The following is a 243,793-nucleotide window of genomic DNA, read 5'->3' as shown; positions in this document are numbered from 1 at the left end:
GTATTTATGTGAGAGAGGCTGTGGTGGATTGCATTAGCTTAAGCCTACTACTACTAAATTATGCCAGTATTTCGAGAAAGCCCTTGGCAGTGTGAAGAGGCAATTCATTCTGACTAAATGTAGGTTGCCATAATATGTGAAGTGTGCTTTGTGGGGGGAGAGCTTGGTGGAGCCAAAACTAAGCTTCAATGAGACATTTACGTCCGCTCAGAATAAATCACCCTCAAAGTGTGACAGACACAGGGGGCTGAGACGCGGATTAGCAGGACCGGAATTTGGATGAGTGAAAACAAGGACATTTCATATGGACAGCCATCTAATTCCAGTGCTGAAAGGCAGTCTGAAAGAGCCATCTGGCTGTGCCATCAGCACCCAACAAGAAACTGGAATGCTGTAAAGCAGTCAGGGATCTGATGAGACTTTTGCTGTTTAGTCAAATATGACAAATATGTCTACGGCATTGTCCAAGAGGAGCATAGATTGCATTAACTTGAAGTGTAAATTTCAGATACCTCCCCTAACCCTCAATTTTTGCCCTAACCCTAAATGTTGCTTGTTCTCGTGTAGGGGTGGAGCAAGGGGGAATGCGATTTTGCCCTTATAGTCATTTCTCAAAATCTAGTGAGCTCTGATGTGGGCTTAAAAAGTGCAAAGTGGAAGATGAAATTACCCATAAAGCTTTGCGAATTCTGCGAGCCAGCTGATTATTTTTCAACAAAGATGGCGGCCACTTCTGCAGAGGAATTAATTTCGTTGTGAGTATATTTTCCGCAAATAAGCACGTTACAATGTCGAAATGTGTTGGAATATGTTGGTTTGATATACATCCAGAGGACCGTTGAGCTTTGAGCACTAATGTCAGGAAAATAACTGACAATTTATGAAAGTAGTTAGATAACTAGCTAGCTAGCTAGCTAGCTAGCGGCTATTTGCCGAGTGCTTCGAGAGAGTAGTAGCATGCTCCACCGGTAGAATTGTCAACATGTGAAAGTAAAAGTAGTAGCTAACTAGCTAGCTAGCGGCTATTTGCCGAGTGCTTCGAGAGATTAGTAGCATGCTCCACCGGTAGAATTGTCAACATGTGAAAGTAAAAGTAGTAGCTAACTAGCTAACTAGCTGGCTAGCGGCTATTTGCCGAGTGCTTCGAGAGAGTAGTAGCACCCTCCACCGGTAGAATTGTCAACATGTGACGTAGGTTAGCACATTTCGTTAAGTTCACTACGCTAATTTGCATATAGTGGTGTCCCACTGTTCCATAGGGAAGCCACTTCCCTCAACGAGGGGAATTTACGGTTTAGGGCACTCCAAACCAAGTGGACATTTTAAGGGGGAAAAATGGGACGGGGCCTTAGTTTACATTGTGAAGTAAAACATGAGATTTACCTATGTGTCCACAAGCCTATACTGGTCTTGTCCACTCCATCCTGCTCTCTTGTCCATCAATCTGCTCCCTTTCCAGTGTCGTCTCCAGAGCCTGTGGGATTAAAACCATTTCTCATGCACCAAAGAGGGACAGTGAGACATGCGCCACCAATTAGAGCAACGGATTTATACCGTTTCTTGCTTCAGTTGCTGAGATGTCTTCCTTGCTTGTCCCGTACACTTTAACCTCACTACAGTGTCAAAGTAAGACATGCAATTCCACTCACAGGTTGCTGCATACTATATTCCCAAGTAACCACGAGCTGTCACTTTGTCAAATTGTGCACATTGTTCCAAGGAGCTTCTTTGTTTTTCCTCCCGACAGCATTTGTTTTACTTGTCAGTCTTAGTTTTCCCTACAGTCCCATTCCTATCACCTAAAATATCAGCAGATTTAAAATAGCCAGAGGCGTCCATCAGACAGCTTCCACTGCTTTTGTTTTTTCTGTTTTTGTTTTTTTAAATCATGTTTACATTATATATTAATTATGAAATATGTACGACGACTCATCAAAGCCACCATTAGTGTGGCATATCTCCGTCTGTGTAAAACATTCTCACAATATCAGGGAATTACATGCAAACCCAGCTTTAATTAGAGTCGTTCATTTGTTGGCGCTCACCTGGCAGCTGTTGGGCTTTTGTTCACAAAACTCAAACACTTACCAAGTCAGTAGAAGGCTTTGACGTGACTCTTACTCGTGGTAAACTTGCGAGCGCTCCTGGAAATTGACATTTTATTGACACTGCAAAGAAAAAAATTAACAGCGTTTCAAGTTTGATGTAAAAATGCGTCATTGTGAACAAAACATGACTAATAAATGGAGGTGCAAGAGTTGACATTGTACTGGAAAAAAAAAGTCCAGTGTGTAAAGATTTGCTGTAAATATGCAGTACATTTTGCAGTAATTGAAGATACAATAATTATACCAATTGTTGTGCACAAGTGTACAATTACCTGATTGTACGAACTGTCACTAATTTATATCATTACTCGAATAAGCTTTAGTAAGCCTGCCATCTTGGACCATCATGTTGTCCACATTTTACACACTGTACCTTTAGGGGATGCATTAAATAAATAAAGCTGTGGCGTGTAACCTTTAAAAAAAGATAAAAGAATATCCATTACATTCAAGCTATTGTCAAATGAGTTTGCGCGGTATACTAATGAAGGCTATCAGCTCCACATACCTCACTCTGTAATCCTCCGGACAGCGGTCATTTGAATCTCGTGTCATCGGGTGACATTTCAGCGCTGTGAGCAGAAGGAGGAAGCACAAACAGCAACGTTGCGGCAGTTTCCGAATGTGACTGAAAATGCCAAAAAGTGCAAATATAACCTGGACATTCATTAACCTTGTTAAAGGGACAAATACTTCTTACAAATGGGTAGCAGATGGGGTTGACTTTGTGCGAGAGGATATCAGCAGTGACTCTGGACAGACAGGAACTTTGCTGCAGTTGGTGATCCAGCACTAACTTTGGTAATAATATCCCTGTGCATAACTGTTATGTTTTTCTCAGCAGGATGTAGTGCGTCTTTCTCCTTAACCCTGCGTTTGATTAAGTGGTGATGTCGAAGTACTCGCGATACATCGGCGTCATTGATTAAAGCGAGACGAAACTCCACAGACGTAGCTGCTTGATAAGCTGTAGGCACAACAGGCAAAGACAAAGCAAGTCGGTGTTGATTATTAGTTTAACTATGCATGACATCCACCTAATGCTTCTTGTTCCCCCACTGTGTCCATTATTTAATCCGAATACAGGAACTCTGAGCATTGTAAGGCACTACAATAAACTGATCTCCCAGGGCTGTCGTAACTCACAGAGGCTTGTCCTGTCGCTATTTGTAGATATCGAGCAAAAAGGCAGCACTGACAAGACGATTCCGGGCGCACAGAGCTTCAAGGAGAAATACTTTCAAAGTCAGGTCTGTCCACACTTCACTTTGTCCACCTGTGTTGTTTGTCAGCAGGGTCTCTCCTTGGGTCACAAGTGACACACCAGTACAGCAACTTAATTACCGTCAGAACCTCAAGGAAGAAATAACCAAGAGGCACTTTAATCACTGTGACTCCACCGCAAGAGGTGAGATGAAAGCGTCTTCCTTTTGGTCCGACTGTCACGACGTGTATCGTCCTCGGGGCTGGCTTCTCTATTTTCTTCCTCCCCTGACCTCTCTCGTCTCTCACACACTTCCTTGAGAAATTTCCACTTGGTGGCCTTTCCTCCAGGGTGAATGATGGCAGCTTCATGGGGCAGACTAATCTACACTTACAGTAATTACCCACAAGCCCCTTGGAGGGCAAATGTAGAGTGATTGAGACATGAGCGCTGTACACACTCTACCACTTCCTCTCGTTTCTTCTTTGCAGCATGACTGACCGGACTGAAACCAATTCACTGTGACCAACAACAACAACAACAAAAAACATAACTTTGGAAAAGAAATGCTATTTCACATGAATATCAGTCAAAGTTTGTACACTTTTTGTCAACTAATCACTGTGAGTTTACCGCTTTGTTTACTTCAAACTTTTAAAAAACAACAACCCAGAACTGTTCCTCTTACATTTTCAGGCAGCAGAATCTGCAATTGGTCACAGTTCAGATTTAATGCCTCTGGGTAATGGAGTTCGTCATGCCCCCCGAACCCAGAGTAATTCCATTGTAAGTAATCTGCAAATCAAGAAAGGTCCAAGATGTTGTTCTCATCCACAGACGCACTGCATATGCACATATGAGACACCGGGATCAATTTGAAAATTTATTTTCATATAAAAAAGACACTATGAAAACATTAGAGGACTACTTTGTACAATCTTATGTATAAAAAGAACAGAAATGAGGGAGGGGGGGAAAAAGGAATGCTTTTTCAGAAATAAATCAAATGAAAATCGTGGATGGCTGTAGAGGTTGGTTTAAGCCTCAAAGGCTCAAGGGTGGAGGTGAAGGTGGGTTAACTTGCAAATTGTCTTGTTTTTTTTAAATAGATTTCTGCAGGTGGCTGACACAAAAAAAGAAAACCATCATCTCATCAGGGATTTTGCAAGGTGATGTTCAGTTGCGGCATTCCGTCTCTATTAGTCAAGCAGCATCTCACTGTAACATTTCAAAGGATGGAAAAACTCAATTCCAGTCCCCACTGTGCTTGAAAACACAAGGACAGAAAAGTATGAAAAACATCATCGATTGAAGAAAAATAGCAAATTACTACACTGAGACAACACTTTCACAGTTCCTTCCTTCCTTCCTTCCTATGAGCAACTACGGGCAGAAAGGCTTTGTGGAGAATTCATCCAGCGTTTTCACAATGAGATTGACCGAGACCGAGTTGCCAAGTGGTTCTATTTTGACATGACGGGACGGCAGATCTGAGATTCTGAGCTTCTCGGGAAGGTCGATTGAATGTGACCTCGGCTCGACAGCCTGGGGCCGAACCAATATGACTCCTCCGAGAGACGGCGAGCGGTAGGCTCGCCCATCAGCTGATTAGCTTGAAAGGTTAGAAGGGGCGAGACACTTGTCTTGCCATATGCGCTGCACTGCACTACCACCACATCGGGGATCTTAAAAACAGATGGTTTGAGGTCTGCATAGGAAAATGTCAGGACAAATCACCATCCCTGGATAATTACTGTTTTCAGCGCTCCCTCTTCTTATCGGGCACCTCTGCCTGCCTCTAGCTTTCTCAAAATAGATTTTTTGGATCGCTTTCCTAGGTTGCAAATGTCTTGTGCATTTCAGATTAATAAGCGTGGCTTTGACTAGGCAAGGCACTAGTCTAGACTATACAGACAGAAACATTTTCAAGGTACAACCATGTTACAACTCTACCATTTTTGCCATTTTTCAAGTGAGTGAGAGTGAGTTTATCTCTTTAAAGATATTCCTTTATTATGACTAGACTGATCCTGTTCTAAACATGCAGTGGTCTAATCCAAATAGGACACGAACCCTTTCTACTCCCCATGAAAGGTCCCTTCACTGTCACAAATTCCAATCAGGCCCCAGGATCACAAATGACCTGCTGCTGCTGCTGCTATTGTAAATGACCATTTTTAACTCTCAGCACTGCTTTGACAAGCAAATATATCTTCCGCTGCAACATGCAGGATTTCAACTTCAGCACATCCATCCTTAATCTCCTTGAAGGTGTTGTTCTGAATAGAGTGACAAGTCAGAGAGATTGATTTCGGTCCCGCCAACACCACCGCAGTGTATCTAGTCACGTATAATTCCAATGAAATTAAACCGCCCACGCCAGGATCGTCTTTTTATATCAGAGCAAAAAGCATAAGAGCAACATTGTCAGCCGAGGAAAATTACTAAAATGAAGCTCAGCATTTCTATTATGAAAATGAAGACTATTGTATTGACCGCATCGGTGTTTAAAGGTGGATTGCTGAAAGTGCACAGGTGCGCATTGGCCTGCTGTCTTTGTCTCCAAAACGGAGTCGATATCACATTAAAGTCCTTGTGCAAGCCATCTGTCAAATTTAATTTAGAAGTTGTTATTTTTCTGCTTTAAAAAAACACAAACAAGGATCGTTTACCCTGGATATTTCTGAGAGGCTCTGCCCTTACTTTAACTCTGGGCCTCTAGAACCCTGTTTTTTGTTTCGTGTTAATCTGTTCTCCATTTCACATTTTTTTGACACCGCCTTGCGTTTTATCACTAGCATTAAATGATCTGTTACACTGCAGCTGATCATTTAAATAAATGTGCAAGGGTTTTTGTTTTAACTGTTCAAACATGATTATATTGCGTATTAATCATTCGAATTCACCCTGTGCTCTGTCTCAGTGTGCGGAGGAGGTCTGAAACTGGTTGTCTTCTTGTTTTTTCGACTGAAGTACAGACACGGAATGTCGAGCAAAGAGAAGCATCAGCAACTTTTCCTCTTCCTCTTCAGTCTGTCACCTTGTCGCCTTGTGACCCCTGTGACTCCTTCTCTGTCTCACTCCCTCTTTCTGCTGCTGCTGCTGGATGCGATCACAGGGAGAGAGTCGTGTGAATGAGATATTATACAAGCGGCTTCACTGCCGACATTAAGCTTTCATGTGTCCAACAGTGGGTGGGCAGACTGAGCAGAGAAAGGGAAAACAGAAAGAGGTGGAGGAGGAGGAGGAGGAGGGGGGGAGAAGCAAAAGAAACTCATGTCATGTCTCATTTCATTAGGCTGAAAAAACTTGAGATATTATCTTTTTTTTTCCAGAATCACTGTGATTGGTGATGATTGAAATGGATTCAGACGCTGCAATCTTTAAAGGCCTTTATCTCTGAGCAGTGGGGAAGAAATGAAGATATGAGAATATGCATAACAATCACTATCCTCCTTTTTTTTTTTTAAATCCCCTCATGGGTGAATAACGCGAGGCGCACATTACCCGGGAAAGCAAACTCACACTTGGTGTGAATCGTCTTTTCAAGTTTCCTTATGGGTTCGTTCTCACAGTGACTGAAAAGAAAACAAGCCAGTCTGAAAATAAATAAATTCTTCTTGAACAGTAAGACCATAGAACACAACTCAGATGGTAATAATTTGCTTTTTTTTTTTTTTTTCTTCATTAAAAGTTTTAAAACTTAGGGGACGACAACTTTGGAAAAATACACAAAGTAAGCAGGGGAGATACAATGCAGATGAGGAAAATAGGAAAAGAATTGAAGGATGGGATTGTTGAACGGGAACCTGGAAAATAAAGCAAAGGATGATAAATCATCGAGCCATCCCTTATCTATCTAAAATGATGAAAAGAAAAAGGAGATAAAGGAAAAAGGGGGACATTGAATGCCATCTTTACTCATTAGAAGAGAACAGGAAATAAATGAAAGCAGGAGGGTGGGCGGGCTGGGCTGAAGGCTGAGGAACCTCAGTGAGGTTTTCATCCCTTGCTATAAAAAGAACTGAACGGTGCAGAAATATTATTTGTCCTTTTTTTTTTTGATCCCCCCACAAAATCATCAAACAATTGACATAGATTTTCTTTTTTTCTCCAGAATAAAATCAAGACATTTTTCTCAGAAATAATTTTGTCATAGTTCTTTTTTTTTTTTTTTCAAGTTCCTTTAAAAATCTTCCTTAACCGCACACGTGTCGAGCTCCTGTTCTTTCTTTTCAATAGTCTTTTTTTTTTTTCGAAAATATAGTAGTAGAACAGTCTGCCTTTCCGTGTCTGTCCAGTGCAGAAGTAAACAAATAAAAGTTTGATCCGACAAGAGAAACATCGCAGCAGACGGGGGAGCGGTATGTGTGAGGTCTTTTGTCAAAAAAATCCTGTATATGTATAGCTTTCCAGAGGTTCAGTATCTCTGTGTGCATCTGTACGGTATGTGTGTTCAAAGTGAACGCGTGTGTCTGTGTGTGTGTGTGCACATCTGCGTGTGTTCACACTTCAGTCTGGAAATCTCCTTCGGATGACTCGGGTGTGTTAGCAGAGGAGGAGTCCCAGTTCTTATTGTGCAGCTCCATCCGGTCCCTCTGCTCCCCAGGCACAATGGACAACTCAGGGGTCATGGTCTTGAAGCTGTCCCAAGAGGTCTGGTCCTCCGGGGTTAACTTGTCCTGATGAAGAAGGGGGGCGACAAACAAAGGGTCATTAAAGTCGGCCGCGACTTAAGGTGCATCGTGGGAGTATCCCAACCTCATTGGGATGACTAAAATTGCACATTATTGTTTTGTTTTCACATAATTCCACATACAGTAACTTGCTTACCAACTGACTGGAGGCTTGAGAAACTTCAAGATTACCCAAACTATAATTCTAAGCTATTCCTGTTCATACCTGGTATTAACATCCAATCTCACCAGCAGTGGGTTGTATGCAAATACACATAGACGTGTGTCAGTGTTTGTGTGCATCTGTGTGTTTGCACTAGAGTAGAAAAAGAAAAAAGGAGTTGGGAGGAGCTACTCACTCTGCTGTAGCATGAAATAGGAGTTTAACCAATACAAAAGAAAGGAAACCGTGTGCCGATCGCTACTACAACTGTTATTTTCCAAAAAAATATATTCACATTTAAGGAGCTGAAAAAAATCTGTTTTGATTATTGAAAGAAACAGTCCAAGTGATTCATCGATTATCAAAATAGTCGAAGGTTAATTTAGTAATTGATTAATAATTGATTAATCTTTGCAGTCAAGCTATGAATAAATCAATGCAGGGTCACTGAGAAGTGTATTAAAAAAAAAAAAAAAACACAAGGGACAGCAGAATGCAAAATGCGTCCTCAAACCAACCTTTTACCAAGGCTCAGATATTTAATGCTGTTACATATATTTAGAGTGCACTCATGTTCTTCCCTAAAATAACCTAGTTTAGCTAATGAAACTAAATTGTAATTGCATTGCATGTCTGATTAATATGACCGCCAAATAACCGTTTGCCATGTTGGACTTGGTCTCAATGCCATTTCCAAATCCCGGGCCAATCAATTTGGAGAACAGACTATAGTATGAGAATGGCTAGAAATGAATGCCAGCACTGTGAAGTAAGACCAATATTGTAATGAATTGGAAATTGCTTGGAGTTGTTTGGGCGTGAATACAGATTTGAAGATGGATACATTTAAATATGTACACACAAAAGTGGAAACTAATCTCTGTGCCATTTCTTTGAAGTCAACCTCACAAAAACTAAAAAAAAAAAAAAAAAAAAAGGCAGCATCATACCTATACACACAGTCCAAAAACACCCCTCCATCTCTCTAAACCCTCTCGGCCATGGGTCTGTGACTGCAGCATGTAGTCCACAGATGTGGCTACCGGGCATGTAAAATACATGTTGGGAGGTTTGGTTGAAAACAGAATTAGAGGCAGCGTTGTGCATCAGATAAGGGGCCATTATTCAAATTGGAACTTGTTATCTCGCAGGGATGATTTCACAGATACAGGCCGGGGAAAAGACACAAGGGATCGCTTGTCTCGACGATTCTTGGTGAAGCAAAACGTACAAAGTCGGAAAAAAAAGAAAGAGAGGCGCTTTCTACTCGTGTGCTTTTTGACTCGATGGAACGGGATACTTCAAAATGGACATTCGGAGAAAAACAACATAGGATTAGAGAGAACGTATGTGTCTGTTGATCAAACCTAATCACAGAACAATTCACCCACTTTAGCTTCTAATTCTCTTGTTTTCTCCCCCCTCCCTGACATTGCACCATCACTCCTGTAGTGCTTGCCATGAATTAATTTTGAGCAATTCACACCCTCAAACTCTGTCCTTTCATCTGGCACTCATCCATCCACACACACACACAAACAACTCATTGATCTGCAGTTATGCAGCGCTCTCATCCCCCCCCCCCCCACCCCACCACCTTTGCAGTGAGATGATCGTCGTCCAAGCGCTAGGGGGCAATATCTGCCTGATTATCGTTGTGCTTGCGTCACAGTCTGACAGTTGGTAAAATGAATACAAAAGGCATAATCTGGGAGCCAATTTGCATGCTAAATGCTGGCGAAGGAACATTTTGTGATGCAGGAGTGTGGGTAATGCTGCAGTTAAGCCCAACTTTATCCCTGGGAGACTAAGCTAAGGGTATTGTGCTGCTACTGTGAGTCTATCCATTCCCTTTCGCCATCTCTGCCTGCCTGCCTGCCTACGTTCCCCTTCTTGCATCCCTCTTTCCCTCTCTCTCTGTCTCTGGCAGAAACCCCTCTACTTACACTCAACGAGTTCTTTTCACCTCCGGCAGACGAAATGCTCCATCGCTTTTCCCTCTGTGGTGATGAAATGGGGGTGGAAGAAGACGAGGGGATGCAGGAGGTGATGGGGAAACAGAGAGAGAGAGAAAGAAAGAGAGAAAAGAAGGAAAAAAATGGGGATCACAGTCACTGACAACTCTGCCCTGAAACAGGATGTTTCCAACACCTTCTGCAGGTGAAGAGGCAGTTTGTGTTTCGCACGTCCCACCCCCGTCTGTCCCCATATCTCATTAACCCTCTCTCTCTCTCCGGCTGAGCTGATATAACGGGAACACGTTTGCCACATGCACACACGAACAGACAGTTCATACACATAGCTGCTATAATGCTACGCTACCACTATTGCAGCTACAACTACGACAAAAAGGGAGGAAAGAAAGGAAGGAGAGCGTGTGGGTGTAAAGTGAGCACAGTTTAAAATGCCATAACAGTGAATCTACTGCGTAGTTCTAAAGCCTTCGTGACTCATGTTTTTGAAATAAGAGGATAATCGAATCAGGTTATTAGTATGCGGAACAGAACTATGTGTTGTGTTATTATTGCACTTTTAAGCACCATGCACGTAAGTGGACATTTCTGACTGTACGTGTGTGTGTCATGTGGGGTCAAAGTGACCTTATTTAACAAGTTCAGCTATTTTATCTTTTTTTTTTGCCTGTTCTTTGGTTGAACTTTTGTTCTGTTTAAAAAAATAAATAAAAATAAGAACAAGTTAAAAGCAGCAGACAAAATTGCACATCATTTACTACTTGTTTGAGAAAAAAGTTTGCTGTTGAAGTTTGGCAGATTGCCTCATGATGTCTTCAGTGCATCCACCAGCTTAGAGCACATTATATAGTCTTTAAAGCAGGGATGTTAAACATTGGCCTGAGCAGCATTGTGCGGGCCGAATTTCTGAAAATTTTATAGATACTTGACCAAATATGTTGTGCCTTTGTAGAGCCACTGTGTGGTCTGTAAATGGTCAATGTAGACATAATATTGAAATGAAAATGCACTTACTTTTCTCAACAAAAGTAAGTGCATTTTAGTGAAATGTTTTCTTAAAAAGATACTTCATTAAATCGAGTTCTTGCTGTGTATAGGTAATTACGCTATTATTTTATTGGTCCGGCCCACTTGAGATCAGTGGCCCCTGAACTATAAATGTGTCAGTTATATACTTTAACTTGACTGGTGCATCTTTTGTATAATGTTTTCTCCATCAATGAGTTGCATATAAAAAGACAAGTGAAGAACAATCTATGCTTTCCTTCTGTTTGCAAACGGCATATTTGCTACACATAAAAGGCCAACAGAGTTTGACGAAGAGACGAGCATCATCACCCGCCTGCAATTGTGTGATTCTGTTGCAACATAGTGGTTCACCATAATCACATTTCTGCTTCATCAGTCTTTAAAGTGATACAAATAATTCACCCCTTACGTTTGCCAGCGGTCACAATGAAACCCACAGTAATGCCACTGTATTATTCCATTCAGAAATAATACCCGAACAATGGCAACCATTTTAACAGCTCACCTACAGTGCTCCTCTGTGGCTTTTTAAGAGGCATTATGGGAGTATATAGCACTTTCCATTATATTTTTTTTGCAGGAACAGCAGGAGTAAATATAGGTAATGGGGGCTGCAAGCACCACAACACCCTTGAATACACGTGTCTGTCTATCTATGGTAGAATTGTGACAGTGGCCCCGACTTGTATGTTTCTGCCTAATCGCCCATCATTAGAAGTGAGACGCGCAACATCAGATCAGAGTCTGTGGGAAGTGCTACAAGCTGCAAGACAGAGAACGGTAAAGGAGAAAAGGTGTAAAGGTGGGAAAACGACATGAGCACGCCACTGCACAACAATCTAAAGCCTCAGTGGAGGAGGCCCACTACCTTCCACTCACCACCACCCCCATTCTCTCATTTGGGACCATGAAAATCACGTCTAGATGTGGAGGCGTAACGTGACAGGTGAGTGGGAAATGATCGGGGAGGACGGGTGGGTTAACTTTACCTTCGTTTACTTGGATGCCCATGGTTCTGTTGACTGTCTGGCTACATTCAAACTAAAGCATGACAGCAAAACATGCAACATGAGGCCCAGTCAGACAGCAATGAACATGGAGAACGGGGGGGGGGGGTAAAAAAGACGAAAAACAAATCATAAATCGATTAAAATACAGCAGTAAAGCAAAGAAAAGAAATACACTTAATGAGAGTCAAACTTAAAATCACATTGATACATGAAGGAAATGAAAGAAACACCAAAATATGCATGAGTAGACTGGATGAATATCAGAATATGTCCATTTACAGTTGTCAGTGGGCTTAAGACTAATTGAGGCATGTTTTAGCACGTTTGATAATCTCATTGATATAATTAAAACATCAGTATCATTTATTGCGGGGGGGGGCAGAAAAATAAAGTGGGCATAACAGTGTTTAGCGGCATTCTCCCCTTATCGGGGAAGGAATCTGTGTCACAAGTAATAAGGGCCTTTTCAAAAGAGCCAAATCTGGAGAATGTAGGGCAAACAAATTCCATTAGTGCAACACATTGCAAACAAATGAGCAATCAGCCACACAGGCTTGGTTAGCTGCTGTCTGGGCCATGTGCACTGCAGCTCACTGTGATCCAAGGCTACTGTTCCTATAGTGAAAACAGTTCCAGCGAGCAAGTTTGGCCCCTTTCACCTCCCTTTAATTGGCCCAAGGACACTAAATGAGCTAAATTAGTATTGTGTCTCTTGGTGCATGAAGCCAGTGTTAGGCTTGTTCCGCATGGGCTACCCGTCCCCTCATTAGAAACCACTGATAGAGCCAGTATGTAGAAGCAACACTCCGCCAGCCCTCAGTTTTTCATGGGCAATTTATGTGGAAGGATGAAAACAGTTGATGAGTTTATACTTGGCACAGAGAAGAGGGGGGGGGGGGGGCAAGGAAATAATTAAAAACAAGCTAATGAGAGGAATTAATTATTCAATTAATGCCTCAAACGTGCCACTGAGGGCTGAGTTTAGAGGGAGAAATGGGAAGATGAGGGAGACGGCATGAGAGAAAAATGTCAAGCCAGGAGGATGAATAGAGGGTAGAATGAGATATGGAGAGGAAGAAGAGGGGAGGACTTGCTTTATTGCTGGAATGTGTAATTGAAGCCCCTCAGCTTAATTCTAGTAAATTGTCTATCAAAACCTATGGGATTTGCCAGTACAGGGAAATTGCCCTCAGTGAATCAACAGAAATTGGGTCTATGTCATTTAAGATTACACATCTTCATTCTACATGAGATACCCTCAAAACTTATACTTTACATTACCATAGCTAGATTCCCCTTTAGTGGCCTTAAAATACAGTTGGAATGTTAAGCGCAGATGCATAAAAGGCACCGCAGGTCACGCCTCCCTTTTATAGGGCAAGATAATGAAAAAAAAAAAAAAAAATCCTCCTAAACCACAATATATTTCCATGCTTGAATTGACTTAGATTCCATAGCAGAATTGACACGCACACCTCTGGCCATTTAGATAGAATTGCAAATACAGTTTTAATAATCGGAAATTTGCTCGCCGTCTGCTCTGATCTGGCACGAGTGAAATCACAACAAAGAAGAGTTGTTCCTTTTGTCTCTTTCTCCGTCCCACTAGCGTTCAGCACATCTCCTCGCCATCTATCTGCAGAGGGAGGCCACGCGCACTTCATTTAATCAAGAACACAGAAGAGGAGAGCAGACGATACAATGGGAATATATCTCATTCGAGAGCTAAAAAAAAATGCATCAGCCAGGCCATTATGCAGTGCAAACTCTTTCTCTTTACACACACAACACACAAGACACACACAGAGTTCATCCCACACACTGAGAGGCACAGCACTGCATCAATGGGCACGGCATGCAAATATGTGTTATGACCTTCTGAACCCTGTGGAGAGGATAGAAACCGACAGGCTTGTTCCACAATGACAAAGACTAAGAAGCTAAATATTAGTGCGTGCGCTAATGCTTAAACATACTGCGGGGCGTACAGTGCATCCACTCTGTGTTGCAGTAACCCCACCGAGTCCATCTGTATCATGTCTCCATTAGGAAACACACAATGGACATTTTTCTCTGCTGGCCATATGGCCCCTGCCAGAGCAGTCACTGTAACTTGAAAAAGGAAAAGGGTCTGAATTTGATCTCGTCATTAGCGTTAATGCGAAAGTGCATATTAAAGACTGGATATTAAAAAATTGGAATGAATCTGTTGGAATGGATGTCTATGGGGAAACGGGACAATGTTCTCACTTGATTTATAACACTTTCGTGATGAGTTCATGGTCTCGAGTGCTCCCTCAATAGGACATGAGGCCAATGTTGTCAATAATTAACCCATTTATAGGAAAACAGACGATAAAGTACAGTTGAGTAAACACTGTGTGATTGACAACTAGTATTGTCCAATAAGAGCCTGGTTGGAAGTGGCACCATGTCGGCCAAATTGTTTGTTTTGCAAATGGAACACGATGTCAATTTTTTTTACAACAACTGCGAAATAATAGCATATAAACAACGGAATGATCCGACCTTGATCGCTTGCCACTGGCTTAAAAAATGCAAACAAGCTGCCATGCATGTTTTAGTGAGAGAGAGAGAGAGATGTATGTTTGCGTTAAAGCCTGCCGCTGACCTTTCTTAGCCACAGTTTACCAGGTAGAGATTATGTTTGCAGAGTAGATTTTAAAGGTCATGTACGCTATTTGTTTTTGACAAATAACCGAGATCGGCAACATCTACATTAATTTGTTTTCGTATACGTGGACGTGTTCTGCTAGCTTCCGCAGCCAAGCAGAAACAACAGACAAGGTGATTTTCAATATTTAGGTTAATGGGGGAGTGTTGAGATACATCGTCTGCATATCCCCCCGTCTTTCCAATCATATGGCTTTCTCCCTTCATTTTTTATTCTGCTTAACACTGAGTCATCACTTAAAAAGCTTCTCGCTGTCATGGTAGAGCTATTGCTGTGGTAACTACTCTCTCCATACCAGCCCGAGAAAAGGAAAGACAGGAAAAAGCATGAAATCAAGAGAGAGAGAGTAAAGTATGTGGATTTTATCTGTAATGGCACATATTATGACCAAGACCTGTTTAAGCCCACTGCACTGACACAGAAAATTATGTGAAATAATGTGACAGGAACAAAAAAAAGTATGGGACACACACTCTGATATTCACTCATCTCCTCAGCAGAGCCGACACATAGATCCTACCTTTGCACGGAAGTAAAATAGATTGGGTCTCTTCTGACGCCAATAAGCCTTTGTGACATTTCTGAAAGTCTCTCATCAACAAAGTGCATCGTGTTTGGCCCTTTTCAGTGCCAATGAGCTGGTTTATGGACAGAATATCATGGTTTATGAGGTGATTATAAATTGGTTTGGATGACTCATTGTCTTTATGAACTCATTCATCACTTGGCTTAGAGACTTTACATCAGAGGGTTCATCTCAGGCACTGAAATGGACGCGGTGGATTGAGTGTGCTGCACTAATGAAAAAAACAACGACAACCACAAAAAAAATCCCTCTAGTTTATGTTTTATCATGGAAGATAAATCAGGTCCTACATCAGACCACCTTACAAATCCATCTGTGGTTAGAGTTAATCTTGACTTGAGATTTCAGTGTGAATTTGTACAGGCGTTGATGGAGGGAGGGAAACTGGCATTCGTTGTGTGAATGCGTATAATAAGTAAAGGGTTCAAAGCTGCGATGCACCAAACTTTTACACCACCACACCATTAGGGGATCGTCTACCATTAACGCTCATCATCACTAGGAAACAAGGTTGACAGGAAGATGATCGGCTACATGGCGGTGCACATTATAGTTTGACACGGTTTGCGTTAATGTAGTTAAACATAATTTGATTCATGAAATAGCGTGCTTTAATGATATTGCACTGCTTGCTAGCAGTGACTGTCTGCTGGCGTACCACCAAATTACTGTTGACACACCTGTCAAGCCTTAATTTCTCACACACAGTGACGGATTCACAATAGACCGCTGATTTTAAAGAAATACAGACATAAACATCTGTCTCTACTTTAGAGGGTAACCACTGATGTAAGTATTAACTGTAGCAAGATAGTGTTCATGGTAGATAATGGAACACTTATTACCGAGGTAGATATACAGTATAGGGGAAGTACTGATACTTTCACCTCTCTGTGTCCTCTTTCTTGGTAGGCAGTTTTGCAACCCCCTGCAGAAAGCGCCCTTGACCTGTTAGGTCTAAGGGCGCTTTCACACCAGAGCGGTTTGGTCCGTTTCAAACGGACCACAACTTGTTTCCTCAAACAGTGTGCTTCATTTGGGCTGGTGTGAGAGCTCATTCGAACTCTGTTCGCGGACCAATCAAGAAAACTCTCAGTACTACCTGAAAACATGGGTCCCGTTTGGCTTGACCAAGAACACTGGTGTGGTTCGCTTCCAGTGGGAAATGCGAACGGACTATCCAGCGAAGCGAAGACAGGAAGTGAGGATCACTCGATGGCTCGTTTGCTGCTCATACTGGGAAGCGTCTTGTGAACACTAAAGTAAAAACAGTGTTGTGTTTGTGGTGAACCAGGATGGATTTCCTTTTTCGGTCCTGGCCAAAAGATGAGCTGGGTTTTCTTCTTCCTCGTGTTTTTTTCTTCCCAGTCAGTGCTCGTTATGCTGTTGTAACTCCATGATGATGATGTCCAGGCAGTTTGGTGGCGTGAATCCGCCCCATAAAGTAATGAACTGTTCAGTAGTTGCAGAAAGTACTTCAGAGCACCAAACACACAGTGGCTCTTTCTTGGCTTTACTTCCACAGAAAGCTCATTCTTTAGCCAAAAATGCTTCAGAAAAAAAGACAGATAAGACCAGGCTTAATGGCAATTCCACAAGGAAGAGCTCTAAAAGTCACAAAATGGTTTCAAAATGACTCTGAGGGCCAGAGGGTCGGACACTGCAGCTGTCTACATGAACTACGCAAAGCAATACATTTCTTTAAATTTTGTGGTAAAAAAAAAAAAAAAAAAAAAAAGTACATAAAGACACCATCCTTAAAAGTCACTCGTGAAAACGCAGGGCATCGCTCAGCTGCCTTGCACACACCACCACCACCGCAACATGTGGAGAAAGGCAAAGCTTGACAGGTTTGTTGTCCCTAGTAACAGTTACTTATCTATGATTGTTCAATCGCTGCTTGTTAGAGGCATTTCACCAGCAGTCAATTTCATGTGACAAATACATTATTGCCGCATGAACACACGTGGCTGCTGAACAAACAGTGGCAAACGATGTGATGCATACAGTGCCATGTAGCGTGTCGATTCATAGGTTTGCTTTAAAAGTGACTTAAGAGGGGGCTCTACTACACAGTCTTTATGTGGGGGTTTTTAGTATGTCTTACGTTGACTTTCTTTGAAAACAAGGGACGTTCGGCGCACTAGCGATGGCTCGGTGTCGTGTCTCGGTGGAGGGGGAGGGGGGACCTGTGTTGGACGAACACCTGTTAGAGGGGCTTACATGGGGGTCAGGTTTGAGTTGAAATACTGGTTTAGTCTGGTTTAGGAGAGGCACCTGCAAAGTTTCAGCAGGGTGGATGAGGTTTTAAGGTGGTTGAGGACTATTCATTACACAGGTAAGGGGAAGTGATGGTTTTCACATGTAGCACATCTCTAACTGATTTTTAATCTCTTAACAGTTCTGCTGCCACCAGTGAACGGCATGAGGTCAGGACAGGAAAGAGGACTCCACCATCCACCAAGTCGCTGACCACAACACAACCTTCGCTACAGGCTGCGACAAACCCAGTGATCCAGATGGATCCTGGCATTTAAAGACTTTTCACTTTTTATTCTTTGTCAATGTGTATTGTATGTTTTGGGAAACATCTACTGCACGTCTGTCTGTCCACGGAGTGGATCCCTCACCTGTGGTTCTCCCTAAGGTTTCTACCTTTTTTCCCTGGTAGTTTTTCCTTACCCTGGTCGAAAGGTCTAAGGACAGTTACCAACCCTGTGAAGTCCTGTGAGACAAACTATGTTTTGTAAACTGTGGGCTATACAAATAAAGATTGATTGATTGATTGGTTTTCCTTCAACTAGTATTGTATGGAACAGGGTGAGCTCCTTCATCATTCAAAGGTGAAATGCTCAGCAGTGGCTGTCATTAAGTGACTAAGTCAATTGACCATATAAAGTTGAGGGTGTATATCAGCTTTCCAGAGCACTTTAGGTGTCCATCCATGAGAAGATATCCTCGTGAAACGCAATTATGTTGGCCATTAAATTGCAGCACTCGCGTTAATATATGTGGAAATCACCGTCAGTGTCTGTCATTTGGCAAAGCAAGGAGCTTATTAATGTTATTATGAAACAATTAAATCATTACTCATGCAGTGCTTGTCTCCTAAACAGAGTCGATGTGCTTCCTACACACTAGGCTGCTGCACAACACACTGCCTTTAAACACACACACACAAAAAAAGAGTGGAAATATAGACTTATGCCTAACAAACACACACAGGCAGCCACATACATTGTCACTCTCACATGCATACCACCCGCCCTCATCTCCATAATTGCTGTATAGTCAGCATGTCCATGTCTCGGGATGACTTGACAACAGCAAAGCTGCGCTCTCTTTCTGGGTCCTGTCAAAGGCCTGACACTGATAGCATTATCCATGCCATTATTCACAGTTACGTGAACTGACGACTTACTTTAAACATAAAGGATTTCGACGAGTTAGTCATATCTTTGCTGCACTTTAATTTCATAACTTAATACCATCACTAATCCAAAGGAAATGTGCATTCCAATTTTTCTTTATTCATTTAAAGGTGCATTATGTTATAAATCTAAATCAACTGGCCATAAAATCCTCCTAATATGTCACAGAGACTCAGGAATAATGTTCATATTACAAACTGAACTCACCAACAACAACAGTACAGCCAAAATATTTGCATTAAAAAAAAAAAAAATTTGCAGAATCATGTTTATGTTTTGAAATTATGTTTTGGCATGTGGCGCCACCTACCGCCGTCTACCAATCATTGCAGTCAGTAGATTCTCAGCTACAACCCCCACGGGTTGCCAGTTACGTCAGAAAATGAAACCGAAAAGACCTCGGTATTTTGAATTTGAATGTAGTAACTGTTTTTGGCCACATTCTTACATATGGCACCTTTAAATACGGCCCAACTGTTTAGTTGTGGATTTTTTTTTTTTCTTCATTTGGGCATAATCTCAAAGCACACCTGAGCTCCCTCTGAGGCACATTAGCATGCTGCGGCGCAACAGTTTTACACCAGAACCACAGAGTTCTAATATGTGGCTCACACCTTTTCGAGCAGCCTGCCATTTTTTTCTTCTTCTCCTCCATGAAATATTTGCTTGGCACTAATGAATGAGGAGTTGGCCGGAGTGTCTGAAAATCTTGATCAAGACACTGAGCAAATAAGCAGCAAAGCAAGACCAGTCTGGTTCATTAAAATGGCAGCATGTTGTGTGTCTCTGTGTGTGCGTACATACAGTATGTGTGTGGCTCTATAGAAAAGGGAATATGAGAGATGTCAGACTGGCTTCTGCTCCTCTTCTGGTGGTGTAAATTAGTTGTGAACCAGCATGCCACTGATGCCAGTATACCTATCAAGGCTGACTAACTCATCATGGCTTCATGCACTGAAGCTTTGCAGATGAGGGTGCGTGTGTTCAAATTTTAATGAAACTGGCCCTCTGAAGGTCAGCGTCGGAGCAAGCAGGGACTCCTTTCGTCTGCCGCTAATGGTGTATTAATGATTCAAAGATGCCTCTGCGTCTCATGCACACAGGTGCCCACCCAAGTGCCCCCACGGATGACAGACAGACAGACAGACACACAAGCACGACTATACTGAATACACCCACTCAGACGCACACGTATACATGGGGGGGGGAAACAGTCACAGTACAGTGATTCACTGACACACGGTATTAACCAGTTTGATAATCAACGTTAAAGCATGTGTGGGTGTCGACAAGGCGATCATTGTGACGTGCGATTAGTTTCATAGGCCTTATGCTGCACAATGTGTGATTTTATTGACTGATTATGATTGATATCTTATATATAGCTATTTATTCAGAGGTATTTAATAGTACACAAATCACAGGTTAGTTCAGGTCAATAACATATACTTAAGGGATTTGCAGTAAGTATGTGGAAATAGAATATGCCTGTAAATACAACATGCTTCAAAAGTACCTCATGTTTGTGACATTTAGACAGTATTGACAGTATTTTGTGTAGTGCTTAACTCATTGTCAGTGATCTCAGTGTCATAACTTTAGTGGTAACAGGGTTGTTTTTTTTGTGAAGGGGGGGGTGGAGGTGCACGGGTACAGCAGGTACCCATACCGTTTTTGGGGCAATGGTCTTACCTTGAATGAGGACATGGCTGCGTCCCTGCTATACCTGTCTATGGTGTGGAACTTGGACGAGTGGTTGAGCTCATGGTACAGCTCAGAATGTCTTTTGCGAGTGTGCATCACTTTCTGGAAGGGAAGAAAGGAAGGGACAACAGAAATGAACCAAACAGAAACCAAAAATGCAAAGGGAAAGAAGGGACAGGCGGGGTAGGGGGGAGGGGGGGAGATGGGTAAAGGGCTGCAGGGCTGTAGTGATGCCAGCCATGAAAGGGAGTAAGGAGAGGCGCGCCGACAGATCGATTGATAGCTCATGCTTATACAGCACCAATTTTGTCAGTTTTAAGGCAAGTGGGAGTGCGGCGGAAGAGTCCTTTTAGTGAAATTTGGTGAAAATGACAGACGGAAATCGTATTATTACAGACTGGTGTCTGCGAGCTGGTGGTCCTGTTAACTCTGGATTTTATCTAACTCATTAAACGTGTAACAGATGGACTGGAATTTAGTTCTGGCCCAACTGAAATGACATTTGGCAAAAAAAAGTGCCCTCCCTGCGTTGGGATAATGTCTGTCTAGATGGCAGCTATATTCCAGATCTTTTTTTTTTTCTGACAGCAAACTGCATTTGTCAGTGCCACTGCTGTTGTCTCTCCGTGCTAATAGGCAGCGCTGGAGCTGCTCGACAGTACGCTAATCGTCAAAGCAGATTGCAAGGCTGAAAGTGACACGGGGGGGGGGGGGGGGCAAGATTCCAGCACCCGAACCACACCGCACACTTACGGAGCAGGAGTGCACAAGCTCCAGTGTCTTCAGAGTGGACGTGCTCATCATCTTTGCTCAGCAAAAAAGGTGCTACTTGTTCCTCACTATGCTTTTAGTCTTTCCTTTTTTTTGTGTGTCACTGGTACGACCTTGTCTTAAGTCTTCAATGAAATGTCGCCCAGTTAATCTGGGATTTCAGGAAGGTGATCCTCAATGACACTCAGACAAAGGGTTATCTAAGCTAGGGTTAGATAGATCCAATAGACTCAGGAACAACCAGATGAAAGTGTTTGTTTTAGTTTAATTTCTAAGGGACTAGGCAAGCAAATTATATTTTTTTAAAAAACATGGTGGAAAATGCTTTTTACCTTCCATTTAATTATGGAAGTGTACTCTCTTTTTTCACTTGTTTCACTGATTCAATCTCTTTCTCAGAAGTCAGCAGTTAATGATGATGAGAAAAGAGTTGCTTTCCTTTGCTCATGCAGTGGCCACTTACGACTCCAGTAAAGTTGCCACAACACCAAAAAAAAATGAAAAGCCATGGTCACTGTTAGTAGCTTGTCACCACTCATACCCTCTGTATGCAAGTGTATACAGTATCTGCACGGTGGAAGGTGAATGTCCAGTCTTTACAATGCATTAAATGTCACTGAAATCGCCAAAAAAAAAGAAGGAGAAACATTTGCGGTATTTTTTTTTTTAACTCTTATTTGTACTTGATGGAGACTGGAGATTCCCAGGACACCCAGGTCATTCTGACAAAAAAAAAAAAAACATACTCGCACACTGCCAACCCAAATAATTCCAACAGTTTCAACCAGCCAATTGACTCAGACCACATACACATGTCTATCCAGATTACTTTTACTCATTCAGACACAAAAAGCTCTCTCCTTTGCTGTTTCTTCAACCAGGACCCTGACAATAATATGGAAACATAATTTGGTTTAAATGGTGTGATTAATTGACACAAGCATTCACTCAGTGAGGCAGACGATTGATAGATAGGGGCAGTTTTGAGGCCAATGTTGGAGAAACAGCACACGGCGTGAAGGGGAGGGGTTTAGCGATGATTTATTTTTTGCTCCGCTGTGTGTTACTCAAGTCCTGGCAGAAGCACAAGAAAGCAGAGGCAGGCTGATGACAGGGGGTGAGGTAACAGATCTTACCTCGAAGTCCAGCTCAGAGTACCGTACTCTTTTCCTCTGGAAGAGGATGGGGGGCAGGGGAGAGAAGCAAAGCATCAATGACCACCCCTTGACCACTATTGAACTCAATATGTCTCTATTTCAGTGTCTCTGTGGAGCCATTGTTCAATAACAAGAAAACTGCTAATATGCACTGGATGGCAAACATGATACGGATATACTTGCAGCTGTCAAAGCAAATTTCACATTATTCCCTCTGTGTTTTTTTTTGTAATAAGATTAGTGAAGTGGAATAACCCAGAATTAGATTGAAATAATAATTTCCCGGCTCACATAGTCTCAAAGATAATCATTACGGCCTCAGCATAAATCATCCTCGGCTATCTTTTCGAAAAATTTGTCGGGGAAATTTGTTTGGGACATTGTTCTTATTAAAAGAGCCGCGTCACAATTATGAGAAATGTTTTTCCATCCTCTAATCTGGATTTGGATCCCACCTCTCTTCTTATGTGCCTCCACAGTGAGTGGCAACACAAGCCGCCAATTTAAAAGCTGCAGACATTTCCACTTCATCTGGCCCTGACATTGCGGTGAATTACATCCCATTTCTGTCTTCCTATCTTGGCTTTTGCCGTCTGCCAGATTTGCATTTGGCAGAGAGAAGGCAGCTGCTCCCCACAGTTAGTTAAAAGCTGTATGCATTCTTTGAAAGGGCACGGTTGCTGATCTGATGCTACAGCGGCCAGGCTTTTAAAAGGCAGAGGCATGCAAACAGACAGAGAGAGAGGCGCGGTTTCTCTCCGAGATGTCCTCTTCACCGAGTGAATTCACCTACGACTGCATTACAAAATTACACTGCAATTAGCGTTTCCTCCCGGAGAGGAATCCTTACCTGCAACAGAGAGATTCCGTGATTCCCTTTGCGTTGTGTTATGGAAGACATGCAACATGCATATACATAATAAAGTATATTGCATGTTTGGTGGGGGGACACACATAAAACAGTCATTAACCCACTCATACAAAATTCATAGAGAATAGCCTTGTTCTGCCAAGAATGATCCTTGTTAATACGATGGCATGATGGTTCTAAAACGAACACTCGGCAACGTACACACGAGCTCTTGTATAATAACCGTATAGCCAGCTCCATACTAATTAATGATTGGTCAATATATCCCGAGAACCTTTTTTTCAAGCTTTGACTGAACACGTTTGAAATCAAATTGATAGGTGTGTGTGTGTGTGACTCAAAATCAACAGCACCCACTGTGAGTAAATTAGCATCGCCATGTTTGAACCGGGGAGTAAAACACAGCTGCGATTTTAATCTCGAGAGGCACGCGCCGATATCCATCTCCAAATCTGGCATATTCAAACGCGGCCGGAATTATAGCAGTAAATTACATTCCACAGGTTTCTCTGCAGAGGTTTCTTTAGTATTCATGAGTGCACTCGTAGCTCTTCTGACAGTGATTTTTTTATGAGTTCTAATGACTCGTCCTTAACGTCCTCAGCTCTAAATTAAGCATCTGCACTTTTCAGTGAAAGTATCCTCTCCATCTCTTTAATCAACCTTGTGAGTCAGCAAGATGCCACTGGGGGAAGATCCACTGTGTGTGTTTGTGTGTGTGCATACGTGTGTGTGTAAAATTAAGGTGGACTGACATTCAACAGGAGTATTTCCTCTGATCCTCCTCTCTCAGTCCATCTGCTCTGCCACCTTGTACGGTTATGAGGGTGTCTCTCTCTCTCCCTCACTGGATTGGCTTCCATTCATATGGACATCCTAAACAAAGTGCTATCACTAACCTTAAAGGTGCATTATGTAATAAATCTAAAGCAACCGGCCATAAAATCCTCCTTATATGTCACAGAGACTCAGGAATAATGTTCATATAACAAACTAAACTCACCAACAACAGTACAGCCAAAATATTTGCATTAAAAAAAATATTTTGCAGACTGCAAATCATGTTTATGTTTTGAAATCATGTTTTGGCATGCGGCGCCACCTACCGCCATCTACCAATCATTGCAGTCAGTAGAGTCTCAGCTGCCGAGCAACCACGGGTTGCCAGTTACGTCAGAAAACGAAACCTAAAAGTATTTTGAATTTGAATGTAGTAACCGTTTTTGGCCACATTCTTACATATGGCACCTTTAACTATAACCATTTTATGTATCCTTAACCTAACCACAATTCAAATAGCCCTAAACTTAACCAGTTCCTGAGAAATGAGAAAGAATCCTGCCTTATTGGCACCAGGTTTCCCCATGTCGAGTGGAGGTTCAGTCAAGTTCAGCGTAAGGTACTGACGAGGTAACAAATACAAGCACACACACATTCACACACTAAACTGAGAAGCTGTCAGTCAGTATGAGACTAACTCGTTACGACACCCATTGTCTCAGTCAACAACAACAGAAAATACTCATCTTAAAAAGTTGCAAAAGACATCTACACTGTCGCACACTCAGCATATCGCTAACACTGTATACTCGTTTAAAGTTAGCCAGTGACTTCTTCCACCTACACTGTTTTATAGACAATATAGATATATAGAAATGAGAGGAAGTGTTCTTCTATTCATCTGTATCCATTTGTCTGACCCCGAGTCTACTACAACATCATCACACCCTGAATTTTAAACCCATAAGGTTGGATGAAGCGTCACTGACATCGGAAACTTTTTCGTCCCTCAACCTCTCACCCACCTCCAGGGATCCTGCTGAGAGGCTGGTGTTGGTGTTGGTGCTGCCCAGGTTTCGCGGCAGGGTCCTGGTTTTCTCCGCCGTGCTTCCCCCCGTCAGAATCTGTCTGACCGATGGCCTCTGACTCGGCTTCACCTGGAGTGAATGCCCGTGGTTGTGCATGTGTCCGCCGTGGGAGTGTACAAAACCACCCTGAGGCATAATGTGGCCATGCCCATGGGGCATGGTTTTGACAGTACCATATGAGCGGCTGAGGTTCATGGCAATGTTCATGTTGCCCACACCGGACGGCACAAAATCCACCGGGTAAGCCTCGCTCTCAGCCGGGTGGAGGGTCAGGGGCGAGGGAGGCGGAGGGAAGGGAGCATCTTCCACTGTGATGTTGAGAGGCTTGTCCTCGCCCCCTAGGCCCAGGCCTCCTTGGGAGGTGGGTGCTGGGGGCTTGAGACTGACTGTCCTGCGAGGTAAGACCATGTAGTCTCCCTCTCCTCCTCCGCTTCCTCCGCTTCCAGCACTTCCATCCTGGGAATTGTTGGAGGAAGCAGGGGGGCGTGCCCAGCCCAGGCTGCTCTCCGTGCACAGATAGATTGGAGCACCACCGCCGCGCTGCTGCCCCTGCTGTCTCTGCTGATCCACATTCACCTCCTTCTTTAGAGGCGCCTCACTCAGCTCATTGAGGCCTCCTAGTGGCGGCACCTTTGGGGAAAACAAAAGCAAATGTGATGCTTCACCACATGAGCATCAGATACAAAAACAGTGTAACAGTGACGATAAAATGATCACCAATCTTGCATTCCCACCTCGGAGCTCTGTAATGACTCTATCATTTCTCAGCCAGAATAAACTTCAGTTGTGTACCTGTACAATGAGATTAGGAGGGGGAATATTCCCAGGGAGGGAGCTGAAATTTACTCCAACTCCCCCCTCCTGATGAGCTGCCAGCTTGGGATCATCCTCATCATCCAGCGAGATGCGGGAAAGGGTCCCGGTGATGGTGGCCGGGTTACAAGTGTTGACTTCCTTGAAAATGACTGGAGGAAGATATACGTGGAGAGATGGGAAGCAACAGAGACGGGGAGAGGTGACGGGGAAGTGGCAGGAGTCACGGTGGTTGGGTGAAAATGGAACGAGTAAACAGAGGTAAAAGATGGGGGCAGAATGAATAAAGTGAAGGAACGAGTATCAAAAATGGTGATGAATTTGTATCATTTATGCCGAACAGCAGGCAGGTGACAAAGAAGTATCAGCAAAACACAGATATGACATGAATTATTCCAATATTAAAGACTGTTGATGGAGCCGTGAGACCACATTGAGATCACATAGCCAAATAAAAGTTTTTTTGGGGCTTATATGGCTCAATGTAACTAATATGAGTTTTGTCTCTGACACTGTGACCTTAAGTCGATGCCCCATCTTGAAGATTTGCTGGTGAGCCAGGATTTTTATTAGCTGGGACAAAAAAGAGCCTCACACTGCAAACTGCTGTGCGACTCAAATGAAATGGAGCCAAATTCCCTCGCTTGCCGACCGAGTACTGTCCCATATCTCGCTCAGCAGCTTATTACTCGCATATCAGCGAGAGTCTGTGTTTACGTGCTACAATGTGTGTGTGTATTTATTTATATCGAAAATACTTACAGTGGCTTTGGCTTAGCTTTCATGCACATTGTTCAGAATAATAATAATAAAAAAAAAGAGATGCTCGATAAGCTACTCAAGATGACACACAGTTTGACATGCTAATGAGACACAATGCTTGATCACAACTATCATCTATTATCCGCTATCACAATCACACACGCACGCCGAACCATCTGGGTATTCATGCTCGATATCATGCCGTTTCTGTCACCATAAGGGGAATTATTATTTACACTGCACTCCATAAATCCAATTCTAGACCAAGCTTGGGATACACAGACTGTGTGGATGCTGTAAAACGTCAGGCTACACATTTTTTCAGATCAGAGACTGAAGCTGGATCTCAGTTTTGGTGTTCCCTTGTCGCCTGCATCCAACAGTTGAGGGCCAGGAAATCACCTATAGACCAATCCGACACTTGTTTTATGCGGCGAGTTTGAGTCGAACTACAAGAACTTTGACAATTCTTGAGTTTCACCAACAACCCCGGATTCATCTATAGGAACGACTAAAGGCTTAGGGACGACCAGGCAGTGTGATGTAGGTCATTTAGATGCAAAAACTTACATGGGTGTCCTCTCTCTGCAAGGGTGGAGGGGGGGGGAGGGGAAAGTGATGGTGTGTTAATATCTTAAAGCACAACATCAACTATTTTCTGTTCACATTTTAACACACACACACACACACACACACATAACTCCTTCATCAACAGCCAGTGATTCAGGTTCGGAGACATTGAGGAGTGTTATTATCGTGCACAATTAAACACAGCCTCATCCAAACATATGCTCGCTAAACACTTACTGGGCAGAGTCAGTGTGATTGATAAGGCATAATCATTTGCGCACAACTGTGCCGAGATGTAGCACATCATCGCCTGTCATTTCATCAGCATGCATGCAGCAGCGAAATAAGAGTTTGACACCTTCCCATTGCATATCTGCAACGCTAACCCTGTGTTGGACAAATTAAGTTAAAACAAAGAAAGAAAGAAAGGCAAACGGGAGAGAGGGGAAAGAGAAATATCAAGTGGAAGGGATCACTAACCTGTTTGACATGCCAAGTCCACGTCCTTCTCAAAATCCGTCTGGGGGAAGGGAGGCGGGACAGGAAGAGAGGGAAATAGAAAGAGTTATGTGCAAGTATTGACATTACATTATATTATCACGGGCAGTAGCAGCAGGTCAGGCCAGATGAATGACTGGATATTCAAATGGTTATGCTGTATTCAATGACTCTGATGCTCTAATGCGACTACAAAAGAGGACAGGATCTGTTGCCATGGTGACAGTCAATTAGAAATGCCAACTATGGATGAGAACAAAAAAATATGTATTTTTTTTTTCTTTTTAGTCACACCAGTTATCACATCTTTATAGCTGCGAGAACAGAGAATAAAGGGGGTGGGAACTGTAAATGAGGGCAAAGAAACCGCTGCCAATTTGTTCTCGATGTGTTCATAGCAGCAGATCCGCAAATACTCCACTTTGTGATCTATACTGTACATTATCCAAACTATTATAAACTTCTACACACTAAACCAGGGGTCACCAACGTGGTGCCCGCGGGCACCTGGTAGCCCGCAGGCAGCCAATACGGTGCCCGCGGGCTCACTTCACTTCACCTCACTTGCATGTATCCGTATGATCGCTCAGTAAAATATCTTTGATATTGTTTATAAAAACTGGTAATCGTTAGGAGTAAGCACTGGAATGAATGTGTATGCAGTTTAATGCATAATATTAATCATTTAAAGGTGAAGAAAGAAGTTTATAGCGCCCGCGACCATGTTATTTTACAAGACTTTTTGAAACACTACGAAAATGAAACAAAAACTATTATACAGCGACTAGACAATGCAGGAGCACATAATATGTTTTAAAAAAGTGGATTTTGGGTTATATAAACCCATAAATACTACACATTGTCCCTTTAAATGGTAAACAAAAACAAATGGTGCATAAAATGTTAATGTGGTAGCCCTCCATATTATTTTTTACCCTTAAGGTAGCTCTCATCTCAAAAAGGTTGGTGACCCCTGCACTAAACTATACCTTTCAGTGTATTCACACCACCAACCGAAATACAAACATTAACACAACACCGAATGTTTAGATTTTATGTAGATTATGCACACAAAAAAACATGTTTATTTGCTTTACTGGAGAAATGCAGAGTGGCAGTACTCCATAGAGTAAAGAAACACACCGAACCCCGAAAGGCCGATCGGGTAAATGAAGAAGTATTGTCTCCTAAACGGCCACCGTGCAAGACTTTCTAAAGTTTAGTGAAAGTGAATCTCATTGCTATTCAGTCGCGGTCCTCCCTTTTTCTCACCACAGAGCTTCCTCGGTGGTGTGTCCTCTGTGGGATTCACTTACAAAAGCCTTTGTTTGGATAATAAACTACAGATTTAAGACAGTTTGGGCACACCGCGGTGGCAGAGGGAAGAGAAAAGAGGGAAATGAAAAGCTGAGAGAGAGAGAGAGAAGGAGAGAAAATGTAAAGGTCTCAGAGGAGTGGAGGAGCTCTTAGTACGCAAATCACCGGGAGCAGCGTAAACGGGTCTAAATGAATGAATGAGGATATGAAAGAAACCTCTCTCTCGCTCTCTCTCTCTCCATTCCAAATTGAACTAAACAAATTCATCGCGCCACCTATGAAAGAGCCCACAAGTTAGTGAGACGTCAACAACAAGAAATGTTTGATAAAAAAAAACGGGGGAACATGGTCCCCTGTAATACGCAGCACTTAAAATGCAGAAGTATAATTGAAGAATCAAAAGCTACACCATCATCACTATAACATTTTTTTGTTTGTTTTTTGTTTTCGTCTTACCTTGCAGCAATTCGAGCAGCGGCGTCTATCTACACACACACACTGTAATTACACTTCAATTTAAAAAGGTGCAATGTGTAAACAAGGCAAAACAGAACTTGATACAATAATATTGTCTGTTTTGGGTCAGGTGGTTTTCACACATTTTATCGAGTCTTTCGCTGAGAGCGGAATGAGAAGATTGACGCCACCCTCACAGGTTCATGCCAACAAATGAGACGATGATCATTATTCGCAGATATGAAAGTGGCATTGATCATTCACGTACAGTATCTCTCAGAATGTCAATTCAGGTTTCAGGATATTGTTTTCCAGAGTGCACCTTTTTTCCTATAACACACTACTAATCATAAATTACTAATGTTGTTTTTTTTTCCTTTTTAAGTGGTGTGACATACTGGTTGGTTGCCGATGTGGTTGTGGTTGTGGTTATGGTTATGAGCATGGTTGTGGGTATTGTTCAGGAGCGCGTGGGTGACGGCGTGGCCGTGGTCTAGCCCGGCGTTGTGGTTGCTGCTGTGGGGCAGACTGAGGTAACAGCCCGGCTGGCACACCAGCTGGCACGACGGGGGGAGAGGCGGCAGCGGGTGGCGCGCCGAGTTGCACGGGGCCGCGCCGTAATGAGGAGAGCCACACTGTCGCCCGCAGTGGCTCACATTGGGACATTTCTGATGGTTTGAAAGAAATGAATGGAAAACATGAAGTTGGAATGTGAGGGAGGACATGACAAGCAGTGTTGTAGAGGAGAGCACGGAGATCATGTGAGAGATTAATTATGAGGACGATGCGTGCTGGACGCAACACCAAATGTATTGTTTAAAGGTGCCATATGTAAGAATGTGGCCAAAAACGGTTACTACATTCAAATTCAAAATACCGAGATCTTTTAGGTTTCGTTTTCTGAAATAACTGGCGACCCGTGGTTGCTCGGCAGCTGAGACTCTACTGACTGCAATGATTGGTAGACGGCGGTAGGTGGCGCCACATGCCAAAACATGATTTCAAAACATAAACATGATTTGCAGTCTGCAAAATATTTTTTTTAATGCAAATATTTTGGCTGTACTGTTGTTGTTGGTAAGTTCAGTTTGTTATAAAAACATTATTCCTGAGTCTCTGTGACAGGGGGATTTTATGGCCAGTTGCTTTAGATTTATTACGTAATGCACCTTTAACTAGGCTTCTGTCTATACAAAGTTTTTTTTTTTAGCTGATTTACGATAATTGTGATGTGCTGAATCCAAAAATCACATTGGTTTTGCTCAATCAGGTCAACTTTCTGAACAAAGCTACATATTTGTTTTTTGACGTTTTTGTTTACATGTACGGATATTTTCACATCATATGATGCACAATTCTTTTATATTTCTCACAATAAACAAATTCTGAAGATTTTGCATGTGCCAACGTATGACTAATTGTTTTTTTTTTATATTACATGTGAAATTAAATGGCTTTGACGAGTAGATCTTGCAAAAACAAGCCTGACGTGTTCTGCTACATCCGTGGTTAATACACCATTGTTCCTAACAGGAATCTAGTCACATGTTTCAAAAAGCGTGCTTACCATGCTTATTTTGGTATTACACTTGGTGACCAGGATAAAGCTTGGGCTAAATGTAATCAATTTAGTCAGAAGATAGGATTTTTGAAAATCAAATTAGCATAACAACCTGACCTGATTGAGAAAATTGGATGTCATTTTTGGATTCAGCTGTGCAAAATGGTTTTTTTTTGTAACCCATTGTTAACTATCACAATTAATGTATTCGTCTCGCAGTGAAAACAAAAATCTTCATTGAAGTAATTTCACATTTCAACCAAAAGCTGGAGCAAACAAGGTTTATGAGCTACTTTCCAACTACAATAGTTGTCATGGCAACTAGCCAACGCTGAGCGCCGTGTGATAATGATACATTTAAGTGAAAATTGAATCGAATCCGATCGAATGTAACGCTCCTCTCGGATATGAAAACGGAGACAGGAATGTGTCATAATGAGGTCCCTGTGCAGAATGACGGCTCCAAAGTTTAATCTTGAAAACCTCGGAGGGGCTTTCAGAAAGCCATAATCGTTACGGCAAACAGGTCTGAGGGAGAAATAAAAGAAGCGGCTGTGCGAGAGTTGCTCGTGCTCTTGTAGTCGCAGTGTGACTGTGCTGACACTGCCGGGGCAGTTCAAGTCTGTATGATTTATCGCACTCTTAACCACATTTGGAACCCGTACGATAACCTTAGCGGACGGCTACGCTCTTCAAATAAAGACAAAGGGCTTTAGGTAAAAAGTAAATTAGAAAGCCGAAGTGTTTGTTTCTGGTAATACATAAAGTCCAGGGGGGCCAGTTTCGACTTCACAACTAAAGTAAAGCAAAAGTATAACACACACAAAAAAATATATTGATTAAGTCAGCAGGACGCTTTTTCAGAAATATGTGTTGACAACTTTTTATGATGTCACTTAAGGAAGTCCGTCTCCAGCTGGTGGAGTGAAACCGCATTTCTATGACAAATGCAGTCAAAACATGTTTTGGAAAGAAAAATACAACATTAGAGAAACAATAGCAGAAATATAGTGTTATGAATGGAAATAGCACAGGAGAAAAGAGAGCCGGGGATTAGTTGGAGCACCCACGTAAAAAAAAGCAACCATGCGTCTTTCGACTCAAGTTGTATAGCCATGAAAAATCAATGTTAGTCTGAGACTAATGCAATGTGGGATGAAATGGAATACTATTCACCATGATCTGCACCTGTCCATTCTTGCAGGAGTCTGGCGAGTTTTCGCTGTCGTCTTTACATCCCCCCATCCGACAGCGCACCGCGTCCTGCACCTGAATAAAGGAATGGGGGGAAAGTGAAATAAGGAACAAGGTTACAGGAGGTAAATGCTGGATTTTATATTCTTCATTTTTTTTTTTTATTGATGCAGTTACGGATTTTCAGTGAGCAGAGACAATGGTGTGAAGATTGTAGTCGCGGGATTGCTGCTGTCTTCACAGTGCAGTCTTCAGCCTTTTGCTTACATAACAGTCAGTAAAGTGATATAAAGTAGAGAACACACAGCAGCGTTTCAAAGTGTCCTATTTGAGCTTTGTGAGATCAGTGGCACATGGTCCCAATTAAAACCGACGGCACAGCATATATAGACGTTCTAACCTCCAAGCCTTTTCAGCTTCATATATAGTTTTTTTCTTAATCTTCCTCCATGTCAAAAAGGACTGGTGACTGAGATTCTCTCTCTCCCCCTCCCCCCCCCCCCCATCACGCTCTGTATTACAGATACCCTGGTTACTTGCTAAGGAGCGACATCATTTCTCAATGTTGCTTCTGTCAAATCCCATAAGAATCACATGGCGTGGAAGGAGTGCCTGTAACAAGAAGAGCGGATGACAGCATATTCGCTTCCACTGTGTGGTTTGTGTGTTACAAATGAGTGGATTGGAGAATCATCCGTGTCTGATTAATATTGCATGGGCTGGCGTATCGTATTCCATTGTTTCCTTTTTTACACATTTTCTTCCCTTTATGTCCACACTTGTATTCATTGCCATTTGTTCCTCATTTACCACCAGTTTATGTGTGTGTGTGTGTGTGTGTGTGTGTTAGCGCTCAGCGCAGCTCATTCTGACTTCAAAGTGAGGAGACTCTCCACCTTCCTCTTGATTCCCTCCTCCCCTACGATCATCCCCTACTTCCCTCTTGAATCACGTATCTTTTTCCCACAGATCTCTGCATGTTATTCCTCTTCCCGTCACTCGCGCTTCACTTAAGTCTCTCCCTCGCACTCGCGATCTCGCGATGTGCCTCTGCTTTCACATCTCCCCGTTGTTTTTCCCCTTCTCTCTCCTGCTGCCTCCTAATCACAACAACTCTGACGTCACACCTGTTCCTTCACTGATCTCAGCGGGCTGACTGTGTCACCGCGTTTCCTTTTCATACTCCGCTGCACCCTTACATGCTGTTGGAGCAACGGAGGAGCTCGACATTCTGCTTGCCCGGGATGTTTAGTGTACTTCATGTCGTACCACACTTTCTTTCCCTTTGTTTTGCACTGTAATGCTACCTCCTTCCCACCTCTCTCCAACGTGACACTCCTCTCTTTCTGTTGTTCTGCAGCTACACGGGATTTACGCTGAGTAAAGTCTCTCGCTGGGTGGGGGGGGGGGGATTTTCATACATTTGTGATAAATAATTCCTGGATTTACTGTACCCTGATCCCTGCTGCTTTTGTGTTATTGATTTAATGCAGCTTAGCATTCCGAGCCTTTAAAAATTCACTTACACAGTGCAGCGCATTCAATATCATAATGATCTCTTGGATGCAGGCACAGCGGTGCCAAGTGTGCATGTCTCAGCAACAGAGGACACATTTACAGTTACGGAAAAAAACTGATGTCGCCGTAAATCCATTCATGTAGCCGGTGTAAAACCTAGTGTGTGTGTGTGTGTGTTTCAGGGACATTAATATATGTGTGTGCAGTGCTGTATGTGCATAATGAGTTCAAACTTCAGCACTCCTCGGGGGTGCGGCAAAGTCTGTGGCAAACAGACACTTGGGGGGGTATTAGTTGGGGACTTATCGTCTTATTCCATCCAGCATCTTTGTAAGCTCCTTAAAAGCAGCCTTGGATGAAACGGACAATGCCGCACTATCATACCGCATTATGACGAAGAAAGCACCGCGACGTAGGACACGAATTCCAGGCTAATCCTCACGCTCACGTCTGATCCGCTTGTGAAAACTGATCTGTGACATTTACGAACACGAATGCCACCTGTCAGTGTGACGAGTGAGTGAGTGAGTGCTCTTCATGTGACAAGGCAGAATTACACATGTATGAATTCAGCTCAGGGCAGAAGGTGGACCTCACCTCTCGGCGCATGGCACAGTGGACGGTGATGATGACACAACCTTGGACGGAGTCGAAGACGGCAAAAAGGACCTGAAGAGACAAGAAGGGACATCTTTTTTTTTTACGACGTTTCAATATTAGAACGCTTCACAACATTTTTTTTCCAAAACAACGGCACACCCTCATCATGATTTATGCTTTCCTCTTATCTTACCTACATGCGCCCATACACACATCATACATCATGTCAAGGCGAAAGCTAATGACGCAATGCAGATATTTTACTGAATATTAAAATAGACAAAAAAAATGCCAAACAAGTAAACCGCATATACATTTTTTATACAGAATTCTTAGTCTCACAAAACGAATGAATATACACACAGTGATGCTTCATTGTGCATCATTTATGAGCGTGTCACCTCTCCGGAAACCATGGTGTACCTTAAAGGTGCCATATGTAAAAATGTGGCCAAAAACGGTTACTACATTCAAATTCAAAATTCCGAGGTCTTTTAGGTTTCGTTTTCTGACGTAACTGGCAACCCGTGGTTGCTCGGCAGCTGAGACTCTACTGACTGCAATGATTGGTAGACGGCGGTAGGTGGCGCCACATGCCAAAACATGATTTCAAAACATAAACATGATTTGCAGTCTGCAAAATATTTTTTTTTTATGTCAATATTTTGGCTGTACTGTTGTTGTTGGTGAGTTCAGTATGTTATATGAACATTATTCCTGAGTCTGTGTGACATATTAGGAGGATTTTATGGCCAGTTGCTTTAGATTTATTACATAATGCACCTTTAACTAGGCTTCCGTCTGTACGACTCATGTTAATGCAGCTTTTTCATGACGGATCACAGGTGCACGTGTGAGGCGTCTCACCTGGAAGAGCGTGGAGCGCCGGTCTGTTATGGCCAGCACTGCTGACATCCAGGTTAACGCTAACAGAGGGAGAACCACACAAGAGCTCCAAAGAGAGGCCCTGTCAGAGGAAACAAAGAAGGAGACAGCGAGAAGGATGGGGGAGAGGAGAGGAGAGGAAAGAAGGGACAAGGGGTTCAGTCTTAAACCAGGCTGGCTATGGTAAATCTCTCTCTCAGACACACTCACACACACACACACACACACACACACACACACACACACACACACACACTAGTCACTGGTTGGCAGTTGGCTGATTGTCACACTCAGGTTTCAGACTTAATATTCTCACGGAGAAGTGGAGGGTGATGTGTAATCATGTAGATCATTACGAGACTGACAATTGCTCACAATTACATGGTTGATGCACAGTAAGTGTCATGCTGGCGAACTGAGAGATGACAGACCATTGACAAGTACTGACATGGGGGGCTTCTGAGGAGCATGTGTGTGTGTGTGTGTGTGTGTGTGTGTGCATCTGTGTCAGTGACACTAAAGAGTCAGACACCAATTTAAAATGTTCATGCTGTTTGAGCACATATTCATAGGTCCTATAACCGGCAGCGTGGTAGAGGGACAGATCTGTGTGGCTACGCTGGGAAATGTGTTCCTCGCTGCCGAGGTGCACGGCCAAGCGCGATGAAAAAGTGATAATAGAGAAAAACATAGTGCCAAAGCTTCGACAAAGTTTCCTCCTGTTGTTGTATATAATTATTATATTATTATAATATTCTTTTTTAAACAAAGGTCAGATCACTCCGGAATAAGACAGACAAACAGTTCATTAGCTTTTTTTAAACGAGTATACTCTAAGAATATTATATAATACCTACTTCGTAATTGCCAGGCAGATCCCGAGATTACCGGTGTTTATACAAAGCACGAATAACGGCCCCCCGTGTTTCAGAAGAGACGACATCACGGATAACAGATACGAGCTTGTTACTGTGTTTGTCTGCTAGTCCAAAAATAAACAATAGACCATAATGAAAGATTTGCACAAGGGCACAGTTACACAGAGGCACGCAAGAGATGCCTGCAGTGCTAAAAACTGTGGGATTGCCTTTAATTTTCCGACTTAATACCCTGCAAACAGTCCACATACGGCACTACATGTTCAAGTGGAGCAAGTTTTTTTTGTGGCAGACCCAAAACCCACAGAATTTATATGGCCACTAAATATGTTTGCTAATTAGTGGAATGCTTTCTACAGAATGCAGGCTTTTAACTGGCATTTAGAGGTGTTTTATATGTTTTAAACACCTTTGCTTGTTATATTACGCCATTATATTTACATTTAGATACAGCATAACTGTGTATGTGTGTGTGTGTATCACACAAAACAGAAAAACTCTCCTGAAATTGTGCTGCCCTGCTACGTTAAGCCTCTTCACTACGACACTATACAAACACGGTAAAACAAACTGTAAAGACGATTTGCAAATACAGTTTGACTTGGGTCAGATTTGCTCTGTACGACCTGAGGAATATCCGCTTTGGATCTAACTCGCTCTCATTAAATAGTGGCAGCTTCAAGTGCAAGACATTTTTTTGCTTTCTTCTGAATGTCATGCTGCACCATTACAGACAGCCAGAGATTAAACAGATGAAGTGGGAGAGAGAAGATGGCAACAGATGGAGAGAGAGGATAATGGAGAATATTACACAGAGATATAGAGAAGGACAGAGATGGCGGAAGATGGGAAGAGAACGACGGAGAGTCAGCGATGGACAGAGGAGGAGAAAGGGAGATAGAAAAATGAAGATGGACTAACATGGCGCTGCTGGCAGTCGAGCTGGACATAGCGGTGCTCGAGATCACGCCACACTTGGAGCATTTCAGGAGCAGTCGACTACGCGCATCCGCTGGGATACTTTTGGATATGTGAGCACACACACAGACACACAACCACACACACACACACAAATACATATACAAAACCATGTGGGGAAGAGAGGGAGGAAGTGGAAACACAAGTTCCAGTCATGACGACAGGTGGATGTGAAGGTGTCAGGAAGTTGTAAGGAAGTTACAGAAGAACCGAGAGTGGGAAAACAAATAAATAAAGTGGAAAATGTGGACAACAAAGAGAGGGAGTGGGAAAAAGAAAAAAAAGGAGGGGGAGAAGGGGTGGGGGGGGGGAGAAAAAGAAAGACAGGCAAATTAAAACCAGGTCATAAAAAGGTAGCAGCAATGAAAAACAGTCAGAGCACAAAGGCTGATTCAGAGCAAGTCGAAAAGAACATGGAAAGACGGACATTTCAATGTTATAACGGGCAGAGTCATGTGGATTAAAAGATTTACAGCGACACAGACAGGAAATACAGCCAGCATCTTATTGCACCGCCACGGTATGCAGGTGTGTGTGTGTGTGTGTGTGTGTGTGTGTGTGTGAGAGTTGCTTATCTACACATGTGACTGCACAATGAAGCGTTGGTTGTTTACTCACTATTGACTACTCAGGACATAAACATTGAGTGTCTGTGTCTGTGTGTGTGTGTGTGTGTGTGTGTGTGTGTGTGTGTGTGCATATACTGCAGGCCTATATTGTGAGTGGAATTATGGGGCCATGCACAGGCTATGCTACATTAGTGTGTTATCACAGCTCATTGCCTTAGTACCAACCACATCCCCATGGCTCCATAAGGAAATACATTACACACTAATGACAGCCTGTCCTGTGAGCAACAGCGCTTCCCAGTATGCGTATATACACTTCCAAGAAACACGGAGGTCTTTTCCTGCACACTTGTTTGTGTGTGTGTGTGTGTGTGTGTGTGTGCAGGGAAAAGTGCGCTTGCACACATTAGCAGGTTTCATCTCCGCCGCATCGCGATGTAACAAGTCAAGCCCACAGCGAGTCAGCCTGTGCTTTAACTCCTGCAGCTACACAAAAAAATATCAATTTGTGCCCGAAGAGACAGGCATGGGGTGGGATTTAATGTGAGAAAGAGAAGGTGTGAAGGAGAGTGAAGGGGGGGGAACAATGGGATCAATAGGAATGGAAATGAACACATGGATTTGTCTGAGAGGGTTGAGGAGATCTCTCTTTGAATTAGTAAACATAACCGCCAACTGTTTTGCTACTGTAGGTGGACGCTTTAAGAGTGCAATGTGCATGTTTCATTTACATAATTTCAGCGTTTGCTGTATGTAATAAGGGTTCCATCTGTCACTGATCTACATATCCACATTTATGTATGTCACATAAAACTGGGGGGAAAACGGATGGGAGCTGTGGAGACGACAATGACAGACCGCAGAGAGAGAAAAAGTACAGGTGTCTTTTCTTATTGCTGCTAAATCGGTCCGTGCACTTTTTCCATTTGTTTTTCTTTACTGGAGACACAGGTGTACATGGAGGGGTCGTGTGCTCAGAGGCCCCTGAAAAGCAGCTTGAGTTAGTAGTCATGAGATCGTTGCCTCCCTGTGTTTGTGCCTGACACGGTGAAAATCCGATCTGATTCAACTAAATTGCAGTTCCACAAAAACCTGAGGATGAGTAAGATAAGAAGTGTGTATTCTGTGTGTGTGTGTGTGTGTGAGGTGCAGAGGATTCTGAAAGTTAACTTACCCAGCTCGCTGCTTTTTAGATTTGTCTGAGATGCCGTCTCGAGACATGAGCTTATTAAACACGACGATTCCGATGAGCATATTCACCTGAGAGAGACCAGAAAAGAAGTTTGATCACACTTGCAGTAAATGGATGCGGGCGCCATCAGGGATTCAATGAACGGCATCAGCAGTTATTTTAAATAATTCTTTCTCAACGTGCATGAAGATGGACTTGTTAATTGTCTCAGAAAACGACACTGAAAGTGTCAGTGCTTTTACCAGGCTGACTTGTGTTTGCTTTTCTCAGTGAAGCTTTAGTGCACACATTCCCTCGTTATTACAGTTTTTTTTTTAAAATACATGATGTTTGATTAAATGAAGAAACAACAGGCGAAAAGGTCTTGAAATGCGCATGACACCATGATCTTCAAGTGGAACAAATTTAAGTATTGACAAAAGCCAGAACTAACTGTGTCATGGTTGATCATGTATGCATATATATATATATATATATATATATATAAATAAAGAAAACTAGAACATTCAGAGTACTCTTAAGATTAAATAACTCATGAGAGAAAAACTCATCAATCTGTGTTCCCACATAACCCTAACCCATAGCTCTACAACAGTCTTGGAAATGAGTTTGTACTAGTTGGCAAAGTTTAAATAAGTGTTGCACTTGAGCCATAACAATTTGTCAGCATCATCACTAAGACTTGTTTCACTTGTAGCAACCACCTTTGTACGGTAGTTTAAAAAAAAATAAAAACAAACAGTGCTTTTAATCCTGGCTCCTCTTACTAATGAGAAGCCCGTACTGTAGCTAAGCTTCCCAAACATCTGGCTGTAGTGACCTAGTGATACAGAGATCGTATTAGACACAGATACATGCAGACAGATACGAGCCAAGGCTTGTAACATGTAGACCTCTTCCGCTCTTAAATCCAACCCATCTGGGATAATGTTCTATGCTGGCAACATGTTATTTATAATCTCACGGTCAGTCCCACTTGTGCGATCACACATCTCTCTGTGTTCTCTAGTACATAAAATCAAGGTCTGTATCAGAGTGGCTGCTTACACACATTAGCTAAAGGAGTATTTGAGCAGTTTTAACTCCGTCTTTCATGTGATCATTTGAAATTTCAGATTCTGAAGTATTTTGGAGAAGGCATATTAAACTTGAGGCCTATTTCTCCGCTGTATCTGATGATATGGTACATCTGGCAGCTTCCACAATTTGCTAGAAACCGTATCTCTGATCTCGTTCCCTCTCATGTGCCGTCGCTGACAGATACCTACGATGTGCCAGATAGCGCCATTGCTATGCCAGTCATGTCTGGCCACAGCGATGTGAGTAAGCGTCATCTTGCTCTGGTATTTGCCCAAGGCCAGGTTCATTAATTAGAGGAGAGTCCTGTGGGAAGGTCTGTGTTTCTCTGCCCGACGCCCTACTCTCATTACAGCTGTTTGTTAGAGTGGGGCCCCAGCAACAACACCGGGGGGCTAGGGACCAACACATAACAGCTGGGGTGTGGAGTACACATTGACATTGCGGAGGCAGAAATGATGGGAGCTGGAAACGTACCAATAAACACCAGACAGCGATAATAAAAAAAAGAGAGAGAGAGAGAAAACTTACAAAACTGTCCTTTGGTTTGATAGCTAAAACTTTTCATCTCTCTCACATGAAGATTACACACCCCCAACCTTAATTTCATTACAATTTTAAGATCGCCCGTCCTAAAATGTACCATACACACTGTTGGTCCAAGCAAGGCAAGCAACATTAAACTTGTGATGGGAAAAACTAACAATGGTTTAGACAATATTTAAATCAAACTTATATGTCCTGTTGACCAAACTCTGGGATTTGTAATGCAGTGTCCTAACCCTAACCCCAACCCTAACCCTAACCCTAACCCTAACCCTACACTAACCCTAACAAATTAGCTAATTTACACTGATTTATCATCTGGTCAATCAATGTAATGATGAGCAAATTATTTACTCCTTCTGTTTTGGAAGTCTTACAGGAGTTGGGTACATCCAACTCCCACCACACCGAGTTCAATAACAATCAAGTTCAACATGTGAAGCACACAAATATGATAGACATTTTAGATCTGGGGAAAAGCTGAGGCAACCGCTCTCATGTCCCCTTTTCTGCCTGGTTTACAACAATGATCTTGCTTTCAACCCAGAAGACATGTTGCACTTCTGTCACATGGTCTACCTCACTTCTATGAAATGCCACTGGTCCATCTCTCATTTATAGGATGAGATGGTCTGTCTCACGATTGGTCTTTATTACCATACTGATGATTTACAATACCTTAAGCTTTTTAAAAATTGGTTCTATTTGTAGTTATTACATCGTCATCATATCAATCTTTACTTCTCTACCAAGAGCGATTCTGCAGTTTTTGCTTGCCAATGTGTAACCGTCGCTGCACAATGTCTATTTTACAGCAATTAACAAAAACAAGGGCAATCATAATTGAGACGCACACTCTCAAACACACATTTGTGTCTAAAAGCAGTTTTTTCCATTAAAAAAAAACTGTTTGGTTTTATGGACTGTAGTGAGTGACAGCTTTTGCTGCTGGGCTAGAACATGTGTTGCTTTGCTGGGAAGTCTATATGTCTGCAGGATTTTATTTGCCTTTTTTTGGACTGACATTTTTTTCGACTCTGGGATCAAAAGACTCTGCTTATCGTTCTGTCGTGGATACCTGGGGTGTGTACGCTCACATGCGCGTGTGGAAGTAAAAATAAAAGGGCTGTGAATGTTGTCTGAGGTCAACAAGCTCGGAGGGTCACTTAGCATAGAGTATATCACAGGGTTATATGATGCGACATTGCAAAGGCAGAGAGACTGGTGCCACTGTAGAGTTATGATGCGCAGACTCACCAACACAATGACTGCAGCAGGCCCAACGAAGGCATAAAGCAGACCGCCCTCTAAGGATAACCAGCAGCTGCAGGAAGAGAACAGAGAATAGAACGTTTTATGCACAGAGACTGTAAAAATCCTTGGTATGGACAATATCACTCCACTGACTCTGGTCTAACTCAGTGTATGTTTATTAAATGTAGTAAAAAAACTTTCCATAGAAAGAAAGTTGTAGTGTATGATAGTCCTATGCATAATCAGATTTAACACATTTACCCATAAAAACAACTATGGGAGTACATACATTCAAATAAAGGAATCTTACGCTTTTTTTTTATGACTTAAGGTTCTACGTTCTCAACCACGATAAGTATGAAACAAACAAAACAATTATAATAATAAAAAAAAACACATTTACTCGAATAGCCTTTGTGGGCAATAAAGAAGTAATTTCTATTGGCAGGTAAGAGCCTATTTCCGTAAATATTGCCCTAAGTGCTGAGCAAAGTCATTATGCACACTACCTGAAACATTTTCTCAAACTGTACATGGTACGAGAAGCCATTGAGACTTAACAAGTCCAAATGTGTCCTCCAGTAATTGTCATGAGAGCGAAGTGAGGGCTTTGACTGTTGTCATAATTGCGGACGAATAAAGAGGAAGCAAAGGGAGGAGAACTCACACACACACACACACACACACACACACAGCCCAAACGGCAATGTCTTATTAATGAAACGTTGAGTAAATACACAGAGAGAAAGAGACGGCACATTTTGAGAGCTTATTTTAATGTGTTTTCATGCAGTCAACAGCGCCGTTAACCAGCATGCTTTGAGAACAAGAAAGGTAAACATTGCTTTCACCTGAATGATATTGATTTTTTTTTCTAGAAGGAATAAAAACCCCAGTCTTAATGAGATTTGTTCACGAGTCAAGGCTGGAAGTTTGTGTAGAACTATGTGCTGCACTCTGGAGCCAAGAATAGAACTTTTCACAGACTCTGGGACTTTTTCAGATGCCGTTGCCCTCGTGTCTTTACGGAGAAAGTGGAGCGCCGCGTGACAACAATTCCAGGAATTTAGTGCCCGGAAGCACGGAAGTCAACATTGTGTGTTTCATCTCCAATACTTAGACAGAGGAGGACCACAAAAACATGAGTGAGTCATCTTTTTTCACACTTTGCCAACTGATAGGACCTCCAGAGTCCCAAATATAAGTATTAAAATGATTAAAAAGTTGATTTTGCATAATATGGGAGCTTTAACATGAAAAGAAACCAAATACGCTGAAAAATGAAGAAAACCGAATGTTATACTGACACAAATAACGTGTCACACTGCATGAGCTTTATTGATTAACTGGTTTGGCGACAGTCGTTTGCCATCTCCTAATTTCTAAAACAAAACCAAAGCCTGAAACCTTCAACAGAGGGCAGGCGCACACACACACACACACACACACACACACACACACACACACACACACACACACACACACACACACACTAGCTCAAGCAGTAAAGGGAAAATGACTCACTAGCTGGCTGTGCCATAACCTCTTGCTCTGGTGAAACCCACCGACACGGCTACAACAAGAGCTGGAAGACCTGCAGAGGAACAGAGAATAAGATCAAAAGAGGCGAAACAGAGCATGAAAGGAACCCTAGATATAGGGACGCATGGAGATAATCATCTCCGTTGTGTGTTCATCTCCATAGGACTATGTAACCATGCAATAATATGTAATATGTGCATAGGTGACTGAAACTGACCAAAGGCACCGCAGGTAAGCCTGCGCGCTCTGCGTGTGCTCTCAAAAGTCTTACTGCAGACATGAAACATGGGCTCAGATTAAAATTCATGACAGGGACTGCCATCTCAGCTCACACTGACACCGTCTGAAGCGCGTGAAACACAGAGGGCGAGAGCATGCGAGGCAGAACAAGTTTATGAAAGTGTGAGAGAGAAAAAAGCTTGGTGTGGTCAATAAGTCACGCATTAATTAGCTCACTCAAGCAATCTGTATGTGAGCGCGGGGGAGTGGGTGTAAGTGTAAATGTGAGTGAGACTGAGTGTCAGCGAGGGCGCGCCAAAGGAAAAGAAGGAATGTTTGGCCCGTAACGAGCTTGGCTCCGAAAAACATTTATGTAATTAACAAAGCTGTGATTATGGTTGCAGATGAAAAGCAATTAGAAAAAGTCACATTAACATGAACATATAAGACGGTGGGGGAGCCAAGTCAGTCCACTAACTAGCAAGTGCAAAGTTTTCCCGTCGCGAAACAAACGCGAATCTCCGCGTTTATTTTAACAGGAAACGCGCGTCGATACATCAGGCATGCACACTTTACTTCTAATCCAACAAAGATACTGTCACACACACACACACACCCATCTCCTGTTTCCATGGCAACAGATTTCAATCACATAATTTGAGGGGGAAAATTGCAAAAAAAGAAAAGGATGAGAGGAGGATAGGCTGTTTGATCCCCTCCACCTTGTTCATGCATTTCATGAGCATTTGTAAGTCTGCAGGTTAGTTCTATAGCTGAAACTGCACACACACACACAGTTAGTATCTCTCTATCTGTGACTGTTCAACATCTATACATTCACCCCTGCTCTGTATCAGGGCATCAGTGACTTGGCAGATTAGACTGGTGGGATCAATATCAAGTGAAATGAACAGACAGTGTTTGTGTGTGTGCGTTAGCAGTTGTAATTTCTCGAGCTATCTCAAAAGCATCTTGCCAGGCCTTGTGTAGATTTGTATCACGCAATTTGATTGTCCCCTAAGATGGTGCTTGTTGTGGAACAATGAAATGGCAGCTCAATGAAGTGACACAGCGGCTGACTGCTACAGAGTGTCTGCACTCTGAATGAACAGCGCAGTGAGTGAAATGCTTTCTTTAATAATCAAAGAAAACCTACAGCAAAAAGGAAAAACTCAACACATCATAACATGTTTTAAGTAAAACGTCCCTGCGCCCCCCGCCTTTTTTTTTTTTGCTCTCGTTCTGCTCAGTGAATATTATTGTGGATGTCGGGGTAAAACAGAACAAAGTGGACAGAATAATTTGGCTTAATGGAATTACGTGATTTTCATCTCGTCTCAAGCTAAATCTGAACATTTGTCTCAAGAACGGTACATGAATGTAGTTTCTGCTTTAGAGACCACGTAAGTGCAGTGGTGTTAAGTGCAGAGCTGGAATGAAAAGTGCATCAGTGGAGTAAAAAAAAAAAAAAAATGTTAGAATTACTGCAGGGCAGGGTGACATGAGAGCTATATACAGTATGTCACACGCTGGCATTAAGAATAACACTCTGTTCTCTCTGCAAACCTGTATGAGCTGCAGCTACAGAATGGTGCATGACAACTGTTATGCTGAAATCTCACTAATACTGGATTAAAATGTCTTAAATTAAAAAAAATGAAGTCATTACACTAGATTCCGTCTGTCTCGGTGACGTAAATCTGTGAGAATTCTTTGAACCAAGGTCAGTTTTATTGAATTCTGAAGGAATTAATTCTGTTGGAAATATCAGTAGTGGCAGAAATGGAGGAAATTATTTTAAATCATTTATAATATGAGAGCATGGCAGAGGTGTAAAGGCCCAGGACAGGCTGCTTTCTGTTTCTAGCAGTGGAACTAAAAAAATCGAAAGGGAAAAGTAGTTGCCAAAATTGACACTGCAGCCCTTTCTGGTGGTAGCGTGATGCAAGCGTTCGTGGATGTGCTCACCCCAGCCGAGGCACAGAAAACGTTTGCGAATGAGCCGTGATCTCAGTTTGCCAATGACGGCCAAATAGGACTGCCACGCTTCTGTCAGCACCCAACAGAACGACGCCAAGAAGAAGAAATGCAGGAAGGCAGCAGTCACAGTACAAAGGCCCTGGAGAGAAAAGATAAACAACGCCAAAGTAAGATTTAAAAAAAAAAAAAAAAAAAAAGTTGGAGACCTTTCACAAAAAAAAATAATATAGTGATCGATTGTCACCGCCACACAGTCCCTTCCCAGAGATAAATGTCTGCTTATACTTAGTCTCAAGCAGTGTTACTGGAATCGTGTGAGTAGGTTCACTGTGATAATGCGCTTTTGAGATTTTTTTGACAGCGCAATTTTCGGCACATTTCGGTGCCGTCAGCGACCTCACCTTGCTGAGTGTTTGAGATTGTCCCACCAAAATCAACAAATTGGAGGCCAGGATGGAGAGGCAGAAATTCACCAAGATGATGGACCTCTCCGAACGGATGTACCTACACAGCAGAGGCAGAGAGAGGGAGAGAGAAACAGAGCCAGAGGGGACAGACGTGTGATTTAAGTATTAATGACACAGTGATGGACTGAACAACAACTCTTTTGGACATGGCAGAGTTATTAGCTTATTTTGCCATCTGCCACATGTGTTACCAAAAAATCTAATTACCACCCTCCCCCCCCCCCGCTGTGATTCAACCATTTTGCTCCTCAGGCCTCGGTGCAGTTTCGACACATATGAGGACACATGTATGACATGTGGCGTGTGTTTGCGTTCATACCTCCAAAAGGCAGCGTAGATTAGCAGCAGGATGAGCAGAGCGGTGCAGGAAACTCCACAGCCCACCATGAGGGGTACAGAGGGTATACTCGAAGGACCCATGTCCTGGAGAGAGTGACAAGAAGAGACGGATAGTTAATATTTACTGCAAGACATTTTATCCCACAAAGCATTTTTTTTTAAAAGAAATTATCGCAGCAAAAACTAGAAAAGCACTCAGAGAGTGCAGACCTCCATCAAGGCAGCTCAGTGCCTACAAAATACACCGTGCCGGCGCGTGTCCAAAAACGGTTACTACATTCAAATTCAAAATACAGAGGTCTTTTTAGGTTTCGTTTTCTGACGTAACTGGCAACCCGTGGTTGCTCGGCAGCTGAGACTCTACTGACTGCAATGATTGGTAGACGGCGGTAGGTGGCGCCACATGCTAAAACATGATTTCAAAACATAAACATGATTTGCAGTATTTTTTAATGCAAATATTTTGGCTGTACTGTTGTTGTTGGTGAGTTCAGTTTGTTATATGAACATGATTTCTTGAGTATTTGTGACATTTTAGGAGGATTTTATGGCCAGTTGCTTTAGATTTATTACATAATGCATCATTCATGAAATCATGAATACTAAAAAAATGAATAAATATCATAATCAGACGACGATCGAAAACACCGCCATGCAGCAAATTGCCAATATTCTTCTTTCGACCAGGGTAAAATTCCTGCACAAAAACATTATAATTAGCAAAAATCACAGTGAAAGGCAAACAACACTGTGCGTTAGTCATCCGCGTTTGTCCGGTCCAACAGCAGTGAATTGCTGCCTGGAAATGTCAGGGTTTTACCATAATATCCAGTGCTGTGCACAGGCTTATCTGTTAGTTATAGACAGATTTGATGAGCGAGGGAAAGCGATAGCTACATTTGGAATAAATCTGGCTACTTTGATGTTGCCAGCGCTGGATTAAATTAATTGTTGGCACTTCTCCAGCTTTGCACTTACGTTATCTATTAACTGTTACAGTCCCTCAGTTGCAATCCCCTTTGCTAGCCCCCGTTTAATGATAGCCTGTTAATTACGTGCAATTACCTTTTTTTTAATTAGAATTGCAAGAGTCTGTTTGATGGAGCCGGATAAAATATAATTACTCTATTGTGAAAGGTGTCGTTTGCGAAACGTAGTACACCGATCTTTTTGTTTGGGCTTTTCTTTGGACGTGTCATTACACGAAAAGTATCACACCGTTTTCTCAAAGAGTTAATAACCTTAACTGCTCCTTTTAGGTCTTCTTCAAAAACACACAATGGCACTATTGACCTTTATGTTCCCATTTCGAGACAAATAGCAGAAAAAAAACAAGCGCCTTCAAGTGGACAACGGTGGGATTGACAGCTGGTATTATTCAGTAGGAACCTGCGGATCAAAAACGGTCATGGGTCCAGCCTAATTGCAAATCTTAAGTCTTCAAAAAGCGCTTTGCAGCCAGAAGACGATGCCCACTTTTTAACCCTTTAACACCGAGCATATAGTAAGCGCCCTTTGTGGTAAAATTTCAAAATTAAAATGCAAAATGTCTTATTCACGCTCAACTACAGCGTTTCAAATTCTGCACTTGGTTTTCCTTGATTTGAAACTGTTAATACACTCTCTTAACATGCTGTAAATTGTATATAACTGCCAGGTATTGAAAGGTCTAAGCGTTCTGGAAAAATTGGCAACATCACTTACATTTTCTGGCCCGTCTATGGTAAAAAAAAAAATAAGCAAAGAAAGAAAAAGTAATACAGATAATTGCATATCACAAATCTAGTGGTTCTCAACGATTTCAAAATAAAAGGAGAGAAAGAAACCGATATCTTTATCATCTAGGAGACACGTTTGTCCCTTGTTAAGGACGAATGCTCTATTTCGATAACATATTAACAGTTGATAAATCCTGACCCTAAAGCAAATGTTAAAAATCCCTACTCCACTCTGTCAAGTGCATTCTCTGCATCGACAGCGAGGGTCGCCTCTGGGCTGTTTCTTTGACGGCTCGCGTGGAGAAGAATAAACCGTACGAGGTTTTTTCCGCAAGCCGTAACCATTCTTCACGAAATGCAGACCGGTAAAAAATATTCTCACACTATTAACATCCAAGCAGGTACTCGGGAAGGTGCCCTTTTGAGCTGACTCAAAATAGCCTTTAATTAAAGTAGGTACAGGCATGTGTATGGGTGTGCCACATCCAGATTTTCCAGTGTTCATTACTTATACTTCGTAGCTGCTCGAACATCTAAGTAAACCTGTGCTGAAAGCAGAGAAACCTTTTCCATCATTACAGAGTTTTGTTACCTGAATTTCATTTTACAATAACACATTAAGGACTTCATTGCGAAAACCAGCCACTGCCAAGCTAAAATAATGCCTCAGCCAGTGTGATACAGGCCAAACAAAAATGCTCATTTACACCCCACTGTTCACCTATTTGCTACCACTGCATGATTTCACACGCACAAGGGTAAAAAAGCACAAGACCGCAGCGCATAATTAACTGATCTAAGTCATGGTGTTCAACGGACGTACACTTTGCCTCTCTCTCGAGGTGCCTTTGAAAGGATGAGGTTCAGACAAATGAAGGAGCACGGTCGAGCGCATACTCCCCGCCATGCTTGAGAGCTGGCCTGCTTTTAAGTTCTCAATCACACCGCGATTTACCTCCTAGGGCGGCTAAACGTCCCTTTCATTAGAGATTTACACACACGAAGAAGCCAAGCCGAGTGTCTTTTACTGCAAAATAAAGCACTCGCTCACACAAAGGCACGTCCAGGGAGGTGTGTTAAGAAATTTAAAGTCAGTCTTTAAACTGCACGCGTGTGTGTCTATTCAAGATGTGATGAAGACAGCGGAAGAGAAGTAAGAAGATGGGGAAGAAAGAGTCGGGCTGATATGGAGTGGGAAGTAGACCGGAAGTTCCAATTAATGCTGTTTTTTAGTGTGTATCTGTGTCATTACCTTGTTTAAGAAGCCCTGAAGGTTCAAAACGAACAATTCAGCCCTTGCGGAAAATGCTGTGTTTTATTGTAATCTCGGACTCAGCGAGATCTCTGAAAAAACCCGGTCCGGTTACGTAAACACCGGTTCTCCGGAACAGCAGATCGTCCTGCTCCGGGCACTAGTCCGGGCACATCCGGTTGCGTACATTGGACCGCAGAAGAAGAATAACGTCCGTTGTGGAGGTGTTTCACGAGCGACAGTGTCTTCTGACTCTGGGTCTGACTGCGGCGGGGAGTCGTGACAAACTATTTTTAAACATTGTTAAAACAATGTTTTGATAATGAGTAGCAGTGCATCCACCGTTCCAGAGGGGGGAGCTGCGCTTCTGAGAGCGGGTGCTGAATATGTCACTTCCGGGTACTGGCCAATCACAAGACGGTCTGTCTTCTGGGTGTGAGAGTTGAGTCTGAAATATCGCGGCTGGGCAACATCGTCAGAAAAGAGGATTTCTATCGGCTTGTTTACAGCAACTAGGAGGTTTTTGACCATAAAACAAGTTAATGTATGTAAGTAGACCTCCAGAACTAACACATATGTGCAACAGGATCACTCTATGTGAGCTTTAAGCACAAGGAAGAGAGAGTAGAATGCCGGAGGACAAAACAGAAAAAAGAGGCAGCAAAAGATTCCCTTTCAGTGGTTTTCTGTGGCCCGACCGAAGGAAGTCAATTCCTCTCGAGGTAAGCGAAATAGCCTGGAATACCAATACTGTGCACAAACTGACACATTAGGGGGAGAATGGAGGTGAAATATGATCAAAACTGAGTACGAAGAGGTGCAGAAAAAAAATCAAGCATCTGTATCTGGAAAAAGGTCAAAGAAGACGACTTGATTTTACGTGGAGTGAAGGGTCAAAGGACAGAACATGAGGATGCATGGGGAATTAGAACAGACGGGCACACAAAGCCAATTCAATTTCATTCTTTCTTTCTTGTTCTTTGTCATAAGTGAGCGTTTAGCCCACAAGTGATAGAATCCCCCTCCTAGTTTAGTCTCTTCCTCTCAGTCTCCCCTCTCTCTTTTCTTATTTTACAGGTATGATTCCACAGCTTCCACATCCAGACAAGCTCAATTACTATAAGTACTACTATTCCAATATATTATACAGCCACTCATCACTGCTAACGTTCTTATTTGATCCTCATCCGTCCTTCACGAGAGTCACATCCTGGATGAAATACACCTGTCACACACAACTGTCCCTCACGCTATCACCGCTCTTCTTCTTTTCACCCGTCTTTCCTTCCCTTCCCCCCTCCTTTCTCTCCTCTCTCCTACCCAAACCCAAACCGGTCGAGGCAGATAGTCGCGTCCGCTCGCTCGCTGTGTAATTGCGAGGCGTTGATCTTACGATTACGCAAAGTGCCTCGAGAGAAAGTACGTTACGAACGGAAATTGTATTCTTTACTTGACATTTACCGAGTACACACGTGTACAGCTTTTGTGAAAATGTGTCAAACGGTGTTTTCTTTATAAGAAAATGCCTCGTCATAAAAAACGCGAGACGTTATACGTCGCAGTTGGAGGAGTTACAGCGTGAGGCGTGTGTTTTGTGTGTGTGAACATGGTGAGAAAAGAGGAAAAGAGACAGAGAGAAAGACTAAGAGAATAGACCAGAGTGTGCTGAGGCTCTGCTGTGGAAGACCAGGTTCCCCTGGGCAGCCTGGCTACCATGTGATGGAGAAGATAGCTATTTTCAGCTCAGGAAGTTTAACCTACTTATCTCCCTTCTCGCTGACAATCCTCCTCCCTCCACTCCGACCTATCTTTCTACCACTCCCTTTCTCTCTCCCTCACTGCATCCCTTATTCCCCTCACCCCCCCCCCCAGATTTATAGTGCTGAGATTATACAATGCTGCACTCGTACGAAGCAATTTCGCAAATGCGTCCTTCGTATCAGGACCATAACTGAGGCAAATGGAAGTGTGCATCCTTGAGTGCATTCGACGCCACTCGACTCAATGTCGTGAGTTAGAGTTTTGTTATACAGTAATAATACACTAAGGGATGTTCTCTCTTCTTTTTTTTTTTTTTTTTTTTAAAGAATGGTAGCATTTTTGAAAACAATGATTTATTCAATAAATGAATTACAAAAAAAAAGAGAATATTCAGTGCTGATATTAAAGTGCTTTTTGCTTATGCACTGTATTTGTTGCTTGTGTATTAGTAAGGTAGTAAGTAGTATTAAACTCCTGGAAAACTAGATACCATAAAAAAATAAAAAATTTAAAAAAGGTTGATAATAATGTAAAATACATTATGTTTGGAATGACAGTCATGGTCATTTTAGACAATACGATTATTTAGTTTGAAATACAGTAGTAGGATACAATAGTAGATAATCCCTGTAGGATGATCCTGTATAATCCTTGAAAAAGTTGGCAATTCCAAACTTCTAGGCATTCACATGCTCCTTTTGTCCCCACAGAGGTGCAGGGCACAGAAACACACCGGAAGACTTTGCCACCGGAGCGATTTAACTCTTTACATATCACTAATCTTGTGTTCCTGCCATTCAATCGCCCCGCTAAAGCCGTCATAGCAGGAGGTAAATATACAGTATAACCTGTGATGTGCTTTCAATGGAAGCATCAATTCAGCAGATTTACGCTCGACACACTGACTTCAGTGGCCCTCGAGACAAGCCGCGAGTCTTCTGTCGGCGCGTGACAACACAGAAAGCTGACACAGTGACTGAAAATGGGAATGCATCGTACATAAAAGCTGGCTTTATGCTCAGGCTTTTTTTCCCCCCTCCTGTTGTACATGTTATTCAGTGACGGTGAGGCGAAAGGTAGAAAATCACAGAGGAGATCTGATTTGAAACCAAAACCAGCAAAAGGCACATTTTCTTCAGGTAACCTCCGAGGCACCATCTGTATATAACACAGTCATGTTAACATATCGAACTAAGCACTAAACCTTGTCCTTGTATCCATGTCCCATCATTATACATCTTCAGTCTCTCTTGTCTCTACCCTCAATTACTGTGATGAGGGTTTTAATTTTTTTTAATGCAAATCCTTGTAGATTTTTAGAAAACCCCCATTAGTTAATTCAAGTTGACAAGAACAATGCATTTGGCTACTTGCCTCATGTACAGCGAGGCCTTGTTTTCTCCTGTTGTAGCTGTAATAATTAAAACGTGCAGCTGCCACCGTGTGTTGGTGCATCATTTATCCCCATCAAATTCAACCGCTTCCAGTCAAAATACGAATTCCAGATAATGAGAGAGCAAATAACAGATTGACCCATGAAGGTTTTTTTTTTTTTTTAACCATTTTGATGAGGTGCTAAAGATATCAGTCTTAATCTGACGACGGAGCCAAAGGCAAGTCGTCGTTGCAGGTAAAAGAGGACGTGAGACGCTCCTGACAGGAAAAGGAAGCAATCACTTCACACGTTGTTGCTTTGAGGAAACTCTGATACAGAAATGTGTTTGTAAATAGTTTATGGAAACAGCGTACTGACCTTTCCCTGCCTGCCTTGTTTTATTCCTGTTTACCTTCTTTAGGATTCACACTGCAGCTCAGAAAACACGTTTAAAACCCTTTAACACCACACTCTTAGAAATAAGGGTTCCAAAAGGGTTCTTCTACAAGGGCTGAGGTTCTACCTGGAACCATTTGCTTCTGAAAAACCGTTTCCCGAAGAAAGGGTTTTTCAAGGGTTCTTGGTAACACTAATGGTTCCAGTAAGAACCATTTTGACCCTTTAAAACCTCTTTCCTGAATAAAGGTTTTTAAAAGGGTTCCAGGTGGAACCTTTATAAAAAAAAAAAGGTTCTACCTGGAGCCAAAAAGGGTTCTCCTATGAGGACAAGCCGAAGAACCTCATATGGTTCTACTTAGCACTTTTATTTCTAAGAGTGCAGGCGCACTTTGCATTACCGTAATTACACGACAGTTTGTGCCATCAGCTATGGTTATTACGGTAATTTCACTTGAGGAAGTCGGCGAATCAGAGTCTGTATGTAGTTTCTCTCAAACACGTTATATTAAATATGTTTTATACTGTTCAAATTTCACATTTAACACTCAAAATCTGGTCTTTGTGTACAACTACAGTGTTTTTTTTTCTTCATTTTAAATTGTTGAAACAGTATTTTAACATGCAGTAATTGTAAATACGATATTGAAAGTTATTATTCTGGGAAAATGGACAAAAGCACTTACTCACTGGATCATTTTCTGGCCCTTTTATGGTTGCAAAAAGCAAAAAAAAAAACTCCAAATGTACACTTTGAGGCTTAGGGGCACATAAAACTGTGATTCATTAAAAAAAAATATGCAAACGCGTCAACTATAGAGATGCAAAATGTTAAACTGACTTGAATAAAAGCCAGTGACTCTCTCCTGCTCCAAGACCGTCCTCCAGCCGATTCCATCTGCGGGATTTGTATTCCCAATGTAGTCATGTTGGGGATTAAGTGGCTTGGCTTATTGTATGGCTCCATGACCTCACTCAATCAACTGTTTCTGTAAAGTAGCAACCTCTGCATTGTGTCTGATAGTGAAGGTCTCTCGCTAGACACGCAGCAAAATGCGCGTGCGTGTGCACACGAATCTCAGAGGATATAGAAAGTAAACAGGATTAACCGGCTATCCTTCACTCCACTGTAAAAATGGCCTATAATGGCAGTACTGCTTCTAAATCCCCTCCTCCCATTTCTATTAAACATAGAGGTTAATCCACCCCCCCCAAACCACCACCACCACCACCACCACCAACCCCGTCCCCAGCGCCGTGGCCTGGGATAAGCTGTCAGAGCCGAGCTGCTGATACTCCCCTCCACTCCAACAGCCCTGGACACAGCATATTAGTGCGTGCATGTGTGCTTTTATGTCAAGTGTACAAACAAGCATGTGCTTTTTTTTTTTTACAAGTGTAAGCATATACTTATAGTAGTCTGTATTTGAATTTCTGGCTGTGTTGCCAATATCCTCCTGTATAGAATCCAATTTCTGCCGGAATAAAAAAAAAAAACTAAATCTAGAGCACCCTAAAGCAACAAAGTGGTGCACTCAGCACATAGCCACAACTTCTGACTGAGTGCCATTGACACACAAACAGTGACCCATACCTTCTGGTTCTCAGCACTATGTTTTAATGGCTGTGCCGCTGGTTTAATGACAGCACTAATGACAAACACACGTGTCAAAAAACGTCACAGAAGTCAATGTGTTTTCCCTCGTAGTGCTCTTTTCATTCAACACGGATGACCTGCTAACTGGGTTGCGAAGAAAAAATTCAATATAGATCAGTCGTAAAAGAATTAACCGGAAATGGAGGCTGGGATGACACATCTAGCTTATACTGTAGGTCACAGTTTTATTTTATTTTTTTGCTGTTGTTTTTGTCCCAATATAATCGGAAGTGATATTTCCAAGAATTTACCTATCAGGCTTTGCAGCCTCTTAAAATAATTCAAGCAAAAATAATGAACAATCAGCTACTCATCCAAAGGCCATCACCGTATAACAACCCTCTAAAAATAAAAATAATGAGGGAAAGTATTCAGGGAATACTGAAGAAGTAATAAATAAAGGATTCTCCAGTATGATATAGGAACCTCAATGCACAATATTATTAGATGTTATTAATGTATGAGCCTCCTAAAGGAAACGAAAGCCAGTGTCCTTTTTGCTGGGATTGTTTTTCAGTAATGTTCACGTCCATTTCATGGTTTGATTTTCCCCATTTCTGAGGGATATAACGTGCTTATTAGTCGCTACATTGTCCTTTCCCAGACTCTTATTTAAATAAAATAAAATAATTTGGATTTTATAATGGGAGGAAAACTGACCCTCATGCAGCGGCATATAACACTAACAGTGTAACTGCTCTCCACCAGACACCAGAGACAGTACATGACTGAGATCAAAGTTCAACAAGGAAAAATTAAGAGAACACGTCTAACTTTTCCCACACGCGTGAAATCATATGTAGTTTCCATGTTTAATGCAGAGTGAAATGTCAGCGCAGGGACATCTTAACAATCATGTCAAATGCTACGGCCGCAGCGACTTGTGAATGCCGTGTTACACAATGTAAAGGTCACTCAATAATAGATGTCTGCGTGAATGTACAGCTCTTTATTCCGGCAACGCTGCCTGTAATGCATCGTTACGTACATCTCTCTCTCTCTCTCGGCTCTCCCTTCCAGCTAAGATTAGACTGCCTTTTCTGTTTGGTCAAACATTTTCCTACCCAGCGTCCTCCGTGGCCTTCCTGCGATCACTTCTCATCTCTGTGACACCCGGAGTTAACCGCCAGCGCTTAGGGATCTGTTTTACTGACTCAATTTCCTAAACTAACCGTTAAGCAAGTGAGAGAAAAAGACCTTTCATAGGTTCTAGCGCGCCAAAAAGAAATTTGGCCAAACTCCATCTGCTTACACATCTCCTCGATCATTTAATGTAATCATTGGCCTTGCATATATTAGGTGCTAGGAAGCATGGAGGCAAATTAGCAGCCAGAAAGGCGAGAACTACGTAAAGTGTTAACAAGGTGACAATGAGGGTGAGGGGGTATGGAAAAAAGTAGGGTGATAAAAAACGAGGAAAGGGAAAACTGATAACTCAATGGAAAAGAAATGGGAGTAAGAAGGGTGCAAGGAAGTGGCAATAATAAACTGGGTTAGGCGTGGATAGCAATGCAGAGTTAATGAATTATGGCCTTAGGATGTCCATCAGACATTATCCCAAACTAAAAGCCTCTTTACTATTGTCAAACACACAACACGAGGCAACCAAACTATTTATAGTGACACGTTATGTGCAGGATGCAAACATTTAAGCAGAATCTGCCTCTCGGTGCCTCTTACATCACAAGGTAGGTAGTTTTTTTTTTCTTAAAACACATCAACAAAATGGCATTTTGACACTTAAAGTTGACATTGATATAAAGAAAGCATGCATTAATTCATACAGACAATAAATGACAACCTTAACAGAACGCTTTAAAGGCAATGCAATGCAGCAAAAAATACAGCTGCCATGGAAGTCATGGTATTCATCAGCTCACTGACCTGACCACGGGTAAAAAAAATAAAATAAAAGTTGCATTGTTACACCCCAGAGTCTCACAAAGAACATCAGGCTATACACTGGCGTGTGACTCACCGGGTCTTTAGCTTGCTGTGCTAACACGGCGTAGGTGGATATCCTGCTGCACAAGCATTTGGTTTGGACAGTGGTTGACGCGAGCGTTTGGCAGCCTTCTGTGCCCCAGTTTTCCGCGCCAGCTTCCCTGGAGGTAGAGAGAAGGGAGGAGTGTCACACGGGGGGGGGGGGGACACACACAAACAGTAGCTGCGAGACAAAAGACACACAAACAAACACGTCACACGGATGACACTGACCTATAGTGGACGACGTGGACGCAAAGTTTCACAGGGGTAGTTTTTCATGAAACAAAAGGTTCTCCCTGTGCACTTTAATGTAATTTATTATATTTTATTTTATTACACACCGTTGCGTGCAGATAACCTGATTTGATCTCAGGTCTTTGCTGTGCTAAGCACCCACTATATCCTTGACTTGTTTCCTTTGTACTGTTATTTTCTTCGTCTCTTTAATACCATCCTGGAAATAATATTCTCAAACGAGGAAGAAAAAAAAAAAGTTGTATAAGCTTACAATTAGGAATCGACACAGTGGACGCGGGGTTATTCAGCATTAAACGGTGAATTGCTTTGACATCCGATTAAGGTAAGAGAAAAAAACTCCTTGGAATAAAACCTTGTACATTTTTATTTCTCCACATCCATTTTCACCCCCCCTCCCCCCCTCCTCTCCCCACACTCCTCATCAGGTAAGTCTAAGTGCTTTCTATAGACGGCTGCGTGTGGAGGTCAATCAATAAGATTATATCTGGACTAATTACCATTGCAGCTCACGCGACACATTAACCTTACGTTTAACCCAGGGTATACAGTAGTTCTATTCCGGTCACCAGAGAGAGGTAGAGAAATTATGGGACCGTTTGGAGAGATGTTCTTAAGGGGTCAAGAGGGCCGGCTAATGAGGGATCAGTAATGAGACTCTAATGCCTTGGCAACATATATATATATTTAACTTTTCACTGTAAGTCATGAGAGAACATTAAAATATTTTCTGCACGAGCTGCAGTCGTTTTTAAGATTTAACAGGAGGGATTTCTGTGTCTTTTTTTCACCTCAAACCACACCAGTCCACTCGAGTAAAACTCTATGTTTTTGAGTCCTTATCTGACCTTTGAAGATGATCCAACGTCAAGGGGGAGTCAAGTTTTTGAAGCTTTTATTCCAAAAGGAGAGAAGCAAACCCGCTACTGTCGTGTATTCATTTAGGCATTTAAAAAAATGTTAAGAAAAACATTTAGCAGCTCCAAATATCAAGCAAATCTGACAAGCATCTCTCAAGCAATAAATGTTATTGTGGAATGAAGGGACATTCCGTCAAGGCAACACAACGGCACAATATAGCGAGGCCGTCTTAAGCCTCAGTGAATTACACAAGAAACACTGCTGAGAAAGTAGTGCATTATCTTCCAGCCCAGAGACGATCTGGACGTGGAATCTCGTGGAAAAAAACTCGTAAAATTTCCTCACAGGGAAACTTATTTACGAATGGCAATGAGAAAATAATGCAACATCGGAGTAACAAATGTGTGTATTTTGTATCGGAAACACAGATTGGCCAGATCTTCCCATCACGGCCATAATAAAAAAACGTAGAGCTAGAAGAACTGTATCGTTGAGCACTGTTTATATCTCGGGGTGGGGTGGGGGGTGGGGGGTTTTGGTGGCAACGGCACTTTATGAGAAATGATAAGCTGGAGCTGTTGCTGGTGGCATTTATTGTCTCTTGAGAAAGATTTAGAATTTTAGCCTCTCTCTAAAGAAATAACAAACAATAATATCGTTAAACGTTTAAAAAAAGAAGATATCGCTGTGTATTCCGTACAAGATATATATATATATATCTTATCACATCATATTCTGCTCTGTCACAGAGTTTTATACAGTCAATCACCATGACATGACGTTTTAATTAACTAGCTCTTAATTCGAAATAAACATAGTCTTAGTTCAAAACAGTACTTAAAGCTGCCATATGTAAGAATGTGGCCGAAAATGGTTACTACATTAAAATTCAAAATACCGAGGTCTTTTAGGTTTCGTTTTCTGACGTAACTGGCAACCCGTGGTTGCTCGGCAGCTTAGACTCTACTGACTGCAATGATTGGTAGACGGCGGTAGGTGGCGCCACATGCCAAAACATGATTTCAAAACATAAACATGATTTGCAGTCTGCAAAATATTTCTTTTAATGCAAATATTTTGGCTGTACTGTTGTTGTTGGTGAGTTCAGTTTGTTATATGAACATTATTCCTGAGTCTCTGTGACATATTAGGAGGATTTTATGACCAGTTGCTTTAGATTTATTAGATAATGCACTTTAAGTTGAAGTGACATCTTGCATCTCAGAGCAACCTTACCACAAAGAATCTGGTGTTGCCTGTTTTTATTATTTATTTCATGTAATAATTAAGAAAAGCCTGAGCAGAGGCCATTTATGTCCAAGTACGGTCGGTCGTGTTCTCTTTTCTCTGAAATTTTATGTCAAGAAATATCAGAATTGTTGTACTGCTGTGCAAGCTTTTAGGGCCCCACTCTGTTTTATTTCCGTCCCTCTAAAACCTCACTTGGTCCGTCTGTGTCTTAACTCACTAGTTCTGTGACTTATATACCATGAAAAAAAAACCCAGAAAAAAACCCGCTGTTTTTCTTTTTTCTTTCGTTCTGTAAATCAAATCAATCAAGTTAATGACGTGTGGCACATCGTGAATCAACCGATAACGGCGGCATATTAGCCACAACACAGTACGATAAAGTGTTTTAGAGATGTCTGCCTTGATATATATTACTCACACACAAACACACACACACAATGTCAGTAAAGAGATGTCAACACAACTCTCTAATCATCGCCTGCACATTGTCACATCAATGCTTGAATATAAAAAAAAACAAAAAAAAAACACCAAACAAACAAACAAAAACATGAGTCACAGCAGCAGAAACAGCTTAGAAATAGCTTGACAGGGAGCAACATGGCGCGCCGCTTTGTATGTTTGTGTGTGTGTGTGGGTCACAAGCACAACACACACACACACACACACAGAAGACGAGAATAGAGAGAATGACAGTATAGGGATGTGCACTTGTTACGCTTTATGAGGAAATCCATCCACGCTCATGTGGATTCCACAGCGCCTGTGAGGATTCATCTGATGCTAACATCTGAACGTGAATATAAAGCTATATAAAGATCTGCGAGCGAAACTCCAGGGAGACGTCGAGAGAAACATTTTTTACAAATAGCCTCCCGTGTGTAAAGCAGAGCCAAGCGGACGGTTGCTGCACGTGCACATGACGACGACGGTGGCGGGGACACATCAAGGCGACCATGCTGATTTATGCAACTTAAAGCGTGCACGGATTACATTTAGTAACATAGACTTTGATGACGCTCAACAAAGCCACACACACACACACACATCAAAAATTCTACGCCAGTCTGGCAGCAAAGAGGAAGTTGGGTAATGAGAAACTGTCTGACAGCTCTCACAACAGGGGGTCGTCGACGATAACACCAACACAAACGCGCAACCGTCTGTGTCCTCGTTGTTTTGTTTTTTTTCCGCTGCTGAATTTCCAGTTTAATTAACTGCTGACCGTCGCCCAGTCCGGCTGGATTTAATTATTGGTTTTGCTGCCTTTCAGGGAAAAAACCCCCAAAAAAACCTGACTTTTATTCAGGTTTGTTTCACCCACAAGTTGAAATTAACCTACAGATGCAGTGTATCACACACACTGTGGGCTCAGAGGCGTATGAGATTATTAATTTTGGCTTGGCTTTTGTGTGGGGGAGGGGGGGGGGATTAAAAAGACATGGCTTTTGTTTTATTTTTCTGTTAGAGCATTTGAATGAGCCTGTAGTTGCCGTCGATTTCTCTTATCGTGGAAAGCAGGTAGCAGATGTAGAGACAGGTGCACATATCAGCATTACTGGTTTATGAGCTCCCTGTTCCCAAATGTACACGGCAAAGAAAATCAACCAAAACAAAAAAATGTGTAAATACACAAAGATTCATCCAGTTTGCGTTGTGTTAATGAACACATGTGCTGTTTGGTCACAAAAGTGACAAAGAATATTGTTTTACTCAAATTATGTTTGATGAGTTGCCATTTAATTATTCCTCGGTGCATTATGGAGTTTTACACTATTTACTGTGATCAGCCTGAGACTTGGGGCCAATTCCAATTCCTATCTTAAGCCTCAAGCTCAACCCTTAATCTTGACTGACCCTCAAAACCAAGTGTTGAGGGTTATTTAGTCACTTAGAAATGGGACACCCCTTAAATGCAGATACGTCTTCAGACTGTGGGGGGCAGAATAACGCGAAAGCTGCGTCCAGTCTGTCAACTCCAAATTTTTGAGATTGAGGGTTAAGCAAGAAATTGGAATTCACCCCAAACCTCTGTGTGAGCCGCGTGCCGTCATCGTTCGTCAAACGCGCTGATTTTTATCATTTTTCCCCCCATCCCCCTGCTTTTTATTTCCACAACATTGGTGACACATTTCCAAACTTCACCATAGATTAAAGCGTAGAGAAGTATAGGAGGATCACCGGAGACTTTATGATGCATCGTCTGAAAACAATGAACAGCTGTACACAAATCATTGCAACTTTACTTTTAGCTGCTGATGGCACTAAATAAGAAGTTAGTGACAGCAAAAAAAAAAGAAGTCAATATGCTTCATCCTCAGTGAATAATGAACGGGCATTATTTCAGGGGTAATCTATCCGGAGTGGACAACGACAAACGGACAGTGAAGCATCTTTTTTGTCATATGCTAAAACAAATGCTGTCCATTTTGCTTCCTAATTGTGAGTTGAATGATGAGGGAAAACAGGACAAAATAATAGATCTGGACTAAAAAATAAGGTGAGTTGACCTTTTCTGTGTACACAGAAGAAATTGGCACCGACTCTTCAATGAAAGGGCAATGATATGAGGGCCAATAGCCCCCACTGTTAAAAAAAAGTAGAAAGGTTAAACATGCTCTGAATTCTTAAAGCAAAGGTACTAGATGTGGGGATTTGAAGCTGCACAGAAGTAAAATCGCACACCTGTCTGACAGGAAGCAAACATTTGTCTGTTCAGGTGCAGAAAACTTTATCATATTTTATTATATTTTACGCAACATCATGACTTAATTTGGTAGCATGGGTGACGTTTAATATCAAATTACTGTCGATTGCTCTGCTGTCACTGATGTAATAAAGATTAACATTAGCAGCTCATTTTAGAAGCAGGCAAATGTCGTCAAAACTGATTCAAGAGATGACAACAACAACAAAAAAAAATATATATATATATCATATATCGGTCCATTTTCATTTGGTATTTGGAAATTGCAATCCCTGCGCCCATTAGTCTGTCTCTCACTGCTCATTTGTGCCGATCAAATATGTGCCAAGTATTTCCATTTGTGTCACCGGTGGTCAGGATCACAGTGAGGCGAAAAATAAAAGTTATTTCAGAGAGTTTAAAAACAAAACACAGACGTGGGAATTGCAAAATGCAATGACAGAGAAAGAGAAAGAGAAGAAATAAGCGTCAGGGGATGACCAGAAAAAATAAAAGTATTTAAAACTTCAGGGGAAATCAAGAGCATGCGAGTCAGTGTGTCGGCGTTTATAGGCAGCGTCTTCATTACAGAGAGGACGGCGCCAAGTCAAATTACAATTCTTCAGAGGATATTCTTAAGGAGTTTTATTTAATTCTCACTCTGTGGTCTTGTGCATTTAAGTGTATAAACGATGTTTTAACGTGCGTTTTAATTTTCCCTTACACAATTTCGGTACATATTACAAACGGAGAACCAGGAAGTCAGAGAGTCTGGGGCTTGTTATGTTGCCTGTTGTCACGTGATAGCTGGTGAATGCAGTTTCATTATACACACTGTATATGAAAGTATATAAAACAGTAAATCAATGGTGGCTGTCCTCCATTTAACTGCAGCCGTTTGATTTTTTCCAGTAAGACTTCTACGGATTTATGACCAGGGTTAAACGGATAAAAACAAATTCACACATATGAATATTTCAGTGCTGAAATATCATATACACTGTGACTCTCTGGTCTGCAGCAGAACACACAAACAGTTGGAGTTGGGTCGTGCTGAGAAGGCAAACCAGCTGTTGTGTTGGCACATCCCCAGTTTTAATCTGACCATAGAATCATCTGTATTTAATCTGTACCTTCCTAAAGCTTAACGGTGCCATTAACAAGACATTTAACATGTTCCAGTACGAAAAATAAGCTTTTAAAGTCAAGTCAGAGATAGATATACAGATAGTACATTGTAAATGTTTATGTAAGTTATGTATGTATGTTTATGTTTCATCTCAGAATTATGATTCTTGAAGTTAAAAATTAGCGTGAATGTGATACGGTCAAAGGCACAATTGGCCACAGGTATCAAGTCCTGCTGATATTCAGTATAAGATACAGTATTTGACCCAGATATTGATTTGTAAGTACTGAAGTTTTCCTTTACGTCCACCGATTGATGTAAAGATGAGCCCTATAACCACAAAAAAAACATGCTGTGAGATTATGTTAAGCTCGATGTGATGTTTAAGAATCCGCAGCTTATGTGTTCAATCTGTTATGTGAACATGAAGTACTTTTAGTTTGAACTTAGTCCAAACGTGTATGAAAGAATCCAGTGAACAAAGCTGTCCTACATACATCAAAACTGCAGCTGGATGAACACGAAAAAACTGTAGGACTTCACCGCAAAGCTAGAGACATAAAAAAAAAAAAGTACAGATTTTAATATGATGGTGTATTTAGAAGAGCATACTTTATAGTAACTATTCAAGTTTAAAGTGAATGACTTTTAATATTGTGAAATGCACTGTCTTAAAAAAAACTATCCGTCCCACTTCCTCCTTAGTTTCACGTGAGTGTGGATACTTTGTCATTGACCTCCACCGCCTCAATCTGCTCCCCGCCATGGACATGGGCTAATTTATAAGCTTCTCTCCCAGGATTATCTTTCTCCCCGGTGTCCGAGCTCACGCGTGAGTCAACAGCAAAAAAAATTACAGGATGAGACTAAAGCTCTACATGGCCTGCCTTATGACTGTCAGTAAGACACCTTTGAGTGTTGATGTGAAATCTCAGGATTGCATAACTTTTTTTTTTTTTTGTAAAGAGTCATGCAAGGGACTCAACTGGCACACTTGAGGCCAGAAGGACAAGCCTGAGTCTCAACACACTGCCCTTATAACCTACTTCCAGCAGCACACAAGTAAAGAGGATAACGCGTTATTCAACAAGATAAGCACAAGGCATTGAATTAAGGTTGCACATACAGTATATGTGTGATCCTAGTGCATGTCCAGCGCAGATTTCAAGATGTGGGACATGAATTTGACTTACCTCACACTACAGGTCCAGGAGTGAGGAGCAAATATATTCCACCTGTCCACAAATCATCACGGTCACTACTTCTTATAAAACAGCAGTGGTCCGAATGACTAGAAAGGTAAGACTCTGTGCTATCCACATTGATTGTCACATGATGATAAAATAATGACAAAAAAAAAGATTCCTCTATAACGTTATCCATGATGTCCTATGACGTAAAAAGAAATCCCAGTTACTGTTCACACTCAAAAAAACCCTGCATGTTAACATGACCTCCGAGGTCTGATGTGACTGCTGGGTAAAATGAGCTAAAAGCCTGTCCACGTCTGTGACGCCCAATGACGGAAGACTCCACATAAGCTCGACCGGCCCACTCTCTCTTCCTGCGTCGATTCACTGTCAGTTCACAGTCTTGATCCCTTCTGCTCTATCAGATGGAAGAAGTGGAACAACCCCATCACCCCCCACCCGTCCCCTCCTCCTGGTGGCTACGCTGTTAAGTGTTAGTCTGTGATGTGAAGGAAAATTCTAAAAAGTGGCCATGGAAAATATTGATTTTTTTTTTTACTGCCTATCACATTTGTTATTCTGTCTACTTTTTTTTTTTTTTTTTAAGCGTTTCTATTTTTAACTGGAGAATTTCTGAATAAATTGCAAGTTGGATTGCTGCCTTCTACCCGAGCTGAAGCCAGCGTGGCTTGCCGCACTGAATTTGGTATGCATGAGAAGATGAAATGATGAGTTCAAGTTTCTAATTGAATGACTGAATGTTTTTTTTTTTGCAAAATGAGGGATTGAAAAAAAAAAAAAATGTCCAAATTCTGAATTTATCCATTAGGTCTGTTGCAGTGATCACAAAACACACAGGAAAAGCACACATGATGTCAGCTCATATTAAGATATAAGCTCTGGCAGAGACAATGGCCGCTGCATCGGTGACTAAACAGGTGCTGGCTGTGATATCTGCAGCACTGAGCTGTGCGCTGACATTAAGTGTAACAGCACTCCCTCTTGTGTGATTCTGCTTAAATGGCAAACTGCACCAATGTTGCAGTTGTATATCAAGTTTTGCCAAGAAGGAAGAATGCAAAGAATGAAATATCTCTGATTCTTGGCGGCTAACAAAAAAAAAAAAAAAAAAAAACCTGGCTATTGTTATATACAATAAAGTTATTCTAGTGCAAGGCTAAATTTATGCGGTGTAAAGATGTGGTCTTAAAAGAAGGAACACACTTTCAAAGAGAAGAGTTTGGGTATCCACAAAGGAGGAAAACAAAGGAATGTTTCACCGCTGAGTGACAGATGGCACGTGAACAATGCCGAACAAAAGTGTCACACTTTACTGAGGTCAGAACTCACCATTTTTTTTTTTAATCAAATAAATGTGAGGCTTATGTGTGTGAATATGCTTATGCAAATATACTTCAATTTAAAGTTGAGACCTGCCTGTGCCAAAGCTGATAATGTTGCCAGATCCAAAGAAAGTCTCTATCTACCGTGTCAGATTGAGGATATTAGAGCTATATTTGCACTGCCCACCAGGCCATTATTACTCTATGGCAGCTGGGGTGAGGGGGGGGGGGGGAGACTTTAAGTACTGATCCAGATCACGGCAAAGACCACTGAGGATTAGAAATAGGATTAAGTGACCCTCAGGCCTTCACAAGCTTACTGTCATCCATCCATCTAAAGTGTATGTTACATTTATCTCCAACGAAGCATGCAAAGGTATTTCAGGCTGTTTTCATTTACATGGCAGCATGTTGCTTCTTTATGTGTTTGCAAGTGGAATGGGAAATGTGCGAGTGATACGTAAAATAAATGTTTGAGTAGTACAGTTTATACTTTTACTTGAGTATATATTTGAAGAAAGTTTGGCTAAGTGACGGTCGTTACTTTATTTTTTGATGTTGGCTATGGCTGAGGAAATCTTGCCAATCAAATGCAGCCAATTGAGTCACATGACAAGTGTTGTCATCAGCTGTTAGCCACAGATTGCGGCTCCAAGTGGAGTGGTCTTGAGTACTTGAGTACACTACCGGTCAAAAGTTTGGGGTCACATATACATTTTTTTTGTGTTTTCCATTAAAAGTCACACTTTTATTCATCAAAAGAGTTGCAAAATGAATAGAACATATAGTCAAGACATTGACAAGATTAGAAATAATGATTGCTATTCCAAATAAAAATTTAATAATAATAACCTATGCACATATTCCATTAAAAAACAGACGTTTGCAACTAGAATAGTCGTTTACCACATTAAAAATGTATTTCTGATTCATTTAATCTTATATTCATTGAAAAAAAGGTGCCTTTCCTTCAAAAATAAGGACATTTCTAAGTCAACCCAAACTTTTGAGCAGTAGCGTAGTCGTTCCACTGCATGCTTTTTTTTTTACTCAAGTAATCATTGTCATGAGTACTTTTGCATCTACTTGAGTAATTATTATCTCAAAGTACTTTTACTTGAGTTAATTTTGTGGCTACTCTACCCACTTCTGTCCAGCAGAGAGGCAGTATAGCATCGGTATAGAACATCTGGGAGTGGCACATATCATCTAATTGTGTGTGTGTGTGGGTGTGTGTGTGTGTGTGTCACTGGGTTTCAGCCAAATATCCCACACAGAGGTATAGTGGGGGGGTCAGATCTCAGTGAAGCCTGAGGCAAGGTCAGCAACCATTCGCAAAACATCTTCCATGGAAGAGAGCGAGAGAGGGAGACAGCAAAGCAGAGTAGTAGAAAAAAAAAAACTAGAGTTCGGAAAAGAAAATCACTGATGGTTCAAGACGAAAAAACATCGAAACAGTCTGATTCAATTTCACCCCTGCCCAGTGGGTGAAACACAATCAAACATGTTCACTTCCAAAAGCCTCCTTCCTTTCTCCGAACCTCACGTCCCATTTCCGAAACACTGTAGAACTTCTACAGCGTTTTTTGTTTTTTTTCTACGGGAGCTACAAATAGCAGCATCTATTTGGGCGAGGCAAGAAAAAACAAAACAGTTTGAGAGTAGGTTGAGAAGACGTACACACACGGGGGGGGGGGCTAACTGTAACGACACGGGTGGGCAGATGGTGCAGACATATGGGCCTGTTAGGGGGCAAAAAATAAATAAATGAACACTCACACATAAACATTGAGATGAACTGTGGGTGCCACAAACTGTTGGCCAACTTAGCCAGCTGAGAAAGAGAGAGCACACGTGGGAGAAAGACACCAACGACGGTGCACGCCGATTCATAAACAGATAAAATGGTGGCGACGGCCTTTAGAAATGTACGCTTCTAAGGGTTCCTAAAACATACATTAATTGTGTGTGCGTTATGACAATTAGGGGTGGAGAGCTACATACATACATACATACAGTGGTGTAATCTCTTTTATATGTAGATGAGTCTCCATCTATCGCCTCCGTGTACATATCGCTGAACGGCGGGTTGTTTTTCCACCTCCGAGCGGAACTGTTTTTCTTCTGCCGTCTGCTACAGTCGCTGCTGTGTTTATCCTCACTCTGCATTACTGTCTGTACATTCTCCTCCTCCTCTTTTCTCTTCTTTTCCCTGCCTGCCTCCCGCTCAGTCTCAAAGCCCTGTGGCTCAGTCAGAGAGAGAGAGCGAGAGACAGTCTGGCGCAGAGAGGTGATGTCCTCCAGCAAAACAAACAACGGCTTTGTACAACATGTTCCCTTTGCCCGTATCACCTGCACACTTTCCACCCTGACTTCGAGTCAACATCTACTGTCCGGCACGGATGAGCAAAACGGAGGAGAACAGAAATACCACTACTGTAAAGTCAGCTTGTGTATATTCAATATACTATATTCATAGTTGAAGAACAACCGCTCTGCCAGGCCTCATTGCCTCACTTTTTTTTTTTTTCCTAAACTGCATCAGTGCAATGACTCATGGCTGTTTAGAATGAAGCTGTGGTACTAAAAATTCAAACAAGTGATCGGATGAATAGCATATTTTCCTTCCATGTAGGAAAAGAGGGATAATAATAATCATAATAATATAACTAAGAGACGTCCTCAGACAGCCTCTGTGATGGTAATTAAAGCCCTGTTGTGTTATTGTTGGTGTTAGCCTGTTACATTGCAGCAGAAGAATTCAGACGACATTAAACCGCAGTGTGTTTTTCTTTCTTCTTCTCAGCTTGACATATGTTTCGGTCACTGTGACTGTGTGATAAGTAAGTGTCTCCCATCTGTGTTTGTGTGGAAATATATTACCTAATCTCTGGCTCACACTTTTGGACGCTTTCCATATTCCCTCCCAGTTTGACGACGAGTGTCTGACAGACAATGCCGCCACCTCGCCACTTTATATTCCGTTTGGCTCTCTGGCCTCGTAACGTCTGCAAATTTAATTTGATTGCAGCTGTAATCTTTCCGGGCTAGTTAATTGACTTTGCGGAGCTTCGTCTACCTCCTACCTTGATGGGGAAGGGTAGTTAGATAACTTACAATGCCTTATCCTCTCCCCCATGAATCTACATTCCCACAGTGTGTTTTGGTCACTGGAGAGTACTCTTCAAGAACCCGGATAAGCTAATGTGTTCTTGAAGGGGAAGCTGAGCGAACCACAATTTTCCGTCATCTGTCTTGTCACAGCAGGCAGGGAAATGCTGTGAAGGGCTCTTGACTGAATTCAGATCTTATTAAAAACATTCAAAGCATTATCTGTAGGATCTAGCTCCTAAAAGCTGTATGGGGCATTTCATTTAAAAAGGAGAGAACTGCCTTAAAGTCAATGTGGATGTGAAGTTCTATGATTTAGGATAATGAAAACAAAATGAGTGGGTTTTCTCTGGGTTCTCCGGCTTCCTCCCACAGTCCAAAAACATGTGACATGGGGATTAGGTGAATTGGGCACTCTAAAGTGTGTGAGTGAATGGTTGTTTGTCTATATGTGGCCCTGCGATAGACTGGCGAACTGTCCAGGGTGTACCCCGCCTATCGCCCAATGTCTGCTGAGACATTGGGCACAGCACCCCCCCACGACCCTCTGGTGGAGGATAAAGCGGTAGATAATAGATGGATAGATGGATGGAAACTAAATGAACTTCAGCTGCTGGGTGCAGAGGTCAGTTGACCTTGTGTGATGATTTCTTCAGATGCATTTGAAGAATCAGCAATGGATTGTGATTGTGGAGTGTGATGAGCAGGGCACAGGAAAAGCTGTTCAACGTGACAGCAAACTATTTCTTTTGTGATTTGTTTTCTTTTTTTTTTTCTTGTTCTGTTGGCATGACAACATGTTACCAGAGGAATTGCATACCTGGTCTTCGAACTCCTGTATGTCACGGTGTTGGCATTTTGTGCCGAGTGAGTGGGAGTTCTTATACTGTGATGACGAATGGTGAGAGTAGAGTACACACACATTGTCATATCCCTAACATTTACCACTTTGCCCAATGTGCAACCATACAAACATTGTAGGAAATATTTAGTTGTCACACTTGTCAAATTACGATAAAAGGTGTTATTATACAATTACTTTGTTGTTGCATTTGTGGACACTGGAAGTGCAATAACAGCATGACCTAAAACCAGCCGCGGGTTTAATGGTTCTGAACAAGTTTGTTATCGACCAAAAGCGTAATCACGATGTGGGTTAATGGTTAAAGCGACATGATCAATTGTGTGGGCTTACATCATGTAGTTCAGTAGCTGGTCCACTTTGCAGTGCAAACAATGTCAAAGAGTCACTAGCCTACATTACACGATACCACCGACTGCTTCGCCAACGGGCCACAGTATGTGGGGTTGGGAGATTGTGCAACTTAAGCGAGAGTTAGCAGCTAACTCCCTCATTTCCTCTTCACCCTACACACAACAGACACCACCTCCAGGAGTTGATATAGATGATGCAGCCATTGTTGGGCATGCATCTGAAGAGAAAGACCTGGAGTACAGGAAGGTCACGACTTTGTCGGGGTGCAGGAAGCAGCCTCAGACCACACAGGTGACGACCTATGGTTTGGATTGTAGAGGGATACAAATACCTGGGTGTTCACCTCGATAACAAACTGAACTGCACTAATGAAACAGATGTCCTGTACAAGAAAGGTCAACCATGTCCCCATCTGCTGAGGACACAGGAGGTCCTTCACTGTGTGCAGGACACCGTTTTATCTATGTTATGCACTATTTTTATGCCATACTACACGGTTGGTGTAGTGGTTAGCACTCTTGCCTTTGCTGCAAGAAGACCTGGGTTCCTGGGTTTGAGCCCCGTTTGGGACAACTTCGGAACAAGGGCCTTTCTGCAAGGAGTTTGCATGTTCTCCCCGTGTGTGCGTGGGTTTTCTCCGGGTTCTCCGGCTTCCTCCCGCAGTCCAAAAACATGCAATATGGGGATTAGGTGAATTGGTCACTCTAAATTGACCGTAGGTGTGAGTGAATGGTTGTTTGTCTCTGGTGGAGGATAAAGCGGTAGATAATCGATGGATGGATGTTTGAATCAGTGTTTCCAAAACCATGACATGTTCTCAAATGTCTTTAGTCCACAAAACAATACTAATCAGTTTGAATTATTTTGTTGTTATACGGAGCAAAACACCATGGAAATATTCAAATTTAAGCTGGAAACTCAGAGTGAATGTGAAGATTGGATAATCAAAATAGTTTTAGTTATCAATTATTTGATTAATCGATTAATCATTGCAGCGTCAGTAAACTATATGTAAAAATATTTTAATAAATGTCATATTTTCTTGCATATTATCCATCACTTACAATATCTCTTACTTTCTTCAATATGTCACTTATCTAACTCTGTTAACATGTTAATTTGCCAAGTATGGGATCAAAATCTAATCTAATCCAACCTATAAACAATTGTGTAGAATAAAAGAGGATCATTTAATTTCTGCCTACAGAGAATAACAACAACACGCCTGCAACGTCGTATCCGTGAACATTGAAGAGAGGGCTGGAACAAACAGCTACTGTGAATGATGTTACTTTCCAACCCTTAGCTACTCTGAGAGAAACAAGTGTGTTCCCATTGACTAATTTCATTAACACTGACACGGGGAACTTCATTAGACTGTCACAGTTCATTAATGAAACGAATGTGACCGAGCACGAGCACAAACACGATGCACGTTCACACACACATACATACACATACACACACACACCCTGACAAATACATGCATTATTGCACTCAAACAGACACAAGTATCAAAATTACTCAGAGAAACTTACGGGTTGCCATAGTCCCAGACAACGCACTGAGGATCTGATGTACCCTGCAAGATATGGGGGGGGGAGAGGGAAAAGAGAGAAGATAAGAGGTTATTGCCAATCGAGAGGATGAGTAAAAAGGGGGCGGGGCAGACAGGAGACAGAGTAGCTCATTGCCGGGGGAGAGAGAGCGATGCTGCGCGGACAATGGAAAGAGGTAAACGGACAATGAAATGGAACGATTGAGGGAGACAGTGGGAGGGAGAGATGGAGAAAGAATCACTGTCAGGGAACGGGGCAGCAAAATAGCTGCTGCTTCAGAAAGAAAGAAAGAAAGAAAGAAAGAAAGAAAGAAAGAAAGAAAGAAAGAAAGAAAAAAAAACAGAAGCTATGTGAGCAATGACTCGAGAAAGTTAGAGACAAGACAAAAAAGCCATTTCATGGACAATAATACACAGCAAGTTGGGGCCATAAACACCCTGTAGTTGAAAAGCATTTGAATTCTCCATGTAAGTAGAAAATAGAAGTAAACAACTATGAGGCAGTAAAATGTATTCAGGTATAACAGCTACTTATTAGATAGAGCTGGCCCTTTTGGAGTGTGCAAATGCGAGAGTCAAGAGAGAGAGACTAAATTAAGTCGGTTTGCCTACTTTACTTCACACATAGTTTTCCAAGGAATTTAATGAAAACATTTTGAAGAGTAGAACAAAGTCGCCACGATCCACAGGGTGCAGCGATCAGCTACCACCTCAGACTTAATGCATTGACTCACTGAACCCCCAAAGCCAATCAAGGCGGCGGGGGTCAAATGGCAGATGAATCATGTGGTAATCAAAGCTCAGTGACGCCTGGTGGGGAAAGAAGACTCACTCGATTGGCGAATCAATCACATGATCAATGTCCTTAACGGACTCATCACAGCCTGTTCCACTGGTGATCCTCTGTGATCTGGTGCATGTCCGCTCAAACTGTATGCCTTATTTGACCAAGGATTGGAATGTGATCAGTCTCAAGGTTACCGTCATGGCTTTTCTCATCTGGATCATAGATTCTGCTCCTAAATTAACTTGTAAGACCCACAGAATGAAAGGAGTTAAACGAGTGTCTTTGAGGTCAGAATGACTGAGAGAAGTAACTGTTACAGTTTCTGTGTCTTTTTTTTTTTTTTAGAGTAACAGTAATTTAGGCGACGTTAACTACCTACAAGTGAGATGCTATTCTTCTACGAGGCTTATGCAGAGCAGTCTGTTTGGTCCTCCCTCAGCCCATGCATTAAGCACTTTGCCTTTGAGCTCCCCCCTATGGTTTAGGGGATTATAGCAGTGTAACAGCCAGACTGCTCTGTCAATTATGAATAGGATGATGTCCACTTTAAGAAGACTCACTGAAGCCCGAGGAAAATGACCTCTTCTTGACTGAAGAGGAGACGGAATATTTTCTGAATGTCAGCTTTAAAAAAAAAAAAAAAAGCAGAGACGGAGGTGATGCACATTCACATCTGCACTATTAGAATTTATTTCTCCACAGGCAAGGTCATCCCTCCTCCTCTGAGCAGTTTTCCTAACTCATCCCCCATGAATCAGTGAATTCAATGCATGGCTGGAAGCGAGAGGATGCCGCGACGGCACTGTTTATATAGACACGATCAGAGGCCAGGTGACACACAGATTGATGGACGACAGCACTTTGTTCTGCCTCATACAAACACATTGCTGTCAAAGACATTAGATGTGCTCGGGTATGCATTAGTATACGGGCTTGCTCTGTTAACATTTAGCTATCAATCAGCGGCCATCGGGTCCAACTGAATGGTATAGTGGGAGTTGACATACCGTGCACTCCCACCATGTCCGACTATACTACTTAAGTGCCGCGTTGCATAATGACAGCATCTGCTTGACTGACGCTTCTCAAAAGGGAGATGTCTGATTCTAACGGCTGCATTTATGGAAGGTAATGATAGCAGCCACAGTACCTTAACAGCTCTGTCGTCTTTTTTTTTTTTATTCCTCTTTAAAGGAACAGACATTTTCTACTTAGACTTTCACAACCACAGAGCAATTTAGTAGCCACGCATTGAGCTGATGAACCAAAACAAGACGGGTTTAGAGCATCTTAAAAGCCTCCAACTTTGAAGATTATACGTTAAGAAAATAAAAGCGAGTAATCTGGTTGGATGCAAGTCAAATAGATTAAAAGTTGTGTTACCGGAAAGATGTACGGCCTATGTTTGAATCTAAAGAGTTCCCTTTTATAACCTAAAAGGCCGAATGAAAGAGGGCTAAAGAAGGGAGCAGAGAGGGAAGGGCAACACTTGGCATCTGGTCTACTGGTCCACTGTGGACACACACAGGGCTTAATGGCCTTCTGCTTCTTACTCATCACCAACCACGAACACACACTTTGACACTATGGAAGTTAGTGTCAGGTGTGAGCGAGATGGTCCGACTGAAGCAGATGTCTTCTCATCGAGTACATGACCACGCAAAGAGACGCCAATATCCCCCCTTTGAGGGTGAACTTGGCAGCGTGTTTTCACGGCCCTGCTTCAGTGACTGTGCGTTTTTTTTAGTTTTTTTTTTTTACAGCCAAGGTCAAAACCTGCTACCGCTGAAGATCATGACCTACGACTGTGCACCTCTTTTATTTTGCATGCCTTTCTGTTACTCATACACCAAAGTAACCAAAGCTCAGCATTTTCCAAGGAAGTTCAGGCAAAGGTGCAAGGACGCTCAAACAGGAGGTTAACAGTGCATTTAATTGCTCTGAAATAATGATGTGTGTGCAGATTATAATTGGGAAGCATTCTTATGTAGTTTCACAAAATGCAAATGAGGTACAGGAACTTTCTTTTCGCACTGGAACATGAAAACTGCAGCTGTGCTTTAAAGGAATAGTTCCATAGAATAAAAGGGGAATAAAAAGTGTCTTTTGAGGAGAAGAAATGATCGCTGCGCTTCCAGGCTTCTGACCATTAAATATTAAAGTACAGCCAACAGTCCATTAGCTTTGCTTAGCATAAAGACCAAACACCTGGGGAAACAGATCCTTAAATTACTTTAAGGTGGATTTTCTTGGACAGAGCAACTCGCTGCAGGCTGCGGTTTCATTCTTAAGGAATAGACACAGGAGCAATTCTGGGTATGAAGGCTGATTTTGGTCTTTCAGTACCTGTTTCTGTAGAACTTTGGTAGTTATTGCTTAAGGTTATTCATTTTAGACAGCAAATATGGACGTGTGCGCTCATGACTTGAATTTTAAATCGAGCCAAATCGATGTGTTAATCACTCGTGTCCGCGGCGAGAATGCAATTTATTACACGGCGAGATTTAAATTCATTTTCCACATCACTCTTGGAAAACCGTATTTATCTTGACGGTCGTTATGCTGCATTGCAACACCTTCCCTGGAACTGAGCAGGGTGTTATAAACAGAGGGGGAGAAGTTTAAAAGACGTGGGCAGACGGGGTCAAAACAAAGACACTATATGAAATGTTTATTGCGGAATATTTTCTATAGTATGAGCAATTTGAAGTGACTGCTGCTGTATCCATTTTCACTATTTAAAAACTCTCTTGTGAATATTCACAGACGTGTAATTATACTTGTTTGGAGTATCCTTTCAGCAGAAGAACAGCCTCTCTGATGTTAGTCAAGGGTATATGCTTGCAGTGCGTACATCGGCCCTCCACACATTGTCCTCAGCATGTGCTACACTGTGTGCCAGAGAAGTGTCTGTTCTCACCAGGAACCTCCGGTTAGAGGTACAGAGCTTTATATTAGGATCAGTATAAAGCCATCATGCTTCAGACAGTGGGTGTGCAACTTGCAGTTAGCTCTGCTTTTCCAAAAAAGTGTTAGACATGAGAATATTACAAAGATAAAAGATGGGAGGCATATAAAATAAATGGCAAACATGTAAAGAATCAATGATTTAAAGCAGTAAGACAGAGGGGTAAGGGATGGAGAATGAATACAAAATCTTAATGAAACACTGTGCACAACACTTTTGACCTCCATGTCCCAACTGCCAAATAAAGAGACTGATTTTAGTGGCAGATTTTGTGATTGTGTGCGTGTGTGTTTTCTGCAGAGAACTATTAAATATTCAACATTATTTTCAAAACTGTGCCTACCTTTTACCCAGAAGAATGGCTAATGAAACCTACATCTTATTGAGGTCGTGATGAGGGCCTCCCATTAAACTTGCACTTAGGCCTTTCTGCTGAATACACCCCATGAGTCATTTATAATAATGCACTCTGCTGTAATATAAACCAAATAGGCACCAGGAGACGTTGCAATGCAAGGAAGTCAAAAAGCTTCGTCCACATTTTGCCCAGGCAATTCACAGAATACTGTGGTGCTTAATATGGTGCAGCACTTTCTCTTTCATCTGAACTCAGGAAAACATGGGGTCAGCAGGGAGAAGAGGAATCCTTTAAAGCGGTTACACATATTTATTTTCTTGGCCAGAGCTTGTTCAATTTACACGTTCATAATAAAAAATGCAAAACCTTGCACGGGAAAGTGCTTCATATGCAATAATTTCCATATTTGTTGCACTGTATTATAAAGTCACTAAGCAAATAAACATCTCTATGGGCGTTGGTAATAGCAATATCTCCCATTTCTTCTCGAAAACAGGTCACAAAAGATCGTCAAGGCAAGACACTTTTCGACTTACATTCAAAAGCGGCGACAGCTCCACCACCACCATGGGCTCGCTGGGTTGCAGCTCTGGTCGCACAGTCACCGTCAGGATCTTTGAGTTGATCACTGCAGGGGGACTACAAAGATAGAAACACACAGAAATGGTGTTATTCAGAACTTGTTCTACCCATTCGACAGCAGTTTGAATTGCTTTGTCTAGAAGATCCTCCATATAACACATATAAAAACACATAATTTCTCCCCTTTTCTCTTTTGAGAGTTGTCTGCAAAACAAAACAAATCTATAAAAAGCTAACGAGAGAGGAAGTGAAAATGGTGCTAAAAAGTAAAAAAAAAAAAAAAAATACATATATTATATTGAACCTATTAGTATTCAGCAGAGCTACGGGAAGAAAATGGTTTTAACAGATCCAACTCATTAACAACCAAAAGCACTGACCTGAATAAAACAGCCCACAGCCAGAACAAACACCATGTCACACAGTATCATGGCCTTTTGACAGCCTTCTGATTTACAGCAGCTTCTACTTTTAAAACTTTTAAAAGAGTGAGAGGAACCAGAAATAATTCGGCCATTCAAGTTCTACTGTACGACGCTGAGCAGATGCAAGAAAATGAGAGAAGCAAGACAGGTTGGACTTAGACCGACAGAAGGAGCGACAGAAGAAATGCCCCCCCAAAATAGAAAAGAATGAAAGAAAATATGGGATGAAAGATTGCCGGTTGGAAAAGTTGACACAAAGAAGTGCAGATATGTGCAAGACGGGACAAGGAGAGGAGGTGAAATATAGTGCAACTGGACACCGTATGACACGAGATGTACTCACTTTGGCACAGGCAAGATGACGCCCAACGTCCGGTACAAGACGGCTCCAATAACATAGTACATTGTAGCCTCAGAGTCCGCCTCTGTTTCTGAAACAGACAGTGTTCCATTCCATCAGTGCAAATTGTCAAACATATACTTTTTGCCATTTCCAGGAAGATCATTCAATTATTCTGCCAATAATACATTATCATTTGTATCATTAACAAAGAAAACAGTACACTGAAGTCATTGTGAGTGGTGGCATCTAGAAAACAGTTAGCCGAGCGTTCATTTAAAATCCCAAATTTGGACAATTTGGCTCCTTCCGATCAGCTTTTTAGGAGATTATACTCATCATGTTCGAGCTAACATGCACTGACAAACTCATTTGATATAAACAAACATCTCGTGGTGAGGCTAACAAACACAGACTTCTCCAGTCTCTTGGCAGCTCGGTTTACATTTACTTTCAAGCCCGCACTGACAAATGCTCCATTAACTACATCAGAGCAAGTTTGTAAATTGCAGCACAATTTCTGAAGCGTATGACAGCTACATCCCATATTCAGGCTAATTATACTTTTGAGTTGAAAATGTACCATTAATTCAGGTGAAAGATCCTGGTGTAACACTTTGTGTGGGTGGAGATGCTCTTTTTCGTCAATTTGTTCGTCTTTTAACAGCAAGTAGCTCACGGCGCTCATAATACAGAAGCCTCATTTTCGAAAACTAAATCCGTCATTAAAAAGGGCAATTATCTTCAGTAAAGTCAAAGTGTTGGAGCCGTTTTAAGACGACGTCCTTCACTCTCTTACTTTCCCCTGTTTGTATAAAGGTGCATTATGTAATAAATCTGAAGCAACTGGCCATAAAATCCTCCTAATATGTCACAGAGACTCAGGGATAATGTTCATTTAACAAACTGAACTCACCAACAACAACAGTACAGCCAAAATATTTGCATAAAAAAAAAACATTTTGCAGACTGCAAATCATGTTTATGTTTTGAAATCATGTTTTGGCATGTGGCGCCACCTACCGCCGTCTACCAATCACTGCATTCAGTAGAGTCTCAGCTGCAGAGCAACCACGGGTTGCCAGTTACGTCAGAAAAGGAATACCTAAAAGACCTCTGTATTTTGAATTTGAATGTAGTAACCGTTGTTGGCCACATTCTTACATATGGCACCTTTAAATCTACTTTCCACCAATGAAGTGTTCTTATCTGGTCTGTTTTTTGCCATTTCCAACCACTTTTCAACTTATCCACTCTTTTTGAACTCTCCTGCTTTGCAACCCCGTGCCTTACGTCACTCCCTGCGGCGTTTTTTTTTTTTTTTTTTACAAAAAGAGCAGGGGCTCCCAAGGAGACATTGCGTCCCTCTGTAAATGTCACTTTGTCTCAAGTGAGGGAGCCGGCGGGAAAAAAAGGAAGAGGGAAAAGTTCATGTTGAGGGCTGCCACTCCCTCCTTTGCCCTTTTAGGCTGAGAGGAGCGATAGTGAAGCATCACCAAAAGGGGGGGATGGGGGAGGAGGAGTTGATGGACTGCTGGGTGACTCATCCAAGATCCTTCGCAGGAGAGATCGTTATGCATGACAGACAGGACCAGAAAAGAGGGAGGGACACAGAAGATCTTGATAGTGGAAAAGAAAGCAAACACGGGGGTGGGGGGGTGGTGGGGCATCAAAGTTAGGATGAAATCCCCCGTGTGTTGCAGTTCAACGACGTCAAATGCAGACATAATACACAGATGCAGGTAGGTGCAGTGACAGTACCGTTAATATTGAGCGATTGTGCAAAAAAGGAACAAAAACCAAGCTGGTTGCAACACAAGAACAAAAGAAATAATCTGACACTGAGATCAAAATTAATCTATGGTTAAAAGAGGCAACGACAGGAGCGAACAAAAACAACAGGTAAGTAAGATACAAAGGCACATGTGAATACTGTGAGAGGAACAAATTGCCTTTGTGAGAACTGAAGAGTCTGCAAGGGAGGCATGCAAATGAGTAAGTCTGTGTATTGGGGGTAAACTGAGGGGGAGGCACATCTACACTCGTGGATGAATAATACCACCAAAACATTTCCCATGAGCAGTTTTTTTTTTTTTCGTCCCTCTCTTCTCGGCGAATGTCTAAGTGATTGGTGGTCAGCTGTAATGCAGCAAAATGGCAACCCACAAGTCACCATGCTGTGAACTTTAATATGCCATTTGTCAGGGGGAAGATATGCGTGGGGTTGATGCTTAGCCGTTATTTATGGTTTTAATCAAAAAATCTAACGCTACATCCAAAGACTTGCATGTGAGTTACTCTTTTCCTTCCTTACCGGACTTTTCTGCTTATTTCCACAACTTTTGTGCACGGTGCAGATTTTTAAAATAAGTACTAAAGAACAGCATTTGAGCAGAAATGATAATATTTCCCAGCTAATAAGAACAAAACACAGTGCAGTTAGTTATGCTGTAACTCACCATTTCATACCAACTTAATCTTTCATTTGGAATTAATTAATGAAAGCGGTTAAGCTGCCGAACGGTTTGATAATTTGCTTTCTTATCAAAAGGTAGACGATAAGATTCGTTGCACGTGCAGATCGGTGTGTTAAGTGCAATGTTGGAGCAAAGAGGCAATTTTCTGAGATAACAGGAAGCCAGGGTAAGTGCATGGCTTCTACACAATACGTCATAAATATTAACATGAAAATGGCAAGTTGTGGATTTAAACGGATTGACATGGTACCAGTATTTGACGGAGAAAAGCAGCAATGCTTCCCGAGTCTTCGCGAGGGTTTTGCTAAATATCAAACTGCAATTATCACATTTCGGGTTTAAACTAACTGAACATTTGCTGTGCTGTTAAGCATATATCTTCCAGGCTCGCTGTGAGGCCAGCTCTGCCCGCCTCCGGTTTCTATGCAACGTTAGAGTGTGGTATTTCCAAATAATCAGTGATAATATCAATCTCACGTGTGCACGGCTTCTAGTCGGAGGGTGTCGCTTGTAAGCAAGCGTGCACGTCTGTCTGTGTGCGTACGCGAGTTCGTCACGTCGGAAAAAAAATCAGCGGAGGACTGTCTCGGTCTCTGCTCAGTGAAGCGATTCATGGACCTATCAGCGGAGCGTGTGTGTGTGTGTGTTTGTATGAGCCTGTGTGCGCACAGACACACAAAGGTGCCGGTGGCCTTTTTATGAGCATGTTTAAGCTGTCCATCTGAGATAGGCTTTCATTACGGGGTAAATGAACCAAACAAACTGATAGCAATCAACTGATGACCTAAACTCGTGGACTGCCGATGGGGAAAAAAACGCAGAGTTCCCAAAGGGCGAAGGCTACTAATAATTTCCTTACTCAAGTATATGTGGAGGCTATATCCAGTTTGGATAAAACAATTTACTAAATGGCATATGCTTAAATGACTGTCCTGAATATTATATGAGGGAATATATTATGTAAATAAATAAACTATATAGGAATAGTGGATGGAGGTGAAGGAAAGACACGCAAAATAATACAAAGGGTTTTGAGGCAACTATTACCGTGAAATATGTAAAAAAAAAAAAGCTTGTGCTGACAACCTTTGACTTCCATCGCAACGCACAGACAACCCGTAAACAGGTTCCGTTAGATAAATGCAAAAAAGTCTATTACATTCTGCATAATGAGGAGATGGAGATTAGAGGAAGAGAGGAGAGGTGTCCTCAGGTCAGCATACAGGATGTCTCCAATGCCAGTCAAAGAGATTCAGTGTCATCAGCTGGAGTTAGAGGTCAGATACAGCTGTCCTCTTTCAGCCTGCAGCCTCTCTGAACTTTAATTTGGGATGGGGACAGGGTGCCAGGCAGGAAGTCTGCCAGTCTAATTTCCTGTGAAATGTGACCTTTGTCTTCATTGGCGGTGAAGTAAGTCTCTTATCTCATACAAACCATTTTCCCCCCACTGTTTTAAGTCTCTTTGGTCCCTTTCCACAACTTAGCTTCTGTGTCTCCTGATACCATCTTTTCTCTTTGGCTTCATTATTTCTTTTTGGGCTGCATTTGGACACATTCATTTTTATTTCTTGGCTTTATTTGAGAACCGATGGAAAAAAATATTCACAGCAGTTAGTACTAAGAGCAGTTAACTGGCTTGTGGTGCTAAAAGCAAAGATTTATCTTTCAAATTTGTATGAGAACTTGATGCACTCAAGGGGATGAGGCAGACTTCCTCACACATGAAAGACCTGCATCTTCTTGAGAACCCCCCCCTCCCTCCCCTCCAGGGCCTCTTAACAGTCCAAATCTATCTCGGTAATATTCTTCTGTGTCCTTGAGAAGGCTTCTGCCTGCTTCCGTGACCCACGTGTCTAAGTGCATGAATTCACACTGGGATTACTCCTCTTCACAAGCTGTCTGACCTTGGGTAAACAGTGTTGTGTGGGGTGGTAACATCCCCGTCCTCTGTCAAAAGATTCAAGACGGTTTGTGAGCATGAAAAATGTAAGACCTGGAAACCTATGAGCCAAAACATGACAAGGTAGAAAGGCAGCTGGGACACTTTACTTTAATACAGTGCGGTAACAATTTGGTAATAGTGTGGTAATGATTTTGAAAATGGGGACGTAATATTTCTGCAGTAACCACTCGAGCTGCAACTGACGATTATTTTCGTAATCGATTAATCTGTCGATTATTTTATCGATTAATCGTTTGGTCCATAAAATGTCATAAAATGTCTTGTTTTGTCCACAAACCAAAATGATTCAGTTTGAATGATTTCTTTGTTCCACGTAACAAAGAAACAAAGAAAAATATCCACATTTAAGAAGCTAAAACAATCAGAAATCTTGTTTTAATAATGAAAAAAAGCTTCAAACCGATTATCGAAATAGTTGACGATTAATTTAGTAATCGATTAAAGGTGCATTATGTAATACATCTAAATCAACTGGCCATAAAATCCTCCTAATATCTCACAAAGAATAATGTTCATATAATAAACTGAACTCACCAACAACAACAGTACAGCCTGCAAATCATGTTTATGTTTTGAAATCATGTTTTGGCATGTGGCCCCACCTACCGCCGTCCACCAATCAGTAGATCAGTAGTTGTCAGTAGAGTCTCAGCTGCCGAGCAACCACGTGTTTCCAGTTACGTCAGAAAAAGAAACCTAAAAGACCTCAGTATTTTGAATTTGAATGTAGTAACCGTTTTTGGCCACATTCTTACATATGGCACCTTTAATAATCAGATTAATTGTTTCAGCTCTAGTAACCACTATGTAATAGCTTGGTAATAAATTTGGGTAAAGTGTGATTTTCAACATTATCATATGAAATTTGGCAATTTTGATTCTCAAACATATTAATGTGAAGATATTACCTGGACAATACGTCATTAACACACTTAATACTGGTGTTATTACTAAGCTGAGAATCACATTAGAAAGACATTATTACTATAAAACTACAACCATATTAAAATACTAAAACAATACCATCACCATGTTGTTACTGAGCTGTAATTTAACATAAACCACTCCTGTTGGCCACATTTTTTGGGGGGGAAAAGTGTGCTCATTGTTTTACTTAGACCAAAATCTGACACTCCAAAAACAAAGAATGGTCCGTCTACCTGCTTCCTCTGGAGGGGCAGTGAAGACATCTTTAGGGATGTAGAGCCTGTCCTCTGCTGTCCTGGCCCAGTCCTTCATCCCTCTGCGGCCCTTCATGGGGAAGTTTATATCGCTGGAAACAGCTGACACTGGTTCCCGTTGGATGGTTATCACTGGACAGACACGAGACATAAATCACTCGAAAACTCGGGGCGCGGCAACAAAGCCAAGGACTTAAAACAAAAGTTGAGGGTGAGGTGAACCGAAAACAATGTGCAAAAATCTTGAAAAGTCACCGAGGCATTTAGAGTGTAAAATCCATAAATAAAACAAGGGGAGGTTTTTTTTTTTTTTGGTCTGAAAAGTTACACTGGATGAACTTCTGTGGTTTTGATGTGATAATTGTGAAATGTGGTGAGCTTTTATCTATAAAAATGTCCGGAAAGTGAATGTCTTAAAACACTGATGGTGTGAAAATAGTCTTTTTCATGTGCTCACCGTGGCAGGATAGTGCAACACTTACTGATGTTGTTTGTAACCATTAGAAAACTCTGAAAAGGCTTCTGGGCTTCTCCGATGAGGTGAATGAAATCCTCTAATATCCTCATCAGCAAAGCGGCACCGGGAGCGACCTGTGGTTTGAATGAAAAAGCAATGAGAATTGATTATATTTTCATCATAATTACAAGGCATGGCCAGCTCCCCATGAGACGCGTCTCACCCACTGAAACATTTTTTTTTATTTATTTCATTATCACCAATGATGGTGTTCCAGGGGGGTGGTAAACTGTAACCATGTGGGATATAATATCAAACTGTGTCTCTTGTTTATTGTGTCCAGATGGCAACGGAACACACCTCAAATCAAGGGCACCAAGCTGGGTCACACACACGAAAACACACAAACGTGTAAAGACGCATATAGAGTCACCTCGCGTAATTAATAGGAACCGACTGTGTTTATGGAACAGGTGCATTTTTATGACTATAATCACGAGAAATTTATGCGGGGTTGTGTACGCATTTACAGTACTTCGCCACACAATCACTCACACACACCTACAGCCACACACGTTTAGGACCTCGTAGAGTGGTCGCCAGCCCGCGGTTACAGTAAGGAGGTGTTCAAGGACACACAAAAGTAACACACACGCAACCAGAAGACTTTACCTGGTGAGCATCCTCCCATTTCTCCAGATTTTCCATGTCCAACATGTGACTGACTATCTGGAAGAATTTCTGAACACAAGACAAAGTGGAAGTTAATGCGGATGCACTTTGACACACAACGGTTATATCCCAACATTCCATAATATCAAAAGTCTCTCTAGTATTAAAGATCCCATATTATACCCTATTTCTTCAAGTTAACCTAGTTCACTGGTGTCCTAATGAAAATGTCTGTGACATGCTTTGGTCAAAACACCAAAAGGATGTAAGTAAGTAAAACGAAACTTAAGGGACAGGAAATGACATCAGCCACAGAGGCTACTGGGAGCTAACAGTAGTTAGCATTTGGAAAAGTGATCATTTGCAGGCTCTAGCAGGCACATTGGTGTCAACATGTATCCAGTGGATAGATACATCCTCTGAGGCTGGAAGTTTGTGTAGGACTCTGTGCTGCACTGTGGAGCCAAGAATAGAACTTTTTGCAGACTTCCTGTTTTCGGATGCCATTGCCCTCGCCAGCACTCTCACGTGTTTTACGGACAAAGTGGGGCTCCCCGAGGCAATAATTCCAGTAACAGCGACATGTGACATCCCAAGGAGCGCGGAAGTCAACATTGCATGTTTTATCTCCTGTAGTTAGACTGAGGAGGACCACAAAAACATGAGTGCAACTGGTAGGGCCTCCAGAGTCCCAAATGTAAGTATTAAAATGATTAAAACGTTGATTTTGCATAATATGGGACCTTTAAACGTAGTCAATTTGAAGGTGTATCTCTGCGCGAGACTGTTCATGAATGCATCATTTGTATGGTTAGGGACTGAAAAACAGGGGCGAGTCTGCTGAGCTCTGCTCACCTGCACGTCGTCGGTAGCTGGGATGTAGGTTGCTCTTTTGAAGGTGTCCGTCACATTTCGCAGGATCTCCGTGGAAAAGAGAAGGTCGCCACTGTAGTAGCTCCTCCTCTGAAACAGCTCCAGGAGACTCCTTACGATCTGAGACATGCCCTCCCCGGCCAGGGTCCTCTGACCCTTCGCGAGATGCTCTCGTAACTGCAATGGGAAAAACAATGTCATATAAAAGGTGTGGATTTGCTTCTTTCTTTTTTTGTTACTGATCACTAACCACAACCACACTGTTGTCAAAGTGACGCATAAAAATGCTGTTCTTATTCAAAGCAATGTAACATGTCAGAAATAGTAAGACAAACAAAAGAATTGACCCTTTTTTTCCCCTGTAATTATCAATGATTTGGGGGGGTGTGAGCTGAGAATGATGCTTCAAGTCTGAGATATACAGGAATATAAATGTACAAGGTTGGATTTGTTTTTGTGTTGAGTTTAAAAATAGGCAAGCAAAGAAAGGCCTTGCAGCACTCTGAGTCAGAAAGTGCTGTTCATCTTTTCATACAGAGAGATATAAAAAGTAAAAGTGAGTGTGTATTTGGAGCTACACAAATGGGGGGGTGAGAAATGGCTTCGAAGAAAAGAAGATAACAATAATCGCAGAAAATTAATTATCGACTTCTGGTGTTAACGAAGGCTTTGTGCAAAAGCTAACAATCAGCAATCAGCGATTCCTGACCCACATCTCCTTCCACCATCATCAAGGAGACAGAAAGGGGTTGAAGTTCACAGAGGAGGAAAACAGTTCATCAGCTGATGAACACGTTCATTAGCCATGTTCATTAGGTGTGAGCTCAAAGCGCAAGGAAGGGTAATCACAGAGATACCGGCAAGTCTCGAGGAAAGAGACTGCTCTATTTTGAGCAACTCTTTAAAGAATAAAGTTGAACAGAGGTAGATTGAAAATACTTTCTTCCAAAAGAAAAAAAAAGTTAATTAAATGCCGCAAGTAACTGGCTAAAATGATGAGTGTTGGAGAGCATAATGGTAGAAGAAGCTTCTGAGTTTGGGAGGATTCTTTCGCGAGAAGGCAACTTACAGATATGTGTAAATATCTATATTCAAGTGAGACGCATCTGGCGAAGCTCGGAGGACCCCAGAAAGCAACTCCGTTATTGTCCAGCATGCAACGACGACTAGCAGACCCTAGGAGAAATGAGAGAGATACAAGCATTTAATCTGAAATTTGTGCAACGTTAAAAAAAAATGTTCATTTACAAGGTGCAGAAACATGGATCAGGATTGAGAAAGATGTTCATAATTCCCAGGACAAGAGGTCTATCCATTTGTTATATATTCAGGATAAAACACAATGCATGTTCTCAGTGTGAAATTTTTCAGAAGCAAAAACTGTTTTGATGTGATAGGCAGAAGATAAGCCGTTGCCAAACAACTGCATAAAAATGACAATGCTTCACAAGGACACAAACTTCTCCCCACAACAAACAAACAAACACGCGTCCGCCACAATGCAAAAAGAAACGACGGGGAATAACCTGAAAAGTTTGCCTGTTAATTAAAATTGGTTCATCTACTTCGCTCAGATGTGATGCTTGTGTTTTACTGGCAGGCTACCTTATTCAGGCAGACATGTTTTGATGTCTGAGCCAACAGCGCATTTAAAGATAGATGAAGAAACACACATTTATGTTACAGTCGCTCTGAACCACATTTGCTCTTGGCTTAAATTATGAAGAAGCGAAGAAAGAAAAAAAAAAAAAGAAAAAATAAAGGTTTGTTCTTGTTCCTACTTTTTTTTTTTTTTTTAAAGTGAAAAGAAAAGGCCCCGGAAGCCTGCTGTTCGAGAAACTATGAAATGACACACACAATGAGGTTTGACAGCATTCAAACAGGACCCATCTGCTGTGCTAATTAAGGGAAAATTGCTAGATAATGCACAAATCGAAAAATGTTATCACAACTGCCTTGGTGTGTTCAAGCTCAAAATGGTAATATCACTAAGGTCCAGGCAATTGGATAAACATTATGCTATATATACATCAAAATCAATCTAGTACATGTTTTTTTTTTTCCCCCTTGTTGAATTTAATGTGATTCTATATTCTGACCATACATGTTTTATGGTGTACTAATGAGATGTGCTGTTTCCTAACACAGAGATGTGAAATGTGTTTCTTTTATTTTCTTATTCGCTCATCTCCTCTCTCATTTTATTATACTTTAGCTGCTTATGCTAAACAACCAGGGCAAACAAACCCCATATATTTTCTGTTATGCGTCTTGTGTAACAGCATCCAAACAACACACGCTTGGAGCGGGTAATGTGACTGACCAGTGGCATTAGTTGGACACTTGTTGTAGACGGTTTCTCCAGCTGAGGCTCTTTTCCATGACATCGTAAGGAGATGTTCATCTTTACAGATCTCATGAGGAGCTGTGGAATTGGGGTGAGAAACATAGGAAATGTGAAATAAGGCACAGTTTTGGCAGGCTCACTTCCACTGAGGGGGGGAAAAAAAGGAGACAGAGAAAGCACAAAAATAAGATTCAAATCAATGTCCCTCTGCAGCGACTTCCAATCTTATTCCCTTGTACATTGCTTAGTGCTCTCCGTCAGTGTCACTGCCTCAGTACAGTAGCTCACTCCCTCTTCATCTTACCCCGCTCTCTTTATTCATCTGTTTTCCCCACCCTCTCTTTCATAACCCTGATGAAAAAACGGGTGACAGTGCTCTGAAGATATGCCGAGGGAACAGACGAGAGTTGGCAGAGGCGATGCACAGAGATGAAGAGGGATGAAGAGCAAAGAGAGAAACACACAAAGCCAGAAAATATGAGACGACGTTCCCCCTTGCAATGCCAACAGAAAAGATCCTCCTCTTGCGTGAAAAAGGGACTTGAGAGCCACTCAAAAACAAGGCGGTCATGGTGGAGGCTGCGTTCAAAAGAGATTGAAACAAATTTTGTAGCCGCGGTATCCAGGCATGTGCATATCCCGATGTACACGCAGTGTCAGTCAAGAGACGCGCCTGTACCCTGCTCCCTGAAGTGGCTGACGTTACAAGTCAACCACTCAACATTTTGACCTCAACCAGAGAGAAAAATATGTCGGAAAAAAAAACACAAAACATTCACGTTTGTTTGTTGAAGTACCTTATGGTGTCTATTTCCTGCTATAGTAGCCAAATCCTTCTCACTGGAGCTGCTGGTGCCGAAGCTTTTGCACCTTTTTTTTTTTACGTTTTCATTGAAAAAACTTTAAAATAATGGTGTATATTTGTTGCATTTTGTGTAAGAAGTAGGTCAAATTCAAGGTAAATACACAGAGATAAAGGAAAAGGACCACATGGTAAGGACATGAAAAATCAATAGGGAGGTAAAGACGGATGAGTATGTGATGTGACAGGGACACACAGACGGGAGGGAGAAAAATATGAGTGTTTAGTCGTGGTGAAGATCGACTCTCTTCAGTCTTAGAAATACTGAGCACACACACCGACCCACACACACATATTGTCAAGAACCTACTTTGACGAAAGTACGTATCATATACGGAAACACGCACGCCCGCACGCAGGAAAATGGGGCATAATTCTTCTGATATACAGTCACTGACCTGGGCACTTCTTCTCATTACAGGACAGGACCTCCTCTCCAGAGCCATCACAACCCTGTGTGTCGGTGCTCTCACACAAGCGGAAGCGACGCTGCCAACCAGAGTCGCACGTCTTGCTACAGAGGCTCCAGTGGTTCCAGCTGCCCCAGTTACCTCCACCTAGAAGAGCAGCAAAACACCACCGGGGGGTAGCTAATAATCAAAGGGAATCGAGATTGGGATGGAATTCGAGTCAAGTGTCGAAATTTTGGATCGAGATCTCGAGTTTCAAAGTCGAGATCTCGAGTTTCCCCAAAAAATATGAAAAAAAAACAAACAAAAAAAAACGATTTCAATTTTTTTTCTTTTTTTTTGTTTAAAAAAAAAATTTCAATATTATTTTTATATTTCCCCAAAAAAAATTTGAAAAAATTTTGGAAACTCGAGATCTCGACTTTGAAACTCGAGATTTTAATTTTTTTTTTTTCATACTTTTTTTCGTTTCTCATGTCACACATGTTCATTTAAACACACCACTATTTTTTTTTCCCCCTCTGGAATCCTTGACAAAAACCAAATTGGGTCCCAACCCTGAAATTGCCAGTATGCAAAAGACAAATCACAAAAGACCATGCGGATGCCTTTAGATAATGCATGATCCATGTTTATATAATGACATCTGAGAGCCTGTGAGTGTGAATACTAAGCATTCATTTGTACGCCCTCACCACTGCACGAAGGGTTGGTGCACTCTCTGCTCTCCTCGTGGGGGCCCTTGCACTCGGCCCAGCCGTGCACCGACGGACTGCAGCGGCGCTGTCTCAGCTGCGTTCCCGCGTCACAAGTCACGCTGCATTTCGACCACGGCCCCCACTCCAACCACCGGCCCTCCACTGGACACAGAGATGGAAGCGGGGCAAAGAGAGGAAGGGGGAAGAGGATGGAATGAGAGAGATATTCAGAAATCAGGATTTTGGTGGTCAAGGAGTAAAAATGGAAAGAGGGGGCAGAGGAAGGAAAGAGGCAGGTTGGAGAAAGTTAGGAGGCTACAAGAAAACAAAGAATAGTTAGGATGGAGATCAAATACATTGCAGAGACTATTTGATTAACATAAATAGCAACAAACAAACAAAAGAACAGCATACTTTGTGGTTCTACAGACATTATTAATATTTTAATCTGTGGTGAAATAGCTGATTACAATTCCTTTGATGCTGTGTTTCAAAGAGTTCATACAGAGTACAAAAATTACATAAAAAAACATACATATATATTATACACACATATAACAATGGTGTATCACCTGTCAGATGAGGCATGAATATCAAACAGCCTGATGCCCCCAACGCACCAGTGTATTCAAAGCCTCCACTGCCTCCTTTAATAAAGACAGTGTTGCTGGGGAAACTGAATTGTCCAGTAAAATATTCAGCACCAAAAACAGTGTGATTGCTCATGTCATCTGTCTTCCTGCAGTCAAATAATTCTCCAATGTGGCTGTTTGGACAGCTTTGAGGATACGTGCCACATGGAAGAAGTCGCGGTTTGAGTAGAAGTCTGACGATAAAGTTCTGTTTTTGATTAAAACATGATTTGTTTGTTTGTTTGTTTTCTTTTTGGCAGTAAAATGCCATTTATAATTCTGCCAAGTAAAGGATGCATTAGTATTACTGATGTGTTTTCTAAGGAGTATTATTTAGCCTACTCAAGCCACAAATCCAAATCCCAACAAGTATTTACAAAAAAAAATGATAGCGTGATGGTGTTGGACTGGCAAACCTTTGACCATCTGCAATGGAGAAGAAACCAGAAATAGACGATGTATCTGCGTGTTTGTGCGCCGTCACAGGGTAATATTTAAAATTCTATCCGCAGGCGCCGTAAACACAGAAAGGCCATTTGTAGCACTGGTTTTATGTAACATTGTTAAACCAGATGTAGCTTTAATTTACACGTTAAAGATCTGCACTGAAGAGTTGTTACTCTCATTTACAAATGTCTCTTCTTTCTCTATTACCGTCACACCAATACACGATTCCCTGTGTACAAAGAGGTGTTATAATTTAAAATGAATAACAATCCACTGCCTCGTTGTTTTGGCAGCAGTGTCACTTTTTTAATGCATTTCCTCCAGTGGTATTATTTATGGGGGAGTTCGCTGTATTTTGAATTCTTTTTTTTTTCCTCGACCAATTTTACAACAGTGCCACGAATAATTTGGATTTGATGACATTTGTCTCGTAAATGCGTAGAAATACGCAGTTTGTGGCAGCGTAACGTAATATTGACACACAATATTTTGACTTTTCATAAATAACAGGCTGGTAAATCAGATTTTTACTACAGAAAAATGCTGCCTGACGAGACCGGGGAGGCTGAACCAAAAACAGTGAACCTGCAGGCTGTAAAACTCAAACAAAAAGCTAAGAGAGAATAAATAAAACCCATCGTGAAGCTAAGAGAAGGTGATCTGGGCATAATTCTCTGTGCGATCACTGTAGCATTATAGTCATTTTGAATAAAATAATTGGAATATGTTACAACTACATTGTTTATTAAAGGTTTGGGCAACGCAAACAAAACATTACACCCAAACCAAAAGTAGAAAGCTTCTTCTGCAGCTGAATACCTGATGCTACAAACACACACACAATGGTACTTTGACCATTTAATGATGCATTCATGCCTTTTTCTTAAAGCACTTTTGTTATTTAGTTTGGTTGGAGAACACTTGCAGTATATGGTTTTTGTGTTTTCTTTTGTTTTTATGGGAATACTTTGGTTCCGATGGCCCATTGCGGGGTTGGCCCAGTCAAGTCCCAGCATTTTGTTTATTATGGCCTCCAAGGCTGTTTTGTATTGTTTTAATTCCACCAAACTTTATGAATAAAGATCATTTTCACCTTGATTGTTATTGTGGCACCCTTTATATCTCCCCTTTGAGCCATTGTTTCTTTAAGGAGGCAGTAACAGCACAACACAGGGCTTCTGAATCTATTCGTCTGATTCTCCCAAATGGGAAATCATTGCAAGCTCTCGTTGGCAACGCAGTCAATCATACCGAGTGTGACTGGTGCAGTGTTCTATTTATCAAGGACTGAGACTATGTCAGAGATGACAACTCGATCTCAAATGTGAACATGACATTTCCAAAGCCTAAATCCACGTCTTTGAAGCTGTAAATCTGAGGAAGCATTTGGAAGGAAATAACAAACCCGCTTTTTTTCCCCCTCCTTATCTTTCGCTTGTTGTGGAAACACATGTCATAAACACTTTAATAGTGTTTGTGTAGAGAGGAAGATGTATCGACGGGCCAAAATTACAGGAAGAGCATTTCTTTAATGCGAGCCAAGCGGCGGCACAAAAAAAAAAAAAAAAACTATGTAAAGACAGGATCATAAAATGTCGCCATCGACTGTAATAAAGTAAGGAGCAGAGCAAGGCAGCAGCGCTTCTTCTCTGTAATTAAGATAGCACCATGAATCCGTGCATATGCCTGGCTATGAACCGACTATTTATCAGGTGAGAAAGAAGATGCAAGTGACAGGAAACTCTCGGGGCTACACACAAGTGCCTTTTTAGTTGTTGACGTTCAGAACCTCAAAAAAAGGGGTCTGGTGCGATCAAATTAATTATTCATGTATGACATTTCGACTGAATTTACTTGTGGCGTGTTGAGTGATGTGATGACACAGCTGTCTTGTTAGCATTTGCAGCTCTGCGCACATGTGCATTAGTTGCTTGAAAGGAGGTTAAAAAAAAAACAAAAAAAACATCCAATTTAATAAAGTTGTAAGGCGTAGTATCAGTTCTATAAGGTACATACTGTACATACCAGCATGCACCAGAACTCATTGGCAAGCTCCACCAGAGCTCTATTCTTAATGCATGGGAATATCCAGCAGAAAGACTTATGTTGTGTATATTCATCAGTTCAAAGAACCATCGCCTTTGAAATCACCAAGTCCATTGAGAGAGTTACAAACACACACACACACATAATCCGTCAAAGACCTTTGAAGGAACAGCCAACACCCTTTCTCCTGAAACCTTCTACTTCCATCAGTTTCCCCCAAAATGACGTGGAAAAAAACATCCCACGAGCCATAATTCTGATTACATCCCTCTATTCATCCCGTTAATAACATAAAGACAGTGTGCGTCTGCAGCCCAGTGAGAAAAAATATACAGTTTTTTTTTTCCCCTGCCTTTACAATAATAAATATAAAGCACTTACCCTGTGATAATTGCTCAAGTGGTGAGTGATTACGTACAAGCGCACAAACACACACTCAGACTGAAATCAATTGAGAAAAAAACACAGGTTATTACTCAGTTAGTAGCCACCAGTGCTGTTACAAACTGTCTTATGTTTTCAACGGCCATGTCCATTAAGGCCATTTTTCAAACTTCATATGGGGAACATTAGTATTCTGCCAGAATAGGCACCCAAAAACATTGAAATGAATATGTAGCTCGTTTTAATTTCAATGCTCTCAACCTGAGTGGTTTTCTAAAGGGACACTTGAAACAAATGAGAGTCAATATAAATGTCTAATTTATGCTTTCAGTCTTAAAGGGGATTTGGGCAAATCCTTTGTATTGTATATTATATACATAACCATGTTAGCATTAACTGTTCACTTACCAATGTAAGAGAAATATTGCATTCCTGGTCTACCCTCAAGTGAACCTAATGCAGGAAGCGGACTACAACGCAGGTCATTGTGGATAAACACAACCAAAATATACACAAGTCAACGCTCTAATGCACCTTTAAGACGCCAACAGTATTTCCTTTGTGCAAATGTAAGCACATCTAAGTGTTTACATTTCATAATACAACATGAAGTCTTTATCTATGATTAGCTACAGTATAATGTTTGGTCAAATCGGCCAATAAGTGTACTCAGTTAAGACTATACAATCACCGGTTACGCACCATTCCCCTCCAATGGCAATCCTGATACGATTGTTTAAAATGTAAACAGATTAAAAAAATAAATATATAAATAAACGGGGCCTGCGCTTGACAAGCGCAAGGCCTAATAGATCATCTCAACAAACAACAGCGGAAGAGATGAATCGCAAGACTGCCCCAGGAATCTAAACGAAAGCCAATTATGAAGGAAACACTGGCGTCTCTATCCGCTCACAAGGAACTCACACAGCGAGAGTTTGAAAAGTGGGCACGAATCACGCTGCAGTCATGCCATAACGAGAAGGTCAAAGGTCAAGAAAAGCTTCCAGAACTCTGAAGTGATGATCGGTCCAAGTCAGTTACCATTTGTTAACAGACTAGATGCATTGCATTGGTTTTTAATGAGTTATTTGCATTGTTACTTGCCCTACATCTGCAGTTCATTAACACATATGGACATATAAGCACTGTGTAGGTGCTATAATGAGTTAACTGTCATGATAACAGCCAATTTTTGGTTACTACTTATTAGGACTGAAGAAATGACATCGTTCTCCTAAATTAAATGACAAAAGACAACACAAATAACTTAACAATGCAACATGTTATGAATGCAGTTTAGAGAGAGAGAGATTAGGTACAAGAGCAACAACGGTTCAACACAAATTATGATTGCATATGTATGTATGTACATTTTGAGCTTTTTATGACTTGAATGACAAAGAAAAGATCAATGCTTGAACATGCAAGGACAGAAGCAAAGGGTTGCATCATGTAAATGGGGATGGTACTAACCAGGACACACTGCTATGTTGCAGAGTTTGGTTTGAATCTCGGGCCGTCCGCAAATCACAGCCACCCCTCCGTTCACACACTTCCTGGTTCGCGTCCTAGAGCCTCGCCCGCAGGTCACGGAGCACAGACTCCATGACGACCACTCGTCCCACAGCCCATGCACTGCGAACACCCACAAACGCACACGTACGACACGGGAATGAGGGATGAGGGAGTGGGAAAGGTTTGGAGCATTCCATTACAGGCCAGAGGGGCAGAGAATGGGAGAAACATGAAAGAATACATGAGTATTAGCACATTCCTTAAGAATTGACCGTTGGAGTTACAGACAGGAAAAAGCAGTTTATGTTAATGCATGAATGATTGTTAGGAATGGACAACCTTGCATTTGACATCATGCAGCTCAAGTCACCACAATGAAATGAACATGGTATGACATTATTGCAGCCATCAGTTATTATATACAGAAAAAAAATTATCCAAGGATGAATCCATTTCTCCTTTTTCCCCATTTCCTTGTCAAATTCCATGTTTGGCAACAAACACAGTTGCAATACATCTAAATAGCATAAATGAACAATTCTGCAAACAATAAACAACGGACAGTAATTGTACCCTATAAGTGAATATAAACACACACGATTGTTCACATATTTACAAAGATTATCATCAAAAAATGATTCCTCTATTTCCAGTTCAGACTCTAAAATGTCTAATCCATCAATAAATAAATACAAGAGACTCCAAAATGGAAGAACAAGGCAAAGTAGGAAGTCATGAGCGTACTTCAAAGAATAGTAAACATTTCCATAAAGTCTGAATGGAAAGAACATTTTTTATTTTAGAATTTTCTGGAAGACACCAGAGGAAATCATAAGTCACATTCATAATGATGGAAGAATTAGAACAAAGCAGATTTGCAGAGATACTAGAACAGCAGCGATAGAAAGCGAGATATGGCAAAGGGGAGGTGAAGAGGGGTGGAAACAGAGAGAATTAGTAACAGCAGGATGGAGATTGCCGGTCCTGTATTGAGCAAAGCTAAATAAATCATGCTGATAAATAATTAAGTCTACACTGTGAAGGAAGGCTCGGAGGATTTGAATGCTGAGAGAATGGAAGGAAAGTATGGCGCGGCTGGTATGTAATAAGATATCAGCAAAATACGGATCGATACGTCTTTACATGTAGGCTGATGCACAAAGTGGCTGCATGTTGTAAGAAAGGCAGAGGGGGGAAAACAAAAATCAGAGCTTTACCATGTGAGCATATGTACTTTTCAACTGAGCTAATTTGTGGGGACGACGAGACGGGAGCCGGTTGCACCAGCTGTTCTTAAGTTTAAACGTCGTCCGTATATATCACAAGTGTGTTCTGCGCTCACTTGATTTAACTGGAATTGCGTCATATGAAGAGGTCGCTGCAGTTGCAGTTACACAATGTTTACACATGCTGACTGTCAGACACATATACAATGAAATCTTAAACTATAATTATTTTCCACGTATAAAGATCTGTGAAGTAGATGTAAGGTGGTATTTTAATATTGCTAATATCTGACGCCCTGAACTAGGTTTAAATGCTTTTGTTGTCATATGAATATGAAACCAAACAACTTAAAAAGCCAATGAACAAAAAGCTGACATCAAATTCACCAGGCATTCCAGCCAGAATGCTCCTTTGTTCTTCATGTAAATCTTTTTGTCTTTACCATCTGTATGGAAGAAGGTAAGCCATCACCCAATCTCTCAATCGAGGTTATCTAAACCAATCAATCTATGCATCACAACCTCAGCAACTCAAGGTGTCATGTTTGACTATCATGTGTCCTTCTCTTACCATGTTGCACCTTTCTCACACCTTTGCTCTAGCAACATAGGTTCTCAAAGTGTGGCCCGGGGGACCAATGGAGGCCCGCAGAAACATTTCTGGCGGCCCGCAATGAATTACAGTTGATAGTTTTAATCCAGGAGCTACTAAGCTTGTTAAATGTTTATTGGACATTACTGGATACAGACCAATAAGTGTAAACAAAAATACTGGAGAACTGTAGAACTGAAATCTGGTCATTAAAATTATTACAAATGGGATTTCTTTCTGGTTTTTTTTTCCTTTGGCGGCCCTAAGTCCAATGTTGGGTTCCTAAATTGGCCCTCAGGTATCAAAACTTTGAGAACCCCTGCTCTACAACATAGAACAAAAGACTAACTCCACCTCTTGGTACATGCCTTCTTGACTCCACTACATGGACAGTGAAACCATTACAGAATGTCGGGAACGTGGCGACGCCTGAAAGGTCACATGTCACTCTGCTGCTCATTAACCTCAAGTGGTTATGCACGGTCACTAATGACCGCCCACAGATAGACTTCGGGCTGTGCGATTCTCTGCTTTAACTCAGTCACACCGGCTTATGCTCCGAGAAGAACATTGCTGCCACTCCACACAAGCCAATCACAGTCCAAATGTCTCACTCGGGGGCACTATGAATGTGTAACTGGCTACCATATGTAGGGGCAACTCTATCTTCAAGAACCTCTGGAAGACCTCTATTCTGAACACTGTAATAGGCATTATATACCTATTGCAGGCTTGTAACCAGAGGGTTGTTGGTTCAAATCCAGGTCAGGTCAAGCTGGGGTGTCCCTGAGCAAGCTACCCTTACCCCCCATCGCTCCTCGGACACAGATAAGTGCTGCCTAAAGCTCCTGTGTCCAGCCTGTGTGTGTGCTCACCACTGGTGTGTTAAAGAAAAGGATGGGTTAAATGCAGAGGTCAAATTCACTATCACTAATAGGCGTGTGTGTGTGAAAATAAAATTAATTCTAATGCTAATGAGCACTTAATGTGAAGTCTCAGAGCACTTCTTTATCTGATCAACTACCTGCTTACGGAATAAATAGATTTAGCACTTAGTGCAAGGTTTCTTCCTAACCTGAAGCCTCGGCGCCCCCGCGGTCCTTCATTTATAAGTTGCTTTCAGATTAAAAGCTTCTGGCAAATAATTAAATACGACGTAATTTCTCCAAATTAAAGTAAATCAAGCAAGAAAAAAAATATGGTTCATTCACAGGTCTGTTATTAATTTATTTATTTGATGGTTATTCTACAGACTGCTGGCTTTCAATAATAAATTCTGATCAAACGATCACATTCAAAGCAGCTCTGGTTCTAGGAAACATTATACAACCTATCCGTGACTAATAAATATCAGTTAAAATAGTTAAACATCCGGTCACTCATGGTAGTAAAAAAAACAAAAACAAAAAAAAACTGTCTATGATGGCAACGACTGCATTAACATAACCACTCTTTCATTTCAGCCAAGCACATTAAAAGAAGAGAGTTTGTTGCCATCAGGGTTGCGATCACAGAGGGAGGTAGAAAAGAGTATGTTTACAGCAGCAGGCACGAGAGAGAGAGTTAAAAAAAAATAAATAAAAAAAACTGAACCGCGCTAATCAAACAACAAAGTGACAGATCTGTGCCTCCAACAGCCAGTAATAAAATCATCAAAAGTTCATGAACCCTAGAATTTCTTGTTTGTGTGGGGGGAAATAATGTGCACAGTAGGAAGCGCATGGACAGACTGCATGGCAGCCTGGGTTTATGATGCAAATGCAAATGAGCACAGGAATTAGAAGACACCATTCCCAGGCTATATTAATGACGGAGTCTGTGAATCGTTTCTGAAATCGTCCGTGATGTTATTTGTTGAAATCCTCTTCACAATTGGATTGCAATCAGTAAATAGAGTAGTCTGGGGGGAAAATAATGAATTGATTTTTTTGGGTTGTGTTTATTATTGAGAGATCTGAATTTCTTCATTTATAAAAAAAAAAATATAAGAGTATTCTAACAAACCAGATTTTTGAAAAGCAATTAGGGGCTTACAAATGGTAAAAAGGTTTATAGGGCTTGTCTGACCACTTAAAGTGCTTTCATACAGTTTTGTCATGTTTTCACGGTGTCAAACCCTGACCTTCATGGGGAAGTAACTCACTGAACCAATGATCTACACCAGAGGTGACAAACATACGGCCCGTGGGCCAGAATTGGCCCACCCAAGGGTCCAATCAGGCCCACAATTTCACATTATTTGCTCATAATGTGAAAAAAAAACTATTTTTGTCAGTTTCAGATACCTGTGACTCAATGTTTTGAGCCTTTGTAGATCCACTGTGATCTGTAAGTTGTGATGCACATGTACATTTTTGCATAGTTTTGCTGAAATTGCATTTTTTGGTATAAAAAAAAAAAAGATGCTTCATTAAATGTAAAACGAAAAGGAAACATTTGGAGATCTTGTTGTTTATAGATTAAAGTGGTATTATTGTACTGGACTGGCCCATTTGAGATCAAATTGCATTATTTGTGCACACACAGATGGACACGGTGTATCGGAACAAACCAACATACCACAGAACATGTAACTATAGCACACATGCCTTGCCTGAATACTTACATATAATAGTGTGACAGTTGTGACCTTTGTTTTCTAATTCCTAGCTTTGAAATGCTCAGCTCAAAATAGGGCGGATCAAAAAATATCAACCTTTATCATCTTTTCATCTGCGGTACAGAACAGCAAAACGGTAAATATATGTGTGTCAAGCCTGCATCCACATGTGCATCCATAATCTCTTGTGGAGTTGTGAGCGTTTGACTACTCATTGATCCGGACATTGTGTATTCATGATGCGCCCGCTCTGCTACGCTTTAAATGTCACTAAATCTATTGCAAATGAGCGGAAGACAAACAGAGCAGAAGTAGGGCTGCGACTTTACTTTGCACACTCTGGCGCATGAAAGCTGTATACTTCAGCACACTAAAAAAAAAAAAAAGAAGGAAAAAAAAAGGTTAATTTGCAGGACCAATTACCGTCTTGCTTGCTTTGTCATGAGCCGGACCATTACTTAAAATTGATTAACCGTATCACAGTAATTTAGAGTTTTAACCATGACAAAGAGGGGAGGGAAAAAATGTCCAAATTCACTTCATCGGTTTTCTGTCCAAGTGACTTTTCTTTGACGTTCCCTTACTTGTGCAGCGCCAAACACGTGTGGACAGAGATGCTCTGACATAGAGTACAGTGTCCACTTGCACCCACAATTTTCAGACACACATATTAAATCAGCTATACCAATTCAAAAACACAAACAATTTGGTAAAAAAAATAAAATAATTGGCATGCAGTTTTAATTTAAGTACAGAGAGTGCTTTCACCCCACTTACACTTGACTGTATCAACTTTAAAGTGTAGTCAGTAGAGGTTTGGTTCAATATCTATATTCAAAGATTTCATTCTATTTTTTCATTTACATACTGCAGTCAGTGCTTTACTGAACTGCCAGTGTTTTAATGGAGTTTGGCAGGATATTTCACTGTGCCGGTGTTCATCACATAATGTCGTAAAACAAGCCGAGCTATCCTCTAAACTAATGATTGTGAACTACACTAATCACAGTTCAGAGATATGTATCAACTGTCTTTGCCGAACAACAAACGAGAATTCTTAGAAGGTAACGCTGTTTAAGAGCTCTTATAGTTAAGGCTTCTCTTCCTCAAGACAGCTTCCTCCATCTTTAATACCCGTTGCACACATCGTCAGTCGATAAGGCAACTTGGTGTAGCAGACTTTCTGTAGTTTTACCCGAGAGAGCAGTGTGAAACCTCAGCCGACCCTGAGGTCTCTGATTGATGATCTGAATCTCCCAACTTTGAGAGAGAGACAGTTCCAGGACTTTGTATATTTCTGTTTGTGTGTATTGTCCTGTATACAGTTAGTCATAGTCATATATATATATATTAGGGCTGTCAAAAGATTTACATTTTTAATCAGATTAATCACAGGGTAGCTGTGGATTAATCACGATTAATTACCATTTTGTAAATATGCCAAAAAAAATTCTAATTTTCTCTTTATATTGTTGTAGGAACGGAGAGATAATTAAAGTATGTGAACATATAAATGTAAAGAACAATAAAATACTGTTAATAACTTGTAAAAACCTATACAAACTTAGTTAAAAAAATAAGCATTACATTGTAAAAAAAAAAAAAACACATTATAAGACAATATAAATAAATAGAAAAAATAAAATGCTGTAAATAACTTTAAAAAAATATATATACATTGCACTGTAAACTGTTACACTCATATTATAAACAACATATAAAGTATAGAAGTTAAATAGTTTTCTTTGGGGAACTAAACCCAAAGCAGGAGAAGCACTGCTTCTACTAGTTAGCGTTAGCATTAGCGTCAGCTAACATTCTGACGCTAACGTTAGCTGTTGTCTGTGTCCCCGTTAGTTAGACAGTGACTGTTAATGTTATGATTATATCATTATCGGCGCCAGCAGCGCTACTTACAACTGTGTCTTTCTTTCTTTTTTCTTCATCCTCTTTTTTTCTTCCTCTTCTAACTTCCTGATTGATAACTCCTCTTCATTTTCCTTCAGCTTCACACAGGTTAACGTGAGGAGACGTGGGGCCCCTTTAGGGAGGTTTCCGACCGAGATGTCATTGCAAATCAACCCTTGTTGTTTAAGGGGGACGGTGATGCGGCTGCTCACTGATGCATTTAGGCTCCGATTGTCGGGACCCCTCCTATCGGCTCGGGTCCCCAAGCAGTTGCCCGCTGCCTTGCCTGTTCATAAACTGCACGTCTACCCGTAGCGCGATGAAAGTGAGAAAGTGCGTTAAAAAAAAAAAATGTACGCGTTAATTCCACAAATGAATCATCCTGTGTTAACGCGACATGATTTGTAATTTTGCCTCTGCACTCCACCACAATGAATTCTGCATGAACCTTTGAAAAACCATGTTTCTGAGTTCACCAGTGGATTTTTTTGTACCAAATAGTTGATTTGGCTACTCCGAATGGAAAGCCACCAAAATACAAATTAAGAACTTGCAGACCTTTATCTGACAGGGAATAGAGAGGTAATTTTGTTCAATCCCTCAAATTAATTATTACCTTAAATTACTTAAAGGTCCCATATTATGCACATTTTAATCCTTACAGTTGGGACTCTACCAGTCGCCAAAGTGTAGACAAAGATGGCTCACTCATATTTTTGTTGTCATGCTCAGTCTAAGTACAGGAGATAAGACATGCGATGTTGACTTCCGCGCTCACTGGGACGACACAAGACGATAAATTCCTGGAATTGCTGTCTCGCGGAGCTCCGCTTTGTCCGTCAAACACGCGACAGTGCTGGCGAGGGCAACGGTATCCGAAAACCGGAAATCCGCGAAATGTTTTAATCTTGTCTCCACAGTGCAGCACAGAGTTCTACACAAACTTCCAGCCTCAGAGGATTTATCAGTCTAGTGGATACATGTTATATATGACGGCAATGTGCCTGCTAGAGCCTGCAAATGACCTGTTTTCCAAATGCTAACTGCTGCAAGCTCCCAGAAGGGGGGGATACTTTCTTTGTGACCAACCCAACATCCAAACATCCCTGGTCTACATGCATTTTGTGTGATCCCACTGAGGCAGAGTGCCCCAACATCAGAAAACATCAGAGGAGCAGGGGGAAATTTTTTTGAGAATTAGCATAACACAGCAACAAGTATCCCTTCAAAGGCGCGACGGAGAATATTAATATCAACACAGAATGGAAAATGGAGGCACTTAGACATACAAATCTCATTGGTAAAATTTGCATAAAAACAAGATTAGCATATGCACCGACAGGGATGGAAAAATCTTCCCGTCGCTTTACTTTCTCTTTAAAAGTGGTGCTGAGATGACACTGACTTCTAACTTGCATGCTAATGTGCATGCATGTAACGTGTATGTATGCGCACACACACATGTACTAACCCTTCATCTACTATGAAAATGTTCACTTTGCTTTGTTCAAAACTTAAAATCATCGATAAACGATATACTGTGCCCCCACTAAAACAACCATTCTAAGAAATCCTAATGCAAGTTGTCAGTCATCCATTCACACCTGGTATGAACTCCCAATGACACACACACTTAGAATAGACACAGTATATGAAAATATGCACATCACATGACAAATGTTCAGCTCAATAAACACCAAAGTGAACCAGCACGCAATCATACGCTATATGGTCGAAACCTCAGCTGCAGCAATTTTCTTTGTCGGCAAAGAACGCGCCGATATCAGATCAACCTTTAACTTGTGTTTTCGTCTTGTGTATCTCCGTGGCAGAATGCCTGTTTCGAGTTGTTTGTGCCACCGTAGCTGATCGAAAAAGCCCCGCTGACACAACGTGCAGGAGGCTCAGCTTGAATCGACACTAAAAGGGGTTTAAGCCAATCAAACGTTTGTTCTCGGTCTTTAATGTGGGAACACAGTCTTTTCTTTTTTTGGAGCAGGGACAGCAGCTGACGACCCAGCGTCCTCATCGTTCTCACTCGTGCTTTCCGCCGCACTAATCTGTTTCGCTAAACTCCTCTGCAACAAGTGCGCACAGCGCCCTCACCTGATCCAGTAACTGCCCCCCCCTGTGTACTGCCATCGTCAAACACAGGCAAATGGCACAAACACAGAGACCAGCTTTAAAGTGAATGCGACACATGTCGTCCCAAACGCGGCATTTTCTGTTACAGGATGTCCCATGTAATACGGGGCAGTTGGTAAACCTAGGCAGTACATACTTTATGTGGCAGTCGGTGATGACTCAACACACAAATAAAGATGCCAAAAACAGAGCCTACTATGTTGGAGGTAAAAAAAAAAAAAAAAAAAAAAAAAAAAAAAGTGACAGAGTTAAATTTAGAGAGCTTCTGAGCAGCTCTGGAAAGTGGAATACACTTGCTGATATGGAGTATAGGTGTCATGTTTGAGAGACTCTCTCTGTCTCTCTCCACTGGTCAACAGTGTGAATTGAAACTATTTTCTACATATTTATTTACACATCAACATTGCATTCTCCATGGGTGAGTGCTAAGCAGGTGGTTGTCAATCTTTTCAATGTCAATGTTTTTTTTTCTAAAGCTGCATTCAAGCGAAACGCAATGCTGAGTTGACACCTGACCCGAGTATTTAGATGCTACGTATATCTCAGTCGCCCCTTGTTATGAAACATATTACCATGCATCAATGCTTAACCTTGTTCATTGGTTGTTGCAATAATGTAAGGTGGAAAAAATCCAAGCGTTGGAGTAAAGCAGCCTGGATTAATGGGAAAAAAAATATATAACACTACAAGATCTTCTTCCTGTCAAACAAGGTGCATGAAGGTAAAGATTGAAACACAGCAGTGAGTGAGGCCACGTTCGGGTTATCATACCTGAGCCAGTGGTGCCAGGCTCACCCGGACAGGAAGCCGTGTTGTTGCACATGCGCGTTTCCCTCAAGGCGCCGCTGCACAGCGTCCCGTAAGGCGAGGAGACGCAAGATCGGGTCCTCACTTGCCAGCCCTGCCCGCATGTGAGCGAGCACACACTCCACTGTGACCACTCCTCTGCCGCGGGGTCACCTGAAGAACAAGCAAAGGGGAAGGATGAAGACGATGATTAGCTGGAGTCTTAGAGTCTCCTCAGGGCGCTACTCTTTGGAAGACAAAATGTCAAGAAGGAGGACACTATTACTCGAGCACGAGCTTCACTTTTCGAGCTCGCGGTTCATGGCAAGACGTGAGTTATTTTGTGTGACATTTTGCTGTTCGTTTCTTTGTAGAAAAAAGGTTTTTGTATTTCCGATGACAGGGAATCTTAGAGATTTCAGTCATTATTTCCCCAAGAACCAAAAAAGCTTTAAAAACCCATGCGCTTTTATTTATTTCTGTTACCAGAATTGTTTTTTCTTCCGTTTTTTTTATTCATTGAAAACAAGATAAAATAAAACTTCAGCTTGGTTGTGGTGCCACTGCAATATCCCCGCCAATAAAAAAGGACAAATAAAGTCATAATCAATACGACTGGTCAGGAGGACAGCGGGAGATTATGTGCAAGATACGAGAGAGGCTTTGTGGTCACATACAGACCTGGGTAAGATCCAGCTCAGATTCATCAGTCAGTGATTATAAAGCATGTATGCTCATCTAATTTGTAAGCTACAACCATGTTGCATTCGCACATGTTTTGGCTCAATGCCGCGGCATGATATACGATATTCATGTTCACCATATGAATATGGGAGATAAGTGAGTCTCATTATATAAGCTCCTTAATGGATATAAACTTCTACTTAATATTCATGGGCATGATGTCCATGTTAGAAGAGTGTTTTACGGTGATACCTAAAGACATTAATATTGATGGAATTCATCATAACGTGCATTCATTTTTTGCTTAATGGCTTTAGCCCCAAAGGCCAGCATGTTTGTGTGCACAAATTCGCCCATATTTGGTTTTGTTAAGACCACGATGATTGGTGATTTTTTTGCTTTCTCCAGGCAACTGCGGAGCTACGCCTCTGAAAAGCAAATAATTCTTCTTTCCGTCTTTCCTTACGCGCCACGTCCTTTGACGGAAGAATCGTCACACGGCAAAGACGGAAATCAAATTAATTGCATGTCCGTTAATCGCATTACATCTTCATTAACATGCCATGAGTCAGGGTTTAAGCTCATCATACATGCCCTGGGGGAAACCAAGGAGGGGGGGGAAAAGAATGAAGAAGGACAGGACAGAGCCAGGGGTTTCCCTCTGGGACTCCCCTCCTCCTGCACAACAGTAGCAGTGACTATAGAAATGTGTGCCACTTTGTATATGTGAGCACGCTAAAATGAGTATGTGACCTATTCTGGTGTGGCTGAACCAGCCAACATGTAATAATGTATGTATAAGGCAGATTTGTGCGCATACGTAAATGTCATCTCATGAATAAACCTGTCATTTCCAATTCTATTAATTATGTAGGATTTTAAACTCTTACACATAGAGAAGCTCATGCATTCGACACTATCACACACAGTGGTCCACTACTACAGTGTGGCACCTGGGTTTCTACTGAGCTTTATATAAAAAAAAATAATCATCTATATGGTCTTATTTAAGATTTATTGTCGCGGTCAAGCGGAATGCTTTTGTTCAAGGCTGTGCACACATACACTACATGCATCCGACTCACCTGTTCGTGCCTGAAACACACCTGGAAGGGTCTCCTCGTTTTTTAAGATTTATTGTTTACGGTCAAGCTGAGTGCTTTTGTTCAAGGCTGCGCACACATACACTATATACAAACTCACCTGTTTGTGCCTGAAACACACCTGGCTGGTCAGCTGATCGTGGTCTTTGGGTCTTCACCTTCAGATCGTCATCGTCATATGGATCTGAAATAGATAAAATGAATACTTCCACTTGAATATGTATTTTATAGATCTAATTTTACATTTCAATATATTAAATATTGAACATTTAAGCGTAGGGAGTGGAAGATACTGGTATAAATAGGCCTGGTTTGTTTACTACATGTTATTGTGACAATTGTACGGAAACTTCATCATCAGCATCCACTTTGCACATTACAAGTACATCCACACCGTGACTCTGGCAAAATAAAAATGCAGTCACCTACATTTTCCTTGGCTTGATTCTTGTTGCTGAATATTTAAATCACACTATCGACACACTCCAGCACACATCGTGAGGAAATCGGATAATAGAATGTCAGGTCCATAGTAACTAAGTAAATCTGAAGTAACTAATTCTGACTGCCTCATTAGCTTAGAGGGAAATCCTTGCACGTCAATGAAAATATGCATAATTCAGTGGGACGGTATTTATGTAGCGGTAAATAAGACTGAAAAAGCATTTGTATTACATTAATAATATTTCGCATAAATAAAATAACATGAAGCGACAACTCGAGAATTTTACGAAAACCTGCATGGCATCGCAAATGATTTGTGTGTGTGTGTGTGGCAGCGATTGCCTTGACAATTGAGATTAATATGGAGAAAGGGAGCCCATGCAATACATCTTCATTTTTTTTTGTCTTATCGCATTTTGATTCAAATAAAGAGTGGCACAGGCACAGACTATGAGCTGTGCAAAAGGATTTATAGGCCAATTCAACATGATCCGTGTCAGGTTTTCAGGAACCACGGCAACCAGAGGAATGAGAAAATGGACTACTGCAACACATTACGTCCATGAACCAGAGAACCGAATAGGAGGAGGAACTTACCATCGCGATTAGAGATTGATGAAGTACAATGCGACTCATCAATGGTACAAAGATGCTAAGGCAAGGGGGGTAACAAAGTACCATTAGAAGGTCTTGAAGTTGGAAGTGCTAATTATCCCTACTTAAAGCATCATTGAGAAGCTAATACGTGCAGCTGCAGCAGGAATCCTTGAGATGCGTGGCTCTAAGAAGAGAGCTTAAGAGAGGTGAGGTAAAGAAAGATGTTGACTGCAACAAATACAACAAGCTAGTAGAGATCGACAAACACAGCCCTGGCCGCCTGCCTGCAGAGGTTTATGAGAGAGGGAGAGGCCAAGAGAATAAACAGGAAATTTGCTAAAAAATCCATCCAAGGTCTCCTCTCAGAGGCAATGCTGAGACTGAGCAAAACTGGAACAGCATTGGGGAAAACAAGACATCACGTAACACCAATGCCCAGTGGCTGACGCACCTGATAGCGGATCACTGCAATATCCCAGAATAAGATTCAGTAAAAATCACAATGTAAAACATCACAGAAAGTGTATCCAAAATGAAGAGCTGGACAGCACAAGGATCTGACCATAATAATCCATAATCCATACCCACTCCATGAATACCTGGTAGCACGAATGAACCATCTGTTGCAGCCTGGATCTACCCAGAATGGTTGACACAAGGCTGGACAGTCCTCATCATAAAAGACCCCCAGAGTTCCATCCAACTACCAGCCTATAAAAGGCATCATTGTGGCTAAGATGAGTAGACAAGGTTTACTATACTATGAGCAGAGCCCAGACAGGAATTGGTATTAACACCAAAGGAGCCAAGCACCATTACTGTTTGACAGGACAGTCTCAAGGGAACATTAACATGCATGGATTGACTACAAGAAGGCCTATGACTCAATGCCTCACAGCTGGATAATGCAGTGCTTGGAGCTGTATGATATTAACAGGATGATAATGGCCTTCATCGAGATCTCAGTGGGACTGCGGAAGATCAAACTCGAGGCCAACTCAAAGACAAATGCACAAGTGAGCCTCAAATGTGGAATATACCAAGGAGATGCTCTGTCCCCCCTTCTGTTCTGCATAGATCAGCCAGATCATCACAAAATTGTGGCTTCGGATACTGGCATTCAGAAGCGGAACAACCATTAGTCACCTCCTCTACATGGATGACATCGAGATGTATGTCAAGAGTGAGGGAGACATGGCTGGACACACTGATCCACTTAACCAGGATCTACAGCGACGACACCGGAATGCAATTTAGACTTGATAAATGTGGTTGGGTGATGAGAACTGACAGAGTGGAAGTACCAGTAGATGTGCAAAACAGCTACAAATACCTTGGGGACTGCCACAGTTAAATACCATATACCTACCTAGTAAGACAGGTCCTCAACAGTGAGGTGAACAGTCAGAACAAGATCCACCCTAGTGTCACATCACCTGCTGGCATAATTGCCCGATCAAAGGAAGAGCTATCAAGAGAAACAAAAAGCTCCTCACCATGCATAAAGTGTTTCACCCTAAGTTCACCACCATGAGGCGGTACACTAAGTGGATGGAAGGTGGCCAATGATTAGTGAGTGTCAAAGCAACATCCAAGAATACATCAGTAAGAGGTCCGCTCAGGCAGCTGAAACCCAACAAACCATGGTAAGTTCCACTGACAAATTGAAGAAGTGGCTGATATTGGAAAAAAAAAATCATACAGCACCAATGACTGGAGAAGAATCGTGGCTGCACAGGAGCAGGGACGAAGCACCAGACGACAGAGGCTGGGTCTACCACACCAGGCAGGACTCCAGGTGCAGGCTGTGCAAAGATGCCCCCGAGACATCACAGCATGGTGTACTACTTTATATACATGATTGCTTAAATGCCCGTAACAACCAACGCTCTAATATAGCCTTTCCCAAAAAAAAGCAGCCAATTTGAACCTCCCACTATCTCACACTCCCGTGTTCCAACTTGTTCTCAAGAAGGACACTTGTGCTTAATGGTCTAAGTACAATCTTTTACCCCAGGAACATCTTCATAATTTCATTTGCAGCCGCAGTATAATGCGTTTGCAGCTGGCCACAGTCATGGATTAAAACAAATAGCACAAACTATTCCAATTGTGGCGTATTGTTTTGACCTGTCATACGAGAGGCTTCTTCGATGAAATATAACACCTTAAAGAAAACACCAAGCGAGTGCAGTTGTCTCCAACACATAATGTGTTGGTTTCCATGCCAAAAGGAAAAAAAAAAACTGAAAAGAAAGAAAAAGTGTTGCAACTAATGTGGCAAGAGATTCCCATGGCAACAGGCCTGAGATTTGAACTTTTTTTTTTTTTTTTCAATAAAGCAAAGTCAGTTATAAACTTGCATGGCTGCAGGTTTTAAAGTAAGTTAACAGTCATGATAAAAGCATAAAGCCTTGCACTGGCATACAGTGCTCCACTGTTTCACTCACACAAAAAAAATCAATGCGATATCAATTTATTTGAGTTTTACTTTAAAAATTTGGGAGAATGTACTGATTTATTTGTATTTTTTTTTTGCAGCAACATGGTAAGTGCTGGTCCCAATCGGGAGTTTCTGAATTATTTTCTGGCAGAAACTGGCACAAATTAAACCCTGTGTGTGGGTGTAGCTCCTACGCCTCTGTGCTTCTGAGACAGAGAGGTCAGTGAAGCAGGACAGAGGAGTAATGTCTCGCATAAAATGACCAGTGAGGACAACTTCTCTCCTATCTCTTTATTTCTTTCCCGCTCTCTCTCTCTCCCTTCCCCGGTTTCAACACAGGAGAGGATTTAGATGAACACCGCTGTGCAGTCCGGCACAATTGAAAGTGAAGATCAATATGGATAAACCCCTGAGAGTAGTGACCTTTAGAAACCCCGCTATATTGTTTAATGTTCTGGACTGCACTTTAATGGACACATCATCACACACTTCATCAAATAGTGTTGCTTTTTAGTTTTTCCACCCATTTCAGCCGTTTCTTCATCTCCAGGGGACTTTTCCAGCTATAGTTAGAAACAATATTGTAGCACTTGCTAACGCGAGCAGGGATAATAATGGGGTGCGATTTATCAGGTCGTGTTGTTTTACTGTAGTGATTGTTTTGTAAACAGAAATGATGCAAAATGATGCATTTATTATAGAAATGTTGCACAACTCTTATGTGACAATTGGTTCCGTCAAGCAATACTATCAGCCCTGTTTTGAGGGTGCCTTTGCAGTGCAGGCGTGGATGGGGCACGAAGTATTTATCCCGTCAAACTTGCTAGACAAACTTTCCATGTATGCTTCTTTGTTTGTTCAGTCATACACCAACCAAGCTTTGACTTTACTAACGCAATGTTGCTGTTGCGTTACACAATCAACAATTCAACAATGGTTTGTGATTTGTGATTATGCGCGTGTGTGATGCCTCAGTGTCATTTTGGCTGAAGTGTCGGTTCAAGAATCGTACACTTGAGAAAGTATGCGGGGGAAAAATAAAATAATGGCACAATGGCAGTCAGTGTCAGGGTCTGAAAATTGCAGCTGGTGAAAATCGGCCTTAATAAGATAAAAGATGACATTGAAAGAACAGACCATCCCGCAGGAACTTCTCATCATTTTGTTTTCAACCCATTTCATATAACACCTTTCAGTTTATGGGTGCTTATTACAGTTAAGTTCCATCATTTTGAGTGGCTGGGTGAAAATGTTGCTCTGTAATAATTTGGGTTCACAGTTTTTTTTTTTTTTTTCAGAACATAATGGAATTCTCTGCCTGATATGTCAAGAGTTATTACGAGGGTGTAGATGTCAGTGTTTTCAGACATGAATGGTTACCCGCAGCTGTTTTGATTTCTGCGGGTGTAAATAAACCATTTTTTTTTTTTTTTTTAAGCTTGCGCTACAAAGCCTGCAATTTCAGCCAATTATGACAATGATTTTGTGAGATGCTGCAACAGTTCTAGCGTAAAGTTCAATCATAAAATGTCACCTGAGCCACAAAACAGGCACAGGAAGTCAGAATCTGCAACATTTTCATTCGAGCAACTGTATTTCAGTCCTGTTTCCTGTTGCCAGATGACATTTGATGGGAAAACATTCCAAGTAAAAAGTGTTTTTCAGCTGATTTATTTTTTGGAAAACACAACAAAAAAAATCATAACGATTCTGCTATTTTTTTTCCCCCATTATTATTATTACTGAAAATCCTTTTATTTATTTACCGAGTTGTAAACCAGTCGCTTACGGATAAAGCATCTCAACTCGTGTCCGTCGCTGCTTTATTCAAGGCAAACTGTACCACTCAGACATTTTCTTCACCTTCTTCAACTCAGTGTGAGGAGCAAAAAAGAAAACTCACCATGGACACAACACACTGGATGTTGAAATGCACAAAGAGCAAAATGACACCAGAGCTCAAATTCACCTTGATATAGCACGCACACACACAAACACACAACAGCTACACAATGGGGAGTAAATATGGCTGATAAATAAACATCATGGAGTAAAGTGGTTATGAGCTCCTACAAAGCATCTGGCTGGGGAAAGGGATTGAGGCAGAGCCAGTGAGAGCCACGGGCTCCTTTGTCGGACTGAGTCGGGATTTAAGCCTGCTGGGAAGACCGTGTGTGTGTGTGTGTGTGTGTGTGCATATGATAATATGGTAAAACAACTGGTGTAAGTAAATGGCATGAACAAAAACTCCTCCTCCTCTGCTCGCTACTGCAGTGTATATGATTGAATGCACACACACACGCACACACACACACAAAGAGAGAGTGAGAGATTTTTCAGCTGTATATCAAATCTGAGCTTATAGCTCTCTGGTGCTGTCCATTTACTCCAGGGTCCATCTGGGAGAGTCCAAACTGATAGAAGTGCACCATAATGGACTTTTTATAAGCTACTGGACAAACAGACCCACTCCATCTCTCTCTCTCTCTCGCTCACCTCTCTCTCTCTCTCTTTCTCAGCAGGCAGATATGAACCGCGTTAAGTCTGACGATGGAGACCTCAAGGTCATTTGTGTGCCTTCAAAATGGAATCAGAATCTAGTTTTCTCACTCCCGGGGGCTGACTGTTGTTTTTATTTCACAGCTGCTGCAGCACACACACACACACACGCAGACCCACGTTTAAACACACAGTTCAACACAAACCGTTGTATATATATTTCCAAACGGCCAAAAACGGCTTCGTTTCGTTTCACTTTCGTTCTCAATCTGAAATTGTCCTTTTCCCCCTCCCCACTCTTCTTTCTCTTATTAAATATTTTTCAAATCTTCCAACTCCCACACACAGCAGTCATTCCCGTCTATTATTCTGCCCTCCACCTCCCGCCACTCTCTGTCCATCACCTCAGCCTTTCTTTCTCCCAGGTCTCTAACAAGATGAGAACTTAGATGGATTTACAGTCCAGCAAACTCTGGGGGGAAAAAAGCTACAGAGCCACAATCAAAGAACAATCAATGCGGGGACGGTCAGAGTCGAGTAAGCAAGGCGACTGCACCGATCACTTACTAACAATCACACTTTGATTTTCAAAACATTTAAAACGGACCAGTGTAGCATTATATACAACCGTGGCTAGAAGTGTGTTGAATGTTCTCAGCGTGAGGTAAACTCAAAACCCTGGTGAACTTGTATCTCAGCCTCGGTCTGATATGCTTTATTCAAAGGTGCCACAGCTGCCGCGCATATGGTCTCAGAATCATCTTTAGCCGAGTTAAATTACACTTTAAAATGATGATGCCATACGAAAATTTAACCCTTAGTGCTCACGCAGCACGGATCTGTGGCGCCGGAGCAATCATGGTAATTAGTTGTGGGAATAATACAAAACTCCTTATATGGTCATCCTGGGAGTGTGTGTTTAGGTCACATGTTTTTCCTTTTGTCTTTTTCTTATGTGCTGTTGAGCTGTTTAGTTGTGATTAATTGTATACACTGCGTGTTTAGTAGTGATATAAAGTATAAATAATTGTGCAATAAATAATAAAGTAGCAATAAATGTCACAAACTAGACTGTTTTTGTTCATAAAACATGTGAACCTTGAACTGTGACATTGTTTTTTCTTTTTTTTTTTGTACTTTTTTTGCTCAGGTGTGTCTATATTGTTGGTGAAAATTCCATTTTTCATCAGATTGCCTAGGTTGTACTGAAAAAGATAGCTATAAGACACTCTATATTACACATTCTTATACCCTTGGTATATACTGTACATTTAAACATAGTAACGGAAAAAAAGCTGCCAAAATGCTCTGTGTTCTAAGGATTAAGCAATCGCCAAATGTTTTACAATTCATCCCGACAGGGACAAAGAAGAAACATTGACTTGAGATTTGTTAAGAATTTTAAATCCACATATGCACAAATGCGTGCTTTGAATTGATGCGTTGAACAGATCATCCTACAGTCCAGACACTTCCTGATTAACTGCTTGTGTCACTAAAGGAAAACAAACAAGTAGAATTTCTATTCTGGGGCACAAATGTATTCAATATCTACGGTTGCACACGCTATGACAGTTCAATAAAGACATTACAAACAGACAAGAGAACTTATTGACAAAGTAGTCATGACGCAAGTGCTGAAAACCTATTGCTCAGTTTTCAATGGACTATTATACCTTCAAGGGATATTCACCATCTTGTCTTGAAAATCTCATTTAACTTCTGTTTCTGTGGTTCACAGCATCACCGATTTCTGAAAAATGTATTAATCCCGCAGGTTAGGAAGAATTGTGCATCAAGCATAGGCGCTTAGAAGCTTGATATAAGAGAAAAGGGTTAAACTTGTGAGATCGGCTGTCAGCCGACAATCTTTGTCACGTCACCCCGTTCTCTCTTCTCATCCTTTTCCTCTTTTTTTTTTTTTTTTACCTGGATCTTATTTCTTTACTACACGGCTGCCAAAAAGCATCACCTGAAACACATACCGCAACGAACGTGGCATCTGGGGCTTTTCACCCGACAACGTACATGATGCAGTCGCACAAGGAAGGATCGATCAGTGCTTACATACGGCACCCCGCTTCTGCAGAGGGATGCTGTTGCCACAGCAACACCGCGTCGTGCTGATGCTGTAAAGAAACGAAAGGGGATGCAGGTGGGGGGGGGGGGTTCTTGCAGGGAGCGGAGAACGGGAGGTGGATTATAAATCAGTGTCCACACTGTGTTCTCTGCTCTTCTGTCTGATTACGAGGTGAATGGAGTCGGCTGATGGCTGCTCTGAACGCTGGTGAAAGGCAGCTGTTCTGCTACTGCTGTGTTCCTGCCCCCTACTGTCTTTTACTGTGTATTTGCTCTGTCACTTTAATTCTTTTTTTAAAAATCTATTTTATTTATTTGCATTTCACTTGTCTTGTTATTTTTTGTTGGAAATAGTATTTGTAACACTTTTGAATACAAAAAAAACAAGGTTGCAGTTCATTGTTGCATATATATATATATTTATGGGCTTTATGTGAGTGTCTAGAGTGTCTGTTTCTCACGTGTAGACGCTCACATGTTAATGGCAGCCATATAATGTTTATTCATGCAACGCGTTAAGTCCTCTTTCTGGCGATCATCAACGAAAAGGAGTCGGCATCTGGCTGACTGTGAGCGATCTATGATTGAGCATGAAAAATGAGCCACATCTGTCCATTAACACAGACGTGCGTTAATGAAAGTGCTGCTTCACAAACGCGGGCACACTCGGACTCCTTAGGCACCCGCCGCTCACAGGTCAACGCAAAAGGAGAGCCAGGTTTTTTTTTTTTTCACGATTCATAAGAGAGCATGAGAAGGAGACTCGGATAGCGACACTGTCCTTCTCCTGTAGAAGGGACAGTAAAACGAGTCAGTCAGACAGTAGGGCGATCTTTGGAGCATCGCACGGTCAGCGCACACAGACATACACTGACGAGAACTGACACACCCTTTCTCTCTCTCACACACACACACACGCATTTGAGTTTTGAAGCATTGCTTCAGTCAGTCAGACAAGCAGAATCAGTCCGTTTGGAGATGGAAGGATAAGCTCATGTGAGAAGAAGCAATAACCACTTATTTATTTATCACTGATGTTACAGTGCTTTTAAGAATTCATGTCCCTGTGTTGTTCCCTTTTGTGTGTGTGTGTGTGTGTGTGTATACTGTGGTGTGTTTTCCGATTAGTTTTAATATCTCATGCTCATGTTTATTTTGGACTGTTGTGCATGTACTCGTTTGCTCCAGATGGTTTTTGTTCTCGTCTTTAGATATAATAGCCTTTCGCTCAAGTGCAACTGACTTCCATAATATACTGTAAAAGCTAGAGCGTGTTATTTCTCTCTGTGCCTGCAATTTTCAGGCCACGACGAGCCTGGACTATTATTTATATAAAAAGAAATGTCTGATACGAACCCATTAACTCTAACAGGCTAACACAATGACTACATTGACTTCATAGTCTCTGACTTTTTGTGAAGGCTGCTCAAGTTAGCAGTTTAAAAAAGGGGCGGTAAATAATAACAAAGAAAGCTAGTAATATAAATAATAATATATATATATACATATGTACATATATATACACATATACATATGTACATATATATACACACATACATATGTACATATATATACACACATACATATGTACATATATATACACATATACATATGTACATATATATACACACATACATATGTACATATATATACACATATACATATGTACATATATATACACATATGCATATGTACATATATATACACATATGCATATGTACATATATATACACATATGCATATGTACATATATATACACATATGCATATGTACATATATATACACATATAGATATATACATATAAATATACATATACACACATATATACTGTATATATATACACATACATATATATATACATACATACATATACATACATATATATACATATACATATACATATATAAATATACATATATAAATATACATGCATATATACACATATACACACACTGTATATACACACACACGCATATATATATATATATATATACACATATACACATAAGTATGGTATATTATAAAACATCATGAAATAGAAATCCCAATATGCTTCTTTCCAAAATCATAATAAATATAATAAGTAGTATAAAACACAACTTCAGTGTAAGGTTGAATGGTTGTTTGTCTCTATGTGGCCCTGTGATGGACTGCCCAGGGTGTGACCCCGTCTATCGCCCTATGTCAGCTGAGATTGGCACAGCACCCCTGTGACCCTCATGTGGAGGATAAAGCGGTAGAAAATGGATGGATGGATGGATGGATGGATGGATGGATGGAAAACACAATTTCCACTCGTATAGCTATTTCCTACAAATTGCTATACAAGTGGTCAATTGATTCAAATGGAATAAATGCCATGGTGTCCACAGTGTCTCTCAGTGTCTGTGGATCATAAAACCCATTTAACAAAAGACTTAAATCACAGCTCTTACATGAGGAAAGAGCATTGAAAACACAACATCCACCTCATTTTAGAGCGATCACATCTGGGTAATCAACTCATTTCCCACTACTGTCATGCTGATGCTTTTAGTGAATATTGTATTTCTGTTTTTTAATCTATTGAATTAATTTGAAATGATTCCATATTTTTTGAGAACAGCTCTTGCTTGGGATGCACCTTTGGCTCCTTGAGCATCATCATCAACATTTTAATACCTACTGGATGAGGTCGACCATGCACCGAAAATGTGAAGCATCAATCAACAAGGTCTTAATTCACAGTAAACACGCTTTTTCTTTCTTTTAGCCAATGTGGCTGTCCTCAAAATGTTAAGTTCGAAAACGAAAAATATGTTCTCCTTATACAGACATACACACACGCACACTAATCTTTCTCTTTGCAGGGCTCAAGGACTGCCAGGGCCCCATCAGTTCTTGAAATGAAGCCTCTCGGCTTGTTCTTTTCTTCTTCTTCTTATTCGGCACTGCAACAAAATGTTCCAAGCAATTTAGTCCGAGGACAGAAAAACAAAATGTTGAGCAGAAAAAAAAAAAAGCTCCAAGAGAAATAGCAAAAGAGTAGTCAGGCAAGTTGAGCGTACAGTGCAGTCATTCAGCAAGAAGGGAGCTCCATGATCAAGAGCCAATTTTAGCCATGAAGGTCAAAAAGGCTCTAGAATTGTGTTTTTTTCCCAGAAATGCTGTGTAATTTGTATTAGCTATTGTGCTGCAGTGAGAATATTCAGCTAAATGTTTCAGCCTTGAATGAAGAAAATAAGAGTGGCCTAGATTAGAGAATCACATGTTAGTGTGATTAATGCATTCATTCCATATAGAGGTTTTCCCCACGACTGTTTTAAGAGATGGGGACCAAACCAATACTGCTATGTGCATTTGATTTGGAAAAGCTTACAGTGCTGAAATCTTAACTGAGAAAGTTGGAACAATTACAGCTATCAGAAATTATGTACAAAAGAGAACTGTTTAAATGAAATACCCATTTTAAATTAAACAGGGACAGACTGTACCAGTGTTAAAAAGGGCCATAAATAACTGCAGACTATAATGAAAGATTACTTAACCAAAGGAGGGGGAAAAAAAGATTATATAAATACACAGTATATATATGTATGTCTGATGGTAAAGACTTCAATGCAAAGTGATTTGTTATACAGTAACAAACCATGCATTTTTTAAAACACAATAGTCCAGTGGGAACCATTGCACAGCTCGCATCCTACTGAAGTAAAGGATGAAAAAAAAAAAATGCATCATGTTTTTTGTTTTTTGTGTCTTTACAACGCCTTGAGGAACCATAACACACTTTCAGCAAATCCCAGAGGGACATGAAGCCCTAACCCCTGCAGTGATGACTGCCACACACACACACACACAACACACTGAGCTGAGAATAAAAACGAAACGCATATAAAAGCTTGTATTGTGTATAACGTGGCATATGCTAATGTTGCATGGAATTTCTTACCCATTTTTTTTTTAGCCTGCTTCAAATTTCCCTATATCCTACCGTCGTCATTAGATAGTGAAATGTGAATAAATGGGGGGGAGACCCTGGAGATTAGTGGATGGCATTTAACTATGAATTTGCAGAGAGAAACCTTCCACATCATCTCACTTCCCTGGTTTCCCTTATAAAAAAAAAAAAAAAACAGAACAAGACAAACTGTCAGGCATGACACTCCTGTCCCTTCAAGGCATAAATGTGCCACCCTAACTTCAGTATCTCCTTGTCACTATCAGTCACTCTTAGACTTGCTTGGTACATATCTGCCACTTTCTGTTGCAAGCGTGGTTTTTTCTCGCTTTCATGACTCTCTGGCTCCTGACCCCCCTGTCAGTCACCTCGACTTACTCGCCGCCTTCTTTAACCCATCAATCACTCTTCTACCGCCGCCACCGCCGCCCTCAGCAGTTAGGTGGTGAAATTATCACCTCCTCTGCCATTCCTTTGTCACCTCCTATTGCCGTTTCTTTTTCTTCTTTTTTTTAATCTTTGCTGTCATTTCTTGCATTGGCCCACTTTCAAAGGCCCGAGCGGTGAACTTTGCGTGCATGTCGTAGAGTGCCGCAACAAATTAAAGGCAGAGCTTGCATGTCTTTTTATTCGACTAGATCTAAGCGAAGGCTGCGCTGTACTCGCAATAACAGTGTACTGTAAAACTACTTCATTTATTTCCTTTTTTTGGGGGTTTTAGTTCGTCCATGAATCGAAACACACCACAGGCTGTTTGATTTCTACTTCGAACGGAATTTACCTTCAGAGTTTAGCTGAAAATAGGTTTGTGAGAAAAATGAAGGAACACACTTGGGCCTGCAACTAACGATTATTTTTCTATCGATTAATCCGTCAATTATTTTCTCGATTCATGGATTTATCATATCAGACAATGTCGAAATATGTTGCCGTTTCCCAAACCTTGAAATAACGATGTTTTCAGATGTCTTTTTTTGTCTGCAAACTTCAGTTTGAATCATTTCTTTGTCAAATGGAGCAAGGAGACCCGGAAAAATTCACATTTAAAGGCGCCATATGTCAGCACGTGGACAAAAACGGTTACTACATTCAAATTCAAAATACAGAGGTCTTTTAGGTTTTCGATTTCTGATGCAACTGGCAACCCGTTGTTGCTCGGCAGCTGAGACTCTACTGACTGCACTGATTGCTAGACGGTGGTAGGTGGCGCCACATGGTAAAAAGATGATTTCAAAACATAAACATGATTTGCAGTCTGCAAAATATCTTTTTTAATGCAAATATTTTGGCTGTACTGTTGTTGCTGGTGAGTTCAGTTTGTTATATGAACATTATTCCTGACTCTCTGTGACATATTAGGAGGATTTTATGGCCAGTTGCATTAGATTTATTACATGATGCACCTTTAAGTAGCTGAAAATCAGAAAATTATTGAAAAAATTTAAATTAACAGTGATGATTGCGTTCACAATACACATTTTCAAGTCAGAGATAAATCAGAAAGTGAAGTCACACTCATATGTGTGGTGTGGGTCGACACAGCAGACACAAAAGCGTCGAACACAGCAACAGACACCCCGTGCATCCAATGTGACCCGAGCGTAACCGATAAATGAAAGCGGGGGTCAAACAGTTTTATGGCTTTTGTGAAGTCCCTCTGTATATTTTTTTTCCCTCGCTACTCCCTTGCTGCGATTATCCATACGTCTTACTTCAGAATTCCCCGCGTCAGCCGAATGTCGCACTGATTAATCACTTGATTACCTCGAGCCAATAGTCGCACTGATTAACTGTGCCACATGATGACTCCCCGGTCGACTCCCCAGAGAGCGAGGACTCCCTTTGCATCCTTCCGATGGAAAGCAACTCGTGACCGGAGGGACAAGTGAGTAAGATGAGATCTCTGAGAGATCACACAACGACTCAGCGAAAAAAAGGAACCCTAATCTCACTTCCCCAGAAAGATAGAGATAAAAAAAAAAAAAAACTCAGTGATAAAATTCCTTGAAAAATATTATATAGAAATAAAACACCTTGAAACTGACTAAGATTGTTTTTAGGTGAAAATGAGCTGGTTCATATAATTGGTATTAGGGGAAAAAAAGAGAATGTGATGTAACATACACTACGTATTATTAAGCGTGAGCTCCAGTGCCATAACAAGGTCGCTGTGATTACAACAGTTGCGGCAGGCGCCGTCCTGAATTGTTTAGGCTTCTGCTTAGGAATGGGAGCTGATAATGTTTTTCCCTTTCAGGGTACATGAAGACAAATCCTCTCAGGTGTCACTAGATCCAGAAATTGTAGCTGTATCTCACTAAGCTCAGCCATTCCAACAACAATTAAATCTAATGTTAGATACTCTTTGTAAAACACACACACAAGTCACAGCGGGTTATATAGTCTACTATCAACTATTATGTGGTATCTGTTGAAGATGGATGAAAAGAAAAAACAAACGGATGATGAGTTTGAAGATGAGTCACACTTCAAATGTCTTCTTCTTCTTCTTCTCCCTGAAAGAAGAACCACTCTAAGTATGTGGCTCCAGACGACTTATGTGATTTGGACGAGGACATCACAGAGCAGAGGAGAGAAACAAGAAAAACAAAGTGAAATGAAAGAACAGACAGGGATAGAGCCTGAGAAGATGACGGCACAAACTGGACTCACATAAAGCAGTGATTTAATGCTCTGGAGGTTTTTTGTAGAGAGCACAAATAGTATGCACTTCAGTAACTTGGAATGGTTGAATTAATTGTAATGACAGGTGCATAAAACATAAACAGCGAATGAAATCATTAAGCGCAATTTACATGACTGCGTAAGTGGACCTGAGAGTTCTCCCATTTGTGCTTTTATCAATAAAAAATATGATATTATGGGATCTGTGTCAAACCTAAACTGCCTTTTTTTTTTTTTTTTTGATGTGCCAACCCCTGGGCAGTGCAAGCATCATTAGAGCCATCACAGTAGTAATGACCCCTTAGGCCACAAAGTTGATAAGGGACAAGACAGCTGTCCAAGAAAAGTATCGCGAACTAGTCTCCAGCCTCGTCACGCTTCATCAAAGCCAACAGCTGCATGCATGCAAGTGCTTCTTCCCCTTGTATCTGTGAGTGCTGCTGCTGCTGCTGCTGCTGCTGCTGCACAGACACCAAAGTGTGCGCCTGCATCTATGAGCAACGAATGTGCCCTGGGAGAGGGTAATGAGGACCACTGGGGCTCGTTTAAACAACCAGGGCTCACAACCATAGAAGATCTTCATCAGTCCATTGAGTAGGAGAAGAAGAAAAAAAAGCAGCAGAAGCTCCAGTGTTTCCCAGTCTTATAATCAGCTCACATCGCATCAGCCGCATTCAACATACACATACTCACCCTATACAGGCTCACCCCCACCCAGAAACCCAATGAGTGTTAGTGCTCCATTTGGTCCACATTGTCTTTCATTCATCATCTGGATTAAAGATATCTCTAAATCAGCATACAACTCCTAAGATAATTATTTGTCAGTTTAGTTGCATGTTTTTTTTTGTTTTTTTTCCTGAATCTACCTGAAGGTGAAGTGCAAAGACAAGAACACAAGAAGACACACACGCACACACACACACATATACTGGCCTCATCACCTTACATTGATTTCCCACTGGCCAACCAACTGCTTAGCCATCTTTGTGGTGACAGGTTGACCCATGAGACCGGTTAGATGCTCTCACTCTCTCTCACTCACTCACGCACACATACACACACATACACACACGGAGCTGTCCTGCAGCCTTTAGGGAACTCCCTGAAGTATTTATTGACCACAGAGAAAAGTGGCTATTAATCTGACAAAGGCTTAAAAGCCTGTCACCACCACCTGTTTGTGTATGTGCGCTTATTTGACACGTGTGCGCGCCCGCATGTGTACAGGTATGTCCTCGTCTGTGCGTCTGCATGTACGTAATATGCGATTGCGCGGCGTGTGATTTGACATGCAAACAACAACCTACGTAAATAAGCGTAATGATAATGATAATGATATCAATAAGGAGAAACGTGGTCGCGCAAACGTCCAATTTAGAAATAAATCCAGCGCGCGCACATATTATGAAAAAACGTCTTCGCGTTCGTTGCACAATCAATCCACGTGTGTGTCACTCGGTCGAGGTGAGATCGTCCAACCCTGCATTCCAGCAAATTATCGTCAAACTGTTACTTCTGCCAGTTCATCACCCCAGAGGCAAACCTACAGGCCTGACAGTGCAACAGGATAATGAGAAGAGTGAGGGAGGGAGAGAGGAAGAGCGAGAGGGAGAGAGAGAGAGATGAGGATGAAGGCCATGTGATGATCCGTGTCTGTCTGTGCATCTTCGGTCAATTAAAGTTTTAACTCCACACATGCTCATTTTTCATCTCAAGGAAATAAAAAAAACCAAAAAACTTATTTGTTACACATTAAAAATCCATGCTGTGGGGACACCCAGGTGCCGTGATGTCAGAGAGAGAGAGAGAGAGAGAAGAAGATCTGTCTTATGTCGCTGTGTTTCTCTGCCAAGAACATCAACTTAGGGGAATTTGTCTCTGGTGCCTTGTTATCGTCGACTCGGTGTTAGAGGCCATTGTGCACTGAAGTGCTTCACCAACAGAAACACACAAACACACCACGGTTGTGTACGGGGATGCGCCCATCTCACATCGGCTCAATCGTTGTTTTTCGCAACTTAAACTCGCAGCGCAGAAAGTGGTTTGATGTGTTGCACACAAGTGTCAAAGTGTAACCAAAGTGTGCGTGTGTGTTTTGAGGGGCGTGTGTTCAAAGAACGTGCGTCTATGGCTCATCCTCGGTGAATGATGGCTCTGCTAAAGTGCTGTGAAGAGAAACATTTGGTTTACTGTGCATTTGATTCATTGCCGGCGAGAAGGGAAAATTTGCATAGCAGGCAGACTCTGGGGCAGATCTGGGCTCTCGTTAGCCGGGTGGCTAGATACTTCATCATTATCATCAAGCCCGCACTCTGGTTGCAGCCTCTCTGGCCTTGCTTGTAATGCCTAAGCAGGCTTTGCAGAAGGAGAAAAAAAATACTGTATATATGGAGAAAAAAAAAAGGAAGAGCAAATCAGGGAAATGCGGCGTATGCAAAGTGACCAACTCTGCAAGCATAAACATTTGTTGCTTGGTCACTCGGGCCTGTTGGGTTTTCCTCCTGTCAGCCTGCTATTCTGTCGACACAGGTACCTCCACATTTTCCCCTCGTTCTCACCCACTATTTTTTCTATGTCTCCCACCCTGACAGGCTTGCTGCAGTGCTTTCGGGGACAGTGCTTGTTACAGAGGACATGCTGACGAGTGCCGATCGATACGGACTCGCAAAACCGCAGCATCTGTCTGAAAGCTCTTGGTGTGTGTGTGTGTCCATGCACTGTGTGCGTGCATGCGTACGAGCAGGACGTTTGACTTATGTGGGCGCTGCCGCCGCTTTTTCATTGTGCTCTTGAGTATGCCAGCTCTCACTGCATGGACAGTTATGCAGGTGGTGTTGAATGTGCATGTGTGCGTGTGTGTGCGTGAGGGATCTAGATATCAGTTTATAGGGGATTATATGGACGGCTTCCACAGCTTGTTTTTTTGTTGTCTCTATGAATACAAACAGTGCACATGAGAGGGACAGAGTCACACAGGTAGAAATTAGGTGTATATTCTGTGTCAAGCCCTGCACAGATAAAGATTCTACGAATAAAGACGGGTAATACAACCTTCCAAAACACCTAAAACAGTTTCACTTGACCACTTCAGAGTGAGTGAATAAAAGTCCTTGAATCTGGGTGGAAAATTAAAGAAAAGAAGACCGATATGGGGACTAAGACAGTTTCCTTTTCCCTGAGTCTTAAATCCACCACGGGTAACTGCTGGAGTGTGACAGTAGGCTTATAAGAGCCAGTGTGTCGATAAATCCCAAGAGCATTTATTTCCTGCAAGACCAAAGGAGCATACCTTATTTTATGTTCCCTACAGAACAGAAAAGCAAGGCGATTTTTTTTTTTCTACCCACTTATTTATCTCTGTATTTATATATTAATGTGTTCATGAGCATCATAAACTTTTATTATATTCCAAGTCAGTTCCGCGAGCAGGTTTTATATGAGCATTATATGTAAATTATCTGCGGCTTCACTTTTCATCCTTTTTTTTTCCTCAGAGTATCCGTATTTGTCGTATATTTATTAGGTAAACATTCTCCTCACCTGCATTATGGAGTCTGCATAAACATTATGGATGGAACTTTATGCAGAATAGCTTGTGGTTTAATTCACTCCTTCAAAACATCACATTAGATATGGAGCTTGTGTTGCCCCCACCAAAAAAAAGCAATAAAAACACTAATGGTAGATTCTCTTTTTCTTTCATTTACTCAAAAGTCTAATGGGATCATTATTCAAAGTTGCACAGATAATTAAACATAACATGTTTGTGTGAAATACAAAAAAAGAACAAAGGAACCTCTGAATCAACACAACCTCACTAATGGAAAAAGTGTAATTGGAGGCAAACTAGTGACAGTGGAGACCTTTTGTTTCTCTTTTTGTTTTGCCTCCTAATTATGCAAAAACAATAACAAGAAAGTTTTTCAACAAATATAGAATGCGGTGCAACGTTACAATAATCCACAAAATGAAGCCAATATTAAGTGCCTGAAACTTTTATTCTCTTGAAAGGCCATTGCAGCAACTTGACCGAGTAAACAAACCTACTCTTTTCTTGATTTATGGTGTCAGTATTTCTTATTTTTATTTCAATCCGTGGTATCAGGCCTTCGTCACCACAGCATGACATCTGTTTTGTGAATTATGGTTTGGAGTACAAGCTATGGTGTAATTGACGGTGAATGTAACACCTGCTCAGCCCTCTCATCCAAAAACACAGTCTCTCCTGGTTTGTTTTGAGTGCACAACTCAAGGCTCCTAAGAGCCAGCTCACAAACCAGTGGGCGATCATGATGCCACTTGAACACAGTGCATGATAAAAAAAAAAAAAAAAGCACTGAAACAGATAGTAAGAGGGTCACTCATCTAGCTCTAAACCTGGCAGAATCACACTGGTATGCAAACACAGCAATGGTGCACACACACACACACACACGCTAACTGACCATGGCGTCTCCCCATGACGCCAGAGAAGCACTGTAGCAAAGCACCATGGATGAATGGACCATAATGTCTGACGGTGAGGGTAGTGAAAACACACACAAGCAGCTACTACACACTAAGACACAGGAACACACACACACACACACACACAGTTTCCCATGTGTTTTCGCTAAACTCACGAGGCAACATTTCCTTGTCTCGTAATGATTTCTAAATAGGGCTGCATTGCCCAGGGATATATTTAATTGCCACACACCGGCTGGTGATGCTAATGTGCGCAGACAAAAAGAGAGCGGGAGGCGGGGGGGGGGGGGTAGAGAGAGAAGCAAGTCACACTTGTTTTTGCAGTTGCTTTGACTTAGCAAGGGCACGAGTGACTGTCACTCTGTGGGTCAAGCTTTGCACGCACCCACTTATCTGGGATGGTTTGGGGGGGGGGGTAACATGTCTGCTTGTTTCCCCTACACATGTACACACACACGTCCACCTCTACGCCAGCCAATTGATCTCCACTTGCCAGACTCCGTGCAGCATCTCCAAGCTCACGAGCGACATAATACTCTTACGTGCACTTTTGCGCGTGTGTACATATGCCGCATGACCATGTCACTACGTATGTATTATCATGCAGCTTTACAATGGGTGTCACAGCCAAGTGCAACCCCTCAGGATCAACACCACAATTCTCTCAACTCCCTCTTACTTACTGGCACGCAATTAAGATGCTGTTCTGCATCCAGCACATAGAAGATAGAAGATAGCGTGCACACACACACACACACAAACACACAAACACACACACACACACACACACACACACACACACACACACACACACACACACACACACACACACACACACACACACACACACACACACACACACACACACACACACACACACACACACACACACACACACACACACACACACGCAGACACACATGGCCGTGCTATTCGCTTACGTGTGTGGGTGTTTTGTGTTGCACACAGCTGCTTTTAGAATGTGTGTGTTAGCACCCTTGGTGACCGGCTACAAACAAACAACAGGAGGAGAGAACAAAACATTTTCGTACTTCATTACTGTGGGCGTTTTTTTTTGCGTTTCTCCACCACAGTATGTGAACACACACACACACTCAACAAAATAATTGTTTATTGTTTGCTCGTATGGGCAAACAGATCTCTGACGGTATCTGTGCGTACTTGTATTTCGTTGCCCTCTTTAGGACCTTTTCTGGCATAAACTCTGCCCTTGTTGGACCTAGTCGTACTCATTTGAGCCAAAGAGATGGTCCTAATGAGGCAGAATATCATAGCTGATATTTGAATTGTGGTTAGATTAAGGTCAGAGTTAGGCATAAACGGGTTATAGTTAAGCTTGAGGACAACACTTTGTTTGGGCTGTCTTAATGAATGGAAATTAGTACTGCGTCCTAATAAGAACAGTTGCCCAAACCTGTGTGTGGGTTTACGAAGCTTCCCCTGCCTGTATTAGGATAAATAGCCTCGTCTATCATGTGAGGCTGTGTCTGGCAAACAGATTCTCCTCACGTCAAACCAGATGAACACAAATGAGCTCCCCAGAGGACACATTTTAGGGGGGGGGAGTGTGTCCCTGTGACACTTACCGTGAAGGACATCTTATGGGTAGAGAGAAGGTGTGGTTGACAGGCACAAAGTAAGCATGGATGGTACCATGCATTAAGCGCCAATTTGAACACAGAGGGCCATCAGACCTTTATAAAACTGCAGGTTTGTGCATTAAACGTACACGTGCTACTGCAGCAACATGAAAAAGAACCTTGTCTTGATACTGTGTGGTGTAAAAAAAAAAAAAAAATGCATTTACATAATGGCGGGTAATCTGTCACACCTTGTGCTGCTTGGTATCAGTATTGCCCCTTGTCTATCTCAGTATGTCTCTCTTGGTGGCAATACCATCAGGTCCCTTCCAGAGATGAATGGAAGCCTGTACCTTTAGCACCTTCAGTAAACCATTAGCTAACTGGTTGTCAACTGTTATGAGGCTTTCAGTATCATTCCACCTCAGAGGTGACCGGTCGCTCACGTATACTAAATCACCGTACAGTACCAAGAGGTAATTATATTGCCGCCGTAAATCTCTGCAATGGCCTGACAAAGTTAGATCATCTTTTCACACGCCTGTGAGTGCGTGTACGGTCAGGGATGCACACATGCTTTACGATTGTGCATGCTTACATTATGAGCAATGCACACTCCACGGAGCAACTGATGTGGGCTCAGCTGGCCAGCTGCTTACCACATGGGTCACACTGGTGCACATGTAATTGTGTGACATAAGTGGACCACGTGTGCTCAAAATATGTCATTTATATACAATAGTAGATGTTTTTGGATCTCATTTTATGTGTTCTCCAGTGTTTTGGTACGTGTAGCCGAGCTCATGCACTTTTACACCGTCACAAAAATTCAAAGCTCCAAATACTATTAGCATTGGTGTACTGTACATCAAATGGAGGCATCAATGACGTACAAACACAATGTCCTCAATCCAATAAACAATCAACATGTGCCTTAAAATATTTACAGTGCTGGTGATAAAACTCAGTGAATACACACATAACTGAGCAATACTTGTTTTGAAGCAGTCACTCGCATACAAACGGGGTCGTACCTATGTTCCCCACTTTGTTGAAGCCTGGGTGTGGAGCTCCAGGGTAAAAGGTTAGGGTTAGTGTTAGGGTAGGGTAGGGTAAGGGTAAGGGTAGGGTAAGGGTAGGGTAAGGGTAAGGGTAAGGGTAAGGGTAGGGTAAGGGTAAGGATAAGGGTAAGGGTAGGGTAAGGGTAGGGTAAGGGTAGGGTAAGGGTAGGGGTAGGGTAAGGGTAAGGGTAAGGGTAGGGTAAGGGTAAGGGTAGGGTAAGGGTAGGGTAAGGATAGGGTAAGGGTAAGGGTAAGGGTAAGGGTAAGTGTAAGGGTAAGGGTAGGGTAACGGTAAGGGTTGGGGTTGGGGTTGGGGTTAGGGGTTAGGGTAAGGGGTAGGGTCCTACGTTCCCCGGGTCCTTTTGGGTGAACAGCGGGGAACATAGAACCCTTTTTTAGAGAAAGAGTCCTATGTTCCCCCGGTCTCATACAAAGCGGGGAACATAGGACCCTTTGGTTGAACAGCGGGGAACATAGGACCATTTTTTAGAGAAAGGGTCCTATGTTCCCCAGTCACATACAAAGCGGGGAACATAGGACCTGGGGAACATAGATACGGTCCCCATAAAAACAATGTACAGAAACCCTTTCCAGCTTTGGGGAAATCAACAGTTCCTGGTCACAAATCGTCTGAGTCATGGTTTAGCCCAAGCAGAAGCAAGTGTCCCCAAATAGGTTATGTACGTAGATGTGTTTCGCCCCTATACGTCCACATTTTTGAAACCAACTTAATGTTTGAGTTACGTATTGAGCATGGACATGCTAAATCTGTATGACTTATGTTAAAATAAATGTTTATTACATTAGTGAGGAGGATACATGACTATATTTTAAGACAAACTGCTGGGATTTCTTAACTTTATTTGTTTAATTATTATTTTTTAAAGGTTGGGATCAAAATGTACATATTGACAAGCCTAACAGCAATGACACATGATCAATTTTTGGTATGTAGTCATTTGCAAACGGTTGCTTAGTCACATTTCGAGTAATTACGCAATCATGTTTCTGGCCACCTGGCAAGTTTGAGTGAAGCAATCTCCACCAACTCCTGAGGGAATGAGGGAAATGTCTAGCAATATCCTTAGCTGCTAAATGCTTCACTGTGTTCACCAGCTAATTGCTAACCATATCTGTCTGTTGTTTGGTGGTGCAGAAGAGGAGAAGAAGGCACATTGTGAGAAAAAAAAAAAATTGTCAAGCTCAAACAAAGCTGCAAAATCAGGAACACCATTTTCAATGTGAATGCATTTTTTTTTGACGAGGTAAATCGCTAGAAAAGTCATCGGTAGACTCAATGGACACCGCAATACCCTGCTGATCTGTTCAAAGAAGTGAAAAAAAAAAAAAAAGATACTTTCACTCAGGTTAACCACAATAATGCCTTCTCCATAGAGAGCTCCCTGCATCAAAAACATTGTACCGAACGTCGATACCTTGCTGTTCATGCGAAAATGTCATTCTTGCCAAGTCAACCATGTGGGACCGGTGTGCAGTATCACACAAAGAAATCGCAGGGACTCGCATTCAAACAAAATGTCAAACCTATATCATTGAGATTTGCATGGTTGGACTTAGACAATGGAACATTTTAAATCATCATCATCATCATCATCGTCACGCAAGCAGAAGTTTAGCGAAACAGATGCGCCACACACACACACACACACAGGAAGAATACAACCCTCCGGGAATTACATCACATGGCCGTGGGCACAGGTGCACTATGGGATGCATGGCTATTTTCTGCAGTTAATCGATCACATGAAGCCACAGGAGCTTCACTAGAAATCAGTGAGCCAGAGACTGTTATAGACAGCGTGTGTGTGTGTGTGTGTGTGTGTGCGCGTGTTAATACATCTCTGCACTCCTTTGTCATCAAATTGCGCTATGACCACTTACAAAATTTGCATGAGCCCTATGAGACAGGAGTTCTGAGGCTCTTTGTCGTCCCGCTCACTCGCACACACACACACACGCTCACTCGCACACACACACACATCATATGCACTCACACTCTCGGTCTCACACATGAACAGTTTCTCTTAGCGAGTAGGCGTAGGGGGGCTCTCCGGAGGGTAGCTAATTTGGCCCACTGGTGCCTTAACCACATCTCCTTTGCTTCATGTCATTTTCTCCTGCTCGAGAAAAAAAAAAAAAAAAAACCTCCCACTTTGCTTTCGGGAAATATCACAAACCGTATCTGCCTCTGCCGCTGCGCTCTTCTGAACATCATACAACATTTATTGGCTGCCGACAGAGCGATGGACTTAATTCACAGCCGACCTTTGGTCCTCGGCATACACACACAGAAGCCAGGTAAACCCCATGTGGTCTGAAATGGGCTTGGTGTAAGAAAATGGATACTATTCTCTGCCGTACTGTCGTCATATTGTACGTCTGTAGTAAGAGTGTGTGTTCTATCTATAGCTGAAGAGCTGATGCATCAGACTATAGGTGAAGTACTTGAGTGGTAAAATGCAAACTGAAGTGAAACATATAAGGGAAAGTGCAAATGTATTTCCCATTAGTAAGAAAAATAACACATTTTAGCTTATGAGATGCGGCCAGTGCATAATGCATCCGGACAAAGAGGTCTATATTAATTGCAAGGTACACAATATATTTCCCCCTTAATTTGATCGATTACACTTTTAACAGCATCAACAGGAAGTTGGCCTGCACCAAATGGCCTCTGAAATTACGACCCAGGCAGGACAGAGTACTGTACTGTACACCAAATCATACTGATTCACGAAGATCTGTTGAGAAAACTGCAATGACTATAAATGACAAGGTGTGTGTGTGAGTGTGTGTGTGTGTGTGTGTGTGTGTGTGTAGGGGCTTTTGCTCGAGCATAAAGGGGCTCAGTGCTGAGCCCGTTCAGGGAGAGAGAGAGAGAGAGAGAGAGAGCCACAGCTCATGAGCACAGAATACTAATCCTGTTGCCACAGTCACCCTGAGCACATGCAGTTTTGCTTCATTAATTTTTAGGGGGGGTGGGGGGGGGAGTACTGTTTTGCAAAGCACACAATTACTCTTTGTCATCAGCGTTGACGCGGCGCGTACGTTTTTCACTGTGTGTGTTTTAGATAGAGTTAAGGGGTTATTGAAACACCTGTATGTGTTGTACGCCTGCACGCCGCTTAACACATGCACGGACACAAACAGGCTTCTCTCTGCTCTAATTGCCAGATACTATTCCACGAGGAAGGAATTAGCTGTACGTGTGTGTGTGTGTGATGGACCACTTGGTCCTGCTCAATGAAAGGGTGATCTGGTCCCGTGAGTCACAGCACAAATCCCAGCACTCTTTTTCTGTTTCCCCCCTTTCTCTCTCTCTCTCTCTCTCTCTCCCTCTCTCTGATTTCACACATGAAACACAATCCCCACCCTCTATCTGGGCTAATGAGGATTCTCAAATGCTGCTGTGGAGTTGCTGTGTGATTGTCCAACTCACAGCCACCGTAAGGTGAAAATCTGACATCTGCTTATTGGACCACAAACCCTCATCATGACAGGGCTAGGTACAGGACACGTCTAAGAGATCTAGATATAGCATGCACATACTGTAGAAAGAGAATATGTACCTGCAAGATGACATAGACAGACGTGACCGTCTGGGTAACGGGGTCTAGCATATACTGTAGTTCTGGAATTTGCAGTTTTTATATTCCAGACTGGTGTGAACATTTTGCTCACAAACCCAGAAATTGAGTTATTATTAAAATGAAAACATCTCAAGCTGATGAATGGCTCTTTCACTTACTGAAAGCGAGTTTAGAAAAATGAAAACACAGGACAGAAAAAAACAAAAAACACTGAATTAAAATACAAGTGCATCTGTCCTTGCACTGCTGCTGGACCTCAGAGCCGTGAAGTGAATGCATCATGACTGCATAAACCCCCCCCGACTGCACGTACACCGGGCCAGTGGACACTGCTTAACTGCTTAACTTCCTGACTCTGTGTGCTGCACTTTGATTGCTTGGCATACAACAACGAATAAGAGTGAATATCATCAAGTGTGTAATTTTCTTAAAAGGCCACATTTGAGAATATCAAACACATTGCACTTGCCAAAGGTATCTGCAATTACTTAAGCTAATGGCTGGATTTGATGACCGGCGAGAGTTACATGGCATCATAGTAGGAAGCAGAAAATATAACATTGCCTTTATTTGCATAAAGTCCCGACTGAACCACTGCTCAACTGTGGTAATGCTGTTTTCCACAAACACGTTTAGATAATTTGACTTTTTATTGTCCTTGTTTAACAGTAACAGACATTTTGGACACATCTATGTATCCATCCATCGGTCTTCTACCACTTTATAGGCGGGGGGGGTCCATCACAAATGCCACATAGAGACAAACAACAATCCACTCTCACCTCACACCAATCTACCTAATCCCCTAATAACACACCCACACACACACAGGGAGAACAAACCATGCAGAAAGACCCCACTCTGGACCCAGAGATTGAATTAGCTTAATGAGCAGGTTATTTATAATTCAAAGCATGCGTGTGTTGCGTTGTTAACATCCTGTCACTAGACAATGTTAAATAATAAAAAAAAAAATGTTGTTCTCTGATAACCACAGATCCAACAAATATGACTCACTCACGGAGATAAAAAACCGCACCTCGATCCCACAGATTCAGTAAGTTGACCTGACTCTGCAGTTACCATCAGCCCTATGGAGCTTTATAGCCTCTTTTAATTCACTGTTTGGTTGTTATGGCCCACACCTTTAATGGTTCGCTTCACCCTCACCACCATTCCAGCCTCATTTGAATCACATTGCTGGGTCTTGTCTGTAGAAATTACACTCAGGCGATATAATGATGATATGTCATTGGGGGTGCTTACAGCTAATTTCTGTTGACCCCGTGTGGCAAAAAAAAAACAAAAAAAACACAGCTATTTCAGATGAAACCCTACAAAAATTCTAAAGGGAAGCTTCCATTTCTCAACACAGGTTATATTCTGCAAGTCACCCTAAATTAAATTAGAGGACATAATCAGTGTGGCTACAGAAGAATGATGGATGAGCCAACACATGCAGGGCGGTGTCATTTTCTTGTGAATGAATGATGAACGATTGAGAACAATGGAGTTAACTCTGTATTCTATGTAAAGACAGCTACAGTCTATTGCTTAAGATCCAGCAACCAGATACATCAAGAAAATGACCAATTACATACTTAATTGGCTGTCTTGAAGTACAATATCCAAATTAGATTTAAAAAAAAAAAAAGAAAAAGAAAAGCTCCAGGTGGGCTGTAAAGACGTCACAAACTCCAGCTCTAACCTCTTAAGCCTGTGTGCTTCACAACCACCTGGAGATAAGAGGCGTTGAAGGCATCCATCATCCGTCATGGTGACACATTCACTGCTATGCTAGTACTGATAGTTGAAATGGCACCTCCCGAACCCAAACTCATAGGAGATCAGATGCTAATTTTCTCAATTATGTAAATATAGAATGTAATGTGTTATCAATGTACATACCTCTTTGATAGGGTTAGGTACATGCAAATTAGGATCATAAGAAGGCCACAAATACAACCTCCTGAATAGGCTTAAAGCTCACATAGAGTGGTCCTGTTGCACTATATGTTAGTTATGGAGGTCTACTTACATACATTAACTTTGTTTTTATGGTCAAAAACCTCCTAGTTGCTGTAAACGAGACGATAGAAATCCTCTTTTCTGACGGTGTTTCCCAGCCGCGAGATTTGAGACTCAACTCTCTTACTCTCTTCTTCTTCTTCTAAGGTTCAATGTATGCAACCGGATGTGCCCGGACAAGTGCCCGGAGCAGGACGATCTGCTGTTCCGGAGAACCGGTGTTTACGTAACCAGAACAGGTTTTTTCAGAGATCTCGCTGAGCCCGAGTTTACAATAAAACACAGCGTTCTCAGCAGTGGCTGAACTGTTTGTTTAGAACCTTCAGGGCTTCTTAAACAAGGTAATGACGCAGATACACACTAAAAAACAGCGTTAACTGGAACTTCCGGTCTAGGTCCGCTTTAAATGTATAAATTCAAGACATACTTTAAAAAAACCAGTAGCCATGGTCATCAATTTACCTTTTTCTTTCTTTGCTTGTTGTTTTTTTTGGGAATGTAGAAGAACGGCGCGGTGAAACAGTGTGATGATCGATACGGTGAAAAAAAAAAAATGCTCCAATGGGAAGTGGAATAAAATGAGTGAAAATGAAAGAGTGATACATGGCGGTATGATGGTATGTGTCGGCTGGTTGTAGGCAATTATAGGAGGCACAGAGAAAAAAAAAGGAGAAGTCACCTTTTCTAAAAATATCTGTCATTCAGCAGCTAAACCCAAATGAACCAGAGTGTGCGTGCCTGTGTCATACAACTGTTTTTTTTAAACATCACAAGCATGGAAAATACAATTACAGCCCTAAGTATGTTTTGCCCACAATATCCTTGTGCACGCTAATGCCGCATTTATGCATTAAATTGCTTTAAGATGAAGCGGCTTGATTCAGTGGTGAAGTATAACCTTAATTTTAAATGTGCAATGGGCAACTGTGTGTGTTGCCTTTCTCTGCTAAATCAGATTGGAGAAATAATACCTGAGCTCGCTAAACAAGAACAATAAATAGTAAAGTTATTGTATTATTCAGCTGCATCGGCCCCAATACCCAATTTATATGGAAATTGGGCCGTTTTTAAACAGTGTTTTACATTGATATGTGAATGTGAGTTATAAAAAAATGCATTTGCAGATTTGATGGACCAAGCCTCTCTGGGGTCAAGGTGTACAGTCTTATAAAGTCTTATTTCTCCTCTCACTAGGATGAAGGACACGACACAGTTGTGCACTATATATCCTCGATAATTGACAGACTCTACTGACGCAGAGAAGTAATGTTTCGAGAAGGTCACCGCTCAATACCCAAAACTCCCGTTATCGAGAGTGACAGCACAAGCGAGCGTTAACTATCAGACGTTAAGTTTCCTTTGGTTTTCCCACCACACTGCACACATTTCTGTGGGCAGAAACATCTTCCGGATACAATCTTAATCAATTATTTGCCAATTGTGGTTTTCTCTTAATTAATTATGTATGATCATCATCTTTCGAAAAACAAAATAGTGTCTTAGTACAACGATCTAAACATTGATATTATGTCAGAGAAAAAACCACTGGGATGACAACAGTGTCGGGCGATACAACACACACACACGCACATGAACGCACAAACACACAAACAGAGGGAAAAGTGAGATTTGCTCGTCTAATCACTGGGAGCAATTTGTGGTTGAACGTCTCGACCAATGCTAATTTAAAATGTGAAGGCGGGGCTATAGGGATTTTTGCCACATTACAAGAACTTAGTCAAACAAAATGCTAATGTATACTCATTTCCATGCACTGCTTTTATGTGAATATTAGGAATTGGTTCTTTGAGATAAACAGCTGGAGGCACACTTTTTTTTTTCCAGTTGGGGGCAATTAAAACCGCTGCCAGAAAAAGGAGAATACAGCATGAATATGTCATAAAAGAGCACTAATCAATCCTCAAACTGTGGGAGACTCATTGTTTCCCCCCCTCTTTTATCATCACCTCAGTGACGCAGAAGCTTCAAAGGGCATTTAAGTCCAAATGCAAGCAAGAACAGAGGCTCCATTTTTTTTGGTAATTCAGTTAGAGTAGAGCAGATGAAACAGGAAAGTAGCAACAAGACTCTGGCTGTATCTCTGACAGTATTTACATTAGTTCCTGATATTTTAAGGTAATTAGGACACAGGGGATTTATTTGCAAAGAAACAGTTCTCCACTCACAAAAGGCTGCACAAACCTGTCCTCTCATAGTGGTTTGTTCCCAGCTACTAACTGACAAGTATACGACATCAAAATGTTCAAGGTCAGATCCAGCTTTTGTTGCACCTGGCATACATATATCATTCAAAGCTGGGTACGATATCAGTTTGCAGAGGTGTTTGTCTGCCGTGCCAAGGAAAAGTGCACCAGTCCAAAAACACAAAGTACTCCGTCTCCCTCTATCTTCGCATGACCCTCCCTGTTCCCATGTCTGAGTACATTAGATAATAACCGGCCCCCCCCTCCCCCTCAGCCCACTGATCCAGAATCCAAAGAATGATAACCTCCCCATCAGCAAAGTAAAAGCCTTCAGAGCTCTCTCTCTCTCTCTCTCGCTCTCTCAGGAGAGCTCTCAGTATTTGTGGTAGGGAGTTGTTGAAGGCAGGCCAGGACGTCTCACAATAATAACTGAGCTCTAATTAGTGCTGTTCACTATGCAAACATGCCTATGAGCCACCTAAAGGAACTTATGTAATTCTTTGTTCTTCCACACAAACAAAGTCTCTCTCTGCATATCAACGGATTTTCCTTTTCCCGTCTTCTCATTATGCCGCGTAGAGGGGGAATTGGGGCGGAATCAATTGAAATCATTAACAAAGCTTTAATATAAGCTGTTTGGATAAAGCACTTAACTGTCCAGCTTACAAACACACATAGATAATACAGAAGCACACAAGTGCGTGTGTTTTTTATGTTTGTGAGGAATTATTGTACATGTCCTGTGCACATTTCAAATCTGATCTTGTATTCATTTAGACACACACACACACACACCCCCCCGCAGCATGTAGTGTGAAATACTAGGACCCACACATCTTGGCCACATGGATAAATCTCAAATATAGATCAAAAGCCAGAATTTCTGTTGGGCATTTCCAAACCTTTTGATGAGATGGCTGTTTGAGCAACATTTTTACATTATTCAAATAAAAAGTTCTCTGCCAAAAAGAGGGTCGACTAACATTTAGACGTGGTCTTTAAGTGCAAGATAATCTAGCATTTGGTCTGTTTGGCAACTCATGGCTCTAAACAATACGGCTAATATTTGACTAAATTAATTTGTAATACTAACAGGACAGGCTATAATATGCCCTGTATATGTTTGTGTTTGCAGCAGCAGCATCAGCATCAGCAGCAGCATCAGCAGCAGCATCAGCAGCAGCATTAAACCATCATCTCATTATTTGACAGAAAACATAGCCCTACCTTGGCGGACATCTCTGGGTGCTATGGCGATTGCGTCATTGGAATGCAGCTCGGTAACACAGCAGTCATCAGGAGCCAGCGAACCATTGCTGAAACTATGGGGTGTCTCTGGGAGCAGCGGAACAGGTGGTGCCATGATGTTGTGGTTTGGACAGATACATCCCGTCTGGGTCATTCCGCAGCCGTCCGCATCGGAAACCTCCTGCTCTCCATTGTGTCCCGTGCGTAAACACTCCTCAAACCACCGGCAGAGCACGCCGCAGGTAAATTGACTCGAGTTCTCATTATTAATGAGCAACACCTCCACTAGTCTCAGCTCCAGTAATTCCTTGGTTACCTGAGGCTCATCAGCAGCTGGGTGTCTCGTGAGACATAGTTGGACAAAGTTCTTATCAAACTGTAGGAAGGAGTAAGGTCCATCTGAGTTAGATTGGCTGGTGCAGAGATCAATGACGTCCTGATCCCTGGCAGCAGCTGACTGTAAATGAAGGGGGCAGCTTTGATTTGCCAGATGGTGGTCGAGAGATAGAAGCATGGGAGAGTGTGTCTGGCAGATGATAGGGTGGCGGGTGAAGCGGAGGTATAGAGAGTACTTGGTAGGATCGGGGTTTTCCAGGGACCAGGAACAGCCTGGTGCCCTGGAGGGAAATAGCTCCCTTAGGGAGAAAGACCCATAAAGGACCCCAGCTACAAGGCTGGAGCACGGTGTGGAGACGGGTGAGGGGGCCCCCTCTGCCCCAGTGCTGGGGATGCCACTGGCAGCCCCATAGGCGGCCTCAGCCAGGGCAGAGAGAGGAGCTAGAGCGAGGGCAGACGCGGCAGCCAGAGCCCCAGCCACAGCCAGGAAAGAGGACAGTACAGACAGACACACCCTACCAGCAGTGTTCATCCTATGACATTGGTCCTGCAGGGGGAGAGAGAGAGAAAGAGAATAGGGGGAAAGGAGGTTAGAGAGGCAATTAGACAGTGCGAGGAATATCTTCAAATGCATCCTGACAAAACCAATGAAAAAATGAAGTTGCATTACCAGCACATACAGTAAAGCATGTAAAGAATAAACAATAAAAAGTGTGTTTGGACATACAGTATAGTTGTGGACATGTTTCTGCTTTTCTTACTCAACCAACTGCGGCAATTCTTCTTCAGCCTCTCTCTCTCTCTCTCTCACACATACACAATCACAGACTGCCAAAAACCCAAACCACAACAACCTGCTGGTCTGGATTAAAAAGGTTGAATGTTTGGCTGTTGCACCATCCATTGTGTGTCCTGCTTGGTGCTTTCCTGCTGATATGACACACACAGACACAGACACAGACACACACACAGACACAGACACAGACACAGACACACACACACACACACACACACACACACACACACACACACACACACACACACACACACACACACACACACACACACACACACACACACACACACACACACACACACACACACACACACACACACACACACACACACACACACACCATCTCCTGCTGAGCAGCTCCCCTAAGGCTCTGGCAAACTATTACCATCACCAACACAGCGAGGGTCTGCCAGCATCCTGATTTCTGACTCGTGCAAATACAACACACACACACAATGTTTTAGTATTTTGCCTGAAAATATATGTTATATTTTAGTATGCCTTGTGTTTGTGCCCCGATCACCTGAGACTTCCCAATAAGCACTGTACTGTAAGTCAGGAATGGGAAACATCCGCGCTACGAAATCAGTTTACATTTTAGCATGATACCTTCACATATCTGTCTTCGCTGATCCAATCGCATATTCATAATTTAAAAAAAAGAAGAAAAAAAAGAATTACACTTGGACCAGCACAACAAATTCAAAATGTCATGAAAGCCACAAATATGCCATCCGATCTGTCAGTCACCAACACCTTTATGAGAACTATGCAACAGCTGGATAATTGAGTGTTATTATCACGCGGGGCATGATATGGTGATTAAAAAAAACAAGGACACAGAGGCCGTCACTAGGTCATAAACAGCCCTCATGGTCATTTACTGATTGCATTTCCACTGCAAGGTGACAGTGTGTGCGTTTGCATAGGTAAAATACTGAGCGGGTGCATGTGGGCATCAATGCGGCCTTGTTGAAGTGAAGAATGTTTTATGTATTTATTAATTTTGTTTCACACGGGCATATCTTTGATAACGGGCTCTGTCAAGCAATACTTTCATGCCTAAATGAAGGAATAATGGTTTAAACATTATTAAATGTAACATTAACATAGCTTCACACTCCAGATTTAAAGGTGCATTATGTAATAAATCTAAATCAACTGGCCATAAAATGGTCCTAATATGTCACAGAGACTCAGGAATAATGTTCATATAACAAACTGAACTCACCAACAACAGTACAGCCAAAATATTTGCTTTAAAAAAAATATTTTGAAGACTGCAAATCATGTTTATGTTTTGAAATCATGTTTTGGCATGTGGCGCCACCTACCGCCGTCTACCAATCAGCACGAGCACGACCACGGGTTGCCAGTTAAGTCAGAAAACAAGACCTAAAAGACCTCGGTATTTTGAATTTGAATGTAGTAACCGTTTTTGGCCACATTCTTACATATGGCACCTTTAACTGATCTAATTATAAGTTAGCCATCTATACCAGAGGTGCCTAAACTCTTTCCAATGAAGAAAAAACAAAACCTAATCCTGAACAAGGGCTGCTGGCGAAAGATATATGCATATAAATAAAATTATACTACTATTTTATCAGCTTATGAAGTAGTTTTGAATTTGTAGCAAATCACTTGTCCTCGTTTCCCTAAATTTCCTTCCCTCACTGTGCCACTTGTTACGACTCCCACTTGAACACAGCAATGCTTTGGAAGTAGACTCGTTATCTCCGCGGTAGCTCCCACCAAGGTTGCTGCACACGTGACACAACTGTAAAAAGCTTTTGTACAAGACACGTGTGTGCTTTTAGAGTACTGCACTTTCCTAAGGCCTAGGTTAATGAGACACAGTGGTAGCCGGTACTTCAGAGGATTTATGTGAGTCTGTTAGGGCTCTTGAGCATTGGACACATATTGCACAAGGCCTGGAGAAGGGGCTGGGAATTGTGCACACTTTACCATGTCAAGAAGCAGCCAAACGGGGCTCTTGGGCATTTAGCCGGGATGTGTTAATGAGCACTGTGGGGATAAAGATGTTGGAGGGAGCAGGACATTAGAATTCATGCGATTATTATGAGGAATTAGGTAAATGTGTGCAAATGTTGTTTAGGTAGCCAGAAAAAAAAATTAAAAGATAAATCTCCTTCAGGTGTTAGGTATTGTGCTGATACCAACACAGAGAGATGTAACGCTAAAGGGTTTAGCATCATGCTCAAGGACAAGTTTTAAAAGGACAGAGACTGGGTTTTGAAGATTTTTACACCAGGGTCAATAGAAGGTCTTTGGCCAAGTTCACACTGTAAAGTAGACTAAGTAGAAGAGCAGATGAAGAAAGTATAGAAATGCTATAGAAACACTCCTCTCCCCGGCCACTTCCAAGAGCTTTTTTTTAGAGGATTCCGAGGCGTTCCTAAGCCAGCTGAGATATATAATCTCTCCAGTGAGTCCTAGGTCTGCTCTGACATCTCCACCCGAGATGGACATGCCCTGAAGGTTGTCACCTGACAATTTTCAAACAAGAAAATCAAGTTCTTTTAAAGACTCCAACTCTGGCTATCGTGTATCCATGCATTTGAGGGCACTCTCACACCACTAGTTCGATTATTTGATCCGCACCAGGCAATACAATTGTTATTATGTAACATATGACTCCAGTGTGGTCCGCTTTCACACCAGCAAACGAACCAACATTGGCCCGATTGACGTTTCATCAATGTGTATATATCTTCCGGTAGATAAGCGCCAATTTTGACTCACTACGGAGCAACACGTTAGCACATTGCTACTTGCTCTGATCTTCGTTTATTACATTCTCTGTATTGGCCATTTTTGGCAAAATATCCAATTTGAGAATGAGTCGCGGCTGCGTCTGGAGAACAATCAGCTGATGCGCTGGAGTCGGCGAAGACGTATAGCGCGTCATTTCAGGCAGAGGAGACGCGCTATTTTCATGAATGTGGTCGTGCTAACTATGAGACGAAGATTGCTCCTAAGACCTACACAAGGTAGGCTATGTTCATGGCATTTACTGCAGAATATGGTTTGGACCCGAGTTCGCGTTCTCACCAGAGGGACCGCACCAGAGTCTGACATTTGGTGCGGAGTCAAGCGGACCGAGACCACCTCTTTTTGGCGGTCTCGGGGCCAAGGGAACGCTGATGTAGCATCTTGTGAAGTAAGTAAAAAGTGTCTTCAACTTCTACCAAAAACATTTTCTGGTAAGATACTTTCACTCAAGTATCTCTTTAAGGTACTTTATATGATACTGGTAACAAATTTGGTCAAAGACGTATATAGCACGCATAGGCAAAAACCTGAAGCAAATACAACCGAAGCCTGAAGTAAAATGTTTTTTTGGGACAATGAAGAATGAATATTCATAAACCCAATGTCTGCATGAATAAGCCCTAAAGTGCAGTCTTCATGAGGCCATTCTGTCCCACTTCAATCTAAAACAGCACTTTACTGTGGGCACCTATAAATATTCATTAATTTTGATGTCTTCCTTCCCACTTCCACCTTGACATTAATGTCATCATCAAGGATGAGGGGGAAAAAAAAAAGTTCTTTAAAGCACTGAAGTGACAATGTGATTATCTGACTTGTCATCGCCACAAAAGTCAAGAGAAAAACTGAGTATCACTGGGATTCTTTTCAACCAATACTTCTGCATCAGTACCAAGAAAAAAACACACCACAGTCGTGATAAATAAAAAATTCTGCTCCGAAACTCTTTTGTCTCAGCTGCTTTACCTCCACGTGAAGAGGCATTTTACAAAATAGGTACACTTGCAATATAGAGTGTAAAAATAACATTTATATCGATTCTTCTACACATTTATATCTTGACAGTACAAGTATAAATTGGAACCATCAGCGATTACTGTGTATTATCCTCCATGTGCTCGTGTCCCAAAGACCCACGTTCGCAGCCTAAACAGCTTCAATAATAGCCGCATTGAAATGCCAGCGTATCACGCTGTGACACATCATCCGAATGACTGATTTATAACATAGCCTATAGCTGCTTCCACACAAGCGCTGCAAACCTGGGTAAAAGACAAAAGTAGATTTAAACTAGAAGCACTTGGAGAGCGCACACCTCCGCCAAGGCAGCTCAGCACTCCACAGAATCGCGATGAAAATAGTGATAGCGTGAATGGATCACGCCTAACATTTAATCACTTGTTCCTGGTCCCATTGCGGACATTTCCCCGGAAATTTCATCAAAATCTGTCCTAGACTTTTTGAGTTATGTTGCTAACATACAAACAGACGGACAAACTCCGGCGAAAAAGCAATGCAACAGCATGTGACTTGTATATTTTTGGTGCGTTTGGCCATATATCAGCAGGGATTTGCTGCAGCTCCCTGGGACCTTCATACTGTATATATACACTCCAACCATATTGGCCACTATTAGGAAATCGTGGAGGAAATATGAATTGATGGGCTGAACAACATGTTCTGTGAATAGAGTGAGGAATCTCCAATATGGGCAAGGTGCCACTTCTGTGGGGAAAAAAAGTATTTCGAGTAAGGCTACATCCATGGTGAAGATATTGAACATTTGCTTCGTCAGCGTTGCACCTTGTAGACGGTCAGGATGGCTTGTTAAGATGACATTTAGGTTGCAGCTGATGGTCTACCTTACTTATACAAACACACCACTTAGGTCGCAGCAATTGCAATAACATTTCACACTTAACGAACAATAACGATTACAATGCAATGCTCGGAATGCTTCAGCACCATGTTAGAAATAATCTGTGTCTAATCTGTTGCGCTTTAACAGAGCTTTTCATTCTGATATTTGAGTTGTAGCTGGACTGGTAACTTACAAAGGGCTCCATTTATGCTCACACCCTGACTAAAATGCAGCCCTGAAGTTTTTCAAATTAAAACAGAGTCAACAGTGTGTTTTTCAGTGTCTTAATTTCTGGGGCTCAAAAATGCTGAGGTAGTGCATACTGCAGGTGCAACTGGAACAGAATAATAAACCGAGTCGTATGGATGTAGCCTGAGATTCCAAACAGAATAATGACACCTATTCTCAGGTCGCCCTCTGGTTGTGTCCGTTTCTCCGCCTTCATTCTCGCCTCTCGTTCCTAGTGCAGAAATGTAAGCGCACTGTGGCAGAGAATGGTATTGCCTCACTTAATGACGCAAAAAAGTGTGTCACTCAGGCACAATATGTGTGTATATATATATATATATATGTATATGTATATGTATATATATATATATATATATATATGTATATGTATATGTATATATATATATATATATATGTATATGTATATGTATATGTATATGTATATATATATATGTATATGTATATATATATATATATATATATATATATATATATATATATATATATATATATATATATATATATATATATATATATATATATATATATACACATGCAATATATAAATAAATACTGTATCCTGATACCAAGGGTTTGGAGTTCCTCTCTTTCTGTAAGAAATTATAAAATGTCCTTTGAACCCGTCTTTCAGCATGAAATCCTCAACTCTGCTTCAACCCTCTTTAGAAATGTCAGCCTCAAAGTGAGACATTTATTTACACACTCTTTTATGTGGATGAGGTGAATTAGATATAGACCTCAATGAAGAACCGACATTATTCAACCGCTGACATTTCAGTGGCCAGCATTCCGTCTGTCCTTTCATTAAGCTCACTCCACCGCAGCGTCGCACTGCCTTTATCGGTAATTCACAAAAATATCAGGCGAGCTGAGAGGATCTCACGCTGTGACACGACAGCGCTTAAACCCCTACATCACAGGAAAAAGGGCGTCTCGTCTTAAAGCTGTGGCGAACGCTCTGCATGCATGAACACGGACACACAAAACGGATAAACACACTAATGCATGCATGCGTATTCAAACAGAACGTTCATGTCAGCGCTACATGTGACATTATGCACGGTAGTGACGGAGTTGGTCGGGGGAATCATACAGTTGTAAGACGAAAAAAACCAAAGTCAAGGGGAACTAATCATGTCGGCTATGTTTAAATCAGGTAAATCTGTGCACGGGTTAAATGTACATTTGCAGTTTTATAATTATGTAGTTCTTCATTAAAAAGCAGGATAAAATGCGTTTATATCCTGGCCATGCACACATATTAAATCGTTGCATTTCTCTCTTTCAAAAATGTCAGTACAACATTTTGCTGCAGCACTGCACCACATCACAGACCCAAATAAGATGAACATAAAAAAAAAAAAGTGCATCATTTAAAATGATGGACACCCACACGACGCTGCAGATAACACTGATTTTAAGTGATACGAGCACAGATGTGTCCCCCCTGCTCTTCCTCTCAGACAACACCTTGCTTTTCTTCGCGTCTCCCTTCAGTACCCAGAGACCAAAAAAAAAAAATCACACGCTGCAAGTCGTGTTGAGGAAACCATCATCATGTTGTCATCGCGACCGAGGACAGACAGTACACTTGAACGCAGCATACCATTGAAAACCAACGCAGCATACTGCTTTCCATACTACAACTATATTTTGCGCTGCATTGTTTATGCTCAGCAGTGAGGATTAGGTTGGTTAGCTGGCAGTTATTCTGCATTGTATTGTATTTACAGAAAGTGGTACGATCCACCCATCCATTGTCTACTGCTTTATCCTCCACAGTTTGCCGGTCCATCACGGGGGCCACATAGAGACAAACAGCCATCCACTCTCATACTCACACCTATGGTCAATTTAGAGTGTCCAATTTGGCTAATCCCCCACATTGCATGTCTTTTGACTGTGGAAAAAAAGCCAGAGAACCCAGAGAAAACCCCCACACATACACGGAGAACACGAGACTGGGTCTGGAACCCGGGTCTACCCGCTGCAAAGGCAAGCGTGCTAACCACTACACCCACCGTGTGGGCCCTGCAAGAAGGTCACCAGTTCCAATTCAAACCGAAAATCAAATCCTACAGTTTGAAGACATGCTGTATGGGGTTTAGGCTAACTGGAGATGCTAAATTAAAAAAAAAAAAAGAGGTAGAAGATGAATCAATGAAGGACACAAAAAATGTTTTTTAATCAAACTGTGTCAATCTGATTTGAAGCCATCTGTGAAATTGGCTGAGAAAGAATGTGAAAAGGCATGTTGACGGTGGCAAGAAATTGGTAAAAAAATGTCCACATTGAAAATTGGTGATTTCTGAAATGTTGCGTTACGGAATTACACCGAAATGATCAGAGGTGACAAGGTTATTGTGAGAGAGACTTCAAGAAAGGAGCCTTTTAAGCCTTTATGTTTTTTTTTCCTCCATCCTGTCACGTCACACAGTGACTGTAGTTTCCATACAGGAGCCGTAACATCTACCAAAACAGAGAGTTTGAGCCCATGCATTTGAATACTGTCTCAACAGCAGGGTAGCTGTCATTAGTGCTGTAAAAAAAAAAAAACCTGTCAGAAAGCAATTTTCTAAAAGATTGCAACACCAAGCAGTGACTGTGAGCTTCAGCATCAGCTCCGCGTTTTAATGGGACATTTGTGTCATTATCTGTTCGCAATAAACAAACACGATGACAACGCCATTATTAATGTGATATTGTGCTAAATAATTCACCTCGAAAATGTCATCGAACGGAGCCCTAAGACAATTACCTTTACAATAACATACACTAAGAACACAGTGATTTTCCAATATACTTAATGGGAAAACATTTCAACTAATTACCATATTATGCTCTCATAGCCTTAAAAACAATTTTGCTGGCATGTAATGTTTATTCAATAGAGTATGATCCAAGCTTGAATTTCAAAATTGATTGGTGTTCCATTTACAGGGAGCTATTGATAGAGAAGACAATTAATTTGAGCGCATGAATAAATTGGTTGTTGGAAATGACGACAAGCATTTCATTTACTTAACCGTTAAACCATTGAATTATACAGAACTATATTCATTAAACCAGTTTTAACTCGAAGTTCTTTTCATCTGTTTTTAGCAGGAAATATAAAGCCTAAAGCTACAGGTTCCAGTTTAAGATTAACAAATTAGGAGGTGAGGTGACAACAGGCCCTGATTGACCCTTTCTTAGTGGGTCATGTTTCTCCATCGTTCTAAGCTGTGGGTTATTCCTTTTTTCTTCTAAAACAACATAATACAACATCCATTTCCCCCTCTCTTGGGGTCTACGGCTCGATTGTTGCGCTATAACACAAATGTCACCGTCTGTTGAGTGTTTGGACAGAATCGAATGTGACACGCATGCACACGGATATTTTTTTTCTTCCGCTGAGCCTGAAAGTGGAGCAGACTATCCCTTTGTGCAGAAAACACAACATCCATGCGCGTGTCCTAATGTGTGTGGATATAAGGTAGGGGTCTCATAATATAGTTGGAAGTTGGAAATAGGTTGTAGTATTGCAGAGGGGAATTTAGGTTTTATTGTGCAATGAAGAACAACAGCATATAAGCAGGAGAGTGATTGTCTTTTCCTCAAAGTACGTTATTTGTTTCTACCAACAGATGACTCGGCTACAAAGCAGATTTTCTTCCTACGGATAACACAGATGTATTATGGTAACGCAAAGGCACCGAACACGTACATCCGAGTGTTCTTCAACGAGATGTTTTTAAAATTAAATGTAAAAAACAACAAAAAAAAAAACAGATAACAGTTGTATAACAGATAATCTTTTTCTTTCGGCATCTCCCTTCATGAGACCCCACAGTGAATCATCTGCCTCCATCTTTCATCTCAGCATCCGTGGTCCTTCTCTGTGGTCTTCCTCTCTTCCTCCTGTCCAGTATCTTCATCTTCAACTTCCTTTGGTCCAGTGTAATCACTGTCCCTCCTCTGCGCCGGACCAAACCATCTCAACCTTAACTCTCTGTCTTTATCTCTAAACTATATCTCCAAATCGTAACTGTTCCTCAACTATGCTAATTTCTAATCCTGTCCATCCTGGTCACTCCTAATGAAAATCTCAGCTCTGCCATCTCCAGCTCCAACTCCTGGAGCAGCAGGTCTCACACTACCATCTTGAAGACTTTCTCTTTCACTTTCGCTGCTACACTTCCGTCACACATCACCCCTCTTCTTCACCTCTCTTGTCCACTGTCCATTGCTTTGGACTGTTGACCCCAGGTATTTAAACTCATCCACTTTCTCCACCTCTACTCCTTGCATCTTCACCTGTCTCACTGTCATTCACACACTCTCTAGTGTAGACCTCCACCTCTACAGGCTCTCTTCCAACTGTCCCCCCCCCCCCCCCACATGCTCTCACAACAGATTACTATATAATCGGGCAAAAGTCTGCATAGTCCACAGAAAACTCCCGCTTGACCTCATCTGTCAAACTAAAGTTGTGAAAGTCTAATTTTTAATTAAAAGTCGGAGCAGAATTTATCACATAAATAATGATAATAATAAGAAATTCCTGCTCCAGAAAATACGGTGGCTTCACCTCAAAATATGAAGATTAATTTTTGACAGGATTTTCTGGCAGTATTCAAATTATTGAAATAGATAAAAACTACTGTTCCTATGGATATACAGTAAGTCCTCTATTCACACTCAGACCTGACTCTACACCGGTCACCGATTTGCTTGACACGCCAGATTATCCTTATTTGTGGGTGTTCTTTGGGACTGCAAGCACAAACACGCTCTGCTTTACGAATCATTAAACCAAGGCCACAGAATCTATTAATACATTAAAATTGATTTGGGGATCTACGGTGGGACATCAACAAAGCCCTCCACGTGGGATTTTTTGTTTCATCAACAGCAGCATTAGTGGGACGCCTTGCAAACAAACGATTTGATTTAAAGGACTGGGATATTGAAGGGTCAGGGTGTGCCAGTTCACACGCAACGCTACGTCATTTGAATTGGATCTAGAGGGCATTAGAGAGGCTTAAGTTCCAAAACTCACTGATGGGAAAGAAGAGAAAGAAATTGTGGCTTTAGGTTACGGGATAAAGACCATCAAAATCTCAATGCATCATTTGTGTCACCAGTCACCAAATGGGAAATGGAGTGAGAAGGGCGAGACGATGCATGTGCAAGAACATATCTGTCAGTGTGTGCTCCTGTGGATGTGCTTGTATGACGATTTTGTGAAGTGATGGAAAAGCCATCCATCACTTTGAGTTGTTTTGTTCCAAACATCTATGAATAAGGCACACATATTTATGCACAATGTGTGTTGGCTCTGTGTGTGTGTGCGTGTGTGTGTGCGAGCGGGTGATTTGAATATATATCCTGGCTGCAGAGTGATGACAATGTTTCAAACAACTTCCTAAGCCATCACCCACCCATCCACCCACACACACACACATACACGGGCAAAAGCTCAGATTCCTGCAGTGTTTAGGACATCTGAGAATATTTTAAAATGGGCATATCCAGCGTCCATCAGCATGTGCAAATGACAATGAATATATGAATAAGAAAAGCAGCGGAATGAGAGCAACACAAGAGAAAGCCTTGCGCTATAGTACGCGACCAGATATTAACACGAATCGGTTTACTTAACTTTAACAGCTTCTTCATTTGCAGAGCGAAATGAAACATTTTTTTCCCCGTCAGACGTATGAGAAAAAGCCAATACGACTAACAACATTTGTCATCGGCGATGAAAACCGTTGAAGTGTGCGAACCCACGACGTATAATCGTTAGCCATTCAGTTATTAAGCGAACAAACTTTGTTAATCTATTTGTGTAAGTGTGTGACTGGAGGTGGTTTCTGTTGTTATCACCCAATCTTTTCTGTTTCTGTAACAACCCTTCTCTCTCTCTCTCCCGCTCGCTGCTGCAGAGTAGATCAGGCTCTTTCTTTGATGTGTTTCCAAGCAGGGTATTTATTTCATTATCTCCCTTTCTTTTTTCTAATCCTCGTTTTTTTTTTTTTTTTAACTCCGTATCGAGGGAAGGCAGGGGTAGAGGAGAGGAAAGCTGACGCTGCAGGTGCAGGCTTCAGCCCTTTCTGAACTGTGTTAAGTCTGACGTTTTTCCACAACATTTTGTTGACAGTGTATTCTTTACATGAATGGGAAGAGAAGGAGTCTGGGAAAAGGGGAAAACCTCTTGTGGAGAAACAGCACGTTCATAGGTCACGTGTGCAAGCAGCTACTCGGGGTGACACAATACATATACAGCCACAGTATGAGATGGTGGAAGAAAGGCGTGTGTGTGTATGAGAGACCTTTCTCCCTCTGTTTGGGTCTGACACGTGTCACACCTCAGCTGGGGGTTAGAGGTCATAGTTGACTGTGTTTGGTCACAAAGAAGGGCTGACCTTTCACACGCAGACATCGACCTGGTTCAAACTGTGCAGGGATGTTGGAAGACTGCCGTTTTTTTTGTTTCAGGCAGATTAATAGCCCGGATGCAAAAATGGAATTGAAAATGGTATTCAAATACGAATAATATGCTTACGCGAGTCAGGGCTTAATTCTGCTAATGACGGCAACTTTTGGCAGATGACTGAGCTCATAATGAATCCAAATTAACAAAAAGCTAATTATAGAATCAGTTGACTTTAAATGACCTTTAGATAGTGCAGCCTTTTACATACTAATTTCTCCATTTTAAACAGAACGAATGCAGGCATCTAGGGCCAATAACGTGATCAGCACTTCAAGCTTGGACTATATAGATCTGACTGAATGAATGAGCAGGCATTGGGTTTATTATGAACCAGATTTGTATGATTCATAAGGAAGCCCGCTCACACTTCATTTAAAATACAGCGATGCTGTTTTAAAGTGAAGACTCCTCTTACACTTTATCCAAAAAGACACGACAGCAGAACACAATAGAGTTTGAGCGATGATGAAACTATGTGATTGGTGATTATAAGTAATTGTAATAGGAGGCTTACATGCAAACTTGGTTGTGTAATGGGGAAAAGCAAAAAAAAAAGTTAGAATCCAACAGTTTTCCAGTAGCTTAAATCCCATCTTACTCTACTGTATTGGTTATGTTTTTTGTTAAACAGTCCCCCACAATGTTATTTGCCAAAACACTAATGTTACAGTCACACAAACATTGCAGTGGACCCTCAACATCATTACATTAAAGTGCATTGAACTGATAATGATACAAGACGGTGAAAATGCTGAATATTCATCTTCTCAAACATCAACACATCAAGGCGGCGTGGTGAATTACGTGTTTCCGTGTCATTATTCTCATTTATATTAATTTAGATGTGTTTCTCAATTAACGTTAGGTGGACCAGTATCTCACAGAGTCTGTCAGAGAAATAATAATGCAGACCAGGACACGTCTCCAAGACAGTTTCCATTTATGCACATTATGAAATGTGTCCACATACCGCCCCGCAAAAAAAACCTCGTCCAAATGTGTTTCTCGGTGATAAACTCTGAAGACAGATTCAGGACAGATCGGGAGCATTCAGACCTGTACTTGTGTAACCAGGTATCTCTGGACAGATGTTAATACCAGGGTGAACAGGGTGAGAGAGCAATGAGATAGACTGGCAGACTGGGGAGAGAAGCGAGGATAGGTAGACTTGGCACATGGGACATGCCGAGCTGTAGAATTTACAGTCTCAACTGCACATACTTGCACTATCTTCTATTGACTCCATTTTCATGCTGCAAGTTATGTTTCATATTTTTCATATTTTGTTCATGTAAAATCTTCAAATAATAAACCCTCGCACCTATACTCATTACAAAGGACAGCAACTACCCACTGAAATATCCCTTTAAGGAGCGGCATTATTTGTGTAACAAATTGCCGTCTCAAACCTACTGCAGACTCGCAGAGATAAGTCACAGTGAAAATATGCAGTATCATCAGCTTGCGGGTCAAGCTACCTTCCACAGCATAATGCCTGGCGCTGCCAAAAAGCAGGCAGTAAATTACAAAAATATGAATGCTAACACACAAACTGAAAGGAAATGCTGGTCTGAGATCAGATGTAAAGGAGAGACTTTGGTCAAAATGTGCTCGCCTTCCCTGTCCCGACTGCAAAACATCGCCTCGCTCCTCCGCTAAAAGAAATACTGCTGAAGTGTCAGGTACAGACCTTTTACTAAAAGAGACATGCAGTTTGGAGTAGAAGTATGACTTCAGCTTTTCTCCTTGTGCCAGAACAAATGGAGTGCAAATGATATGAGCGTTTGTAAAAAAATCGATGCCTATAATTCTTTCTCTTCTCGCAGCTTTCTACTACTGTAAATAACACTACGATGTCGGATTGGCCTAAACATTACGGATATAAGCGGAGCGGCTGACGTGCTCCTCTAAAGGAGTAACTCACATAAGTACATTTAATTGCACCATTTCATTTAAAGTCTCCTTAAAATATATGTGGATTTGAGTACATTTGCTGTCGGGGTCCAGTATAACCCTTAATTATAACTGTGTTTTTGTATTCTGTTAATAAATCTCATTAATTGTGGGTTATGTGTTGTTCCCTAACTTTGTAGAATACTTCTCAATAACCCCAACATGTAGCACTGCGGTGAATGTCTAGATCTATATATGCATAATTTAGGCGACACTGTTATGCGAGTTGCTTGGCCAGTTGCTGCGTTTCATCCATCCTCATCTCCCCAACGCATTGTCCACTCAAAACAGCCGTATAAGAAAGGAAAAAGTTAATACAAAAGTAAAAGGAAAAAAAAAAAGAATCCATCCGTCATCTCCCTCTTATTTTCCCTCTCAAGTGCAAGTGAATATATCTTCTCTTTATTTTATTTAAGCAGAACTTTCACGGTAATATATTCTTGTCTGGTTCACGTCGTCTCGTCCTCATGCACTGACAGATATAGATGGAAGTGTGTAGAGCTGAATAAAAGTAAAACATAAAAAAAAAAAGAAAGAAATTTCGATCACGTAGATCACATTAAATGAAACCGGAGCGGAATGTCAAACAAGGAAAGTGTCACTAGATTACAACTCAAAGTTTTGATACCTGAGGGCCAATTCAGGAACCCAACATTGGACTGAGGGCCGCCAAAGGAAAAAAAACAGAAAGAAATCCCATTTGTAATAATTTTAATGACCAGATTTCAGTTCTACAGTTTAGCGTTAAGTAATTTAAGCATTAATACAATAACACTTTATAATTTACTGGGTAATTACAGTATTTTGGCCATTGTTCTTACCTTCTAACTACAGGTTAATACCAAGTAACACATTTCTGTTACCATATATATACTAGCTACCTACTTATTACCAGCTTATAACCCAATAATACACTAAAATTCACCACATAGAAACCAGGTAAATGCCCAGTATTTTTGTTTACACTTATTGGTCTGTATCCAGTAATGTCCAATAAACATTTAACAAGCTTAGTAGCTCCTGGATTAAAACTATGAACTGTAATTCATTGCGGGCCGCCAGAAATGTTTCTGCGGGCCACCATTGGCCCCCAGGCCACACTTTGAGAACCAATGCTTTATGTCATTTCAAGGGCAAAATATCTACAATTTGTAGCTTGTGCCAATTAATCTGGAAGACAAAAATTGTTTGGTGGATAACTCAAAATTAAAGTCGGTTTCATTCTCATTCATTGTCACACGGTGCATTAATTGGTGAGGAAACTATGGCAACCCTGATTGTTAAAATCTGATGTAAAGATAATGTAGGAACAAAAACACAGTCGCAACTATTTTTTCAACAGACAAAAAGGCACCAGAGAATGTCTAAGTCTTGAGTGAACATCAATAAGTATGGATGTTTCGAAGCAGAAAGGAAATTGCCCCCTGCCAAAACACTTATGCTGCTGTTGGTGTTCAATCAAGCAAGGACTATTGAAATGCAAATGTTAATGATGGTGAAGGAGGACAATCACTCTCACACGGAGAAAGCCAGTGTCAACATATTTAGACATAAACTAAGCGAAAACAAGCCATATTGGATCCGTTTACCTTCAATACAATCTGAAATGGACCCGTAACTGTTGAGACAGGTCACAACATGCTCCGAGATAAGAAATCAGTGTGCAGGCAAACAGAGGAGCATCTTTACAGACATTACTTTTGCAAAAGTCCATACTTTTAAGCAATGGGACATGGGCTGTGTAATCATTTTGAGATTTATTCCTCCTCCGAAGACTGCCAATATCAAAAGAGCTAAATTCATGGAGCAGTGAGTGTATATATCGGTTCAGTCAATGAGTTTTGGGGGAGTTAAAAAAGTGCCTGAAGTCGCTACTCGTCTCAAATCTGTGAAGTTAAATTGCAGCCTCGGTACAAATTAAAGAGACCACTGTAATTACAAGTCGACTCATGACTGTGTTTGCATGTTTTACATCCCTTAAAGCGGACCTAGACCGGAAGTTCAAAATAACGATGTTTTTTAGTGTGTATCTGCATCATTACCTTGTTTAAGAAGCCCTGAAGGTTCTAAACAAACAGTTCAGCCTTTGCTGAGAACGCTGTGTTGTATTGTAATCTCAGGCTCAGCGAGATCTCTGAAAAAACCCAGTCCGGTTACGTAAACAACGGTTCTCTGGAACAGCAGATCGTCCTGCTCCGGGCACTAGTCCGGGCACATCCGGTTGCGTACATTGAACCGCAGAAGAAGAATAACGTCCGTTGTGGAGGTCTTTCACGGGCGTCAGTGTCTTCTGACTCTGGGTCTGACTCCGGGTCAAAGTCATAAAAGGGACTGTGGCGGGGAGTCGTGACGAAACTATTTTAAACATTGTTAAAACAATGTTTTGATAATGAGTAGCAGTGCATCCACCGTTCCAGAGGGGGGAGCTGCGCTTCTGAGAGCGAGTGTGCTGAATATGTCACTTCCGGGTATTGGCCAATCACAAGACAGTTGGGAAGCCGGGGTGAGAGTTGAGTCTGAAATATCGCGGCTGGGGAACAGCGTCAGAAAAGAGGATTTCTATCGGCTCGTTTACAGCAACTAGGAGGTTTTTGACCACAAAAACAAGTTAATGTATGTAAGTAGACCTCTATAACTGACATATATGTGCAACAGGACCACTCTGTTGTGAGCTTTAACTAAAAATTATACATACTTAGCTTCGCCGCCAACCATGTGGATTTTTTTTTTCCCGAGATTTCTCGATACTGTACAATAAAAGTGACAGGGGAAAAAGTTGCAAAGAGATGGTTTCATTTTCATGAAGCCACAACTAACGCAACCCTGACAGCCAAGATTTGATTTATTCATTCTCCGGGTATTCTGTTAAGAAGACAAACGAGAGTATAAATGCGTGCTGGGAGAAGGATAATGTGACTCCTTCATGCAATAATACGGCTGGATGTTCCATACCTGCCTTTACAGACACACAAAATAGCAAAAAAAAAAACTATCCCTGCCACCTACACATTTACTCCTGCACAAACAAACCTAAACGTGATGGATGACCTCAAGTCTATATGAGATTTGATTTTCATAGTGGTGAATAAATAAGAACTAATGGCAGCCAGAAAGGTAGAATACAATCATTTGCTAATGGCATGCTTTAGAAAAACTGCTGGTCTTTTCTTAATCGGCAACAGCAGAGCTCGTTTGTCAATGCAATGAACGTCTGATAGTGGAAATGTTCTGACAGGCATGTACGGAGTCGTACACAACAAATACCACTTCCTCCTGAGGTGTGTATATCTATCATACTCCTCAGAGTTGTCATTAATGTTTCAAATGATGTTATACTCTATAACATGATGATGAAGATGATGTATGGGTGTTTTCCAACACCAGCCCACAAAAATAATATAATTCCCAGCGACAATTATTGACATTTTTGACGATTAAATTGCCTGAGAAAATACACCTCAAACAATATAAACACATCTGAGAGAGAGAGAGAAATTTAACCAAATGTTCTTTTATTAATTCCATTCTTATCAGCAAGTTGATTAAAAATCAATGAGATAATTAGAAAGTGGATGAGAGTGGGCGAGACGGCTTGTAAAAAATTGGCCTGGCAGAGCAGACTGGTAGAGGTGAAGGAGAACTCATTGTCAATAAATATTTATATTGTTTTCTTGTAAAACTGATGATATATCAAGAACATGCAAAAAAAAAAAAAGTACTTGTTTTGTCCAGAAATGTTAGAAAAATCTCTCTCTCAAGAAGCTGCAATCACAGTCGTTCATTTAATCTCGGGTAAATCGCAAGTGATTATTTTTAATAACAGTTGAATGAACAAATGGCATGAATTGTTGCATCTCCAATAGCAACTGGAGGGAAACAAGGGGGAGTAAGGAGTATTGAAGGACACGGGTCTGGAGAGGTGGTAAGCAAGAGGAGAGATTCTGAGATAGAGAGAAGAGGTAAACAAGTAAAGAGGGTGAGAGGGATTAAGCAGGAGGAGAGGGGATGGATGTGGTCTGCCTCCACCTCCCTTTAGGCCAGAATTTTATCTCCAGCCCCAGACTGGCAGCGGCACGCCAGAGAGACCCGACGACCAGGCATGATTCAGGACTCGGGCTGTGCCCACAGACACACACCGCCGATTGCAAGAAGCTGATAGTGACCGCAAACACACAGACACATTCATACACTTACTGTATAGGTCTTTTACAAATGAGTCAGTGGAAAGCCCACAAACATGTACACAGTATATACACAAAAACGTAGTTATGGTTTAGAAATCAACACAACATGTAAGCAAACCACATCCACATGATGCAAAGTTCTGTTTTTAAATCTACCCAGGAATACAATTAAAATGAAATAATCCCACTGACACCTGTTGACTGGATTTTTTAAAATCAAATTCACTGTAAAATAGCGTTGTTTAATGTAAATAGAAATGTGCTTTTCAGAAGATCAACTAATTAAATTAAAGCAATGAAATATCACGTGTAAATCTGCAAACTTAATTGCTGGTGTCAATTTAGTGAGCCATGAATAATAATTTCCAAAATATCCAACAGCAAAAACAAAAGACAATACCAAAAAAAAAAAACAGCTAAATTATTTTTATTCTTTCCTATACTTAATACACCCTTCGTTGCTTGGTTTCACCTCTGTTCAGATTAATTTATGATTAGTCGTGTGATAATAATTAACTCTGTTGTTCGTGGTGTTGTATATTTAAGGCCTGGCCTATGATGTCCCCAACTACCAGGCCCACAGACAATATTTTATTGATAATCAGAGTTTGAAAGATCTTTTATCTCGAAAAAAAATGCTTTACGTCATATGGTACGACAAAAATTTGAGTCAAAATTCTCCCAGCTTGTGCACGGCCACCTGTCTCTCTCTCTCGAGCCGTACTTCCCAACCACAAAAGACACTCGAACTTCAAAAGAATGGATATGCAACCTATTTGTGAACAAACCAGGAGACTGCCAGTGTTCTGGACTAAGTTTAAACCAGAATATCCAGAAAATTGGGGACGGCTGGTATTTAGGGACAACATGACCCTTAGATTGAAATACCCCTGTGTTTAATTCTGTCTATTGAACTTTTGTGCGTTGAAGTCATATCCATTAATCTCACCCACATTCCATTTTCCAAAAATGGTGTATTTCAAAACCACAGATTGCATTAAGATGATTGATAATCACAAGCTAACAGATTTCAATAAGCAAGAGTGGCTGCTGCAGGCATATTTACTCAAGGGTAAACTTCATTCTTTTATGCCTCTCAGTAAATGTCACACCCAACAGGACACAAGCATTTTGAGGCCGAATAACATTTACTACCGATCCATCATCCGCCATCCATGAGGTGACTCAAGCGGAGTTCAGTTTGGAAAGTTTAGATTAGATTCCCTGACTATTATCACACAAGGAAAACAACAGAATTAATCGAATTCCTCAGAGTCATGCAGGGCGCGATTGCCAATTGTGAGTGTCACCTAAAAGTAATACAGGAGGTCATAATGTAAACAATACTTATGTTCATGGTCACATAATATATCCTATTTATCCAAGTTTAACTAGTTCCCTGGTGTCCTAATGATCATGTCTGCACCACAGCAGTTTAATCACCCTGCCAAAACAGCCCAAAACAGCTCTGTTTAGTAGTATCTCTTTAAAAAAAAAGTAAAACGAAACTTAAGGGACAGGAAATGACATCAGCAACAGAGGCTTCTGGGAGCTAGCAGCAGTTAGCATTTGTAAAAGTGATCATTTGCAGGCTAGAGCAGGCACACTGCCGTCATATATAAAATGCATCCACTGGACAGATAAATCCTCTGAGGCTGGAAGTTTGTGTAGAACTCTGTGCTGCACTGTGGAGCCAAGAATAGAACTTTTTGCGGACTTTGCGGACTTCCGGTTTTCGGATGCCGTTGCCCTCGCCAGCATTCTCGCATGTTTAAGGGACAAAGTGGAGCTCCGCGAGAATAATTCCAGGAATTTAGCATCTTGTGACGTCTCAGTGAGCGCGAAAGTCAACATCGTGTGTTCCATCTCCTGTACTTAGACTGAGGAGGAACACAAAAACACGAGTGAGTCATCTGTTTTTCACACTTTGGCAACTGGTAGGGCCACCAGGGTCCCAAATATAAGTATTAAAATGATCAAAAAGTTGATTTTGCATAATGTGGGACCTTTAAATGACTAATGAGCCATGTGACACATCTTGAAAGCAGGGAGTCCAAAAAAAGCTGCAACCTCCACATCCACAGCAACAGATAACAGCCCTGAAAGTGACGCAGTAGCCGCCCCCAAAAGAGCCATCTGAGGTTCAGAGGTTGCCTGGTCAGTATCGATACCCACCGGCCCCCCCAGTCTTCTGAATTCTATTCATTGACTGTGACAGGCAGCCTGTCGATACCACGCGGCGGTCAGAGCAGATGCCTAATCCAGCAACCGATCGATGGCGAGATAAGGACGCGCTGACTGCTGGGGTCGCTCGCACAAAGCAAACACCTTTTTTTTTTTTTTTGCCTTTTTATTCCCTCTCCCCAGTTTATTTCAAAGATGGCAGCACAGCTAAAGAAAGGCAAGACAGATAAACATGCTGAATACGAATGACGCGAAAGGAAAAGGACATGCGGCGAGGTCTTTTTGTTGTAGGCGGTGAATGCGAAGGGAGGGAAACGTTCAAATGGAACTTGTGAAGGGTCCATAAACGCCGCTGCTGCTGCTGCTGGAGCTGCACATTTCGTCAACCGATGCAACTCCTTCACCACAAGCCAAACGACCTGGTGCCGTCAGCTCTTTGTCTGATCTTTTGGTCGCCATATATCCTGAGTCAGCATTGGCCACAGGAATGGAACAGAGAGTGTGTGTGTGTGTGTGTGTGTGTGTGTGTGTGTGTGAGGACAGGAAAAGACTGAGTGGACATTACAGTAGTGGTGACTGAAACACTCTATGACAGGCAGGCGAACAGAGGGCCACACACACACACACACACACACACACACACACACACACACACACACACACACACACACACGGCACAGAATTTAAACAATCTCTCTTTTCACCTTTTTACACGACACCTTTCAAATTCTTTGAGGTGTTGAAAATCCGGGAGAATAGAAAAAGTTCTCACCATTAAAATATTTTCTGCAAGGTTTTCTCTCTCCATCTCTTTTATAGTCTATCACTGCAGCTGGTTCAGTCTCACAGGAGGGAAACTCATTCCTTTTTTTCTTTAAAAAAAAAAATACATCCTGAATACATGAGCATTGCCATGTTTCCATCAGTCAAAGCGAAAAGCTTTGGGGAAAATTACTTTCATTACTCTGCCGTGTCACGACGTCCTCTTGATGTAAGAGCTAATCAAACTAGATCCACAGCACAGAAGTGACCGGAATATGAATTCTTAAGCTGTTGCATCTTCTCATCAAACCTGACATTAAGATTTCACATGACCCCGAACCAATGTTTTTATGGCTTTTTGATGAAGCCTTGTCAGAGTGACCTTGGGAAGCTGCTCAGTGTAGTTTGTTCCTCATCTGTAAACATCTGTTCTCTAGCATATAATCGAAAAAAAAAAAAAAAAAAAAAACATGCACTCTTCTCTGGACACAGTCTCCTGTAAGACTGTGATTGGTCTTTTCCAACCAGGCCTTTAAGTGACTTTGGCAATTTCGTCTCCCACCCATAACATAACCTTTCAAAATTGCAGTGCAAATGACTATGTTTATGCATGAATCTCAAATTGCACCCTGGGGACAAAAATCAATCTCTCTTTCTGTGACTGACGGTTGTTTAGAGAGTCCAGGGCTTTGGGGAGGAGGATTCATCTCTTTGGCCTTTCACCTGCAGTTCAACGTGGAGCACTGCCAACGAAGACGAGTGGACCAAAAGCTGTTTGCTGAAGTAGTCACAGGGAAAACCTAAAAGGGATTTAGTTTGTTCTTTTCTCCAACACTTTCGTTAATTTACTTTTCAAGTATGTGAAGACATGCTGGCAGCTACGGCTCAACACAGCACAGAGCTCAAAGCATCTATCTCTCCGCCGCTTGTAGCGAGAAACCTGTCGCCCAAGGCTCGCAAAGGCTACACATGACTTACAATCAAGTTGTGAAACAGAAACTATGGGTGAATTCCAATTCCTTGCTTAACCCTCAATCTCATAAATGCACGCTCCCGCTAGTGCAAGTGCTGTCCCGATTCTCAGAAAAATTAAGTTGAGGGCCGAGTTTAAGGGCTGTATGGCCCTCAATATTGAGATTTTCCAAGACCACCCTTGGGAGCAAGGGCTACCCAGAATGCTTTGCGTGTTTTCACATAACAAAGATGGCGCCGAAGGGAAACCATTGTATTATCTTAGTTTAGGCCCATATTATGGATTACTGACGTCATTGTTGCGTAACATTTATTCTTATTTTACGCTCTTTTGTCAATAGCCGGCCGGTGCGGACAATCGATCGTTTGCTATCGTTTGATTTTCAATAAGCCGTGGTGTGTGGTAACTGTCAGCTGAATATCATCTTATAACTGACAACCTAATAACTTGACTGACAAACAGATCCTAATAAATAATTGTGACGTATATGTGTTCTTCTTCTTTTTTGGAGTTGACAGACTGGACGCAGCTTTCGCGTTATTCTGCCCCCCACAGTCTGAAGACGTATCTGCATTTAAGGGGTGTCCCATTTCTAAGTGACAAAATAACCCTCAACACTTGGTTTTGAGGGCCAGTTAAGATTAAGGGTTGAGCTTGAGGGTTAAGATAGGAATTGGCCCTATAAGAAAGTCACATATGGCTACCAATTTTGCTTTTTTTTTTCCTTCCCTAATGGTAATTCAGCGGTAGATTACAGTGCACTGTAACGCTGTGGGCAAACCACTGCCACTTGATTTATATGGGTAGCAGTGGAGGAGGGCGATGAATGACAGCAGGGGGAAATAGTATGGCACATTTGAAGACTGAATTACATTTTGTACAAAAAAAAAAAGAAGAAAAAAGTCGAGTTAACTTAAGCTTGGCTCAGGGCGATGTGCGTGGGCTCGCACAATCATGTGGGGAAATTTAAATAAGTTGGAATCAGCTCCCAAATTTGATCTATGACAGTGACGGCAAAGCAAATGTTGCCGTAGCTTTAGGCTAAAACCGCGCCGACAGGAGGGGAAGCCACTTAGCATATTTTGGGGAGTCAAGCGTAGTGTGGTTTTTGCTCAAAATGCCGTAAGTGCTGATCTGCAAAATTATTGTCCCATAAATTACTGTTTTGCTACACCTTGTTGTCGGCAGATGCAGTTTCACACCAGTTAATGAAGCTCTAACATGACATTCAAAACTCCCCGTGTGAGGTAACTGAAATAAAGATCGCATTACGAGGAGTCGTTGGGCTCATTGTGATCTGGGGTCTTTGCAGTTGCTGTGAGTGACAACAACGGTCACGCACAGCACGATCTCTCTCCGAGCAATCACATGTAGTGGAAAAAAAATGCAGTGTGACATAGGGAATCGTGCTTGGAACCAGACTTGATTTAACTCGGTTCCGTGCGTACAAGTGGACTGCCGAGCGTTTCCTGAAGCATGTACTGTGAACAGCTCTTGGACTGTGGACTCAAATGTCCGGTACGTACTGTAGGAAGAGGGTTGGCGGGCATTATCAGGAGACCATTTCACACTTGGCAATTGCTTGGCTGTTCATCGTGAGTTTTAATGTTGGCACCACACATTAGGCTGAAAAATCTGGTGTGAACTAGACCTCACAGAAAAACTCACTCTGGCGCGCACAGTATGTACGACCTTTTGATGACGGAATTCACAGATTCAGTTCCGAATCCTGTGGCTGAATATTTATAGCACATATATTTTTTAAAAGTTTTAAAGTAAAAATCCTTTACCAAAAAAAATCTACCACATTAATGTTTCATGAAGTTTTGTGTTTAACTCTGTTTTCTTGTATCTCTCAATGGATGAATACATAATTAGAGATCAGTTCAGTTAAAATTTGTGCCCATCTGCATTTGCAGTCTCTCGACTGACCCTAACGCAGGTTTGTCGCCCACTGACGAGGTGAAAACCATTATTCTGACCCCTCTCCTATTTCCTCTCCCTTTCTTACACATTTAGTCATGCCCTTCTTCAGATAAAATGTGAAGGCATACAAATACCCTGACCTTCAATGCACCCATGGGGTTTGTGAGTGTTGCTTGTTCCATCTCCCACCATCTTTCTCCCCCGTTTTTTCTCACTGCCTCAGCCACCAGCAGAGGAGGGTGAAAAGGTCGGTCCCAGCAGGCTTGGCCACAGCCACTGCAGCTGCCTGTCATCAGTCCATGAAGGCACCACGCTAATAGACTTCCCCCACTCTTTTCTTGTCAAACAAATGGCCCGACCATGGTTCCTCCTGAGAGAAGAGCCATGTCATAATCGATGCAGCTACTCACGTATATCACTCCCTCCCCTTCCTTCCCTCCCTCTCTCAGTTGAGCTGAAATGCACACAAGAAGGAACCACAGGTCTGAAATAGTCAGTAAAACTTCAATCCCCACGAGTACTCAAACTAATTGTAAATTGACATATACGCATGTATACTAATTAACTTTGCCCACTTCTTACTAATCACCGTGCAACCTCACTTTGTGTCCCCGGTAAGTCCCTCCCCCTTTCAAGTCTATCTTGTTTTCCTTTGCAATCGGCTGCGGTCTTCCGCGGCACACTTCCCTAATTAAACACAGGCAAAAAAATTCGAGAACACTAACTCAAATCCAATTACAGGCGTGATGAACCACATGTGTCCCCGTGGCGACGAGCCTGGCCAGGTTCCCCAAAAGAAAACAACAGATTAACAACAAGCCTGATTGAAATGGCAGGCTTTCAAACAACATTTGTTCCTATTGGAGCAGAGCTATACAAAACATACTCCCATTGGGCTAAAAAATAATAAGCAGAGCAAAGTGTACTCCAGAATGTCGAGGGAAAGGGTGTTTCACATACTGATGCACCGTCCCCAAGTTTATTGTTAAAAGGCGCATTTTAATGTAGTGTGCATGAGTATGCACACTTTCCACTCCTTTTTTGAATAGTGATGATTAAGCCAAATCAACCACTAATTTCAAAAGAGCAATTTCACATGATGGTGATTTTAATAAAGAGGTCGGATTACCCAGCCCAGTAGAAGTTTGCACTGTTAAAATAACACAAAACGCAATTACAATTAGGACCAAATACATTAAAGCGGACCTAGACCGGAAGTTCCAATAAACACTGTTTTTTAGTGTGTATCTGCGTCATTACCTTGTTTAAGAAGCCCTGAAGGTTCTAAAGAAACAGTTCAGCCACTGCTGAGAATGCTGTGTTTTATTGTAATGTCGGGGCTCAGCGAGATCTCTGAAAAAACCCGGTCCGGTTACGTAAACACCGGTTTTCCGGAACAGCAGATCGGACTCGTGCTCCGGCCACTAGTCCTGGCACATCCGGTTGCGTACATTGAACCGCAGAAGAAGAATAACGTCCGTTGTGGAGGTGTTTCACGAGTGACAGTGTCTTCTGACTCCGGGTCAAAGTCATAAAAGAGACTGTGGCGGGGAGTCGTGAAGAAGCTATTTTTAAACAATGTTAAAACAATGTTTTGATAAAGAGTAGCAGTGCATCCACCGTTCCAGAGGGGGGAGCGGCGCTTCTGAGAGCGGGTGTACTTCCGGGTACTGGCCAATCACAAGAGTCTGTCTTCTGGGTGAGAGAGTTGAGTCTCAAATCTCGCGGCTGGGAAACACCGTCAGAAAAGAGGATTTCTATCGGCTCGTTTACAGCAACTAGTGGGTTTTTGACCATCACCCTGTGATGGAAAAAACAAAAACAAAAAAAACCCTCTTTCTCATGATCAACTGTAGATTGTGGAATAACGTGCCTTATATTCAAACAGTAAAGGCCTGAGTGTAACAGAGGGGAAACCTGCCGAGCACACACTTTGGTTATAACACACGGATTTGAGACCTTATTAGCCTCTTTGCTTGAGCATCGAGTGTATGTGTGCAGAGCACTTCAGAAGGCGCTGGGCAAACTCACCGAGGGAGCGTGTGGATCGCTTGCTACGACGAGTCAAAAATAATCACAGGCTCAAACTTAAATAGTCCTAGAGGGACGGGACACACTTGAGACAACACACTGGGTCATAGCATGTTTAATCGAAAAAGTTAGTGTGACCAGCCAAAAACTTTCACCTTCAATGTCACTCGTTTTCGTTTGATGTCGAGAGAGAAAACAACATCGAGGAATGAAGAAGAGGGAGGACCAAAAGGAACAAAAGGAAAATGCAAATAAACTATGGCTCGAGAACTTGCATGTGTACTGTATGAATAACACAAAAGGGATGCAGAGAGTGTGTCTGGGTATATACCTCTGCATTGAAATGCGGGATTTAAAAATTCATATCCAAACCTGTGAAAAGCGAGGACAAGTGAATGATGAGTGCACTCAACTCTCGCCTATCCTTTGGGAATTCGAAAAAAGGAACCGAGGTTTCTCTCTTTGTACAAAGTGAGAGAAGTGACAGGGTGTCGGTGTGAAAAAAAAATACAATGATAAGTGGCCCTGAAGGTCAAGAGAGAAACTGAGGGAAAAAAAAGGAGAGCGATTGTTCAACCTAAACTCCCAGAGATACCTGCCAATCATGTGAACAAAATGTGCTTACCTGAGCATATTATGTAAAAAAAAAAAAAAGTAGTCAATTTTTAATGACACAAGGGACAGAGGAGCTAAGCAGATTACAATGCTGCAATGAAAGGGTTAAAGGGACATTGTTCTTTAAGAGAAGAGAGGAGAAGAGAGGTCACTATGTCTCACATGTCAATTTGGCTTTATTAGCTCAGGAACGTAGAGGGGCCTGGATAGGAAGAGAGAAAATGTCCAATGGGGAAGAGAGGGCGATCTTAGAATTAAAAGGAAGCTCTTGATGTATCTTGCTCCAAGGCTGTCTTTACTTCCTGACTTAATTTAGTATTTTTGCACACAGCACACAAGGAAGATCAACTGGTGGGGCAGGGAGAGGAGGGAGAGTTGAGAAATCAGAGAGGATGTGCAACACACAGAATTAAGTAAGAAGTTAAACAACACAGGTTAAACATAAGGAACAATAGTGTTTAAAATGTGAAAAGGAAAATTAAAGGTGCCATATGTAAGAATGTGGCCAAAAACAGTTACTACATCCAAATTCAAAATACCAAGGTCTTTTAGGTTTCGTTTTCTGACGTAACTGGCAACCTGTGGTTGCTCGGCAGCTGAGACTCTACTGACTGCAATGATTGATTGACGGCGGTAGGTGGCGCCACATGCCAAAACATTTCAAAACATAAACATGATTTGAAGTATGCAAAATGTTTTTTTTAATGCAAATATTTTGCCTGTACTGTTGTTGTTGGTGAGTTCAGTTTGTTATATGAACATTATTCCTGAGTCTCTGTGACATATTGGGAGGATTTTATGGCCAGTTGATTTAGATTTATTACATAATGCACCCATTCATTTATTGGTTGCAACTCAATGAAATCAACTTTTTCACTTAAGAGATGCAGACTAGCAGACTAAAGGACCTGTACGTACACAGCAAGAAAACAGAGATGTGTGTTCTTATTCTCCGGGTGACAAGAACAAGAGCTAAGTTCTGGCAAGAACATTTCATACTTCACGAGAAACTCAAGTGCAGAACTCCTGGGAAGTCCTCTGTGCCCACTCCAAATTTCTGGCCAATCACACAACAGTTGTCAGACACCACACAAGAAAAAAAAAAAAGTTCTACCCAGATGATGTGTCAAGAACATCTGCAAGAAAATAATTCCGTCAGCCCTTGGAGAGAGAGAGAGAGAACACATTTCTGTGTTCCCCGAGTATGTACAGGCCTTAACCCACATACATGTAGGAACATAACTGCACCCACACACTCGTCAAAGTTCTTCTTTTTACACTTTATTCCGGAATGAATTAGAGCCACGCAGAGTGGAGTCGTGGCGAGCACTGTTGCCTTGCAGATAGAAGACCGCGTGGGTTTTCCTCCCACAGTCCAAAAAAACCATGCAGAGGTTAATTGAACACTCTAAAATCGCCCGGAGGTGTGAATGTGACAGTGAATGTGTCTGCGTGTTGGCCCTGTGATGGACTGGCAACCTGTCCACGGTGCACTCAGCTGGGATTGGCTCCAGCGGGCCCCTGTGACCCTCATGTGGAGGATAAAGCGTAGACAATGAATGAATGAATGGATTATAATTTGATATGGTGCTGATATGGTAGTTTTCACCTTCTTTAAAAAACCATAGAAGAAGACACACACCCAACACACGATTTATAAGTACCCATCCCTCATGACACACATTCATTTCCATAAATTCCACTCCGTCCTCAAAATCCTTTCGTTTTAGCAGAAGGACATCTAAACACAAACGCACACCTGCATCCACACAACACACACTTACACCGGACATATTCACACGTGTGCATAGATTTATGACCAATGCAAATCCCCTTCCCCCGTGCGGGCAGATTGCAGTGACCGCAGACATAGCGAGACAGAAAAGGGTAATATCTTCCACCGTGGGATAAGTGGATACCAAGACTGCCTGGCTCCCTTATCATTTTCTGTCTACTCTCCTCATTTCCTCCATTCCTCCACTGTCCTTTACTCTCCTTGCCACCTTTAATATATATTGTGTTGTGCTCCTTGTGTAAATGCAGGGAAAAGCCAGTATTCACTCATCCAGTCTTAAATGTACAGCTACCTATTTATAGACGAAACTATATGCAACAGGTTAAGTAACCAATAACAGCAGAGTCACGACTCAAACACAAAGGCACTACATTACAGGGCATGGGATAGAAGAAGGACAATGACGGAGAGAAAGTGGGAGCTTATGGGAGCAAAAATGTCAACTGATCCACTCGCGGTGGACTGAATAAAATGTATTATGGAGAGAGAGAGGATTACATTTCACTGGTGCCTCACCACCCCCCACTCAATAGAAAACGTAGTGTGACAAGTCTGCATGATATCAGTTTGTACAAAAAAAATGAAACACCGCCAGCTTAGGAAGATAAGATCACATTGACTTGCCATGATTATCGCTTTTGTGTGTGTGTGTGTGTGCCTATTCTTAAGCAAAACAGAGACTTTATTCAATGACAGGTGAAGGTTTAATACAAAACCTCCCACTGCAACTTTTCTTGTCCTCGTTTTTTCCCTCCCTCTTCAGCATAATTCCAATCCTCAGTATCCAGTCTGCCTTTGACCTATGCAGGCAAGGTGGGACCAATCGGTAGAAAATGCTCTCTGCGCACCAACTGTCAAGTTCCCCTTTACCTCAACTCTCGTCTTGCTCTCTTTTGCCCTGTCTTTCCTCGACTCAGATCACCTGAGAGGCAGCAGAAGGTTTTTTTTTTTATAATAAGCAGAGTGGTAGAATGTGCCAAATATGACTGATTATCAGATTTTTCTTCTCCAAAATTCACTCAATCAAGTTACCAATAATGACACCCAAAATCTATCTATAATGTACATTTGTCTCATTTAATTGTACAACAATAGTTTGTATCACATATTTGCCCCTGCCACCAATAATGCAATCAATGCTTAAGACGGTTATAGTCCACAGAATGACAATATCAGTATCACAGTGTTGTCGTACTATACGTTTCTCTTCAGCAGGCTAGATTTTGCAGCCCGCCCTTGTCTTCTGTCTTTATGATAGATGGAGGTGACACAGAATGAAGAAGAAGAGGAAAAGATGGATAAATAACATTCTGAACTGAGTCACTGATAAAAACAGACCAAGGTCTTGACCTTAGTAGGCTGATTTCACCTGATCAATACCAAACTTTAAAAAGACTTCCATCCCAGAGTAGCATTGCTGCTGGACCCCAAACTACCTTAACTTGCTCAAAGAAACTTTGTTCTCTCGGTCACCAGAACGTGACCGACTGTTTCTCCTTTTCCAGTTGCAAAAAATCTGGAGGGGATTTAGAAGAACTGCGCCAAAGCAGAAGATGTGATAATCAGTCAAGTTCCATCGAAATCGGCTGAATCGGATCCTCACATCGCTCATCCTAGATCCAGTAATGAGACGATGAGGTCATGTGTCTTTCTTTTTTTTTTTTTTTTCCAGGTTTATAATGATGGTTATGGTGCCCAGTCCTCCACAGCTGCAGATATTCATAGACAAAATGTAAATAGGTCGACCTAAAATCATTTTGACATTTGACATATTCCTACTAGTGTTATTGTGCATAATATGACAAGACCAGCACCTAATAATAGCTTTAGAGGAACGTCAGAGGCTTAACGTATGGTATTTTTGGGAAGTCGTCACAAATCAGTGTTCTGCGAGCTGATATTACACATGTAGGTATTAGCGTAACAGCTGAATTGTGCATTTCTGTGTAATTCCAATGTCTTTAAATGTGTGTTCTGAGTGAGAGCCTTCGCAGACTGACCTATTTTCCTCCTTATTTCACTTTCCTCTGACTGGCATTTGTAACAATAATCCCACTTCTTTTGTTATCAGCCGTGAGACGGAAACGGCGATTTTCATCTATTCCATTTATTAACGTGCGTATTGCGGTCGTGTTGGCGGTCAGCGAGCATGCATTAGCGGCATGATATTGATGTTCCCAGGTGTAAAACATGGCCAGATTTCCCCATCAGCCTTCACTCTCACATTTAACATTTCATGATTGGAGGCCCACCCACAGGATATTTCAGGAAACTTAGGAAAAGGGTGGAATGTCCCACATCAAATCCACCTGCTCCCCATGAGGTGTGACATATGACATCGCCCCCCGCAAACCATAGCCATCAAACACACAAATGCATGCACGCACATGGAAATATACAAACTCCATAATGCGTCCCCCTAGCTGTGACATTAACAGCTATGTAAATATAGCATAAATGTGCCTCTTCACAGACATAAATATGCACATACACACACACACAAATATCCACATACGCTAATCTACCCTCCGAGTCTGCCTAAAGTCAATTAAAACCTCTCACAGCTGTGTTCTACCCCCAGGATTAGTTGCGACTTGGACACACAAACATACAAACAACGGAGCCATATGCAGATTTTTACGCACAATTTCAACAGTGCCAGGCACACGTGTTTGTTTAAACGATACACCGAGATGCAGGTGTACCAGCAAAAAGCAGCACTAACACAGAAAATAAAAGCACATTTGCATTACCGTGACTTTACTCAGTTAAAAAAAAGTTCATAAAAGAGAGAAATCCAGCTTTGGTTGAATTATACATCTAACAAATTCAACCCGCAGGTGCGACACTATTCAGGACTTTACTGCAAAAAAAAAAGATTTATATAAGCCATGACTTATTTCATTCAAGCCTTCAGTGGGAGTATATCACTTAAAATGTTCTTAGAGTTGACAAGCTGATGAGCTCATGAGCACGGACGTGACCTTGCTCAATTTCACTAAAGGTTTGGTGGCTAATCTTACCATGGTAAAATATCGGAGGGGTGCAACTGGTATTACTGAGCTAATCCTCTAATTTTATGACTTATCTGTATTCATTACACCTGTATAATAAGTTACCATTACAGTTGTGCTGTAGAAACCCCACTGTATTACAACTAAATTGTTCACGTTCATCATAAAGAGCCAAACAAGTGACGAGCAACTATTTATCCCTGAAAAACCAGGGAACTGAAAAGTAGATATATGGTAAAGGCTATATGACAAAAACAGCCACATCTGCTGTATTTAAAGGAGTGTAAACAAACCCCCTTATAATTTTTGATTCAAATGAAGCCCACAGCAATGCGAGCCGAGCGACGTACATTGTGCTCACGCGGGGGTTCTCTCTGTAGCAGAAGAGCCGCCAGACTCCCCCCCCCCGGTTTATAAACAGCAACAGTCTTCTAGCACACGGAGGCAATGAGGCGCCGCCAAAAAGAATTTCACTCATAACACACTACAGCACATTTTTTATGCGCGTGTGTGTTTCGGCGAGTGTGTATGTGCTTTTCACATGAACACATACACACACAGAGATGCACACATTCTGTGTTAAGCCGCAATAAACCACTGAAGCAGTTGAAAGGCAGTTTGGCAAGGCTTCTATGCTATAGCTGAGAAGAGTAGAAAAGGGAAATGTCCTGCCAGCCTATTCCCCTATTCATCAATCCACTGAGCCTTGTCCTCCTAACCCAGACTAATGGAGGACGGATGGTGCATAAAAGACAGACATGCCTTGATTCATACAGTTCCAATGAATTCCCAGGCTGGCTGCAAGCGCGATACGTTAAATGATATTGAGGATCAGCAATGCACAGGGACTAGAATATTTAACGTGAGGACATAAGGTAGGAAACACGAGTTTACGTAGAACAACACTGGCATATTCATGTTGTCTTTGACTGTGGGCCTTCAAGACAAAGTAGGCTGTTTCGGCTTAGTCCAGTGTCAGAACACATTATGCCCCGCTGATGATTATTCATCAAACAGATGGGAAAGTATAAATATTAATCCGTGATTTTACATAGTGGGGGACCTGGTGTGTGTTTCTACACTGCACATATTCCCGAGGCTTGTAATTCCTGTGTACTCGCTTATTGTAAGCAAATAGAGCATAAATATTACAATGTCTCATGCAAATAAGAATTTAACTTCACACACACACACACACACAAGGGAGGTAAGGTAGGTAGGGGACACAGCAGGCACAGAAAAATGTGGGATTTCAGCAGAAAATCCTCTGCCCATACTTGGTCTAAATAATTGAACACAATACAGTGGGTGCAAATGGCTCCAATTATCAAACAAAACCTGAAAGAGAACGTGATAAGAGAAAGTGGGCATGTTGAGTAAAAGGAAAGACTGGGATTCGATGACTAGGACGTGACGGAGCCGATTGGCGGATACAGAAAAAAAATGAGCAGAGCCATTCCACGAATCCCAAGAACTTCAAAACTTTCCTATCTTTATGATCCTCAATGCACATTTGACCAATAGCCAACATATGAACACTGCAAACTAAAAGCACAGGGGGAAATAAAACATATTGACACTCCAACAGATCATTAGGTTACCTATTAACAACACTAACAAAAGGGCACAACAACTGCAGCAAAGTAGTGAGTGCCTCCCTTTATATTGATTATGAATCCATATATTGATTTGGGTTTGGCGGCTCCTGTAAGTAATCCATACTATTGATCACGAGTCAGTGCAGCCAGTATGAGCTATTGCTCTCAAAACTACAATCTGACATGAGATGTAATATGAATCAATACCTTACTCCAGCGCAGCAGGTAATCAAACGTGAAAAATTAAAGAAAAATGCATGCATGTGCCACGTAACCGCAATCAGTGTCCCGCAACAACCAAATCAATGAGCTGCGATTCTGGCGAGACGTTGGCGACTGAGAAATCGTGTGCCTTTTGCCTCATCTTCAAAAGTCTACGAGGCCCCCGTATCTGCTCAGATAAAAGCCAGATCAATACACGCGTATAATGCCTGTGTTCATCGTTTGAAAAATGCAGACTGTCGGTGTGTTTTTGTTCCCCCCACGGGCATACCGGCGAATGTGCAGAGAGAAGCTACGGCGATCGATAAACAGTTGAATTTTCATATACAGTAAGTGCCTATTGTGGGTGATGTGTGGAATTAGATCATAAAATCAAGTACGAAATGAGGTGCGTTTAGACTGGAGCGATTGCAAGTAAATATTCCTCAATCTTTATTTCTATTTTCCTAAAAGAAAAAAAAAAAAAAAAACAACAACTGCTGCCAGTTCAAAAATGAAAACACCATTAAAATATCAGCCCATGCAGAGTTGAAAGACACATTTTTCCAACAGCTAAAATCTCCTCACATCAAGCGAGCCGCCGCCGCTATTCTCGTCTCACTGACCAACAAACTACAGCCATAGATTTTCCCGCATTAAAACGAGCTGCATTTGCTTTTCTCAGCATGAACCAAATGCAGGAGAAAAATGCAGGAGAAAAATGTCCAGCAAGTGTCCAGATGGATTATGTAGAAGCTCCGTGGTCTCACAGAGAAACACACGGTTCCGTGTCACATCTCAGTCACGTCTGTCTCACTGCCTTTAAACCAGGTAACAAGGCAGCAATTGCAATAAACCGGGCAGATGATTGATCAACCAGATGCTGAAATCATGGGGAGTGGGTGTGGGATGAAGCAATGATGATTTGAAGAGATGAGAGCAGAATGGCAGTTAGGTATGTGTGTGTGTGTGTGTGTGTGTGTGTGTGTGTGTGTGTGTGTGTGTGTGTGTGTGTGTGTGTGTGTGTGTGTGTGTGTGTGTGTGTGTGTGTGTGTGTGTGTGTGTTTTGGAGTTATGTTAATTCCTTTTCAGGTGAATAGAAAGCCATACAGACTACAAAATCTCATTATTCTGGGCTGTCATAGACTCTGTCTCCTCTTCCAGATGGGTTGATTTTATCCTCCCCCCTCCTCCCTCACTCTCCCTTCCTCCCCCTTCCCTCTATATCCAATCTCTGGTTTTAAATAACTTGTTTCTGCATGGATAGACTGGAATCATATTCATGGTGACACGCGACAGGTTTGTTTTTTCTGAAATTAATTTCCATGACAAGAACACGCGATTGCATTAATGAGTTTTTATTGCTTATTGATCACACATCGAGAGAACCACCGTAGGAGCGTTTTGTATGCATTAGGCAGTGATTGGTCCTTTATGACAGCTGCTGTCTGTGTGGGGCAGTTTACATGATATCCAGAGCCTGGATATTAATTTGAGTAAATTCAATTGCATAGAAGAAGAAGATATGGTCTGACATGTTAGCTCATAATGAATACAGGCAGCTGAAACTCAGTATTCAGGATAAAGCTTCGAGCTGTGGTTTCAAGTTACAACTGTGCTGGGAGAATTACAATTAGCTTCGGCTGACAGTTTTTTTTTCCACTTACTTTTTCCCAATTTGCTACATGGTGTGGGCTCAAGTGTGGATTCATCATCCAGTGCTTTTATGACCTTCCTCATATATAATTGCAGATATAAAGGTTTATTCGAAAAAAGGGAAAAACAATACTTGAGGCATGGGAATGAAGGACAGACTAAATGCCAAGTGTCTACAGTGACCTGAAACTACCGTTAAAAGAGTGAATACGCAGTGATTTCATGCCACGGGCAGTCATGATGACCAGATATATATATTCTAAATAGGCTGAGGGTGACGTTAAAGCCACTGGTTCTGTGTCTAATTGGTAAACCAAAAACAGTATTGGACATTTCAGACTGGCAGACTGGTATTGCGATGATAATTTTAAGGAGTGACCTTGACTTACAATCAATCCTGAGGGGATAACAATGCAATCCTGCGAAGAGATTTCACTCGCAACCTCTAAATGTCAGTCACATTTAAAGGATCAACAAAGACTCTTGGCTATATCATTTATCAAATCTCTATCCGATTTTGTTGCAGTAGGCTGCGGAGGCTGGAATTCACAGGTTATTAAAATAATCACGTTCTGGGATCGCAGCTCTTTTCACTGAGCACCTCTCATCAGATGAGCAAGGACAGATGCCCTCTTTTCATATATTCAACAGATGACCTCAGGCAATCGCTCCACCTGCGCAACTCTCTGCTGATATTGATACATATGTTCTATTTCTTCTCTTTTTTTTCCCGACCTTTTTCCTTTTGCTTGGGTTTCATTGCAGCATAGGGAGTTTTTGTCAAAAAGAGCCAGTATGCAGAGTAGGTGTAGAAGAATCGTCTCTCTACTGGCCTTATCTGTCAAAGTCTTTTGTCACTTTTTAAACTGCCTTATTCTAGCTGAAATCTGCCCATGATGGGACAAATTTAGTTGTCTTTTCGAAAAAATGTGGTTTAAAGGTCCCATATTATATCCCATTTCTCCAAGTTGTCAGTAGTTCCCTGGTGTCCTAATGACCTAATGAACATGTCTTTGACATGCTTTGATCAAAATATCATAAGAATGAAGCACCACAGCAGTTCAATCACCCTGTCAAAACAGCCCTGTTCAGAACGCTCTGTTTAGTAGTATCTCTTTAACAAAAAAAAGGAAAAAAAAACAAGTGAAACGAAACTTAAGGGACCGGTAATGACATCAGCCACAGAGGCTAATGGGAGCTAACAGTAGTTAGCATTTGGAAAAGTGATCATTTGCAGGCTCAAGCATGCACATTGCTGTCATATATAACATGTATCCACTGGACAGATAAATCCTCTGAGGCTGGAAGTTTGTGTAGGACTCTGTGCTGCACTGTGGAGACGAGAATATAACTTTTTGCGGAATTCTGCGATCTTCCAGTTATCAGATGATGTTGCCCTCGCCAGCACTCGCATGTTTTACGGAAAAAGCGGAGCTCCACGAGACAAGAATTCCAGGAATTTAGCTAGCATCGCGTGACATCCCAAGGAGCGCGGAAGTCAACATCGCTAGTATTATCTCCTGTGCTTAGACTGAGGTAAAATAGTAGGGCCTCCAGAGTCCCAAATATAAGGATTTAAATTATTAAAAAGTTGATTTTGCATAATATGGGACCTTTAAGGTTTTAATGGAATTGTTGATATAGGACATATTTTAGATATTTTAGTCTGGATCACAGAGGAGGCTAACCGACTGACCTGAGATAATCTTTAGTGGTGAAGAGCGTTGCATTGAATAGAACAGCAGAAACACAAACATTCTCATTCGTGTGATGGCATAAAATGACAATGAATGTATGACCGCTGGACCTGGAGCATTTTTTTCCTGGAGGATCCTCACTGCCCGTGGTGAGGATCCTCCAGGAAGAGAGGAATTAGAAGAGGGATTAAAAACACATCCCTCCCTTCAGAGGCTAATCAAACATGCACCCTCTCATCTTTCTCATCCAAGTTGTTCACTGACATAGGTTGAAAGCTCCTGAATTGGTTTGTGTGGACTCGCATGCCAACTAGCACAATACCACCGAGCATATGATTTGACACGTAACCAACATTAAAACGAAACCAAATGCACGAGTATGGACAATGGAGTATCATGGACCACGTAGAAAATAACAGCATGGGGGCTCATTTGGGATACACATTGATTTGTATCCTGTGTTAAGGATTTCCTTGGGAGTGTTTCTCTGCAAAGTCCCTGAACACAACACCACAGAAAGCCTCAACACCACATAGCTCATTTCAGTCCTCTGCCGTTTGTGTAATGGCTTTTCTCGCTAAGCAGAAGTTGTTGTAATCGACATTAAATATGCATGTTCAAAGAGGAACAGAGAGCAATTCATTTACTTAACAATAAGCAGCAACGCAAAGGGTTAGACATTTGATGGGGCATTCCCCAGTGGGCCGTAGTCGCGGCAGACGTGTCCAAATGTCAGAGTAGTAAAAGCACAGGTGTAAATAATCAAATTAACGACGAGTTAATTGAAAGAGTTCAAATAGTTTTCGCTTCCTGGGAGTCAGGGGTCCATGCTGGGTCAGAGTCAGCGTTAATGTGATCAGCAACACCTGTGCTTTTATCTGCTAAGACATGTGGAATATGTCCACTGTAAAATGAGCCAATGGCGTAGAACCATGGATGTATAATATGAACTGGATAGAGCACTGCCCCCCCTCTGCCTTGAAGACAATTTTTACATGGTGGCCACTGTGGGTACTGCAACAGAAAACCCCATGGAGCCCAGAAGTAATTTTCCCATTGACCGCAATAGTAAAAGAGACGCCTGTAAAAGACACCTCAAGACATGGACATGGGCTTTTATAGATCTTTATATGGTAGTGACACTACTGTGCATGCTCTATGGGCCCCATAACCTGGAAATAAAGGCGGAAGTCAAAAACTTTTTTTGGCATATGCGCTGAGTGAGCAGCTTCATAGGAATGAACGGAAGCGAAGGGGCGGTGCTCTATCCAGTTCATTTAATACACCCATGAGTAGAACTTCTTAGTATACGATCATGTATGAATTGTTGTATTTAATTACTCCAGAATGAGCCTTTTGCATCTACATCAGGAGGTGAGTCAGTTCTATGAAGGCCACCATTTTGACCACAATGGACAAACTAAACCGTTTTTGTGTTCTCTCTCTGATGGTAACTGAACACCACATGGGTTCCTCAACACACTTGGAAGGAAACGGTGAAGAGGAAGTGTAACATACACCTTCCAATGTTGAAAATAATAGAACAAAAGTAGAAAACCACCGATTATTACCTTCATATTTACTAGGGGTGGGTCAAATATTTTAATAAACCAATTAAGTCCCTGTTAGTTTACTAGTTTTCTTAATACTTACTAATTTACCTGGCTGAAGAAGAGGGACAGTAGGATAATGGCAGGGGGAAAGCTACATTAAGAAATGCTCCATCCACGTTCAATACATTGACTTTATGCACGTTGTTCTCTACTTTGTGAATAAATAAACGGGAATCCTGCACTTTTCACAGACATTTTGTTTTTCAATAAGACAGAAAACATGACGTGATGTCACATGTCATGATATACGTCATAATATTATTAGTGGACCATGGAATCCAACCCCTATATGTATAGTATGTACACCTGCATATTTTAATGAAACATTTTGCCACATCTTGCGGTTATTCCTCTTTACATTCTCCCCATTAACATCAACTGAACATCCTTGAAAAAAAAAAAAAAGAAAACTTAGTTTATAGATTACAATGGCTAATTTGCTGCCCACTGAACCTGAATTAATTTAAGTAATGGGTGCCTAAACGGTCCATACATCCCAGTGATAAGCCCTCCCTCGTCACTGAGCTATTACGCCCTCATTTTATAAGCAGCACAGAAGACGAAGGCTTCTTCTGTCTGTCAGGACTCACGGATAACTGTGAGGATCACTAATATTTAACTCATGTCTGATGAAAAAAGGTAACGAAATCATGGGGCTGAAATATTAGTTGCATACAGAGATCGGCATTTGTTCTGCATGGTAAATAACCACATTCACATCCTGTATGCGTGTGTGTGTGTGTGCGCGCGTTTCTACTGAGAGTGTCCTTGTTCCTCTCATCATGAAATGCATTATGCTCAGAAACAAGAAAGCATTGAAACACCCGATGAAATAAAACAAAGACACTATCCGTAATGGAGGTCACGAGTGGCTAATATCCACACACTTCTAATTAAACACAAAATCACAAAATGGATTTGCTGTGTGCACTGTGTGCCTCTGCCTGTGCCTGTGCGAGAACATTTGGCAAAAAAAAAAATGTTTCTCACAGTGCAATTTACTGGTCCAGCGAGACATTTTAATTTCAACTGAAGAGTTTTGTTATTCAGAGTCTCTTGCATGTGTGTGTGTGTGTGTGTGTGTGTGTGTGTATGAATGGCGTGCAGCGAACAAGAGATTAAAAGAGAGTGTCAAACTGTATTGAGATGAGTCAGAAGGGGGGGATTAGTGAGGGGTTATAAGTCTGTTGTAGGAGTTGAGGCCTTTTTAGCTCAAGATCAGACAGAAGGCAGCTCTACAGCCAAATCACTCACTGCCTTCTTCTTCCCACACGCTTCTTCTTATCGTCGTTGCAGTATAATGACTACTGCACATGCACGATTATGGTGCCAGACAGTGCAGTAAATGGGGGGGGGGGTGAAAAAAAAAGTGCTTTAATTGTTGAGTACAACTTGCATGCATATGCAAAAAAAAAAAAAACGGGAGGGATACGTTAGTCAGACAGTGATTATTGTGTACACACACAGACTAAACTGATGTAGTGACAGTGATGTGATAAAAGGTATAATTTCACTGAACGAAACAAATCACTGGAACAAAACGGGGGGGGGGGGGGGGGGGAGACGCTTCCCTTGTCTCGCAACTACACAGGAATGACACTGCAACAATCATTAACCCTGTCCAGACATGAGTCGAACGCACTGTAATTGACAGGATAAGTGACACTGTTGTCAGTGTTTATTAATGTTTAAAGCCCCGCATTGAATATTTAAGAAGGAAACGTAATGGGTCCGTTTTTGTTGCTACCATTAGCTCGCAAAGAGCCAGTCGGTTGCGTCTCTTACACAAATGCAAATACACACACACACACACATGTATCCCCCACATAAGGACATGCATAAATGCATCTCACACCTCCTGTGTGAGTCGGTAAATGAAATGATGAGAGTGTGACCGATGAGAGCAGGACAACGTTAGCACTCTCCAGCCAATGTTTCAAATCAAATCAAAAAATGAGAGCAACCACTGTGGAATTGGCCTCTTTTCGTGAGTTAGACTTCATTATTTAAAGCGGACCTAGACCGGAAGTTACGATTAAAGCTGTTTTTTAGTGTGTATCTGCGTCATTACCTTGTTTAAGAAGCCCTGAAGGAACCGCAGAAGAACGTCCGTTGTGGAGGTGTTTCACGAGCATCAGTGTCTTCTGACTCTGGGTCAAAGTCATAAAAGGGACTGCGGCTGGGAGTCGTGGCGAAACCATTTTTAAACATTGTTAGAACGATGTTTTGATCACGAGTAGCAGTGCATCCACCGTTCCAGAGGGGGGAGCTGCGCTTCTGAAAGCGGGTGTGCTGAATATGTCACTTCCGGCTACTGGCCAATCACAAGACAGTTGTGGGAATCCGGGGTGAGAGTCGAGTCTGAAATATTGCGGCTGGGAAACAGCGTCAGAAAAGAGGATTTCTATCGGCTCGTTTACAGCAACTAGGAGGTTTTTGACCATAAAAACAAGTTAATGTATGTAAGTAGACCTCCATAACTGACATATATGTGCAACAGGACCACTCTATGTGAGCTTTAAAGACATGTGACTCTCAAGCTGCTTTTTTTTTTCCTTTATGACAGTGCGTTCACCACCCAGTCACATATGACACTCGTATTAAGGAAATTGCTACATGTCACCGACTGAAATGTGGAGACAAGACTATATTCAGACATTCACCTTTATGCTCCGAATATGGACCGGGTTACGGTTGGGGGAAGGTTTACAATTTACGGTTGTGCAAATGACAAGAATGTGACCGCATTTGCGATTGCAATGCGCACAGATATGATGGAACATCCTGCCAGGGAGGAGACGAGGAGGATGGGGATGACACATCATTTCATTTAAAGAGCTAACATAGCCAAGCATATACACACACACACACAGAAGACACACACAAACGTGCAGTGTGCAAAAAAAAAAAAAACATGAATGAGATTTGGCTGCCAGCCAACGGAAGATATCACGCATTACTCACTGGCTGAATCCAGACTCTATAAAAAGGGTAAAATATATTGAACACAGGTGTCATAACATGGTACATGGTCCATGGTAACATGGACAACGTGGTATGACAAATAAATTGATTGCAAACTGCAGGAGACAAGAAAATCCAGTGAAACTATAGAGAATTCTCTCTGACCAAACAAACACATTTGACCTTTTCAGTCAGAGCAAAAAAAAAAACTGCAAGACAAAAATGATGATAAAGCCAAAATGTTGGCTTTAAAGAAAACAGAGACTGAAAAGACATCTTGAAAAAAAACATTGCCTGTCTGTCCATGTCTGCGTTAATACTGACTATACCCTTTTTTTTTTTTTCCATGCAAGTGTTGGATTGTGCATTTTAAATGATCCCAGGAAGAGATCTTAAGATATGTGGGCAGATTAGTCTGACTCAATTAGCTGAGAGTCTCCTTCTCCCTTAAAGACACACACACACACACACACACACACACACACACACACACACACACACACACACACACACACACACACACACACACACACACACACACACACACACACACACACACACACACACACACACACACACACACACACACACACACACACACACACACACACACACACACACACACACACACACACACACACACACAGCAGAACACCGACACATTAGTGACTTAAGAACACACCGACACAAGACCAAGGCGGCAGTAGTTAATAGATGTATGCTTTGATCGGCAACCCATTAAACCTTGTTCACACATGGCTGTCCTTTATCACCAAGGTGATATTTCTATACAGGCCTCGACAGAAACGGTTATTTTAAGAGTTAGCGGTGATGTAAGGCGACGTACAGCATCTCATTTTCTGCTTTCAGGGAATCCATTATCCGTCATGAAGTGGATCACTCACATTCAAGCATAATATGAGGAGCCAAAAGAAGGGTATCAGTTACTGACAGCCATCCATCATGACAATTCTGATGACATAGGTTGTACAAATGATCTTTAATCTGCGATGAGAGGGGTGCAATCTTAGGGATGATTGGTACAAATCCATTTACTTTTTTTTTTTTTATTAACAGTATAGCAAGATTTAAATGAAAGCAATAATGAAGCAAAGGGGGACACGCGTCAGTCAGTCATTCTGAGCTCAGATTTGATTTAGTTCATGCTTCAGTCACATCATTACTTCCTGTGGAGGACCTTTAGAGTAATATACTGTAACTTGGATGGAAATAAGGCATGGAGAATCACTTGCCAAAGATAAAAAAAAAGCACAGAAAAGAAATCCTCTTTAGCCGCACGCCCCCCAGAAACTGGAGTGTGGTTAAGCACTGCTCATAAATATGCGATGATTGAATCCTCAAAGCCAGAGTCGAGTCACTAGGCAAAATAAAATTTAAAAAACTATATATATATATATATATATAAATATAGGGAGTGTTTTTTTTTTCGTGACACAGCTCCAGGAGTGAGCAACGTTGGCAAATACACTTCATCTGAACAGTGGCTAATACATTCAGCCGCTGAATAGTTATCATCCCTCTTATATTCTCATCATCCTACATTGTCATCAGACTCTGAAGCTTATTCATCCAACAAACTCCCAGATGAGCTGAAGTGCACTTACGCTGATTCCAGCCATCATTTACTAGTTTCATGGTATTCACTGTAAAATAAAAATGAAAAAAAAAAATAACTACAAAAACGGCAACTTAAAGCTATTTTATTTTACTTTTTTTTTTTGCTTCCGAGTGACAGAAGATGGACATTTCTATAGAGTCGTATGCACTTGCCAGAGCAGACAACAGATGTACGGCTGCACACAGACTGAAGACTGAAGACAGGCACATAGGTGCCTTCGTAGCTTGCAGGAGTTTCACAGCACTAGCATTACATTTAAAAAATATATATATTTTTTAAAGGCAGCCAGCTTGTTACCATAGCAGCAGGTCAGCACAATACACATCAAAACATTTAAAAAATAATACACAAGACAAAACAAAAGGAAGGGGAAAACAGCATGAGATCTACACGGGGATCAACACCTGTAAAAGTGAGAGGACTGAACAGCTGTATACAGCGGTACGTATGACACGTATCCCCACTCAAACAATGTAATCTGACTTCTGTCTGTGTGTGTGTGTGTGTAGAGTTTGTCTCCTTACATTTCACTTTGCCGAATGGACCCGAGCCAAAAAAGGCATCATAAACATACACAGCCGAAGAACACAGGCGACGAGATGTTAGAATACAAACGCGTGACTGAGGGATGCCTCAAAATGAAACTAACAGTATAATCCTGCATCTCCCACACTAGATAATAACACGGCTTCCTCCACACGTAGAGAGGACAGATATAATCGTCTATTGGAGTGGTAGAATATTCAATGAGCGGAGCAAAAATGATGAAAAGATTAAGCATTTACAGAAGATGCAAATACATGTGCACTCTGCAGCTTTGAGTGCGGCAGAGGAAACAATGTGAAACAAAGGGAAAACACACACACACAGCATAGAACACCAGTGAGAATAGAAACTTGTGACAAATATGGGCACAGGGGGGGGGGAAACACTGGAAAATGGCTGAGTTATCACTGATAGTCTGTGGCTGCTGCAACACATCTCTATCTATTCCTTGATTGGTGTCATGAGGTGCTAAGAAGAAGGAAGAAGTGAAGGAAAGGCAAATTGGAGAAGTTATATCGAATCGTGAGAAAGTCCGGTGAGCTCGGCATGACTTTGTGAAGCATGCTACTTCCGACAGGTCCACTAACACCTTCTCGTGGTGCAGCATGGCAAAGTCGTTTCCACCGTCCTTTCCTTATCCTTCCTCCCACATGCACACCCCCTGCTAATCTATCCATCTCACACAGACAAGACAGACCCCGGGTTGCCTGTAGACGTAAACGCCTTCCAATCATGTTATCGTGGCTAACCGCAAAGTCAGTACCGAGGGAAGGGGAAAGAAAAAAAGTGAGTGAGTGAGAGAAATGGGTATCGATTTGATCAGATATACTGCTGTTTTCGCCGTGTTCAGCACCTTAACAACTCGGACGAAAAGGAGGCAAGGAGGAGTCTGGGTGGAGTGTTTATAAGAAAGTAATAACAATGAATAAGAAATGCACTGGTCTGATGTTGCTTTAAAAAGAAATTTAGTACTTTATCTTCATGTACATTAAGTTTAGAAAGGAGAATAAAGTAGATGAATTAGTTCCAACCTCAAACTACAACGTCAGCTACCAAACCCCCAAAAAATTAATTCAAGTTGTGAAAAATTCATGACAAATATTATTTCAGTGCAGGATCTGGACCAATGATATGTGCATGTAACTGAGGGTATGTGTGTGTGTGTGTGTGTTTATGGGTCAGAGCTGTCTCCCTCTGGCAGTGTGACAGCCATATGACTGGTCATAATTGCCTGCTCCACTCAACCCAGTGAGGGGTTATAATGCCAGCAGCCTCTTATTCCTTCTGATACATTTTGCTGCCCAGCTCTGACAGTGGCCCTCACTCTGGCCTTCAGCAAGTGCAGCACACACACACCCACATGAGACAGGAAGGAGGCAGGCAGTATCCTCCATCGCTGCACTGCCGGGCACATGCGTACATGCTTTCATGGGGGAAAAAGACAGGTCTAAACATATTTACACAACGATTCATGTCGTCGGAAAACCTGCGCCCTCATCCCTCTCGATAATTATTTACAGCCATTTAACTTCGCCTTAAGGAAGAATTAAGAACCACACGTTTGCCGGGAGCGTTTATATGCACGTTAACGAATGCCTTCCACTGTCTTTTTCGCCGTGAAGTTGGGTGTAAAAATTTACAAGATGATCTTCTCGCGGACGTTTCTTAATAGCGTTTCATATATAGCGGTCTCTAAATGTCGTGAATAAATGACTCCTGATTTAGTTTGAGTAGAAGTGAGTGTCCCATAAACTACGCTTGTAAAATCGGTATTCGAGTAAGATATTTAGTGACTTGTCCATCTAGGTTTACAGAAGGTGAGCAATTAAAAGTAATAGTAAATAACGACGTCAGATCAATTTTAGAGATACTTTGATGTTTGAAAGCGAGTCTGCTCCACTTCCATTGGCACGCAGAAACCATGAGACCCAATAGTCCCTGTGTTCCCAAGTGATCGCCAGAGATTGGCACCATCTAATTATATTCTGAGGTAGTCTATCCCTTAAAGGTACCAGGGTGCTATTCCACAAAGAGCACTGTTCTGAATCTCACAAGTCTACAGCATGCTAGATTTAGGATCACCAGTTAAATTGGGTCCGGGAGAAAGGTGCTGATGGTGTCGAGAAGAGATTGGGCTGCTATGATACTGGAACCGCAAGGGGAATTAAAATGCTGTCAGGCCTCAAGCAATAAAACCTATCTAAGCATCACTGGGGATTTTCTTCTCCACTAGAGCACATTTAGAGAATGTCATACAGTATTAATGGTTGATTTTAACCATTAGTGTACTAAAAGGGCCGGTATGTGTGAGGTTATGTTGTAACTATACTGTAAATATATTTGTTAACACAAGAGAGGCTGAGGCTTTTACTGTAATGTGAATATTCCAAGCAAGTGTGAGTTTCCATTAGGTATGCTACCAAAATAACAGTACATCCTTCCCTAGTATGGTAGAGTCTGGGCAGAGTGAGACCGGCTAGCTATGTCACTCACGATTTGCGACTCATGTTTCTTCAACGCCTGCAGTCTATTCTCATACAAAAAAAAAAAGAGCTGCTGGATGTCCTCCATTGTTGTGTGATATTGTCATTCCTTGGCAAGCGTGCCCGTCAGGCACAGCCCACACCCCCCGCCCACCAAGCAAAGGCACCGTTTCTCAGTTGAAACGCAAGCCTGACCTCGGGGGCTTTGCTATTCCAAATCACAGCCTACTGCACCGAACTGAACCGTGTCATGATGGAAAGACAACATTTGTGTGAGTGAGTGAGAACGAGAGCAATACACTCACAGTGGGGAAAGTGCTGATTCATAAGAAGAACAATTGAAAAAAAAAATGCAGGGCAAGCGTAGGCAGTTATGTTCCTGCACAGCAAAGATCCCACCGTGGAGACGTTGCGCATGTAAAAACACAGAGGCTGCGGTGTAAAATAAGGTGAATGGCAATGACAGCTGTAATATATACTTGTAAAGTTTACTGGACACAACTGCAAACACACTATCTGGCAATGTGTCTATGCACACAAGACACAGAATGAGCCATTTTTTGAGGGTTGGGGTTTCTAACTCACCAGATACACAAAAAGTCTGTATACAGTCTGTGCCATGTGCAGTTTAATGTGTTTTACAATCATTTAATGCCTTACAAAAGATCAGAATTCATACAATCCAGATGTATTTTTTTAACTACATATAGCCCAAATCAGTCGGACATGCGACTGACACGTTGGCAAGTCTGCGTCTCGCACAGCCTCAGCTTTACATTGGCCACCAAACAATTCAATTAGATCTTTTACAGCCTATTTTACGGCAAAACAAACCACCTCAATGTCAACAGAGTGCACTCCTGGGAGTGGTTTGAGCACATAGATAATGTGAAACAAATCAGAGCTCCAGCTATCATTTTGGTGTTTTAAGCGTCAATTTAACACACGACCCACCAAGAGGGATGTTGGCGCTATCCGTTTGTGTGGTTCGTAAGGACGCAAAACAACCCTGCACCACACTGTACAGCATATGGCTTTGATTAATGCAACCATTCGCCTTCTGTTGTGCAGCATTCGATTCGTAATACAGGATGACAACGTTTTTGGACTTTGCTTACAATGCCGCCTCTACATGTTCTAATTCCAAGCATAATACCGGATTAGCACAAACTGTACATAGCAGCGTGACTCAAGAAAGAAAATGATGACACTTACGCAACATTAATCACCCATCTATCAATCAGTGTTAGTCTATTTAGCTGTCACTTCAAATACACGATTACAAAGTACATGTTTGCTTCCATGTTAAAGATGCCGATTAGTTACAGATTTTAAAGGATAAGTGTGTCATGCTGGCTCTGTCTGTGGAAGACGAGGGTGTGCGAATGTGCTGCTGCAAACATCTCTTCTGCCAGCATGATACACAAATACAGTTCAGAAAAACTACTCAGTATGTTTACGTGCACAGGTTAATCCAGCTAAGGTCATAGTCCGACTAAGACAGGCAACTGGACAACTTGCAAAGACATGTATGCATGCAGATGAGAATTATACGTCTGACTCCGCCTCTGCAGGTGGCGCTGTATCTCTCTATAAGCGAGTGCTATTGAATCAGTTTCCTGTTGACCTTTACATCACAGGTGAACTGTACGTTTCTATATGTTTTTTTTCAGTTATTTACAGTATTTTATTGTTCTATATATTTATATTGTTTTATAATGTGGGTTCTTTACAGTGTAATGTACTTTTTTTTTACCAAGTTTATATAGTTTTTTAAAGCTATTTACAGTATTTTATTGTTCTTTACATTTATATTTTCACATACTTTTTTAATTAAAAGGTGTTTCCATGGTATTTCATTCATTTTGAAAAAAATATATATTTTGAACTCATACGTTTTTCGTTGGTGTCAGATTATTTGTAACATAATGGTGATGAACACTGGTTGGAAGGGCCCACTGGGGATTTTTGCTTAGGGCCCCTACAGACTCTAGAATCGCCTCTGCCTGCTGTACATGTTTTTCATGATACAAACGAGATTGAGCGTGGCTCTCGTGGTTGCTGTGTTGTCCGAACAAGGACCCCGCTGTCTTTGGAAAATCCTTCTGATGTTGGTGCATGCGCAGAACACCAAGTTTGATTCCAGTCCGTCTAAGCGTATACATGCAGGAGTAATCGGACTATGAATTGCATTATCCTGGTATGTTAAAGCGACTAATGACTTACATGTTTACATGACATGAAGAAAACCAGAAAATCAGACTTTTAAACACACCGACCGGTGGAACGCAGTATATTGATGGACACATACAGGCCCTTGTGTGTATTTGCAAATGTAGATGTAACATGACATGAGCAAGCAGAATACTTAACAGGCACCCAGAGGCCTCTCACACAAAGTTTAATTACATTGCCCGTCTCTGCAACCCTCTCATTTTATCTACCTGTTTAATTGCCGCGAAGGTAGCGGGAGGGCCACATGATGACGCAGCCTCTGGTCACAGTGTTTGGTGAGGGAGAGCGTAAATTATAAAGCACTAAAGCATCTCTGAAGGAACCACTGTCTGGCTCCAAAGACCTATGTCTCTCTGTGATGTTTTAAGAAAATCAGAGTTGCGTTATTAACTTCAATAACTCATGTAAGACATTTAAAGCTCCACAGCCAAAGCCTATTTGTTTTGCTGACACTGTTTTCTTGCTTTCCACCTTATTGTTTTCCATGTGAATTAATCTGTTCAATATCTCCAGAGATGGTAGATGGTGAACACGGGACCCACAATGGACCAATAAACAGTTACGTTTTAAAGCCATAACAACCTGCAACTATGCATACTTATTGTGGGATGCTGCATCAGAAAAAGGTAGGAAATAACTAACTAATGAACTTGGAATTGTTATTAAAAGGTACCTATGCTAATTCAAACCTGACCAACAATGGTCCCATTAAGCATAAATAAATACATCCTATGCATGGTATGTTTGAGTTTGAAGTGAAAATTGCTGCTATTCCACTATAATGAAACATTCTGTATTCAGAGCTGCTTCCCAGTTGCTTTTGTAACTTACTCTCGACCCATCCTGGGAGTAAACCTAACACCACTTTGCTTCATAGCAGTGATGATGACTACTGTCCCTTAGCTGCATTATTCAACAAAAAAGTGATGGATGCAAAGAGAGGCGTACACATGCACCTGGTTTGCCATGGATCGCAAAAAACCAAGCCAAACACCGGTCAAAGTGTAATGTAGAACTGCACCTGATGAATGTAGAGAAATAGCAACACATATCAGATATAATGGCCTAAAGGGAAATAACTAGGGCTTCTTGCAAAGCCAACATTCAGTCAGCCTAAATAAAGACACTTTCCCTCTCACACACACAGTCACTTTTGTATAGCTATTTAGGGGACACATGCACTTGTTAGCGGGTAAAAAAGACACACACAAAGGAGACAGAAGAGCAATCAAATGCCCTTAGATTGTGGCATGAGAGAGAAGTGTCACCTTGATGCTCAAAAGAGCTACTTGATCACACAGTTACACACATTGCGATGATGCACCACTCACACATGCTGCAAGGTCCAGGCCTCTATGCAAGTTGAAAATAGAAGTTTGGTTGGTGGTGTTGCCAGTGAAGCAGATGAGAGTTGGCATGTGCCAGTACCCACTGTATTTGTCCTGCCCCTATTATGTTTTCCCTCTAATGTCCCCCTCTACAGTAGTTCCCCCAGGCTGCGCTGGGCTGGGCTGTAATAGTTATGAAGTCCAAGTTAATGACATGGCTGGAGTCTGCCAGTCCCAGCATTCGTGACATATTTGCACACTGCCTATAAGAGGAAGTCCAGCCTTGGAGGTATTTTGGATTCAACAGTGCTGGATGTTCTTTGACAACAACAAAACAAAACATGTTTCTTTGCTCGGTCTTCACAAAAAGCTCAAAAACACCAAGCGAAAAACTGGTCAAAACTTTTAAAATACTATAGTATAATGACCTGTGTTCTACAGCTCTGGTTTCAGCCTTTATAATTCATTATTCTTCTCTTCCATTGTATCCGTCTACATAAATAATGCAAGAAAAGATGGGCTCACAACTGAGACAAAAGGCACACAATGACCTCCATTTAAATATCCTAACATGCATAGAAACATAAAAATGCATCAGGCACCGCTGTGATTTGAGTAATCGTCTCAATGGCAAATCGTCTGTACTGTCAAATAACCCAGCATGCCTCTGGGATGAAGTTCCACATGTCCACTTAGTTTGCTACAAAAATCACACAAAAGCCGCAGCGCCGAGTAGCCACTGGACTTTGGGGGGTTTTTACACACACATGGCTAACCCTACATGCCAGCATAGCACACACCAGAAACAAGTCCAGGGTGCTTCCATCTGCTTAGGAAGAGCACAGCATTCCACTTGTTGTCCTGCAACATTGCAGTCGTGTTCCTTCCTCTAGGAGTATTCCATCACAAACTCAGATGGGCCGCATTTTCAAACATTTTCCACTTCCATTAGCAATCTTAAACCAGCAATTTGCATAAAATACACCTAAACAGAATCTCAAATACTGTTTTCTTATTAAAAATATACAGCAGCATTTGTTTCTCTTTGAAAGAAGACCCACGGGCCATACTTTGAATTAGCTGGCTCTATATGGACCTGTAATGAAGGCTGATGGGTGTCACTGTGCTGATGCAGTAGAGCCTGCGCCCGCCTATCATCTATCTGCTTGTACTGTAGGTGAACTGCAAACTCCAACAACATTGCAAATCATAAATATTCATTTTTAAATTCCACTCCATACTCTCCGTACTATTTTTCACAATAAGGCACAATGTTAAAAAATATTAAAAAAGAATGGATTCAGGAAACAGAAATGATTCATGGAGTACTTCTACTTATGTGTTTGTGACATACACGACTGATATAGAATTATAGACATTGTAATTATTGCCTCGAATAAAATAGACATTGAAACTGTGGTGAAAGATCATTTCCACTGTGTTTCCACAACGCAGGCAGTGTGGACACTCATAGCATGTTAACATGTGCACCTTAATGAAAAGCAACACACATTTGCCACACATGCATTCGGTGTGTTATGGCAAATACAATAATTGAGAGATGGATAAGACCCACAACAAGAGAGAGACAGAAATTAAAATGGCATGAGAGAATAAAAAGGAAATACTTGTACAGTAAGTTGCAAAGAAAGAGACGAGAAGATGCAATCATGAGAACATGTCTGCTCGGGCTATCCTCGTGGGCCTTCCTTCCTGTACTGCTGCACAAAGTCGCGGTTTCCCCTCCCCAAGGGATACACGTTAAGAAAAGCATGACATCAAAAGCAAATATTACTGCTGGGACTCAGCCAGTCAACAAACAACAGCACAAGTATGCACACACACACACACACATTTGCACTTCTGCAGTACCGTTATGAGAACACTCATTGAGTTAGTGCATTAACTTAACCCCGAAATGTAACCATCGAGTTTAAATGAGTAACTGTCATCATAACATGAACCTATTTCTGTGTGGAAACCAGGTGTGTGGGAGCAGGGCATCATCTAAAACATGCAGGGGCAGGGGTCCCTGAGAGTCAGGAGTGGGTTACTATCATAACCTTATGCACTGGCTCAACACTCGCCAACTATTTTGATAATCAATAAATTGTGAGTTTTAGGATGTTGATATTTTAAGGTTTGGGGAAGGAACCATGCTATGAATTAAGAACATAACCAACAGGTATGACAATAATCAGCCCTAACACACACACACACACATGCATATAAAATGTGCTGAGAAAACACTTTCTGGTAAGATTTGCTGTAAACACTTGTTGCAGTAAGTGCTATTTGTTGTATTGTGGCAGTTTCTGCAATGTCAAAGCAATTCTTCTGTTTTGTTTTCTCTCCCTCCTCATCCTTCTGAACCACCCAACCTGTCTTTATCTCAAGCATCCTTTTACTTTGTGTGCCAAAATGCTTGCATGATTAATTAATCGTCATTAAATTAATGAAGCCTATTTCTGTATCTTTTGTTGTTTGCTGTTCACTTTCTTCTAGCCTTAGCCTTTTCACAAGCCCAGACATGCTTATAGACAAACCCCAAACCAAAATGGCACCCAGTGCAAATATTGACACAGTCACTTGAGGCCTTGCCAAATGCATGCCGCCCCGGTGACAGAGGCATCTGTGACTCCAAACGAAGCATGGCAGAGCATACGAAATGGGGGGGGGGGTGAGGGGGGCGAATTGTCACGCACTGAAGAGAGGAACAAAGATGATACTTGACCTGACAAGTGCTCTCATAACCAAATACATGAATGGAACCTGATGGTTCCATTCATGTATTTGTCCAACAAAAACGCACGCTTAATTTGCAGTGTGTCCAGCTATGATGAAACAGGTTCAGACAAATTTAAAAAAGACCTACACAATGATAATGTAATGAAATGGCAGACGAGGAGTAGAGAGCAGGGAGCTTGTTAGGAAAAAGGCCAGCAAGGGGATGAAGTGTGTGTGTTTATGACTAAGGGCATGACAGGATGGGGGTGTTGTAGGAACAATGGCCCAGCCAAAGTGCAGTGATCCAGGCAAGACCAAGCTGTATCCTTGCCTCTGGTCCACATGCACCATTTAAAATGCATGCATGTGTGCACACATACGCGCACACACAGTTTGATCACTTTGCATATTTTATTCCTCCCCCCCCCCAAGGTGCGCGTGTCATTTGTGCTTGCACATTTTTGTCCAGTTTGAGTGAAAGTGAGATATGGAATAGAGAACGAGAGAGGAGAAAGATTTAGCATTGCCAGCATTATTGCATGACACGTGGGCGGATATGGAAGACGTTATTAGTATCACATTTACAGGCCTTATAAAACTGCCAAAGAACTGGGTGTTTTTCATACATCTTCAGCAGATACGCGTCACACTTTAATTCCAGTTGCATTTCCAGAAGCTACGCAGATGATCATTCAAAGACAGCACAGTGAATTACTTGCGGCCTCATTTCTGTGTCCCATTTAACCTTCCTGTTTCTGCCTCAGTCGAAATGGACCAGTCTCATCATCTACTGTGTTATTTGTATTAAATGATTACCAGAATTTCACCACCAGTGAGAGCTGTATCTATCCCCCCCCTTCCTTCTGCGTCCACCGTGCCCACTAATTACACATGGTGAACAAAATCACGTTTGACATCAGCGCTTCTACAACAGCTTTGGGCAATATGTAACGCGGTAACACATATGGTATTAGTATGGTAATAATATCTGTTATAGGCAAGTAACATTACAGTAATACCACCTTATTTCTAAAGTAATCAACAAGTAATAACTTAAAATGTAAATTTAATACAAATATTGACAGTACTTTATCTTAATTCTCATTACCAAGCTATTATGTGGGAAATAACACAGTATTACTGTCATTGTTAGTAGACTCTCACCATTATTACCAAGCTGGAAACTGCTTTAGAAATAACAGGGAATTACCATAATGTTACATCCCTGTTACAGCATACTGTTATCGTGTTACTGTACTTTTTATTAATATTACGCATGACCTATAAGGCCTCTTCAAGTTGCCACATTTAGTCCCGTTTCTGTCGTGACTGGTTCTTTGAATGTGTTTTTGACATGGCTGCTGTCCATGGTGCTGAAGTCTGCTGTGTTTCTGGCTGTTCCTCTGCATCAGCAGACAGGGATCCCAGTGTAGTTGGAAACATTTTTTTTTTTTTTTGCTTTCACTGTTTACACTTATGCTGCCTCTCTAAGAGTAAAAAGAAAAAAAAGAGAGAAATGCCCAGTACTACTTCTACTTCAACATTGAGAACCACTGTTCTATAAGCTCATTAGTCACTGCTCCACATGCTCTCAGGATGAACATAATACAGATTCAAAAAAAATGATGTAAGACTTGGAATTTCTGTTTCCAAAATGTGTGTAGTAAGACCGAGGGACATCCAATCCCTGGCCAACCTTTGTCCTCTACCCAGCAGGATTTTAAAAAAAGGTGCTTTCTCTCTCATCCAACTCATGAGCAATCATCATCCCTTGGTCTCATCTCTGCTAAAAGGGGACATGGCCCTGCTGGCTCCATTAGTTACGACAGTAGCCCCGAGGAATAAAACAAACGAGGTTATTCACTGTGTTTAAATTAAAAGAAAAGAAGGCCATGGAAAAAAAAAAAGAAAGAAGAGGAGGGAGGTGATGGTTATTCACTGTTCAAGCTGGAGGTGGAACACAGGAAAGAGAGCTCTAGAAATGGAAAGTCAGTGTAATATATTTTTTTTTAATGTCATCCTGTGTTCATTCTCCATTGTTTTTGCTGGGATTCTTTCTCTTCTTAAAATGGATTACAGGGATTACTGAACTCCCCTGTCAGAATAGGAGTGATGTTAGAGGTTTATACTGACCTGTTAATCTAAATCCTGCCAAGAACCCGGAGAAACAGATGAATCAGTGTCCCTGTTAAATAGCCTACACGGATAGGATGTTGTTGGATAGTTTTATACTATAGGGAATAAAACCATAGACGTAGGCTAACCACGTGTGTTATTACCTCAAATAACGGAATGCAACATAGATTTGTCTTATTTTTTCCAGGTGCTATAGGAGAGCACTGAACACATCTGCATGCTCAACAGATGTACAACACGCGCACGTACACGCGATGATCGGAAAGGCCCCCCCTTTGCACTCTGTTGCGTCCCCGGTTATCATTCCCGCACAGCGTCACCGCAGCCACCTGCTCGCTCGTGGAGACGTCTGAGGGGCGGCTTTTGTCGGACTCTGTTTTAGTTAAATCGTTTTTTTTTTACTGACAATAACAGGCACAATTACAGATTTATTTTTTCTTGGGGGAGGGAGGTCTGCTGAGAGAAGCTTCACTGCGGCAGACGCAGAGACACCCAGGAACAAATCGGACCTCGAGTGCGTGATCAGGTATCTTTTCAAAGGGCTTTCTGTTGCGTGGTGAGATACCAGTGCGGATGTAAGTCAGGCAGCATCCCCCCCCCCCTCCCCTCCTCTACATCCTGGCTGTTTAGCATTCACCAAGAGAAGGCACCCACTCACTCAGACGCACAGTGTGCCCATAGGGAGAAAGGGAACATCGGCGTGAGCTCTCTCTAACCTAATGCTATACGTAAATCAGAATCAGACCACGGAGGGAGGGGGGGGGGTATCCTCCTGCCAGGAATCATGTCCACCCCCAGCCATTAAGAGGCATTGTTAAAGAACCGTCCGTGCGGGGGAGAAGAACTCTGATTTATCAAACTCAAAATGGCATCGTGGAAACCCCCCCCCCCCCCATCAAGAGTCAATGGAACAGTTTTGTGTGTGTGTGTGTGTGGGGGGGGGGGGGGGGGGGGGGGGGGGGGTGTCGTGATATTTGATCATTAAAAGGCGAGCCAGAAATAAGTGTCCGTGCAGGTTACGTGGGCGCAATGTGCAGTGCGTGCGTGCGTGCGCGAGCGCGTGATGGGGTTTCTTTTGGCCACTGCGCAAAGTTACAGATCTGCCAGCAGCAGCTTTAGGAGGGAATCATACAGCTCCTCTGTGTGTCTCCCACCAGACATTCAGCATTCACAAGGGTATCGCTGTCCACCTGTGAGCCAAACCAACGAGCCGACATTTAACGGCTTTTTACACCCCCCCCCCCCTCTCTCTGTCACCGGTTCCTCCACAGATCCCCGCGGATAACTACCGACGCACTTCACTATTCTCGAAACACCACCGACTGGAGAAAAGCACAGCAGCAGGCTGTGCCTCTGTACATCTGAGAACGTATGCGCCCAGCAACCGCACTTTCAATCCGATCTTTGCGCGACGACGTGCAGAATGAAACACATCCACACACACAGGCGAAGTAATGTGGAGCGCATGCATGGCGCAAAGAAACAGTCCGACGGTTTACATGTGGAGGTTCATGGATAGAGCACAATTACCTGATCGCTGTCAGCAGTAGCCGAGTTATTTGACGTGACGGCTATTCTCCGATCGGTTCCGTAGAAACAAATTAAGTTTCCCATCCATGGCACGTCTCAGATACAGAGGGAGACTATCATTCATTCATCCATCCTCGCTGCTGCGCGGAAATCTTCTCCCCACAAATGTTCTGTGCGAGGCATCTCACTTCTTCCGCGTCTCCGAAACGGAACGGAAAACAAGTGTACAACATAAATAGATAAATAAATACGACGTCGAATCGAGAAGGACATGAAATCATAAAGTAGCCACAAATCAAACGGGGAAAAGCTGAAAAGGCACTTGGAGGGAAAAAAAGAAGGGATGACGTTATTGTAGATGTCCAGTTTTGTCCAAAAAAATAAATCCACGTCATATAATCTCCATGTTTCTGCGCATATAGACACATATATCCCAAAAAAGTAGCAAGAGGACGCGCTCACAGGCAGCAGCGCCGCAGCAGCAGCCTGGGCAGAGCGGGATAACCAGCTTTTTCTCTAATGATGCCCGGTACTCCAAGTCCAAGAAGGCTCCTCATTTGAAGCAGACATTGAAGTAGAGAGACCGAGGGGGCGGGGGAAGGAAAACATAACAAAAAAAACCACAAAAAATAATTATTGTTCCGTTAACTGCCAAAGGGTGAAATGTGTCTGTGGGTCTCGCCTGCTTGTGCATTTGGGATAGGTATCCACGGGCAGCGGCTCACTGTCGGGCATCTGGTTCGCCTGCAGTCGCTTCACAAGCAGAGAGATGCGCGTCCTCGCTGCCCTTCGCCGGGATCTGTCAAGCGCGTTCGCAACAGAGCGCGCCGCCCCCCTCCCCTCCCGGTTTTTTTTTTTTTTCCTACCGCAACTGCCATCGTCGTGACGTCAGCACGCGACTTACCAAAAAGGCAACAGCGTGTTGCAAATTCGCAAAGGCTTCACATCACATTTGTAACATTAAGCTGTTTGACTGACGTCAGTTCATATTACTCCACTGCTATGCAATATATACATATATATATATATATACATATATACACACATATATATATACATATATATACATATATATATACATACATATACATATACATATACATACATAAACATATACATACACATATATATACATACATACACATATATATACATACATACACATATACACACATACATATACATACATACATATATAAATATATATATACATATAAATATATATATATACATATACATACATATACATATACAAACATACATATACATATACATACATATACATATACATATACATACATATACATATACATATACATATACATATACATATACATACATATATACATATAAATCACACAGCATCGCTAAAACATGCTCTTGTTCATTCTTCCAGCTTTTACTCTGAAAAATTAGGTTTGCCATTCTTCATGCTTTTGTTTCAAACCCTGCAAACAAAACAAAGACGCTAAAAAAAGGTGTGAATATTTTTTTTTATACAGGCATTTCCTCTACGGGCAATGGTGTATTTAGATTTTGGACCACCTTGCTGCATATTTTTGCATATGGATGACTAAATGTGGCGGGACATTAGTCAGCTCAAGTGCTTCTTCTGAAGGCTCAGATGTGGAGGAGGCACTAGTGCAGCTCTTCTAGTCCAGACAGATTACTAGCCATCCATCGTCCATATTTCTGTTTTCTTGTTTTGTAATAAGTCATCCATTTTAGGAAGAAATCATTAAATTATAATAAAGTCTACTACTGCTTTATTCGCCTGCTGTAGACTATGACCTGATATTTATTGATAGAGGAAAGGCTTTGTGCACATGGAACTTTATTCAATTTGTATTTACTCTAAAGTCAATGTCAGTAAACATTTTCAGTCAAACGCAGACAAGGGCAGGAAGGCTGTGATAATTCAGTTTCCAAGAGTGGACAATATTCCCCAATGGACATTGGGAAATTGCTCCACTGGACTCATTGGTCACGAACATGTTACAGAGAAAAACAGAAGGTATCAAGGGACTGTGTCTGCCAGTTTACAGCCTGTGAAAGCTGCAGGTATGCTGCAAGCTCTTTAAAGGGAGATTTTTCTCTATTCCTACACTTTCTGTAGATCCTGTTTTTATTTTTTTTTATTTGACTTTGTGTTTTGAAATCTTGTATGGTAACCAGAAACCTACAGAGCTCCGATACCTGACATCACACAACCCCATCATGTGCAAGAGCCAGAACCAAAATAACACAACCGTGGCATACATATACACCAGGTAATATGCCAGTCAACTCGCCTCGAGTCATAAAAAAAGATAAGAAAGTGGATAGCTGTTGGATCATCACAGATCCCAAGAGGGGGCAGAGTTCCCCTCATCCTATTCTCAAACGTAGAATGAGGGAAAGTTTAGCAGAAAGTTTCAGTTTGTGATAGATTGCTCGAGCTCCGTGGAAGTAAAATGCACAATGAACTCTGACCACCTGACACTGGCACCATTCATTTTTGCACAAGCTTTCCACTGCAGCGCAAACAAACTGAGCCACTTTGACGTCTGGATTGCAACTGCGAGCTCATTCGTTCGCTTGCACTCTCAAATGAGTTTGGCCGCTCCTCCAGCTCAGAAACATTTGTATCTGTCCTGCAACCACTACCATTAATATACATGGAGACTGACAACCAAAATGGTAGCTGCAGACCTGGAGAGTTTATATGCATTTAGACAGTATTAATCCAACTAGATGTTGTATTTACTCTAAATAAGATCAAACTATATTTCTATGAAGTGTAACCATTATTATCATAATATCATATAATTGACTGAAACATTTCAAATAGGTTTAAAAATGCACTGCAACTGTTTTTCTCCCCATAAGTTAAATGCTGGTTGAATTTTGGCACAGTCTGACGAGTGATAGTCAGTTATAGATAGCAGATTGTCCACCACTCCAGTGCAAATGCAGATACAAAGCATGCCAGATGATGAGAAGAATGAAATACACACAAGAAATCAATTACAAATATTAAAAAAAACAAAAAAAAAAAACAAGCAGCAAAATCTTAAAATCAATTCCTGAACTCAAAGGACACCATATAGGGCATACATGTGATATGGCTTTTTTGTAAAAAGCATATAAAGACTGGCAGGAGTATTTTGTAGAATAAAGGGTGCTGCAGCGGTTCAGTCTGGAGGAGATAAAAGAACTGATGCCCTTTTGTAGATGTGTAGATGAAAGAAATGACCTACTCTTGGCTCAATATCTCAGTTACAGTCTACAAGGCAGGACTGCACAACTTGCAACTCTGAGTGGAAGATAACATACAGGTCACATAAAAAAACAACATCAACAACAGGTGGTATAAGACTCAATGAGAGATTGTCAGTCCTGTCAGTAGTGGGACCAGGTGGTGGTGTGTTATTCTTACTAGTGCAGTGCTTTTCCATCTGTGCTACAAAATGAAGCCATGTCAATAAATGTTTCACATGGCTGTCGTAGACAAGTTGAAAAACACATAGGGCGACAAAACAGAAATATCAGCCTGGCTCTCATTAGGCTGCTAACTGCAACGGTAAGAACAGCAAGTTTTCCCCAAACTGTTGTAACTTTGTCCTCAGTCAGGCTAGACTCAGGACAGAGGGGACAAGCATTCCTACAACTGCAGAATCATCGACACATCCTATACTATCCACTATCCATTGTAACTTTCACTGAAAACATAAAGCGCACCCACTGTTACAGAAAAGCTTGTTCAACACAGACTACCACTGTCAGTCTCACTGCAATGTTTCAGCACCAAGGAAAAACCCACTGCTTTATATCAGGGATGAACACTAGCACTGACGCACTATGTGCTACATATCTCAGCAATGCCGATATTAATACATAGACATATATGAGTGGGTGCCTTCTCTTGGATATAATTCACACATGTTGCTATGCAGGAAGATTAAATGATTGGATTCAATACAAAGCAACTGACAGCAATGCAGCGCAGAAGGATGTGGTAATGGGTGTCAAAGGGTAACAGTCAGATTTGATTTCTCTTAATCACCCGTAGCAGGCAGCAGATTTAACCCTTAAAGAGCCATGTTAACTTCAGTTTTTTTTTTTTTTCTTTTAATCTGAAGCTCATTTATGGCATTTCATTTTTTTTTTTAACGTGGCGCTTTAACGGACAAAACATTTCAATGAAATTGATAGACGCCTGAAGCCTTGTTCCATGTTATGTCCCGAGCTCAAAGCTGCTAAGGATTACAAATAAAGCATAGTGCAGAACGCTGTAAATACTGTTAGCAGATGGCCAACAGCTCAGCAGGTAGGCTAACTCGACGAGCAAAAAAAGCATTGGCAGCGAAAAAAATTTCACAGGCCTCGTTAAAAAGTCTATCCCAAAATGTTTGGGTTTTAGCAAGCTGGGGGAAGATGAAGGCCATCCTCCCCATAGTAATATTTCAACCACTTGAACAAACCTGCAACTCACACCATACTTGACCACGTTACTCAGAGACGCTTTAGAAAGCAGGAATCCATCTACCTAACAGACATGGTCATATTTTTAAAGGACACACAAGTTCCAGTAACAGTACACTGAATGCATCATCTCACAGATCCAACAATAATGATTGGTCTACTTTGAGTATTAAATAGCGGTAGAAAAATACATTGTTTTCGAATATGAAGTAGAACATGGGTTCAGAGCAAACCTGATAATCACTTCTTAAAGGGATAGTTCGGAATTTTGAACATAAGACCTATTTTCCAACTCAGCCGGTGTGATGGAGACGTCTGGAGACGTTTTCAAGAAATTTCCTTCAGTTCATCTAGTTTGCTGATGCTATGGCTAGCGCAAGTCAATGATACAAGTTAGCATGGCAATAAAAACACTCGTACCGACTCCACAGTGCACCCGAGGCAAATCGATTGTAACGGCAGACTATCGATGTACATATCTGTGTTGATACAAAACTAACGTCGCATCGCATGAATTTTTGAGGGACTACTTTCTCAGCACTACACTTCCGGCAGCGGAATCAGTCCACCGCTGCCGGAAGTATGACGCGCTGCTGCTGCTGCTGCTGCTGAGACATAAATCCTTCAAATTGCAAGGTTGGTTTTATTTCAAACATTCTATCAACACAGATAATGTACATCGATAGTCTGCCGTTACAATAGATTTGCCTCGATGCACTGTGGAGTCGGTATGAGTGTTTTTAATGCCATGCTGACTTGTATCATTGACTTGTCCAAAATTCCGAACTATCACTTTAAGGCCTAAATGTCAGCTGTAAATAAAGTGTTGTCCACTAAAGAACTTTATATTCATGGTCCCTTTTTCCGCTTTCCTTCGTGGCGTCACACTCGCCAGCCACTAAGTCTTTGTCCATGTTTTTGTTCAACTGATGGCAAAAAGAGGTAAAATGTATGTCTGGTGTGCAAAAAGCTTGAAATGAGCCCTTGGATAGGTACAACCTGATTTTGCCCTGGCACAGACTAGTAAATGTCAAGCAACTACGACACATTGTGACATCAAATGGATTACCACTGCATCGCAATGCAAATCTTTAGTAGGACACCCTGTTGACGGCGACCCTGGGTGTTTACCTCATCTTTCCACGCAGCCACACCTTTTACAGCTCAGCGAGTCGAATTGTTTCATTGAGTTGTGGTGTAGCATTACAGGCAATTTCATTTAGATTGGCGAATGATAATAATGCGCATCTAATGAAAATTAATTGGCTCTATGCTGACGAACCATAACATTATATTTTTTCCAAGGGAAACAAGAATTTTCCTGCCGTGCCAAAAGATATGCCAATGATCATTTTCGCTCCACTCTACAGCTCATATGAGAACCATTTTAGAGACAGTTTGCCTGAGAGGATTCTGCTAAGAATTGAATTTGTGGCCTCCTAAATTGGCTAAAATGAAAGCACAAAGCAGATCAAAAGGGAGGCTTTCTGTGACTGTGATAATCATGCTCATTTATTAGCATTACAACATGCCATCACAACTAATTCCGCAGCTGCATATTGTGATGAAAAATTCTCCGCTCACCTTATTCAATTTTCTTATTGCCTGAAGAAACTCTCTTTTACGATTTATCACTTCTCATGAATAAGTGGAAAGGGGATTTTATTAAGATTAACAACTATAATAGAAGGCGCACAACAGATAACACTTGGACCTTCCTCTTCTCTCTATGTTCTCAAACTGTGGTCGGTGTGCCACCAGTGGTACGCACGCTTCCTCTGATGGTATTGGAAATACTGTTCTACTATATATACCAGGGTATGTGATCGGAGTGGAGCTGAGGAATGTTTTGATAACATAAAATTAGTCACTTTATCTCTCACTCCATGTTAATATGATTTGTGTTATACCGGTGTCTATATAAGTATACGTGAGGTAGAGAATGATCTAGCAGATCTTATTAGGAACAAATCTGCCTTGTGTGGAAAAAGTCTACTTTGCTGACTTTGCCACTTTTATCAACCTATTTACACCATTGTATTTTAACATTGGTGATAATAGTGTTACTTCAAAAGTTCAGTATGTTCTCAAGTGGCACTTGATATGTATATATAAAAAAGAAGTTTGTTGTTGATGATGTGATGCTGGACGAACAAACTCAAGCTCCTCCAGTCCTCATATGTCAACCATCTGGTCGGACTGCACCTCGGAATCACAACATCACTGGAGCAGGACATTTTTAATCAACTCCAACAGCCCATTCTCTAACATTCTTGGCAAAAGACGGAACAATCATTGTCGGGACATGTTTCCCTGTGGTGTACAGTGGGGATGGTTGGCAGGTGCTTCATGTATGCACACTGCAGGCTGCAGAGTAATGAACCAAATAGATGCTGGGGTATGATCTTGTAGGCGCACAGCACAATGGTTTTAATTTGACAAATGTATTCATGTGTGGACCCTCTTTTGAAACAAATATAAGGCAGAAAGATTGCTCGTCTGGATTCATATCAACCATCCCATATCACTGAACACATCCTTTGACTTGTATCCAAGGAGATATCGGAGTAAAATTAGCATAGTATCAGGCCTATCGCATCCCTTTCATTGGAATATCATTATGTTCATTCGTCTTGGAGAGCTTAATGTTGTTGCCATTGCTGTCCTGTAATACTGATTGAAACATTGTGCTACTCCTCACTGTACACCTGTTTATCTGCTTGTTAACACGGATATACACTCAGCCAGTTGCATGGATTTGAGGCAAAATAACCTGTTAAAGTTCAAGCACAAATATGGCGGAAATGCGATTTAAAAAACTTTTCTGTGGCATGGTAGTTGGTGCCAGATGGTATTTACCAGAGTTTTTCACCACATAGTATATGGGATCTCTAGTGTTTACAAAGAAAGGTCCAAAAAATAGATAATATCCTATCATATACAGTATGTAAGTGGCAGAGGTCAGTGGAGAATGACTAGACTTGGCAGTCTGCCTGCAGTAGCAGAAGACCACACTGGGTGCCACTCCTGCAACTTTATTTATTGTTCCGTGTACCCAATAATGAGAAACTCAATTTTTACATTTCTGAGAACTGGCTTTTTAAATATTTTGTCAAACATTTAGCTAACTATAGTATATATTATTTAGCTGTAATTTAAAAAAAAAAAAAAGTCCCAGCACCAGAGTTGACCTGCTTCTCCAGTGGCTACGCTTCAGGAAGCAGCTAGGTCAATCTTTGTATTGTCCATGTAAATGCATTATTCACAAGTACTATACTGCTTATGATGTACACACATCAGCACAAGTCACCGGGCCCCTTGACCTAATTAGAAGACATCTGTTGTGGCCAGAGGGAGAGTTCCTGTACAAGACGCTATAAGAAAAACTACTGAAATGTCTTAATGTTTTCATGTTTAAAGCAACAAACCACATATCACCTTGCATAATCCAATATTTATAATGAGAAGCAAAGGTTCTCAATAAGTGCCTTTAACCCTGACTGTGCAGTTTATGCATCATGCATATATATTTCTTATTTTAAAGGGACACTGTGTAGTATTTATGGGTTTATATAACCCAAAATCCACTTTTGTATACATATTATGTGCTCCTGCATTGTCTAGTCGCTGTATAATATTCTTTGTTTCATTTTCGTAGTGTTTCAAAAAGTCATGTAAAATAACATGGTCGCGGGCCGCTACTGCATTGCCACGACACCATGTTTCTACGGTAGCCTGTACAGACAAACGCGAGAGAACAAATCAAGCGTCGCTTTACTTGTAGCGGAAGTCCCGCCTCCACTCTCTCCGCTTCGTCTGCTACGGCCGCGGTAGCTCGCATCACGAACCTCATCTGCTGACACGGAGAAAGACAACGAGGACTGGCTGAGGATACCGTAGCGCTCAGGGAAGGGAGGGGGTGAGCAGAGGAGCAGTTCTTTGTTGTAAATTTCAGCCTCTCCTCTAGATGGCACTATAAACTACTTACTTCACCTTTAAGTTTTACATTTTGGGCAACAACGAGAGTATGTACTGGGTCTTTGCTTCTTAAAGCCTTTGGATTCCTCATTGGATTGTTCTCATTATTAGAAAATGGGACTGAAGTGGCACATGAGGGCCAGAAAAATATTTTCAAAATTGATCAAGCTTGGACCCTTTATTGTCAAAGATACAAGCAAGAATACTGGTACTTACTGGACAGATAGGGATTGATTATATCCCACAAAATATTTTTCAAAGGGACATCTATATTGTTTCATCCATGTGGCATGCAGAAACTCCATATAAAAACTCTGATTATCTGTCTCGGCTTACAAAAACGTGAATCGCCCTCGTTTAATTAATTTTGTGTTTGAGGCAAACTGGCTCAAAAACAACGGTACATTTGATTTGCTTCCTGTGATTCAGGACAGGCCAACGCTCTGGTGCTCATCTCATGCTGTCACAACAGGTTTTTCACTTTCCTTATTCACATGGCTAGTAACAGGGAAAACTGAGCCCAATGAACATCACTGTCACTTTGACAGCTTGCTAAACTCAGAGAGAAAACCATTTTCAGACTAGTATTTCCCCCTGCAGGACCTCAAAGCAGTGTGAAACCATCAACTGTTTCAACGTCCACACTGACTCACTGACTGATTCATTCTCTTTCTGATCTCTGTTTGCAGTAATAGCTTTGATGTTTTCTAGTGCACCGACTTCAATCACAAATAACACCGGCTTCGCCCTACCTCGCATCTATTCACGCTTTCCATTGAAACATTTAAGAAATCCATCCTTTTCGGCGTTAATGAACGTGCTCTCCTCATATTTCAAATCATGACAGTTGCTGTGCTTCAGAGATGTTGTGTTGTAAAGTCAAGCACTAAAAACGTATGAATAACACATAAGGGAATTTGCTACGGAACTTGCAAATAAGTTTCTTATTTGCAGTAAAATGTGCATATGCGCATACTTGTATGAGCATAATTAACTGTACGCTTGCGTGCATGTTCACGTGCAATAACATACATGAATACTAATGTGGGGTGTGTATGTGTCCGTGTGTGCGTGTCAAAAGCTCAGCCTACTAAATCGTTCGTGGGGTGGGAGCTTGGAAAAAGCAGTGGTCCATAAAGCCAACTGAAGTTCCTCCCTGATCAAATGTGACAATTATGATAGTGCTCCTTGGTACAGAACTCCCCTCTGGCTCCTCCGCCCAATCCTTCCTCCTCTTTCCTAATACCACCTCCTCTTCACATCCTGTAGTCTGCTGCCTGTTTCATCATTTAATTTTCTGTCTGTCTTCACTACCTGCACGAAGCTTCATTTCAGTTACAAATACTTAATTTCTCCCGGGACAAAGTTATGATTCACTCAAACAACCTCATGTCTTTTTAATATTTTAAGAATCGCAATCACATTTCTGTGTCACTGATAATCTGGAAGACTTCAGTAATGTGCTGCAGCCAGAGTATGTTGCCTATTAGTAGGGTCACTGATTTGGCGATTGAATTAATCCCAAATTCTGGTAGTAAAGAGACAAACATGTTGCTTGCTGTGCAGTCACCATTTGCTGCTGTAGATGACAAGACTTCAGCAAACAATATAATAAAACAGGAAATACCACTGTGCGAAACACAGGGGGGTCTGGGGGGCTAGACCCCCCTGATTAACATTCAAGACCCCCTGAAAGCCTCAAAGGCAACATTTGAGGGGGGTCTAAACTGGAACTGAAATGTTTTTTTCGAAAGATTTTTGTAATTTCAGTTTTACATACATGATCTACATACATAATACATTTTGCATGCGTTCTTATCCTTTATAACCAGACAAAATGTAAATTACTATATTTGTAATTTTGTATTTTAAAGCGGACCTAGACCGGAAGTTCCTATTAACGCTGTTTTTTTTAGTCGTGACGAAGCTATTTTTAAACACTGCTAAAACAATGTTTTGATAATGAGGAGCAGTGCATCCACCGTTCCAGAGGGGGGAGCTTCTGAGAGCGGATGTGCTGAATAGTACTGGCCAATCACAAGCATCTGTCTTCTGGGGGGTGAAAGTTCGCTCTGAAACATCGCGGCTGACGAACAGCGTCAGAAAAGAGGATTTCAATCGGCTCGTTTACAGCAACTAGGAGGTTTTTGACCATAAAAAAAAAGTTAATATATGTAAGTTGACCTCTATAACTATCATATATGTGCAACAGGACCACCCTATGTGACCTTTAATGTTTTCATCAATTGCTTTCCAAATGGCGCTGTGGAAAAGGCCCACACGAGCCCACATCTGACAGGGAAGATAGCCAATACTGCAGGGTGGCACCTGGGGGTCGGTGAAACAGTAGTGTGCAACAAATGGGAGTTGGGAGATTTCACACACTGGGAACCCTGATGCTCACATAAAACACATTATTCAATAGCTAAATGTAAATGTTACTTTATTGTGCCCACCGACCCCCGTCTCCGCATCCTTCCCACAATTTGCTGGGCTGGCTACACTCATGCCAGTGAGTCCACAGAGTCAGGCCCATCATGAAGCAGCCAGGTTTCATTCCTTTTGGGCTATAAATCACTCCCATACAGGGGACCATGTGGTGAGTGGTGCATTTTCCACATACCCACACACAACCATTCTTACCTTTAATGCAGGTGAGAGATTTTTAAGATTATTCTATTCCTTCATCTGACAGAGACAGATCACAGGTGGACCATGCCCCCACGTCCCTCCTGAACCACCTACAGTGCAACTTCTCTCTGGTCATCCTGGCCTGTCGAACCCTTCCTTCTCCCTCCCCTCTTCATAGATACCTATCACCGCTCCATGGCCTTCTTCATACATCTCCCTTGGTCCCTTCATCTCCACTTACTGTGTGCTCTATGCATCCCATCCCTCCAGTCCCTTACCCATACATTTAAGAGCAACTGAAAGCCCACAGCAGAGCACAGGTTGTTGCCCAATCCATCACAGTTGATTGTAGGCCAAACGGGTCCACAAAAAAAAAAAATCTATGATTTAAGTCTACCTTGCTCTTGGCTGGACATGCTGCTATGGCGCCTCAGCTGGTTCAGATCTGAAAACCTTAAAAGGGAAGTCAATTTGTTAAGTCTGGACTCATGCCACCCTCTTGATTCGTCCTTCAGCCTTAATCATGACTGTTTACACATTTTTGATTTCCTCCATCGATTATGCAGAATAGTCAATACGAGCGAAGCTTTTCAGGGCTCTCCTCCTTAAAATGCTAGAACATGGAGTGAGAGCAAAATGTCTTCATTAGGACTCAACTTAAACTAAACAAGCTGCATCATTTGCATGGCATGTTCAGATTATGACCAAGCAGCCACCATGCAGTGACTGCCAGTATAGGCACAGTGAGAGAGTGTGGTGGATTAAAAAGCATTAAGATTGTGTAATCATGTATTACACTCCTGCATGGAACAATCAATTCTGCTTGGTTTCGAAGGTGCAATCAATGGTTTGAATATATTAACTGCTGTGATTAAGCCCCAGGAAGAAATAATAATAATAATAAAAACTAGTAACAACAAGTTGAAGAAAATGAGTTAACACAGGTTTAGCTTGAATGTGTGAATGTGTGCTTTAACTGATGTGATAAGGCCAAACATTACGTCTACTTACCTCCTGCTTTTATCTGTGAATGGCGTCATAAGGTGGCATTCAAGATAATACATGATATTAAAAGTTGCTGAGCAAAAAGTCACGGGAAAGTGACGGGAAATGGAAAAAGACTATTTCTAAGTATGCAATCTGTGACGTGGGAATCGGCAGTGCCATGTAATTTGCTTGTTCGCTGTATATTTTCATTAAGTGGCGCATTTCACGTTGGTTTTACCCATTTTTCCGACATGAATCTTGCATGCGAATTCACAGAGCAGAAGTGACATGGAAAACCATTTTAATGTCATAATCACCTGGCTGCAATTGAAAGCATGCACAAACAACGCCACGAAAAATTACGCTTATTCCTTTGCCCCGAATGCAAGATCCAAGAAGAGCTCATGCAAATGTTTATGCGTCTTGTTCAGGGCATATATCTGCGACTGCTCTCCTTGCCCCACACCATGTTCCTAATTTAGTGTTTCAGGCGCATGAAATATGAGGCTTTGTTGTACTTTATCACTATGAGGTGGGCAGAGGATGGCAATGAATAAAACCTAGCGTGACAGTTGCGATGATAGCTGATCTTGCCCTCAAGGAGATGAGTTTGCAATTTCATGTCACACCCATCATTATTAGGCAGCAACACTCACTGAGGAATTGCAGTTTTTTTTTTTTTCATCATTTTGACAATACCAAAAGGGAATCAAGTTGAGAGTGAGATTTCTTGCTGTGCTGGGGAGAAGACGTTTTAACTTTCAAGCGAATGACAAACACTTGAATAATGGGAAACGGCTTAGTGTCGGAGTTGAGTAACTTGTTCTCTGATAAAGTGAAACTTTCATTAAATGATGAGAGAATATTGGTTTCGAGGCCAAAGGAGTGAACAATGCACAACAAAGACTGGTTAAGATAGCATTAAGCGCCATTTACATATTGCCATATCCCTAATCTTCTTGAGTTCCGTCTACTCTCTTGATCGCTCTTCCCTTCTCTCCGTTTTGCTTGTCCAACCCTTTTTCGTGACTCCGTGTTTAGCCTGGAGACAGGTCTTCTATGGGCTCTTAACTAAATGGGATCTTTGCTGAGGCTATTGTCGAGAGCTGGGCCACAGCACAGACATCACGCTCCAATAAGCACAGCAAACACTAAAAGGTAAAGGCCATGGATTGTGTATGCGAAACAAACTATAACAGAAGAAACCGGAGAGCAAAAGCATTATAGATGATGGTACAGTTGTACATTGTATATGTCTTTTTGGTAACACTTTCTTTTACAGTCCCCTAATTACCAGGTATTTACCTGGTAAATTCATGGTAACTCAAACGTGTTACTAGGTTATTACCAATGGAAATAAGAAAGTAAATACAATGAAACTATGGCCAACATACCGGGCATTTACCTGGCAACTAGTGTGTTATTGGGTAAATATTGTGGGTAATAAGGAGGCAAGTACAATTAAACTATGGCCAAAATGTTGGGTATTTACCTGGTAACTATATAGTAAATTATCGTGTGTTATTGGGTTATAAGCTGGTAATAAGCAGGTAGCTACAGTCCCCTAATAACTAGCTATTTAACCAGTAAATATATGGTAACAAAAATGTCTTACTTGGTATTAGCCTGTAATGAAAAGTTAAGAAAAATGAAATCATGGCCAAAATACTGGGTAATTACCCAGTAAATTATAAAGCATTATTGGCAATAACTACTGGTGATAAGTGGGTCAATACAGCGGAAATACTATGTATTCATCTGGTAAATTGTTTTATTGGAAAATTACCACTGGTAATAAGCAGGTAAGTATTTCCCCGTTATATGTATGATAAATCTAGACCGAGTTACCAGGTAAATGTCCAGTATGTTGGCCATAGTTTCATTGTATGTACTTTCTTATTACCATTGGTAACTACCTAGTAACACGTTTACCGTGAATTTACCAGGTAAATACCTGGTAATTAGGGGACTGTAAAAGAAAGCGTTACCGTCTTGGTAAAAAATGTATTCTACTGCTTGTAACCACTCGGTTATTGGTCTCACCGTGATAGATCGAGTTACATAAACAGTATAACATGAGCATAGTGAGTACAGTTGTGAACACATGTATGTCCTGCATTATGAACTTTCTAGATGTGACACGGTTTTCTCAAAAGAATCTTCAATTCTGGCTCAATTTTAGCCTCCGACAGTCCATTCATAATTCACACGTGTGGTTTCTTTTAATAGCCAGACTCAAAAAGAATCACAGCATGTGCTCAGTGACACAGAAAAACATACACACTGAAAGCACTTCATACTCTACTGTGTTCAGTGGGTCATGAAATATTTAAAAAATATATATGTTGCATGTGTTCTTCTTTTTTTTTTTTCTGGACAGTTCATCGTAATATTGCAACAGAAGTACTATCACGACCTCAAAAGTTCTGTAAAATGCATCATTTATAATGTACTTTTTTCTTCCCCTGAAAGGTTTTGAAGGCCACATGCATTCACTTCGCTATTGCCTGTGCTTTAAAGGGATACTTCACCGATTTGAATGTGGCTTTGTATTGCTAGAATAGCAGTAGTATTTTTTAGAAAATGTGCTTCCCTCCCTTAGTTTTTCCCTGACTTGTAAAAAAATCTGTTTTCCCTTATCCAAATGTGCCCTACTGTGAGTCAAATGACGCGTTTTGCATCACAGTAGGGCAAATTTTGAAAATGGAAAACAGATTTTTTTTACAACTCAGTGAAAAACTGAGGGAGGGAAGCACATTTTCTAAAAAAATACTACTGCTATTCTAGCAATACAAAGCCACATTCAAATCGGTGAAGTATCCCTTTAAGGTACTGCATTAGAGTGCAGTTGTAATCAAAGAGGACATGTCTAGTACTGTGGATACGATTAGCGAGACTTCGATTCAAATGAAATATTAACTCTCAACTAAATTTGCCGAAACATCTGTATAATATAATGCAGACTTTGCAGCAAGTTTCCAACCATTACAGCACATCATTTCACATGAAACCTCAAAACGGGCAACTCAATTATGAGAAGAGCAAACCTTCAAAAGGATCAGTGTGTGTAACGGTGTATATGCAGAGATTGAATGCACTCCTCGTAGCTTTGTGTATAGCTTTAAGATAAAAAATCATGTGGTTTTTCCCAGCCTCAGAATGAGCATTTTATAAGTACTGTTGGCAAGGGCCTCGCTTTATAGAGGCCACCGTCTTGTGCTGCCAACAAACCAGCCAGAGCGTGTGTTCTGAGTTTTAAAACAGAAGCTTACTATGCAAATTAAGAGGTACAACATCCTGTCTGGTATGTGAAGGCCACTGTAGTTCCCTGATGCATTGGAGAGAATGGGCTATTTTTAAAGTTTTTTTTTTTTCTACATTCAATTAGATCAGTCAACCATGTAAAGACCCACTGATTCAACTTAGTCTAGTTTGCTCCTTCTAAAAAAAAAAAAAAAAAAAAAAAAAAAAAAAGTCGCCTTATGTTCAACTTGATTAACTCCACACATCAAAGTGTTGGGTTTATGTTTCATATGAGCGATAGCCTCTGTGATTTTGCTTTTTAAATTAGCAGGGCTCCACCTGTTTCCCCTCAGTGGCACACACTTCGGTTACTTGTCGATGCGATGAAAGCATCTGCTCTGTGACATTAAGTACAGTTTTATGGCTTTATATCATGTATTTATTAGTCTTTTAGAAGGCTGCTGATTCAGCAATGGCAACGTTTGTATTCGTAGAAAAAAAAAGGGGGGATCATGTATACATACAAATGTTAGGAAACTTTTTTTTTTTTTCATTTGAGCACGTGTTGCTGTGTGTGGCGCATACTGCGGTATTTCTGCTGACATGCACACAACGGCAAATATAAAAGAGAAAGCTGAGGAAAACTATAGATATAAAATAAAAAGATATGGGAAAGTAGTAAGGTGTTCCCGGCGTTAACTACTATTGGTCTTCTCAACCTTCTAACGATTAACTTTTATGGAAGACTGTTTCTGAACATTATCACTGTGAAGGATAGAGTCTTATCCTCCCTGAAGAGCTGCAACAACTTAAAGCATCTGTGCCAGGCTTCACTGCCTGCCGAAGCACAGTTTGTGGTTTCCCAGCGCTCTAATTAAAGTCTTAATTGTGTTATGGTAATGTTTTCTTTTATCCTCATTTTAGAATTTCAATAGAAACCGCTAAGCCAATGTACACATATCTTGCTGTTACTTGACTATTGACTGCTATCAGCATTGTTTGTCTTAAGCTCATTTGCCCTCATCTGTTTCCAATGACACATTGCAGGTAGTTATGGTTCATTTGTGGCATGATTGGTTTTCTCAAATTGGAGAAGGTTATTCAATAGCAACTCAGTAATGGTTGGTAGTGAGACTTGATCAACTGCGCCACAATGCTAGCATTGTAAAATACTTTAATTGTGTGTTGTGTCATTATACTTTCAGCTTCTCCCGCCTTCACATTAAAAACATGGTATTTTTTACCGTGTGCAAGTGACTGTGACCAGTTAAGGGGAGATGACATATAGCCTTTCTCTGACTGATCCTAATTCTTATGGAGCAGACTGGTGTGTCACTTTGAAAACGGCCAATTAATCAATCACTTTTTTATGGATGACAAACCATTGCAAACCAATATGAATTGCGGCAGGAGCCAATTTCTGCCTTTATTATATATATATATATATATATATATATGTATATATATTATATACATACACATACATATATATATTTATATATATATATATATGTATATATATTATATACATACACATACACATATATACATACACACATATATATATACATACATATATACACATATATACACATACATATATAGATATAGACACATATATACATATATATATACACATATATAAACATATATATACACATATATACATATACACACACATATATACATACACACACATATATACATACACACACATATATAAATACACACACACACATAAATACACACACACACCCATATATACATACACATATATATACACACACATATATACATACACATATATATACACACACATATATATATATATATATATATACACACACATATATATACATATATATTTCTGTTACACTGAAAATAACTTCAAAAGATAAACCAGCCTTTTTGTGTTATCTAATGTTCCGCAAATGTATTTGTCGACTCCTGAAAATCTCCCCTGACCAATGTCTGACTGCCTGACTTAAATCATCCTATGGCTAAAGGTTGAAGTGAAAATCCATCATGTCTGAATAATTAATCCCAGTTGTGATTCCTACAACACATAAACGCACAGCTTTACAAATGTGATATAGCATGCATGCATATTTCTACAGCTTTGTGCACACATTTTACAATCTACAAAGACTTGCACCTGCCCACCTGATGTTAGGCAGAGATTTCTTCCGTCTCCCTGTCTGGTTTGCAGCTTGCTCAGTTGGATATGCTATCCGGCTAATGTATGATTGATCGTTGGAATATGAGACACTACACTGCCCCCGACTTTCCTCCCTCTCAACATGGTTAATGGGCCAGCCAAAGGCAGGTGCAGCATTTATGTGTGCGTGCACGTGTGTGTGTGTTTAGGGGGTGTCACCCACAAATCAGTGCGAGGATTTTAGCCCTTTTTGTATAACATTGATGGATATTTATGCCATTTGCGCCTGCGGGTGTACTCATGCGTACACATGTAAGCGTGTTGCTCCCTATAGTCAGAATATAGCAACAGTGTGATTCAATATAGGAAAGCTAAATGAAGCAGCGAGAAGCATGTGTTTGATGTAGAATGTGATTGACCCAAATGGCTCATTTATTGTATTACACCCCCCCCAACATGCCAACCCCTACTCATATCCTCTCTTTCCCCATACATATACACCCCACATCAACTTCTCTCTGCTCAAAACCTGTCCTTGAAACACTGGAACGCAGTCCATCAAGGGTCTTTACTTTAATGAGTCGGCCTTCACAAATTACTTAAGTATAAGCCTTCCTCTATCCATCTACGCCCCTCACCATCTTTCCCCTCCCTCTGTGCCTCTATTATATGTTTTCTATAATCCTCGCTTCCATCCGTACAATAAACACTGAGGTCAGGGCAATGCTAAGTGCTTCCTGGCAATCATCATTGGCTTAGTGATGAATGTATGTGTGTGTAGAGCTGGTGGAGAGAGACAGACAGGGTTCTGTTCAAATGAGCTACTAATCATTTTATACCCTTTTTTAAAGGGGGCTATAATAAGTGATTTGCAAAGGATTATATATACATGATTTTATTTTTATGTTAGCAGGATCTTGGCCCTCTTTCTTTCTTTCTTTCCCTCCATCTCTCTTGCTATTCTGGCACTTATGTAACCAAAAGCAGACTGCTTCACCCTGACCATGCAAGGGGAGAGGGTTGGGAGGACAGGGGGAAATAGAGAGAGCAGGGGAAGAGATGATCAGAATTTCAAACAAGCCGTCCTTGATGACTGACCGGAGTGGCGTCATGGTAACACTGCTCTGTCTTGTTGCAGTTTCGCGGGGAGCGTGTATGTTTGATGTGTGGGAGGAAGAAGTTGACATGATCAGAAAATCTAGCATCTTATATGTTCGAAATACTACAGGGAGGCTTCATAAATCATGCGCTTGGATGATATAGATTTATTTTACCCACACCCTTCCTGTATTTCTCCCCTTTAATTTCCTGAAATTGCATGTGAAATGCTTTTTTTTCTCCCCTGACATGTGCTAATCATGTTTCTACAACATCAGCATCAGTGTGTGAAAGCATCCACCACCACGCTGCAGATAAATCAACATCACCTTCTCAATTATGCCCCATAACCTGATTCCATGTTGTATCTAATGTAGCCAATCAGAGTGAGGCAAGTTGGCAAAGTGCAAACCTTTTTATGGCATGCCACTCTCTTGACAGATACATTACAGTAAAGATTTACCATCAGCATCATTTACTAAACAATGATATGAGGCTTTATAGACAAGCCACAACAATGAAACTGTAGCCGGTGTAGGTCACAGAGCTAAATCAATGAAACAGGAGGAAATGTGTGACATTGACTTTGGTCATTCTGCTCACCCAGTCTTGCATCTCCCATTGCATCTCAGGGACAACACCCCTTCTGGGAGCAAATGGGAGTACCAGATAGTAGATTTATGAGGCCCCGTTACCCTTTTATTACAGTAAGTATGAATAATTGTTTGTAATCGGGACATTGGGTTGGTGAGAACAGTATTAGGGTTCACCTCATATATCACTGGACAAATACTAGTGTTGGGGACAATGAGGAACGAGTATTGTTTTTGGGAGAAAAGTCTCTCTTATTTATAATTATTTAACCCCCAAGTGAATATGATCAAATACAATGGCATGGAGGCACAAAGGCTTGGCACGGAAACACAAACGTGTGTGTGTCTGTGTGCAGATAAACCCCCCCCACTATAGACTTTCTTAGATGTAGAACGCATACTCAAATTCCCCCAGTAAACAGGCGTTGGTGGAATTGCTTATTAACAAAGAGCAATTAATCATATCCAGGAACTGGTCACCTGGGCAACTAAAAAGCAGTGGGGGCAGCAGGGAGTGGACTCCAGCAGCCTCTCTAAATGGCTCTAATATAACACGCTGTGCTGTAAACGCTGCCACTCTGTTGTTTGTCAAAAGAATGCCTGCTGCACGCAAAATACCAGGCATTAGATGAGAAACAGGCTGTTTCATCATGCTGGTGCGACTGCGAAATAAATAACCTCACTCTGTTGTTTTTCCAGCTCCCTTTTGTCTATCCCCCTCCACATCATCTTGCATTTGACAAAACCTGCAAATGTGTCCTCAGCCAATGTATTCATAACACACACACACAGTATACTGTGCTGTGGCACTTCAATTCTCCTTCATGACACCAATGTTGGCCAAAGTGTCACATTTTAGAGGAATAACAATGAGATTTACTGCACACAATAAAAACAGCAATTCCCAAACCAGATGCTCCCTAAGGAGAGTTAGCAGGTTGGTTGATGAAGGCTGGTCAAACTACACTTCCCAGGGGGCAGAGCTTCATTGCCAGTTCTCCTTCTGGGGGTAATAAACTCCCATTGATCCAGTGACAGCACAAATTAAAATCAATCCTGAGTGCACAGTGTCCCAGTGTGGCAGATTGCAGGGACCATCAAATAAGGAGCGAGGGTGTGTTAGAGGAGACGATCAATTTCAATACAGACCTGATTGTTTCTTATGAACTTACATGAGCCATTGCAATTCAGATGCATAGGTTTATTTTATTTGCAGGGGTTTCACCTTGCATAACTTAGCTGCCATGTTTCGTTGACACAAGAGAGACCAGGAGCAGATGTATAACAGTTGTATTAAGTTCAGTATGGTTGTGAGGACTATATCATTTTTTTTTAATAGTATGATAATGTAATAGTAGCAGTAGCATGTATTGTGATTACATTTGAAAGATGACTGTGGAACGCGAGTGGAAGGTTAGCAGTTATGTTCGCCTAGTTGGATGCAACTTACTGTAAAACCATAAGCCATTACTGTTATCTAAACTTGCATGAGAAAACAAGCAACCAATTACAGCCCTAATTTGTGCCAGTGTGTTATTGTTGTACCTGATTAAAGCAAATAAAACCTACCAGAAAACAATCTGAATAATGATTGCAAAATATAAATGCCTAAGTACCTGAAATAAGACATAGTACCAACAATGCCAGTGCAGAAGCGAACATTGGGTGTGTTCCATAGCATTCACTTTATCAGAATGTATAAGTCTTTCTTTGACTGTGCAGAAATATTTACATTTAACGATCCACTTTCAGAGCAGATAACGCGTCCAAAACGCAACCTGCAAAAAGCCAACTTGCAGTTTGAAATGTGCTGGCCTCTCTAATGGAAACATTCAGATGCACGACTTGTATGCTCAATGGGCGTTAAGAAAAATACACGTTAGTTACCTACTGTCTACACTCAACAAATAAACCGAAACATTTCAAAACGAAGGTAGACCCCCCCCCCCCCCGTCTTATTTTCCATTTTGATATTTTTCAATCTTCCTATATAATTATGCATTGCAGCCTAAGGGAAAGATTCAATACACCCCAAGGTGAAATCACTATGAAGACATACATACATGTGCGACGTAAGCAACTCTGCCTCATAAAACATTATTGAATGAAACGTGGTGCAAAACGATCCAGACATAAATTATATGAATGTCACATTTTCCTCACACAGATTGTATGTCACAGCATAAATGGGTCACACCATTTTTATTTCATCATCATAGGGAAATTATGGCGTCCTATAATGTCAAATCTTTAGTTCAAGACAAGCCATGGACATTAGCATCTTTTAACAGCAAGGAAATACACACAATTTAGGACTCAGTGCATTAATTGTAAAACTTTGCTTTCTTAGTGGTTTAAAAGTTACATTTTACACAATATATAGGAGTAGAAACAGCAGGATGTGGTGCCCGTCACGCCTGTGTGTTATTGAGGAGAGCACAAACAAGTGACTCTGATAAGCGCCGTCAGATTGAAGGTTCAGCACTGACACACACACAGTCCCGTCATGAGCGCTGTGGCTCCGACATGTTGTGCCCACAGCTGACATTAAATCTGTCAGAGTTTTTTGCCCTGCGGTGAACATTCATTGAAAACTGCGTTTCACTCATGTTTCTGTTCTTTCATATGTGTGGAATATTACATTTGTGGTTCACATACTACTGTATTTCAATAAGACATGTATAATAAGGAGGTCTAAGGGATGCACCGATTGCCATTTTTGTGGCCGATTCCGATTTTTCAAGAAGTTTGACCTGCCGATACCGATTTTAGCCGATTCTGCTTTCAATTTTTTAAACCACTTTACAGCATCCAGAAAGATATATATTTTTGCATATTTTCTTTAATAGAACATTTTAACATAGAAATACAATCAGTTCACATCCAATATCCAACTAAAAATACAAAAACGAATCACTACCTGTATGTACTTGTATCTGACCGATCCGCCGATTGCGCCGCCGATCAAGTGAAAATCAGCCGGTTCCGGTCACTGGCCGATTAATCGGTGCATCCCTAATATTTTGTGTTTGCAAAAAGTTAATAGTCGTGTTTCCATCATGGTACAGTGATACGGTGCGGAATGGTAAAGCCCTGAGTCAGGCTTGTGATTCAACAACAATGAGAACAATGGCCGCATCAGTGAGATACCGAAGAGTGACGTTGTACTGGTGCATCGACAACGAACGACAACATCGAACGCAACACATTGGACAACAAAGGAGGACATCCAGCAGCTCGTTCGTGGCCGTTTGTCTATACGAGACTTCAAGAAATTGTTATGAGAATAAACTATAATAGAGTGAATCAGCTGGTTGTTGTGAGTCTAGCTCCACCTGTACCATATCATTACTCTGGTACCCCAAGGGAAGGGGACAGAAACATTTTACGGTTGGGACAGGTTATGTTGGTACTATTCCTAATGGAAATCCAAAAAAATACACACTGCACTGAACCGTTTCACTTGATGGAAACAGGTGTTCAACTGAAAGGGATCAAGTCATGATAGCATTTTCACAACTGCTGTTTGCAGGGTGAAAAATAAACTCTTAAACCAACATGGATGACATGTAAACATACAGCAAAGTTCCATGATAACTCGGCGAGCACATTCACAACTCCTTTCCGATAAATAAAATGAATCTAACAATTTATAGTCGACAATCATGTTTCCCATTTAAATTATGTGCGGTGTCGCGTTTATGTGAATCGCTGATTTATGCGGTTAGTCAAAATGGCAGACGACAAAGGTAATAAAAAAGGGGCTTAGAGAAAAGCAGGAGAATCTACGATTTCTAATATATACACACACAGAAGGGGTTTATAGTGTATCCAGCACTGATCCAATACTGCTGATTGTCAGCAAAATGTTCAGCATGAACTGGGTACATAAAGTAAAGCTCTCCCAATAACTCTTGCAGAACAGCCCTGTGTAAAGGCCTCAGGACCCAACATTGATTAAAAGGAATTATTCCATTGTATTATTCCATTGACCCTTCTCTTTTAAAGTCAAACCCTGCTGGTTTACTCATGCAAATGATCCAACTGCAGGACAAAAGCCTCACTGGTGGCAGCCCCTTTGGACAGTGACTCACCATCAAGAACAACATCCATAGCCTCTGAAAGAGAGAAGTTGGGCTCAGGAGGGCCGATGATAATTGGCACACGAGCCATTAAATGATGTGACCGTCTGAAATTCATTGGGAGAAGTCACTTTGAATGTGGACAAAATCGTAGTGACTAGAGGAGAAGAAGCTGCAGGACTTTTGGAGATAAGGAGAAGATCAGAAGTGAGTCATGAATAGAGATAGGTTTCCATTGTGCAAAGATTTACTTGTATTCCTTGAGGTGGGGTGAACAGTTTGGTGTGCTCTCGATTGGTAATTGAGATTCCCCAGTGCTCATCTCCCTCTGAATATTGACAGGCTGGTCGATTCTGTGTGTCCAAGATCGATAGGCAGTCACATTATTCCCAAGGTAGCAAGGAGTACAAACTTTCCAACTTGATTGATCTGGCACCTGACAAAATGAGCTTCTTCTTTTTTTTTGGGGTCAAAAAAAGGGGGTTTAATTTGCTGGATATTCAGCAAAAAGCACCTCATTCTAAACGATCAATAGCACAATATAGTTTACAACGCCAGGCTTTCATTTTATCTCCCAAAGAAAATAAAAGGTTTCATCATTAAAATGGATCCGTGCCTGTGAGCAGGCTGGAGCTTTTTGGGGGAGATGATGATGCAGTGTTACTGGTATGTGCAGATTATATGTAAAGCTGGGCATACACTGCCTTTCATTCATTTAATTTTAAATTGAAAGACAAATTCTGATTCATTTTGTATTTTGATTGTGAGTTTGGGGCCTCATGCAATGTTTAAAATTATTTTGCAGCTTGATCCACTCTTTAGCCTGTGGTCATTTCCCACATGGACGACAGTTTGTCTTACACTGGAGTATAGTTTCACATGCCCTAGCAGTAAAACAGACAGACATCTTACACGGTTTTTCAAGAAGTACTCAAGGTAAATCTTTGTCACAACTTCACAACTGATTGTACTTTGACAAAGTCAACATTTGCAAAGGACGTACTGTGAGCGCAAAGTGTACCATGCCACACAAAATGACGTAAAGTGTCTTAATACTTCATGTTAAGTTTCAGTCTCTTTTTCCAATTGGAAAAAGGTAATTCTGTCAGTGTAGATTGGTGAGGATTTTTTTTGATTTTAACAATTTTAGCAGAGGGCTTCAAAACGACCAAAAGTCTGAGAACTTTTAAAAAAAAAAAGCACTATATGTGATTAATTAGGGGTTAGTTTGCTGCATGGAGCTTTAATGGATCCAAACCGTGGAAAACAACCATCTTTATAGCTTCTGTTGGTGTAAAAGAGAGAACCAGAATATATGCTGCATCTATATTTAATGTGTGTACACTAAAATGTGCATGGGTGATTAAAGAAAGCTCCGTGCAAAATGGCCGACAAAAGAACACAATATTTATGGAAGGCAGAGCAAAAAAAAAAAAAAGAAGAAGTGCTTTAAGATGACGGAGGCAAAAAAAAGACAGTAAGAAATTTAGCACCACAAGCAAAATTGTGCATCTGCTCTGAGCACCGTTGTGAGAAAGTACCGCATTCATGCTGAGATCTACAAAGCTCAAAAACCTCTTCGTGCATTTGTAACATTTTAAAGGCACATTCTTCATATCCCTTGCAGTTCAAGGGCGATGCATGCAGCACACCTGAACCCTGATGTGAAGTGGAATGAGCGGCGTTAAGGGCTCCCGTTATTTTGTAGTCGTTTCTACAAATTGTGTTCACCAATTTATCGTGCGCAAATTCGTTTGTTGTGAATGATCACATGTGCGACATGTTACAATATGGCACCGGTGTCTTACCGATTCAGTGAAGAGAATGCGTTGCTCTTTGACACACCGATACCATGTGACACCGAGCACTTTGACAAAGCAGTGGAATTCATGCAGGTCTTTTCAATAGATGGACACAATGCACAGTCTGCAGTCAGCATTGTGAGAAAATCCCCAGTCATGATGCTCGTATCGAGTGCTCCATAGACCACTGATAAGCAAATAGACACACTGGAATGGTTCTAGCACTGAGACATCACTTTCCTCACCACTGTGTGTGTGTGTGTGTGTGTGCTTTTTGGTCGGAGTGAGTGAACGAGAGTAAGAAGGGAGAAGCAGAGAGACACAAAAACAAGCAAATCCCTTTCACCACCATCTGCACTTGGTAACAAAACTATTTTAATCCTATAATACTTAACAGACGACTAGACTTTAATTTAGGACTCACAATGAGTAAATACATGCAGCTCTAACTAGGCTTAAACTTCTCATATGTTAAACGCAGATGTGTCAAGGAGATAAGCCAACAAATGAATTCAGGGTACCAGAATAGGAGCCAATTTCTAAAGCAGCACAAGTAAATCTATTTTTTTTTTCTTCTTCTTCTTTTTTTTTATCTTCTTTTTTGTTGTTGTTGTTGTTGGTGTTCCATATGTCACAGTGCAAGGTGTCGCCCAGGGCAACCAGCCTGCAGGATTGATGTTTAATGAGGATTATTCTTACTGGCTCCTTATCACAGTCATGTCAACTGACACTGACACTTTTAATACCACATGTCACTCAAGGTACTCTGCACAATGCCAGGAGGGCCATCAAAAGCCACTTACCCTCACGAGAACACACACACACGCAAACATACACACACACGTCTCACTACAGTTGTTGCAACCCATTGTGGTTTCCAACAAAGCTGCCAAACTGCAACATGAATATAGTAAAACACACACACACACACGGACAGAGAGGTGGAGAGCATGACCGTATCATGCATGTGCTATGCTTTAGATTACCTGCGGGCACACATACCCATCAAGAGGCAAAAAAAAAAAAGCAGTATGTAGTTCATCGGTGCATTGTGCTTTAATAGAACAGCATTGCATCCAAAGGGATCAGAGGCCTGACGGACCAATAGAGAGCAGGGGTTTAGTTGGAGCCACTCCCCCAGGACAATTTGTATTGGTGACATTTTGCCTGAGAAACACAAAGAGGGATGAGGCACCGAAATCCATCTTATCTTGGCTTAGTTCAACAGGTTGGAGTCTGGCCCAAGTGCTCTTGGCAAAACTGCAACGGATGGCGGTTTGCATGCGTGTGCCAGAGCAAATGAAGAATGGAAACAGCAGGTGTGTGTGTGTTTTTTTTTTTTCCCCAGAGTGCTTCTCTGGAGAGGTAATTGTCTATGGTGCATCATCTTGTGACACATCAGATCAAAAGCCTTATCAGATGCAAAGGTATTCATAACCATTTTCTTTGCTACAGACTCACCAATGTTTCTCTTTTATTTTTATTCAATAGATCTCCCCCCCCCCCCTCTCTGCTTTTGCACTAATATCCAAAGGCAAAGAAATATCAGTAATTCCTACTGGATGTCTCATAACAGATGAGTCAACCTGGCAAACACATGCGATGTAAAATGCCAGAGAGGCAAGCATGATGTTTTTTTTAGTGTGATTTTTTTTTCAGGAAAATGGAAGGTGACATTATCCATCAAACAATACCTCTGTGACTCGAAATTGGGATTGTTCCAAAGAAGTTAGGGGTTCTTGGCAAACCAAACCGCCCTGATAATCCAAACCAAAAACACCGTTGCTTGACATTTTCCCCGAGTAGAGGAAAGCAGCTGAAGGAAAATACAGTGCTTAAACTTTAATTAGCTACAAGGCAGGTAGCTGCAGACTTTTCAGCAGGGGTAGATCTGCATTTTCTCATTTATATTAATAGTTCCTCATATATTATAACTGACATCTACCCTGCCTCCCATTTTTACTCACTTCATTTGCGGACGATTGATTTTAATCAAGCAAAACATCTATACATACATACATAATCTATTATTTGTGTTTGGAATTTGGCTCTACGACTTCTTTCAAGTTAAACCACCGCAACGACTTTCAAGGATTTACAGAAATGTCATTGATATTGTTGCAAGCCAGAGAATCTCTTGGTAAGAATACTCCTGGGTAAAGTAACATCACACAAATAGTTAAATTTAAAATAAATACTGATCTCATTTCCACCAATCCATCCATCCATTATCCACCGTTTATCCTCCACCAGAGGGTAGCGGGGCCTAGGGGACATAGGGTGATATTCGGGTAACACCCTGGACAGTTCGCCAGCCATAGAGACAAGCAACCATTCATTCACACTCTCACGGTCAATTTAGAGTGACAAAATGTATCTAATCCCCAATGCATGTTTTTGGACTGTGGGAGGAAGCCAAAGAACCCAGAGAAAACCCACGCACACACAGGGAGAACATGCAAACTCCTTGCAGAAAGGTTCTTGTTCCAAATGGGGTACGAAGTTGTTCCAATCGGGGCCGGAACCCAAGGAAACTGGGTTTGCAAAGGCAAGAGCGCTAACCCCTACACCAACTGTTGGCCCTACTGATCTCATTTTTGGTTAATCTTTTTGTTTGAGGGCAAATCCGTTCTCACACAATGTCCAACTTTCAAATAATGTCTCAAATAAGAATTTGATGCTACATCACATTATAAGATGGTGAATGGCACCTCTGTCAAAGCCAGACAGAGAACTACAACATTCTACTCAACGGCATACGTCACAGATCCCCATCTTTCTTTCTTTGTTGCCTTGCCTGTCAGTCAGTGATAAAGAGGAAATGTTGGGCATTAGCTCTTCAGCTCCTCTACAGGGTGATGTGTCCCTGGGAAAGAGACTCAACCCTGACCTGTTCCTGGTGTTCCTGATGCAAAGCAATGGTAAGGGAAGCTCCGATTTCCGAGGCCCCCTTTATGTTATTCAACACTCATGTTAACGTCTCGATGTAAACGTTCCACAGTGGGCCATTCCGAAGTGTGCGGCACTCAGTGACTGAATTAACACTTGCCAAGTATAGATAACGGCTCCATTCACTCTTGTTTGCGCACAAATATATATATCGGGCACCAATTAGGCAACATTATTCAAACATTTTCCGACGGCCTTTGTGCGGATGTCGGCACAGTCCCCTCCGTCACTTGTGTCATTATTGCACACTCCTCCTCGAAATGAAACATCCTCAAACGCAAAAAAACCTCCCTCTCGCGGTGTGCCAAGCGACAAGGAAGTGTACACATGGATCAGACAGAGTCAACATTATTACCGCTACTCTCTGGAGTGGAGTGGAGCTGATTCGTACTTATTTATTTTGTATTTATTTATTTTTTTAAAGTACATGCTGGTGGGCTTTGATCCCAAGGTGCCAACTACCTCCCTCTTTCCATCCTCGACAAACCCATCCCATTCTGTAATGAGACATCTTGGTCAACAGAAGGGTAAATACCCTCGCGATACACAGACACACAAGCGATATATAGACACACACTCACATTCAAGAGACATATGCCAGTGACAAATGCTACAGCAGACATCCGCTTGTCTTTACTCTTCTGTACGTCAGAGTGCTGCGAAGCCCTCTCTCCCAAAGCGCATCATTTATTTATTTATTTTTGACAAATGTATCTCAAGTTTCCTAACCTCCTCCCCCCTCATCTCACTGTCATGTTCTTGTTTTTCCTCCTTTCTCTATGACTTCACTGCCTCTCTCCATCCTTGCCCTTTCAGTCAAACGGTGTTCTCTTGGCATTTTCAAAAGCGGGGGCTTTAAATCATGTTGCTTTCTCGGACAATTAATTATATCGTCTGTCCCCGAGGAGGGTATGTACTGTATATATCGTGGACGGTTTACAAAAACACCACAATTCCCGTCCCGTTGCATTGACACGACACAGTCTCACATGGATCCAGACAAACTCAACAAACAGCTGAATCTCTCGTGGCTGTGATTTTGGCCATTAAACATTGATGGGCTTAATGCTACTCTTTTTTATTAAATATTCACAAAGGGTGGGATTCACTTAAAAGTGAGTTTCCACTTAACTTGTGTTTAAAATCACTTCACTAACATAATTTAAAGTAAACATAGCTGGGTCATTTAACATACATATATTTTTATTTTTATTTATGTCATCTTTATCCCATACCACAGCTAAGTGCAGCTAAGAATGATGGTGATGCAATTTCACAACAAACCAAAGCAACGTATGACCTGACTATGGTACGAGAGGAAAAGTTTAAAGGTTTCAAACTTGGAAGTCTGTGAATTTCTTGAACCCCCCCCCCCCAAAAAAAAATAACAATAACAACAATCTCCTGAGAACCATAAGCGCCTACATATTCATGTCGAGATGACAAACCGACTGACTGACTGACACTGCCTTCTGTCGAGCCACACAATTAGAACAAAGAGAGTAATGTGATTCACTTTCTAAACAACAAACTGAGCAAGCCTGAAAAGTCCCTTAACCAAACAAAAGTTCTGACATTCAATCATTTGAAAGATCTGATTAATCAAATACTTTTTTTTTTTTCCCCATGGACGTTCTTTTTTGCTCTGGACGAGTCTTCCATTAAGCTGAGCGAAAGGGATGATGGAGAGTTTGTGTGTGGAATGCAAGGAAAAACAAAATCTGCTCTGTCACACTTTTTCCATTGATGTTTTGATACGATTTAATACTGAACCAGTTTCATGGGGGAAAACGGCGATACACAACACAATCCTTGTGTGATCAACTTCATGCAGCCGTTACCCATTCTGTCCACCTGATGCGAGAGACTGAGGGAGTCTGGGCTGAACACGGCATTTTCAGTTGGCAATAAGTGTAAACTTAATTACTTCTTGTTTACTTGATTGGAAACACTCAGGACAAAACGAAGACATCTTCTTGTTGTGTCTCGGAGGAACTTGTGCTCTACCTGTGTGTTACTAGAAAGCAACTGGCTTCACGCGCTTTGTGACAGCAGATGTATACGTATGTGAGTATATAGATTACTCGCTGAATGCATGAGCAGAACATCTTCCTTTACACAGCACACGTGTAAAGATTGGAGCAGACGCACTACCAGAGTTATTTTGAGAATAGATTTCCTGCCTAATTTTTTTGCCCATGAAAGAGAAATAGCCAGCTTTCAGCACAGTTTCAACATCATCATGCGTCACATTATATCCTCATAACGCTGATCTGCTGCACCTCCATACTAGGTCATCAGGTCAGAGGCAACTAGTGGTCTCCCTGTCTGTTTTATGTATTTGACTATTGTTCCGTGTTTAGTATTTCATGTTCTTATCATGTTATTTAATTTTAGTGTGATTTCTGTTATCTTTAAAAGTGCTACATAAATAAATTTTACATAGATGTCACACATCCTATACCCGTTTCCTGAATCAAATACTTTTTCTTCCAAGAAAGCTTTATTGTGAAACAATTGCAGGACTGACAGATGCCCAGAGTCCTGGCATTAAGTCGAGTACGTGGGAGTACGATGATGATGTCTAGGGTAATTTCCAGAGGGGAAACCCAGTGTAAAACACAGCAGCAGCTCCACAGCAGACATGTTTTCTGTACAAACAACAGAGGACCCAGGGTGGGCCCTGGGAGAATAATTCCCGATTCAACCTATGATAATCGAGGCTCGTCGAGTTGAAATCACGATGTACTATCCACAATAGTGCTAGTTCGACAAAAAAAAAAAATTACCGTCACAGATAGTCAGTGAAGTGCTCTATATTTACCTCACCTCTTTGCCCTGACACCCATCACCCCACTTCACCCTTGCCCTCCTTCCACACCTTTTTATAATATCTTCCTCCTCTCTGGTCTTTCCAACTTCCTCTCACTCTGCTTTTTTTTTTTCACTGTACCATAATCCAATCAGTCTCATTTGACATTTAAATAGAGTCTCAGTGGGGACCCATTGGACGAAAGAGGAGGTAAATGTCATCACATCACTTTTTTTTCTTGAATCCTCCTCTTGTTTTTTGATGATATTGGTGGTGTGAATAATGTGTATGCATTGCTGCCTGTAGTATGTTTCTGGCATACGTTTGAGTGGGTGTGTGTAGTTATTTGTCCCTGTGTGTGTGTGATGTGTGTGAGAGGTATGCCTCCAGCCCAGTGCAATGACAGGCAGCCTAATGAAAAGCTGGGTTCTGATTGACTGGCTGACAAAGCGGCCCACTGCATAATTACGTCGTGAATTATAGATGCCCATAGTTACACTTCCATGACTGCACTAGCCTTGCCAACTCTGTCCCTCAATCAGGCCAGCAAATCTCACGAAGCCTCGCTAAGTCATGGCCAGGCACGTTTTCACATTCACATTCACGGATTGCATTTCCACATCAACATTGTCCCCAAAACCAGCTGAACATGCTCCAGTGACGTTGCCCGCGTGTGGCAAAATTAACCTTATTATCTTAGAACATGAGAATCATGTGTTGTGGCTGTGTGAGCTGATTCATAAAGTCAATCGGCCTCGCCCCATGCAAAAATATGCAGTCTTAAAGCAGTAATACCCCCCAACAACGAGCACTAATTTCCTTATTGTGTGCCTCAAGACGCCCCGACTGCAAACCAAGTTGCAGCAGCGTTACTGAAACCTCACACTGGCCCCTTTTGTTTTGTCCCTTAAGTTCTATATTTAGTTACATTAAAAGCTGTATTCATTCACCGGCTTTTCAAATGCTCACACTTCCTGTGCTCTCCCCACTCACTGCAGGTAATGATTACTTCAGCTGTTTGCTATTGATTCCTGAACAAATACTACTGCTTGACCAAAGATATATATATATATATATGTGTATATATTCTACACCCTGCTGAGAAAACATGCTGTTAAAGGAGAGCTTTATCTTGAGAATGCAGATTGGTTTTGATAGATTTTTGGCCAGTTGGAGGGAGCATACAAAAGAAGGTCTGAGACCAACATGAATGTTATCACTTTACAAAGGTTATTATGGTTATAGGTTAAAGCCTTTTTTAAGATAAAACATAATAATTAGAGCAGCCTTAACCCTTTAATACCTAAACCTCAAAATGTCTGTCTGGACTTTTTCTTAAAGGTGCGTTATGTAATAAATCTAAAGCAACTGGCCGTAAAATCCTCCTAATATGTAACAGAGACTCAAGAATAATGTTCATATAACAAACTGAACTCACCAACAACAACAGTACAGCCAAAATATTTGCATTAAAAAAAATATTTTGCAGACTGCAAATCATGTTTATGTTTTGAAATCATGTTTTGGCATGTGGCGCCACCTACCGCCGTCTACCAATCATTGCAGTCAGTAGAGTCTCAGCTGCCGAGAAACCACGGGTTGCCAGTTACGTCAAAAAACGAAACCTAAAAGACCTCTGTATTTTGAATTTGAATGTAGTAACTGTTTTTTTTGGCCACATTCTTACATATGGCACCTTTAACCATAATGGGGCCAGAAAATGCCCTGTAACTAAAACGAGTGTCCGTTATTCAAGAATAACTTTCTATATCTGGCAGTTATTTACAATTTACTGCATGTTAAAATAGTATATAGTGTATTTTTAAATTAAGAAAAACAAAATGTTGTTAAGAAAAAACACTGGGAGTTCATGAAGACCAGCTTTTGTGTGTTAAATTTGAATTGAATTTCTAACTCTCTCCACGCTGATTCTTTGGCTTCCTGCAACGGGTTAAGTTGTCTTGTAATCTTGTCGGTGGCATTTTGGTTGCTTTGCATCTTAAGCACTCGGTAACTGAAGTGCACACATTTAAACAAATTAAAAGGGATAGAAACCTCCAGACTCTGAACTGTGCAGTCCATAAAATAAGCATCTTTGCTGGTAATGTAAATAATGAATGCAAAAACTATAGAATACAATAGTAACATAATATTTCAAGGTGGTCAATTCTGACTGCAGTCTGTCAGTTTATACTTAGAAAACCCTATTCTTGTATTGAGTTTGAAAGCAAGATCTGAGGGGGTTTGGGGGGCGGGGTGTGGGGGGGGGGCACAACAGCTATTTGATCTTGCAACACTTATACCACCAAGCAACCCCAGTGCACAAGATGCAGGCTTTTTATCCATCACAGCTGCACAAAAAGAGGGAACAACAGGAAGCAGAGCTCTTTGTACGCTGTGCTTCCTTTTGATGAAACTACATAACTGCTGCAAATAGAGGCGACATTGAACATATATCTACAAAATAGGCTTAAAACCGAGATAGTTTTTTTCTCCATTGATGTCATTTCAAACCCAAATTTGCACCATTACGAACGCCTTAGTCTTACCTTGGGATGTCAATCTGGAACTTTTTTTCAAGTTCAAGTTGTACTGGATTAATCTGGAGTCTCCTTTGTAGCGTTTTTTTGTTTTTTTTGTTTTTCCACTTATTTTCTGATCACTGTCAGTTGTATCCATGGTGACAGACATAGCACTGACATCACAGATATACAATTATTATGACCTCGAAAACAATGCAATACAATTGTTTTTTTTGTTTTTTATCCTTTCCCATTCACTGCACCGGTCTCATTGTGACTATTACTGAGGTTAAAGTAAGTTAATTGGTATTTAAACAACTATACTACAAATTGGTGTATTGTTTATATTACTCCATTTATGTCACTTGAGATTTCGATCCCATGGTATGGACCATGCACAGGTAGGACATCCCACTGTAATGCATTTATCAGATTAAAATCTTTGAAAGATTGTCTTGTTTGTCTTTGTCCTATTAGAGTAATTTATTGCATTTGCTGTGTCCAGGCTAATCAGTTTATACCACATATGAATAGCACACAAGCAGTAGAGTAACGTCTCCCACTGCCAAGAGCTAGTTTATGCGTCAATGTGGTCGAGATGTGACTCAAGATGACGAAACAGGCTATAAGGTGTGAGGTTTTGAGTTAATGCAGTGACTCTAGGGGAAAACACTGTGGAGGGTTTGTTTTTTTGCATTAGGAACTCCTGACAGTCACATCTTATGTGAATTAGACTTACTTCCGTAAGTTCCCCTGCTTCCCTCTTAATGATTCTGTGTCATCCTTGTGTACAGGCTGGTGTCAGATATCCTGCTGTAGTAATTTCAAGTAAACTTGCCTGCTTTGTCCAAAGTTGCAAAGGTTTACTGCTACACTCGGCCCATTCTCATATTGCATCTCGCTACTTAGTTTCCCACAACTGTGCAGTTTTGGGTCTCCGCTACTACTCTACTCTCCTAAAGCTGACGGATAAAACGTGGAAAAAATAACGTTTCTGAGGTGAACCCCTAACAGAACAGGAAATCAAAAATATATGAAGTACAGCAGCTGTATAACTGATTTTCCCTTTCAGTTACAATGGGCTGTAACTGTCAGATAAAGTTAATTATATGTGAAATTACACGATGTGTGACCTCCAGACCTTTACCAGCAACGCAACAATGCCAACAAGACTCAAGCTATCCCTACGCGAGTGTCTCTGGCACTGCTTCAGCCTCCCTCCCCTGCTGTACAAGCTCGCTGCTTCACTGACCTGCAACAACAAATAAAGTCACGACAAAGACAAGCGAGAGGGAGCTAATCACAGAACAAAACGTCTTCATTCCGAGAGAAACTCTCACTTGGGGCGAGGAAGCGATCGCGGCGCGCAACGCTGCCCGCTTTGTCGTTTCGCTGCCCGGAGAAGGCTTTGTCGAGCAGCTCCAAGCATTTGAAACATCGCTAAGGAGCTGCACGTGTCAGGTGTATGGGGGAGGCGGCGATTGTTGTGATCCGTTTCACGGTGAAGGCCCGAGAAATCAGAGAACATGGCAGTGGCAATTGTTGAAAGCATCGTTAACCCCTTTTCAAACTGATGCAGATCAATATTGTGGTCATTGTGTGCTACTGGCCCGGCAACATTTTACTCCACGTTTGGTGTTTTCTAGAGGTTTTAAAATTCTTCCACTCAGTCCCACCTAACATTTTCGCCTCCGACCCGATGTCACCCTTGTGATTGCCGAGATTGGACACCGAGGATCTTGTTTATCCTGTTGTGGTTGGCTACTCATGGGAGACTAAATGCCAGATGTGAGCGTAATAAGGACTACAGACTGCCCTGATTACTCGGTGCTATATGATTATTTGTTCGTGTGCACTGGCACAAGGGCGAAGCTTCGTGGGGGCAGGGATGTGCTCATACGTGCCTCTGTGTCCTAACAGGCACACTTTCGTGATGAGCAAGGCGACGCCTCTCTCTGTTTGTTTGTTCCGTGTATTTCCATGACGATACATCAGTCCGACAAAGTGCCTGCATGTGTGAGGATAACAGACCCAGCAAGACAGAGAAGCAACAGAAAGAGACATTTAAGGAAGGAAAAAATAAACATGAAATTACTCATGTCTGTATTTTCACTCGCACTGCTTTGTCTCTTATATAGCACACACACACAGCATGGCGTAGCATGTAAGTGACAATTTTTAGTGATTGAAAACACAGAAGAAACAAAAATGTCGTGCCACATTTGCATAATAGTTTCCCCAAAAAGTTTGGCCCAAAGCTCGCTGTAAATCTTTTCGGCGTGACACGAGGTTATTAGTCCTAAGCCCCTTTTTCAGGTCTGCCTGATGAACAGTATTGGGTCAGACACTTGTGATGAATGTAGCCTAGTTTGGGCAGCCTCTGCACTTTTTATTGCTTTTATATTATTTATTCAGTGTGACTGTTCCACCCCGGTCGCCTAAATAAAGTCAGCCTCATTACATGAGTTTGAATTCTGAATGGAGTTTTTTATTGGCCAGGAAGTGGATGTGAGTCACTACCTGTAGACTTTACTGAGATCACTATGAACATGCTCAAGATAGACACTCTGGTGTTCCGTCACCATGGTAACAATGTGATGTAATTACCTTCCCTCTAATCATCTAAAAGTTAGACACTGCAGAGTGTCGTAATTAGAATTATACACGTAGCATGTTTTCAGATGAATGAATATATGGAATAAATTCAACACAAAGCCAATATGGCCAGTTTTTGTGTGCCAGTACAGCATCTTTTAACTAGAAGGTTGGAGTTCCATTCGGCTAGCCTTCATGTAATTGGGCAAGAGGGGCATCAGGCCTTAAAAATCAACAACGTATGATTTTTAAACCACTGTGGCATCTCCTGTGGGAGCAGCCAAAAATAGTTAGTGCTCTCTCACAATGCAGCAAGGCTTAAAATTGTGCTAATTGTAGATTTTGACTGAGCACACGATACAATAACACATTGTCAAATAATACTCACAATAACAAATGTTTGTGAGGACACCGTGACACTGTCATGGCACTGGGAGTTTTTTTTCCCTTAGGGACAAAATGCAATGATGCAAGAAAGTCTACAATAATGTTGTGTGACTGTGGTCTTTAGTCCACACCGGACATCACATCCCTGACACACGTGTGCACACCTTTCCCACATAGTACAGTTGTGAACCTCCGTGAAGTTGGCCCCCCACCCCAAATAAAACCTTTTCAAAACACTTTTAATCGTTTGTGCCGCAAAAATTTTCGTTTGTGTTGGTTTTTAGAGTTTGAGATATTCACATGTTTATATCCAGTGACCCCACGCAGCCCCCCATATCGTCCAAATGAGCTGAAAATGGTCTCGTTCGTTTGTGCTGCAAAAATGTTAATTTGTGCTGCTTTAGTTTTTGAGATATTAAACATTATTGCAAAATGGGGGCGCGCGTTCCCGCGCCGTACTGCGCGAGGTCCTTCACCACTCGGTAGGTGAGGAAGAGGAGGATGAAGCAGAACCAGCCCGATTTGTGTGCCTGCATGCAAAAAGCCTGATAAGGTCGTCAGGGTTGGTGGACCAACTGTATCCTGCATTAAATGCTCACAACACCTGAACCCTATGAAAAGATGAATGGGGGCCAGAGTTGCCAGATTACTGGCTCACTCAAGCAAGTGGATATGAGGGTTAGCCGAGTGAAAAGTTAGAAAAAAAAAAGAAAAAAAACATTTCAGCGCATACATTTCTATGCCTCTATAAACCACTGTATTTATAGGTACCACATATTGCATGATGTGAATATCTATATGCAAAAGAGCTTAAAGTTCAGAGAGATGTAGTATAGTACAAAAGGGAGGAGGCAGCGTTGTAAAGTGAGAGACTATAAGAGACCAGAGAGACCACTTTAGTTTACTCTGCACGAGAGACGATAAAGAAAGAACCGGCAGTGTTTTTGCTGCCCTTCCTTTTGTCCACTTAAGGATACAGGCCCTTCTTGAAAGATCTATAGCATGTGGTCCAAAATGTGGGCGTGTCCAAGCCCATTTTTGCTGGTAACATAGCACATAACCTAGGTGCAGAGGGAACATATTTAGTTTCAGACTTTTTCATAGGGTGCGTTTTTGGGCATTATGTCAATGAAGCCACTTTCACTAGTCATTTCCTTTACTAGTGAAAATGACCAATGCGTGAGCAGATCATCCATGGTTGCAGCAAGACCCCCTTCATTGAAGGACAGGTGAGTAGCCCTTGGCAGGTGGACACTCTGTCTCTGCCATGTACTAATCCTCTGTCCCTTCAATGGCTCCATTAGACTGCACAAGATAAGGAATTGCTCCGACATTCAACCTGCATTTAACTGATGAGGAATGAGAGAAGGTGGATGAGTGCAGTGTGTGCCTGTGTGTGTAACAAACTTGTACATGCATTAAGAAACCCAGTACTGTGCCAGTTTGTTGGTCAGTGGTGCAATGGCTTCCTGCTTCCGCAAATACGCCCGGCCACACCTGGTTTAAAAAGCAACTAATGGGCACAAATGCTTCTAGCTACACAGTGTGGATGCTGGGCTTGGAACGGCAGTTGCAAGATCGAACATACAAATATGTAACATTTCAGAATTTAAATATCCAGAAGACTGTCCTAGATATTGTTCTGATGTGCACTTACTGTTTCAAACACTCTTCAAATCCATAGGCGTTTCTCTCCAAAGTAATGGACCGTTTCGCTTTGATCGCGTTTTGATGACATCTTCCGATTTATCTGTGTGCGCTATATTGCAAAATGATCATAGAGAGGCTTTTCCAGAAAAGGCCACACTGTGCGACAGTTCCTATGACTCCCTCCCGTGTATTAAACTCCGCGAGCTGCATGATTTCCAATTACATCCATGTCTATCCCCGAAGCTCTCGTGCTCTCAAGCCTGACATTTCCCAGGATTTCATGCTGCTTCACAGTGTCATCAATCTAGGTGTGTTGTTATTGTTTTGATTGAGGGAACCCAAGTGGCAGAAATTACCTACTTTGGTTTAAATGCTTTGACTTGTTTTTGTCCCCCCCCCCCCCTTTGTCTATACTGCTCTTATACAAATTAAGCTATGTGTACATTTCATCCATGTGTAGGCTGTGATCAGGTGCATGATTGTGTTTGTGTGTTCATGTTCCTGCAGTTTTTTTATATTTCAAGAAAATGAGACCAGAAAGACTCACAATCTACTATATAATAATATGAACAATTTAAATTGTCACTTTCAGGCTAGATTCAGTACATCTTCTCCTGAGCACAGTATATTTTAAGCATTAGAATATAACATTTCCACAGTTAACACTATTCTTGTTGACAGTACTAACAGCCACCTATATGTGTAAATATGCAGAGTCACCGTTTAAGAACTTAATAATATTAAAAATGTTGAAAGTAAACGTAAAGGAATATTTCGAGGACAAATTGGAAAAGAAGAAAAATCACTAAGTGCAGTTGCAAAATAAGCCGAGGCTAAAAATGTGGTGTTAGAATTGTCTTTGCAAAGGTTTTAATTAAAATATGAGATGATTCTTTTTTTCTTTTTTTTTCCCAGAGCACAAAGAAATGTATCTTAAAAATAGAGAGCCAAGTGCAGCATTCCTGTCAAGGTGAAGATAAATATGTGGACACACATTCTTCCATTCAATCACAGGCCCACAGTGGAACACACACGGCACAGTATATGGTAACAAAGCCCATTCAAGGGGCTTTAACTAGGTCAGGTGGCTTGGTGTTCTGCAATCTATTAATATCATGAAAAAGTGCACCGTGCTATAGCCTGAGATCTGCACTCCTCACATTCCGTCTCATCTCCCTCAAGACTTTGCTTTTGCACATAAATATATAAATATAATCAATTTTTTCCACTGCCTGGATCTCCCGCAGGATGTCATCTAATCAGAGGTAGAGAGCAGTTACACAGTCCTCCTGGAATCCTGGAGGGAACGGAAGGGCTGAGAAGTAAGTGTCAAACGTTTCGTCTCCTCCTCCTCCTCCTCCTCCTCCTCGACACAACCAATCCAGGAAGTCAGTTTCCCTCCAACTTCCTGCAGCTGTTTCTCTGAGAATGTTTGCGTCTCCACGTGGGACTTGTGATGCGAGTGAGCGCATCATGCGTGACATGACCCAACGATTAGGACATATGTCGTCATTGGAGGAGTGCTTGGATGAGGAAAGAGACAGTTGGTGGATGTTTGAATAAACAATGAAGCCTTCACCCAAGACTGATGCTTCCTTTTATGATGCCGAAGCCTTTGAAATGCACAGTCGGGGGGAGTTATTTATTCTGCGAGGATGTGGGCATGATATGAACTCAAAATACTGCACCGTTAACAAACTAAATTCATCATTTAGTGCTGGTTTGTATCCCGAGTTCTCAAACTGTGGTAGAAACATTGGACGAGTGTAATTCACAGCATGCCGCGAAACAATCTGCGAGCACCGCCATTATTCTGCAAAGACACTTTCATTAGCAGGTGAAAAGCATAATTTTCTTCTTCTGCGGTGAGAGAAGGTTGCTGCACATAATATTGGACAATTATGGAGAAAATCTGAACATTCCCTCCACCACCTGCTGGCAAATCAGATGAGTTCAGTTAGAGGCTTTATGAGCTCCATCTATCTGCCTGTCCATCTGTCCTTTCATCCATCTATGAGCAAGTGCTAGCCCGTGGGCAGATATCTGTCCGTTATCAACACAAAGAGTTCAGATGAATAACTGAGCAAAGCTTTCACTTTCTGACGCATCCTCCACTGCCACGAGAGAGAATGTTTCTCCCTCCGTCATTTGATCGAGTGTAAACGTCACATTGAAATCAGATGACGATTTCCCACAGTTAGACATATACAGTGCATCGTGCAACGCAGTAAAAGAACATGCTGATGGTTTAATTGGCCTCTTAAGAGTAAATGAGGGTGGGTTTTTACTTTGTCACGAAAATGAAAATGCGCATCATGAAAAGCCCAGTAAGTAGCCTGTTATTTTGTGTGTGTGTTTTTTTTTTTTACTGAGCTAAAGCACTTGGAAGTTGCTTTAATAGTTGTTTACATTTCAAAGAATGTTTAATGATGGCACATTGGGGGGCACTTACCAGTGTGCTATAATTACTTTGTGGCGTGGGAACTTCAGCATATGGACACTAATGATAAAAAGAGGACACAATCTCTGAAGATTTGTCGAGCAGCCTAAACAAACCAAATTAAACATTTAAGCAGTATCGTATTTACATTTTGTATACACAAACACAGATACACAATGTTGCCGTTCCTTGTTTTGCTCACATTACGCTGGCTAAAAATTATATTCCAATGGTCCATATTCTCTCTGTTATTTGCATATTACTGTTGGACCTCAGAAGCCTGTTTGGGGAAAAGGAGACGCGCCAAAGCTAAACTAAAGGGGTTCTCCGCAGATTTCCCCTCCCAGAAGGCCTTGTGGTTCTCACGCTTAGGTGTGAAATCCCATAGAGTTGCATCATCTAGCCACAAACACAGCCACATAATACGAGCCCCACTCACCACGTGCGTGGTTCCTTAGCTAAATCCCCGTGGGCATCACTCTCGTTCTTGTTGGATTTGCCTTCCCTGTCCTATCTAAACACAGTGATTTTGGATACCGTCCAGAGGAACGCCTACATATGCCTGAGTTGTAGAAAAAGCTGCACCTTTTCTTCAATGAAGTTTACTCACTGGTTTCTCCCGCAACAACGCTGAGGACCGGCCGCGGTCATCCTGCATAACAGCACGTTCGATGCCCAACTTTAAACAGTCCAAGCCAGACCAGAAAGACAGATAGTTCACATCCATGAAGCGACATTAGTAAGATGCACACAGAGAAATAATTTTTCATGTTAGGGTTTTTTATTCGTTGCTGATTTATATGTGGCTCTGCGATGGACTGGCGAGCTGTCCAGGGTGTAGCCTGCCTATCGCCCTATCTCAGCTGAGATAGGCACAGCACCCCCCCGCGACCCTCCAGTGGAAGATAAAGTGGTAGAAGATCGATGGATGGATGACATGGTGGACCGCGAAGCCGCCACGTTGCTATTGCTATCTTGCTTTCGTCTGTCGCGGTACTTGCTTGCTGCTCTGCTCTGCGGCGTCGCCTGCTCAAACCGTGTTAAGACTCGCCCAGGCCCACTGGACTGCTATCATCATCAGGTGACGATCGCCTGTCAAGCCGGCCCGATCGCCTTTTCATCCACCTGGGAACCACAGACAAACGGGCCGCTGCATGCCTTGTGTGATTTAAGACCGATCGTTAATTTGCTCTCACTTTCCCCCTCTCCAGTCGGACACATCTCTCTCTCTCTCTCACACACACACACACACACACACACACACACACACACACACACACACACACATACACACACCTGGTGAACAAGCATACACGGCAACTCGGCTCAACCTAAAACAGTGTGAGAACGCCATTTTTAGCAGACACATGGTCAGTGTGCAGCCGCCATTACACACACCTTCCTGCGAAAGACTTGCAGTCATTTCCACCCATGGGCAGATGTATTTATGTCGTCCTCTTTGCTTGCACACACATAATGCACTATCTAGCCCCTTATCCTAACCTTAACCATCACAACTAAATGCCTAACGCTAAGCTTTACCCTAACTCTAAAGCCAGGTCTTAACCACCAAAAAAAATTCGAGAAGTGAGGACCAGCCAAAATGTCCTCAAATCTGGGGATTCGAACCCAGGTCTTCTTGCTGCAAAGGCAAGCGCGCTTACCCATATACCAACTGTGTGGCCCCTAATTAATCAATAATTTGAAACAAATGGCAGCCTCTGTAGAGCTGACCGGGCTTCTAAAAAAAGGCTAAATCTAGGCTAAGTATTAGCATTTGTTAAGAAAAGTACTATACAAATAAAGTTTATTATTATAATTAGAAGACTACTGAACACTAAAAAAAAAAAAAGTGACAGCAACATATAGCAGATCAATTTAGAGACAGTAAACTACACTGACTGCATTGAGTAAAAAAAATACCATGATCTTAGATGACTGCAGTAAACTATTTTCATTTACCAGCAAACGATGTGTGGACATTGTGTCTGCAAAACGGAAAAAGCTGCAGACCACGCACCTTCTCTGCCATTCGGTTGTGATCTATCATGTTCTGACAGTTATTGAATAATCAATTGTCCTTGCCAAAATGTCAGCACAGTGTGTCAAGTCCAATCAAAGCAGCAAATTTGAACAATAACTGTCATTGCACTCATGTTCACTGTATGTCTATGTGTAGGAAGGTCTCGCACAATATTGTCAAAGCATGACTGTGTCATCGGAAACTTGGACGGACACACTAAAATTATACAATTTTTTTCGACTGAAAGTAAAAAAAGTAGATTGGGTAAAAGAATGTAGATAATAAAAGAACTAGCAAATGAGGTTAAATATCGGTGATACACTAATGAAATTAATATTTAGTGTAATTACAACCAACTTGTGTAAGAGAGTTCAAAAATGGCATCAATTGACAGTATGTTGAATTAGCAAATTCAGTGAAAATCTTTCTTGCCGCTCACACACATCGCAGAACAAACATACCGTAGTCAAAAAAAAGTAGGATCTCCAAATGAAAATGTGGATGTTTCCTAGGTCCTTGTGATTAAAAAAAAGAAACCTTCTTTGTCCTTGTCTTTATTCATTGTGATACGTGGTAAAATATAGTTTAGCATTTAAATATATATATATAAAACATTAGTTTTGATATGGTTTTAATCTAAATCAGTTTATAAAAAACACACTGTGATGTGGAATTCCTAAAAAAAAAAAATCATAATTCATGAGTCCTGTTGGCAAAAACAACAACAACAACAACAAAGAACAACTCAATTAAAAATATATCTCGCCTAAACCCACTGCCAGGAAAAATATGTGGAATTTCTGATATTCAAACAAACAAAAAAAAAAATCACTTTTACTATAATACAAAGGAACACTGAGAAGCTTGAGTAAGAGCCATTAAAAATTAAAGAAGCAGGAGGGGAACTGTCTTGGAAAAGGTCAACCTTAACACTGGTATTTTCAAACTGCAGGAAGATGAAAGACCACAGAGACCCACTGTCACCAGCGCAGGTTCAGGTTTTGCGCCTTATTTAATCCTTACATATGTTTGACCCCTCAGGTACTGTAGACTTTGCTTAAAGGGTAAAGCTGTTGTCATTTTTAAATCATCTTTGTGCACAACAAATCCCCAAATAGAGGATAAAATCTACAATATGTTTCCCTGCATGCCTCTTCCTTGTGGAGTTTATTCCTCTTAGCTGGAGATTTGCCTTTTTTTTGGTAAAGTAACAGTTACAAGCGCTTTGTGGACATGCCATGTCTGTTGTGTTACTGTGATTGGCAGAGAGTCAAGAAGTGTGTGTGTGTGTTTCTGGCCGAGGAGTGTGCAGTTGTGTGGAGATAAAAAAAAACTATAGCACAAGTTCTTGTATTGTTTTGGCGTTGGCTACGACCTCTTGTTGAGAGAACTCATAAAATTGAAGCAAAAACAAGTTCAGTCATGGTTTCCTTACATGGGGGGTTGATTACAGTAGTTTTCAATTTTAAATTGAACACAATTATATAATAGATTGACGTTCAACTGTGTTATTTATTTAATTACCACGTTCCCTGCAGGTAAAAAAAATGCACTTTGTGTCCAACAGCAACAAGGAAAAAGCACATGGAGGATGAAACACTATCTCTTCTGACCTTTTAAACCACTTTTCACTCACTCAGCCTTGTTTTTTTGTTTTGTTTTTTTTTTTAGAGTGAACGTTGCTGAATGTACAACGTAGCAGAACTGTACCTCATCTGGCACACAACCAACGACAGACACACAAACGCTGATATACCTATTGTGATTGCTGGCCTGGCCTCCCTCTAATTGCCAATTAAACAGTGGCCACAAAGCAATCAGGCGATGGTCAGGACAGATGTGACGCAGGGAGAAGGGGGAGGGGGGGTTTGTTTATGATTTTCTTGGCAATAACTTCAGCTCCTTTGTAGAGGAGGATGAATCATAATGAGGCGAATTGCACATGAGCGTTGTTGTTTTGCAGTTAGACAATCGAGCTTGTTAGGGTGCCATCCTATAGTATACGTTGATGATTACACAAAGCAATACAGTGAATGGCTAACACACACACACACAATTGGAAAGGTTATGTTAGCTGCTGGAGCAACATTGTCACAGGAATAACCAAATTAACACAGAAGCCTGAGACTCTCACTGTATCATAGTGAAGACACATTACTGCACGTTAGGACAGAGAAGTTTATTTCAGTCGCTGTTCTGCTCTGTTTTTTTTTGTTTTTTTTTTAAAGCTTATGCTTTTCTTTGAAGTTATTCTTGAATGTGTTGCCCGGATGGGTGTTAATTAGGAAAACAGTCATTTTCTTTTGTTGCCTCTGCTTAATATCAAAGCTCTGTTACTGAAGAATGGAAACTGCACATCACTGCACTCGCTTGACATAGAGTGGGAGGTGGGAATGTTTTTGCCCCCCCAAAAAAAAAAGGCAAACGGGGGCTTTGGATAAACCCTCTAAATATCATAACATCCAACTGAAATGAAAATGTACATTTTACTTTATAATGCCACTAAATATAAAAATCACTCTAATAGAATTGAAATAGAAAACCAACATCATGCATGTAACCTGATTTCACTTATCTTACACATGATGGATGTATTGGTACCAGTAACAGCCTTAAATTTATTTTTTATTTAACCTTTATTTATCCAGGTTAGTCTCATTGACATTAAAATCTCTTTTACAAGAGAGACCTGGCCAGGATGGGCAGAAGAACACAGTTACACATAAAACACAATACAAAATACAAGTTCAGTATTAAGTGCAGTAGTAAAACATCAAAATAAAAAATAAGATCGACTAAAAACATTCACAATTTCCGATGGAGTCCGACTTCAAACTCACGACAACAGCCTTACATTCGTTAAGAGTTATTAGATCCCGAAGCTTGAGCTACTTCTGCAACTTATTCCATGAAAACGGCGCAAAAAACTTAAAAGCTGTTTTACCCATCTAAATGTAGGCATTGTCCCTAAATCTTTAGATGTGAAGTTGTCTAATATTATGTACCCCAGCCCCCAGAGATACTGGCATGGCTAATAGCCTTTATCGATCCACATTAATGCAGACTTTTAACATTTTTTGGCATTTCAGTCAGAGTCAGAAATTGGGAAAGAGAAGAATGCAAAAGTCCGATACAATCCAGACACCATATATGTTGCATGCTTCACTATATGTTGGAGAATTGGCGGTAAAATGGAGGTCTAACCAGCACAATTTGACAACAAAATAAGTTTTAAATATATTATTAAACATCCAAATAATGCAAGCATCACAAAGGTTTCATTATTTATGACATATTGCTTTACCTGTGGCAGGAGATTTGATCAGTATATCTTAAAATATTAGGAGAAAACTAGTGAAACTACTTTATAATAGCTTATGCTGTTTTGTTATATGAAGCGTCTGCTGCTATAAAGCTGCAATGTTGGACTTTAACACATTAAAACAAGATGAAATTGGTGTTAAGAATTTAATAGCAGGCAATTTCAAAAAAACTAAACTTAAGTCGATCCCTTACTTGAATCATCAAACATGATTACCTATGGAAATATTATATCTATATATCATTTCTGGTACCAACACTGGGTAAAGGATACAAATCGGCATCGCACGAGGAGAAAGAAAATCATCATTACATAGTTTATAGCGATTACTTAGCAATAATTAATTAATAATCATTTATAGTTTACTAATAGTCATTACATGACGTGAATTTGTGAGACGTGCAACCGTTACCGATGAGTGAAGAGTTGCAGCAGTCGAACAAATTTAGTTACTGAAATAAATCCTTATAAGAGCAGAAATGCGAGCGAGTGGTCTTGATGATGACAAACGTGGCATTTATGTGCTCGTGAGCAATCATAAGCAGGCAATCAGCTGTGTGTAGGAAAGCAACAATCAAGCGCTGATGGAAAATGATGGCTTCACGTTGATTGGGGAGGTCAAACAAAACACACACACACACTTAAAAAAAACAAAAAAAAACACCAAGGCCAAAATGCATCAAGAACCTCTCGCCCTGATGAACTGGTCACATTGATCAGTCTGAGACAAGTGCTGTGTTTGTGTGCCTCAAAGAATGTCCCACATATAGATAAAATACCAACAGGAGAAGCTATATAAAAGAAAAATCAGTGGTAGACCCATTTCAGATTATATTTTATACAATTATTTATGAGTTGCCTCTGGTGGAGTGTGGATGTAATTAAGGTGGTTAAAGTGACACATTGTAGGATTTCAACCTTCAAATCATGTCCCCAAGATTATTTTTCATGGTACATGAAGTTAGAACGGCAAAACCCTGAGCGAGCAGGTCTGCATGGCCTGTGTTGACCACAAAAAAGAAATACAACAATCTACTTTATGGCACATACTATCCCCACAACCCCCTTCGCCTTGCTCGAACGCAAACAAAGCGACACATTTGGACCAGGTGGAAATGTTCATTGAGTGCATGTCGTAGCAGAGCGACAAGGGTTAAGCAGAGTGATAGGGACAAGGGAGAATATCGGTCTGGCTTTCATTCGCCCTCAAATCCCAAACGTGCACACAGATATTCCAAAAGATATTTCTTGCTCATAACTCAATCTCCAACAATAAGGCTAAAACACACACCCACACACACACACAAAAGAGAATCATTAATAATTCCCCCCTTTTTCTGTACTGTCTGCCAAGAGATTTACTTTTATCTAAAGGGCAATTTAATCGGGGAGAGGGAAAACTACTTTTATCCCCCTGTGCGCCCCCTCCCCTCCTTGTCCCTCTGTCTTTTTCACTCCCTGCTTTGTTATAACATGATAATGCTTTGTTCAGTTTGTGCTATTCACATAGAGGGGGGGAAAAAAAAGTTTTGGGAACCGAGTCGGAGTCTGTTGGCCTCCTCCAATTGAGAAATTAAATTAATAAAAGAAGTGTGGTTTGCTGAGATAGAGCACTTAAAAGAATGTACGAGGATAGAAGTGAAATCCTCTTCCTCCACCTCAATTGCTTTGCCGCTGTCCTTTTCTATAAAAAAAAAAAGTGTGTGCGTGGGTGTGTGTGTGTGTTTTCTAGGCCTCACCTTCCTGAGGTTTAAATCCTCAAAATCCCTTTTTGTTGGATGGTGGCCTGTATTTCTCTTGTAAGGTATGGTAGGATTTTTCCCAGCAGCAGCCACTTGTGTCAACACACACACACACACACACACACACACACACACACACACACACACACACACACACACACACACACACACACACACACACACACACACACACACACACACACACACACACACACACACACACACACACACACACACACACACACACACACACACACACACACACACACACACACACACACACACACACACACACACACACACACACACACACACACACACACACACACACACACACACACACACACACACACAGCCTAATAACTGCTCCATATGCAAATGCATATGAGTAATGGCTGCAAGGAAGACAGCAAATGGGAATGAAGACAAAGCAGCGGGCATCAATTTTCACTCTTCAAGCATCAGCCATCTTGTCAGGTAGGTCGCCAGCCGATGTTGTGCATCTGGATATTATAATTGAAATCCTCTATAGAGGGAGTTCAGGTATGTGAGAGTGCGAAACAGTGAGGTATGGAACAGCTAGATTTGATGTGTTCCATAACTATCACCCCGTTGGTCAGATATGAAGGATATGACACAGGCAAAGGGGGCTGATTGTGGTGCAGTGGTGCCATCCCTCCAGGGAGGGACGGGGGTTAAAGGTTCTCTGCTCCCTAATCCCTAGGTGGTAGATGTGTTTGGGATGATGGAGGTTTTTAATGAGAGCATAAAGGTCAGTGTGTGTGTGTGCCAGAGTGGATGTGCTCACACAGATTGGTCTGTGCGCCATTTGTAGTTAATATGGGGGGGGGGAAAAAAACATCCCCCTGAATACATACTTGAGCAAAATAATCCCAGGATTAATGCCTCTAAGCTGTACTATACGAGAGTGTCTGTCTTGGTATGTATATTTTCGTTAGGACCACAGATCGTATAAACCATAAACCAAACCAGGAAGCATTTTATTATTAAGGTCAGAGTAAGGGGGCGAGGGAATGCATTATGTCTATGAGTGTCCTCATTAAGACTGCCGAACAAGAATGTTTGTGTGTGTTTTAATATCTGCTCTCATTCATGTCCACCAAAGGCCGACTGAAGAGCTCCCAGTTTTTCCTCCACTCGGTATTGATCCGATAATTGCACCACTTAGGTGTTAACATGAATCAGCGCTATAGTGTTGCAGCAAATGAGATACACGGGCTCTCAATTAATTGCCCCCCAAAAAATAACAAGCAGGGAAACGAGTTGGAACGAAACGCGAGGGAGAGGTGGACCAAAGTGACAATGTTAGATTCATTTGGGATGTATGAGCTACAGGAGTCTGTTTGAAACACTCTGTCATGTGGGGATCTGAAACGATCCACCAAAATAGCCCGGAAAAGGTGCATGTTTGTTTGGGAGAGAAGGTATTTCATTTCTAGTCAGCACCATGGGGGGGGACTGACTTCTTATCATACTAGATGTTACTAGAGACAAGATTTTAAGCGTGCTTTCCAAGTGCTGATTTTTAAAATTCAGTTTGCTGGAAAAACGGAAATTAGGTGACAAATTAGCACGTACCTACGTCAAAAGTGTTGGTCCAAATGGTTCAACCCGAGTATCTAATTTCATACACGAACATCCAGAAATAAAGGAATGCATCTATGAGTCTGCGTACGAGGCCACAGCAAGAATATCTGGTCCCTGGCAGGAGAATGAGAAAATATGTGATGCCACCTCTCACTCTCATGTTTATAAAACAGCTTCATCATTTGGTGACATTATTATTGCAAGCTGGGATCCGCTTCTGCACAAAGCGATTTTTTTTTTGGTACAAATGTGTGTTGTTCACTTAGAAAACAGAAATTTGAAGTAACTTGTGCTTTTTACGCCATCAAAAATTGTCTGGATTCTAAGAGAAATGTCTGTTATAGTTGAACAGCGTCTAATCCTTTCCATTTTCTTAACACATGCTCTTCTGAGGCGTCAAGCCATCATGAAGGGCTGCTTTGATTTATTTTCATTATAGTTTTTTTCATTTGACACACTTTATTTCTTTTCTTATTTTTGGTTGCATTTTGTGTCTTTTTCCATGGTTGGCCTTTTTCTTAATCTCTTTGTACTCTGCTGCTTTTTAATCCGTACTTTCAATTAGTGCAATGAGTCATGAACATCCTTGTGGTCTTGAAACTTATTGTCACTAGTTATTATGTAAGTGAAGAAACAATAGCCATAAAAAAAGTCCTAAATGTTGTCCAAATTTGAATCTGTGGAGTCTATACTGGTACTCTCCATGTGTGGGGGGGGTTTGCGGGTGTCCTCCCACAGTTCAAAAATATGCAGATTTTTGGATTAGGAAAATTGGTCACTCTACATTGACCGTAAGTGTGACTGTGAGATTGGATGGTTGTTTGTTTCTATGTGACCCTGTGATGGACTGGCCACCTGTCCACATTGTACCCCACCATCTCTCACCCTATGTCAGCTGGGATTGGCACCAAAGATGGAAAAGATGGTAGAACATGGATTGGGAACGTATCTTTGTTCCCCGGGTCCTATGTTCCCCGCTTTGTATGTGACCGGGGAACATAGGACCCTTTTTTAGAAAAAAAGTTGTTCCCCGCATTCACCCAAAAGGACCGGGGGAACATAGGACCCTACCCCTTACCCTAACCCCAACCTTACCCTAACCCTTTACCCTGGAGCTCCACACCCAGGCTTCCACAAAGTGGGGAACATAGGACCTTTTTTGGGAAAAACGGGAAACATAGGACCCGGGGAACATAGGTACGACCCCCATGGATTGATGGAGTCTTTGCTGGCAAAATTAAGACGAATTGCTACAAATTGCACCAAAGGAAGCAGAAATATAGTATATAAAACATTGTTTGCACATGCTGTACTCACATGACACCTCGTTGCAAAGCACGAATGTCTTAAAAAGACGAAAGCCTGGCATGACAACAGATTGCTAACAAACTGTGGCCCTGAAGACAGCACAGCACTAACCTGCTCTCTTGTTCCTCTAGGATGGCACTGCAGAATAAAATTCAACCTTGACTGCAGTAATTACAGGCTACACATCACCACCCACCAATTACCGTGCAACACTTTTGATTAGTTTGTCACTGCAAACATGAGCCAAGACATTCTGTGTGAGCAACAACAAGAGAAAGACTTTGAGAGTTTTTCGAGAAGAGCGAGTAATAATTGTGAGAAAGGGAGTCAACATAGCGGTTATGCTAAAAACAAACAATATACATAAACTCAAAGAAATAGAAATAACCAATAGGGTGTGGAAATCAGGAAGATCAACCAAGAAAGCTGTTCATGGATCAAGATCATGCATCCATCTTGACAACTAAAACACAAAAAAATCAATGTACCAATCCCTATCCAAAGGCATAACTATGTCAACATCTTTGGATATAGAGGGGGAACGTAATCATGAGATACTGCTCGTAGAACGGGGAGAACAAAGTGAAATACAATGACAGTGAGAGTTATAGCATGTTCTGCTGAAGATTTGTTCCTGAGATTAATGCATATAACACAAGGAAATGTGATCACTATGGAGTAAAGTACAACCACTAACCCTGCAAGTGGACAAAGCACAGTCCATCCACAAACTTCACTAAACTCCATACAAAGCAAATAAAAAGTTACAAAAAAAACATTTGAAAGATACTATTTCCTAACTGCAATTATTCCTTATCATCACTTATCTACCCAGTCTGTACCGTGAGCCAAGACGCCCTGAGGTGTGCTAGGAACCTCTACTGCAAATTGCAGCAGCTACACTTCCTCCCCTACCAACCCCTGCACAGCCTGAGGCCCTCAGACAAAAACCTGCTGGCTTTTCCTGTGCCCAGATTTCAGATTAGAGAGGTTGTGCCTTTACTTCTAAGGTATCAAAAGCTCGACTATGACATAAGCTTATACTTATAAAATCATTTTGTTTTTAAATAACTCTTAATACTTGTCCTTTGAATAATTGATGCAGGTGTATCATCATATGACTTATAAGCGTTTTGTTACATGTAAAGTGATTAAATTATGATCAACAATGAATGAGTGAAAAAGAAAAAAACTACAGAATTCAAAAGTCACAGTAAAGCAAGGGTCTGCCTTTGTCTCCAATAAAGTACAACTTCAAAAGACTTGCTCTTGCTGGCTTTAAGGGTTTGCAAGAAGTCTTAATGCCTATCAGGTGCATGGAGGTGATCTTTGCTATGGCTATGGTTACGGGAAGGAGAGGTTCAAAATCTCACAATGAAAGTGACATACATAACATAAACATCACAGGGACTCCCTTTGCAGCAACAGCTTAACCGCTTTAACGTCGAGCTATATGAAGCATCATTCCTTTAAAAAAGTGACTTCAATCCACATTTTTGCAGCCAC

The 243,793-nt window shown here is 41.4% G+C and overlaps 1 protein-coding gene across 1 annotated transcript; it reads right to left on the bottom strand.

Moving 5' to 3' along the window:
• Positions 1–7,817: 7,817 nt before the first annotated feature.
• Positions 7,818–136,455, bottom strand: adgrb2 (adhesion G protein-coupled receptor B2; the record flags this gene model as incomplete). Its single annotated transcript, XM_083899742.1, has 35 exons — positions 7,818–7,994; positions 10,098–10,151; positions 20,568–20,681; positions 22,487–22,522; positions 25,184–25,876; positions 26,039–26,211; positions 27,392–27,406; positions 27,872–27,911; positions 30,061–30,330; positions 32,400–32,492; positions 34,533–34,604; positions 35,403–35,502; positions 37,220–37,318; positions 39,020–39,105; positions 41,918–41,984; positions 43,439–43,508; positions 45,644–45,794; positions 46,057–46,159; positions 46,442–46,545; positions 56,599–56,725; positions 71,187–71,230; positions 75,856–75,958; positions 76,670–76,757; positions 82,267–82,419; positions 82,770–82,878; positions 83,417–83,485; positions 84,272–84,466; positions 85,359–85,465; positions 86,613–86,714; positions 87,897–88,055; positions 88,604–88,768; positions 93,592–93,753; positions 102,875–103,063; positions 104,777–104,860; positions 135,567–136,455. 35 exons carry the CDS (start codon positions 136,453–136,455, stop codon positions 7,818–7,820), a joined length of 5,262 nt encoding a protein of 1,753 aa, XP_083755868.1.
• Between the last annotated feature and the right edge of the window lie 107,338 nt (positions 136,456–243,793).

The sequence above is a fragment of the Microchirus variegatus genome (assembly GCF_963457635.1).
Source record: "Microchirus variegatus genome assembly, chromosome: 13".
In the NCBI taxonomy this organism is placed as follows: domain Eukaryota; kingdom Metazoa; phylum Chordata; class Actinopteri; order Pleuronectiformes; family Soleidae; genus Microchirus; species Microchirus variegatus.
This window is presented reverse-complemented; position numbering and strand designations above follow the sequence as displayed.